The 238,577-nt window shown below is 30.7% G+C and overlaps 4 protein-coding genes and 1 long non-coding RNA gene across 5 annotated transcripts; 3 read left to right on the top strand and 2 right to left on the bottom strand.

The window, feature by feature from the left end:
- Positions 1 to 132,723: 132,723 nt before the first annotated feature.
- Positions 132,724 to 135,749, bottom strand: LOC148237848 (uncharacterized). Its single transcript, XR_015812697.1, has 2 exons — positions 135,278 to 135,749; positions 132,724 to 133,037 (listed from the first exon to the last, which is right to left on the bottom strand). It is a non-coding gene; the product is annotated as an uncharacterized LOC148237848 (long non-coding RNA).
- Positions 134,964 to 184,569, top strand: LOC148237847 (G1/S-specific cyclin-D3-like). Its single transcript, XM_088205808.1, has 5 exons — positions 134,964 to 135,523; positions 147,928 to 148,149; positions 168,518 to 168,680; positions 182,773 to 182,918; positions 184,062 to 184,569. Exons 1-5 carry the CDS (start codon positions 135,272 to 135,274, stop codon positions 184,263 to 184,265), a joined length of 987 nt encoding a protein of 328 aa, XP_088061934.1. The 5' UTR covers positions 134,964 to 135,271; the 3' UTR covers positions 184,266 to 184,569.
- A 3,288-nt stretch (positions 184,570 to 187,857) lies between these two features.
- LOC148237846 (uncharacterized) lies at positions 187,858 to 203,576 on the bottom strand. Its single transcript, XM_088205807.1, has 11 exons — positions 203,431 to 203,576; positions 199,783 to 199,936; positions 199,546 to 199,717; positions 199,359 to 199,484; positions 199,107 to 199,291; positions 198,819 to 199,041; positions 196,801 to 198,753; positions 196,620 to 196,727; positions 189,307 to 195,703; positions 188,627 to 188,781; positions 187,858 to 188,563 (listed from the first exon to the last, which is right to left on the bottom strand). Exons 2-11 carry the CDS (start codon positions 199,918 to 199,920, stop codon positions 188,484 to 188,486), a joined length of 9,537 nt encoding a protein of 3,178 aa, XP_088061933.1. The 5' UTR covers positions 199,921 to 199,936; positions 203,431 to 203,576; the 3' UTR covers positions 187,858 to 188,483.
- A 2,371-nt stretch (positions 203,577 to 205,947) lies between these two features.
- On the top strand, positions 205,948 to 207,627 carry mRpL28 (mitochondrial ribosomal protein L28). The gene is made up of 5 exons (XM_088205571.1): positions 205,948 to 206,034; positions 206,314 to 206,578; positions 206,642 to 206,961; positions 207,022 to 207,203; positions 207,498 to 207,627. Exons 1-5 carry the CDS (start codon positions 206,014 to 206,016, stop codon positions 207,544 to 207,546), a joined length of 837 nt encoding a protein of 278 aa, XP_088061697.1. The 5' UTR covers positions 205,948 to 206,013; the 3' UTR covers positions 207,547 to 207,627.
- A 3,694-nt stretch (positions 207,628 to 211,321) lies between these two features.
- LOC148237844 (ketimine reductase mu-crystallin) lies at positions 211,322 to 228,232 on the top strand. The gene is made up of 6 exons (XM_088206137.1): positions 211,322 to 211,772; positions 211,836 to 212,015; positions 212,402 to 212,600; positions 227,219 to 227,410; positions 227,772 to 227,901; positions 227,984 to 228,232. Exons 1-5 carry the CDS (start codon positions 211,395 to 211,397, stop codon positions 227,861 to 227,863), a joined length of 1,041 nt encoding a protein of 346 aa, XP_088062263.1. The 5' UTR covers positions 211,322 to 211,394; the 3' UTR covers positions 227,864 to 227,901; positions 227,984 to 228,232.
- Positions 228,233 to 238,577: the final 10,345 nt, after the last annotated feature.

The following is a 238,577-nucleotide window of genomic DNA, read 5'->3' as shown; positions in this document are numbered from 1 at the left end:
ATTAAATATTTAAATACATATTTTCTTTAGATAAAGAAATATATATATATATTAATTAATTAATGGGCATCATTAGACTGAACGATACAATTAGTATTAAAATCATGAACTATTTTTTTACATATTTTAAAATTTGGTTTTTATCATCATTTTTTCCCATATGACTACTTATATATGTGGGGAAATACATACACATAGATAATAAGTATCTCACGCGATATTTCCCATACTTAATTGGCTCCTATCCTTAACGAATTTTCGGTAGCACAGGACGATATTTTTCAATTTGTATTATTATTTATATTACTGCCTATTACAAAAATCAAAATACAATAATAATAAATAATAATCATATAATATTAAAATATGATAAATTGCTATTTTTGAATTAACATTTAGACAAAACTTATTTATATAAAAAGATGCACTCAATTTCTTAATTTTTTTTAGATCATCAACATATTCATAAACTATTTTAAGTGAAACAGAATCATAAGCATTAAATATATTTTGAAGATTTATTAAAGCAAAAGTGTATTAAAACGATAACCTTGAATGATCGTTTATTTGTAAAATCAAAAAGGCTTAAAAATTATTCTTATGGTTAAAGCTTCCTATTATTTTGTAATTATACACAAACAATTTAGAGCTTTGTAACTAATTTGTTATATATAAAATACTAACTATCTTATATTTATGGCAATGAAAAAGTATCCGGAAATGAGCTGGCTATTATTGGCCAGTAGAATGGCAGTCAGATTATCATAGAATTGAGAGCATCTAAATGCAGGAGTGAGACAATGGCATAAAAACGTTAACTGAAGGATTGACGAAACAGAGACACTCAAAATATACAGTGTCTAATATTTATTTTTTTCCAGTTCCTGGCCAAAGCCATTTACCTGGGTATCTATTAATTGGTTCTCACTTTTATTTATTTATTTTTAAGGCAAAAAAAAAAAAAAAGTAAAAAAAAAATAAATAAAAAAACTTTGTTTCTTATTACGTTAGCTAGCACTTTTTTTTTACAAATATTCATGTTACCTTATTAAGGTTTTTAACTAATGGGTTAGAATGATTTTTATTTCTGTCATGATAATTTACTTTAAGTTTATCGAAATAATCGCGTAAAGTGTCTATTTTTAAATCTTTATGTATAATTGAGTTTCGGACAAACCATTGGGCATTTGTCGCCATTCTTAGCGCAATATTTTGTTGCGTTTGTAGTGATTTCGAATAATTACGACTAAGTATACCTCCCCAGACGGGGGAGGCATATGAAATAACTGGTCGGATGATCGATTTGTACAGGAGCAGTTTGTTTTTTACATTTAGTTTGCTCTTTCTGTTTAATAATGGATATAGACGAGCACGAGTTGTTTTGACTCTTGAAATTATGTTATTTATATGGGATTTCCATGTTAATTTGGAGTCCAGAGTTAATCCTAAGTATTTGGCTGAATTTTGCCATTCGAGGCTTTTATCGTACATTTTTAATTTAGAGAGATTATTATTAGCATAAGCGTGTTTTCTCCTGCGATTAAACATTACAGCGACGCTTTTGTTGGGATTTGCTGTTATTAGCCACTTATCGAACCACTTTTGAATAGTGTTGAGTTTGTTTTGAAGATGAATTATTGCACGATGGGGGTTTTTATAAGAGCATAAAATGGCGGTATCATCCGCGAATAGGGCAGTAATTACTTTTTTATATGGCTTGGAGGGAAAGTCGCTAGTAAAAATTGTAAATAATAATGGACCCAGAATTGATCCCTGCGGAACGCCTGCTAGAATAGGTCTCGGACTCGATAGATGGTTTTCCAATTTAATTTTAAAGGTTCTATTTTTAAGAAAAGATTCAATTATTTTGACCAGTTCAGATGGAAATTTGTATTTTATAAGTTTAAATAGTATACCATCATGGTATACTTTGTCAAACGCTTTGGCTATATCCAAAAATACTGCTCCTGTTGTCATTTTTTTATTAAAGCCCGACTGGATGTGGTTCACAACTCTATGCAGCTGCTGCGTAGCCGAGTGTTCCGTTCTAAAACCGAACTGTTCATTGGGTAATATTTTATTTTCTATTACATGTTTTAATAATCTACGTTGGATAAGCCTTTCAAATATTTTACTCGCGACGGGTAGGAGGCTTATGGGTCGATAGCTCGCGGGAAGAGTTGGGTCGGTACCGGGTTTTCTCAGAACTATCACATAAGCTTGTTTCCAAACTGTTGGAAAATACAGACAGTTAAATGATGCGTTTATGATATTAAGAAAAAAACTGATAGCGCTAGGAGGAAAGATTTTGAAAGCTTTACTAGGGATGGAATCTTTTCCAGGGGCTTTGCGGTTGGCTAGTGATCGAAGAATATTTTCTAGTTCAATTGACGTTACTGGTTCTATTTGGTTGTGTTTTTTTCCTAGAGTAGTTCTAATTTCTTTTTCTATTTTGTTTTTAAAGTCTACATTTATTAAAGATAAGTTAATTGTACATTGATCTTGGAGGCTATCGGCAATAGCTTCTGCTTTATCTTCTAAAGAATAAACTAGCACTTGTGAAGGAGTCATAATTTTTTTTATATCTACTTGATCTCTGCGTAAAATTTTTGACATATTCCAAAGGGAATTGTCTTCAGGGTTTAGGTCGGTAAGTTTATTCTCCCATAGTTCATTATTGTATTTTGAAATTGCAGTTTTTATTTCGGACTGTAAGCGGTTTAATTTTGATTTATCTGACTTATTCTTAGATTGTTGCCATTTCCTACGAATTTGATTTTTAATTTTAATAAGTTCGCGAATATTATTTGGTAAAGAAATATCTTTGTTTGTCTTTCTTTCGAGAGTAACTCTTTCTATCGATTTGTTTATTGAGCAAGTGAGAGTATTAATTTCTTCTTCTATTTCTACCGTGTTGTTAAGCTCTTTTTGTTCAGGAAGGGTTTGCTCTAAGTAATAAGGGAAGAAATCCCACTGTACTTTCTTTATGTTTCTTCTAATGTTAATATCAAAATTTATTGGAAGGCAAAAATGACTGGGTTATGATCAGACGCGAGACTATTGTGGACCTCTATATTGCATGTGGGTAAGTTGTTTGTTATGGCAATATCTAAAATATCTGAAACACCCCGTGTTGAATAGTGGGTTGGATCTGTTGGGATTTCTAAGTTTATGTTATTATTATCTTTGGCAAATTTATTTCTTTGGCAAACTTATTACTCAAAATATATTACACAGGGAAACGGGCAGAGAATGAAGTCAACAAAAAGTTGAAGATAATGATGATGATGATGCTAAGTTTCGCATAAGGCTCTCTGATTAAAAAATCAAAGCGAAAGCGGAAAGCTCCGTGGGTCGCACCATCGAGCGGAAAGCTTTCGCGTGAAAGCTCTCTGTCGCGCCGCACACTCTCACCGCAAAATGCAATAATGGCAAAATTTCGCAGCAGCCATGCGGGTGGCAATACAAAAATTCGAAGGCCCCTCCGCCTTGGCCCCTATTGGGCCCCACTCGACCGCAGCATATGCCGTGAAAGAAATACGCTCATTAATTTTGCGCTTTACAGTCGGCGTGGAAAAATCATTATAATTCACGGTCGCGATTTACGAGACACTAAAACACACCGTGCCTGCCGGACTTTTTAAAAGCTCTCCGTCTCTCATTCCATGTGTGTATGGGTATATTCCGAGCTCAGCTTTGAAGGGACATTCGCCGAACGAAGAACAATCGGTGCGGTCAGACAATAATAATCTGGCCGGTCGTGTGCGTTTGATCTCGAGGGCGTTTCGCGTGCAAAAATTCGCTGTTCCGAAAACGAACACAAAAGGGACACAAATTTGACCTACAAACGATATTACGTGACGTTATTTTTTATTATGGCTCGAATCAGATGACTATTACCTTTCTACGACGCGGTCAATTGGAATTGTAAATAGATTCGAAAGAAAACCTGTTCGCTTAAGAATCTCTCGGTAATATAATGAAAAAGCTTTTACTACAGTATGTAATAACGATTTAAAATATATGTCTAGAAAAAGTAAAATACTCAATTGATGACATATAATCGTAGCAAACAATTTACTTACGATCACTTCTTCGTCAAGAGTTTTAACACTGAACATATAATTGACCTGTGTAGTAGAGTCGAGTGCATTCGAAACTTAATTCGTGTAGCTGATTTATTACAATAGAGCGTGACGGTGTATATATGTACATGCTGATGATCGACGATAAACAGCTCAGATATAATTAAAAAAATTCTGTATCGATAGCTTTGAACATTTTGCTAAATAATACAAAACAGAATATTCGTGTGTCAATGTTGATTTTTAAATATGTGGAAATGTATTGATCGTGAGCGACAAGCTTAACATATAAATAATAGTTGATCAGATACATTAACGAAGATCTAGAAATAAATACATTCATCAAAATTAAAATGAATTTGTAGTCCTAGGGTTACAGTAATTGCTCATGCATACTCTTTTAATACAGTCGATCTTATCATTTAATACAAAGTATGTGTAATATTAATGTTTGTTAAATATGTCAGAAACAATATTGATAAATTTTAATCAGTACATACGTTTACATATATATTTTTTTTTAACTTGTTCAATGAGAAAAATCTAAACATATATTTAAAACCAGCGCGTAGTTTTACAGATTAGTATACAAAAAGTTATTAGGAATAGATCATAGAATAATGTTACATATATTTATAAGACGAGGTGAGAGGTCCAGACATGTTGAACTCTGAATGGAATGTTGGCGAAGATATGTCCCAGGAGTCTTACCAGATCGGCAACTTTCGATATATAGCGTGAAGTAATGCGATCGCAAAAAAACAAAAAAACTTGGTACTGAGTCGAAGGCTTGGCAGCTATGTCACACAAAAAGATACCAAAAGTAGCTGACGTACATACGCACACGGCCGCCATTGCAATAAATTGATTTGCAACAATCAAATCATTATTCTGACGAGTTACGTCGAAAAATGTCCGCCATAAAGGAATTCCTCTCGAGTTTTAACCGAGAGCCGAAACTTGCAAAACTAACCGAATTTACATACTAACCGGTCGATTTAGTTTTTAACGCCGCTCTGAGACATTGCCGATTTCCATAGAAAAAAATGTTGAGCACATAGCATAGGTGGGAATTATTAAAATAATTAGATATCTATATATCATAGGCCTTACGTGCAAATTATCTAATTCTACCCTTGGATGAAAATTAGTAAAAAAAATCCAATTTACTCCCACCATTCTGATACATACAATTACTATAATAAATATCAAGTGATCATAAAAAAAACCAATAATATTGTGGATTGTCTAAAATTAAATCCACCAGTTGCTTATGGACATTTAAGAAAATAAATAGTAATTTAAGCAACTGACAGAATTATACTATTTTTGCACGTGTTTTAAAATTGGCAATTTATTCCAGATGTCTAATCTTTTGGATCTTCTGGACCATAATGCCCGACAAAATTGTTAAGGGCCACATATTTCATTTAATATTTATTTTTGCTAACAGTGCATATTATCAATGTGTTGAAACAGTTTGTAAATGTGATTAAATTTTAATTTAATCATTAGCGCTTAATTATTCTTTCCCAAAGCTTTCCTTGAAAAGGACTAGCGGTATGGCCATTGATTCGACATTATAGATTTCCACAAAGTAATAGTAAATAATAATTTTCAGAGTGGGCGTAGATTAAGTTGGCTACCCTGGAGCTTTGCTCCTAGAATTTCCGTGCTGTGTAAAACCTATAAGAGTAGCTTGAGCGTGCTTTATTGCGCATACACATCAACCCGACTCCAGATATTCATATACCAGCATACAGATACGTGGAGACGCGTTTTAGATTATTAAACTGAATATTTACTACGTAAAGTGTTGAATCACATTTTTACTTGATCTTTGTTATAAACACATTTCGCTTATACAAGCGAAGGGATGCAAAAAAATCCGTTTCCTATCGGCTCTTTTGAATGAAAGTCACCCATGTGAATGAGAGGTAAAGTAAATATTTTTCTCGGGACCAATTTATATAGTAATTCAGATATCCGTCCAATCCTATGCTTTGCCACGCGTTTCGAATTTCACCGTCCGATATCCAGAAGTCGCTCTTTGGTAACATCTGGAACTGACAGAGATAATATATACGGTCTCTAATTGGTTTCTGAATTAGCATTGACTTGTCATCATTTAGTTAATAAAGTGTAGTCACCGGTTTGCGCTAAAATTGACACTAAATTAAACATACACTTCATTTTTGTCTATCATATTTTAAAAATCAAATCAGTTGATAAATTCATTTAAATGGTTTCTTACTATATATTCATAAATTACACCAGTTTGGCTTAATTATTCATCCGTATATGAAACTTTAAGCCGAAAAACTTGCACGCAGTTCGCCAACTTTCTTGCCCATCGGAGTAATGAGCTTCATCAGCATTTTCCCTTCAATTGAAATTAATACTGTAACGAAAGGGTTTGGCATTTTTAAAAGCTTAATAACTAAAATCATCTCAACAAAAAAGACAGCTTAACGACCATTTAATATACATTATTTTTAGCTCACGTACTAGCACAAATATGACACGTTTTCGAATAATAAAACCGCCGCTATAATAAAAATCTTCGTGCCGAAAATTATATGCCTGCTGCTCATCGAAAATAAAAGATTAAAAAATACATACGTATGTATGTATATTAACACAAAAATTGCCCGACATGAAAGGCGAATCGCCCGGGAGATGTTTCGACATTTATAATAGTTCTTATAGCGCGCGGAATAATTTACAGCTGCTTTTAAGGTTTATTGGGTATTAAAATGCGTTTCTAAAATTATTTTTTATTGTAATTTGAGTACACCTAAAGAATTTTTATGAATTAATACAGATTTGGAACCACTGAGTATTAAATATCTGAGACAAAACGTTTAAATGTGAGAAATAAAAATAAGGCCATGGAAGCATTTTAATTGAAGATAATCGACTAAAAAAAAGTGTTTATTTTAATTTATGTATTGAAATTTTTATGAATTCATGTTGTTATTTGATCTAGTTTTTTATTAATTTTATTGAATAATATATGCTCTTTTGCATTACTTACATTAAATAAATATATAGTTTGTAAGAATATCAAACGAAACTGATTGACTTAGCCATTTTAACTCGATGATATTTTAACAAATGTGTAATTAGATAAAAATTCGCTTATACTATCCTCATATCTAGGGATTCCAATTCCGGGCCAAAATTTTGATCCCGGGATTTCGGTATTGCAATTAGTCGATCCCGGGATCCCGGGAACAGTCCCGGGATAATTTTCATGTTATTTTATCGATAAAAATAATTTAAAATGAATAATACAATATATTATTACATCTGTTTTTTATAACGTACAATGTATGAAGTACGTATAATTTTAGTCTTGGGCTTAAAATAGAAAATAATATAATAAAAATAAAAAAGGGAAGGTCTTATATATTTATTTGAGAAGATAAAAAATGAACTTTTGACAATGTATGTACATATGTACATTCATAGACAAAATTAATGGAAAACATTATTTTGAATAAAACTCACGAAGTAACATCAAAGCATCAAGCGTTTCATCATTTAGTCTTGATCTGATTTTGGTTCCTAAGCAGCCTGCTGCTGAAAAAGCACGTTCAGACTCACAGCCTCAAAGATTCACAGATGACACGTGCAACTCGCGCAAGTTTGTACACAAAATATAACGATTTTGTCAATAATAATTCGAGTGTACTTGATAAATCAATCAATCCGAAAAATTCGGGATTATGTTTTATAATCCCGGGACTCATCGGGTATTGAAAATCGTTCGGGATCCCGGGATTGGAATCCCTACTCATATCTAATTGAGATATTATTTGTGCTGAATTTTTATATTCCTGCTATTAAAATTTGTCATTTACAGATTTCATAATATTATATATTTTAATATCCCATGTCAATAGTGTTTAATAGTACCCTATATTTTTACTAAAATCTTTAATCAATATCATTATTTTCTTTAATATATGTATTTACTCGATTAAATCTACGTTTAGTTATAACATTTTCTTTTCAGTGTTTTTGTGAGTTTTAATCATTTAAATTTTTTATCTTTTTATTTTTTATTTATTTTTTCATCTCTTGATTTATTTTTTCTCATATTTTTACTTATTTTTTATTTTACACTGACACAGTTGCAGTTACTTAATATATATTAGGCGTAAAGCATCTTAGTTATCAACCTGAGGAATTAATTCTGGAATCTCTATTAGGATATTGATATTATAAATGGTCACACCCCAAACCTAGTTTTATGATATCATTTGGTTTAGTGGTTTCATTTTGTTCCAAATTTTAAATATCCAGGTCAGTCTGCTGTCGAGATGAATTCCAAGATATTTGGCGGAGTTCACTTGTAGTATTCATTTCCCATTTAGGAATACCAGAGGACGAGTATCTTTGTTCTGCGTAAATGTGACATGGACTGCTTTAGTTTCATTAGCTCTGATTCGTCATTTAGAGAGTTAAGCTTGGACGTGATGATCTTGCAGTTTCTTTAATGCTATGTTTGGGCTAGTATTCGACACCAATATTATAGTATCGTCGGCAAATGTAGCAATTTTTGTTGAATTCGTCTGAGAAAAATCGTGTATAACTAATACAGGTACATATTTCAGGTAGAATTATTATCTTATATCTTAATTTTGTATAGTAGTCCAGGATGCCACATTTTGTCAAAAGTCTGTGCTATATATATATTTATGAACACTGCTAAGTATTATTTTAATAAGAAAAATATTTGTAATAAAACATAACAATATTATTCTTACGCATCGTTTTGTAAAATATAACTATATTTAAACAAGTCATAAATATTAGTAACAATATTAATTTATATTGGCAATGAATAATACAGATTGAAAACTTACGGTTAATATATACTACTTAAGATGTAAATATTTATTAGGTTTCAATTTAAATTAAAAAAAATATATATTCCTGTATTATTTTTTTGTTAATAAGTTCTTTTTTTTAATTAGAAATAAGTACTATTTTACAATATAATTATTACTTTTAAGTACAAGTGTCTTGAGTAAAAATATATTATATAAATTAAATAAGAACAATGAATCAAAAACCAGTGCTTGATCATGTGATCTAATATTACTTTTTGTAGTTTGATTGTTTATAAGACGCCACTGATTGTTGCATCGATTGCTTTCTATCATAATAGACGATCAAACAAAAAAATATTTTATAATACTATATAATAACTTAATAATAAAAATTATATCAATATTTATTGAGCAATATTGTACAATAGTTATTTGCATTTTAAACAAAGGTAGTGAAATGGACATATTAAATTCTGATTCTTGTGTTAATAATGCTGACTAGTTAAGTAATTTTATAATTATATTTTATTGTTACTTCTATTTATTTAATATATATGTTATATATATTATACATCTGCTAATTTAGATGGAATGAATACATTAGCGCCTTAATATATGTATGTAGTCATTCCATCCAAATTACGGGATCTCGCCTAGAGCGTTTCACACGAGCGCAAATTATGACCCACCCCTCAAAGTTTGCGCAACTCGAAGGGATGTTTATACGGTCCATACCCCAAAAAAAAGCCAATCCTGAAAGAAGAAAAAAAACGATCCTTTGTCGTTTTTCTACTTTCCCTGGGGAATTTTGGTTCTGCGAGAGTCGGGCACGGTCCGCTCGTGACATCAATACGTTTTCGAGCCGGCGATAACAGGTGAATCTTTTTCAAAGGTGACACGATGAAAAAAAATCCTATTCATGTCTCGCCAAGCGAGACATTCCAACCTGTGTGAATGCGTTTCTCAAATATTTGATATCTGGTTTACCGTTATGCTGGATTTTGTCAACGAGCGACTAATTGTGCGAAGGCGAGGCGGACGAGTGTCTCCTGATGCCTTTTGCATGTCTCGCGGTAACCAGTCATCTGGTAACCAGTTTTTCGTGGTAACCAGTCATCATACTACATACTACATGACGCATCCGAGAGCCTCGTGGACGATCAGCTGAGTGGCATGTTGCGAGCTTTGCGAACGTCCGACAACTAAAGCGAATCTCCAAACTGGTCGACATACCTGTGCTCGCTCTTCTATAAACACCATTCTTTGTATGCCAACCGACACCCTATCCAAATGGATAGCACAAAGTATTATTAATTATTTTTAATAAAAATAATCACACTGTCAACATAAACCCTTTAAATTGTAACTACATACATTTTCATTTCATATTAAACAGCAAATATAAACGGAGTATATAACACACAAGTAACATTATTTCCTTATTTAAATAAAATACAAAAGCACTTTTTCTTTATATTTCTCTAACATCCAACTTTTCTAATCCTTAGAATATACTTTCAAAATTAGCAAATCTATATGTATGTAATACTATCATCATCTTATTGTATTAACTTCATTGCACAAAACTTAATTTTCTTGTGAATAGATAATGGATTAATAAATTAAGAGCTTTTTATACTTATTATACATAAGTGTATAGGTTCATAAATAAAACATTATTTAATTCAAAACACATTAACCTAATCTTATTTATTTATGAAAATGATAAGAGCAGACACTATATAATTAATTATTTATATATATATACATTTGGCCAACTTTAAAACAATTCACTTGCTATATATATTAGAGCGCTATACGCGAATTTATTAAATAATCTTTCTAAAAAAAAAATAGTTTTCAAAGAAATTAAATATATAAACATATATCTGAAATAATATATTTTATAACTACGTTCGATCTAATGAACGAACGATTTAATATTATGTGAATAGTGATTCAAAATAAATTAAAATAGGTTATGTAGTATGTCAGTAAACATAGTAATTATTGTTATCAAAAATTTCTATTGTGCAACGCTGTTATTCCAGATCGAAACGACTTTTGTCACGATCTAACCTTAACGACCCCCATTTTCCCTATCACAGAGAACAAACTGTCGTTTCGAAAAAGGCAATAAATGTACACTTTTCTAGAACAGGAAGTGTTCATATATTATTTTTACGACTTTATTTACATGTGAATTTGCGCAACATTGTAAAATAAAAATTATTTATTTTGCTTGATTATTCACTAGCTTTCGTACGCATTTTATTATCTCATCGTATCATTTAAAACTTAACCATAGACGATGCTTTTTGTATGCTTCGTTTGTAACATTGCAATATAAAATTTATTATGAGTAAAGCATTCATCTCTACAGTTCTCGAAACTCGAGAATTAAAGCTCTCTGAAGCAAGGAATTAGGAATCAACGGAATTCAGGGAATAAACACAGTGTCGCCTAAAAATTTTATCTATAATGCTAGTGATGATCGTTGCTCTAATCACATTCTATGACACAGTTTCTCGACATAACAAATCTACAACATTGAGGGTTGGTGTACATTATGATAATCTACTTAAATTAGCAGAATTTAAGAAATCTACTAGATTGCTTTTTCTTTTTGTTGTAAATACTGGGATTGTCATTGTTATATTATGTTCTTGTGGTGCTCTCTGGTAACGACTTGTGACGCTGCAGTCTTCCAGATGTGATTATTTTAATTATGTGTTAATTATTTTATATTATTTTATATAAAAAATCGCAGATGAGGATGTTAACGAACCAGTTGCATCGCTTCTTAAAAACACCTACAAAATGTATTCACGCCTTAATATAAAACACGGTCTAGTTGGCTCTTAATCCTTTAAATTCTGAATTCATTTTCATAAAAAGTGACGTAATTAGTCAATTATACAGTAAAAAAACAAATTAAAATATTTAATTACGATTTTTTAATATGTTTATTTTATTCTATATTTGCATCTATATTCACCTTAAGGATTTAATTTTCAATTTTATTTTTTACTGTATAAATGACTAATTAAAGTCAAGTAAATTAATTCATTTTCATATAAATTAAGCAATTATACAATAAAAAATAAATTTAAAGATTTAATTACATTTTTTTATATGTATATTTATTCTATGCTGAATGTAGATATATTTACCTTCAGGATAAAATTTTCACTTTTATTTTTTGCTTTCAAAGAAATTTGGTACTTTTATTTTAAATTGGGATAAATCCGAATTTCGCATTTAAGAGCCGTAAACGGTGATTCGAATTTATTAAAGGGTTAAACACGCATGGTTAGATATATTGTATGGCGCTCGTATTTTCATACAAAGGGTAGTTTTTATTGGCGATGATAATGGGCGATTAACGTCTCGGTAACTAGAGTTCGAAGAACCATTGTAATATACACAAGGTCAAACGTATTTTCTCCGGCGCGCGTTTTCTCATATAAGGGGTAGTTTTTTCGACAGTGATAATTGCTGGTGTACGTTTCAGACGGATGCTACTTATATCTCTTCTGGTTAGTGATATGTGCTCTAAGCTTCCGTAACAGGTTGATAATGAGATTTTATTTTCGTTGTTCAAGTGGTTGTTATGGTGACTAATGATGCAGTTCTTTGTAAACTTCTGCGAAATCAATAATACGTTCTGTATTCTATCACAACTTAAGATAACTCAAATACATCTACTATTAAAGCTAAGCTACGATTTTATTAAAATGCCAATCTATTTTCAATAATTCCGTTTTAATTGTGTTATTTATCATATACCTACAAAATTTTCTTTCAAAAAGTAAAGTACAATATACAGTAGAAGCTCAATTTACGACCATGATTCGTTCCGGAAACGTGCTCGTGTTTCAAAACACTCGTATATAAAAACAAAATTTCGCATAAAAAATATACATATATTTTTTATAATTTAAATGTATTTTAAAATAATTGTATTTATTAATTATTTATTTCCGAATTACTGATTCGGAATAGCTCAATAATATTTTTTTTGTGGAACCTTAAATAGGAATCTATCCAATGACTTGCCTTCTTTTGAGCGAAAATGTAGCATTGCATTGTAATTAAATAACTTTAGGCTTACTCCGGCGGTGATATCCATAATCTTATTTAAAGGGAGGCTTCTTTCTCCTCTTCTATGCTGTTGCTCGCAATGCAGATCTATCATTTATTCAGTGGTTAGGTTCAAGCCATGTTCCTCTAACAATTCTTTAATATCGTATTACTTTCAGTCCAATGTTTGTCCACAGGGACACAATTTTATCAACAATTGACGGTTTCCGTTCATGAGAAAACTCTATAACGCAACCAGGTAACAGTTTTCTCCAAGCAGAATTTTGGGTTTTCTTGGTAACCCTACTCCATGTTTTATCGATGATTTTGAGGTAGCTGAAAATGTGGAAATAATTTTTTCAAAAGTCTCTGAGAGTAAGATTTGTTCCTTCTGTCACTTCAAAGCATCGCTGAAATAGTGATTTGGTGTAAAGCTTTTTAAAGTTCGAAATAATCTGCTGATTCATGAGCTAGAGTAATGAAGTGGTGCTAAAAGGAAGATACTCGAATTCCTCCAATAAGTTGTCTTTAATGTCTGAATGACAAGCAGGAGCAATATTCATACCAACAAGACTTTGAGAGGCAAATTTTTTTTCCAAAAGGTATGTTTTCAAGCACGAAAAATCATCGACAGTCCAGAAGAATCATCGGCTCAGTTAGGAAACAAATGACGCAATATGTACTATTTGTATTGCAAGACATAGTTCGTTTAGCAAGTCAAAATCAGTTAAAACATTTTGTTCATATCGCGAAACACTCGTAAAGCAGATTACTCGCAATTCGAGGTTTCACTATAGAATCATTATATTGTACATTGTACACTCTAGATTTTTTTTAAATATAATTTTATTATAATTTTAGTTAAAGTTGCTGCAGGCATGTATCATATTTTGTATAATTAAAATAATCAAGTTTTTTAGACTGTTTTTTTTTTTTTTTTTTGATAAGTTAATACACCTACCAAGGGATAAGAAATTGAAAGTGTACCAATTTAAAATATTTGCGTTCTATATATTTTCCTGCACTATCCATTCGAATGAGAGTAGCCGAATCCTTCCGTAGCTCACACACACACATGTACCTGTCCGTTGTTTTGGCGCAAAATGTCAGCCGCGCCGCATTCTACCAGTCGCCGCTCCTCCCCGCGCCTCCCTCGCCCGGCGGGCGTGGGAACCACCCCCCACCCGTCGCACAGCACCGCTCCCACTCTGAGCCCTTGTCAAAAAAAGGTGTCTGCCCACAAAGAGGACCTCCGGCCGACAACGGTCACGCTCCCTCCACGAGCGATAAACAACTTTTACTTCTGTGGAAAGCTTCACGGACGAACGAGGAGGAGCTTTTTGATTTGCCGCCGAGGAGCCGCTTCTAACGAGCGCGGTTTCGAAACGTTTCGCCATTTTAGCCGTTTACGACCGAAAACGGGTTTCGAACGTGGAAATCCGTATAAAACGCCGACCGGCGGGAAATTGGCCCGATAAATTTGATGAGTGATCCGTAAAAGTTAAGGAGAAATGCCATTTTTAAATACATTTTTTAATAAACCCCACTCCATTGGCAGTTTTTGATACGTCTACGAAAGTAAATCTGTAACATTCACCACTTTTCTCACAAACGACAACCAATTGTTATAAAAATCCTACTCAATATTTTGTAATAGCAACAGCCTCAGCACTCATGTGCTGAAACAGATGCGACTTATTTCCGCGTTCATGCTTCCTGATTCATTTTTTGCGTTTGTATGTTCTATAGCTGTAGCCAACTGATAGTCCACACCAGTGGCGTAGCTAGGGTATGTGCCGCCCAGGTCGATCCTTAAAATTGCTGCCCCCCCCCCTCATACAATTTTTGCAGGGTCATAAAATCAGCATTTCTTAAAATAATAATTTGGTTATTATTAAGCTCTTGTTATTCGTGGATTTATATATGTTTTAGTGCATTCAGGGTTAAGAACCACACTAGAGTATCCCATCGCAAATATGCCGCCCCCAAGCAAATGCCGCCCGCCCCCTCCGCCCCACATAGTTCAAGAAATATATGGCGTTATCAAGTAAATATTTTTAATTACTTTTTTAAGAAAAAAATAATTTAAGCTTTGCTACTCAAACCACATACCTGAAATAAAATAAAATACTAAAATGGCCGTAGATGTGTGATCGTATAACATGTTGCCCTGTATGGAAAAAGTAATGGAACAGCAGTTGTTGAGCAAATTTGCTATTTCACAAATTATTTTATCTGAACAACACTCGAGCTTATTTTATGTGAACAACATTTTACGGGGACTGAATTGCAAGTAGTAATAAGAATCAAGATCATTTGAGGAGTATTACTGGGTTTTATGAGAGCTTTTGCAACAATAGAAAGAAGAAAATATTTTTAAACAGAGTTGAAGTGGTTTAGTAATTATTTAAGAAAAATATAAAAATAGAATAATACAAATGAGGAAGTAAGATCTCACGGTGTACCGCAAGGGTGAAATATAGGACCATTATTGTTCATAATACATACAAATAATATAATAAGGAATGCAAAAAATGTAAATGCGATATTGTATATGTAGGTTGTTGTCTTTTTTTGTGTTAAAACTATAAACAAACACTAATATCTAAAAATAAGCACCAACTCGTCCAACGTTTGCCTAATCATGCATATTTTTTTTTATTTCTAAAGCATATAATACAGAGATAAAATCAATATAATTTGTTAAAAATACTATTGCTACTATATACATATGTATATATTTATGATTATATTTCTAATAAATAATGCATAAAAAAAAAATATTTTTCAGATTTTTAGGAGTATTTTAGTTTAATGATTTTTTTTACATATTTTTAGTTTTATATTAATCGTTAAAATTTTATTTTACTATATTCATTTAAGTACATTCTGATATGATAAGTATAATTTATTTAATTTTATGTTTGCCATATTAGAGGCTTACAGCATTAATACCATTACGAATAATATATAGTTGTAAAGAAGAAATTATATTGACACTTATATTGGAAATTAAAAAGGAAACTTTCGAACCCGTTTAAGGTCGGAATCTAATAAAATGGGTTATATCACAACTTTAGATTCGGTAATTATAAGCATATCCTAGCTTATTGTATAATAACTGTATTTATATAATATATATATATATATATATAATGTACACAGGTATACACCTACAACATGCATATTATAATATGTAAGTCACAACATAAAATTAGTCACGCCAGACTACAATTTGCAAACTGTCTACTGTAACAAACAACAAAAAAGGTAACACTTGAAGCGTCATGGACATGTCAAAGCATTCAATGGAACGTCCACTCTTTATACACGTTATGGCATATTAAATAAAACTCGCAAAAGTTAATTTAACATGGCGCTATAGTTATGTGTATTGTTTTTCTTTCAAATCGATTACAAATATGTATTAAATTGAATAAGCAAAGGGTAAAAGGTATGCCGACATTTTAAATTACACGTTTAAAAGGTGTGACCCTTAATTTTATATGAAACAAGATAGTTATCACGTTGTTACCTTTTACTGCCAAAGGCGCCGGATTTTTTTACCATTTTTACTATTACACGCGTATAGGTGTAAGGCTGCGGTTTTCAAACGCTGAGACGCACCCTTTCTTTGTTTAACATTTTAGTAAAGCGCGTATCAAATGATTGCTTTGGATTTTTTTTATTATACACAAGGTACTTACATTTGTTTGTGAGGTACTTGTAAATTATTTTAGATTTATAAATACTGTCGTACAATTTCTAAATAAAGATACCATGACTCTTTGAATTGATCGAGTTTAACCCTTGGAAAATTACTGCTTTTTTCTCGACTTATAAGTTGTCGTCTGTGTTAATTCGACAAAAGCTCAGCTGATCTCTCGTATTTTCCAAGTAAAGTTTGAAGTGCAATTTAAGTGACACTTAATAAGTGAGCTTATACTACATATATGGCTTAAATGTGGTCATTGAAAAGGGGAGAAATCAATGAGACAAATATCTCTTGAATTATTGACCAATCTGTAATTAATTAAATACGAAAATTTACAATATATTCCGTTTAAACATTTATTTATTTTGGCATCAATGTGTTCTATTGTCTTTGGTTCCTTTTATGAAGATTGCTAAAACGTTTCTTTTTAACAGATAATTTTTTTTTATGAATCATAAGTATTCGCAATCGTTTTAAGGGTATGGGGGTTTCAACCACATGTATAATTTGTTATAATTTAGATGTCATTCCATCGACCGTTTCGAATAAACAAAAATACTTTGGCCACACAAAGTGTTTTCACAATAATGGAAAAGAGATTTCGCAAGAGAGAGCAAACAATTGCGTTACTAAAATATAAAATAAATATTTTACATTAATGCTTATTTTTAAAACTATCTAAATATAGCGTCGAACAGAAATTCATTCAAATTTGTATATATTCTCCTAGGTCTCTATAAAAAAACACTGTTTCACACAGCGCGCTATATCAAAGGAATCTATCAATTTAATCAAATTCTGATTGGCTGTCAGATACAATGGATATTTGAAGAACACCTCAAAGAAAATGACGTTGAAATTCCTCACGGACCTTCTCGGTGATTTGCAAGTCAGCCACCTCCGGTTCTAAATTGACGCCTTTGTTAAATATTCCATTTTCGGCGATTTCCAAGCGTCGGGGGCGAGTTTTTGTACGAAAGGGTGCTTCTCTCCCTAATATATTTTTTTATTATTTTACTTCTTCATATCGCTATAATTTTAATTGCGCTTTTATTGATATCATTCCACGAAGTAGCGGGTCGACAAAGAAGAGCGTGCGAGTTTCTTGTTTTAACCTGGGGTGAATACAAATCAGGGCTGCCCTGCCGGTTTGATATCGCTGAAATATTTAAAGGTCGACACACGATTCATCACACTATCTATCTCCAAGGGGTTTTGCTTAAAAAACTGGCCAGAAAAAAATAACGTGGCGTATACACATCAAACACGAATCGGGCTTAATAAACCCGCGAGGGCCACTTAACATAAATTATAATGTGTTGTGTGGAAAAATAAGATAAAGTAAACTATAATTTAATAGTATGTCATTCGATCGAAAATACTTAATTAAAAATAAAAACTACTACAATAAACTTAAAAATATAAAAGTTCATGTACATATATATACTTGTTCGGAAAAGTTACGTAAACATTAAAATTATATATTTTTAAATGCTCAATTGTAATATATAAAATATTTTAAAGTCTTTATGATTTTACTTTAAATACCTTTAATTGATGCACCTCTTACGTATATAATATATAATCAAGTTCTAAAAAATCTAAATTTACGTAATATATAATATATTATTTAAAAAACGTAAAATAATATATATTTTCTTTTTATGGTTAAAATCTCTAACTCTAATTTATTCGACAAAAAAACTTAGCAAGTTATATTTTATTTTTGTTTATGTTACAGTGAATGTGTATTATGTACATTTGCTGTTCAAATCAAAACCTAACCTAATCGAATTAATCAAACCCTACTTCAACTAATGAAAGTTCTAAAACTAACTATAGCTTTTGCACTTTCATTAGGTTAATTCATTCAAGTTGGGTTTTAGTTTGGTTTAATTTATTTTAAATATTGTAGTTTTGTCGAACGATTTGACGACACAATTCTGTGAATCTCTAAGCATATTATATTGATTATCAGTTTGTGAACAAATACAGATTTATTTATTCTTAGCAGTGAAATTTTAATTGGCTGAATGAAAATATATTTAATAAAATATTTTAAATTTTTTTTAAATAATTTTTAATGTATATAAACATTTTATTAAAAAATCTTATAAAAAAAGTATTTAAATAAAATAGAATACAATAAAATCATTTCAAATTAAATTTTTACGAGTTTTTGATCTCAAAATCTTAAATATATTTATGTACACATATTTACAGTTATTTGATACATTTTAACTGGCTGAGTGAAAATACATTTAAATTAATATTTCCATATTTTTATAAATGATTTTTTAAACTATATTTATATTTTAATAAAAAAAATCTTCTAAAAACGTTTTTAAATAAAATAGAATACAATAAAATCAGTTCTGATTAATATTTATGTAAATATACAAAAAATGTCTTTGTAATATAAATTTTTATTTTAATATGTAATCATCAGGCTATTTTTAAACGCGCCAGTTACAATCATACATTTATTTAAAAAATCATCTATTACAACACAAAATAGTATTTATATATAAACTTAAAATGAATTAACGATAAGTACCAATAAAGGGCAATCAGTTTAATTAGCTTTTTAAAAGAAAGCAATTTAACTGATAAATATTAAATTAATATCCGACCAAAAGTCAGCAAATAAACTACTGAAATATCAAATATATATTTTAATTAAAACTTGTACTTTACTTAGATTGGCTTATTAAAAATTGTAATAAAATTCACGATAAAATCACAGTTTATAAATAAACGTGGAAAATACTAACAATAACCCGAAGCCATTTCCACAATAATTTATTTTAATGTCCCATAATAGTCAAAGAGCGGTTTCGCCTTTACAAATATTAGTATATTATATCATATTTATTTTTTCCATCTAAAACCGTACGTGCCGGTCGTTATAGATTCTGGAAGCGTCCGTATAAATTTATATAAAATTACTACGAATCTATTTTTTTCCTTTCAGAATTCCACAGTTTTCTCTCGGTAGGTATCCAACGAAGGTCTTTCAATTCTACCATCATCCCCTTTGGTCCTTCAGACCGATATATTGTGAACGATGGCGCCAATCGGAAAACTTCAAGGCAAAACCGGTACTACAAACACATAGATAGATAGACGTCCACAAAAAAAACTCCGCCATCCATCTTCGGCCATGGGAATTTCGGCACCATCTTGATTTTGCAGCCGCAACCCCCCGCGCATCATCCCTGGTCTTGTCCACTTTTCCTGGAAGGAGAATAATGGAATGAATATGTTTCGGCCCATTATAAAACCACCCGTATTTAGTGGTGAAAAAAATCGACCGCTTTGAACAGGGGCTGTATGCGGGCGAAGATTTTCATTATGCGCAAAACAATTGGGCATTGCCTTAATTTAATTCATTATGTTGATTCAAGGTGGGCTTTGGCCACCTAAGATGATTAAAAAATAATAATAAAATTAATTATTAATTAATTGTCAAATATGATCCAAAAAAATAGCAAAAAAATATTTTAATAATTTGTGCAGTTATTATTAAGTGTGCATAAAAAGTTCAACCCTGTGCTTGTATTATATTTTCAAGAATGGAATAGGAAGAGGATAGGAATAGGAAAGAAAAAAAGCAACAGGGCGCAAGATTTTAGTCAATAGTCGATAAATACCTGAACATTCCACAGGAGGGTGTCAAATTACTTACGACCGACAATCGGACAGGTTGCACGCTCCTGAACTGCAACGGTTAAATTATTATTTTTAATAATAATATTGAAATATAGTCAACTGATAATCCAAAAAAATATTTACAAAATAAAGCGAAACTTCTACGTCGTAATCTAATTTCTTTTCGTAATCAGGAGTCTGCAAAATTTCTTGTGATAATTGCGATAAAATTTACATTGATCAGACAAATCTTAGAATTTCACAAAGAAAATGCGATAAAATGCTTTGATGAAAAATCAACTTTTTCAAACCACTTTTTTGATAAAAATCACTACACTAAAATTAAAAACCCGATTGTAAAAAATATAGAGATGCTATTGAAATCGAAATTAAAATAAAATTACACTATATAAAAGAGACGACGCAAAAATAATTTAAAATATCTGATTACCTGTTTTAAATCAAGCTAAATTAAAGTTAAACAAAATTCATACAAATATAAATTCATTTAAATAATAAATGAATGCACTTGTTGCTTCCTTGGCAACAAACAAACGAAAAAAATGTAAACACATGACGACGTAGCTGAAAAAATTCTTCCGAGAAACATTTTTCTTTCGCGGCGTCAGGGATAGCTACTTTTGAGCCACGCTGAAACGTTGATTTTCGGTCGTTGAACGGAGCAGAGGTTACAGCACACTCCTATTTTATTTTGGCTTGGCACAAAAATTAATTAAATCATTGACTTGGTAATGTCTCATTTCAGGTTTCATAGCAGATAAGAATCGTAGTTGACCGCCATTTGCCAAGCTGTCGTCTTTGGCCGTCATCCCATCGAAGGCTCCGCTTCATTCAAGGTATTTTACGGAGATTGCCTCCGACGGTGCTCATCTCCGAAACGGGCTGCTTGTTTTGAAGCAAAAAACTATTTTTTTGATATTTTATTTGGATGCAGTTTAGGCTTTTAAACGTTTCATCTATAGCGATCTTTTCGTTAAAATTTAAACCTACTGAGTTACGAGTGCTTAACTAAAAGAGCTGGGCACATATTATTGCGCTTCAAAAGAAAGATTCTGCGACGCATATCTGCGCGGTGAAAGAATCCGGATCTTGGAGAATTCAGTACAATGACTTAACACTTATTTTGAACGCAAATGTCATCAGAAATGTAAAATTATTTTACTGGAGTAGACTACGTGTAATGTATAGATTATAGCAGACTAGTAAAGCAGAAAAATCTGCATAAAAATATCAGGAGATAAATTGAGGTGATTGAACGGGGGTGGACTGAAACGCAAAAACAATACGAGAGTTGCCATTTCTTGATTTAAAATGCCTGTAAAGGAATAAATCGATAGAAAGTAAGACGTAATAGTGTCGACCGTCGCAGTACTCCACAGCCTCAGGGCTGGTATGATTTGAATTTATTTCGGTTTTAACACAAGGGCGTTTTTTCTGCGGTCAGTGGTGGCGGAAACCATTTGTCAATCTCGTATGGCCCGTGATTACAATCATTAACTTATGTAATTATAAGGCAGGCCCGCCAACATGGAATTCCAATCAAAAACCCGCGGCAACCACTATATCTATCAATTTTCCGATCCTTTTTTCCGATTTGCTAAATTATACGCACCCTTAATAGCAAGCAAAATTGAGACCATTAAAATATTATTCAATCGGGGAAAATCGATGTTCCAACGATCGTTTGTTAAATCAAATACGATTTACATAGTTATTCTGAATATTTTAATTAAAACATTGCTAACGGTATCGAATGGGGTTAAAAACGACCCCCTGCTACTGATACGTTTAACGAATGCATATAAATGTGTGAAAAAAACACATTATACAAATTACCATCTTGTTTCTAGCTGTGCCACCTTTTACAAAACACAATACCTATATTTATAAGACGTCGGTGGGTGGTCGGTTCATTAGGTGGATGTTTGCGTATTTATTAAGTAATGCGATTTTGGATTTCCTGTGCGTGAGACAGAATTTCAGAACTTTTAGTTTGCACATGGTGAAAAGTCTCACGTGGGAACATTCTCAGAGATGAGTGATTCCAGGAATCTAATGCGTAATCGGCGCCGGCTTTGATTCATTCACAAGAATGCTTAAAAATACAGATTGGTCTCTTATGACAAAACACTAATCCTGCATTATGGAGAGTGATGTACGGTTTCCATTTTTGAAAGGAAACATGCTTATAAATTGCATCTATATATTATAGTTTATGTAAATATGACAAAAAATATTTTAGAATTAGAAATTTCATACAAATGTATTTATAATATTTTCGTGGATTTTTTTTCTTGGGTAAATAATTAAATTAAATATATTTTGGTTTTGTAAATTTATTGAATTATTTTTTGCTAAATTGTTTGAAGGAGTTAAAAATGATTCTGGGATTTAGGTTCCTGAGAAAATGATTCCGAGCCTCATGACAAAAATGAAACGTTATATATTTTTTATCTTCGAAATATAATTTATTGAATAAATATTAATAAGTACGAGCTTTCTATGCTACAAATAAATATAATTTTTTTTTCATAATTTTTAATTATGCAATAAAAATTATGAAAAAATGTATTCATAATATTTATCTGATAATTAATTGTGTCTTCTTTTTTGCTCAGTGTTGCCATGTAGGGAATTTCTAGTCCAGATCAAAATCGCGATAAAAATGCTCGATTATCAATCGTTTATATTAAGACTCTTTACATCAATATTATGAGTGGAAATTAAATAAATCACATTTAAACCGAATTTTGACCAATAGGAGACCGCAAAAAACAATTATCCCTTCTCAGAAGTCAAAAATCCACGTCAAAAGAAATAAAATCGCGCCGTCGCCGTCGCAATAAAGGTTCTAAAACTAATTATATTTTAAAACTTTCATTAGGTTAGGTTTGGGTTTGAACAGCAAATTGAATTTCATAGACATTTTAGAGCAGCATATTAGCGCTTATTAGTTAAATTAAATTTTCGCTATTAAAAATATATATTTTCTAGTGAAAATGTATTTGTACTTTACTAGTGAAAATATAACTTTTTCACTGTAACACTGTACTTCGAATGTAAATAAAAAATGATAAGTATGTAAATATATAATATATACTACTACATATATAAGTTAAATTCATCTTATTTTACTAGCACCTGTCAGATCATGTATATTTTCACTGATAAAATATATATCTACTGGTGAAAATGTATTTCGATATAATTTTACTGAAATGACATATTTTAAAAAGTATTTTTGGGATGGACTCGAGATGTTTTTTTCTAGATTTATTTTAGGAATAACCACAATATTATTTATTGATTTTGCTGCATTAAATCTAGTTGTCAAATTATTGATAATACAATTTACAATAACATTAAATTTATATAATTCAGCTGGTGCTGTTGTTGATTTTTCGTTATTTCTTTGCCTCTTCTTTAGTTTCAATCAAACAATCTGTTCCTTTAAATATTTTTTTATCGTGAAAGTACCACGTAGAAAGTGGGTGCTTTTGAAGCTTATATTCCGATCCTTTTATTTATTGTATTATATGTATGAAGAGAGCTGAAGGAACTTATACCTGAAATAGATCAGTACATATGTACATCTCAAACAACTGTAGCTTAGTTCAGATTTATTATTTGAGGTCGAATTTTACTTTTTTTTATAAATATATCCTTGTTATGATTTTTTTACATAGTCGAGCCCCTTAAAGAGAACGGGCCCTGGGAATTTGTCCCCTCTACCCCCTCCCCCCCTCTCGGCAGGCCTGATTACACTCTAATTTTGGATAAAAGCTCTCTGAAAGCTCGTTTGTATCAATGGTTTTGAATTAAATTTCTTATAATATAAATATTCGGGCTTTTTCTATAACAATTATTATTTTATAATAATTAAAATTTTTATCACGTATTTGAATTAAACAAATAAATTGAAATATTCCAGTTATTTATAAAAAAATAAGTTTTTTTCCACGTAATATTATGATATAATATATTTACATATATCAAAAAACCTATGTATATTATATTTAAAAAATATTATAGCAATAGAAAAAACTAAAATTTTTGTTTGATCACCTCAGATTTAATTTTCCTACTTTTCTCAATCTCACTAATTTTTATCAATGTAATTAAATAAAATCTTTTTATGCAACAAATAAAATTCTAAGATACTACTACAATTGCATTCCAAAAATTCAACCAATCGCCGCTAGATGGCATAACATAGTTCAACTGACCGAATAAACATAAGTTCTAATAAAATCAGTGTTCTGGAAACGCATCCATAAATAATTAAATATATTATATTATTTTTTTATATGCTATGTCTAATTATAATTCAACAGTCATTTAGTGGGTTTTGTCGCTATTAACTATTACGTGCCATATCCCACGTTCGCACATGTGTATAGAGTATATAATTTAATTGAAATCTATGTATGTCATAGAACTAACAGAAAATTATACACTTAGTTACACGGTTGTATTTGTGTTTATTTATTAACGAATGATATTCTTTAAGTACAGATAATATTTGAAAGGCATTTTATTGTTTGATACATTTGAAACACTGAGTTTTACACATTTTTTTCGTTAGATTCTTTGCTAAGAATTAATTGATTACAATGTGATTTAAATCTTGCGTCTCTTTGACAGCACCCAACGCGCGTAGTTTCCGAAAACAGCAATTTCTGTGTCCATTTCATAGTGACAACAGATAGTTTTCCATTATTTCCATCATCACGAATGTAACTTCTTCCTATTTTAATACGTTTTGATTGATTGTAACGTCTTTGCTATAAAATTTCACACATGAGTCATATCGCAATGATTAAACACATACGTTGCTGCGAATGTAAACTTTGTCACGTTACACAGACATAAACTAAGAAAAAAGTCGCTTTAATTTTAACTAATTTAATGTTTACTTTCCGATTATTCTTCGTATGTTGTATATTTTAAATCATTTATTCTCAAGGATGTGTCCTTTCCTTTTCAACTCGATTCATTCATATAAGTTTTCTATCCACAATTGCCATTATACCTAGAAAACTATAGATATTGTCCGAAGGGTCCATTTCGCTACTGTCATCCAACTTTACTAATTGTCCCCATCGAATCAGCTCATGAATCAAACGGAAAACGAGCGTAACAATCCTTTGACTCCTCGCGCCGCGGGGCAACCGTGAAAATATTTATTTAGAAGTATCATAAAAAATACGTATGTTGAATATAACATATAGATATGAAGATTAGGGTTGGTGTGTGTGTGTGACCCGACAATGGCACCATTCGGCGCTAAACTCTCATACCGAACACGTACCCTTATGTAAATTAATAAATCCCGCTGAGCAGATAATAATTTCGGAGTGACAAGTTAAAAAAGCGGTTCGATTGTGTTGTGTAAAATGTAACTAATTTTGTTGTAGATATCGCATTCCTAGCTATGTATCGATCTGTGGTAAAATAGAGGAGAAATGCAAGCTGTAGCGCCATGTGATATCTACTCAAATCAGATCTACTAAGAAAATATAATGTTGATGATATCATTTCAATTATGATATTCAATACACGCTCTAAATCGCGATTAGTCACAGCGCTTGTGAAAAATCTCAAATACCTCAACAACAACTATATAAACCCGTCAAAAGTCCGAAAGACAATAAGCGCGTGACGTAACACAAAGGATGGAGCAGTCGTTCAAAAATTCATATCGCATCCAACAGAGTAAAACTTGCATTCCGACACGATCCGCTTATTTAGCATGCATATTTTGGACATTTTGCGGTTCGCTAATGTTTTCTTTTATTATATTTGTGTATTAATTCCCGGCGAGGATAGAGCGTGTCCTGGACCGCAACTTGTTTGGGAAAATCGGTCTCAAGAGGCGATCTTGTGGTTTTTCTCGTGTGGGTTGTGCGGTCTATAACGCCAAACTGATTTTCTTTAATAAAAAAAGGATGCAATAATACACAGCACGAATTCATTGCGGTCTCTGAAATTATTAAGTCATTATCATGATGAAATGACCCGAAGAATAGTTGAAAATGACAGTTATCAAACAGATAGATATATAATATGAAGAGCTACTATATAAAGAGCATTTCGTTTCTGAACCAATGTCAAATTAATGAGTGTTAAAATGCAATTTGCAAATCGTGAACCCACGAATATATGTGTACAAATAAATCATACTAACTGATATTTCTAAACCTTTTTAAATCTGCAGTCCACTGAAAATATGATAAGCATTTCGCGGATCACTAACGCAGTAACAAATAATATTAATTATATAGTACGATCTGCATTAATTGATTTATTTTATAAAGAGATTATTAATCCATTTATAATACACATACGAGGATCCTCATTATCGTGAAAATAGTGGTTAAAGTTTTGTATTTACGTGACTAATCCAAAATGCATACTTTTCAAATACCGTATCCGTACAATCTTATTTTAAATGTAAGGAGCCGTAGAGATAGTTCAGTTCCAGGATCTTTACCTCAATCAAACTTTAGGAACTTTTTTATCATATTGACTAGCATTGTACCTTTTTCTTTTTTTGAACTTTGCCGCATATTCCGAAGTATCGACAAATATAGTCTGCTTTTTAATGATAAATTTATTAATTATCAAAACAATAAATCGCCCAAAGCTTCAAAAGCTTTATAGGTTCTTGATATACGCAATAAATTCATCACGGTCGCTAAAGATTAAGCTTATTAAAGCGTGTCAATTGATATTTACGAGCGTTAAAAATTTGTGTACATATTAAAATGTTCGAGAAAATATTTCACCCGCGTTAATTAGACCGCGATATGCGCCTTCGACCTTTTTTTGTTCGCATAATTAAATACCTTAGCCCTGAAGCTCAACAACGCCCTTTTGTAGGGAAGGAATGCGGCTTTTCAATGTTAATTTTTGAACACCTAATAAATTTACATTTCAACGCTCTACTCGTTACATGTCTAATAAAATAAACATAACTTGCCTACCGTTAGTTATCAATTAATTTGTAATTATATTACTATTACATTCTTAAAGATGATGATTCAAATTCATAGACTACTTTACAATATTAATAATATATCATCTCTTTATGTACTTAACTTCTTAAGAGAAAAATTAACTTTTGTAATTATATAATTGAGTTCGAAATTGATGTTATATAAATTAATCAAGAGCGGGGAGTGGTAAATTTTAGGCTCTGATTTAACTAATTGAGTTTGGTTTACGTTTTAACGAGACTCATTATGCGCAACAAAATTGCATACCATAAATAAATGTATACTTTTACGAAGCCACGTTTTATTCCAAAATTTCTCAATATATTTTTTTAATTATTGTTATAATTATATTTACATATATTGCATTTCTAATATAAAACTCCGTGAACGTCAAGGGCTTATCAAATTTAAGAAAAATATTTTTTAGTCTAGTTATTTATAGCACTAATGGTTCACGAGATATTAGCATATAAAATATTGTACGTTACTTTTTATCAGTGTTTACCGTACGACAATCGTTATTTTTCCCCCCAATAAAATAACAAATATACCTACAGAATAATATTATATAAAGCTGTTTTCTAAAAAGGTCTCAAATTTTGCCAAAATTTATCGTTTGACTAAATACACATTGATAATAACTATATTTTTATAAAATGTTTGAACAAAGCATAGATTAAAACGTATTAAAACTAAATATAGGATCCTAAAATACAATTATTATTTTTTAATAAAATGTTTCGTATTAGCTACAATATAAAATTGTATTTATTCACGTCATATGATACGATTATATTTTATTAAACATAAAATTTTAATAACTATTAAAAAGTTTTAGCTCTGTTTCGATATAAATCCTTATTACAAAACTGACTCAAAATTCAAATCTTGGCTCACAATTAAACCAACATCAACGGAAAGCAAGCGAGCATACTTGGATACTTGGGCAGGATTTTTCACTACTGTCTCTTGAATCTAAATATTTTTGCTCACAATTAAGCCAACGAAAAGTGAAATAAATATTACATAAAAGACTATGCATTTAAATTATTTTTTAATACATTAATATGTATGCTTTTTTAAACATATGTATCATACATACAAATATTTATCAAAAATATTTTTTTAACTATGATTTTAACGATAAGGAAACAAAAATCTTGACGCCCGGATATTCTGGTGAATCGCTAAAAATATAGCCGAAACTTCAAAATTACTAATTGTAACCCTTAAAAAATACTATATTTAACTATACGTCATTCCTAACTATTACATTAATTAAATTGACTATAATAAAAAATAGTATGTTAACGAGTTTTTATATTATTATTTATTAATAATATTAATAGTCCAAAAAACACAATAATTTTTTGTTGCGATTCTTATATCGAAAATTTAACTTTTTCTATTTAAATTGTAATGTAAAGTTGCTCTAAAAATCAACTTATTTCGTAGCATAATATAATATAAAATAACAAATAATGAAAATGAGCCTTAAGTAATTTATTAACATAAAAAAATATCAATATAATTAATCACAACATCACAACATACAAAGTGTTAAAAAATGATTATTTCCCAAAAACGATTAATCCACCTTATACAAAAAAAAGTTTTCTATTATCTAAATCATAATCAAGATTGAAAATCCTTTTGGAAAATTAATATTTGATATAATTAAATGTTTTTCACTACAATAAACTTAAATTGGCTATAACAAAAAAGCTCTACGTGCTAATACGTAAAATATCAATTATATAATAATATTATATATTGTAATGATTTTCCACGTTATTTAATTATAATAGTTAAAAAAAGTTTCAGAAGCGCCGTTATGCACGCCGACCGTGTAAAAAACGCTAAAGTTTATCATAAAACATCCTTTTTTTATGCGCATTCTCCTCTTTGCTCTCGTTCAAAAAGCTTGAGCTTTTCGTCCCTCTCGGACATTTTCAAGTTCCCATCGGACTCTCTCGACGCTTTTAATAAGTAGTTAAATGTTGTTATGAATGAAACGACTTCCAAGAACACCGTCTTTTCGGCGGCCAGTGTTTTGGTTATACATAGTTCCTGATGATCCAACCCTAAAGAGCAGCCGTTAATTTATTCCCATGCGATGACAATGTAACAAGATGACCATAATAAAAACGTTCAATAAATATCACCCATGATAACATTAAATGTTACCTTTACTCCTTAAATAATCAACTATTTTTAAATGTAAATGCATATGTGAAAATTAATTAAAAACAATTTTGCACGCATATGTTAATTTGAAAATATAAAAAAAGTAATAGTAAATTTGACACCGTAACTTAACAATTTTGAAATCAATCATCCTATGGGCAATATCATGTTATACGCTTGAACTACCGTACTATAATTAATATGAATTGTGCTATAATTATCTTAGTTAAGAGAATCATAGTTAAAATATTTTTGTTTTTTATCCATAACGTAATTCAAGGTAAGGTGCGTATTTGCGTAACACATGTATCGCTTTAAATAATAAGTAAATAAAAAAACCTTATAATTGCTTCATTATTATAGAGTTAAAAAATCATATTAAAAAATGTAGTTATTTATTACATCACTTCGATACTATCTAGTTGTAATCAAATGTAAATGTGTTTTTTTGTGCAGGTTAAAGTGTTAAGATTATAGATTATGTGCGTGTGGATTTATTAATATAATTAGAGAAAAAAAGTAAAGTGTATCTATCATTGCGGTGGTGGTAACATAAACGAATCTAAACATTATAAATAGATAGTGATTCAAAACAGGAATAAAACCTTTGTATGTTGTCATAAATGTTTGAAATGTTATTTGCGAAAAAGATTAAGATAAAAAAAAAGGAAAAAATGTTTCAATATGAAAGCAAATATGTATTTATGACTTTTTTGTGCTTAGGGGATAATTATGTAAGTAATTTTGTTACTATGGATTTTTAATTTACTCTTTAAAAGAATATAAAATTACATTTTCACTAATGTATTAAATATTATATTATAAAAAATTATCCATAATAGTTCAGGATTTATATTTTTATTAAAATAATTTAATATTATTTTAATACTAATTGTATACGAAAGTGACTTTAATTGGATAAAAGAACTGATAAGGGTTAATGTGGCAACGTCAGTGATATGTTCTTTGTGTAGTGGAAAAATTATTTAAAAAAAGTCTTGATCGAGAAATTTTGTGGGTTTGAAGCAATGGCTTTAAGATAGTCAGCTATATAGTCTGATATTTGTTTATATGTACAGCCCAAAAGCAATGATTGTCACATTTAATCATCACCTCAAATATAGATATAATATTGTATATTATACTTACAGCCATACGAAGCATTTTTCCTGAAAAACAATAAGCTTTATCCTACGAAGAACACATACACAACACACATGCATAAAATTTCCGTTGAGTCGTAATATAATGCGAATTCAACTGCGTGGGTGTTGTTTCACAGCATCCCTGGTTCGATTCCCACACCGGTACTTTCATCAGCTCACCTCGAACTTCTACATAGTTACACGTACAATGTACGATTTTATATCTCCATGAATCATTTATGAACACAAAAATTTAAAGGAAAAATACGGAAACGTCTCTTTGTGTCGGTACTATCGTTCATTCACGAAATCAGAGCATTTTTTCGAAAGAAAACAGTTTATGGTAGCAATTGTACTTTTTTGTAGGTATTATAAGCTCACCTAACAATGTTTAATCTCTGAGTACACACAAAAAGGATAACGTGGAAGTACCCTCGAACAGATCGAGATGAATGCACTTTCGGTGCAATAATGCATGCGAGCTTTTCGGTGTGGGTGGGCACTGTTCATACAGACTTTCCCATAAAAACACTATGTGTGCATATATGCTATGGTGATTTTTATCAATAGACGTTTTCATAGTAAAGGTTGCTGTTTAATTTATGTAAAAGTATTATAGCAATAATAATTAGTATTACTATTTTAATTTGAGTATGATATAAATAATTAATAAAATTGAATAACCTGTATTAGAAAAATTATCATAAATTAAAATGATTAAAATTAAGTTTAAAAGAGATGTATTGAATCTTATCTATCAAAATAAGCTTATGTTGTTTTATTTAATTTATTTAATATTAGTCGAAAAAATCTGATCAAATAAAAATAAAATATTAGATAAATAATTCGATGCATTTATTTTATTCTTATGAAAAACTATGGAAATAATCTCTAAGAATATGTTTATTTAATCACTGCTTTATTACCCTAAAGTTTTCTAAAAAAATAATCGACTTAATAAAAAGTGATTCATACTTTTTGTACTATGATAATCAAAGTTTTTTTTTACCTAATCAATTGTTCAAAGAAGCTTGTATTTTTAAACATTTAAGTCACATAAATATTATATGAGAATTATGTCACATATTCCATACTGTTCATAGACACACTATGACAAACTGTATTTTTATGGTGCACTCTGTATATTATCGACGCCAAGTTCATTCCCATGGCCGAGTGTTCGCCAGAAACCCCATAATGACCCGAATCTGCTCTTTTTTCCCCTGTGCCAAATCACCCACCGGCCAAGAGTGGCTCGTGAAACCTTACTCGGGAACGTGTCGTGCTTTTTTTGAGATGAAATCTCTTCCATGCGGGATCATTTGCCCCCGAAACCAAATCAATGCGATATTTCAATAACAGTAGAGTCTACAATAGCCCTTCGTTTATTAGTGGAAAACCTACTTGCGGTAACGCGATACCCGTGAATGTCCGATGGTGTATTGTTTTTGCCGAATGGAATTTTCGGTCAAACATTGGTCTTCCCTGTGCTCGGAAAGCTCCAACGACGATGGGATCGTAAAATGTCTGAATCAATCATAAAATCGTAAACAAGGCAGACGAAAATATCCGGAGGCTTCCAATTATGCACGAGAGGTTTACAAAAAGATTTTTGCGACAAGGCAAAATAAAATATTTTTTTACTATATCTGTAATACTGCTGTTTTCGCCAAGATGCAAAGTTTTTTGGGTCTTAATCGAAGCAACTTGTAGGGTTTATTTAAAATGTCCGTGTCAATTCTTAATTACATCAAATATTCATTGTTCAATGCGTTATCATTGCTTTGAGGCAAAATAAATCAGCTGAAATACTAATGTAGCAATATAGTATAGCGAATTTCAAGCAAGAAGAAATTTCGTTTTTGTGTAGTAACGATATTAGTAGTCGAGTATTGGATGCCAAAAAGAGTGCAGGTATTGTGTTGAAAAATATGTAAAAATATTTATTACAAGATAATCACTAATTAAATAATTTATATGTATCTTTATTGCATATGTCGAAACATAATTTTCTTCCCCGTTCCATTTATATTTCAAATTATACACATAACGGTTAGAAACTAACATTTTTACATTTGCTTATATTTTTGGAACTGTAAATATGTTATTTCATTATTTTCCAATGATAGAAAAGGATAGGAAAAGAGTCGCAGAAATTTGTAATATATAATTTTAATCGTTTTTACAGTTTTTAAAACATTTTTAGAATTCATTTTTTCAAAAAAAGGTTCAGAAGGTAAGGGCCTACCTTTGCACACACAGAGAGATATCATACATATATTTTTCTATAAATAGTAGTGGGCCATTGTTGTCTTAAACCTGTCTGGGCAGAGGCGCCCGATCTCGCTCTGGGCAGCGGTCCTTCGAGGAATTCTCACCCATTTCACAAGGACCATTCAATTAGGAATAAAAGTTTAGTGACATCCTAAACATTGGCCGCAGTCTACACAATTGATTACCTGTAAATCCCGATGCCAGAGAGATGCCGCCCAAGCTAACAATTAATAACTGCGGAACGCACCAAGAATTTGAGGGAGAAAATGGGAAAAAATCGTTTTCACGCACAATGCGCCCGATCTGTGCGATTAGATTTTATGCTTGTGTAAAATATCTCTTTTATACATCTGAATTGCTATTCTGGTATATATCGAACAATAATTTCTGATTGTAATGTATATTATAATTTGGGTGCACCGAAGAGGACTTCACTGTCAATTTTTCGCCTAGAAAATATTCACTACATGTATTGCAAAAATATAATTTTCCATGTATGCAGTTAACATGTTAATAATATTAAATAATGGATGCCATACAATGGCAAAGTTTTTACTTCTTCATATTATGTATTAAAATTAAAATAGCGTTGATTTTGCTTTCGGTTAAAAGTAGTAATGTATTGTAGCTTTTGTAAAATAATATGAAGTATTAAAAAATTAACTGTGGTTTTGCTTAAATAACGATTCATATTAGCGACTGTATTGCCAATATTATAATATATTCTGATAAGCTCAAATAAAATATAATATTTATGTACCAAGACCTTAATATAATATAAATTTACATTTGGGAATATTTATATTTAAAATATTAGTATTGCCCTTCAAAAATATTAAGACTTAAAAATATTTATGATAATATTGTAAATTAAATTTATAACTACTTTATAATAGAGGTTTTCTTATTATTATTTTTTTTAAATAATACTTGTCTATTATAAATCTAAATCTAGATAAAGAATGATTTAATATAACATTTAATTTATTTAATACATGCGATCAAGAATTTTCCTTTGACAAAGAATATATCTAAAGCTTTTTTTAATTTTTTAATAATTAGCACACTCCAGAAAAAGATTTTTATGTTTTTAATGTATCTTAAAATAATTATAATCATATTATTTGTATAATAAACATTACTTCCTATATTGCTTCACTCTCTAAACATTGATTACACATACTTTTTTTTTTAATTTTTCCTAATATTCTATATAAATATCGAGATGACTAACTTATGTAAAAATATTAAAAGCTAGTGTTATAATATATTTTTTTTATTTATAAAAATATTTTAAGCTTTTTCTAATCCCATGGATTAATATGGACGTAATTAACCCTATTAAAACTAGATGTACACTATAAAAAACTATAATAATGAGTTAAATGATACATAATCATGTAAACAAAAAAAAATGCTTCGAGCTATCGTGTGTAAAATACAGAAAAAAATAATGAGATCATTTAATATTAACAAAAAAAATAATAGAACACATACTAACATAATTGAATTTCAATGTTTGGTTAATAAAAAATAAAAGTAATATTTACATAAGAAAAGAAGTAAATTAAAGAAAATATCTATCGCGAAAAAGAAAAATTAGTGAATATTTTATTAAAATGTGCTTTTTTTATATTTCTTTATATTTCTTTCCAAATAAATCAATCAATTCAGAAAAACATAGCATATTATGTGTATGCTTCATACATATCATTTTTCGTATAAAGTTTTAATTAAAACTTATTTAATATAAATTAAAGTGTAACTATACTATTTTTAAAAAATAGTATAGTTACACTTTACTAATTTTTTATCACTATTTTAAGTTAACTCAGTATATATGTATGTATAATTACTAATTATTTAATAATTCTTGGATATCGATATTTTAATCTTCTATAATTAATTAAATATATATTAAGTATTGTATTTTAGAATAATTAATTATAAAAAATTTAAACGAAAAGAGTAAATAGTACAATAATATATTTCTCTAATACAAAGATACTATAAATATATTTATTTATATTTTATAATTATTTTTTTTTTAAAGCAAAAATTATAAATACTACAACCTACTCTTTATAATATTTTACACACATATTTTATTTATGTTTATGAAATATTTATCTACCACTCGGTTTTACATTCGTGTGAACATATTTATCAAATGCAATATTTTATCAATTATATAACAAGACTTCAAAATCGCAATAATATATTTGCAAATATTTATACTTCCCAGAACATGTGCGTAATAAATTTTACGATACCATATAAAAGTACTAATGTCGATGATAATGCACATATCTTAATGTTGTCCCATCTAAATAAATTTCTCACACTTTGTTACTTTTTTATACACACGTAAGGGTTCTTCTGCTTCACCTTAGATAATGGATTGCTTCTTTTTATCATTTAACAATAAAAAACGATACCTGGAATTTATTAGCGGCAGGTTGTTTACTGTTATTAAATTGTTGCATACTTTCTTAAGACTAATTGTTTTCGACAATAGGTGTACACAAATAAGATAGTTGAAATAACCCTGGAATTAGTGAAGTTCTTGGTAAGAAACGTGCTAGAATGTCTGAAATTTTCAATCGATAGGAAACCGAGAAAAAAATGTTTGGAAGCACCATTTAAACCATCAGTGTAGTTGTTTATGAAAGGAAGCTGAGCGAGAAGCTATCATTAAATCATAATTTCTAAAGAATTCAAAGTATTTCGTTATCATGGGATCTGGTTACGCGTTTCCGCGGCAATCTTCCATTAATGGCGTTGGGGTTTATCTTATATATAAAATTATGAATGAGAAAGCTTTTTTATATGCGTGTGTGTTTGTATCGAGGGATGGATCGCTGCTGATGAACAACCCTTTGTAACGAGATGAAAGTATGCATATCCGTTATAAAACATAAATGGGTCGGTAGCGGGCCCTTTGGATAAAACAACAGGTAGGCCAACCCTTTTTCGATTCGAATGACGTCCAATCTCATCGGAATTGATGTATTATATCCGAATGTTTTTTTAAATAATTTATAGTCTCGCCAAGTAAATCGCCGGGGAGGCGAGATAAACACAAAGGAGGTACGAAAATTGTTTTTGTGTGGGTTAAATATATGAATAATAAGAAATATGCACAGTATGGATGGGTGTATTTCTTTTTGAGGCTTTCACAATACATTGTTGAACGTAACAGTAACGAGAATAGAAGAAAAGAGATTTGCCAATGTCTGGTTTGACATGAAAAATGAATCGAGGAAAAAGGAAGTGGCCAAAGAGCGGTGACAAATCCTCTGAAGGAATGAAAGTCATCAAGTTGATTGATTAATTATATAATAAAATATATGTGTAAGTCTATATATTATTATATATAATTAAACGTTAAATATTTACTTAATTTGAATTTTAATCAAATTTCATTATTAATAAAATTAGTATTTAATATTAAATTAAATTTAAATATGTTATCGCTTCAAATAAGGTAACATAAACACAGTTACGTGTTATTTAAGTAGTGCAAACATAGTATATAATTCCAGTGTGATATTCAGATACAATTTAATGTATACATGTATCTATTCGTTTTTTCTGTTCGCTTACAAACAACCTATCCGGTTAAATAGTTTGGTGGTGTAACAAAAAACGTATATATATAATTTTATACATATGTAATGTGGAACAGAAATGCGTGAGAATACATGATAGTGACTAACGATGCGTAAATAATGAATTAAGGATATGAACATTCGTCAAATATTTACATTAGGATGAAAAAACGAAAACAAACAAATTGTTAAATATTTATATTTTCATGCTTGTCTTTATTATTTATTTATTCCGTGTGCTCTTAAATCCGTTCTTTGTGATTTTTGTGCCAAAATTTACCACCCTTTGGTGGTAAATTTTGGCACTGCTTCCTTTTGATCTTTGATTGCAAATTAAAACTTTTTCAATACAGACTTGTAATAATAATAAAATTTATAAGGTTTTGAGTTAAAAAATAAATTTAATAGTTACTTATCTATTGTATTTTTGTGACATTAAAACATAATAGCTCAAAAATATTTAAAATACTAATGATATATCTATTGTTTTCTAATTTCTGTATGTTGCAATAATTGAGTGAAATTTTATTGTATTTACCAAAATTTGTATTTCAACTAGTAGAATTCCTGTTTCAATCCTACTCACAATCTAAATTCAAATCTCACTCCTACTTCTAAGTGATCATAATGTAAACATATATATGTTAATTTCAATGACTTTATGTGTCAACTGGGTAACTGCACTTTTGAATGAAAATTACTTGGATACTTTACTCAAAACCATTCTCATGCAAATAACAGGAGATAAAAAAAATAACAAGAAAAAATCTTGAAAGTATTAGTATTACTCAATTTGAATGAATTAAAACACATAGTCCTTTAAAACTGTCAATTATTATTTTAGATAATTGATACATAATCATATATGTAGATTTATATACATACGTCGTAATATTTATTAATTATTTTCATTGTTTTCCTAGTAATAGGTAGTAAGACGCCTATATTCCTATAGAAAACAAAAATAAACTACTTCTACTTAGTCTATTTCTTGAAACACGCATCTTGAGTGCATCAGATAAGGGATTTGTAGTCATATCCACAATCTGTTTGATCTATCCATTATAAGTTTCTTCTTAATTTGAGCCTTGTTGTTAAGGAATGGAACACTCCTTTCCAATTTAGCTCAAAAATGTTTGCAGTTTTGCAGATTCAGCCATGTTCAGAATTAACACTTAACATAAAATGTTATATATTAAATAACATACCCAAATGTACAGTGGCATCTTTGTAACCAAAAATTATGACATATGCCTCCTCCAAGGCCCAATAAAATGCTTCACACATAATAAAGATAATTTGTGACAGGAATCCTAATGAGTCGGGTTCATTGTTGTGCTAGACGCATTTTTTTCATCAGCCATTCATTCCTTTCCATGGTGGTGGTAGCGCAGACGAATTCGTCTCTATTTGCTCTACTGTCTCCACATTCTTCCATAAATACCTGTAGAGTGCGTGTAAATAGTCGCTACGTATACACACATACACTACCTCAACCCTTGTTACCGCGAGCCGGCGCCCTTTCCCCAAAAGAACAAACATTCAGGGGGCGTTTGTTGCCGCCGCAAAGGGTTAGCATTATTCACAGGTAGGGCGTTAAAGTTTTTTTTATCCATATATCTACTTTATTTATTTCGGCGGTGTTCTTAGAATCACCTGATGTCCATTTCATTCACAGCGCCATTATCTGAGTGAATAGGTTCCTGGACCAGTTGTAAAACGCCAAAGTTTTACGATTCACGATAATAATATCAAACAAACGTTTTTTCTTTGTGGTTTGAAATAGTTTGTGAATATTTGGCAATAAACTGGATCCAATAAAAATAAAACAGTCGAGGTTTTATTTTTTTATTAGCACTCAATGAATGATTTATTTTATATACATATATGAGATTTTTTTGTATTGTTGGCATAAACCTTTGCTACCTACCATAAAACTGTGTTTCTTTTTTTATTAATATAGTAGATTTATATTTAATCCTAGTATATATACATAAACAATATACAATATAATTATAAAAAAATATAAAAAAATTGGTGAAACATATCTACATATATTCGAAAGAATATGGACTATTTTGATATGATTTTGTGAGATTCTCTAGTGTACAGGATGCTGGAAATTATCACACATATTCCTTCTGCACTTGCCTAATTTCAGTTTTATTTTGAAGCACACTCATGCGTTGCACAATCTTGGTTTCATTGAAGGTAATAGATATTTTTTGCATCTTAACACAAGAAGCCGCCATTGTGTACACATATCCCATGTACGGAATAAAAATAAAAAGTACATAATATTAAAAGGCTTTTATAGATATGCATTCCTCGAGCACGTGAAGTGAGACCACACGGCCTGCTCTCATTATGCACTTGTAGAGACTCCAAATATGCGTTCATTCATCCAGGCAGCAACCCTCTTGGCCAGAATGCGGGCAAACACATGTTTTGACCCGTGGAATCCGAGTTTGCTAGCTCTACGCACCGAAAAGAATTCTTGGACTCCTTGTTTGTTGGAGGAGGAGGTGGAGGCTTCTTCTTAGAATTTCCCTTTTAGTGCTCGTTAATAAAATCCGCATACAGTGCGCGCTTGGCACGCGCGCTGAAACTGAATTACTATAGCTTAAGCACTATAGTTTGTGATGTTCTAGTGTTGTGTGGAACTCTGTATATTTATATTTATAAGTATGGTGACATTCGTTCTGACTTTCAGTACATTCCGAATTTAGGTTAAGATGAGAATATGCTGAAAGATACATTCAAAATAGAAATAATACCCACTGAGTGACCTGAATTGAGAGAAAAGTTTTTTGTTGCGTATTTTCTAATAATAAATCTTATTGTGTGAAATATTGTACCTGTTGAAAATTAAGTAATATAAATTAAATATAATTTAGTAACAATACATAATAATTAATGAAATGCTTGAAAATATTGTTTTTTAATTGTTTAAGATCCGCCGAATTGATAATAATATGGCACATGCTAATAATATTATTATATTTTGTAAAATTAGATTTTTAATTATTTTATTACATATACATATATAGCTTGGTATCCATAATATATTGTCATAAATGCGGAAAAAAAGCTATAGTAGAATTATGTAATTTACTTGAATATCCCTTTATAAACTTCTCTTAACCCTTTGGTTGGCAAGTTTTTTAATACTGCTATTTAAATATCAATATAAAGTAATAAAAATACATGTTTAGAAAAAATATCATAGTCAATGTATGCAGTGTCTAACTTAGCCCAGCACAGTATACATTAGTGTCGTTAGATACTAAAATTAAAACTACATAGTTTTTCTTATATTTCGATTTTTAGATTTAAGTTATTATTAATATAATACGACTTAAAATGTATTTTAAAATTTGTATCGTTTTTATTTTTTTATGTAATGTAATTGTAACTAATTTGATTCAAATCTTTCGGGTTGCACATCAGCTACTTTAGCGTATGATCTTCAACTGATTTACTACTAATGCAGTAAATATATATAAATAGCACTTATCTGTTTATACACTGACTAGTTGCTTCATGCATTGTCTAGTTAAAATAATCGATTGTAATAATGTAAGCTTTAACTAAACCTGCTATTGACTAGCTAGTGTATGCATTGACGATGGTAGCACTTTAATTGTAACATTTAAAAAAAATGTATCATAAATTTGACCAGCTATTCTAAGCTATCACTGAAAAAATAATTTGAGTTTGACGAGCTCAAAGAGCTATATATGAATAAATAATATCTAATCTAGCACTTGAAACAAATATATAATATATATATTCCATTAGATAATTGAGATTTTTTTGTTACATAAATACTATGCTGCATTGTCAACTTCTACATTTTACATATTATACCTAACCAACTGGAGAGTGAGCTTTTTACATTCGTTTTATATATTATAAATTGAAATATCACTTCAGGTATTTTCAACAAATTTAATAGCTTTATAAATGTCATATTTTTTCAGAATTGCGTTTAATATTTTCTGTTCTCTCCATCAATATCACTATCTGTCTGCCTAAATGTGGTCCGTAGGCAATTATTTTTTATTTTATGTATTACACTTTGATCCATAGGTTAAATAATTAAGATTATATTTGAAGAAGGAACATTATTTTCATATTTTCGTTAGTCATATGGAGGATGCATTATCTACTAGCAAAATATAATAAAGAGCACTAAAATTTACATTTAAGTGGATAATTTATATAACTTCTTATGTGAGTCATATATTCTCTTTAATTAGATTTACGTATAACAAGCTCTACTGTCAATATATAAATAAATAAATGTAGTATTTTTTAATTAAACTTTTAACAGCCAGTCGTGACTGTTGTAACCCGAGTATGTATTTTGTTATATCTATGTTAGTACACATCTAAAGTTTAGAATATATAGTTTAGATTCTAAACTATATATTCTGAAATTTAAAAAATTGGGCCATAAATTTACAGTAGCAAAATTTTTAGTAAATGTATAATTTATATAACTTTGCATTTGTAGCTGTCGAGATTATAAGAATAATCTTGGATGTAGAAGACAAGCAAAGATACACGATAATATCTGGCTGCAAGAATGAAAGAATCTTACTTAAACTAACTATCAGCTGGCCGAGAAACTAAACCAGTTCGATTCAATAGTACATAGACACATTTAAAAGATTTAGAGACAAGATGTATGAATTCCACAAGAATTAAGTATTGAAAACAAGTCGACGCATATCTGTATATATCCCTAGAGTGGCCTTTTCTCAATAATAATTCTAGTACTAGAGATGAGAAATGAATGTTGTACTACAACAATCGTCGTATAAGACAGTGGTTGTTATAAGGCTAAGTAGCAAAACCTACCTTAAAACCAGGAAATTTTGTGTGTATGGTGGAATTGCAAAGGGATTGTGGATTATGAAACTCTTAAAACTGACCAAAAAATAAGAGTGAGCTTATATTGTTATCAGCTGGATCAAAAATGGCATACGTTTGTCAAAAGAAGTCGAATTGTTCTACAAAACAAAAATGCTCATCTCCTTTTGGCGAAATTGACTTTGGATAAAATCATATGTTTTATCTCATTCACTTTATTCTTCAGCCCTTGCTCTTTCCAACATTCATGCAAAACTTCCTAGACGGAAAAAATCAAAATGCAGATGATGCGAAAAATCGAAATATTTTGCATCAAAATCTAATGGAATTAATTTTATGCAAATGGAATTAAAAAATTAACCGAGATGTGTGAGAAGGTTATCTTTAGAAATAAATCATATTCTGCATCAATAACAATAAAATAAACATTGAAAAGTAATTTTATTGATTCACTAAAAACGACACTTATTTTGAGATAACATAATATTTTGTATATCTGTCTTTAGAAGATTATTAATTTAATTGACGTTTATGCTAATTATATCAGATGTTTATGTTAGTAATTCAGCGCATATTTAAATACAAGAAATGTGATTATTTATTAATAAACTATATCGCACCGGAAATTATGATAATATAGAAACGTTGGCGTATCACTGCGGGAGATCATGCGTTGGTAATATTATTTTTAATGAAACCAAAAAATACACATTATTTTTTTAGTATTGAAATCAATTATATTTAATATAATTTAATATATACAGTAGTTTTTACTAAGTAGAAGTTATATAAAATATTAAAATATAATATTATATATCATTCCGTTAATTAGTTTGTTATATAATATAATTATTATATTATGTTATATGTATATAAGTATATAACGTAATCAACATGTTCTGTTTATTGGGTCACTGATTGTTTTTTATTCAACATCCGATTTGAATAAATTTCATCCGTCTGCTGAACACTTTAGTAGCAAACAGATGTTCAAGTACGTTGAATGTTGACTTTGCCCAAGTCGTCTGGGCGGATAAAAACCCTAAAAACAAATAACCTCCAGCCCAGGGAGGAAACTGAGCTTTTTTATACACATATACATATGTATATTATTACGTTCTCAAACAACTTCATTAACACTTTGCACTACAAAAGCGCGCTATTTTCCTGTGTGATATTCCTAGAGGAATGCGATTTCCGTTAAATTCGTCAATGGAATTTTTTTATTGTGTCGAGTGCGCCGAACAGGTACAATGAGAATAAATTTCATCAATGGCGGATTTCATGGGAGTACAATGGCAATAAAAGAATTCCACAATTCTAATGTTGCTTGAATGTTCACTTGCTGACGCGGATTACACTATCTTTACTTTCATTGAGGCGCTATCTCATGCTCTACCTTTCCTTATTTTCCCATAGGATATCTAGCCAGAAGTAAACAACCATTAGAAACAATATTTTTACAGAAAACATATTTTTTGTATAAATGAGTAATTAAATAATGCAGATTTTTAATAAATTAAACGTTTAATTTATTACTGTCCGTGTAAGATTAGCTATTGGTTATCTGATTAGTATCATAAAAACATTAAGTTAAACTCAACAACAGCAATAGATTTGGGCCAAAGACAAAATGGAACATTCTTCGCCCACAAATTTCCGCTAACAAATCTTCCTGGCCAAAATTCTTCACTGCACGATATTGAAAAAAAAAACATTTTTTACAAATCTTACAAAAATAGCGTTTATTTTGAACGTTTTATAAATAATTAGCGACTCTATAACAGTAATGAATATTTTATGACAATCTAGCGAAAATTTTGATTAGTTGTTTAGCTTGCACTGATTTAAAAATAACATTAATGTTTGCTGAAAATCACTTTAATCGAAAACAGTTTCTAGTAGTTCTTTGCCAAGCGGCAGGGATACAGCTATAAGAAATAAGAGGACAACTCACTTCTGCTTTGTTAAGCCCTTAGCTTGTCGAGCCGCTGTTGTCTCATAGCAGGCAGTGGCCAAGCTCTCATCCTTGACCGTTCGTCCCCACTGAATATTCCATTTCATTCATGGCATCCTCCGAATAGAGGCCCAACGGCGCCCTCCAACGAGAATGAGTTGTTTCCACGAAGTTAAGCTCCACTTAGAGGGCCAACCAGAACGCACCTAATCAGCAACAGCCCCTAGATGGCGCGTCGCTCAGGATCTGCACCCCCGAAACCGCTTCAAAACTGTATCCTCAGTGATGCTTTTTTTGTTTTCTGTATATACATATATACATGTATGTATAAATTAAATTGACCCACGATACCGAAAAAGAGTATCCCAACATTTTGTAAGAGCATCTCTTTATCTGTTTCTCAATTACATAAATTTTAGTGTAACTTATCTACCACATACTATAAAAAAATGTGTATTTTATATTAAAAATATATCAAACTACCACTGAAAGAGTTAAGACTTACTTACTAATCTTGTAGATTACATACTTTTGTCAATATTTATATGATTGATTAAATTATAATTGTTTTAAAAGAGTATCTTAAATTGTAATTAATATTATAAACTACTGCAATCGGCTATATACAACCTAAATATATATAGAATTAAAACATAAACATTTTTATAGTTTTAAATCAGGGTCAATATTTTATCCTGAATACCTAAATGAATCAATAATCAATATAATTAAAATCACATAACATATTTACTGTTTTGATTTATTAAATTTTATTTAAGTTATAATTAAACAATGTATTAAACTCTCACACACTATATATAATAATATGACCAACCATTTTTAACTTATCTTTATGTAAAACATCGTTTTTAATTAATACTCATTTAATATTGTGTGTTTTTTTTAATATCATTTGCGATTAGAATATTCTCGAATTTTTGATAGTATACTTACACCAACTGTTACAATGACGTCGATAACCATTTCGTCAGCTGGCTAAATATTAAATATTTTTACAGATAATGAAAAAAGGTTTGCCAACTGATGTTTCTGGTCAAAAAACCGACATGCAACTTTGGGTCAACAATGACCCACCCCTTCGCAATGTGCGCGCTTGTAATTCGACATCAAACACAATCGCCATTGAAGCGTCGATTCGGTGTACATATTTGGTTAAAAAAGATCATTGGGTCATTAAATTCCCAGGAGTTGGCCCAGAAATTCCCCATTCATGCCCATTTTTGGCGTGAACGCACCTTTGTGAGGCACGGGTCGCCGACATTATTATTGTATGTACGTGTATTTTTGCTACCCCCCGATATAACAATCGATACAAATATTTTTATTGGATTTTTTTTCACAATGTAAGCGAAAAGTTCGCAGAAGCTAGAAGAAAAAAATGTATGAAATAGGTTTTTTTATGAATTTTATACGAATCAAAGCTACAATTTTTTTTTACAATTGAGCATAAAATAAATTGACTTTTATGAATGTGTAAAGTATAAATAAATATTTCTTTTATTAAAATATAATACATATATTATGTTAATACTACATATGTTATTTTCCTATAAAATATTATTTATAGTCTATAGTAACGTTATATTAATTTCACAGTTTCACTTTCACATGAATATCACCAGAATTTATTCACATTTTACTTAACATATTATACAAATTTAACAAATTTAATTTATTATTTATTATTAAAAACTCTAAATCTTAAGGATCAATCAATTTTTAACCCTTAAAATTATTTCTTATATCATTTTTAAATCCATGGAAAGCTTTGGTCTATTGTTCTGGTATAAATTATGTATTATAAATAAACTATATTTAAAATGGTAATTAAATATACATACCAGGCTGAGTTTAATGAAAATCTTAAATATGTTTCTCGTAATTTATTGTACAAAAAATATACATGAAGTTTAATACACATTTTCCAGTATCTCTTAAAAACAAATATTTGCTCTTTTCGAGAATTCTTTCAGACAAATGCCAATTAGAAAGATCTCATATTTCGAGAAATTTGTTTTTGTAAAAATTAAATTTGTTAATTTACTTTTTAATGTTTTTCACCGCTGCATAAAAAAGGGTGAGTCCGTGCCACATGTTTTAAAATATGCACGTTTTATTAGTAGCTTTTTTAGAGATCAAAAGTATTTGAATAGTAAAAAATGTCTACAATTTTCTGAGCTATTTTAATCAGCTTTATTTCTGTTTTAATAATATAAGAACTACAATAATCAATAATGTAGTCTGATCCGTAATTATTGTGGCTATAATGAGGCTATTGTGAGGCAATTTTTTTACTGTTAAAGTTAACTTTTAATTCATATTACATAAATTTTGTTTCAGATTACATTTAAATTTAGCATTCGCTAATAAGTGAATAGTTTCAAATCATATTCTAACTTATTGCTTGTATATTAAATTATTTTTAAAATATTATCGCTACTATAAACGTACCTTTATTATCTTACACGGTTTGTAAAATGCATGATGATACTTTTACATCTATTGTATATATAAAAACATATAATAGCGCATATCCTTTTTACAGTTCGCTAACTCGCAAATTTTCAACAAAAATATTCGTATGTAAAAAAATTATCACTTAACTGATTTGAGCGTAACGCACTGCTTGTAAGCCAAAACAATGTTTTTGAAAGGCTTCTGCATATTTTATACGTATAGAAAAAAAACTGACAACAGTTTTTTTATTAAATAAGTATAATCGCTAAAATAATCCAATTACATTACATTTATTACACGGCTCGTGAGTCGAATTAAAGAGGGGCGATAAGAGCGCTTTATCACCTTCGCACGGTCCGTTTGATTTTTCTTGATCTGATAATTGGCCTTGAAAACGTCCGGTTTTTGCCAAAAACATACCAAAACTCAGCAATGGGCATGGGATAATGAACTCCAAAATTCGCACTGACAATTGGCATTTGTCAAAAACTTTATATTCTCAATTTTTTACTCTGTAAATCGTATCGCTTTGTATGAACGGTGTATACACGTAAACAAAGGAAATATATTTAATTATAATTAATAAAAGTAAAAATAGAGTTTGAAGGATGATTTTCGAGCCTCCGCTACTAAATTCTTTTGTTGTCGACCAATGAAAAATCAGCATTCAAATAGAAAACAAGATGGCCGACAGTAACATGACAACAGCTTTAAATAATTGTTATTTATTAGTATAATTTTGCTACGCCACAATAATCGTAATGTGCGTTGTTCGATTTGACTGAATATAAATCTTCGGATAGCAAATTAACTAGGTATGTTATAACTACGAAAATGAAATATATACATAATGTGTGTAAGGATTATAAGAATACATTGATTAAACTAGATAAACAATCATCAAACAATCTTCGTAATGAAATCTTCAAATTTTGAATTCCCGTCGACGAGCACCGAGGCCAAAAAGTGAGTTTTTTCTTTTAAAATACATAAAAATGATCATTGCTTCTGATTTAATGCACATATTCGTTAGATTTGTCGAATTTTAAATATACCAGTTACGTTTTTACGTTTGAACGTGTAATATATCCTTAGTATGTATGAGGATTGAAAGTTAATATCGATCAAATCGGTGTTGTGGAAGTGGGAAAGCAATATAAGTTTTAAATAATAAGTTTAAATAGTTTAAATACCCCTGTTAGTTTATATCTTTAGCGTTCTAATTTTTATTTTTTATATATATTATATATGTATTGTACATACATAAAGTCTTAAATTAACAACTAGTTTACGGGGAAAATATTTTAGTGCTTCAGAAAAACAATGCTGTTACATTTACAACAAAAGTAACTTAATTTAACTGAGAACCAAGGGGTTGAAAGTTAATCGTCATTGTAACACAATACCGACATTTCAATTTACACACCCTCACCGCTGATATTGTTTTCAGAGAAAGCTTGACCCTCAATAATTGGTCTTGAATTGCTGTCATGTCACGACACGTGACCGATCTGATAAATCACCATTTGCTCTGTGACTTACTACGGTTTCTGTGAGGGTAGTAAATGCGGGCTACATTTTTAATTATTTTATTTACATCCCTAAACCACGAACACTGAACCACCAGTTAATAATTGCAAATAATAATTTTGCTATGAAGTTTTCTGTTCTTCCTATGTACGTCAATTAAAAAATATTTTTGCTGCCCGGTGTAATATGATATATAGTTAATTGTTCACGGCGAATTTATATCGCGATCATCTACCTCGTTTCAGACCACAAACCTCACAGCGAAGAACGTCATTATTTTATAATAAAAAAATTAAAGCATATAATCTAGAGTTTATATCTTGCCGCACTATCAAACATGATATTTTTATAGTCAATATAATATAACAATAAAAGTATTTCGCATCGATACAAATTTATTAAATCAACAAGTATCTATGGTATGTGGCCATGGAGGTGTTAGTTTATTTTTATTATTTTTACCCTTTTTATCCCTTATGGGTTTGCCGCCCCGCGTACCTATCAGCCCATATCAATATTGACAAAATTATATAGAATGGAATTCAAAAAGAGCAGGAGATCCTTGTTTTTCATCAACAAATACACCCTGGGATGCTGGCCCAAGAATGTCGATCATTGTTTTATCAGGTGAAACGAATTTTCAACCAAAATACCATCGACATGTCCGAAAATGCTGTCGGCAAAGTTGTATATATGTATATAATTCATCCCCTCAATTCTAAGCAGAAAAAATATGTCAAATTTATTGTCTTTACTGTATTTATCTATTGTTTTTCCGAGAATTGAGGAAGACGGCCTCTTTTGAAAAGCTTCCGGATCACTTAAGGCGATGAGCTAACCATCCTGTAAAGCCCGACTTATAATAATTATTTTAATAATTTAATATTCAACTATACTTATATACAATAAGGAATGTTTACTTTTAAAAAATAATTCAATTCGAATGTGACTCAACAGTACCAAGTTTATTCACAATATATTCAAATTCAGTGTTTAATATTATAATTTATAAGGTGTGAGTCAAGCTTTACACTTTTTGGCAACATGTGTCAGCTCATTACAAGCTGACTGTTTAAAAGTCCTTTGACATTATTAAATATGTGCTCGGAAGAAAAAAACTAAAGTCAAAAATAATAATACGTTCGAAATATTTGGGTAGTAATGGTATTTTTTTATTTAATAATAAATTAAATATAAAAAATCTATATACTTAAAAGTAATGCTGTATATATTATTAATTATTGTCATTTTTCTCAATAGTATTGTCTTTATAACTTCAGAATTATTATTCTAGTATCGAAACCCTATGTACCATATGTTGAATTAGTAATTGAAGAATATGGTAACTAATTTTTCTTACACTTTTAAACTGTTCTTCCATATATACATATGTTTTAGCTTTTTAAGTTATCACGTATAATTTTTGGTGTTCTTTCCCGTATATATTAAGTATGTATATATTTACATTAGAATCTATTTTACTAAAATGTGATAAAAGTCATTTAAATTGAAGTATATGTTAAAACCTAACCTAACATTGAACAAAATACATTAGAGCATGATACTCTCCAACTTTTATAACATTTTATAAAATTACAAATGTCCATATATAATAACTTAAAACTACGTTTATGCCAGTTAATATTTTTTTGCCCTAGGGTGTTCATATTTTTAATAAACGGTTGCTGAAAAGAGAATGATGCACTTGTGCTCTTAAAAAATAGTTTTTCAATACCATAAACCAATGGTTATGGTATTGAAAAACTTTTTTACTAAATCAAGACATTGATTGTATTTTATAACCATTTTTTTTTATAAGATAAAAGCAAACTTGGAGATATTAAGTATAAATTTTTTGCCTCTAAAGCAAGATGTGTTTTGGCTTTGGCAATTTAACTTTGGCCTTGTCGTAGTCACCGATTATATAGATTAGTGGGTTAATATATGGTCTCTTCTTAGTGCTTTTAAAAGTTAATCTATACCGAGCAAGATTGTGCTATTACAGATCTAATTAGCTATTTATATAATAATAATAAAACATTTTATTGTTAATGCGCTTCTCTTTTTAAATGACAGGTTTAGGACTGAAATGACAGCAATCTCTTTAGTATTTTTTTTATAAACTTTTATTAAAAATAAAGGAAAATATATACATTAAGTTGAGTACAAGTTTATGGCAATTAGGTCAATGTTCTTTGATTGTTGGTTTATTCTATAAAGTTTTTCAATGTTAGTTTAAAAAGTGTGTTATATAATATTTTTTATTAACTAGAAGTTTAGAATTTTTTACTAGTATTACTCCATACTATAAAAGTGTATGGTATTACCGGTCTAATTAACTGATAATAAATTTAAAAAAAAATTTTTTATTGCGCTTCTTGTGTTAAATATCGTTTTTAGGACCGCAATGGCAGCAAGCACGATATATTTATTAAATTTAATGTAAACCAAGATATTCTACGCTTGCCCTTCATTTAATGCGTCGTTCGCTTTTAAAAGACGAAAGCAAGAATAATCTGCGAGTTGTTTAAGCTAATGCCTCTTTTCTCCCGGTTTATTTAAATTTTTCATTTAATAAAATAATTATTCAGGTTTTGTCAAAATTTATATAATTTAACTGCCATGGTTTAAGACCGTGAGGACTAGTTATAACAGCTATGTCAACAGGGTACACTATATTTTTTTAATATTATTGTCTATGTATATATTTTGAGCACAAACGACACGAAAAATCTACTCTGCTGGAATCTAGCTAGAATTTTTTAAGTTAATTTTTTAGCAAAATAATATAACTTTGGGTATGAGCGCATTTTGTGCATAAAATAATCAGGACGTTTATATACTTTATGGGTTAAGCCGTTATGCCACACCGTGTCGAATGCTTTTTCAATATTTTTATCATTAATAATCATGTACTTTTTCACATTAAAATTGTCGTAAAACTGCTTATTAAAACTGTTAAGTTAGTGAGTCAGTAAATGCAATTCGCAAAAACAAAATTGTTTGTTTTTAATTTTACCAAAGAAATATTTATTTAATCGCAAAAAAAATACAATAATTGACAGTAATTGATTGAAATGCTATCTTCATTCCTAAGTTTTTTAATTGAATGGATTTTGGATGCTTTTTATGATGATGAAATATTGATGTTTTTTATACTGCATTATAAAAATTTGCATAAAAAACAGAAATTGTTGTGATAATGGGGATAAAGATTCATACTACATGAGTATGAGTGACGGATTTAACAGACAGAGTGTAACAGTATGATTAATTTGAATATTATATAATTTAGTTTACCCTTCTTATTAAATATTAATTAATTAATTAATTAATTGCATAAAGAATGCTGTGGAAGTAGAGCACGGAAAATCTGAGCTAGCAATTTTTTTATTACAGTACAGATTATCATTTTTTTAATTTATTGGAAGAACTGTGATCCTTGTTTGCTTTTGAGAATCTCTCAATTATTTTCGAATATCGGTAAGATTTTTTTCTGTTTTTTTTTTCTTCTGTATCGTTATACTTGAATTCCGCCTGGTAGACGTAATCCATTAAATTTTATGTTTGTTTAAAAGAAATTAAATTTATTTCAAGCATAGATAATCCGCATAGAGAATACTTTGCAAAATTCGTGTCAATTAAAATCAGTTAAAATTAATACTTTTTAATAAAAAAATCGTATTTATTTTAAAATAGTTTTGCCAGTCGATGTCGAACGCATTATTCCGAGCATTTGGCGAAAGGAAGATAAGTAAATAACGTAGCGCCGTCCTGACCTTACGACCTTTTTTATGCACCGACCACCGGCGAATGCACTTCCTCTGCAGCAAAGGCCAAGACGGAACCAAAAAAAATACGTTCATTCATTAAACATTTGACCTGACCTACGAAGGGGCCAAAAACGTTATTCATTCATAGTAGTATCCTTCGACTACTACACAGGCGCAAAACAAAGCGCCTCATTTACGCCAATTGTCCAGGACGTCAGAAATTGACAACCATAAAAAACTACCATCAAAATAATTAAATAACTATTATTATATATACCATTAATAATTAATATTTAAAAGTTTCAACAAGAAATACTGTAATAGAATATAAAAAATAATAGTACTAATTATTTTATCTTTCACATCAAATAAATCAAATCAATTCACTAAACTGTATAAAACATGCAGTGTAATCTCTAGAAGAATTTCCACCCCATATTTAATTGCTATATTACGTCATTCCACAAAAGGCGCAATTCAACAAGAATATATGCAAATTCAATATATGTAATAAATATTTAATTAATTTTAATATTAAATAATTTAAGAAGCACTGATTAATCTTTATAAGAATTATTATTCTTCCATTTAATCATATTCGCCGTCATTACCCATTTAATTAATTTTCATGAGAATTACACCGAAACGAAAATTTTCAAGGATGTATATTTATGAAGACATCTCATGTATATTTATGTAGATATCTCATATCTCGAAACGCTTAAAATTATTTTAATTACTCGTGCCTTTTCGCTACTCTAAATTACATTGAACCACATCAAATCGGTCAAAAATTAAAGCTCCACACACCACGAGCAATAAACAACTCTAAAAAGTTCAATGCAATATTTCACCCGTGACTTAATTAAGACGTGTCTGAAAACGTGTTTATTGCTTTTTTATGCTATTTAGGACTCTTAATTGGGTATCCCTGCGGTGTACCCGTTTACAAGTAACAAATTGGATATTACATTACCGCAGTTCCCACACAAAAATCATTCAACCCCTATCATATGAGACATATTTTCCTTTTTCAAGTAAACATCATAGTTATTGGTGTACGTCGTGGGATAATCGCTTTTTCGACACGGGCGTTGATGTATTAATGGTTTTTAAAAAAGCCACGCTCTTAATTAGATATGATGGGACTCTCCCATAATTATCCCTATCGGTTTTCAGACGATGAAAAAGCTCAAATACGCACACACTCATCCTTAATAATATATTACGCACACACATTTAAAGGTTCACAAAAGGCCAGAGCATGTCTAAAACAACAATATACTCGTATTTCTGCATTCCACTAAATCAGTGGTGCGCAAACTTTTTTTTATTATTTAAACGCGACCCTTCAATACGTAACATAGATTTACATTCATGAATCTGTATAGTTATCTGCCTTTATTACAGCCAGAGACTTATAGAGATCAATTTCTGTGTAACTATAAGTCTATTATTACTAAACACCGGATTTAATAACATTATATTTACCCTATGAACTGCCTAATTTTTTTTAATTGCATTATAAAATAATTTTGCCATCTTGATGACAAAAATCTTGATTTAAGAATTATATTTTTTTAATTATTAAACAGTGATTTTTCTTTACTGTTTCTTTTAGCTATTATTGAATTTTGTTCATAATGCTTTTTCTTCGATGAAATTAAAAAAAAATATTGATTGTTAAATTTCACGATATATAAAATATATTAAATATAATTAATTTAGAACTGAGCTTATGAAATATTAAAATTAAAATAAAGCTAAAGATTAAAATATAAATAAAATGAGGTACATATACTACGTGAATAGTATGTTTTTTATTGCTATAGTTGATTTTATTATTTTTCAGCTATATAATAATTAGATTTATATACAATGGCATACAAAAATCGCATTACTTTAGAACCTTGTATATAACTAAAGATATGTTATATATTATTTTCAATAAATTTATATTTTTTTAACCCTTTAACTCGACTTAGGGTAGTTATTTTTTAAACGGAACCCGATTTATTGCACCCATTTCGGCTTAGTCTTTGAACTTTAAAATTTGTTTTGTCAATAACCAAATACACATTAATTTATATTTTTACTAAATATTACCTACTACACATTAATTTATATTTTTACTAAAATTTGGCATTATAATTTAAAAAAATATTTTCACGACGAAATTGACGATCAATTGGCTACAAAATAAGCATACCCTTAAACAAGCGATAAAAAGTTCTAATAAATCCAATTAAGGATTATGGATATATCTTAAATTATTATGGTTTCATGATGAATTCATTTTTTGTACGCTACTGTATAAAAATTACGCTTTATGATTTTTTGATAACAATCATTATTTTCTGTAACGTACGTAAAATAAGATAATCTCGAAATGAATGTCGTTTTTTAATGAAAAAGATCACTTATATTTATATTTTTATTTTAATGATTTAAAATATATTCTTATCTAAATATAATATTTATGCTTCTTCCACCTCTCAATCATTTATTTAATTCCATTAGCATAAAATGTTGGAGCCTTTGTTACAATTTCGATAGCTACTCTGATTTTGATTTTTCCGTCTATAAAGTGTTGCATCAATCGAATTAAATGTTAGTCTGAAGAAGCAAAGTCTGGATAATTAGGTAGGTGAAATATTTTAACCTTCCAGCCAAGTTTAGTCAAGTCTCATTATTATTTTGTTTTCATATAACACCCATTTATCATCTCTAGTTATCAAATAACCGAGAAATAGCGAACAGTAGTTGGGGCATTTTTTAAAGACATTTATATAACATTTTGTATAAATTGTTCATCAGGTAAGAATTCTGGCATCGTTAATTTTGCGGTCCATTTTTTTTTAATATCGGTATGTATAGGTAGTTTAATATCGGTAGTTTATTTAAAAAAAACATTCATTACGGGATATTAAAAAAAAACATATAATTATTATAAATAATATGTTAACTATTTAATAATATATATAGTATATTAGTATTAAATTTACATTTATATATTTAACTGATCCTTTCACAGTATTCTATTTGCAGATTTATTTTTGTTTTAAAATTCTTAATTCCTCCCATAAAATTGTACTATTTATATCATAGGTACATCGATCGTTCCTTTCATACATATTTGTTCAATGATATATAATAGAATTGCGTTATATAATTCAATAAAAAAGTTATCAAAACCAAATACTCAAAAATATTATATTTACTCTAACATAGCAAATGAGATTGTGAGTGTCTGTAAAAAATATATAACCTTCGCCTGTTAATTTTCGTCACATTTAAACGTTTTATAGAATGGCCCAAAAACAATATTTCTTTAATGCTGCTCAACCTCAGAATACTGTTACATAGCATAAATAGCGTTTTTTCATTGTTTTACTTTTCACTTCATACGAGTAATCTAATTTTTAAAAAATATTCAACTTTAATTTTATCGACATATTAATATTATTACAATAAAATAAATTCTTTTTAAACACATGTTATCGAAAAACTACCCCTTGCGACAATTTCGCCCACAGATTGCGCTCCCCTGTACTAAATTAAGCTCGCCGAGAAGCGGATGCTGTGCGACGGTCGAGAATCAAAGCTTGCCTTTTCGCACATTCCAATCGCCTAAAACTACGAGCTACGCGCTTGGAGTGTATTCGATTTGCGAAAGGACCTCGGAGCTTTGGACTTTTTGTAAAAAAACTTCGGCCACACAGACCTTATTTCTGAGAAATACGGGCGCTGCGAAATAGAATTCATTCAAAGGCGCTTTCCCTTGGCTCTGAAAACAAAAATATTATCGTTGACAGGGTTGAAATGATTTTTTTTGTACCTAGAACCCAACAGGTATAATGTTACATAAACTATATAAATTCTTTATAAAATATTCTTCTTGATTTATTTAATTTTTATCGATATCTATGATCTATTTTAGTGAGACGTTGGGGCGAAACTTTGCCAACTCATCATAGCATAAATTGCTTTATCTTACCCCAAATATTATTTTCTTAAATTCATTGTGTTCCGTGCATCCGTGGGCCACACATGTTTATTTATTTGCTTACGGAATACCTTAAAACGCACCCTCAGCTCCTCTTTGACGTTTTTTGACTTCCATGTCAAAACATGAAGCATATAATGTTACTAAAGGGATATAAAACTTCAGTTAGCTTTTTATAAAATCTCTGTTTTTGGACAGTGCTTTATAGTAAAGCATATAATAGTAAATTAAAGCAAAAGGAATAAATTTGATACTATAAACATAGATCTTTAAACTGATGTTGGTAGTAAAAATTGTCTTGTCGATAACTCCATTGAAGAACACAAACGTTTTTATCAATGCTAACATAATCTGGTATAGATTTTTTCTAAATAGGTGCAATGATATGCAGATTTAAAAGAAAAAAATCAGTTCCGTTGTAGCAAATTATTTTTTTAACACTTTTACCTTAAAATGGGTTTAAGGAAGTCGCTTCAAATAAATGTAACTTATCTAACTTATCTCAAAAGGGGAATTTTAAATTTAGTAACGGATTAGAAAATAATGTAAAATTTGAAGATATATAAATTAATAGGTGACCGGTTTATTTTAGACACGAAATTTAAACAGCAAAAATTAGGAACATAAATGATTGTTTGATTGTCAAATATATATTACTTTTGATTCTAACTGCTTTATATTTTTCAATATTTTTCAAGTAAATATTTGTGTAATGTAAATTACTAATAATATTGTAAAATATTTTTAATTTATTATTATTAAATTGCCATATTTAATACATACAGACGTTATTTTTTACATTGATTAGCATATTCTTAAATATACAATATGTTTATGTAATAATCACCGAACCTGTCTTCATTAGGCTAGTTAGCTTAAAAATCTTTACCAGAATATAACTAACAACGATAATAGCTATCTTTCAGTCACTTAATATTTTGTACTAATATTCAATTCATTTGAAATTCGACATAATAGGGTAACTGTGTAATAGTTTTGGTAAACTGGCACACTCGTACATTATGTATTATTATAACATACAAACCATGAACAGGTAGACGATATCACCTTGACTAATTGTAGTTTTTATGGCGCCCTAGACTGGCGCCCAGGTGAAAACGTCTTCCTGGACCAACCCACACCTATGGTACCTGTTCTAGTACAAAAAGCATCATTGTCAATTTCAGGATTCGTTCTAATGATATCGCACCTCATTCAAGTCGAACTAAAACCTTCTAAAGAGACCCCAAATCCTATGAAAACATTATTCGCACGCATACAAAGATATATTTCATGTTATACATAATACAACATACTAAAGCGTTGTATATCACCGGATGTAAATTAAGCGATAAATGGTGAAAATCATTGTTTTCGTTATACCAGCTGATTTGCTAAGAGAGGTTATCTTATCGGAAGCGGTTATTAGCAACGATATATTTGTCCACGTACGGGCAATATATATAAACACTGTTTGTAATTTCCACAAGTTCTACTGTGTTATCACAATTTTACTGTTAACTCTTTGTCGAGCTCTCTATGCGTTATGTAGACGTATGTTTTTTATATTAGCTAAAGATAAAACTGGTAATCTATATTCTTATTTGCTACCTTTTATGCGATATATTTCATTGTTATCCAATATTTATTTATATAAATATAATACATAAATGTACAAGGCATAACTTCTTTACACAGAAAAAAATGTTTATACTATATACAATAATATCATTAATGGTTATTATATGGCACAGAAAAACGGGTATAATCCAGAATCTTCAGATTGTTTTTATTCCTACCAACAAATTGAAAAAGTGCTTTCCCAAATACACTCATCAACGTGATTCAAAGAAATCATACCCTAGCAAAATCATACCCTAAAAATAAAAATGGATAATATTTATATTTAATCGTATATTTTAGAAAAAAATTTGGATCAGAGAAGAGTCGGATGCATTATTTTTCAATCAGACCAGAGAAGTATGCTCAAAGGGACTGCTCACAAGGTGATTACTCAAAGCACAGTGTTCTTATGGTCCTTAATTGATGCGTATATCGCAAAACATCTTTGAGGCTTAATAGTTTATTGCATATGGTTTCTATGTAATCTGCTTCAAATAGCACACCCAAATCAGTTACAACTTATGTGAAATGAAGCACATTTTTATCCATTTCATAACATATCCAAATTGAAATGTAGATTTTTAACAGAAAATTGCAGTATTCTACAATCTTAAATAAAATATATTTTAAGAAATATTTGAGGAGGCGATGAAAGAGATTCAGTAATTCAATTGCTTAGGAAATAATGTTTTGTGATAGTCATATTGGACCCTAAAGTATATAGTAAGTTTAGGAACGAGTTTTTTAATTCCAACGTTAAAAAGTCTCGCAAAATAAAGCAAGAAGAGGTAACGCTCTCATAATCAATGAAAGTATTGACCATGATGAAGAACAGCAAATACAAATAGATGAAATTCAATTGACAATGGTAGGAATAAAATCAATTTGACAAAATATATTTAGTAAAGGAATAACTAAGAAAAAAATTAGACCAACTCTTACCAACAAAACGACAGATTGGGAAAGCTTCAGAGCAGAACTGAAAAACAACATTAAGCTGAATGTACAATTAAAAACAAAATAATAACTCGAGGAAGAAGCTATATACTACTTTAAGAACATAGAAAAAGCAGCTTGGAACAATACTAAGGAACTCACATATAAGGCAGTAAGCAATAATGAAAAAAGAAGAGCAAGGAGAATATGACATCAAACCAAAAACCCTAATGAAAAAATTATTCTAAATGTTAAAGCGAAACAATTAAAACGAAAAATTCAGAAACTAAAGAAGGATTCAATTAATAATTACATGAATAATTTAAGAGCAGATAAAGATTCAAAATATTGTTTTTGGAAAGCAACAAAGAGGTTAAAAAAGACCGATATGCCGCCAATCAAAACGATAAATGGAGGCTGGGCGAGAGATAACAAACAAAAAGCCAACGCTTTTGCTAATCATCTTGATAAAGTCTTTAAGCCCAATGAATCTGAAATACAAGACAATGACACAGAAAGTGAAATAAAAAAAAAACATTAAAACGAAGAAATAAAATATGTATTCGACTTAATAACTGGCGAAATTATGAAGTACAAAAAAAATGCAATAGTTTAACTAACATTTTTAATTAAAGCAGTGTTTAGATTAAAACATGTGCCCAGTGTCTGGAAGATAGTGGAAGAAATAATGATTCCCAAGCCAGAAAAACCATTAAACGAAATAAAATGGTACAGATCTAAGTGTATATTTGCTACCGATAATATCTAAAGTATTCGAAAAACTCCTGTTGAAAAGAATGATAAAGTTGGGTTCCGAAATTCATATTTTACAATTGATCAGGTGCACTGCATCACTGATTTATACAAAAAGTGCTAGAAAAAAAAGATATTTGTTCAGTTATTTTAGATAAACTATGACACAGAGGCCTTATTCAAAAATTAAACATTATACTATCGAAGCAATATGTAGAATTGCTTGAATCGTATATTTCCAATAGATTATTCAGAATTAAACAAAATAACGGATATTCTGAATTAAAATTAATAAGAGCTGTAGTCTCACAAGGAAGTGTTCTAGGACCGATACTATATTTGATATACACGTATGATTTACCACAAATAGAGAATGTCACAATTGCAAGATTCGCGGATGATACAGCAATCCTGGCAGTGGGAAAAAATAGCGAATATTACCGAAAAACATCAACAAAACGCTGATAATTGAATGAATTAAAATCGGTTCATATTAACTTAACCAATAAAAATATAATTGATCAATTGCAAATTTTCATAAACGGCAATACTATCCCATTTGTAAATAAAGCTAAATACCTTGGCATGACCCTGGACATCCAACTGCGGTGAAAGAAACATATAAGATATTGAAATAAAATATTGAAAGCTTTTAAGTGAACCAGGGTGACTTTCATACATCCCCACAAATCAGGAAACGATGAAGTTTTAAGCGAAAAATTGAAAATAAACTGAAAGAGATTAAGAAGATTAATTTGACAGCCTTTCAATATAAAGTCAGGAATAAAATCTGATCAAAAATATAAAACACTGAAATAAAAATCATTATTTTTTTAATGCATCTATTTCAGTTATCATAAATATATATGATATATTAAATCTTTCATTAAATACTGTTAAACTATTCCTAAAGAATTCTTTATAATAAATATTACAACCGTTATTTACAGAAATCACACAATCTTTATTTTTACGTGATTTATAAAGGCGCTAAGTAAATGGCAATAAGAACGACCGGATCGAATGCGACGAAATTGCCAAAAACCATATTCTTTCATGCAACGTGTATTTTTTTTAACAATCGCACAATGAATTGGAAGAAATAGCACCGAGGCGAAATGTTTCATAATGTGGCAAGGAAGGCGCTTCGCTTTGTTCGAATTCATCTTGTCATGTGCACTTTCGAAAGCTTCCAAGAACGAAGGAAATCTTGGCGATTCATCAACCCGCCAATAGACCGGAAAGGACCCTTGGTGGTTTCCATCAATGACTTCAACGGTCAAAATTAACTTGCAAACGTCACATAATTGTCCAAAGATGGTAAAAATTAAGTGGATGCCTCATTCATCACGAGCAGCAGGTTTCCTTCCTATTTACAGACTATAAAGCAATATTTGTAAATCAAAAAAGGTATACTATGCTACATACTACGCGCTAAAATAATCATGTATTTAAAGATTGGACCGTTCTGTGCAATATGCTATTTTACATAATCATATTATTATATATACACAGAAGATAAAAAGCAACCTCTAAAATCATATAGCAATAACCACAATAACCACACAAATACTTCAAAAACAATATAAACACTTAAATAATATATTTACTTATAAAAAATATACATAATTTTATTGATTAGCTACAACCTAAAAATAAAATGGAATTTAAAATTGACATAATAATGTCATTAAAGTTTAATTAAAAATATGAATATAATTATATATGAAAATGTATGTATTGTATATACATATACATATGTATTACTATATGTTTACACGTATAAAATAAATTTTAGCATCTGAAAAGACTTCCAACACATAAATAGTATAGTTGGTTATGTATTTAAATTTTATTACCAGGTTATATTAGGTTTTATAACCAGATTCCCTAAAAGTTTCTATAATTCCATATATGTATGTATGTTAAGTTTATCCATATACATAAGAACATAAAATGAACCATTGATAAATACATAAAATACTTTTTCAGTATAAAAATATCACAGTTACTTACAGTCACAGTCTAATAATTTATTTTAATATACACAATTGGGATAGATTTTTTAAACTCTGGTTTCATGCGAATACTTTCAAGCATAATCTATGTTTATAATTTATTCTTTCCTTTTAAACTTACTTCCCCACATAAATTATTCGCGTTGTATGCACTTTGCAAAATCGCAACAATAAAAAAACTGGTAACGGTACATTGTGTAGATATGCATTTAAAGGCACAAGGGAACAGTCAAAGATTTATACATGTATATATTATACTTAATATATGTAATATATATAAATATAAGGATATATATTATGGACACAAATATGCACTATTTAATTTCCCTAATTATTTACACGTCAATCAATTAATTTGTACTTACAGTCACCTCTTTTCCATTTATCTATTTTAATTCTTGACCAACCGCTCTTTATTATAGTGAATATGCACTGCGCCTAATATTATCACTTTTTCTTCGACCCTCAAAGGAATCATCCCCTTCTTAATTCCCCAAAGACGTGTAGTGCGACACAAAAGCTTTTACCGTTTTTGGCACATGCTATAACGCACAATAGTATTTTTTGCAAAATTAACCGTCCTCTTATAAATTAAGAAATACAGTATTTCACGTTTGAGAATTATATATGTCATGACGTAACTTTGATAATAATTGAAATTGTATGCGGTAGATTAGATTACGAAGTTGGTTGCACAATGTGAAATATTTCTTTGACAAACATGTGTATATCTATTAGATTGGAATTCATTCAATATGATTCCAAGGTATATGATTAAGTTCGATTTAAGTAACCTTGCATGTAACATGTGATGTTCAAATATTAAATCATATCATGTTTAGGTGTAATCAGTAAATCGAATTGAACAAATATACTTATATATTATTACTAAAAACTATTAGATAACGTGTTTTCAAGTATCAATTTTAACTTTCAGTAGATTCTTTTCTACTATGCTTTATTTTTAATTTACAATTATTATTAAATTTTGTAGATAAGAGATTCAAATTATTTTGATACAAACATTTTTACCTATTGTATTGTTCTTTTAAGCAATCAATAGCGTTAAGTTCTTATAAAAATAAATTTACTTCAATTTTCATCAATGATATCGAATTATCATCTTTCTGTCCATATTTTGTCCATCTATATTTTTACTAAAATGGATAGTCAATATTTTTAATCTTTTTCAAGGCATATTTATTAAAAAAATCAGTGTATGATATACAATAGTATACATAAAACACTCAAATTGACTTTCAGAATAACTAGTGTGAATGTGTTATTCGATATTTCATTCGCGAACGTTGAAAACTGCATCGATTGTGTCAAACCAGTTCTCAGACAATGAGTTCAATCAAAAGCAAACAGGAAACAATAATTTGGGGGAAGAAAGGTAAATCCTCTTAGGGGTCTGAACTTCCCCTCCGCACCTTGGTGTCTTACTGACATTGTAAGGATAAAAATAAAAAAAGAGTACATAGTCACTTCGTAGTCGAAATATGTAGCATCTGTCTGGTTTTGGATAACCGTTGAAGACTGAACCAATGGTACATTGGGCGATTTGGTGGCAACAATGAGCAGTTTAACCGTTATGAAGAAACGCAAGTTTGACATTTGCCCTCGAAAGAATGAGCTTAAAAGAATAAAAAGGACTGAAAAGAAACATAAATTTTCAACTCAATGTCGCAACATTGTGTTCGAAGCCGATTGCTACTCTAGAGAACTGCCATAATGAGCAAAAACATACTTCAAAACCAGATTCACAACAGCGACATGTTTTCATCATGTAAAAATTGATCTCAATCCATAAAAAAAATACATTTATGGAATGTCTCGAGGATTGTTTGATTCATGAATATTTACAAAATGTACTTGAAACGGACTCTTAATTACTATTTCAAAGATTGAGACTAGAATCTTTAAATACGTCGTAATTATATAGAAATTTATGTTTTAAACACATTATTTTCAGTATTTTAATGTATACTACATAATAGAAATATATACATTTCTATTAGAAGCATTTTAATAATGGTGCTACTTATAAGAGTGGATATATATTAATAAAACACTTAAGTTAAATTATAAAAAAATAAATTGTTAAGTTATGTTTTATTTAATTTTGCGGTAATTTATTATTTATCTAGTATAATAGGATAGTAATGTTAAAATAAAATAAAATATAATAAGGGTGAATGACGTAATGTAATAATTAAATATAATTTGAATTAAAATTATATGTAAAAAACACAAAATAAATATAACAATTACCATTCACTAATACGTATTATGTGATTGTGTATAGAGTATATTGAACTTTAATAAGTTCAATGGCACGTTAGATAACCCATTCACACGCATGCATACAAAAAAATCACCTGAAAAATATTCTATATAACAAATAGGCTATACAAAACTCGTTAAATGTAAAATTTTGGATCGTTGAAAAAAAGGAAATGTTATATGCAAAATAAAACGAAAACAAAGAACCCTTTATCTATTTTCGCAAGGGTCGCTTCGCGAAATTCTTTTATGCAAATCAAGAAATTATATTATTCGAGACCAGGTGCGTCTCTTTTCTTGTATGTATTTACCTGGACGACCTTTTTAGCAGTTAACAGGTAACTGGGTTGAAAAGGTTAAGAAGGGTGTGACCGTTGAAAGTTTCAGCAGTTCATTCGGCGGTTAAGATAACAGTTATAAAATGGCATAAATAAAAATACGGTTAAGTGCAAGCGAGAAATTGCGAAATTTTTCGCGTCTATGTGTTACTTGATTGTCATTATTGTTATATTTACTGCTATCAAGTTTATATAGCCCTTATAAAGTTTGTAATAAATATATTTATGTTTCGAGCATCTATGCATTTATGTTGAATTTTATAAATTTACTTACAAAATGTTTGACAACAACTGAAAAACGAAGAATGCCGACAATAGTATTCGCTCAAGTCATAAATACACGTCAATTTAATACGCGTTGCATTCGCAGTCATATAATCGTTCGTTTTAAAGTTGTTGTATACGTTAAGTGGACGTAAAACATTTTATCAAATAAAATAAATAATAAATAACATATTTTTAATAGACACTGATATTTTAATATAATACATAAATTTAAAAAAACTATAAATTTATTTAGGTAAAAATATTAAAAATAATGTATGACCAAAAGTATGTATGTACAAATTATAAAACATTTCCCAATAATAAAAATATTATGAATATAGCAATATATACAGTGTTTCTCCGAAAATAAGACCAGATATTTTTGGTCCAAAATATGCACTAGGGCTCATTTTCAGAGGATGTTTTATTTTATATGTACTTTTAACAAAATTTATTTATATATAACAATCCAAATTTATTACAATACAACAAATTACTTTTATTATTATTCAGGGACATTGTCACAATGCATTAAATGATTTTTTTGCAACTCTATTTCCTGTAGAATCGTTAGTCCGAAACACTCATGTTTATCAATAAAGCTCTCTTTCAAAGGGTACTTCTTGTCTAAGTAGCCTGCTGATTTAATCCCATGAATTCTTCACCCACTTCACGACTTCACAAAACTTCCACGCTGATTTTTTTCCATTCTATTTTCAATTTATTAATTGATTTCAATGCGTAAATGATCTTTGAATGACTTATTTATTGCAATGTTGAGAGTCTGGAGATAGGAAATCATTCATGCGGGAATTATTATTTGATCAATTCTTCTCTCTGCAAGGAAGTTCATTATATCTTTAGCGCGATGAGTATTGGCTGTATCCCAGAATAACAAACCTCTTTGGCGACCTTGCAAAAAAGTAGCATCATTAAAACAATCCACTTATAACTACTTGTGTGTACTAAGATTTTTCGGTTTCAAGGAAAATATCTTATCATTATATCAAGATTTTTACTAACAATGTGGTCAATCGTTGTTTTACATCCTTGATCCATCAACACTGCTGTTTCATCTATAGCAATCGTGTTGGGGTGCTGGTTCAATTCCACCAATAAAGTACTTTAATGCAAGTGCAAGCTTAATAACTTCATTATCTTACAGTTTGAAAAGCCATTCAGTCAGTATTGTCACGTTTTGAATTCTTCTAGAGATATATTTAACTGTAATTCCACTATAAGGGAAAATTCTTGAATATCAACCCTGCGCATAACCAAAGTTCTTGCTCTCCGCTGTCCGCAATCCATTCCTAGATGACATCTTTCAGCTCGGGAAATTATAGTTGCCGACCTGGTTCACTCTTGCGTTTCTTAACATTTCCCTGGTCCACTTGATTTTTTTTCCATGTGCGGATTATTTGAAGATTCAATATCTTCTCTTGGCAGAAAGTCGTAATATTCTTGTACCAGGAGTCTTCCGCTCTTTCTTTTTGCACTTATTTTATCTGGGATCATTACATACATTATACATTATAGTCACTACATGCATTCGGGAGAGAAAATTTATTTTTCATATTTTTTTAATTAGGTTTTGGAGTACGGCTTAAAAATTACACTAAGGCCGATTTTTAGAGTAAGTCACATTTTCAGAGAAAGGATTATTTTATAGTGCAATATTATTACAAGGTTTACGTTAAAATATAAACTTATCATCAGTAAAACAAATAAATATTGTTTGGTTTGAGAAGCAGTGAATTGTCAGATATGTATTTTTATATTACAAGAATATTTATAGCATCCCTAAAATGATTATGGCTGAAAATAAAATGGCAGGACCACTGTTATGCGGCAAGATCATAATTAAAGGATCGACCTTGCTTCTTTCGACCCCGTCCAATCCTTCAAGAGAAGATCGCTTCAATCATTCTACGGCAATTTTTGAAGCGGGTCTTTCATTCATTATTTCCAAGCGATGAACATAAATAACGACAATTGAAGGAGCAATGTTGATCGTATGAGTTTCTAAAATAAATTAATCATTAATAGTATCCAGACAATTGGAATAAATTCTCAATCCCTGAAAAGCTATCTGCAAAGAGAATAATATTTTCGATAGAGAGGCTACTTCTAGCTGTTTATTGAATTGAAATTTTATAGTAATTCTAGTGTGAAAATATATCTGCAGGATGCTAATTCATGATTTTATAACACGGTTAAGTGATTATCAGTGTAATTCTGTGTGAATCAACTAAAGTTTTAACATATTCGGTTCTAACTTATTAGTAGAATATTCAGTTATGATTCAAAGATCGTAAAAAATTATAGTTTTATTTAGTCCTAGTTGTAAAAATTCGCCATTTTTGTGCATCCGATTTTATCAAAACTCTAAAGCCAGATTTTCTTCCTAGCATATGAGCTGCATATGAAATATATGTCTAGTGTTTATATTTTTAAGAATATGTTCGTCAGTTGGAGCATGCTAACAGCAATGCTTTACAGAAAATAAATTATGATATAATTCCCTGTCATATATCACAAATAATGATTGCATTAAATCTAAGTGAAATTCTTAAGACATCGACTGTCATATCATATCCCTAATTCTGGAACTGACACGATAGGAAACAACAAAGATCCAAAACAAAAGTGGAATCGAGCGTTTTTTTATTCCATATTTCCAACGTGTCTTCAGAATTCCATGAGTATATTTTTACAGTTTAGTGAGCCTCATGCTATTATTAAAGAAACATGTTAACATTAATTAAGGTTTTTTACTCTATATTTGCTAAGAAAAGCGCTTTATTTTTGTTTTGGAGACATTTTGTGGAGTCTTTTATAAAAACTGGTATATTCATTTTTAATTGAAAGGCAATTCATGTCTCCATTAGTATCTATCTATACCTTTATTACGGAGTAACTTACAAATTAAAAGCGCCTGGTTTAAAAACATCTGAATAAAAAATCCACGGCACATACTTATAGCGCCAGTGAGAAAATGGGTGTCATTTCAATGATGCTGTGTACAATCAGCAGCTGTATACTGCTTGAGCTTTCCGTTGATGATTCACATTTAAAATGAGTAGTAAAAAAATCTTGCAGATGTTAATTAACACAATTTTCGGTCACCATTGAAGTCGTCGCTTTGGACAAATTCCTCGAGAAACATTGAGGCAGGGGGTCCTAAATTTGTTTGGTGGCAATTATTGAAAGTCAGAAACTTTAGAAAACGCAACGCAAGTCATTCCCCTTTTGATATATTACGATTGTGTGTTGATCGGAGCCGAGATAACTAAATTGTTATTTCCATGGCAGCGATAATGGCTCGCTCGCGGGTCACTTATTCTTCACTTTCGTAAAACGCCCGAGCCGACATTGTTCAACATGTAATTTTTACCATTAAAAATAACATTGGGCTATGTAAGACTCGATGGGCAAATTTATTGATTGTTATATCCACAATCTTACGACCTTCGCCAACATTACGTGACGCGTTCCAAACGAAACCGCAGATTTTTGCAATCGTCTTTTTTCCCAGGATGGTCTAGAAAGCTTTCGCCGCATTCTTGAAATTTATCCTTAACCACCTGTTGGATTGTAAAAAATGCGAGGTAAACAAAACACGCTGAGGTGTTAATGAATGAATTGTTTTTTAATTCAACAATATATTATTTTTCTTATTCAAAGCATAATTAAAATATATGTTACCTACCAAGGCCTTTTAGATTAGATTTTAGAATCATCTTCTGAAAATACTTTCAAGGCCTATTCGCTTGATTTACCTTCTCTTAGATCATTTGCCTAGCAAGAACTATCACCAGATTGTGTTTTAGAATACCTTCCTCTTAAATAGATTGCCTAGCCAAGATTTTCCATGTATTATAGTATATCCCCTAAAATATAGAGCTTAGAAAATCAATTAAATTTAAATTAATTAAAATAGCTTTGATACAAATTCTGATGTTATATATTTATAATTATATTAAATTTTAAGTAATATTATGAAATATATACATAATATGAAAACTAGTACTTACAATATATATGTAAATTATATAATATATTGTTTGTATGACATAACGTATATGTATGTAATAGCTACTTAATATTTTAACATTAATTAATATACATGATATTTAAAAGTATTAAAAGACAACTAGTTAAATTAAAATATTTTTAATGATCTTTGTGTATATTTAGATATTTAATAACTTGTGAACTGACATTTTTAATTATGTAATTTGTATCAATTACAGAATAATAAAAATTCTCACGAGTAAGTAACTTGCATAATCACAAATGCCCCATTTCATTGAGTACTTGTGGCCAGTAATTACTAGTAAATACACGTTAAACCATAAATCACCGCAAAACCGCAATTTTTTTCTTAGTATATACAGATGAAAATAGCAAATTTAAAAAAAATATTGATTAGTCATATATAAAATTATGTGCCACGAACGACATGGCCAGATCAACATCTTATTCCGTCACCATAAGTAAACGATAACAATGGACCGTAACAATAAATCTTTAAGAGTTAAAAAGCAATTCAATGCTTTTCTCGCAGCTAAGAATTATGTAAACAGAGCATATAATAAAAGCGCCGTGAAACATTAAGCTCATATCGAATTCAGCTTTGTACTTGTTAACATTTACAGCAATTGAGATTGCATTCTTTCGTCGAATAACCAGACTGTTTGCATATGTACATATATACTTATGTGGTCTAATAAGTTTCGAGATCTTACATCGTGATATACTTTACCCTCTGAAAAAGTTAAATAGTAAAAGCTCATATATCACATTCAAAATAGTGTGAGAGGGCAATTATGATAATCTCTTGATCTTCACCTTCTTCGCTTATTCATCTAACTTAACCTAATCTTCTTTTCCTTTCCTTTCGGAAGAGTTCCCCAATGTTTACCACGGAACAATGGATAAGTCAATAACTGGTGCCGTTAACAATTATTTATTGCGATTGTCTAATCACTAGAACCCTATAAATCAATTACAGCGCCTGACGTTTCTATTACAATTTAGCATTCCCTGATACCAACATCAAATGCTATTCGAAATCCATAAACAAAATTTATAGTCAGTTGCGTTTAACAGATCACGCGAAAGCATTTGAAAAAAATCGACCGACCCCTGTGGGTCTTTTTTAGGCCATGTCGATAAATTAATTCAGTGGAATAATTTTAACTAACGCTGAGAGAAGTTCGGATTTATCGCTTCGGAGGTGTGCTTCTCGGAAGTTACTATCTGGCCGAATTATCGGGGAACTTTATTAAAAGCTCTACATGTAAAAAAGCTCCCTAGTTAACATAAAATGCAGACCGATACATTAAATCTAGTTTATGGCATGCTCTAAATTAAAATTGTTTTAATAACAAACTGAATATTTAATTCATTGATCACAATTCTCAGTTCTTATAACATTTTTTATATTATACCTAATTTTAACTAAGATACTTTTATTTATTTCGTACTTTACTTCGCCCGTTTTTTCCATCATATCCTTTATTACTAGGAGTTCTAAACAAGTATGGTTGATACTTTTTATCACTCGTGTAAAATAAGTGGAATTCCTGCAGAGAAAATGTACCTTTTTGATATCAAAAGTTTAAATGAGGCATTTTTTTTAATTTCTATCCATTCGAAGAGATTGTTGATAGTGTTTTATTTCTATCTAGTCGAAGAAGTGTCAATATTTATAACACAAAAAAATAGAATCGTTCAATAGAAACCGCTGTAAACCTGAATATTATTGCCAGAAATTTCAGATAATAAAATACTGGACAAATCGATATTTGGCGCTGTATATGTTCTAAAGATTTCCGAATACCAATGAAAAATTTCGTGTCGTCATTGAATCCATAAATTTATTTTATAGACTTGTGCATTGATTATCACAAGTATTCCTAGTTTTTGAAACCTTAAACTGTAGGTATATTACTTACTTAATGAAAAAATGTTTCTGACAAACAAAAAGACAAACTTTAAGAAATTTATTATAACTCATTAGCACCCAAGTGATTAAGACTTAACTGATAAAATTTTGGCATATTTAATTAGTATTATTTGCATTGACATTCCACAAGAGATTATTTCGCTGAAATCCTTCTTTATCCGCCAGATACTCGATTCTGTTTTTTTGTAAATCATCCTCGATATTTCGAGCGAGCTTATCGAAAAGTTAAAAATAATACACCTACTTTCTATTTTATTACACGTGAATTAGCTGTCACATTCATGGCGGTCTTTAAAACAACGAATTCCTCAGTCTGGGAATTGAATGAGGCCTTCTGGAAGCGTTGCGGTCGGTAATTTCTTTCACGTCGTATTCGGAGCACATATGTATAGGGGTCATATTGAATGAAAGTGAACGAATGCGCAGATTCTCAAATGTCTCATTTAGAACATTATATCAAACCGAGAAGCTTTGCGGTAAAAAAAAAACATTTTATTTCGATTTTATTCAAAATCAATAGAGAAAGTTATATATATATATATATATATATATATATATATATATATATATATATATATATATATATATATATATATATATATATATATATAAATATATATATATATATATATATATATATATATATATATATATATATATATATATATATATATATATATATATATATATATATATATATATATATATATATATATATATATATAAAGCATGTTCATATATATAGAGATAGAGATCTCAGTTGTAAGTTGTCGAGTGAATCCAATAATGGCGAAGTCGATTTGACTCGAATCAATGTACAAGCGATCCTAATCGAATCGATTATTTTCCTATTATGCTCACTGTCTTTATTTTATTTTAACTTAATAAGAAAATTTACCGTAATAGATCTTTATAAAACCAAAATTGAAAACCATGGAGATAACAATGTTTTACAAATGACCAAACGTTGGCTTTATTTCGATATTTTTATTTGCAGGGCAGAGGAATTTTCATTCATTTCAATTAATTTTTAACCTCAACTAAAATTATTAGTGATTTTAAGTATTTTTGTATATAAATATGGTTTACATATATAAATTTAAGAAACCATATAAATTGGACAGGATTCTTAATGTCACATATAAGTAATATATATATAAATATCGTTCTAAAAGTGTGTGGATTATTTGCCTATATAAGGTGCAAAAAACTATTTCTCAATGCTAATAAAGACATACATTTTAAACCCTTAACCACTTCCGGATCACAGTATGACTTAAAAACCTTTTGCACTGACCCACCCTTTCCTATAAAAATATGCAGCCGTTGTAAAACATTTAAAAATATATTCGTACAAATTATTTTTTTAACAAAAAAAGGCTATGATCATTTTTTCGAGAAATTTGCTGATTTTTAAGATGAAAGTTCCAGCATGAGTGGAAAGAGTTGCTTTATAACATTTTTAAATAGTACGATAACCTCATGAAGGAATAATAATTAAAAATATATCTTTAGGTTGCCATAAAGCCCCAAATTATAATTTAAGACTAAATATATCAACTATAAAATAAAAGTATTTTTTTAATACATTTTAAAACATATTTTTTATAATGTTAAATATAAAAATATGATACAAATTTTATATTTTATTTTTGCTACACATATATCGCACTAAGAATAAAAAGTGTTTGATTTAATATTAAATTGAGATTAGCGAGGTTAAAATTTATAATTTTATTCGCTATTTATATTACAGAATATAATAGTTAACTTTCATATCATAGACAATTTGCATCAAAGTTAAATTTAAGTTTTCTTGTCTACCAAAGTATTTTCTTAGTTAATGCGTCAAACTACCTTAAAATCAAATATCACTCTTAAGTTCTTAAAAATGTTTTAACTAATCAACATACGCTTATATTTCTAGTTAATAATTAAGTTATAAATATGTTGTTATAAAACTATTTAATTTTGTAAAAAACAACCATAATTAAATTACTTTTTTAATGGTAAAAATTGACATTTTTGGTTACGTACTATTTTATCTTGTAGTATTATTTTTGGAAAATCAAGAAATAATAATGGACTTTTACTAAATCTCACATAATACAGTACAAATTAGCCTTTATTTTAATGATACAGATTAAAATGATGTTTGAAAATATTTTTGAGAATATTGTAAAAATAAATAAATTATAAGTGCAGCAATTGATTTCTATCATTGAAAGAAAAAGTTACTTATACTATATGTTAATGAATAGGTCTTAAATATGCATTATACTGATTCTTTCATTATATTTATATTTTTTCTATTTTATTGATTTAAAATAGCATTTAAAAAAAACCTCTTACTAATTTTATTTCAACATATAAGCACCATAGTTTTTTAACCATAGAATATTATTGAACACGGATATTAACATAAGCATTAAAGCGATTTTAACAATCAGAGTAATTATAAAATATAATATAATATTATACTAGGATTTTTATTACAAACAGATAATCAATGTTTCTCAAAGTATTGCCCATTAAGCTACAATATAAATATTTACATTATTATATAAATTTAATTAAATAATTTATCGTATCATGTATATAATTAATGTTATTAATTATAGCATTTTATCATCTTGCAATAAACTTTTGAATACCACTCCAATAAAAAATTGCAGATTTGGAAATAAGCCATCCATTGAAATTTTCATCTCATTTAAATAATTTTCTAATGATTTAAGGAGGTAAAAATTAGAATGAGCAAGGTAGGGAAAATGAGATGAATGTTTTAAAACAGTGGTACACTTCGTACACGCAAATCATAACAATGAAAGTGTATTACTACTCTTTAGCTTTTAATTATTTTGACCAGACCCGATGTATAATATTTAGATCAGAATTTAGAGAAGCATCGTTGACTGCTTCAAACATAAACAGCGTCTATCTTGTTCACATTACAAACGTTTTTAGTAGCCTGTGTTGTGTTATATCTTGAATCAAACTCAAAAAGTAAACAATGTCATATATGCCGTCATATTTCGTCTATTATAAAAATATCCCAAGGGTCTTCACATGGCAAGTTTCACATGGCAAACTAGTGGAATCTAAAGACATGAGTTTAAACATATGTTATTAGTAAATTTAAATAGAAAGAATAATATCTATGCTAGTACATTAATTATGCCAAGATACCTGAAAAATAAAAGCTATGTTTTTTCCCTAAATTATAATTATATTTGGGGTACTGCAGGGCTGCTTAATTTTTTTTAATATGTGATTGTCTACATATGTATGTATGTACACTGACGACATATCCATGTTACTGAGTGCTACCTTAATATAAGTGCTATCTTGAAGTCTTAAACATTAAATATGGAAATGCAACTTAAATAACTAGGACCATTATATTTACGAAACGTGGATAATGTTTACCATCGCCACTCTAAACTAGAGTTAAGTATTAAATATCCGATCAAATTAAATCAACACATTTCGAAACTTCTCTTTAGAGTTTTATATAACCAATATTTATAAGAAACTTCAAATTTACTACAAAAAATATATTTTATTTTACAAACAATTAATCAGAGCTATTTTAATATATGCTTATCAGTAACATTAGACTTTCTAAGATATACCATATAAATAATTTACAATTCACATTTTTATGGTGTTCCTAAAAAACTTTATAATAAGCAACATATACCAACGATTAAATAAAACTATAAAATTTAAATCATTAATGTTTCCTCTTTTTTCACTTTATATAGCATTAAAATATTAAAATTGTAAACATGCACATGCCTATAAATCATTACTATGTATTTTTGAAATGTATCTATATTTGTGAATATATTCATGATATTGAGTAGACGTCGTATATACAGATTTTGAAAAGGCAATCGACAAGGTTTGTCACGAGTTATTATTAAAAATAATTTTCGAATCTCGGTTGCTCAAATAATTCAACTCTGTTATTTTCGAGTTATTTAAGCAATTGTAGAAAGTTTGTAACCCATCGAAAGAATACGTTCTCAAATGTCTAAGACCCCTGCTCTTCTCAATATTTAATAATTTCATAAATACGATAGATATAAATCAAGTTTTCTTCTATTTGCATATTTTTTTTAAATGATTTTATATGGAGATGGGCTTTTGTTAAACGTCTGCTTTTCAGTGTCGGAAAGTGCCATATTATGTCATTTTCTCGAACTCATTTACCATCAAATTATTCATATGATCTGACTGATTTAAAAACGTTCTGACGAAAAAAATCCCTAAAGATCTCGGAATCACTTTTGAGTGTAAGTGGATGTTGTCTCTACATTTAAACGACATCTACGATAAATCTCCCAAGATGTTTCGTTTTCTTATGAGGAACGTATTACACTTTGATGATTTGTCCGTTAAACGTGTCCTCTATAACACTACTTTAGTTCGCAGCATTCTTGAACCATAAACTATAATATGGAATTACCGAACAACCAAATATTATATTAATCAAAAATTTCAGAAAAGATTTTTTGGATACGATTGATATTATCCGTTCTTGTATCCCAGCACCTTTCTTTTGGAGCATTGTGATAGGATTCATTGAGTTCTCGCAGAAACTTGTATATCACTAAGCATTTCTACAAACTGCTGCGTCTTCTTCTGATGGCCGTAAGAGCTAGGACGTACGCACTAGCCAACTCGCTTATGGCTGTTATCATCCGGCTCCTTATTACGCTGGCATTATAAATTGATCTATTTAATGTCAGCTACAAAGAGCTGGTCCAGTTTGTATCATTCAATTTTAATATTTTAATATTTTTATATATTTTTTTGTGTAATAATAATATTTTTTACTACTATGACGCATTGGGATAACCTTTTAAGTCACTATAGTTTTTTAAACTAAATAATATTGAGAGGTATCGTGCATTATCGTCTAATACTTGCTGAACTCGTACTATATTTGCGAAATCAAATCCACATCTAAATTTTAAATGTCTTTATTTCTTACTGTACATTATTTTTTATGTTTATTGCTTTTTACCATCGTGACGCATTGGGGGTAACTTGTTAGGTTATGATGGTCTTAATTTAATTTAAATATATAAATATTTAAAAACGTTGAAAAATTTGCTAGGCTATTTGAATATAGGGAAATATTTTAGCAAAGTTGTACGTTAATTTGTGACTTATTGTCGAATTTAATATAGTAAACTTTTTCAAAAAAAAAGTTCAAACACCGTGTTAAAAGTTATGACAGTAAGTACTGTAAAAAAATTTACCTGAAAGGTAAAGCATTGAAGATGATCGCAGTGGAAGGCCTTCAAACAAAAAAATATTTGATTCCCAATATATTGTAGCTATAGCAAATCTGCGAATCAAGATTCGGTAAATAGTAAAAGCTTAGGGCATATCCTAAGAACGAGTTCAATTTTGATTTATGGCGATTGATTAAAAGCGTGTTTGCTACAAACGTCATCCGATTTGCTGCTCCGTTATGAAGCTTATTCTGATATTAGTTCTCTACTATCAGCCTGAATTAAAGATAAAGGCTAGTCGCTAGTGGAAATGCTAAAGAGCATTACATTTGTATGTAGATTTTGGATTATTAAGTATGACATGTCAGCTTCATGAAACCTGGCAAATCGATTACAGCTTGCTTGCGATGAAGCAGCTGAGATTGGTTAATAGATGCAGGCTTGCAAGACATCACTGTTCTTGGAAACTCTTATTACCCACCTTATTCACTAGACTTTGCACTAACTAACTTCAATGAAATTGGAACTGTTTTTCTGCCGGAAAAAACAAGCTTTTTTGATAATAAATTGAACTTTTGATTTGAAATAGGACCTTTCATATTTAATAAGTTAATATTTAAAAGGGTATAAAATATTAATAAACAATTTATGTGTTAGGCCGCGAAGTGACAATCTACACATATTCTATAAAAAAATCAACCTTACATTTACAAAATTCATAAATTACAGAATTTAACATTTTTTTTTAAAATGGCAATTAGATCAATCACTATTGTATAAGTGTATCCTCTTCTAATGAGCTCTATTATTCCATATTGAGCTTGACTTTATACACTGAGCTTCATTTTCATACTGTATATTTTGTCAGTTCTTCTCGTATGCTTGAAAAAACGGAACAGACATATCTACGTTTAATATGAAAACTTTCATAGTTAATGTATGAAATAATGTTTTTCGCGACGGAAACGCTACGTGCTTGAAACGTTGATTGCCTGATAATGAAAATGAAGCCTAAACAGATCCGGGAAAACACCGGAAAATCCTTCTCCCGTGAGTTTTCCCGCCAAAAAGGATGTTTGGGAAGGTGCGGCCGGGCACCGTTCATTGGTGGCGGTCCGCGAGAGCTCTACCTGTGAGAGCAATATGAAAAAACAAAGGCAAAGAGAAAACCTTGGAACAAAAAAGATGCTGGAATGTTCGGCGCGGGGATGAGGGGTCCGGTAACGTGAGGAAGTGTATAACCAAACTCTGCGAACCTACCTCAGCTCAACGGACCTACCTGTATATAGCCGCGCCTCAGGGTTATTGCTCAATCTGAAGAAAAAAGAGCGAGCACACAGCCATACACATGTATTATTATAGTCTACCATCATACGTATGTATTATATTCGTATGGTTAGCACAGGTGAACTTGGTCACGATCACATCCGCGCGATTCATAAGCGATACTTGACTTGTCAGGCGTATGATAAATCTGAATATGGAATTTGTCCAATTTGTCCAATGGATAAGGGTTTCTTTTTCTGTATAACCACAGTTTTCTTTACAAAAACGAAAATGGATTATCTGAATCGTCTTTATATGAACATGAGAACTCAACAAATACATGTGATAATATACTGTAAAGTTCGTTTCGGATTAAAAGAAAATGAATCTTGATAATCTAGTAATCGTCTGCACTTAGTGTGAGTTATAATAAAGTTTTTCTTCACCTGACATAGTTTTTCATAACCATAATGATTACTTTAATTGATGTATTCTGGAATTGACATTTTCCTATCTTAAAATACCTAGTACCTAGTTGAGTCTCTTATTTGTTTATTTATTTGTAAAGTAAAGGGCAAGACATTACAACTGAAATCAAATCGATGTCCGATTAGACTACTTTCTAGCTTATTAGCAGATATTTCTTTCAGTAATCAAATTGCTCCTCAATCTATTGGGCAAATTTAGATGTGTGTTAGTGTTCAGCAAGTATAAGGCCTCTTATTTACGCTAAGGATGGCTGGCGAAATAAACACAAAAGCAGGTATTGCACACACAAAATTTTGTCTTCTAAGAATAAAATAAAAAGCAATAATATTTAGTTTTTGTTAGTGTTTGAAAATGGTGAATCTATTCTTAGCTCGCGGGTCAGAGTAAAATAGGCAGTGAGCCGGATTATGCTCATGAGCCGTAATTTGCTATACTCTTTTATAGAGAATATCATTAATGTACAAATATTAATTCACTTATAGAATTTTTCTGTTTGAGAACAACTACCGTAGTAAAATCTCGCAGAGTCTAGCTCTCTAGAGTTAAATCATCTTATAAACATGAATAATCGGTATACCCTCTAATGGATTTTTATAAAAAAATAATAGTCAGTACATTATAAATAGTCGAGTATATTTTAAATATTAGAATTTATTAATTACTGTTTTTGTCATTTAAAGACTCTAACCTCTTACAGAATAAGCTTGGTCATTTCTTGGTTACGAATGGTACGCTATATTAATGTCAACGTCAAAATATTGATGGCACCTAAAAAATATTATGAGCATCTACACAGAATTTGCAAAGTATGCCTTTCTTTTGCTTTGTCTTGCTTAGCTTTCGAATTCAACACTTTAGCGTAATACAATTTTACAGAATTGTAGTTTAACAAAACTTTATTAAAAAACATATTTTTTAATTATTTATCTTTGTCATGCTAATCATAAAAGTAAAATTTATTTTTTCAAGACGAAAAAGCTACACATTTTTATAAATATACCTTATTGCTATATCAAAATTTAATGAGATGAATATCTCAGAAGTTTGGTTAGTTACCGCATTAATTCATAAACGAGTCGACTTCACCTGTGCTAATAACTGTCATATTTTGCATAAATACATTTTTAATATTTGAACTGGGAATTAATACTTTTAATTTCGATGACTGAATAACATAAATTATATAAAATATATACTGTATTAATTCATAAATTATTATTAATGTGATCTTAATAATCCGATCTAAATAAATACAACATACATTCACATCATATTTAATCAAAACTAATAAAATCATTTATAAAATTATCTAATTAGTAATAAATAATGTATATATATATAATATAATTAACATTACTAATCCAACTAACGGTTATTTTTAATTTTACCTAATACTAACAAAGCATTACATCGTTATACAAATTATGGCAACGTTACATGTACATATATAATACTGTTAAAGCTGAATTTAATGCTTATGATTGTAATTATGAACGGTGTATTTAAATTATTACACAACACACTTAAAATAGAAAGTTTCAAAGAAAGCTGAAAATAATAAAATATTTATTGAGCAATACATCCAAAACACATTCAAATGGCTTAATGAATATGGTACATATAAGGCCAGGCCAGAAACTGAAAGAAAACTAATGGCAACCGTTAATTTAAAGGTCCTTAGATTCTGCTATAAAACGTATCTAAAGCTGGATAGTCAAGAAATTAACTTAGCGGTTACAAAGCTCTATATAAACTGTAGCTTTCAGACAAACATAAAAATAAATGTTGCACGTCATTTGGTCATTTTAATCGAACCGTAATAAATTAAAACTAAGCTGACTTTCATATAGTGAATTGATAGTAAACTTGAAGTATTAGGGTTTAATGGGATATTATTTTCATCGTTTTTATGGATTTAAAATATCACAATTAGGTCTGGAAGTATTTTTTTTATTTATTTAAAATTTGACCATTAAAATTTTACAGGTTTTCCCAATGCGTCATAATATAATCTATGCACCTCACATTTACACACATACGTATACAACCCATATGCTTATAAACGCTTACAAACACATTACATCTAGTCATATTGCCTAATTATGTCTTTACAATAATACTTGAAAGCATTATAAAGGTAGTCGATCGAAAACCGGATACCTTTCTGATTTTTTCCAGATTTCCTTGCCCGTTGAAATTCTCTTGAAGTGTTTTAACCAGAAACTTTCATTGTGGACTTGGAAGTGACGTCCAAACTGGGATAAAGATTTAATATGCACATTTCTAAAGATTGCGATACAGCGTCAATTAATTAATAATAATAACTTGCAATGTAATTAAAGTTAGGGAAATACTAAAATATTTTTTAAATTAATAATAATCAAATAAGCCTAAACTAATTTAATGATGTTTAATGTATTAATGTTAATTTATTATTATTTATTGCTATTTAAAGTTTTTTATACTTCTTTCGTACTTGTTTCATTTTTACAAAATTTTAATTGAAACGTTTTATGCTATTTAACATTTTACTATTACAATATGTATGTATGTATTTTGTTCATCTTGTGCACCCCTTTATTTATTTTTCACACCCCTTTATTTATTTTTCAACATATTCAGCATTGACCTCAATGGCTGAAAACGGGTTTATTCCAACGTTGCAGACATCTCGCGACTGCTCCTTTTAAAACATCCAATGCACCAGATCTTTCAAAAAGAGTTTTATAAAAAAGATATTTGGAAACATCATTTTAAATACACAACAAAGCGAATTTTTATTTCTTTATAAATGAGTTTTTAAGTGACAATGATTGGCTTTCAATTCATGCCTGTTCATAATATCATTGTCGTAAATAGAAACTAGCTGGCAAGAAAATTTAGCATGGCACATAAGATTTTTAAATAAACTAGGAATTACCATGGCCATTTTAAACCCGCACTAAGAACAATATTACTATAACGGCAATATTGCCAACTCAAAAATAATATAAAAAATATAACTGTAGTACAGAATTCAATCATATTCTCAAGAATAGTTTTGTGTTAATATAACAAAGTCTGTGCTACGAATATATCCATATAAACAGAGGTTAATTTCTTAAATCCAATTATAATTTGGTTACATATTAGACAGCTTTCAAATCTAATCATATGATTTTATGATATACGCAGTGCTTATTTATATATTATATAACACACCAGAATGACATTCTGGCATCTTTTTACGACGTATCGAATATGTTAAAATGAATTCATTGATAAATATAACGGCGTTACTATGATGTTAGGGTGTAAAAGTTGAGTTAAAAAAATTTCTGTCGGAATGTTTTAATTCTATTATAATTTTCCATTGTGCTAATCACAGACTACAATTATCAGTAAGTGATGTAGGCAAAGAAACTTCAGGAATAAATAGATTCAAACTTCGTCAAAGTAGAGAGTTGCATTTATGTGCAGAATTATTTGGGGCTGAGATAAATATGATAAATGTACTTCTGTTGGCTTGAGATCACATCTACAGAATTTTTATTGGACCTTGGATTGATGTCCAATAATTATAAGAATCATGTTTCGAAATACAGGACTGCAACATGAACATGTACAAATCAAATGAGAAAATTAAAATATTGGTACATGTTTGTGAAAAATTATGATAGTACTTTGCTCCTTATTATAAATTCACTGTTGCTCCTGTACGTGATTTTTGCTTTCGTGGAGTTTAGCTTCACGAAAAATATTCAAGAAAGGATCCTTAAACTAAGTACATTTCATACAAAATGTATAGAGTCAATCGATAATGCTTGATAGCAAAGACGATGAGTTAGCGTATTGGTTTCACGTATTTGATCAAAAACATTGGCCTTTAGATGTTAATTTTCAACTGACATTTGGAGAAGTGGAAATTAGAAACTTGTAAAATAAACTGCGACTAAATTAAATATAGAAACGATTCGTGGATTTCGTAAATATATTCTCAAAAAGACACTGTTGCATTTGATACGAACTCTCCCATTTCTTCAAGTGGATATGAACGCATTTCATAAATTGATCTAATTGCTAGAGAGCAAAAGATTTATTGAAGACAATTTCAATACTTTTGCTTACCAAACTTATCGGACCTTTTCGATCCTTCAAAGTACGTTGATCTGTGTTTACTCAGATGACGACATTTATCGTACGAAAAATGGACAAAATTTGGAATTTACCTTAAATACAATAAACTAAATTTATGTCAACATAAATTTATATATTCAATTCTCAAGATCTGCATATATAATTTTTTTAATAATAGATTAACAAATGTGAGTTCCGGCAACTTTTTTCTTACAAAAATATCACATATCCCGTATCTATATTATACATGTATAATATAGACACGTACGTAACACAACATAAACATTTCTTTCAATCTATTGTTATATTAAAACAAAAATACTAAAATGCTTAATAACCATGCTGTGCATAATAAGAGTTAAATAACAACACGAGCCCACACTGGCGTCGTGCAATACTGACGAGTGGAGGCCCGGTAGGGTTGTGTGAGTGTCGTTAGATTAGTTATCGTCCGTAACATGAGACTTGCAAATTTCGATAGCTTAATTTTGCCAAACATTTTTTCGGTCCGCTAATCTCGACGTGGTCCGAAGAATAAATCATAATGACAAACTGGTGAAATCGCCCCAACTCATGTTTCGGCAGACCTACCCGAATGCATTTCTGACGAGTCAATCAAACGCAATGAAAATATTGAATAACATAACGTGTTCTTTATTTTTTGCTTTTTGCTATTTTTGCTCAGGCAGTTTGCGAAACCTTCAAATTGCCCATAATACGGTAAGGCAGTCGGATTAGAACGGTGCGGATTGGAGTGATGGGATAATGTGGCGAACTAAACCGGGCTATCAGCAAAAAATCTACCCTCATTACATTCAATTATGCTGTATTAGTACAGGGTAGTTTGTAAATGTTTAAATTAAATTTTATATTGTGTGGTAACTATTTAAAAAAAATATATATTATAATAATTTTATAAGTGATATTTGGTACTTTATAACAAATATCTGTATTTTTTTATTATAAATCTTCCTTTGCAACGTGACAGAGTAAACACAATCAACAACTATCAAATGAGTTTTGAGACACCAGACTGAAATCAAAGTATATATAACGGCATATACGTCACTATACGTGACATAGCTCGTATTTACTTTAATTAATCATCACAATTCACATCATCCGTGAGATTAGAAAAATGTATTAAACATATGTTTCAACCCCTATAGACGCCTTTTTTCCAATTCTCTATTGCATCATTGCATCACGTTTGATAGAGATAATTTTTTTTTAATTTTACGCTTAACCGTCTTTTAACGCTATACAGGCCGATGGCACAGCATGTGTGCCATATATCCGCCAATAGTTACTGCGGTGAAAATCCCTGTACCACGTTTTCACCAAGCATTATTAGTCTATGTCACAATCTATTGTGCTGATTAAATAAACGTAATAAATTTAGGCTTTTAAATAAAAGTGTAGTTTTAGAATAAAATGCTAATTATACAAAGCTCTTTTTAAATCCTTTCATTGATGTATCAAATATTTATTTCAACCCCTATAAACGCTATCTATCCAATCTTCTATTGCACCTTTGCATCACATTTGATAGAGCTGAAAAAATAACGCGTCTTAAAATTAATATATAGTTTTTATAACTATATATAAATAATTGTCCTGAAATAAACATTAACTTATTTTTCTGTTACAGCAATGTGTTACAAGATTAATTAATAAGGTTATGCTAGATTTAATAAATTAATAGCTTAATAAATATCAACGTAAACAAAGTAACAGAAACTAGCTTTTTATATTATTAAATTTCAATACAAAAACTCCCTTTATTTTCAGTTAAAAAATCTTATAAATTAACGTTACGCGAGAGATCAGACAAATAATATGTATTTTTTATAAAAGAGCAACAATGAATTTCGCAGAGATTTTAAAAAAATAAAATCGATGATATCTTAAAGCGAAAGCTTATAAAATCAAATATTATTTTTATATCAAAAATCATAGTTCAAGTTTCTTTAAATAAAATTACTATGCAATTTATTATGTTTATTAAAAAAAAAAAACTTTTACTCTATTTGTTTTAATATAATTAGTTCAAATATGGCAAAAAGTCATAAACATCATCACAGATAGCATATGGTCGACTTAAAAATTCATATAATCATTATTACCTCACGTACATATGACTTTCAAAGTATACGATACATGTAACCTTCCCCATGTCCTTTTTTATCCATCATCTGCATCGTGAACCATCTCATCACCATAACGCTCGAGGAGTGTTCTAAATTTTGCATGAATTGTAAATATAAAATTACACACATAAACCTTATAATAATATACATACATCTCTCATATGTTTCAATTGTTTGACAAATGTTTGATATGGTGAGAATCCCAATATAAGATTATTAGAATAACTCTGTAAAAGATTAGAAAACTCTGAATCAATATTATTATTTTATATACCGACTTAATTCACGTTATGTTACTACTAATGCAAGCCAATGTTTTACATAAAGACTTTTTATAGTTTCCACTTGCCACATACTCCTTCACTTGCTAGTGAGGTCGCAAATCTTCTAAAAAAAAACACCCTGAAACTTATTAAAAATTCAGCGCATAGCTGATTTCAATGCAATGAACTACTATGTGGCATGTATTCTTAAGCTGGCTATATGTAATAAAATTTTGGATCGTTTTAAACGCAATTATCAAACAAATATGTATACATATAATATATATTTAAATAGCAAAATACCTTTTAATTCATGGTATAAAATATAATAGTATGTAACTAATTTCAAAGCAAAATAATTACTATAAAGCTCTTATATTTCAATAGTATCGAAAGTTGTAGGATAGCACCGTGAAATAATTTATTGACGCAATGGACAGCTTCAAATAAATATTACAAGTGTTTTCTTTAATATGAATATTTAAATGTTGATGAGATTAAAGCAGGTGAAAACTAAATATGTTGTGGTATACTGAAACAAATCCGTTTGTAATCTAGAAATGTTGTTACATAACCTATTGCGCCCCATTGAGGCTCCGAGGCCTTGAATGAATTAATTAATGTAAACGAATAAAACCAAAGATGAGGCAGCCCAAAGGAGGTGGAGTAGCAGGTTGTCGAACTTGTATTTTGACGCTTGATTTGAACTTGGGCAGCATATGGTTGAAATCCAAAGCTCAGCGGTGTTCCTCAGTGTCATCAAAGAACGTTACCTGGAGCACGCGAGATCCCACCAAAGAAGGGGCTTTGATTATTGGCCAAATTATGGCCGAATCGAGATCAAAACAGACAAGAATCATGGCTGAGGTCACGGATGACCTTCGCCGTCGCGAATGTCGAATGTGAATCATGGCTAATGCCAACTATTATCTGTTTGACAGTTCGTAGCTGTCGACAACCGGTTTGAGATAATTGTAACGTTTTTGACAATGACTTTGTTTTTTATCTTTGCGCCGTGACAATAACCTTATGTATTCAACCGGCCGAATTGATGGGAACCATGCGATTATGCACATGAGCTTGGGATCCTATCAACAATCAAATAGATCCATAAATAGCTGGGAGATACGAGTTCAACGTATCATACGTATGGATGTACTTAAGAATTCATCAAGCAGGACTTCGCAACTTAATATTTAAGTGACCATAGTCGCCACACTCTAGGATGTTGCACGATTTTTTTACACAATATTTAGTAGATTTTGGATTTTTCTTGATGATTTAATGTAGAATACATATTGTCATTGTAATCGTACGAAGAAAGTCGTAAGAAATGTATCGTGTAGCGACTGTTTGGGGTTATAGTATCATAATTGCTATTGTAAATATGTTATTAAAAAATGTTTTAATAAATCATAGTTACATTATATTATAGATTCCTGAATCCCGATTCAATTTTATGAATCTTTCCTTACAGAGTAAGTGCTCGATTTGTGTGTTTTGTTGGTTTCAAATATTTTCGCCTAAAATCGCGTTAATCAAAATTTATTTTTAATAATTTTCAATATAATTAGTTTAGTTTCAAAGGTTAGATAAAAATAAATAGCCCTACAAACGTACATATATCTAGTAACCAAACTACCTAGTAAGAGATCTAGTAACCTAATAGCACAGCCTTTCCGAGACGTTAATCATCCATCAGTACTGCTGAAAAAAACTACTCTTCGCTTGGAAAGGATGCACGCTAGACAATTCGTTCTACCCTGCGAATAATACTATTGTTCTTCTACCCTTTGGTTACCAATAACCGAAATGGTCATTTCTTTAGATGTGTCCTAAATTGGCTCGCAAATATCATTATATGTGATTCGCCAGAAGTGTCTTAAATCAGTATATGTCACATGGTCACAGAAAAAAGACATCAAAGAGACGCATCAGGTGCCACAGTGTCACATCAGCAGAACTGAGCCAGGATTATTGCATTGAAACAGATCAGTGGATTGTATTATCATGAGAATATATAACGACAGATCCCAGCTGTTCCATAAAATCACAGCAGACAATAACACAACTCGACTCTCCAACTTCCAAAACCTGCCATTTTAACTCCAACTGCTGACAGCGGCATTACTTTTCACTATATATGTTAATAAAAAAACTTACGTATATACTTAAACCGGTGTTTATTTAGTTGAAAAGTCACACCCCTAAGGCCTCAAAATCCAAAAAAAAATATTTTTAAATAGTTAAAAAATTGATGACGATGAATACTTATATAATAAAGTATGCGATATCTTAGTGTTGTAAAATCGGTTAATTTAGTTTATATTTTTAAATACTGCATATGTAATCTATTTAATAGTAGCGAGAGTCAAAAAAATAATTTCTAAGACTGTTGACAAGTGCATATCATTACGGCTCCAAAGTGACGACCTAGAGAATGACCGTAGATGTCTACGCAATACAAAGTCGGGTCCGTGATAATGTCTTAATTTATTTCTACATAGTTTTATATAAAAATGTTTCTGGCGTAGCAGCGATACTGCAGTTTTAATTATGCCACATTAAAAAATTAACGGTCCGTGAATGCAAACATGTTTGAACGACAAAGACCATATGTATTTTGATGTGAGAGAATATTCATAAAGAACAAGAAATTAGCATCGCATATATTCTAAATCAATATTAAAAATTTACTATAAAAAATTCTAAACATACATTAAATGCTTATGGACGTTCAAAAATAATAAAAACTGTAATCATTTTAACTCAAACCTTTACATTGATATGTCAGATAAATTATTACAATATTTTTACTGCTGTAGCTAAAATTTACTAAAACATATTTTACCTATCATTTCAGTTTTGTCGATGATTTTAATTTTTCAGGAAATGAGAAATCCCACTTTCACTTCTCGATTTTCTCGACAAAAAAATATATGTAATACATAGTAAGTGTATGTGAATATAATATAATAATATAGTATATTATTGTATATAGTTTATATTATTAATGAACTGAGAACTAGATCGTTGAAGAGAACAAACTTCAATAGGATGATGATTTGTTATAATGGACTTCGATTGAATATATAGCGTTGAGTAACTAAGAAATTTTGGGCTTCCGTATTTATGTCTGAATCCTAGACAACTGTTACTTTAATTTTTTTATATTTCGAACAAAATAAAGATAAACTCTTTGGATTATTGAAAAAACGATATTTAAGTTTGCCAACAAGCAAATTTTATGCTGTAGCTCTTTGGAAAGCCCCCACACATTTTTTCAATCTGCCGATTTTAACGCGGAGCGATTTCTTCTTATCTGATTAATAGTATAGTTCTTACATCACCAAAACAAAGATAAGGCCGATTACAGAAGTTGAGAAAATCGTTTGTTTTTTCAATTATTTGCCATTCAAATACGTACTTCTAACCAAGATGCAATTATCTGGCACGGAACTACGCTTTCTTGTGCGGCGATTGTAACACATTTAAAAAGTTGTACAAATTTAGTTTTTAATAAAAAAGACTATGAAATTTCTCGAGAAATGAGAATTCATGATTTGGCATCTTTCTCGAGAAATATTTTTTAAGAAGAAACACTATTTTTATCATCCCCCTTTTAAAACACGGTTATACCTTAAGACAAACCAAGCTTTCATTTTAATTGTTCTGTAATACGTTTTTAAACTTTAATTAAAAATTTATGATTAGAGAGATATTTGTAAAAATAATAATACATCATTTTATTTTACAAAATATTCCTTACTATGTTATTTCTTGATGAATGAGAATTTTACGAATTTCTCAGTAAAACATAATTGATATTTCCCAGTAAATAATATAAAATATAAAATTATATTTATTTCCATTATTACATATTCTACAAGTGCTTTGACGGAGAGGATGGACCTTAGATTTAGCTTATACGACCTCGGCTGTTTTCGCTACAGCCCAGGTAGGATGTCGTGCCTAGCCTCAGTCCATGCAGTGTATTGAAGTTAAAGTCCGACTATTAAGTTTCACCAAACCGATTTTGTTTATTGTTTTTCATCTTCTTGCATCAAGGGAGTGTATCGTAAAACTACTTTCAAATAACTCCTGTTCTTATTACAATAGTATTATGAGTTTAATAACATAAATCTTTTTATAGTATTTTATAAATAATTTTACAGCAAACGTGTAAAATTGTTAGACACCGCTGCGTTTACGTGATTAAAAAGAGTAACAAATTGGATATGATCAGACCACAAGGGTCTAATTTTCATTGCATTTTGGCAGCGCCCCGGGCGCCGCGGCCTTCGCGAGGGTCTGTAAGGGGACACCAATCGCGGCCCGCGGACAAAACCGTATAATATTACAGACAATATTGGGTTGAATTGCAAATCACCTGAGATTGCCAACCGTCGGCTAAGGAACAGATCTAATCACGCGTTCTCGAATTACCACCTCTTTTTGCCATCTTTAACACATTAAAAGATTACACTATTTTTGTTCAATCTATCTAGAAAGATATGTTTAAGTTAAGGTTAAATATAATTTATCCTATTTTTGCTCTTATTTCGTATCTTTTTTCAATGTGTGAAATATAAATGGTTTGAAACAATTTTTTTCAGTACTTTTATTTTTTTTCAACTACCCAATGTTAATGGATTATTTATAAAAAAATATATATATGTAATAGCAATTTAGCAACAAAAATCATTAACATTTGGCATCTGCTATAGAGAAAAAAATATTCTCACTACGCGGAGTATTTATTTTTCAATGCATATATCTCATATTCAACAGATATTTTTTGCGATCATCTATGTTTTAATAGCTCGAAATATTTCAACGAAAGGCAAAAATAGTAACCATATTGACTAAAAAATAAAAAATAAATATTACAAATTACGTATATTTGATTATATTATATAATACTTTATTTTTAAAAATTCAACAAATTAATCTGATATTTTCATTTAAAAATAAGTACAGCACTTAAACCATAAACGCTGGATTCAATATGTGTGATTTTTTTTAATGTAGCCAAATTATGTAATGCAAATTAAGATATCGATTTGACGGTCGTGCGAAAATGCGAACAGGACCTGACTACAGAGCATCAATCTATCAAAATGATATTGAGAAGATTAAAAAATCAGTAACGTATTATATTCATATATAAGAAATATTATACTCATATATGTACGTACATAATCGACTATTCACGATTCGAACGGTTACCACCCAGAGTTGCAGAACTGCTCCGAGTCGTGGTAACTTTTTTACATACCTAGTAAATACATACGTACGTGTTTCAGCCATGTCGTTGACTTTGAAAGTATTTTATTCCTCTTATCAACATCTTGAATTCGTGGCCGTTTAAATAACGCTTCGATTTAACCGTTGCACGGTCAAGTATTGTTTCAAAATGAAATTCACTACAATTGAACATGTTAAACGTAATTTTTATCATAAAAGCAATTAGCAATGAGTATGTACGTTTAATTAAATAAATAAAGAGTACGTACATATGTATATGTAAATCATTTATATTTTTAATTTAATTTAAATATGTTATAATCGCACTACATAAATAATATCATTAAGTTTAATGTTAATAATCACTTTCGTTACAAATAACATAATAATTATATTTGGAATGTTTTATAAAATAATTATTTATAACTATATATAAATATTTGTTTTATAAATAAAATAAATCATCTTTATTACGGTTCATTCATTGCATCTTGCATCATATTGATAACACTGGTTATAGTTTTTTCGTACATTATGAATTTTTCATAAATAAGGCAGAAACTATTATTTTTTTCAATAATTTATCAATCTAAATTGTATGAAAAAAAATGTAATTGTTATGAAATGGTATATTATTTAATTTTAACGGTCAGAACCACGGCTTTTTATTTAATCGAAACTCTTTCCAAAATATCTTAAAAAACATTTTATAATAGAAACTTAATTTAATTTGAGAAAATACTATTTATATATAATAAATAAAATATAAAATGAGTTTTATGATATGCCAAAGATTAAATAAATTTATATAAAAGTAATATATACAATTATAATAACACATGACTCAACGTAATATATAATATAAGCAAGATGATTCATATAAGCAGATAATATAATAACTAGTACAGTACCTCTTAATAAATTAAGAAAAATATAATCTAATTGATTATTTATTAAACAGATGTTGAGAAAATGGCAAGCGCGCTAGCTTTGTCGCAATATGTTTTGACTGAGTCTGGATATCCACTATTAAAACGTCATATTTTCGCTAGTGTTTCTAGTGTAAACATAATCCTTCATTTATATTGTAATGCTACTTACAATTCTTGCAATTCAACAGCCCAATTACTAAGTAAAAACGTGAAATTAATACCCACTTGCTTAACAGAATTGGAAAGAAACATCAAAAATGTATAATATTAGCAATATTTCTTTGCTGCAAAATATTACTAAATAATACATTAAATTGGTGTTAATTTTTTTAAATATAATTGAATTAATTTTACATATGAAAGGAGTTTATAGTCACCACGAAACAAGTTTATGAATGATGTGTTCGTTTCAAGGATGAAAAAATGATAACATATGTTCGAGAAGACTCAATTCATAAATTGTTCATTCTTTAGATGCGGTGCCATTATATATAATGAGGGTAATTCAGATGATTGTACGCATGTTAAAATTAATTAGTAATATTAAGAGCGAAAGCTATATTACTGTGTTATTTAAGGTGGTCATTCTGACAACGTGACAACCTTAACACTTAATGATCACTGCGGTTTACAACTCAATATTTACGTTTATGATTCTATATGAACATTCTTAAATTGTTTATGATAATTATTATACGAATGATTATTTTATGAAATATATAAAATTATTTTATATTGAGGTCGAACTACCCACTTGCGATTTTCCACATGTTCTGTGTCTTTTTTAATATATACACAAAGTGTCACAGATTGGCTACATCACATTAAACAGTACTCTATGTATAGATAGTAGTCGTATAGTTGCGATGAAACATCTTTTTATATCTTTTCCCACATTCCTGTATATCTCCCGCGACGTTCGCGAACATATGATGCTGATGTCACAAGTGTATAAAAAATTAAGATTCGTTCTATTGAACTTTTATTGAAAAAAGTGTGAAAAAAAATCATCTTGCAAAATCTAGATTTATCTACTCGAATATGAAATCATCTGCTATGCGTTTTGTAATTTTGTGTTTAATTAACACTTTTTTAGCTTTCGATTAAGCGAGTGCATCTGTTGAGCCTTTCAATTGGTTTCCGCCGCTGAAGACTTTTTCTGCTTTATTCTTCTTCTCTGTTCTGTGCCGTTGGTTTTGACATCCGCTGCAAAAAGGTTAGCAAAAGAGTAACTCTACCATTTGTTGCACATATTTATGTGTCATTCACGTTATAAAACATATAGTAATTGATACACATGTGTATTAAATACACGAAAGGACTATATCATAAAAGGATATATATGTATATCCCTTTATTATATTTTTATGGTAATATTTAATTCTTAAATATTACCATAAAAAGCCTCGTATGTGAATATGTACTTACATTGAATGAGCATCATCACTCAACTATCAGCACTGACCGATTAAAGGATTCTTGTACTAATATAAAATACATACACACATCGATCCAGACAAAGGAAAATACATTCCTCGCAAACCGTTTGGTCATCCACCAGTCTGCGTATATGCACCAAATTTGGTATCGAAACCGCATTCCGCGCTCGATCACAGTTCTATTTAAAAATGTAACGAGTATATGTCCTAGCGATAAAATAAAAAAAATCGAAAAATCCTGAATTTATAACATCGACCGGGTGATTGAAAAACCAGAAGTTGGAAAGAAGGTCTTTGTGTTTATGATTATGTGTATGAAATTGATGTGTGAATAAGAAGCTAGTCGACATAAATACAATTAATGTGTTTATGTCGGCCTTTTTGGCTTGAAGCAAATCCTGGTCGATGCAGATGGATGAGCTTTTAGTTGAAACTGAAAGATTATTTGCAAACCATTTTTCATTATGCGCTTGAAATGGGGCGTAATTGAAGCCTTAATTGACTGCGAAAAGATGATTGACAAGAATGAAGAAATCTCTACATTGTTGTGTTTATAGAGATAAAATCGATAAGATATTTATTTATGAATAGTATGTATATTAAAAATTATAAATATACATCGTCATATATATTTTGGAATAAGCTACGAGATGATGATTTATAATAATTTTTAAGTCTACAATTTATTAAAAAAGAATACGCTGTAGAAATTATCAAAAAACACGCTGTTTTTGGCCAATCGCATCTTCAACCCTCTTCAAAAATAAAATATTCCACTTTCGCCATAACGGTGACAACATATCCTGCTGCGGGAATTCAAGTAGACGTCATATATATGGATTTTGAGTAGGCCTTCGACAAGGTTTGTCGTGTGTTATTATTTAAAAAAAATCCGGCTCTCAGCTGCTTGGTTGATTTAAGTCGGTTATTCTCAAGTTATTTGAGCGATCGTAGATAGATTATAACCTATGGTGGCTGATTGTCAAAATAATATTTTCTTCCTCTGCTTTTCACATTATTTATTAATGATATAAATACCGCAGAAATTTTATTCTGTATTCAGACGATTGAAAATTGTTTAGATGCATTCGATTTGTTTCGGACTCTACAAAGTGATTTAGATTTATGAGCTTTCATCAACCGTCTGCCTTCTAATGTCAGAAAGTGCTATAGTGTGTCACTTTTTCTATCCTAATCGTCATCAGTTTATTCCTACGATCTCGGCTAGGAGAAATTCCACTATAGATTTTGGACTCACTTTTGAGAGCAAGCCGAGGTTCTCTTTACACGTAAACGATATCTGCGATAAATCTTCTAATATGCTGGGCTTTGTTATGAAGAAAATTACTTCGTCCATTTCAATGGCTCAAGACTTGATCAATGTTTCACTGATATTTGAAGCTCTGTTCATTGCGATATCTTTCACTTAATAAATAGCTTTAAGGAGTAAGTTTTATTAGTTCTAAGTGCAACTTTTTAAGCGTACCTAAATTCTCAATGTGTAATTTTACAAAAAAATATTTTAGTTTAGTATATTTAATTTTATTGTTACAGAAAACTTTTGCACATAAAAAACTCTTTTTCGATTCCATATTTTCCAACAGAATTTCAAATAATTTTAATCTTATATTTTATATTTTGCTAGATCGTGTGATTACGATTTATTTTAGTCACATCATCTTTAGAATATATCCATACCTCCACTGATTAAGAACCCTTAACTTAATATTATTTTTATAAAACATTTCGCGATTTTATGATATATTTGAAGACTTTACGCATAATGAATAGTGTTAAGCTTTTATCAAGTCGCTTTCGGCTCTTCAAGACAACGTTGCACAAGAAATTACAGGTTCACTTTCAAGACCATAAAGGTACATCGCATAATTGATTGGGCAGTTTCTCTCTCTTTTGAGACAAAAAAAATCATTTATTCGTTTTGGTCACGACCGAAGATTTAATTATACACGCAAACGAACGCGTTTCACCGAACCCGTCAAAATATTAGCAATAATAATTTATAGTGCATTCTTGCTAAGGTTATTTCGCGATGTACATTCCTCGGAATTGTTAAGTGTGATTAAGAATTATTGTAATATGTGGTGCTGCTATTTGCGAGTTATTCAAAATGCAAATGAAAAGCAATCGTTTGATTGATTTACCTTCGACGTTCGTTTGATGCAAATTGCATTGATTGTATGGTGCCGACGATGTGAGAAATAGCGACTTTTGTGAGCTACCATTGACTAGTTGAGATTAAAACATATATTTTATTATAAATCAGGCTTTTATATAATAAATATCATATAGCATATAAACACATCCAAACTTTTTAGGAATGCAGTGTATTCGATAAAAATAACATTCACACAGTTTATTTATTATTACTTCAGAACATAAAAACATGTTCTGTTTTCTTAATATGTGAAAGAATTAGGTAAAACATTAATATGTATATATTAATTATTTTTTACTATATAAATATTAATAAAATATCATAAAAATATAGTCTTTTTAATTTAAAAAACTGTTTAAATATACTATCCATTAGTTCCGAATGTTTAAAAATATTTTTATAAAAGAAATAACACATTTAAGATGAAAAAGATTTTTTTTTTAATTTCAAAAATTCTTTCCATCATTTTTTGTATTTTTTTAATAAGATATACAGATAAATTTTCAAATGCTTAAATACCTGAAAACTACGTGTATATTAGTATATTTATTATTATGCTAGTAGCCATTTAATATCTAGCTGTTTGTTTACATTTACTCGGTAGTCGTTTTCACTAGTGTTGAAATATTAATCATCCATAAATTTACGTTAAACAAACATTTATCATTGAAGAATAACATGAAATTGCTCATTGCCCAAAAGCTTCTTAGATATCGTAATATAATTTATTTTACCTATATGGCGATACATATATGCAAATAGTCACAATGTATTCACATTGGCAAATATAGATATAATTATTATTATTATTACATATGTATTCCACACAATGAAGCTCCATATTTGCCTTATACTAATACCATTTGCAATATTCGATATTATTACTGTGCATTGAACTCATATGCCCAAAAAAGTCGGCCAAGTCATGGTCTTGCAAACACATGTAATTGTTATGGGGGTTTCAGTGTTGTGCACGATATGTGCTCAACGTGTCAGTCATCAACGGATCGAAAATGTATTTGAATGATAAACAAAAAATAACCACGAGAGTTCAACGAACTTTTTCAGCTGTAAAAAATATTAATGACTGAAATACGCCTAGAGGTCTTCGGCGGTTCTTTTAAAGTTGCCAGTTAGTTGTTAAAAGCTCACCCGACACGAAGTTCTGCACCGCGTCGTGGCCTGTATTCATAATAATAATAACCCATTCGGCTACCTATCAATTACTCGGTTATGTGTAATACTGTCGGCGGTCAAATGTTAACATTTATATCGGGCTTCAGAAGACCTCCCGAAGGTTGGTTTTTTGACCCTCGTTGCGAAAATAACGTTGCGGAAGGTTTAATTGGGTATTAAGAATGTGAAAAAATACAGCACGAAGAAAAGCTTAAGTACACACATCAATATTATGTTCTTACACAATAACGCCTTTTATTCATCCCTCCTTTGAATCTTCCCGATAGTTCAAATACACGTTTTAAGATGAAACTATGATATTAGGTTGCTTCATATAGTGGCCAATTTATACTTTTGAGTATAGATTGATATCCAGCACGATAGATCAATTGTTTATAGGTATATAGTAAATGACTAATACCCGAAAGACCTGAGTTCGAATCCCACATGAACCTTTGTGTTTTTCAAATACTTAGTGATTATTATATAATTATAATTTCGATCGATCATCACAAATTAGGTTTTTCTACTCTTGCGAAAGAATATCGATTTGATTAAAAAATAAAATAACCTTCATTATTTGTTTTATCTGATTTATGTTTTATTAATTCTAATAAAAAATGTTCTATTGTATTCTGTTTACGTTTTTCACTGATCTTTATTTGAAAAAAATACTTTTTGTTAATTGAAAAGAATATAAGTATGGAAAAGATCATATTTAAACAATAAGAGTGCGCGTTCATTTATGTCACTTGACAATATTAAACAATTCATTTATCACTTAATCGACGGGTCTTTATTTGCCGCGCGATTTTTGCGCAACACAGAGTTACATCAATACAATTATTTTGACAATGACTTAATTCTTGTTTTTATTTTTAAAATTAATTTAAATAAAAAAATCAGGTCATCTGCGACTTAAAATCAAATGTAGCGAGAATAATGCCAGTTTAAGATATGTTTCATTGTTTTGCTTCGCGCTTGAATGAAATTTCCGGTCACATTTGACGATCTCTTGTATAAGTTATACAAAGCAATAGTTATATTTCCATACTAGCAAAAATACATCGTCAAGCGAGTAACTGTCATACTCCGTTCATAATCGGTTGTAGTGGCCAAATGTCAGTTTGTCAGCTTTTTGTATGCTATATATAATATATAATATTTGCATTTTCGTAATATCGGTCCACTCATAATATTTGCTATACAAAATTTTATAATAAATATTTAATATCAAAATAATTTTTAAATGTATTTGAAAAATAAATTCCATTGCAATTAAAGTGCCAGGGCGAAGCAAAAAACACTCTTCAAAATGCAATCGAGAGTACGTTAATGATCGACTTTAATTTCTTTATTGTTTTATATAGCTCTGGTGCGTATCATTGCACAAAATGAAGATAAGGTTCTTTCAAATCAGTCAATCAAAGTGGTACTAATATTTAAAGTACTTTCAAAATTTTCTTCTGATAATATTTTTTAGCTTATAAGTAACTTAATATCTTCGAACCGCAGAAAATCTGGAATTATTATTTATGGCCTGCATTCTAATTTTAACCTTAACCACTATGTTAGATGTTTATTAAAGAATTTATGATATGCAACATGTAAATAGTATTGAGTTAAAACAAAGTTTTAGAATAGGGAATTGATATAGCTTTATTTACGTAACATCGCAATGTATTTTGTGCCAGTTTTTATATCACACAGCAATTAATAACTACTAATATTAGTTACTCGTATATGGAAGTGCCTTTTTGAATTAAAATATAATATTATAACTCATTGACACATACGCAGTCATAATCTCACGCCACTCGCATGTAAGGAGGCAACAATTAAAATTTATATATTTAAGATATGTGAGATTGATTATAATAATTTATACGTGGGAATTGATAGTGCAGTATTTATTATTTTTTATAATAACACAGTATTCTGATGCTTAATGATAAATTGAGATTTTCTAATATACGTTGATGAAAAAGTTGGACAATCCGTTCATAAAATAATCACGAATATACACATTTAACTTTATCTGTAATAATATGTATATAAATTTAAATAGAACTAATTAATATGGTTTTCCAGTAATTTTGTACTTTAAAAACGTAACAGTTACAGGATTCAAGGTAACGGCTTGAAACGAACTTCAGATGTTACTCGTTGCATTTAAAGAACGCCACAAGATCTGAAGATGGAATACTAATTCAGCCGTAGAATAATTTTCATTTGAATAACACAGTTCGCATTCAAACGAATGTACTGAAGAAGATGAAGAAGTAAAAAATACAGTGTCAACAACCTGTCTATTGTGTTTTGTGACCAATTATCGTGAATCACGCATCAAACACGTATACATGTCTTTCGGGTATGTTCTTCTCTTTCTACAAGGCGTGCAGTTGAAGAAAAATTCTCAAGTAAATCTGGGAATGAATTTGCCCTCGAAATCCCAACGATTTGTGCGTACGATCTTTAACAATAGATTTGTACAAAAAATAACGAAAATAGCGTCAAGGTCGTCGATTGTGCGTATCGGATCATTTCCCACAATCGAATTTTTACCTCGAGAAAAATGACCCGTGACGAAGTAGAATGTTTATAAGGTCAATACGGATACCCATAATGGTTTCACTTGAATAATTGTCCAACTCAATTCGTGAGTTCGATAATTGGGCATTTCGAAGACTTAATTTCATATTAACGATTCGGCTTTGTACGTGAATAATGCCGAACGTGATTAACTCAAATTGCTAAAGTGCAAAAATCCATATTGATGTACTACATGATATATCGAAAAGTAGTTCGTTCAATTGAAAATTCACACGGACTCGTATATAAATAATCATTAATTTTGCAACTGAGTTCTAATTATCTGTCGAAACATATTCTTTGTAGAGTCGAAACAAATGAGAGAGAAGCAGCGAAGCGATACCTTCGAGATATGTTATTGTATAAGAATGATCTGAATATGTACCTCAGATATTAAGTTTAGATATCGGAGTTTTCAATACCGGTATTGTCGAGAGAAAAAGCAGTCAATACCGGTATTACGAATTTAATTAATTAGTAATAAAAAATAAAAAAAATAATCCGAGTACCGCTCGCATGTTTCACCATGTTTATTGACGAAAATCAGAGCATTCGAATACCCCGGCAATTATTGTTTCGATATATTCAATATTTTAATTATATCATTATCCCTTTTAATGTTAACATCAAAAGGGATGATACAGATTGAAAAAAAATGATTGAAAGAAGGAAAAAAAAATATTCATACACTATTTTTTATATAATTATTATATATTGTTTTACAATAAAAATCTCCTAATAAAATAATAATATTAATATGGCAATTATATTTTTTATTTAAAAATAAAAAGCTAATATTTTTTTCTCTTTGATACCACCGGTATTTTATTTTTCCGATTTTTGCCCCAATACCGGTATTATTGATTACCCCATTGAGTGAATAAATATTCGTGAAAATATACGTGAAGTAAATATTTTTATTTTTTATAGCAAAAACCCTCTCTTCACACATTGCCGGTAACATAAAAAATAAAAATCATCGCTTTTATCTCTCCAAGCAGTTTCCCACACAAATTTGCACGATCAACTCGCAATCACTCATTTAACACCTCATATTTGCTTACCATTAATTTATTTTTGAGTGATTAATAAATTATCTTTAGCCATTTGGCAGCAAAAATAATAGTTCAAGATTATGTGTTCAGAGCAATTCATTAAATAATATCGGGCATCGAAGTCTGTGGACAACCTAATAAAATATTCGCAACGTTCAAGAGCGTTTCGGAAATCAGCGCCCTAGGCGACGATCCGTTTAAAACTTCCAATTTTCTTGTATCCATATGTTTGATCATTCGCAATGAATGATAAGCATTACCTTGAATATTAGTGTGCTTAATAATAAGAACGTAAAAAAAGCAAATCGACCGATTTTTTTATGTTCGGCCCGATTGCCAAAATTAATTTTAATAACATTCCATTCGTGGTATACGGCGGCTCTTCGCTTTTTATGTACGTTTTTGGCTACTAATATAAATCAAAACCATTATGAGGATATTTATATAAGATCATCAAAGAAGAATGTTCATTTAAATATGGTATTTCAGGGGTCGTTGAATAGTGACGAGTAAAAAAATTGGAGTGATCGAATGTAGTAATTGTTGTTTATCGTCAACTTTACCAGTCATTGCTGTTTAGTGAGCAATTTGTATTTTAAGTAGACAAATTGCCGTTTCGTTAGGAGGCGTTAACTTGATGAAAAAACGACTGTGTTAAAGATGAATTATTAAATTTTGTTCGAAGTAATAGGTATGTAAGATATTTTATTAAGATTGTTACGCACTACGTGCTACTGGCACAATTTTAGGACTGTAATATATGCAAATGTGAAGAAGCAATTTTTATTTATAAAACGGCTTAAAGAAATAGCCCAGTAATTCCTGAATGAATAGTTTTATACAAATATTTTAACAGTTCAACATGTTGCTTAAGGTTTTTCTTTAAAAGCTTATTTTAAAATAAATGTGTTTTCTTATTAACTTATATTTAATATTAAAAAAATACATGCAGTAATATATCATATATTAGTTGTAGAATAAATAATTAAAAAAAATAGAACAAGAATAACTTTGGTAGAAGATTAAATATATATTTTACTTACATATATCTGGAAATAGCAACGAATATTGCGAAAATAATATTCTCTGTTTTATCGACATACGATCACTATGCTTGTACAGACCATTTATTCCTAAATTTATAAAATAATAATTACTAAATTTATATAAGGTTATGTTAAAAGAAGTAAAGCTTTGAGAGTATTATTTTACAAACACTAACTCGTAAATCCCCCTTTGAATAAGAGAGACACAGCTTTTTGCAGCAAATTTTAAATTTGAGTTATTGCTCGAAGCATGTTGATTGAAAAAATAACAGAACAACTATTAATTATTATGTGATTGAACAAACTTGAACCGCCCCATAAACTGGCTCTAAAAAAGTTAAACAAATCATTGTATTTTTTTATTAAAAAATCATATCATCTCGCTGAATGGTTAAATACATAAGAGTTTAAAGAAAGAAAAGGACCACACAAACGCCCTCGTTACGTCCAGGAAAAAAAGGGTTTCACATAAATAACAGGTAATTACTCTCTGATGCATTGAAAGAATATTGCTTTGTTGCAAAACGGGCATGGAAACAATTTATCACCGGACGATAAAAAGCACCGTACAGTTACAATATTCCCGTTGCATTATTCGACCTTGGATGAATGTCCATCAAACAAATGGCACTTTCGTTGGTCGATAAAACGAGTGCAACAATTGACTGGTTGGTTGTGATTCGTCAGTGAGCTTTGCAACTTTTGGTATTTAAGAATAGTCTAAAATGAGGAGAGGGCAGAGATTGCCTGAGACGGTGGACTATACAGAGAGGGACTTCTGAAGCGGATCTCGGCCACACCGTCACTGCCCCAACTACAAGATCTCCGAGGACCATCAACTAAACATCATCCCTCCGCCAGCTTATCTATCACTGCTCGGAGAAAAACGATACTCGCCTACCATAGTTTGTCGCAATATATGTAATATTATATAATAAACTATTACCGGTTTCCATCAGCGTCCTTCTGGCTGCGAAATCACTGAGTTCTGCTAAGCATAAATGTATAATATATAAATGTATATAATGTGATACAAATTATTATTTAGTTATAACCTTATATTCTGGTAATAACATTAGTTACATAATATACTAGTAATAACTGGTTCACGTGCGGCAGGTCAAAGCGACTTTTCACGGCCGTGTGGAAAAATCATGCAGAAATGGGGCTTTGAATGGGTTAAGCGTTCTGCCTATTTGAATATTTAATTGTTCAAGGACAGTAAACACACGTAGGTCAAAAACCGCGAATTTTTCGCGATACCTTACGCGATAGTGGTAGTGGTGTTATTATTGGCGTATATGGGCGAGCTAATTTATGAACAGTGCATGCCGAGCATGTCGGGTCAAACGAAACCTTCCGATGTTAGATAGTGACGACACGGTAACTTTAACCGAAAAAATATTTTTTATTCGGGTGCAGTAAACTTGTAACGATCGCGAATCGCAATATAGTATTAAATTTAATTAAAAAATTGAAATTTACGACGCGAAAATATCATACATCACGCGGAATAGGATGTACTTATGTATACGTTGCAATTATTTTTGGTACATTAACTAAATTGCAATCTTGGCGATGGATGTGTAATTATATTATATTTTATTTATTGCAGTCTTTTATATAATTTTATCATATAAATGAGTTAATATTAAAAACATATTAGATATAGTTTATTGGTGGCATAGTGACTTAAGCTTAGAAGACCTTCGCTGTCATTTAAATAATCAATTTACCTGGAAAAAATTGTGACGACTAGACATATAATCATTCGTTCTCAATTATTTTTCAAGAAGCAAAACATAGACGAATCTTTTTTTCATGTATATAATTTTTTTACGAATAATATCTTTCTTTCATATTACATATTTTTATTGTTTCTGTAAGTTAACTTTCAGAACCAATATTACAAATGTTACGTTTACTTCGTTTAATTTAAAATTAAAAAACACTTGCTCGTAAAATATTTATCATTTTTATTTTAATAAATACATAATACATAAACAAACATAAAATAATATTCTGAGAATGACTGAGAATGAAACTAACTCTAGAATTATCTAGTTTTCATAAAACCAGAATAATAATAATAACAATAAAACAATCGGTGGCATCATGAAAAATTTAAAATAAATGGCTAATCACGAGAACTCTAATTGGCCATTATGACAAAAAAAGCTCCGATTAGTTATATTTTTAAAGCCGGGACTTAACATAAATGTTCTTGAGATACGACTAAATTGAAAGTAATAAAAATTTCACGTTACATTTATACAATGTTTTTGCAATGATTCAGGCTTATGGATTAAAATTCCTAAAAATCGGAATCCTGATTTTTTTAGAACTTGAATCTAATAATTTACTACTCTATCGTCCACTGTTGTACATATAAAATAAATATGTTAAACATCTACAGATATTTACACACAGTTTCAGAGAACATCATCCGGGGGTGCAGACACTCGCTCATTAGAAGCGAGGCCCTCCTCTAAGAAGGGCCTTCCTCTATGGACGCAGGAGAGTGGTGTAGGGTCCTGATTGGGGTTCCTCTCCGGGGAATGCTTTAAATGAGAGGGTCTTTAGTGGGGAAGCCGGCCAAGGACGAAAGCTCACCGAGGTGCTGGCCTGGCGATATATATTTAATCAAAAGCCTGAAAAGAAAATGGTTAAAGAAACCCCATAATTAGGACAAGTAAATAAAATGCACTCTCCTTTTTGCTCTGGTCGTTAACCCAAAATCAATTGTTCAGCGTAGCTCGCAATCTTTAGCGCTTGGCTAAGAAAGGTATAGTTATTGAAAGCACTCATAAAAGTGTGATAAACCAACGCCTTTCAATTTTTCAAGAAAATCTTATCACGCTTTCATATTTATCTTTAAAAGTCGTTTTAAAGTGGTTCTAAAAAACGTTAAAACATCATATGTATGTACCTATTTCAGTGAAAATATGATATTTAATACACACAAAAACTTTTCTTAGTACTACGATTCACTGAAAATCATATTTCTTTGCATACAAATTAATCATTCAATTAAAAAGTAATTTTAGCTAGCTTTAGTTTTTATAACTTTTTTGAACCAAATCCTTTATTTGTTATCACGCTGTATTAATAACTATTTTTGTTATCAAGATATTACGTGATTGATATGAAACATTTAAGCTCTATATCAAACAGGAACTGCTAATCACTAATGATTCGTGGTAAATTAAATTTTGTAGTAGAGTAAGAACGAATTATTTATCATTCAATAAAAACAATATTATAATGTTCTTAATATTAGCAGTTAACAGAACACGCTGTTGCCTCATACCGTCAATTTTTGCAAAAATAGTCGAATTCCTGATTATTCTTACTCTAATGCCAACGTTCGTGTCGCTAAGGCTGTAGCGAATCTGGCGTGAAATTTGGAAATAGCTGGCATTCTTCAGACGTCCACTGAGAGATTGGTTAGTTTAACGTCAATTTAAATAATCGCTATAATTACGCTGTAACACAAGTTAATACATACATACTCAGACGTTTGTAATGTTATGCAATTACGGCGAGGAAAAATGGCTCACCTTAGCATTTAGTTTTTGTACAAATCATTGGATTCGCTTTGATATGCACAAATATGCGGACATTTGCGTACATGCAAGTGTCTGTTATTAATAACCGAAAAGCTCTTTTTATATTGCCTTATTTTTATTATTTGATGGCAGTATTTACGTGTGTTATGGCATGTGTACACTATCGACAAAAATGAAGGATTAAATTGAGTGGGAAAAATCGTGCGTGGCAACTGATTTTCGCTCAAAGCTTAGTTGGAAAACTAAGATACATTCATCACAGAATTCACTTGTGATACCTTTGGAACGTCCCCTAGTTCATTTTTTATCATTATAGCAAAATATCAATATTATATGTATATTTCATATTATTACAATAGATAAAATAAAAAAATATATACTCGCATCATCTGTTCTTGTATGTCATATCCATTTTTATTAACCTTTTAGCACATACACTATTTCATCATACTAGTAAGGTAGTTGTGCGCCTGTACTAATATGCAAGTATAGAGTTACGACCGATAACTTATTCTTATATTGGCGTACCTTTGTTTTTCTATTTTTATAGCCATACATTCCGAGTAAAACACTATTTTAAAGTACACACTTTCCGAGAAAAACAATCTGCAATACGAACCTTACTCATAGTCATCAAAAGTTTTCATAAATAAAACTTAAACACAAAAACAACATTTCCTATTCTTTTACCATCTTTCTTATACTTTCGTAGTATTTTATTTACATAATATCAGTTATTCCCATAACTATTTATCAACATCCATACATACGGCGTGAAAAATTATTGAGACAAATTGAGTCAATATGTCATTCACAACAACGTAATTAACATTTAATCTTAAATCTCCCTTGATTATAAAAAACAAATGTAATGAGTTCAAAATCAATATGTAAAATTACACGTCAATTTAATTTACATTATTGTAATTATTTGTACATTTCCAACGATCTAAATCAGATCAAAATTTATTTATTGTATATAATAAATATTATACACAACACGGCTAGGATTAGTTTTTATTAATATCGTAACTATTATTTTTAATACAAATAAAATTCGATTCTACTGCAAGATTTGAACCCATAGCTCTGGATTATCAGTCCAGCACATGAAGTATTACGTTATTATGATTCTTTTGAACCATTCTCGATTAATTTATGAGCGCTAAAAGCGAAAATTATTATAAAAAATCTGAAAAATATGTCTAATTTTTTTTATTTATAATTTTTTTGCTAACGTAAATTAATCTTAATATTAGTATATTTGTTGATAAAAAAATGGACTTTGTTTTATGATTCTTTATTTCTTGGAATTATTTGTGTTATGCATTGTTCATAATGTAATACTTGTTAAGGTGTCGAATATTCACAAGTTAAATGTTCATTATACAATAATAAGCTATAATGTAGAAGTGTAAGACTTATGCCAAATACCTGAAATTCTTCTTCATAAATCAACATTTTGAATACGCATGCATTAATATACAATGCTAATAAAATATTATAAATATTATTAATTTGAAGAGACCTTTTTGTGGAAAAATCTCGTACAGTATTATTTAATCAGGCAAACAATAAATAGTACAGAACAATCGGATTATATCGATTTACTAGAACAGATTTATCTCGATCTACTGAATTTGATTTGATGTGTTGAAATATTTTCACTTAAATAATACAAATTAAACCTCTCTTGTCTTAATACATAGACTTTTTAATTATTTTACTTAATCACTTATAATATCGAGTGACTTTTGTAAACCTAATGCTCATTTTGGATAAATTCAATAGCACATAAATCTGAAAAACATGGCTATCTTTGAGCAAATTACCTATTGATTGTACAATCTGACCAGAAATGGTTTCATTGGGCAACTAACTTATTGATCAGGGTCAGATTAGATTTACGATTCGACCACACATGAGAGTGTAATTCTTTGTTGCCAAGCTCGTCTCGGAGGAATTCGCAGTGATTGATAGTGGCCACGTCTTAGGACTAGTTTTGTGCTATAAACATGTTTACGTATATGTATATTTTTTATATGTAACGAGCGAGGGTTAATGAATTATATCATAATGAAGATAAAATTGTGAGATGTCTTTAAACTCTGACGCATTCGGTCCATAAAACTGATATGATCTCGGAAATCGAACGACGTATTGGGATGTATTTTTACAGAGTAACGAACATCCAGCCGGGATATTATAAAATCGTAAAAAGATTATTGCTTTAAATACTTCAGTTTATGAATGCCAAGGGTTAATTAAGTAAAAGGGATTCAAGAAGAATGCTTGGCAATTATTATTATTTTATATAGCTTTTTGTTAATATTTTAATTTTGTATTCTGAAGAAATTTTCGATCGATCTGTTAAGTAAAATAAAAATGATAATTAAGTTTTTAAAAGCTAAATTATAAATACAATTAAAATTATTATAAATTTAGTATTTTTAAAGCACCTAGATGTAGGTGTTGGTGGTTACATCTTAAAACATAAGACTAAAAATGGTAATAATAATCAAAGATTTTTCAAGTTGATTTTAACTGGTTTTTATTTTTTTATTATTAAACGTTTATTTAAATAATATAGTATACCTTTACATACAATACAAATTACAGGTTTATAACCATTTTCATGTTTATAATTTTTTTATTAGCTACAAGATACGAGATCAAAATTGTCAACGTGGTTCATTTACAAAATTAAAATCGCAAGAATACATAGAATTTCTCAAATTATCGACGTACTATGAGTTAATTAGCCATATCCTCGCCAAATACGTCGTTGACATTTCGAGCTGTCTGCGTAGCATTAGTTCCACAACAACTCAAATACAAAAATTACACGATTTTTTACATATTATAAGTTGGAAAGTAAAAAATAATTTGAAAAGTAATCAAAATGTATGACCTAATAGCTGCAACAGAAATTATTTATTAACATGAGCATGTGATAATAGTAAATTGTAAATTGAACACCCTTATTTGGCTAATTTAGTATTCGCGTTTATTGCGTGGCGTTGGAGGTATGAGAGAGAGAGAGAGAGTCTGATGTTTCAAATCGCGAGTGTCATAGATTGACGTCCATGTAATGACGTCATACGTTCGGTTGAGCAGTTTGATGGATTCGACCGAGCAACGCTTACAGGAAATACTTGGAATGCGGCACAAGTTTGTCAAAACAAAAATCACTCTTCATAACCAAGTTATATTAGGTGTTATGTATGAAAGTTCAACGCTCTCGGTTAAAAGGTAAATACAATAATTACGGCGAACAACAAAAAATATGAATAAATCCAACGTTTTTGACAGCGCGTAAAAATAATTAAAATTCAGCGTTGAGCAAATTGGCCGTAGATTGTATTTATCGACTAGCAATAAATAAAGCACTTAATTGCGATTTAATAAAAGCTCGCGAATCGGCGCGTTTGATGACGATGACACGGACATCGTGTCGGTCGTTCCGAGGGCAAAATGCCTTTGGGCCCAAAAGAGGTCCGAAATCGAGAGTGAGGAAATGCTAGGCCTGTTTTGAAGGTCAGTCGGCCACAAGGACCGGACCGCGTCAGCCGGTGACCTTCGAGATGGTCATAGACACGCAACCACTTGCGTAAGCAATTAGCGTGAGAGTGTATGGCCGACTTAAGACGCGCTGCGACCAAACAGGGCTGGCGCTAGTTTTTGCCGAAGACTTGATATTTTTTTCATAAACATGCGGTATATAAGGTCATGTTGGCGAGTTTTATGATAATGGAATATGTAGTAAAGTGTAGATACAATGTTTTTATTTTAAAGACTCATTTTAGGTTTTTTATATATTGATTTTAATGCGAAACGATTTGTTTCAATGTCTTAAAGCTTTATCGACATAGTTATTTACATATATCACCTTTGTAAAAAATCGAAATTTATTATCTGTTATTATTGCATCTATGATTAGTAATTTCGAATTCTTAATTGATATAATAAAGGAAGTTCGTCTTAAAATGCAAGATTTAGTGTAGCTGAAAAAAATTCAAATTTGTAAGTTTCGAAATATAAGTTGACACTTCTACTTGATGGAAATACTGTTACCAAGAGTCTCCAAGATATCAATACATATTATATAATAATCCAATCGAAAAGCATAGATGACTCAATATTTGTCAAACGCTAATTTCAATAAATGTTTTGCCATGAAAGAAAAATATTGCAAACAAAACAAAGATCCTACGTGTGACTATAATGATAACATAAAGCAATGTTCTTGTCTCCAAATACAACCTCTCTTATATTACCAACGAGTCAATGTCTAATACATATGTTTAATAAAAGTAAGATACTTTTATACTCGATGAATTTTATGAATTAAAAAAACTATATTTATATATATAGGACACAATATTTTTGATAAAAATATGCTGACATATTATTTATTATTCATTGTAACCTCGAATTGCGAGTAGCTTGATTTTTTTTGTGTTTCGCAATACGAGCATTTTTTAATCAATTTTAACTTGATAAACAAGCGATGTCTTGCAATACGGACAGTGTGTATTGCGTCACAAAATAGTTTGCCAGTGAGCTATCAGTGAGTGATTTTATAATAAATTTTAATAATAAAAAAACATACTTTTATTTTGTATTATTATTTTTTTGATTTTTGATCTAATCAACTTATGTGTCCATTATTTTTATGAAGAAATTTTCTTTGATAAAGGAACAAGTTTCTGAAACAAAAAATACTCGTTAACCGAATTTCACTATATTTCTTTAATAATAATAAAGCTCATTTAGTACAATTTCATTATTAATCTTCTTTAACAATCTCTCTCCCTGTATATTGTTTCGAACCCACTTTATAAGTATAGCCATGTAGCATCTATTGTCTTTTTATGTCGTTCAACTCTTCCGATTCGATAGAATGTATGACGATCTCAGCCTCGTGAACTTGATTGTACGGGGTGAGCATTTATGTTTGACAATAAATTATTTTAACTTTATAGCCAAGTATATCATTTTTACGGCTACGTGTAACTCGTAACTAAATGTACCATTACTCTAAAATTACACTCGATACAACTTTATGTTTTAAAAATAAAATTATAAATGATTTATTAAATGGCAAATTTTGTACATCAGTCGAATAAAACACCAAATCAACTATAACAAACAAGTATATATGTTATACATAAATTAATAACAGATTTAAACTTAAAACATAATTTTACACATAAACAGGTTATTGTATCTTTGTGGCAAAAAAATGTAATCAAGTTTATGCACAAGGAAATAATACATAAATTATGATAATATGACTTTAACAAAAAACTAAACTTGTTATCATTAAATAAGCTTTATGCACTACTACTATAAAAGTGTCTATGGCAGTGGTTTTCGAACTTTAGGTTTCAACGCCCCATATTTTTAGATAAATATCTTAGCGCCAACCCTAATTTAAAAAAAAAATTAGCACATTATTAAATAATAAAAATAGCTTTCCAGCAATTTTTTTTTTAAAATCAGTGCAAAATGGTGCTAAAATAAAAGTATAATGAAGTTGGTATTCCTGGTTCTTATTTATACGTACCAGCAAGTTGTAATGTACCGTTTTAATTCACGTGGTTTCAAACTATTTCCAACCAAAACTTTCGTACAAACCAAACGCATTGGTTTTTTTTTAAGCCATTTATCATAATACCTATTAACACTACTAATAAATAGTATAAATCGTATTTTCTTGCTTTAGTGTTTCTATTTCCTTGTTCTTTTCCCACTGTCTTGTATCAGCATCTTCATTATTATAGTGGATTTAATCTTCAAAGCAGTCAAAAAATGATCCATTCCTTTAAGCAAATTAGAAATTTTAAAGGATTAAAAGTAATTTTGTACGTTATATTGTGGAAAGCAGAAAATAAGGGAAGAGTTATTGACAGCTAATCGTGTATTTTTATTAAATTATTTTATCTTTGTGGCACTAAGCTTGTAAATGTAATATTTCAAATGAACTACCACCAGTGCACACAAATATTTGTGGCATCTCAATCATGCATTACTATGGAGTCTAGACCCCCAATATTTTTTTGCTTTAATGTTACAGATATGAGAGATCACCGCAGCATCCCATCCCAATATGTATTGTATCAGATCGTGTTTATTATTGACCAGCTGTCAAACCTGTTCGCGGTTTCCGGTTGACTTAGTGCGTGCCGATTTCTGCGAACGCATTGTGTGTATGCGCGCTCAGAAGTGGACATTTCCCACAGACTTTACCATCTCTCCTTCTTGAGTGACAACCAGATTGTGGACCTCCTTGGTTCCGATGTCCAATTTCGATTTGATGCGGGCTCGTAAAACACTGGCACTCTGCTCAACATCCGCAGCTCTCTCTCCCTCTTAATTGCTTTCAATATTCGATCTGACTCTCGAGGAATTCCTCCTTCGAATCACTCGCACGTACAGAGAATTCGCATTGAGAATAATAAGCGAGATTTAATTGTACATATATGGTTTCGACATTAAGATTTTAGGGTTTATTCTACAATATAATTTTTTGATGACGGTGATTGTAACGCTTAAGCAAGTATTTTTTCTGGGGAAGCAAATTGTAGTGGTTTGTCATTTTCTACTACGCCGGATTTATTGATACGTGGGAAGAAATTTTTATACAATAGATAAAAAAATATTGATTAAAAATATATACACTGATAAAACTTTGGGATAATCCAAAAAATATTATAAAATCTATTAATGAAATATTTCGAGAAAATATTTAGTTCTCGAGTTACGACGGGGTTCCGTTCCACCACCTTAGTCGTAACTCGAAAAGGTCGTAAGTCGAAAATCATACAAAAAATAATTAAAAACAATGCATACATGCGAAATACAAAAACCACTTTTATTGCTGACTTCAAGTTGTTAACTAAATACTTTTTAGCAAATATCTACATAAATAATTTATTTATAAAAATTGATCTAGAGCAGGGCTTCCCAAACTTTTTCAGCGACGGAACACTTGGCAAATCCGAAAATTTTGGCTTATTTTTTAGGCTGGGTAATTCATAATAAAATAAAACATGTTATTAAAAAAATGTTATTAAATTTATTTAATAAACATAAAAATACAAATAAATAAAACTCCTAATGACTGATGATTTTGGGTTTTTAAATAACATTTTTTTTATATCAGGCACAATTTTGGTTAGTTGTATTTTCATATCTGCCGTGGCGTGGAGTCTATTTCTGTATTTTGTTTTTGTTGCAATATACTTAAAAAATCCCACTTCGCATAAATACGTCGTGAAAAACGGAAGTAAACAAACCAGAACTTGTTTTTACACCTTGGGGAACTCTTCAGTCAGACTCGCCCATAAATTATTTAATGGCTGATATTTTTGTTTCAAATCAGAGTCATTAACTAAATTCTCATAATCCCTTAAGCCCAATGGTTTTACTGTTCCGGAAAATGGATTTCGAACCCAGGAATCGCCCTTACTAGTTTTCGGAAAATATTCCGAAAGAATTATTTTCAAGTAATATAGGTGTTCTAAAAATACTTGTGAAACTTTTTTATCTACTTGAAAATTCAATTCATTTAAACATTCATATCCAATACAGGAAAACAATCAGAATTATTAGATTCAACCGATAAAATCTGAAATTGTAATTTTTTATCAAAAGATTCAATTTTATCTCTCATATTAAAAATTGTAATACTTTTTTCTTCTAATTATAAGCTAACATCATTTCACTTTCTAAAAATATCCTCCAGATATGCAGATGTATCAACCAGGAAGGATTTGTTAAAAAATTTATAAAATGATGTTGCAAATTATTTTGTGCTTTCAAGAAGACTAATATTTAATTCATTTCGAAGTTCATAAAGTCTTAATAGAACTTTTCCTCTGGATAGCCATCTCACTTCAGTATGTAATAAAAGTGCTTCATGCTCACTACCCATTTCATCGCACAAAATTTTAAATAATCTGGATTGAAGTGGTCTAGATTTTACATAGTTTATCATTTTCACGGCTACTTCATAATATTTTTTAAATTTGTGGAAAATTTTTTAGTCAACAGTGCATGCCTATGCAAAATACAGTGACTGCTAGTAGCATATGTAGTCACATAAATAAAATTCGTATAACAAGCACTAATATCGTGTGATTAATTAACAAAAAAAATATTGTTTAAATACGATCAAATTTTAAAGTTAAAAAAAACAACACCGACTTATGAAACTTTTCCCTCCAGATTTTATACACATCAATGTTGAATATTTAACACATATTTTCAAGCTTTTTTATCAGATTTAAGAACAATTTTTATGTATTAGCAAGACTAACAATTTTTTTAATTTACTCTAAATTTTTGTGAAATATCTATTTAGGCTCCACGGAACACCTATTTTGGATCCGCGGAACATAGTTTGGGAAACCATGATCTAGAGTATTTTTATCATCTGTGTTACTGATATCCATTGTTAATTCTAGAGATTTTTCAGCGAGTGCAGAGATAGTGCTTGTTTTTCTTAAAAGAACGTCCAGATTTGTTTGTACAGTTTGTTGTTTCTTTTCTCTATAAATTTCATAATAACACGCAAGTGCTTGCTGAATAAGGCCGTGTATTCTCGAAGATCTATCGATGTCTTTGTCCATATTTTCAAATTTTTGAATAGCATCATTGATATGGTTAAAAGCTGCAGCCATGTCTTTTAACACAAATTTTTTTGATGGTTCTTCGAGTTCATCTAATTCTTTTAGCTCCATTACATTTTTTTCTGCAACTCGTTGTTCCTCAATCTCAATCAAATTTTGGTTTGTGAGCTCCTCAACGTCATTTTCCAAAAGATGAATTACATCTTCATTATCAACTTCCAGATTAAGTTGATGAGCACATTTTACAATAATATTTGCTATCTCATCTACTTCCCCTTCTTTATTAAAATACATATTGTCATTATATCTTTTTAAGAGTTTGTTCCATATGCCGTTCATACAATTCGTCGTTACTTTGGACCATCCTTTTGAGATATTGTTTATTGCATGAAAGATGTTGTAATTTTTCCAAAATTCTCTCAATGTCTGATGTTTGTCTGTTCCTGCAATTGCTTGGGCAAAAGTGATTCTTAAATATTGGGCTTTGAAGTTAGCAATACCCCCTTGATCCATCGGCTGTAGAATGCTGGTGGTGTTTGGAGGTAAATAAACCACTTTTATATTTGGATGTGATTCCCTTAAGTGTGGAGGATGGCCTGGAGCATTGTCAAGAATCAATAAAATTTTAAAGGCCATGTCGTTTTCATGACAGTTCTTCTTTCCTTGTGGAATGAAACAGTTATCAAACCAGTCTTGAAATTATGTATATGACATGAAAAAAAAAATTTTTTTTTACAACTTTTTTTTTCGTCGTAACTCCGAATGGTCGTAAGTTGAGGTGGTCGTAACTCGAGAACTGCCTGTTTTTTCCAAGATTCCTCTTAAAATAATATAATTTTGATTTTTAAATAATTTTATGTATGAATTAAATATTATATTAACCTATTTAACGAATTAAGTATTTTATTAACCTATTAAATTCTCGAGTGAATAAAAAAGAAAGATAAGCTTCTGAGGAAAAATTATAAATATAAAAAAAAAACAAATATATTTAAACGAAATTATTTTTTTCCTGTTGAGATATTTCCCATTAAACTGTAATAATATTACTTAAAGACCATGCAGAACCTTATTAGCCATAATTATAATTTTATTTTATTCAAAGAGGTTTTTTATTTGTATTGAAACCCCCACAGGTTGCAATAAAAATAAAAAACCTCTTTGGAATATGGAAAAACGATATTTAAGTTCGCCGACAGGCAAATATTAAGGCGTAATTCTGTGGAAAGCCACCATACATTTTTGCAATCTGTTGATTCCCACTTAGAGCAATAGTTCTTAGATTTTCAACGCAAAGATAGGTCGATTAGAGTAGTTGAGAAAATCGTAAACACTAGTTTGTTATCAGAGCCGACTGGGGGTTTTGCCTTCGAAAAATATTATATGGGGGTCCCAAATACCGAAATTGATGATTATTATATAATTATAATTCCGATCGATCATCAAATTATGAACATTAAAAAATAATTTTAACCTTACTTTACGTGAATATTGTGTCACATAGTTCCGCCAATTAATATACCCATGTATTAAGCTTTTGCACTTACTACCTTTGAATCACATTCTAAGAACAAGCGGTAGCGTTCCAAATCGCATGGACCATTTACTGTTTTAAGTATTTTCACATCCTGTAACGGACTTTGAAGCCGACAGTTTTCTTCGAAGCCAGAACAATGTATAATACATTTGCGCTGTATATAGGTACTACCTTGGTTCAATCACCACGTTCATAAATTTCAATGTTCGGTCGCTTTCAGACGAATTCAACTTTAATTATTTGTGAGCATTTTTGTGTATATATTTTATCCAGCTTCATATTATACCATTAACTTGTAACTAGGCAAGTAATTATTATAAATTAATCAAGCAATTCTTTCAGGCCTTAGAATTTCAATCAACTATTTGCTCTTTTTACACGTTATAAAAAAGTTATGATAATACTGAAAAAAATGTTGAATAACCAGTCAATGACATTACAAGATTGAACGGTATACACATGAATATTCACGCTGAACTTGCTTCATCTTAGTGTGAGTGTAATGTCAAATTCTTGTACGAATTTTAGTAAATTATCCTTATATTACTACGGAAAACAGCTGATTGACTAAATAAATATATAACATATACATAAATAATAATTTACCATTTTTTTAATATTTGTATCTGTACAATACATCATAAATATGTAATATTATTTACTACATTGTGGTTCAATCATTCAATCAATTTTAAGTCCATTTATCTCAAAAAATATGAATGAAACTATTTTTATATACCAATATATAAAAAAAAAACTATAAAAAAAATCATAAATAAAACACTTAATATCAACGATGTGGCATTAAAAGATTTCGCGAATTTAAAACAGGTAGATGTAGCTTGGAAGGCCATCCGTTGTCACTGATAAACTATTTTAAAAGTATCCTTTATAAAACGGTTACCAAAAAAATTAACATTGGAGATTAAAAAACTCGTTAAAAGGATATTAAAAGTTAATTCCAAAATAAAGTGCTTTTTAAATATTTTGTAACTTAATAAATGAAATATTGTAACTTAATGAATAAATCTTGTATTAGTAATAATTTATTCATTAAAATTTAATTACGAACATCTTGAACTAACAGGTTACCCCAATGGGTCACGATGCTCAAAAACAATTAATATAAAATTAAAATATACAAAATGGACCAGCTCCTCGTAGCTGAAATTAAACAGATCAATGCGCGGTACCAGAATATTGATGAGCCGGAAGGCGACACCTGTATTCTGAATATCCTTGCTCTTACGGTCATCAAAAGAGGACGCGTTCGTGATTCACGAAGATGTTCCGGAAACCACAACTGGAATTCCCCGAGAATAGTTAATAGAATAATTATTATCGAGAGCACCCTTTGGTAGTTTGAAGAAATGCTTAGCGAAATACAATTTTCTGGGAAAATTTAGCGAATCGTATCTCATCGTTTCTAAAAGAAAGGCACTGTGATACAAGAACGGATAATAATCAAATATCCTTTTATATAGGTATCTCAAGCACCTTTTCTGAACTTTTTCAATTAGAGAGAGTGTTTGGTTATTCTGGTATTTCAAATAGATCCTGATTTGAGAATACTGTCATAGAGGATGCGAATAACTGACTACTTGCTCTCAAAAGTAATTCCGAGATTTTTAGTGGAAGTTTCTTTAGCTAAAATGTTCCAACCGAGATTGTAGGAATAAACTGATGTCAAACGGGATTCAGAAATATGCCACTTTCTGATAGTAAATGGCAGAAGGTTGACGGTAGCTTACTTCCATGAAAAGAATCTAAATTACTCTGTAGAGAGAAGGAGTCAACAACGGATCGATGGCATTTAATGAATCATCTGCATACAGAAGAAAACTTGAATTTGTAACCTATATTATTTTATGATAAGTTAAGACATTGAGAAAACTTTAATGAAATGCTAATGCGACTTTGAAGAATGTTAAAGAACATTTCAATTAATATGAATATGAATTGGGTAATATATTCATTATATTATATAATTTTATGTAATTTAAAAATGTCATGTAATTATATTGATAATTATTTGTATATGTAGGAGACTGTCAACATCAACACGACACAAAAACTTAAAATATTTTTTCTGCATGTTTTTTCTGCATCATGCATGTTTTTAAAAGGTTATGTCTATGAATATTGCAATTTTTATTGCGCATGTAACGCCAGGTACAGTTAGTAAATGCTTAATTATCTTTAGTTTCAGTTGATTGTACCATTTGAAGTAAATCGTCTTAGAAAAACAGGACAGATAGGTTTTTTACACGTATAAAATTTATAGTCGCCATGAATAAAATAGCAAATCCGCCTGAAAAAAACAAGATACATAGTTGTTCATTGACCCGGCTAGTTAGACAACGAGGCAGGTGCTTATACCGATTACACCACGAACACCAACCACATTAACCGTGACAGTTTTCCCATTCAAAAGATCAAGGCTTGCACTATGATAGTTTAGACTCAGAAGAAACGCAGACATTTTACTCAATTTTCATAAATAAAAAAAACTTCGACCTAATAAAGTCATAAAATTATAATAAATTAATTTAAAAATGATTTATTACCTAGATTTTCGTATAAGATACAAAGTACCATTTATTTTACGTCGTAGATCGTAGATGATGTGTCCCTTGCACCCACCAATTATCTATTAAAATACCATATCATTTGCCATATTGAGTTTCGAAATTGCGACATTGGAATCTAAATTACAGCGTCCGGGCCATAATGTGTTTTTGTGTTGTGAAAAAAAATTCCCCAAAGTCGATTTCCAATTTTCACGAGGTGAATAATCGATTTCTTCCGAAGAAAACATAATATCTATCGATGCAGCTTGAAACCGTAATAAGTTAATTAATTAGCTTTTACATCCGGATTAAAGAGTGCGCCAAACTTTTACCTCGTTTGTCATAAATTGAGTAATTAAATTAGCTTTACCCTATCTTAACTGAATAGTAATCGATTAAAAATATATTCTATGTTTAATTTCATTATATATGGTATTTTTATTGTCAAAACACTTGATTGATAGTATTAACTTCTGAATAAAACGTTCAAAATTGATTAGTACCATAGCAGTTAATTAAAACGTTATAGTGTTTCGGTGTTCTAGTCTTTAATCCGTGAAGCGAGCCGAATCAAAGTCTTGGGTTTAACTTTGACGATAAGATCTTTAATTAAAATTCACAATTGAATTGTCAATATATAGATCGTTGTAAAAATATTTTGCTAAGCCTAAAATTAAACACGTGTTTATTTATAGAGGTATTTTTTTATTGTGCGAAGGATGTCGAGTTTTCAAATATTCATTATTTTTAACTATTCGAATATCGAATAGTATATGATAAAATATTCGAATATATTCGTAAAGTTTATTAAGTATCTAAAAATATAATTTAAGTTATGTATAATTTATTTAATTCTCTAATTTAGCAATAGCGAAGCATTGCGGGGTCTGCTAGTTATATATAAGATGCACGATTATGTACGAACATAAATTAACATATTTATTTTAACGTAACATTTAGCTAGATGTTGACATTTACATGGTAGTTGCCGTAGTAGTAAAATACCAACACATAAAAATTACGTTGTACAAGTTTGAGTGCTTGTTTTTAAATGTTTTCCTCTCTATTGCACATATTATACTGATTCATGGAAATTAAAATTCTACAGTCAATATTGTTTTGGATTATTTTTACAGCTTTACAGTGTGAATTTAGTTAATGCTTATAATTTATTAAAATAAATCGTATTTTTTTAGAAAAAAATATATAAAAATTGTGTAGATGAACATTTAAAAATGGGCTCCACACTTTACCGCGTTCTTTGCTCTTACGTCACGTATTCCTGCCATCACTCAAAGGAACGAGATTTCAGGACATATAAAAAAGAAGATCACTGCAACGAAGCGTCTAAAATTAAAAAAAATTACATACATATATATTTTATTAGGTTTTATGCAATCGCGTAATATTTATTTAATAGTCCGTTTTTTTAGCAAGTACATTTTTTTCTATGTGAGTACATAATTTAACTCAATAGTGAAAAACATTATTATTAATTGAACAAAGTGCGTAACATCAACCATAAATATTATTATTTTGAACGCTCATTCATTTCTGACACATACAGCAATAAATCAATATTTTTTATCTAGTCTATTAGCGTATCACATTGGCTCGTTTCCCACAGACTTATACCTACCAATATGTACTTATTCACATGTATTTTTCCTTTAAAACTTAGATACGCGTTATCAGATTGTTATCAGCGCGAGACTAGTCCATTGACAATGTTCAGAACAGATGATCAGACCGCTAGTAAATCTGACAGGCCAATTAACACCGAGCATTTCATTCTTCATCTACTAGTCGTGTCGCCAAGCAGCTGAGCCAAGCACGGGGTCAACGTTTTATGACACAGTACCGTGAGGCCCAAAATTTTTGCAACTTATATTTTTTTCGCAGTCGCGGCATGCGTAGTCCGTTTCAGATAGTGCGGCAAATTCTAGAGTTGTGCATTGACAATGAAAATCACAAATCACACATAAATATAAAAATCCATATAATTATGCTTCATCGTGGCTAAATAATCCTTTAAAAATTGCTATCCCTAACGTTTTTGCTTCAAAGTTAGCATTTGCGACACCACATTGACAACAATTTGAACATGTCATTAGTGAGCGCTTATTTATATATTTATGTATTCATTCATTATGGCTAAAACTCTGGCAACACTGACATGACGGCGGTAAAGAACGGCACATTCTTTTGGTGGACCTCGACGAGAAAACAACGGGCGGTGGTGCCTCGTCCACCGTTCACTCGCATATATTAGTATGTATAAACTATTGTATGCTTCCTAAAAATACTACTGCAACGGCTTAATCTGTGTGTAATTGCCACCCGTCACCATCCGTCAGCCAAACACTTCAAAATATTCTATATTTTTAACTATGCAAATATAAAAAAACAAACGATAAAATAATCGAATTTATTCATAAAGATATTGCAGCGGTACGTTAAGGGGAAAGTTTTTTCAGAGCTAGTGCTAGTAGAGTTAATAACAGAAATAAAAAAATTGAAATAGTCCATTATAAATTATCACGAACAAATACTTTACGAATAGTTTCACAAATGTTCCAATAACGAATAGTACTACAAAAACACGCTAAAATACATACAACGCCTTCAATATTACTACACACTTAATGAAAGCCCTCGTATGTGTAACTGTTTGAGATTTATGCAATATGATGACACACAACACTTAATATCAGCTTTCTATCAGATCTCCTAACAGTATGTTATGCATCTTATTTATTTATCTATGCTGCAACATAGATAAATAAGTCTTATAGTGGTGATGATTACAAAACTGCAACTGAAATAATATGTAATTTCTTCTGTTCAATAGTAAGTTCTTAAGAAGTTCTTAAATTTCATTACAAATATCTAACGATATATTTATAAAATGCAAGCGTTAAATGTTATTAATATATTTTTGGTAAAATAAGATTTATTGTAAATCAATTCATGTCCGACCTAAATTGAAATGTGGGACACTGTTGAATGTGTGTGTTTTTATTTGAAATTAAAATAACGAATTTGTGCACAGTATATTCAATGGGTTAATATTAAATCTACTGAAGACACAGTATTCGAGAAGCGCGGTAAACAAGGGCGCATACCCTATGACGACGCGACATCTGGGGCTGCAATCAGTGAAGTGCGCTCTGCCGTCGTTTATCCTCTGAAGGATGTGTGGTAATGGCTGTAGTATTATTCGTGGATGCAGTTCCAAAAGCTACAGTCTCTGTAGGCGCCGATGAAAGCTTCTGCGGGAGTCTTTTACGGGAACCTGAACAACAAAGAGCGAAGTCATATAGCTTCCTCAAATTCGTTATTTGGCATCTGTTGAATGAAAATAATTTTATACAATAGAACCAAAATTTTATTGAATTTGATACCTTATAGATTTTTTTATTGCACTGTCACCCTTTCTCTTGTTGAAGAGTTCTTTTATCTGTTACATGGTTGCCACAACATATTATTTTTTTAATACAACGGAACTAAAACTTAAAAATAACAGCACAAAGCCATACTATTTGTGACACAATTCGCATTAAAATTATAGACTTCAATGGATTTTTAATGTAAATATGTGTCTTTTATAAAGATATACACTAGTCGAATTGAAAGGTATTTAAGTGTTTGAACTTTCAAACACTTAATAAATGTAAGTTAGTTGGTCCTCAATATTTTTAAAGATTGGCCAAACCCATAACCCACGGTTTAATTTGGATAAATTAAACCTCAATGCAAGATTATACTCTTCAAGGTTTGCGAAATTTTATGATGACTAAAACTTTCAACGCCTCGTATTATCTATATTATTCGCATTTCAATATTATCTTATATAATATTGATAAGCATAACCGTCAAATCGTCGATTGCCTAGCCCTCTGTTTATTTTTCGTGAATTTTCTTTGTCCCTATCTCAAGTGAGTTTACTTTTAAGTTCTCTTTGCTTTTAATCTAACATGTAGTTGACGCATGACACGTTTTTATATTTTTCACGTGCATAGATGCTAAAATTGGGTTAAATAAATGTCCGCCTAAAGACTGTAAAAATTCGTTCGAAGAAATAAAAGGCGTGTACTTTTAGTATCATGGTATAGTATTTTTTGCAAGCTTTAAGTGATAATGAATCACACAAAATCTTTTCACCGTATAATACTTCTGATTTTGTATCATTGATTAGTGGTATTATCAATACCAGTATCACATTTTTTAAATTTATTGTTTCAGTACTATTTATAACGGTAAGAGAATGGGCTTTGTTTAATAAATCGTCATTTCTTCATATATAAAATATAATTGTATCGCTTGCTTGATTGTACTTATAAGTAAATAGTTTAATTGTTACCAAAACCACTAAAAACAATTTATTAACTCTTTCTGTGAAGTACGGATAAATGACCTAAAGTTGCTTTATATTTTTCATATTTCAAACAAGATAAAAACAAAAAAAATACTCTTTGCTTTATGGAAAAAACAAGATTTAAGTTAGCCGACAGATGAATTTTATAGCGTTACTCTGGAAAGCCCACATACATTTTTGCAATCTGCCAATTCCTATTAGAGTATTTAAGAAAATCGTAAGCAATCTTTTGCTAATTAAATACTTCCGACCTCTATTAAAAGCTTCAAAAAAGCATGCATATTTTTTTTAATCTGGCACAGACCTAACCTTTCTTATGCAGCGGTTGTAAAATGTTAAAAAATATTCGTACAAATTAAATTTTTAGCAATAAAGGTTCTATGAAAATTCTCGTTATGGCATGTATCTCGAAAAAATCTTAAGAAACACTACTTTTTGCATTTTAATATACATATGTCAAACCAAAATATAGATAAATCACAAATTTATAATTATTATCATTATTTTCTACTGATGTATAAATAAATACCTGTATAAAATACACTCGGGAATTAAAAGCTTTAACAACTCAAAGAATGCATCGATTAAAATTTTAATTTATTCACACAAAATAGTGAAATGTTATTTTATGGATCAAAATAAATTGACAGACGATTTAATTAAGTATTTTTGTGAACAACGCACTTTTATAATATTAAGTGTTTTATTATAACACATTATACACAGAGTGTACCAATTTCGATATTAATGTGTAATTCATACAGTGCCATCCGATCTGGACTGGACTATACAATAATTGAAGTTAAAACGAGAGGTAAATATATGTCTGTAGTCATTTGGACCATTTTCTATAAGACCAGTCTTCTGCTTTATAGCAACTCACCTTGACTACTACTACTATTACTACTACTACTACTACTACTAGGGCACCAGTCTAGTGTGACGCGCTTTCCAGATCGTCGTGTCTATGATAGGATACAAAGGATCGCCCACCCTTTTTGTAATGTAGTACATGTACGTAAACTTGTCTGGGATGCTGTCGCGGGAATTTCCTTAAGAAACTAGTATACGATAACAAAATGTTTTGTAGTGTACATCCGCTCGTCTTGAATCAACACAGTGTTAGAAAAATATTTTTATTTACATTGTTCCACGTATACACATATACGTATGTATACCAAAACAACATTCATTCATTTCACATCCAATTTTCAATGAATCATAGATAACCCATAACTCAAAAGGTCAGACATCAGCCGACAATGGGATAATATGAGTACAGCGAACACTATACCATTAAACTGTTTATTAAATTATAAAATACTACATTACTTAATATTGAAAAAGTTAATTTTTTAACCCATAGCAAATGTAGTTTATAATATATCATGTAAGCCATAATAAAATTCGCAAATAATACTTCAAAGAAAAGCAATCAAATACCTGTTAAAGCATGAAATTAGTTTATTTAAAAATACATACGTATGTTACGTTTCCCTATTACTATTTTAACTCACAAACATATAAAGTCTTTAAATTCATAAATAATTATAATACAAAAAAAATCTGGTAAAATAAAGCGTATATCACAAGACTCATTATTCAATACAAAAAATATTATGTTCATTGTCAATAAATCGTTTAATCAATAAACGTTTTACATAAAGTTTACACAGCATCAGCGCTGTTTTTGGTCTCATAATGAAGAATTGCCATAATGCTATCAACTCAGCTGAATTATATAAACATAATTTTGTTATAAATAAGATTATTCATTATTCAATCACATACATGTGTATTAATAAAACACTTTATGTTTATGTCACAATGAATACATATAAGAAACACCCAGATTCGTGTGTAGCTCATAAAGTTAATCGCTAATTTGTAGTTTAAACTTACCAACTATAATTGGCTTTTAAGCAATTAGTTCATAAATATATAGAATTAGAGAGATGCTTTTTAAATTTAATAGTGAATATGATATAATGAATAAATTTATTTAATTTAGTGGATAATAAATAAAGAAAACTAAAAAATAAATTATTGAACTCATATAGCACCTTATTATTAATATAACCTACTAAAAATCTAAATAATGCACGATAAATGGACCACTAATGCCATTTTTGTAAGCAAAACACAATTGTGATTGATGTTAGATAACACTATGATACATTATATTTATAAATTAATAAACCATTTTCATTTTAAATATATGTGATGAAGTTTTTTTGGAGATATCGTCGATTTTATCTTTGCTTAAGCAAAATATTCTATAATGTTTTTTAATTGCATTCGTATTACCTACATAATATTAAACATAACTTTGTGAACTTTGATCATGGATTATTATAGTAATCAACACATAAAAGTAAGTTTGTGAACAAATCAATAAATTGATATGTAAAATTATATGCTAAATCTATTCTTGATTTTTTTACTATAATGATGCACAAAGCTAAACATAAATAATTTACAACTATAGAGCTGATGTTTTTATAGAATATGCAACTTTTTTGTTAAAGTCATAATCATCATTTTAATGGCCAAGTATGACTGTAACTATTTACTTTATTTAGCTAGGATAAAACTTGCTTACAATTATTTACCACAATGTTGCATTTATTTTATTTATATTTAAAATTAGCGTTGAAGGTCAAAACTGACATTATTTTTTTGCTGATATGTATATTTTTTGTTATATTTGTTTTTATCATTTATGTGTGCAGTATTATCATTTAATAAAATCAACAAAAAGTGCTCAACAAAAAATATATAAAAGTATGTATTATAAATCGACAGTGCCAGCAATTTGATATTGTTATGTTACGTGCTATTGATGAAACCCGTTGTAAAGATTTCGAACCCCTGTGATTTTTCTCAGCTTCCAGGTTCAAAGTTAATATCGGAAAGTTTAGGGTTTATGATCTTCTAATTAATCTATCAGATTTTAACTTTACTGATTATCTTAGGGGCAAAGTAAAAAATTGTATCGATATTATTAGTGTCCAAACGGACCGTTTAATATGAAATGCTGTATAATAATACCATTAGAACAAATGATATTTCACTATTTATATTGTTATGCTAATTAGACTATCCAAAACAGCAGCCTCCGAATAAATTCATATATTTTTTTTTTTTATTACAAATAAATAAATAATAAGTATACAAAAAAACATTAAAAAAAATATAGTGCAAACCTAAGACAGATAAGCACCATCATTCATAAATTTTACAACTTCTCATAGCTTGTTGAGAAGCTGGATCAGTTGCGCAAGAGGAGCGTTCTAAAGCGCTGACGTCCTGACCGCAACAGGTAAGAATAAGGGTTGCGATCGCGACTCTCTAAGGCACTCTAAAGCTCACAGTTAAAAATCACCGAGCATTTGCGGATTGTCGACACCGCTCCTTAAGAACTTTAAAAAGTACTTTATTGAGTAGACGCTACGATGAGAATGCAATGAATTATATCCAAACGCTCCTTGCAAAAAGGCACTAGTATTCAAATACGAACAGTAGATTTGAAATAAACGTTCTAAAAAGTAGATATGAATTATATATTAATGTAAGTTTACAGTCGAGTATAATATATGATTATGACTTTATTAATTTACATAACTATAAAATAAAAACTGATACGTTATATATGTGATTATCAATGCATAAAGTTTTATATTTTAGTTAAACATAAAAAATATTTTGACGAATGGTATATATTATTCAATAAAGCGCCATTCTTCAAGATTAAATTAACTTATATCCATAATTTATATGTAAAACAGCTCTAATGAGCTCTCTGGTAGGTATTAGCGATGAAAAGTGTTTTTGTGAGAAAAGTTCTCCAGAGCACAATAACAATTAAATTATATGTTTATGTTCAAGTGTTAAGACAATGTGAAATATTTATAATTATTTACGATCGAGCTTTTAGCACAAAAAATATTCATAAATAATTTCATCGATGTACACAATCGATATAGCAACTGCCAACGGCACATTTGCCTAATATTATCATAAAATTTAATTCTAAGCCTAATAAAAATCTAGATTTTTATCATGATCATTATTTTTTTCAATATATCATAAATATATTAAAATATTTTAACAATGTAATCAAAATCGGTAAATTATTGTCATCATTGAATTTTTTATAATATGACCGGTTATTAACTGTAAAATATATGCCATATTTGATAAAAATTCGCATGGTGCTTCACATGTGTCGCAGCCAAACCGCAAGGTCATCGCGAACTATATATTTCGTTATGGGGCCCCAATTTTGGCGGCTATATATAGTTCTTAGCAAGAAGATAAAATTAAAGAAAGATCCATTATGGCGGCGGATGATGTAACGATCTTTTAAAGGCACTCGTCTCTGCCGCACTGTCCAAATTTACATAAGCAATTGCCTTCAAAATATCCAAATCACAGGCGTAGCTTTGATGGTGCTCGTTGAAAAAAAAATAGATTTAGTAATACATATCGTAAATAAGGGATCATATAGCTTTTTGAAAGCTTCGTACTTCCATAATAAATCCAAATTACAAATTATTTGGACTAGTGAACCAAATTATATTTCTGAAGTCTCTGTTCTAATTTTGTTGTTAAAATTTGTCGAAAAATATTATATTTGTTTATTTTACAGTTGAAGAGTTGTAAAAAGTATTTTTATTAAAATTTTCGGTGACTCTTCTTACTTTCAAAGTGTAGGTTATATAAGGTTTCTGTGAGGGTGTATGTATTATAATAAAAACTCATGGTATATCTTCTTATCTACTATTTTTTTTATTCAACTTTAATAAAACAACTTATTGAGTTTTTTATTAGAAATAGTTTGCTTATGTTTTTGCCATAAATGTGTATCGACATTTTGTGTGTGTTTTTTTAATGCTGAATATGACTTTAGATGTAAAAAAATGTTCAATGAATCCTCACGGATCTGTGGAATAATTTGATAAAATATTGTTTTATTTAAGGGTGCAAGAGACGGTCGCATCACTCGCTCAGCAACGATCTTTTGTGTAGCAACAAACGCTTCATATATATTTTTAGACGGATAGACGAAAGGATTGCCTTCTCCTTCATTTCAACACATCTTAATTAGCATAATGTTATAAAAAGGGATAATATGTTGTTCCTTAATATTCATCAACAAGCCTGACAGTTGAAAGCCGGATGTAGGCCCAGCAGTAAAAGTGACATAATTAATTGTAAATTATAATACACATAATAATCTATAATATATAGATGTCACCAATTCATCAGTCACTAGTTGGTACTGATTTACCCCGAACACGCTTACGCTTGTCTCCTTGTTTCTTTGCATTTTTATTTAACATAATGAGTTTCCTTTATTCTGGATACATTACCATACAGAATTTCGAACCATACATTCCAACAGGATACTGGTAATATCGATCATACCCCGTTCCGCATTTATTTCATAGCGATAACAATTATATTCTATGGCGTGCAATACAGTTTATCAATAAACCAGGAATCTGATTCATCGATAGTTTAATTAGAATACATCAAACCCTCATAGAAACTTTTCGCGATGGACTTTGAACCTGAAAGTTGAGAATAATTGGCAATATTCACTTGAGACATCAGACCCTCTTTAAAACCTTTATAACCACAGGATTCATCAAGGCCAGGAAAAGCAACAATATCAAGCTGCTGCTATTGTTGAGTTTCTTAGAGTTCCAACATTTTATAACACTACCATTGAACAGAAAACATGATTTATGTTTGCTCAATTTTAAGTATGATTTCAATGAGTAATTAAAAAAAAAATAAAGATCCACTAATAAATCCAAAAATGTTTTTTATTATTTTTTATTATGTAAATTACATAGTAATATTAGCAAAAAATATATGCTACACATTTCACATGTGTATAGTTTGAGAGGTCGTTATGCTCTTTATGCGTAATTTTATTGCTATAATTCAATAACAAACCGACAAGATCATTTAAAAATGGGCGTATCAAGCAAGTATAAAACGCACTTTAAATTTACTATATAAAAAAGATGATTATGCAAATTGAATTTGTAGTTAAACGACCGATATATTGATAGATACACGAATGTAGTATATACACTAAAATTATTTTTAATGGACAGTACAAAATTCATGTTATTGTGTTATTTAATATTTGTTTTTATTAAATTAAATAAATATTTAAATTTTAAAATAAAATATATTGTAATATGTATATGTATGTACTACACCCTTTTTTATTATAATATTAATAAAAGAGTTTATTTTTAAAAATATAAAATATATATATATAATTTATAATATTACATCAAAGTACTATATGATTAGATAAGAATTTTCATTCATTCATTTCACCATAATAATTATTTATTATCTACTATCTAAAAACCGGGTTTTTCCGGAATTGTAATAATAATATTTATGCAATATTATGTTGTAAATTAAAAATAATTAAATAAAAAATATTTTTTACACAAATAAATAATTAAAACTACTTTACCCGGTGGATATAACTTAGAAAATAGATCGCGCTGATAATCGCATGCCGGATAATTGAATCAAGGTCACACGTAAAAATAACATTTTATGTCAAATTATTATATTTTTTATTTATTTTTGCTGCAAAAATACATTTTTTGCAAATTATTATGATTGCAAAAAAATCAATGTCGGCTATTGCCATATAAGGAAATGTTCGTCCGTCGGCCGACATGTGTTCCAAATTCGTTTTGTTGCTGCTTTATCATAGTAATTTTGTGATTTTTTATCATTTTATATATTATTAGAGAATTGGCGCCACACGATGGTGCCATATTTGGGAACGTGTGTCGGTCGCCGAACGGTTGAGAACCGCTGCAAGCCAACACTCCGCTATTTCGCGCACAATCGCGGGCCTCTAGAAAGGTAAAAATGATTAAGTTTTCAAATTGCCGATAATTATAAATACTTTCTGGATTAAATTTTTTTTAATATCATAAAACAGTGTTCTTAGAACTGAAAATAATATTATTTATTTATTTTGTATTGGCAACTAATAAAATTTATCGCTCCGTTTGCGAATGAAAAAAAAACTATACTAAAATGCCAAGGCTTTTTGCTTTGAATTCTAGCACATCTGGATAAGAGAACAAAAGGTTTTTTTCAAAATAATCCAGATTAATTTCTGCGAATCTCAAATTCATCCACAATGGAAATCAATATTTTATATCCGAGAGCGTTCAAGATTCCATTCGACATTCAGCTTCTTTGTTAGATTAATAAAATCTGAATCTATAATGTAAGTCTGTTGCTAACGAAAATAATATTTAGCATTTAAAACTTATGTTATAATACAAAAAATATGAATTAAAATTATATTATTTTTTAGGTTGTCAAGTTTAATAAAAGATATAAAACAATATATTTGTTAAAATACAGGGTATATTCAGATTGTAAATATATAAACGTCATACAATATTATTGAAGCACTTTATTTAGGGATTGACTTATAATATAATAAAATACCCCTTTATTTATTTTCCAACATAATCATTACTGACCTGATATTGGGTAAGCTTAGTAACGTCATAGAAGTCTCGCGCCTGCTCTCTTTACAACTCATAATACTCGCAGAGCCTTGTATTTTAGTAATTATTTCATAAATAGCAATTATGGACACCGTATAATATTGTTCATTAAGTTAATCGATCGTTTAATACCTAGATCGGCATATTTTTTTAATCAGTTATGACAACTCTTTCATCATAATGCTTCCTGGCATTGCCATTAACATAAACAAGTTACCAACAAATTTCAGCAGTTTATTCTTTCACACAAAAGAAAAGGATGACTTGCCAAGAAAAAATAATTGACTCTTATAAAACACTACGATTAAAGACTTTAAAACTGTTCGTCACACAGATCTTTACGAGAACGAAAGTGCTGCCAACGCTAAAAAAGAGCTTGAAATCTTAAGCTCACGAATATCTCCCATATATTTATCATTTTTTTTTAATCTTCCGTTGTAACCTGATGCGTTACAATGAAGTAAATCGCAATCAGACATAATAAATACCCTGAATACCTAAATAATATAAAAACCACCAGACTTTTTAGTCTGGAAATCGGTGCTTGAACCAGCGGCTTCAAGTTTATCAGTCAAGACCATACGGACTTTACTATTCCGATCTTATTATATACTATATGGACGTACATACACGCCGTTGTTTGCGATGTATCTAGCGGTGTAATATCATTAGAGATTTAGATCTATACTCGAACCGGAAAGACGCAAAATGCGCAGTTAACATTTGTACCTACATATCTAAATATGTAGTACTACGGGGGGTGGGTCTCGCTCATCCGGCCGTCAAAAGCTGGGTGCCCGCCCATTGGGTTGGACTCGCAGGGCCCTAATACTGGTATCAGCAGTGGTGCACGCAATGGATGTTAAAGTAGTTATAATCTGTACCTACATATATAAGATGAATGAGAATAATCAGAAAGCAGTCGGACTATATAGTCCTTCAGTAACTTATGATCAACACGCGAATTGTGGCTATCTCGTATTTAAGTTAACGAGAGTTTTAACAGAAATTGGAAAACTACAAACACTCCTCAAAACCTTATACGACCCGGAAGTTTGGAGAATCGGAGAAATCGGAGAAGCTTTAATAAATAATAAATATTGTAGTGTAAGAGAAAAATAAATGATAATGTAGATTGGAGCTTATTGACTAATATTTTTTAACTCATAAATACAGTATTGACATATAGTACTAATGATGCATAGTAAAAATGGTAGAATGTTTATTCATAGTATGATAAATATTATGTTTTCTTACATTAAATTATGTTTAATAAAACATTATTTATATTATGATTTTTTTGGCATAATCCATTAAAATTCCTTCGTATTATTTTATTTGTAATGCTATTTCACTAAAAACGTCAATCTTGATAAAAAACACAATATTATCAAAAATTCTAAAAATAGGAATAATAGACCTGTTCTTAACGATAAGAACTTGAAACCTTTCTCCATTATCGTATTATCGCAACGGGGAGAGCTTCTAGGAAAGGACCTTTTCTGACAATTTCTAACAATTTGCTAAAAACTTTTTGCTTCGCGGATTAGACAGAGCGGATTGCACATCGACATCAGCATCCCCGGCGGGCCTCAATACATAGCTGTCACCGAGGCAGACATTTCAGTTCGTTCCGCGCATTTGCTCTCCAACTTCTTCTACTTCATCTTACGTAACCGGCGAGACCGGTAGGAAGTGTACACGTTGTGAAACACCTCTCTTCTTCGGTCAAGGTGTAGGTAGCGACTTGCTGAAACAGACGTGGCTTGCGAAAAAAGAAACGGCTAAATTTCACGGTCAACCACCTCTGGCACTGGCTGCTTTTGGCACCTTCGACCATATACTACGAATCAGATTCTAATTTTTACTTTTGCCTACCTGTAGCTACATCGCCTCATATCTGTATAGAAAAGAGTAAAAATAAGAATGTTCAATGCGAAAAAGATGAAGGAGCGCTGTCGATGATATCATCGTAGATGATTTGAATGGTGGGCATGTATATCACATCTTTTTGGCAGAACTTCTTTATATAAACGAGGATGACATAAGACGGAAAATTGTTTTAGATTGAATGGCTCTTCAAAATAGAGCTATAATTAAAAGATTCAAGTACTATTTATATGGTTGTCGTATTTTTCTTTTACTCCAAATATTGACATAAATACTATGAATACACGTGCATGCCAATAGTTCATTATTGATTTTATGAATGATTTTTTCAAAGAGTCTAACTAAAACGATAGAATATTCTCTCACTAAGAGATATTTTAATTAAAACATCTTCTAATCAGAATACTATAATAATACAGTTAATAGAAAGTTGCCTTTAAAGGAAACAGTTGCAAAGCTTAAAAAAATAAATCGCTCTGATGAGCAAGTGTATATTTGTCTACTCTTTCTGAATAACCTTTTACGAAAAACGTAAATATAACAAGAATGACTCTTTAGAACTAATCACAGGATTATTTGTGTTAAATTATAATCCCAATAACTTTAATTGAAATAAATAGTGATAAAAATTAATGATTCTCTTAAATGTTTTCGACAATCGTTTATCTCATTTTCATTATAAATTCACTTCCTCAATACTAAGAAATTCCTAAAATAGTTCCTTTGCAATACACTTTGAAAAATGAAGACGCGCATTCTAAGGTCAGGGTTCCTCCATTGATCTTTTGTCTAGTTTTGAATATCAACGAAAAATCGCGAGCTCGGATCGTTAAACTCCTTTAACGAGCGCTGTGTTTGTTCTGCCGCCCGCGGTTCAGGGCTTGCCAACCTTTTAGCACTCGAGCGCGCAAATATTGGACTTCTTATTTTTAATGACCCATAAGTTGAGTGTATTTATATTTACAAGTAGCGTATTAAATAGTATTACGAGTGTAGGCCACGTGAGAAAGAGTATTTTTCCCATAGCTCTTCAAAAATAAACTCGACGATACCGGAGGATATTTTTAACATAAAATAAATATTTAAGCTCAGCCAGTGGGTTAAACGCGGTAACAAGAAATAAATAAAACAACAAAAGTATCATTTTTTTATCTATATTTATACTATTTGCATTATTATATGTTGATGTTAAAACTAAGCAAATATATAAAACGTATTTGCAAATATAAAGTATTGTTTATATAATGTAAAGTACAGATTTTTAATATTAAATGGTCATCTCCTTTACGTAAACATGATTAACAAAATTACTAATGGGTAGATAAAAGTGGTTATGAGTAGTTAGTGAATCATTTATCAGATTGCAACAACAATTCGAAATCCTATACGTTACTTTCGTCCAACTAATTTATTACATCTGTACCTGATATTCAAATTCTTATAGAGAAATCATTACAATTCTATAATTAAACAATCTTACGAATTTCTATATTTTTATTTTATAATTTTACGGGGGTGAGACTATTAAATAAACCTGAAAAACAAAAAAAAACAATACTCAAAGATGCATTTTAAAATAAAAAAATTAACTGCTTTAAATTGGCATTTAGTTACCATCCGTTAATGTTATTGAATTATGAGATAATAAATTGTTCGGTTATTTTCGATAATCATTTAATATAGTATAAGATTAAGGAATACTTCCCCTACATCGGAGATCGAAACGCCGAAAAATTCGCTATAAGCATGCCCTTCCATCTCCTGCATAGCTGCGTTGTTTTTGCTTAAATTTTGCATATATACAAGATTGAGTCGAAAACGATACAGCCAGAAAATTTGCAGATAAAAACCTAAATAAAGACAGATAGTCTGTATTTGTGTGAATACTCTGAAACACTTTCAGATAATCAGCATATAATACATATTCTACGGAGCTGACAGCAACCACTTAAGTAACTCAAAAAACAGCTAAAAAACTGAAGTTGCTCAACTTCCGAACTAGAATTTGAAGGCAAATTTTGTCAAATGCTTTTTAAGAGTTAGTATAGACTGATCGATATGGATTTTAAAATCGAGAGTTTATCATCGACTTCTAAAACTACAAGAGGTTAGTGACCGTGGAACGACGCTAACGAAAACAGTGTTGTTGGTCCGCTAGCGCCTATCGACATATAATAAAAAAATGTGTGATTAATGAACAACGAAAGTAAGAAGTTATAAATTGTACTTGACTGGTGTATGTAAGTCAGGAAGTATTATTCTTTCTGCGGCCAGTTTCGGGATTTTTGTATAAAGGCGAATGTCAACTATTTGTTGCTATTGTATATTATATAAATTTTAATTTCTTTACATTTGTAACATATTAAAGTAGCTGTAAAAATAGGAAGTGGTAGTGGGAGTGCAAAAGTAATAAAATTAAGTAGCGCTCCGGTACTTTATTTTTTTCATATTTTTCATATACGTTTTATTTATATTGCTGTTAATAGTTAAATTGAGTAACTTAAGTTTTTTGTATCGCATTTGAATATTTTTTTTCATAGGAATTGTTAACAGTGTCAAAAATTACATGATTATTTGTTGACGTAAATGTATTCAAAACGCAAAACGGTTCTTGCATTGTATGGATTTATGGAAAATCCCATAGAAATGTATAGTTATTTAATAAATAGCGTAGTTCGTTGATTAGTGCATATTAGCAGGAAGTATTTGGTTCACCTTAATATAATATTTAATTTGTTAAAATATTTAGTTGCATTTTTTGTGACTTCGTTATAAATATTTTTTTTTTAAAGTCTATCTTATTAAAATACTCAGACTTGTAACTTGTAGAATATAACTTTTTCAATTATAATTTAAGAGTGACAAAACAGAAAAGTACATAATCGATTGCGTGCATAGAGTCCATAAATCATTCAATGGCACCATTTTACTCGACCTTATAAACAATCAACAATTTTTTTGAAGTGCTTTGTCCAAAAAAACCCAATAAATATGCATGCATACGCAGTTATAATCGAACGGTTGCAATCAGCTGTGTTCCAAAAGTCAGCTGTGTTCTGTTTTTTGCACTGAGAGACGACCGTTGAGATTTTTCCCTAAAAATTCCGACCGTTACCGAGCTCTGCCAAAATTTTTCTCCGTAGCAGGTAGATATGAAATACAGGTATACATATAACGGACGATTGTTCTGCTATGAAAAATGAAGCAAAACTTGTAAAGAGCCATCTAACGACAAAAACGACCCTCACTTAATCATATCTCTTTATGGAATTTTAATTAAATCATTCTTTAGGATAATAATTCATTTCACGTGCGAACTTTACACCTGTGTGGGATGAAATACGATATATTTGTCAGTTGTGTAGTTGCATTCCTCGGCGTTATCAGCTCAAGCTATATTATTCGCAGAAGATGATGATGACCGATGAAGTGATGACATGTCCGTCTTATTAATGGAAAAATGATGACTTTGTGTCAATATCGTCGAATATAATTTAATGCATGGCCTGAGAATTTATTTTCTGACGAGATAGCAAGATATCAATGAGAAAAATATGTTTTTATTTTGTCCATAGATAACAAATAAGGTGGTGTGAATGGTGATAGTAAAAATGTGATATTATATAATAATCTAAATCACATATTACGTGGTCAAAATGGCGATAGTAAAAATATATCGAAGAAGACATATAAAAATATATGTCTTCTTCGTATATGCATGTACTACATGCTTACATTAGAGTGGTCCTTATTTAAAAAAAAATATAAAATACTTCACATCAATAGATCTTAAAAATTAGCAATTTGTTTTTTGAAAATTTCAGAAAAAATCTTAAATTCACTTTTACTTTGACAAAATATTTAAAAATATTTTTTTCTGCTCTTTTATTACGAATTTATGATAATATACTTTAAAAAATATACTTACTATATAAATATATTAAAAGGTTTTTTATAATTGTTTTTATCAATTTTAATGTTTCATAATCGGTTATTAATTATATAAAATCTATGGAAAATGATATTGAGGCCCCCCTCCTATATTTAAAAACAGCGCATTAACAAGGACAATTTTTTAAATTAAAACAAGCTAATTATATCTGGCCGTCGCGGGTGCCTGGCGGACAAATCCGATCGTGTGCGGCGAGAAAAGACACAGATTTGTCTGTCCGTCGTCTATCCGCTGTCCGAGTTCAGACAGTTTCCGTGTGTGACGAAGCTTGGACAGATCTGTCCTGGTGTCCGTCGAACATTTTTTATATCTACAAAATAATTTGAAATTGTCGAAGAAATCAATTTTTTCTTAAACATTTAAAACGCTTCATCGCAAGTCGAGCTGGTCCTTTTTATGATTAATGGTATAAATTAATCCTAATTGTAAATAGTAGTAATTCAATTGATAAACTCAACAAAATATATTCATAAATTTCCAAACATGGAACTACACACAAAGTCACGTTACACGTAGCACACATACATATAACTGGACATATGCCTTATTTTTTTATGCTATGCGCACAAACATATCATTGTTTACATACATAGATGTGGAGTTTTTTCTGTTGATGCTAATAAAGCTGGTTTATGATTTGCAATGCCTCTAGATGTTGTACGTGATACAGATGGTGTTAACTGTAATTGAGATTACATTGAAATTTGTATACCGCTCTTATATTTATGCAAAGATTGTAAACTTTTCCAACATAATATTTGGGTAGTGTCGTAACCACAGCTCCCGACATTCCTAATTAGAGAAGAATGACGAGTTTTTGGAAAGCATTGCAGTTGGTCGATACACATATTACAAACGGCTGTTTTAAAGATCAACATATTTAATACTTTATGAGTTATGCCACATATTTAGTGACCTAATCCATTTTCTATCGATTGATTTTGAGGAAAAAACCCTTTTTAAGTAAGTCGAACTGGCCCTTTTTTATGATTGATAGTATAAATTACTCCCTCTAATTGTAAACAGTAGAGTAATTTAATTCATAAATCTATCAAAATATATATTTATATATTTTTTTATTAAAAAGTATTATGAAAAACAAAAATGATCTGTCACAAAAAAATTAGAATACTCAAAAACACTTTCTCCTATCATTATAATGATCATAAAATATTACAAGAATTATATTACTATACCAATTATAAATTATTATGGCGATAAATACAACGATTATTAAATTGTACGAGGATTATATCACTATATCGAATATAAAATATCATGAATATTAAATAACAGCTAATAAATTAAAAAACACAGGTCTACATGCGCGTGGCGGTGAACAGGTTAAACACTAATGCTATAAAATTATCTTTCTAATAATACCATGGCCATTACAACGAATTTTATGTGTTTTATTTAATGTTCAAGTTCTGAACATCTAAAAAAACAACCTTATTTAATTTTATTTATTTTTCAAGTACTAGACCTCTAAAAAACACCCTTTTTAATGCTTATATCGTTTCTATTATCACTCAAACAGAAGATAAAAGAAGCGATAGTGAAATTACAAGTGAAAAAGCTACTAACAATTACATTCGTAACAAAATGGCACTGACTTTTTTCAAAACTTTACTGGAATATAACGATATAATAACGCTTAAAAAAATTTGTACTAACATACGAAAATCATTGAGAGGTTCTCAAAAGCAAACAAGAATCCCAGATTTTTTTAATAAATAAAAATAATGATTATCTGCTTAGTAAATATATTATATTTTTTAAAACAAAATAAAAATTGATAGTTTTTCAAATATGCGTGCGCTTCCTCTCCAGCATTAGCCCGGATAATCGAGAGTAAACCGTATGAACATAAAATGCATAAGCACATCTTATTTCAGAAGCATAAATTAAATTTTAGGAATTAATTTGTATTTTATTTTGTGAAAGGGTTTATTATTTTTTTCTGATTTATATTATGTTGTTATTACTATTGGTTATATTATTTTTTTTTAATTTTACCTAATTTTTAAAGTATCTTTAATTTTGTAATAAACATTTATATATAATGTTTTTTAAGTATAATATCTGTATTTATTTGGAGGAAAGTTGGCAAAAAGACTCCTATTTGGTGGGATTGTTATCGACCATTACCGACATCCGTGGTGGTCAGTGGTGGGGGAACCAGCAGTAAACGGCGTGGGGGAAACAGCATTGGATTGTGAGACAGTCTATCTACATAACCGCTTGGAAGTGAGGCCGGCTGTACCCGTAGTCAGTGGATGAGACGGCCGGCCGGCAAATTCATAAACATATATTTATAATAATAATAAATATATATATATACATATAAGTATATATATATACATACAAATATAATATAAAATTAGTCATATTTTATATTATATAATAAATAATTAAACCGATTGACTGTTTTGTGCGTCGTTTGTTGATCGTTGTTGACATTATTTACAAGATCAGTAAAATCTGTGATATTCAAAATTTGATCTTTATTTTTTATTTAATAAAATAAAAAGTAATTTCAAAATGGACCTGCTTTGCGACGAATCAGTGTGCAGCAGCGGCGGCGCATCCTCAGCGGAGGAACCGAGGATGTTACCGTTGGAGAGGCATGTGCGGAAAGCCATCGTCGATCCGGCCCTGTCCAACGACCGCGTGTTGGAGAACACTCTGAAAGCTGAGGAGAGACACGGCCCGCCGGCTACATCTTATTTCGGTACTGTCCAGAAAGAAATAACCACAGAAATGCGCAAAATCGTAGCCAAGTGGATGTTAGAGGTAGGCACAATGCTTTATTTTTTCGCCAACGAAAATCGAACACGTGGCAGTCGACTTTTGCAATTATGTAATTTTTTACCGATCGGCATTAAACGACGAGCGCCACGTACAGCGCATGGCGGACTCACCACGTGCAAGTTTTTCTCTGGTTTTAACGTTTAGTATCATCAGTTCTACCTACAACCGGACGAGCGGTGAAATAAGAGACGTTTCGAGTATCGTATGCGCCGCGTGTCGGCGCTGGTTAACTCACTCAAGAATTCTGACGGCATGCCTTTAAAATTCGCAAATAAAGATAAAGGCGTGGCCAGTTTTTTCTGGTTGCGAAAATTTAAAATTGATACACCGTTGCTGTAAAAATCCGATTGCTAGCGAAAATCAAAAATTCAATTGTTTCCATTCATTAATCAAATTATTTAAATTATATATTTAAAACATATAAATTTAAAATTTCGTATTTGGGAACTACCGAAACGACCAAGTACCGCGATTCAATATTCAACAGCTGACTTTGACATCCACAGCTGTTACGACGCCCGATCGGTGCTCGTCAGATGGGCGCAGGCAGCGCCGCCGTACGGACGTTATGTTACGGCCGCTCCCGTCTAGATATACCATATGTTACATGAACGTGCGAACGACACGTGAAAAAACGTATTTTTATTCGTCTTTATCTCCCGTCAATATGTAGTCGACTTTTATCTATATAATATGTCACTTTTTCACAGCTATATTTGACTATTGATAAAGAATCACATGGATTACACTCGCGCCGCTATTTATGGACAGTACAAGTTTATTCAAAATGTTTTTTATACACTTAAGTTTAAAAGATATGTATATAGCAAAAGTGTATTCAAGTACAGAATAAATCTCGATTATCAGTGGTAATGCTGGGGAAGAAGGGCACGGATAATCCGAACTATCATTTTGTATTTGGTCTTAAAATATATATAATATATTTATAATACAAATTAACACATTTTATTTATTAAAAAAATCTGTGATTCTCGTTTAATTTTGAATATGTGTCTTAAAAATTTTTGTTCATTAGTACGAATTTTACGAAGAGCTAGTAAATCGTTATATTAAAATCCCCATTGGATGATGTAGTCCAGTAATTTCTGACTAATGAAATTGTTAGTACATATTTAATTTATTTATAATATTTCTATCACTCCTTTCCTCTTCTTTTTGATCGACAATAGAAACAATATCCGTATCATTTAAACATTGAAAATCCAGAGCATTTGAATCTGGATCAAACCCATTCCTCGATGTTTTCCCGTTCGATATTATGAAAGCATTTAAAATGTATCTGCATATTTCATATACGTTTCTTTCTCCAGTCTCTTCAGAGCCCAATACATAAATTTCGACGTTACTAAGAGTTTTTACTTTTATTTATTCTAAAAATTGATCAAGCCATCATCTTCTTCAGTAAAAGTTTTAAAAAATCAGCACGGTAAATCTGTATTAAATTTATAACATTAGGCTGTGACATTTTTGCCACATAAGACCGATGTTAATTTTCAATATGCTGCTGAGCATTATCTATTAACAATTCTACTTTCTGTGGCAATCCTATACTTTTAAAAAAATCTCTCACAACGGAAACCAATTTGGTTTTAAAAAATCAATCTATAAATTATGCTACGTTTTTATATTTCAGTCTAAAATATTTTGCTTTCCTTATCACCAAAAATTTAATTTTATGTGTATGCATTTTCGCAACACATGACTAGATGATCGAGAGTACTATTCAAAAAAATTCAGATGTATATTATAAACGAAAGCATAGGAGTACACAGATCGACAGATCTTAAACTATTATTATATGTTAACATTTTAATTGATTTTTCAGTAATAAAAATCATTGTTAACAAAAAAAAACATTCTAGCGGGTAGCTTTTAGTATCGCACACTAGGCAAAATCTAATAACTAACACCTAATACGATAATTTTAAGTTTTTTATACTGAATTAAATTCTAAAAATCCACTCAGTAAATATTATAAAAAGTGTTTTAATTAAAAGAATAAAAATGCAAATTGCACCAATGTGATTTAAACTTTTATCTGAAGCTGTATGAAATTACTTAAATTTAATATTACAGACTAAGATGATTTAAATATACATATATAAAAATTGAAGCGTTGATACCATCACACACTAAGGAGATGTATTAATCTATTAACACAACATATGATGCGCGCAAATTATCATTGCTCTCATTATAACAATTGGTTAATCTCTTTATATTTTACTATGTAGATACTTACTGCTGCTTCAGATATGCTAAATTTTATTTTTTATCAAGACACATTCGAAGAAATGCCTTGTTAGTTATTTATATAATTTAACGTTATTCACAATATTATCCTCTCTCAGTTTTTATTATCAATGTTTATGAATTAACACTGGTTCAAAGCATCGAAGAGTTTATCTAATCGTCAATGAAAGAAAAAAACAACGTTCGCTTATGAAAATTATTGTCGCATTCGCAGGTGTAAATCCATTTATTTAGGCTCAACTAAATGGCGGATACACGTCTTAATCTCTTCCACTAATACGACCATTCCTGAGTGAACCACCCACGCCATCCTCGAATTCTGAGTATTGGTCACCTCATTGCGTATTCCCGTCGCGACTTCCTATCGTCTTTTTGTAGTGTAGAACTTGTTGTAGAGACAAACGCCGTTTACCCGATACGAAAAAAACCTGCTCAATTATATCGTTCGATAGCGACAGTTGTATAATACGACTGAATTTTATGATTTGAGACACTAACAAATTATTGTAGAGCTGTTTTAAGATATGATATGAAGAAGAGTGAGAATGTGTAGAGATAAAATCAGCGTGTGCGCGCTACGTGCTTTTTAAAATAATGAAATATTTGTGTCTTCTTAGAAGGCGATTTTTTTCAAGATTATGATCTGATGACGGAGGATGTCGTAATTTACTTTTCCGAATACTTTTATTTTATGTAAATTATGTTATTAAAAACTGCTATTGAAAGATTTACTTTTCCGAATAGTTTTATTTTATGTAAATTATGTTATTAAAATCATGCGTTTTAATTGTCGGCACAGCTTTATAAAATTCATTTAAATATAAAACATTCGCGGGCTGTATACTATATATGTATAGATGTATTATATATATGTATGTGTACACAAAAAGTATGTTATGAAATTAAATAATGTTTTATCTGCGCCGCGCGGACGCACTATACGCGCGCTCGGTACTATTTGATTTGACAGTTATCAGCTGAGCCACATACGTACACTTGCTCATGTCCACGATGAGCAGTCATCCGCGGTTATTTCACCGCGATGGACGTTTTACATGTGGATGTGTGTATTTTTATCTTGCGAGCTCTATCTACGTGAGAACTTACAGCAAATTTTTTTTTACAGTAACAAAAACCGATAAGATTACTATTAACCCTTCCCGGTAACGTTTTACAGCCCATTAAAAATTAATATTCGCACAGCCATTCGCCGACGGACAAAGGTCAAAGAGCTCAGCGGCTCTCAAACTTCACAATAAACAAAAAGTCCAACCAGTTGTCGAACATATGCGATGATGTCACTGTGCCGCATATTTAAACAAGTGGCTGATTTTTTTGTGCGATCGAAATGAAACGAATTAGATTCGCCCAGGGTTACCAAAGTGAAAAAAAATCTAGACAAAAGTATTGATTTCATTTTATTGATTACCAAATTGTATCGACTAAAAAATCATCTTACATATTTGTATGAAAAGTCCAGATTGAATCCGGTAAAAATATGATAGTTGGCAACCCTAGATACGCCCCATGTCGCACAGTTCTAGTTTAATATTCGATAGGCGCCACACATTTTATTAATTCATTCAAGATGTGGCATATGAATTTACAATATACGCTCGGGTACTTGGGTAATAATATATTGCTGGATTATACTGGAATAATACGTTATAGGCAATTGACGAGGTGTGTTTGTTAGGTAATTGTATAGATAAAAGGCCATGCAATTATGTATGATTGTTAGAACGCTTTCGTAGATAATGAGCCTTTCCCTTTGACATTTGTTTTGCATATCATGTACTTTCAATGGCAGGATGTCGCCGTCGTGCGGGTAAAAATGCAATACAGTCACAATCAACGTGAGCTGTATAGAACTAAAAATAAATATATACAAAGTTCTAGTACGATATTTTATTAGCTTGAATCGCCTGTTCCTATCACCACAAAGTGCGCCCTCGCGAGTATTAGAAAATATTTGAAAAAATATGTTTTTTACAAATTATTAAAAAAACGAATTAGTAAAATATTGTATTTCAATAGAACGTCGATATTTATACTTGAACAAAAATAAAATTTATTTCAGCTGGAACAGCTGGAAAATGTTTGAATATATTCTTTATAGCGTTATCTATGAAATAATATGTATCGTTTCATTGATATTTTTTAACCGGAAATAGATAAAATTCTATGTATTTGTGTTAATAAAATAAAACATTATTCTCATTCGGAATAAACAGCAATTTTTATTAATATTTACATTGAATTGTGTATTACAAGAGTAAAATTTGGAAAACTTTTAGAAAATTTATCAGTGATACTGCTACATTCAATAAATAGTGTTTAATATTAATCAATACCTTTCCTCCATTTCTAGCTCGACTATATCGTGGACCGTACTAAAAAGTTTATTATCTCTTGCATCATATAACGAACTATAGAGGTATAGAAGTAAATAAATAGCCGACTAGCAAGTAGGTTCCATCAAGAAAATATATGTTTCATATATTTCTTAAAAAATGTGTGTGTTGTGATTGTTTTGAAAAAAATATTACTGAAATTATTTTGAAAGAACAAGCTTACAAGTTAAATACGTTTTCAGTTGTATTTAGACCATTCAGTTATTTTTTATCAAATATTTCTCGAGAAGATGAACGACTGTCTAGCGTGTGATTTTTTTCGCCACAAGATTGCGATGGCGCCTCCGCTCCCAAAACACGCTAAGGTTCACATGTGGTCATATTTTTTGAGCGTCTGCCATTCCGAACACGGCGAAGGTCAAGGGCTGGTCGCAAATCATGAAAGGAAACGGAAACTGGATGAATGAAAGGCTGTTTCTTTCAAAACAGCTGAACGAGCAACAGGTACAACACACATGCAAAGTACGATGATTTCATATGCGCACGCACGATCATCTCACGACGAAAATCTCCAGAATGCTACGGATCATTTGTGTGCGCTTTATTTTTTTTAATTTAGCAAATCGTTCACGGCGCTGAAATAATAGAGGTTTTGGGATTTTTTAAGTATGCGAGCACGCACGCGTACCTGTTCAGTCGTGACTACCGCACCCTGTACCTGTACGTACTTACACATGAAAAGACCATAAAACCGCAGAGGCGAAATGGTATCCTTTGTGAATTTTTTTGGCCCGACGAGATAATCTAGATGACGAATAAGCGTAATGATCTTGTATATGAGTCGTTCGGTGGCAAAATTTTCTTTAGAATTATTGTTCTAACCCTAGTCGATGTATTAAATTCTCTGCCTTATTTTTTTTTAGTTAAGACTTTCATCTTCACTATGCGAGATGTTTTGAAAACTAAATATAGATTTACGTAACAGAATAATATTGATAATACCAGTATTTTAAACAGGTTATGGACAAAACTTCCTTAAGGTTTGTCAAGCATATGTAGATACACCTTCAAACTGATATTTCAATACACTCAATCCAAATCGCTTAAAAGCTACCACTATGAAAGTATAATATACATTAAAATTGTTTGAAAATTCACTAACTTTTAGCCACAAGAGTCATTGTATTTTTTGTATCGATCGTCTATCAATTAAGCTTTCTCAAAATTCTTGATCGATTAAACAGAAACGCTCATACACGCATATGTGTAATTTTACGCTATTATGATGAACTTATTGAATTTAAAAAAATACACAAGGATCTGATGAGTGCTTTTATCAAAATTGACCTTTTGGCGTGTCGTCTTCATTAGCGACCATTTTTTCTGAATAAAAAACAGCCTCAAACGAAGCGCATCGTCTCGTTCCCCGTTTTAATCCATAAATCAAACAGTCTTAATGTTTTTTGCTTCAATTTTTGGCAAATTTGGACCCCAGCTAAGAGATTATTCGGTCTAGCGGACAGGAACGGTGTTAGCTATACAATACATACTATATATAGAAAATAGATTGGTCGAAGACCTCATTGTCTCAGACGTTTGCTATTAATGAGCGATAATTCGAAGCCATCTCGCCGAGGAAGTCGTCTAAAGTGAAATTATTACAAGGCGCTAAATCATGATGGTGTTGACTTTTAAACGATGATGTAACTGCCTCTTTTATTGGCGAAATTTCATATGCGAGCGTGTGTGAATTTATTCTGTAATTGTATCAGTCAAATCTTAAAAGATATTTCTTCAATATCCGTGTTTTGGTTTGTTGCATGTTTATGCACCGCAGTGTCATTTCATGGGTTATGTTAGTTACGTCCTTTCCAACGTCGAAATAAGCGTACTTCTCGGAACATCTTGTTAAAGGGTCATTTCACTTTATGTGAACGCAATTTAGTTTAATCTCGTTAGTGAATAAATAATGCGGTGGTTGCTGTTTTGGAGAGCTGGACAGGATGTGCCGCGGACGGACGTTCGGCGGTTGGGCCTCAATTACCAATACCGGGAGACCATTCATCTCGGTGGATTTCAAGTGTATCACCGTGTAATGACATCATCGGGACGTCTGATGACCACTGAATGTTGTTCTGCTCCCAAAAAGAGGCTCGCAAGACCCACAGAGCGGCATTCTTGGGATTTGATAGATAATCCAAAGTTCGAAATTCTTGACCCATGGGTATCTATCTTCCATAGAGCAAGCACCTTGGTGAAATATTGCCATAAATGCGTTTATTGATGACCTCTTCTGGGAAGGTATTAAATGTACTTGATCATCAAGTACAAGACACATTTAAAATGAGCAGCTTTATTTTTTTTCAGAACAGTATGAATTTATGCCGATTTTGACTAGAACTTTAGCTGGTATAAAATTGATACAATTGCTTACTTTGATTTAAGATAAACCTCGACTCATATTTATATATGTTACAGTGAAGTTACATTTTCATTAGTATCTTATATATAATGGTTCTAAGCTGCTTTCGGACGCGCATAACTTAAAATGAAACATTCTCCGTTCAATTCTCTACTATGTAAATCATATCGCTTTGTATGAACGGTGTATAATACACGTAAACCAAGAAAATATATTTAATTATAATAATAAAATTAAATTTTCGAGCCGCCGGTAATGCATTCTGTTGTTTCGACCAATAAAAAACGAGCATTTAAATATAAAACAAAATGGCCGACATCAACATGACAACGGTTTTAAATACTTATTATTTATAAATAAAATATTGCTATGCGACAATAATTTTCATTTATTCATCACGTGCGTTGTTCGATTTGACTGAAGATAAATTGGAATGCAAATTAACCAGGTGTGTTATCACCATGAAAATTAAATATATACATAATGTGTTGAGGATAAGAAGAATACATCGACTAAACTAGATAAACAATCTTCGTAATGAAATGTTAAAATTTTGAATTCCCTTCAACGGGCTCCGAGGCCGAAAAGTGAGTTTTTCCTTTTATAATACATAACCATTTTCATTGCTTGCGATTTAATACACATATAAGTTAGATTTGACTGAACTAGGTACGTTTTAGACATGAACATGTAATATATACTTAGTACGTATGAATATTAAGGTTAATGTCGATCAAACCGTGTAAATAAAACGTATTTTTTTATCTATTGATATTTGGGGATACTTAGGGGATCGCGTGATTGTGATGCAGTCGCTTATTTAGCTGAAAAAGCTTGGTTGCAGCAAAAAAATTCACCTAGATCGTTCCGTTCCGAGTGACGCCTCGTAATATACGTATGTATAGTTTCTTGGATGTTATCTAATAGACGACATTTTACAATGATTATAAATATACGATTGCATACCAAGAATAATCGATAACCAAAATATATAAGAGTGGCTTATTTTTAATTCCGATGTGGCAAAATTTGTATGTATACGTCATGGTTTTTAATCAATTTTTGTTCTGTGAAATCAAATAGCCAAATTCAAAATATTCAGTTATGTAGTATGTTCTTTATAAAAAGATAATACTTGCTGACAGTAACTTCAACATGAGAACTCTCATGAGATTTTAGGAGATGGTTAAGACCGTCTTTGTATGTGGAGCCTATAATAGTACGGTATTTTTCTTTTCCACGTGCCACACCTCCAGTCGCTACCAGGCTGGATATCTTCACGATTGTTCTGTAAATCTTCCAGCACACCGTAGATTTGAGCTTCTCTGGTGCTTGCATCTTTCTTTCTTTAGATCTTTGATCGTTTCCAGCTACTACAAAATAAGCTTTTACAGCAGCATACATATGTACGAGGAAGTGGAGAATTGTTTTCCGTTCTTGTATACTTTGCGAACTCAAATCTATAGGTGTCATAGAACTATGGGGAAGTTCGTAAATGGCCACCGTCACGCAGTCAATCATTAAGTAATACCGAATAACTCGTTGCCAAAAAAAGAGAAGAACTGCCTCGCCCATCCACTGTCCCACATCTGAAGGTCTGCGGCGGGTCAGGCGTGTCTTTTGTTCGGTTTACCTGTGCGGTTTTGGACCCATGGGGCGGCGGATCCTCGCAGAGATACCAGATAAGTCGCCCAATCGCTAACGAGCTCGCCGCGAAACGGACCGATCGCTCCTCGGGCGTAATGCTGCCACACCGTCCATTTTGAAATGTAAATCACCATATAGCACTAGCAGAGTATATCAATCGCAACATTATTTTTATCTGCTATATTCTAAAGTCATCTAAGGCGACGATAAACCACTACATATATAAATATGTTATGCTTTTCCTCTGTATAATCAACGCATTAGCACCGGAGACGGCTTTATCGCTTATCGGCCAATGTGTGCCGATATTTGTACAGATGGTGCCGTATTGCGGTCGTGCAGCGTTTTTTCTGCGGATTTATTAACGTGTACGTACACACTCGAAGAATTGGTTCACATAAAAGCCTCCTGAGGAGGCATTCTAGAGAGCATCATATATTCACAAAGTACGTCGCAAAAAGGTGAGACAAGAGGAAGAAACTCATTAAGATAAATTTTGAGATAAAGACGTAAAGAGCCGCCATATCAACAATGTATTAGTAAATAGTCGTTATACGTCGGAGTCGAATTCTTCAGAAAATCATAGCAATGAATACATAACATTTATATTTTTCTATACATTATGATATATAGTATATATTTCAATGATTTTACGCTGAGTTTTGCTCTTAAATTTTATACTATTTTTAGTTAATTTATACACATTTCTTAGTAATTTATATGTTTTACGTATTTTTTCTATAATTATTTCAGTTAATATTATTTTTTATTTCATTGATAGTAAATTATAGAAAAAGATCAAGCGATTCTGTTGCTATAATTTATTTTAGTATTATATATTTTTAATATATTATTCAGCTTGTTGTTATTTTTTTTTCATATCAATTCAGAGACTCAATATTGTTTATAAAATGAATATAAAATATTTTTGATTTTATTTCGTAGTCTTTAATTTATTATATTGTTTTCTATAAAAATCATTTATATTAAAGCATTTTATTATTATTATTTATATATGTAAATATATAACTATCTGGAGTACCACAAAGCAGTAAAAAATCGACAACCGTACATGTACGGCGATACCGTTCAAATTATTTATTTTTATTTATTTTATTTTATTAATTTATTTAGCTTAATAGCTAATCTTTACATCTAACAAATTTAGTAAACATATATAAAAATATATAAAAAATACATAACAGAAAGAAAAAATATACAATAATAAAGACTTAATATTATAATATTTTATTTCTATATGTACGAAGGTGTTTTTTTATTCCATTTATAAAACCCGTTATATTTTTGCTGTTTCGGATTTCTCTTGGAAGACTATTATATAAATTAAAACCTCCGTACATAATTCCCCTAGCCGTACTCGTTTTCTTATACTTAATTATTTTTAAATTTTCTCTATTTCTAGTATTATATTTATGTACATCTTTATTTCTTATTAAATACTTATTAAAATAGTGTGGTAACATATTATTTTCTAACTTATATATAAATACTAAAACATTCATACTCAATATTTCTTGAACATTCAACCATTCTAATCTATCAATCATACTTTTACAATTAGTTAATCTATTTTTATTTAAGATTACTCTCATTGCCCTATTTTGTAATTTTTGCAACATTTGTTTATCTAATTTATTCAACATATTTAAAAGTGTTGCACAATAATTAAAATGGGGCAATATTATACTATTGTAAATTAATTTTTTTGTATTTATACTTAATATATTTCTTAATCTAGATAATAAACCTATTTTTCTACTAATTTTTTTTAATATGTAATTACAATGTTCTTTAAAGTTTAATTTTGTATCAACAATTACTCCTAAATATTTTATATTATCCACTATTTCTATATTAGAGTTATTTATTACTATTTTGGTACTATCATCTAACACATTTTTATAATTAATAAACATACATTTAGTTTTATTCTCATTTAATTTAAGTACATTATTCTTTAACCATATCTCTAACACACCTAATTCATCATTCAAATTACTCACAACTTCTTCAATGTTATCACCCATGCAATAGATCAATGTGTCATCCGCAAATAGATGAACTTTACATTTTCTTACGTTATTAACTATATCATTTATATATAAAACAAACAACAATGGTCCCAATTTAGACCCTTGTGGTACTCCATAATACACTAACCTCTCTTCAGAACATACATTATTTATCTTAACTTTTTGTTTTCTTTTATATAAGTAATTATTAAACCATCTCAAAACTATATCACTTATACCTATACTCTCCAATTTCTTCAACATTATTTCTCTGTCTATTGTTTCGAAGGCTCTCTTGAAATCCAAGAAAACTGCTCCAATGATTTTGTTTGTATCCTTAGCCAACAGCCAATCATTTATCACTACTTGTAATGCAGTTTCAGTGGAATGCTTTTCTCTGAATCCCGATTGTTGTTCACATATTATGTTTTGAGAAGTAATAAATTCCTTTAATTGTTTGATTACTACTTCTTCTATTATTTTTTCTATACACGGTAGCATGTTGATTGGTCTCATTTCTTCAACTTTTTTACTATTTTTTATTTTAGGTATAGGTACAATAGTAGCAATCTTTAAATTTTCAGGCATTTCTCCTAATGAGAGTGCTTTATTTATTAAATAGTTTAATTTAGTTCCTATTATTTCCCATGTTTCTTTAATTATATTTATATCTAGTTCATCAGTACTAGTTCCTTTTTTAAATTTACATATTATGTTATGAATTTCATCTAATGATACTGATTTAAATTTACTAAATTTTACAATTAATGTTTTATTATTATATTGTACTAAATTACTAATCCTTGGTATTGAATTTACAATTTCTTCTATGCTCTCAATGTAATATGTATTCATCTTTTCTGCCATTATATAAGGTAAACAGATTTTGAAAATAGCAAATGACACTAAAAATAAAAAGAATAAAAAGCTCGAGGAGAACAAATAAGGACATATTGCTATGGGACCTGAAAAAAATATGTTTTTAATAAGAAATTGCTACATGAGCTTAAAAAAAGTCACTGAAAATTTTTGTTTAATGAGTACAAAGGAAGACATAATTTTTGTGAAGAACGATCCTCCTTAAATGAAGACGTCTGGTGACCTTCTACAAGCATACTCAAAAAGTGTCTTAGAGCATGATACATATATAAATCTTTGTTAAAAAAAAATTGTTAAAAAGTGAAATTTCCTCATTATTGTTTTTAAAAAAAGTTTAACCCTAGCGTGTATGATATTATATTTTATAATGTACACGAGCGTGGCCTTCGCTATATGAGAGATTGCGAGTGTTTAAGGCCTCTTAATACGTCACTCTTAAGTGGTTGACAATTGCAAATTCGCTAATCATTAAGGTTATGTCAAACGTCATGCTCGCCGTGTAGGCCACAGACAAGAAAGAATCCGGCGGACGCGCCGGGCATAGACAATGTACAACTTCGGAGACAAATTGTGCGCACTGTTTACAAATGATGATTCAATACCATCATTCATTTTACAACATAGCATATTCGCTTGAACGTTTTATTATAGCTACACACACACTCGCATCCCATTCATATATCGCCTGTGCGTTTTGGCCTTCGAAGCCTTTATGGGCCATTATGCTTTTCTCTCCCCCTCTATATTTTATTAATTTTATTTTTTGTCTTGTTTCAGGTCTGTTTAGAACAACAATGTCAAGAGGAGGTGTTTTGCTTAGCTGTAAAATATTTAGACGGATTTTTAAGTGTGTGCCCGATAAGAAAAACTCAACTGCAGTTGTTGGGTTCGGCTTGTCTACTATTGGCTTCCAAGCTCAGGGAGCCCAACGCAAAAAACCTCCCAGTCGACATGCTAGTTTTCTACACAGACAACAGCATCACACCTGAAGAACTATGTGTAAGTGATTTTTATTATATATTTATTGTTCTTACCCTATCCCTTCTTTATCGTGGTTCAGACAGTTTTTCTGGTAGACAATTCGCGACTTTGACCTGTCGATGTATGCTGCGTTGAATTGCAAAGGTCGCATGACGCCCATCATTGCCCATCGAAAGCAATTAATTAGTGAGTGCAGTCAATTGATAGATAGATTCCGATCAAAAACATGAACCGAGGCAAAGACCGTGAACTTCGCAATGACGCCATTCATTGATCGTGAGACATAGTCGACCCCATCATTCCGAAGATGCCCCGCAGTTATTAGCGCTGACATGCTCTAGCCAACTTTGACGAATTTTGGCAGAATTACGACAAAGATGAAACGCCAGACGTAGAAGATGCTAAAAAAAGTGGCTCGAATGTGTACGTACACATATATATTATATGTATATACAGCATATCAATAGACGTCTTCTATTAATGTTTGAGAGTAATGCCGGCACTGCTTCTTACAAAATGTCGACGAACTTTGATGCGATGAATAAATATAATGCTCGCTCGTATCATTGTGTTATTACAATGTATAGCAATATTAAGTAGTAATCGTTTTGACGCCATTTTGTTCAACTCTCGCAAATTATTGGTGGCTCACTGGCAAAATGAGTATTAATACCTTGTTTGCTAATTTTATAGAAAAGCTGAAAAAACATACATTTATTAACAAACATGATCAATTTCTAAAAAAAAATACTATCATATTTTTTCAAAGCAAAAGTAAAGATACGGACCAAGTTACATCTGTCAATGCAGCCAGTCTTCGTTGTGCAGAGTGATACTAGACCTAACCTCCTACTTGTACTGTCGCGAGCATTCAATTTTTTGCTTTACTAATATTTATAATTATAATCAAGAATAATTATAGTTAATAATATATATAACAATTTGATGCTCAGTAGCGCAGTTATTCGGCGTAGTGTGAACGCTCGATATGAGTGAATCTCCCTTAGTATTTGCGCAGAAATGATCGTCGTATTAAGTTCGTCCTTCATATTCTCAGCGCCTTATATTCATAAATTATTGTGTGACAAAAAATCATTGGTACGATTGTGGTTCGTTGTAAATCGATTTATTTATATAATAATATATTACTTGTTTGCGCAATTTCTTTCCCACGTGACGCATACCCAATAATGTCATAGTGTCAGCTGTTTTTAAACATTATTTTGTTTGCCTGTTTCTATTTTATACTTCGCTTCGAGAACAATCGTTTTGCACGCGCAGCATAAAACTTCACACGGGGGGCCACGCCGCCTGCAAGACCAGCTTCGTCTGGCCGCCTATCTCGGTTCCAGCTGTTCATATATAAACAAAGATCAGCTGATGCCGAGAATATTTTTAGCATAACCACACATACGCACGCAGTGCTTGCTCGAGCTGCTGCGTTCGGTCCATAATATCAATTTTCTCATAACTTTTTAACTGTTTAAAATATACGAAAGCGTAATTCGGGCCATGCGTGGGTGCGCACGCGCAGACATTGGTATCATCTAAATATGGAACCAAGTAAATGCTAAAAATATTATATATTATAGTACAGAGCTGTCCCATTATCTTAGGTCAGTGATGAGCGCTATCTTTAAACCAAGGGCCATAAGTCACACAATGTTTTTAATTCATATCTATACTGATTTATATTCTACTAATTCACACACCAGAAATTTAGTTCAGCCTTCAACTAAAAAATTACAAAATATTAACTAATTCAAATAAAAATGCTAGTTGCCATTTACAAAAAATAATTTTTTTTTTCTATCGCATTACAGTTATTGGATATTTGCGACAATATTTTTGTTTTATTGTGTTACTATCATATATCACATTATTAAGAAATGTCATTGTAGCCTTCGTTTATTCATAGATCAGCTAGTTCAAGCTCTTAGATCTTTCAATCCAAATAATAAATACTTGCAAATTGCATTTTTCAAGTAAATATATACATCTGAGCTATCGTTTTTGGCATACAGCCACGCATAAAGATGTGTCAAAGAATTTAAATAACCAACGCGATTTTTCTAACATTTTTTTAACATTCAACGCTCGTTTCCTCGTCTCGAGTCAGCTGTATGCGGATGAGGGCATTGACCGATTTTCGACACGCTAAATGTCAATTGCTTATATTTATTATTAATATTTAAAAATCTATTTTGTGCATATCATAAAGATATCAGTGACATCAAGTTTCGATACTTACAATTTTTACACAGTTATAGTGATTTAACTTACGCCTTAAATAAACTAACCATGAATTTTGCAAAGTAGCCAATAAAACGTGCACATTTCAATCCCTTGATTTATGCCTTCTGTTCATGCAAGTTGGATTTGAACTTCACTTAAAGTCACGCACTTGCATAAGAAAGTCGTACCGTGGTTTATGTTTCTGAGAATTTTGTCTCGGCGGTTATATAATGATGAACGTTAAATAATATAAAATTGCAAATCCACAATGAACATTTCTAGAACTTAACCTCAAAATGTGCATTATTTCTAAAGTACTTTTTTCAATTATTTAGTAGTACATTTTTTAATCTAAATTAGTTTCTTAAATTAATACGCATTTCACTCCTCCCCCCACTAGTCAAAAGTGAATTGCGCCCTTTGGTTTTCTCAAACAGCTGGTGTTCCGCACGTCGCTCATGCCCTCGTAGTTGCCGGCGGCTCGCTTATTGCGGCGGCCACGTGCGTAAACGACTAACAATATTATTATTTTAATAACATATTTAAAGTGAATCCAGCTGATTTAGCCAGCACTGTAAATGACGTCACTCAAGACCATTCTTCAAAACGTGGGTTTGTTTCCTCAATGCGATAACAAAAGATACGTTTTTTATGACTTGTTGCTGGTGTGCGTCAATCTGTGCGAATTCGCAGATAAATCGCGCGTAAGATTATTAATAAAATTTGCCGGCTCTCACCGGATCGCGTTATAGCAACCATGCATCCATATGATGCGTTAATGACTTGATTGGCTTTCGGGCGCCGGCGCACAGTGGATCGTACACACACACGCAGGCCCCAAATTGATTCCGCCCGCCCCGGGCCTCTGCAATGTATTTTTGCTCTCCACCCGTCAGGGCCCCAAAAATTCAAACATTTTTTTTTCACCTCGTGCGCTTCGTGCTGCTATAGCTGAAAATACGACGATCAGACCTTGATACACTTCTCTCGTTCTTGCTAGCCCGCGATAAGTCCGTCCTTGATTCGATTCACGAAATCGAACCGAAACCCCTTTATGGGCCTTCGGATAGTGCCTCAAGTTTCAGCGGTAACATCACAAGAAACATATTTCGCTGATCATGTTTGTCCTTGCCGGCCGATTTTGCTCTTATCAATATGACACAACTGATATCCATCATCATAACACCAAATAATCTCTTCTGAGGCGCGGAATGCAATCAACGGTATCGTTCGAATGTTATGCATTTTTATTATTAATTCTGCGGTTCAAAGTTCTGCAGACGGTGTCGATTATAAATTCAAATTTCATTTGCTAGTTCAATGCGATTTTTTTTCGTTTTAAATTATAGATTTGATGTGGCAACCGTTTTTACTTCATATATGCACTGACACGTTTATAAGTATACATACAAAATCTATGCCCAGATTTAAAATAAATAAAAAAACTGGCAACCCTAATAGTTTCTTGTCAAACTTGATAACACTTAACACCGCCACGGATGCTAATTTACTCATATTATAAAATATTCTTTCAATAATCATTATAAGGTATTTAACCAAATTATAGTATATTTAGAAAACTGCTGATTTAATAAGAAAATTAACGTACGGCTAGGTAATGGCAGAAAATATAGGGTGATTGTCTAGGTAACATAATTAATGTTCAAACTTCAAACCAACCATTTTTTTTTTATTCGAATGTATAATAAATTTATAAAAAAATATTGCTCATGTCACTAGCAGTATCTTTCCGAGCGTTCACACTACACCAGACGCTTGAAAAATATTTATTTATAAATACTTCTTAATAATATTTATAGATAACTTCTCGGGTCTATATTATGAAGCGCATTACAATAATATCGGTATTACTAATAGAGAAAACAGTGAATACCGGTATTATTATTATTTTAATTAATTGATCGAAAACATAATGCGAGTACCACTTGCATGATTCTATGTTTATTAATCCCCTACAATAAGCATAATTTTATCATATGCTTTTGCTTTCAATCAATATGGGAATCATCGTTTTCGTAGTTCTAAGCCATTTATATATAGTTTTCAACAAATATGATGTATGGATAAGATATTTTTTTAATTACCGGTATTACATTTTGTAATACCAGTAGTACCGAAGGGCAATTTTTGAGCTAATACCGGTATTAAAATCATTAATTTGAACGTAGCGGCAAAATTAGTTGTAATCTAAAAATATTTTTAAAAATCCATTCTTGGCTTTTAAAATAAAAAAAAAATAGTTATTGGATTATATGATGCATGTATATTTATAGAAATATTATCGATTTATTTATACATGCATATGTCACTAGACATCATGAACATTATGTAGATAAGGAAATCAAATGAAGGATTCTCATTCAAGTCTCACCCACGAACCGTTATCGTTATTTGCGATTATTATTATTATCATTATTATATATCTGCCAAGTAAAAAATATTTGTAGATAGTTTTACATAGCTTTTTCATACACTACATATACTAAACTCGTACCTAATTAATTACTATCTTCGGACCCCTCGACCCTAAACAAAGATTGCCTTTATTCGGTCCGGTGAAAGTCGATAAGAGGCACAAGGACATCACTTTCTCGCCGCGATAAAATTTCAATTTCAACCTTTGATTCCTACGATGAAGAACTGCTAGGATTAATCCGGGACAGGATACGAGTTAACTCGACGCCGAGACACCGACAGTCGTCTCGACTTCCTTCATCATCGTCCACAATTAAAGCGCGAGCAAATTCCTTTCGCCTTTCGTGATTCGCGTGCGAATCCCCTCGCCAAATTCTGCTGGGTCCTTTTAACGAGTCCCTAATTATTTCGGATGCTGGTCATGCGGGATGGGAGACTCATCGCGGAATTATTTCCCTAGCCATTTTTATCGTTAACCCTCGTTATGGAACCGCGACCCGAAAGAATAACAAACAATTATTTAATTGGTACAACGGAAGATCATCAACGCGATCTATATTTAGAGGCGCACTAACAATTTGCACGTTCTGGCTTTCGTAACACGTGCATTGAACCCTGCTAGATTGATTGATCGACATGAAGAACCTGGCCTCGCATACCTACATACATCAACTCTGTTTAGTTCACGGTCTTGTTTAATTGCTATTAATTTGTAATCTTTGAATGGGATCGTCTCTTGATTGTGATTTTGGTGGTTCCCACGCGCGACCCGAAGGTGAAGTAGGTGTTGATGCGATAATACCGATTCGTCATCGTGTTCTTCTATAGATCTGACTATAACTGGTCCCAAAACATATAATGAATTATTCAAATCACAGAAAACACGTGAAATTATCACAATCTTCGCATTAAGCTAATGTGCAACTGTTTCTGTTAGACGTCATAGAGCAATGAGTAAATATTGTAAATTAGGGAAAACTGAATCATATTTAAATGTGACAAGTTATGTTCAATGATGGAAAAAAGAGTAGTTACTTATTATTATATAACTGTCTATTTCATGGATCGAATGATTGGTCGTATTGCGTTGGTAACACCTGATTTGAAACCATACATGTAACTCATATGACTAAATTGTGACTTTTTGCATACAGTAATTAAATTTCCACATGTCGTATATATTTTTTAAAAATAGCAGATTCCATCCACTTAAATTCGTGTTTAAGACCAGATATTGAACAAGCTGGAGTAGCTTTTTGCGGCAGATTAAACATACAAAACAAGTTTATTGCTTTTCATCCGAATAAATAAGTTACGTTACCATTTACACTGATGATTGTATAGGATTTAGAGAACTATAGATTGTATCTAGCTGCTATTCTTTTCACGGAGCGATTGTTTCTTGATTTCAACGTTATGTACGTCTCGCGTCTGCTCTTTTACGGCACCCAACGCGCGCAGAGATACTATTAACTTAATATTTATATTAAAATATAACTATAGAAATAGCAACGGATTTCCTTCCATTATAAAATATCTATCCTGCTCTGAATTCACACACACTGCAAGCACTCGTACTTCTAATGAGTAGTTTTATTTGTTCCTTGAACCAAAGGATTTTCTGAGCTATTCTCGAATGTGTCACCAGTCTCGAAAGAGTCGAGAAGGCGTCTCGTAATTTTTGCGCGAGACAAAGCCACTCGACGTCGTGTATTATGACCGCGTGGCAAATATGCAAGCGAGCATTCCTGAGGCTCTGAGGCTGTTCAAACAACTGACTATTGAACAATTTATGTAACATTGTGTGCGACGGCTGAGAATGCTACAAGTCATCCTCCTCAGACATAAACCACCACCACCACATACGAGCTTAATCGCCACTCTGCTGCTAAATCGGATAATCGGTCAGCAGCTAATGCAACCGTTGCTCTACCCCGGCGAATTGCGTCTGGTGTGCTCCGGCTAGCTCTGGCCTTCGTCCGAAAAGAGAGAGAGAGAGATGGAACAAAGGCTCGCGAGAAGTTAGTTACCCAGATCGAGCCTCCCCGAACGAAAAAAGCCGACCGATAATAAGATTCGCCAGCGCGCGTCGTACGTGACCGGTGAAAATGACATTGGACAATATTTCATATTTCGCCACTCCTGTAAAATTTGTACGGCGGATGTGACGTCATGAAGTAGCCGGTCGTCCTGCGAAAGCTCTGACCGTTGGGCGCATCCTGGTAAATGAGCATCGTGCCGCGTGTGTCGTATGTACTTTCTGCACATCAATCAGTATACGGATGTATAAATGATTAATTCTCTGCATATTTTTGTCAAAACAATTTATTTATAAAACTAAACATTGATGAAATGAACCCTAATTTGAACAAAAATTTTATGTTTGTGGCGCACCTAAGTAATTCGTGTGTCTTCAAAGGCAACAAATTGAGGCCGCTTATCGATTGTAGTAGTGTCATCTAGGTTCTACGATACTTCGATGTGCAATTAACGGGAAAGAAGAAGCGCATTTTGAATGCGTTTTTTTCTAAAGTGCCGTTATGCGCCTAAATAAAAAAAGAAACGCTATACAAATCAATAGAATTTCTAATACATACACGTCCATTGTTGTCGCTTGATAACTTTCGTTGACACAATGCCTCGAAACACCTTTCAAAATATACCACGCATTGCCCAAGAGTTTTCACGGGCGTCTCGATGTCGTTTCTCGAGCTTTTCCGATTCGGACAGACGAAATACCGCTGGCAACTAAAGACTAAGGAGTCCGCAGACAATTAGCAAGTCTCGAGGGTAACGACAGGCGACGAGGTGGCTGCCCTCGACCCGAAAAACCGGCCCAAGAATTCCTGGGAGTCCTAGTTTTTACTGACAGACGCGCAGCGCCGAAACGGAATAAGCAATTGGAGCAGATCTCGGTTTCAAGCGTTCGATACAATTACCAGATTACTGTGAGAAAAAGTCACTTCTGGCATGCGGTATAGGTACTCTCCTCATTCGGATCCTTCAGGATCTTGAAGACGAATATCTACAGCATTTGAAAATACAGAAATGTCACAATAAAGTTTATAATAAACCAGACAATCATTTAGTAACAATGCGCTATTATTTTTTTTGCTATTATTTATGCATAGCTTTGGGTGTAAATCCATTGAAATACTAGGAGAACAATAGCACGCAACTGAGCGAAGTACCAGAAATTTATCTTCAAAGTGGATAAGGCTCGGCCAACGGTATGTCACCCCGTTTGCAGCCAACGTGACATCGTAAACAATGGCCGCGTTAAAGCGTTCTGGCAATAAAAATGGCCGGTCACACGTATTGAATAACCTCGCGCCGGAGCTTTTCGGCTGTCGGATGCCTTCGGGGGTCAATCGAGATTTTGCAGTCTTGAGGAGTCTCAAAGGAATGCCGCGGCTGGTTCGGTTCGTCTCGGAGCGTACCGGAGCGCAAGGAGAGAGGGAGCAAGCCGGTGGAATGGCTCTCGTTTGACACCCGCCCGATCGATCTGATGAATGGTGATCGAACCGACGGCGATCAAGTTTTTTCTCACCGCTGCGTAATTAATAATAATAATAATAATGATGATGAGCGGCAGCGATTGCGCGGCGTCGACTGTACACGCATTTAATTAACGCTGGGCAATAGGGTTTGTATGTTTATTTGACGCTGCTTAACTCAAGCTTGAGGAATGGTCGTGTCTGAGGTCTGTTAAGTAATCGATGTAACAGTTGCAGAGGAGAAGAACAGGCTACTTTTAAATGAGCTGCTCTGTGTAAAATTATGAATAAAAGAAAGAAAAAATTATATTTATTTTCAACATGGTTACCATTGATCTTAATGCATAAGTATGCTTCAAACCATATCGAAGGATACTTGATTGATCAACAGCATGGTTTTAGCAAAAAATCAGCTCTGTTCTTCCAATTTTGTGACAAAAAATCAAGTAGATGTCATTTACATTGATTTTTAAAAGGCTTTTGATAAAGTTTGTAGTGCTTTAATTTAAAAAAAATGTTTTTTTTTAATCATAATTTTTTAAATCATAGGCAAATATATATTGCCACATCAGAAATTCCTCAAGGTTCTAATCAAGGCCCATTAATGATTTTTTCTGTTTATTAAGTATTAATATATTATTATAAATTGTTTCAATTTGATCTATGTGCATGGTCATCCGCTTAAAGATTGCCATTTAGAATAAAAAAATGGCATTGCACAGAAAAAACACCACTTAACCCTTTAGCGCGCAAATTAATTATTTTGGAATTAAGGGTTAAAAAATTACTTTTTAGAACTTTTATTATATATAAAAAGTAATTTTAATAAAAAAAATTTAAAAAAAGAATTTTTTTTTTGGAAATTTCGAAAATTTTGTCGGTTGATATATCGACCTTTGACCACTTAGGGTGATATTTTAAAAATATGTTTATTATATAATGAACGATCAAATATTGGCACACAAATATAATTTATTGTTTGAAATATATTACATATACACATATAAAGAAATATTGTTAAAAAATAATTCTTTTAGAGTTTTGTTATGTTTTATTTTGATTTTTGATTTTATCGTGTTTTGGCCTATAGCAACAACTTAATTTCATATGGTCAATATATCAACAAAATAGCTTCCTCGATGACATATTGTGATGCTAAGGAAGATTTTATTATGAATAGGTATTGAATTATAGACCGTTATGTCGTCGGTCGATATATCGACCGTTTTCGCCCTTGGCGCGCTAAAGGGTTAAAGTTGATTATAAAATAGATAATAATGTGCTACATCGCACAGAAATAGTATGCGATTTGGGTGTTTTATTTCAAGAGTACTATAAATTTCATTAGCACATTTTTTGAAGCTTGAAGCTTGACCCTCAAACATGCTCATTTAGTCTGATTGCCATAGCATGTAAAAGGTGTCTCAAATACCTGTACATGAGGGAATATAAATATTATCCATTTTTATTTCCCAAAAATTTATATAAAGAACAAGTGTACTTAAAAAAGCACTTATTCAAGCTGCTTGTAGATATTTTTTTAATATTCCGTTGTAACTTGACAGGCGTAAGCCCAATGTGTTACAGCGGGGTAAATCTGTACTTACTGGGCTGGTCAATCAATCAGGCAATGAATACCTATTAATAATTTGCAGACAAAGTCTGGGAATCGGTGACATCTATATTAAGCTTACTCTCTTTTTGACACCTAACGCGCGCAGTTTCCGATCGCTTATATTTAAATAACCGTTTTAATATATAAAAACCTGTATACCTATCAAAAAAAGGCAAGGATTTATTATTTAAATTAAATGACGTATTATGCATAAATATAGAAAACTTCGCATTAAATACACGTATTTTCAGTATTATTACAGCTAAATTACATACGTCTTATACTTACGTATTCTATGCCTAGAGTAGTATCAAATTTTGCATTGTCTGGCTGTTTTTTTGCAATTGTCTGTCTCGACAAGTATTGTACGAAATAATTGATACCGACTCATTCTATTCAAACAAAACGGATACAGATAACGCTGTGTGCGATATTAAAAAGCGATAAGCGACAAATGTCTTGTGTCGGTAGGTACATATTTGAGTGGGTATTTTTAATTGAAGAGAGTCAGCTGAAAAACAGCTGATTATGATAGGTGGTCGACTGTGCATACAAAAACGTTGTTTACTTAGTTGTCGCACCGTTAGCACATAATTGTAGCACATAATTTAACACGACGAGAATTATACACGTATCGATAATAAATAATCGATGGATTGAAAGAGTTATATTATTGAATAATGACATTTTTATCAATTCGCAGATGATTTTTGAAGTACTTATGTGTTTGCATAACCTGAATCTTATCATATCTCACACTATAAAAATGTGTGTTAGCATAATAGAAATATCGAATTCTTTAGTGTCACATTGCGCTAACATTTTTTTATTATCTTATCAGCATGAAGTAACGGTGAACCAACTATGATATGTCTTGCTTTTGATATATAAACAAGATATGATGATGATATTTTTAAAGAGATTTTCGATATTTATTAATAATAATCTTCTAAAAACTGACCTAACATAACTTGTTTAGATTGAGTTAGGTTTAATCGATGGTACATTTTAGTTTGCAAATATATTTCTCTACAAATAACAATCACAAGTTGGATAAACTTAAAATATAATTTACTTCAATTCACCATTGAAAATATGCCTTTAGTTTACGATCTCACCATTAATTAAAGTTAGGAGAAGTGAGCTCTATTTTTTGGGCTGATCATGTTTTTGTCGCGATATTTCAAAAACCACATAACATATTTTGCCCTAAGGTTTATATATATAATACATATATAATCTAAATCAGAAGAGCTTTTTATTATAATTCTACCGCTGCTTCTCAGATTTTTATTGAAATTGAAACCTCTCAAGATTGCGCAAGTGGCGCCTCTTTGTTCTCGCCAGCCGCTCTCAAATTGTGGTTTTCGGTATCAGAACCATCAAAGTAAAACAATGCGTTTCAAGTTTATCGTAAAACAAAATTAAAAATGACCCACATGCTCCCTATTATTGCCGATCCGATACGTTCGAGTATTATATTTTATTCGCGTATATTTATATACAATACTTTTACGGTTTTCCAGTTAACGTTTTCGATACGTACAATGTAATTTCGCGACAATCATACATAAATATTGAGGTCGCGCTTTACAACGATAACGATGCCTAAAATCATTTTTAATAGTTTATATAACATAATATAATTGATAAAAATAATATGTATTTTATTAATATAATACAAGGACAGCTGTCGCATTGATATCTTTTTCTCTCTCTCAATTCAATATTGATTCATGAACATGTGATTTTTTTGATGTACACTAGGCTTTTTGGTATATAAACTGTACACACAGACATAATTGTAAAATATTTGAGATTCGAAAAAGGCACACGAACTCGTTCAAACCTTATCGGCGACAAATCGACACGTTCCTCGTGAGGTCGGCGGTCGTACGAAAATGTGGTCTTTGTGTTTAAATAATATAAATAAAAAATAATGTTAATATAACAATAAATTGTCAACGTGTGTGTGTATAATATTACCAGCGATAAACTTGTGGTGTAGCATGCGATTATTGTACACTTTTAATCTTTTTCCACGACCGACATCCAAATTAACGCCGGAATTACTTATTATCTCGGAATAACTTCCCTTCAGTAGGAATTTCCCGATTATAGATGTATATATATATATATATATATATTATTAGAACAGGCAAAAGTTCATCAATCCCTCCCTAAAAAGTAAATTATTTTATATTCTTAATTTAAACAGTAATATTTCTCAGACAGGCGAACAAATTATTGAATAAAATAAAATTTCAGCAAATTTGTTAATTTTAAAGGCTTTTATCAGAATTTTTAAAAACAGTTATTAATTATATTTATTTAATCTAATTAATTGCAATAATTGTTTCAATATTAAATTTACAGAAAAATTAATAATTGCAAGCTTAGTTTTTCAACTAAAATAAAAGTAACCCGTAATATGATATTTTTACAGTTTATTTTCTCATTCATCATTTTTTTTTGTTTATTTCTATATTTACAATCTTCAGTAGAGTAATTATTAGAGCTTCAACGATGAGCAAAGTATCATATATAAATATTTTTTTACATATGGTCATATCTGAAGCGTTTTTTTCGCAATTTTATCACAAGTTGGCATTCCAAAAATGGCATCGAAACTCGAGTTTACATTGTTCGTATTGTTGCCCATTTTTATTTCGCGCATTTGGGTCTTAATCAGTTCCTCCACGTCGACTCTGTTTATAAAATCGCAATACGAAACGCGAATAAATTCCGCGGATCCCTTTCAGCGGACCTGTGGTATCTCTGCGGCGATTGCTCTCGCCCCTGGGCCGTCGGGAAACTCAAAAAAAGGAGAAGGTTATATTATGCGCACGTCGGAGGAGCTGCCCATGCTCGGCAGGGGCCACCCATTGCCAAAAACCAGATTCGGCTAACCATCGGCATACCTCAAAAAGTGCCCTTATTTCTTTTTGCTTTATCGGCATTCTCGAATTTTATTAGGATTATTATATCACTTGGCGAGCTGCGGTCGACACGGCACCAAGCAAGGACGACTGGTCGTCTTTTACATAAATAATCACCCAATAAATAATGGACGAAACGCGTGAGAAACTCAACCAATCAATATACAGTCAATGACTTATCATTAATTTCCGAATCTTAACATCGCCAAATGCGAACGTTCGTGGCTTTAGCCACCGCCACCAGATTTTTGTCCAATTACGATCGGAAGAAGGAAGTGGTCTCGATGCGACATGAATATAATATTTTGTAATGTTACACACAGGAAGTCTTTTCTTGCGGATGCATTATAATCGCAGCGTTAAATACATTATTAATTGAAGGCATTATATATTTTGAACGCAATCAACACCATTCGTCTCTTCTCCTGCTGTCTTCAAGAAATCAGGATACAATATTGAAAGACTCGTATCTTATATAATAAATAATCTTCCGAACGATCGGGTTGAAGGCCGTGCAAATATGAAATAAATTTTAGACATTATGAAATCTCGAAACGTTAGCACAGATTCGTATGCAAGTCGTTGTGAAAATTCGCCTCTTATGCTAATTTAATTATAATCACTTCCTGTCATTGTGCGCATCTGATTCTTAAAGGAGTTTTAATTTTTGAATTATGTGTTTGTTTTGCCGACACGTGGAACATCTCAAATCATCTCAGTAGGAATGTACATACGTTTTGCAAAACGTTCCCAGCTCTCGACAGGTTTTGCCGAATACGCCGACTGGTTCGACCGACCTTCAACTTCCTCTACGTGATTTCTAATAGTATTGTGAGTGTATGTTTTTATTTATTAATCGGAGTGAGCTATTAATGTGTAACCATCGAGCTTGTAGGTAAAAATCAATCATAGTGTTGGTATTGTTGCATTGATCAAATTGAGATTTTTGTATATTCATAATTAATAATATTAAAAATAACCGTTTTATTTTTACTCATTCATTATAATTATAATTTAATTTACTACAGTAAATAAATTTAAAAAAAATGATAAATTCATAAATAATAATTAAGTATTATTATTTAATAATAAATAACAATACATTAAGTGAAATCAATTTGAAATGCTTATTTGAAAAACAATGTCGATAAAAAATAATGAGCGATATTATTTTAAATAAAATTAAAATTTGTAAAACAAATGATAATGTGCGCGAGAATACGCGTACCAGAGTGCGGCGTGATGAATGAAATCGCAGCGTAGAGGAGAAAAAAAAACAAGTATGCCCGTCTCTTTCGCACGCATTGTAGTAGAGAACGACATTAATGAGTCGGTGGGGGTGGGGGTGCGGTGCCGGGGGAGACGTCCATTCATGAAGACGATTATCTGACGGCAATGTCTAGATGGAATATATCATCGCTTTGATATCCCATAATGCACCTTGTATCACCATGCAATAAGTGTCATATTGCCTTGAGACAGTCGCCGAAGCCCTTATTACATGGCACGTTACATATTATTTAATATTTTTTAAATATAATTATTTCACACAATGCCCATCTCGTGATCTGCCGCCGGCGACATTTTAATGTAAAAGTATATAATGTAATATTTCAACACCCACGTTCAATATTAAAAACACAATTGCTTTTGTAATCCACAGCGATGATGACTATGGACGAGCATTATCTTTTTTATTCATTATTTCATTACGTAAAATTTATCATCGTGGCAACATCCGTATTTTTGTAAAGTTTGCAACCATGACCACGGAATATGTTACAGATATCACTTTTACGTAACTATTTAATAATAAAAAGTATTTGTTCGTCCGGTTTTTTGTAATGCGTGCTCTAATTTATTTATCTCCGTGCGTAATCTTCAATTATATAAGCAATGGTAATTATTTTTTGCGAACGCAATTATTATGATATTGTGAAAAGCGTCAATCAATGACCTATCTACATACTTTGTGAGACCTTCACCTCGTAAAAAGTTAAACTTTTGCAAAACGATCGAAACAGAATGAATGTTTTATGTTTAGAGCAACATTAATCAGTTAAGTTATTGTATTAAATACATATAAACATATCTGGTGAATTAAGAGGCAACTTTTACGTGTAAAAAATTGAGAAAATAAGAATATTGTATTAATATTGAGATTAGCTTTAATTGACCATAAAATATCACGATACGTTCCTATTTTGGGTTACTAAATCATAAAATCCGTCGTTAAAAAAATATCATTCATCTAGATCATTTTATTCACTAGCACTTTTTAACGACAAAATGTTTTATTGGCCACTTTTGGAATCGCATTTAATCTTGATTTTTCACTAATATTATTGCTCAAAAAATAATAATATTTTTTTGCTATTTATACAGTACTACAATTAAAAATGCTATTTATATTAAATAGTTGCTACTTATAAAAATAAGAATTGCTGTTTATAACAATATTATTCGCAATTTAAAAAATCCAAATAACTAAGTAAGTACCCTAATAGTGAACATGTTCGCACAATATTCCCTTTTCAACAAAAACAATTTTGCCCACTTCTCCGTCGCCCTCCGTGGCTCCTCCATCGCCCACCAAATTCCTCTGGAGCCAGCATTGCCTACCGAGATCCGTCCATCGCCTACCGGTGGGTGATATTGCCCACTTTGGGAACCTATAATCTAGATATACCTTTGATTTTTTATAGCTTAAAACATTATTTAAAAAAAAACTTTGTAAAAAATTATGATTATTTAATGATTATTTTTGCAAAAAAAAACATATTTTTGCTAGTTTCTTTAAAAAATGGTAAAATTCAACGGATTTTTATACCATTTTTAACAAAATAGTGTGGGAAAAGTATTATTCATAAATTTCAACAGTAGTAATTAACATTAATTTCCCAACGGCGGTGAGTCTGTGAGACTCAAGAGAACTTTATCTTCTTTATGTACCTGAAAATAACATAACACAAAATCGAGATATCCATTGTTTTATATTATAGTTTAACAAAAAGTTTCTAAAGATAAAAAAAATCAGTATTTCTTATCTAAGGCTACATAGTAACCGTCGATAAACCATTGAACTGGCATCAAATTAAAGCTTATCGTATTTTTTCCGCGTGCTGCGTTGTTGCTGCGTCTGCGGACTCTCGCTCTCTTTCTCTCCGTTCAGATTCACACCGCAAATTTTATTGCTAATAAAGAATTTGTACGTTGTTAACAATTATTATCGTCAATTGCACAATAATATTGCGACGTTGCATATATTCGCGTCGGAGCTGCGGTTGATATTGATTTATGAACTGCGCAGTTGCCGCTTTAGCTTCGAATATATTAGTAGATAAAATTAATTATTCGATTAATAATATCATTTTAAAAATCAGGTCGTTTAATACGGGCTTTGCGTCCGAATCAGCTGTTAAGAGGTAATACAAATTATGTATACACTCCATTCATTTTGTTTTTAGTCATTTTGGTCAGAATCTGCGGTGACCATGATTTGTTTTATATTATTATTATTATTATTAAATAAATGGTGCTTTCAGCGCGGTACTCGATGATCACGTTTAGATTTTATCAATGGATTTCTTGACACTGTGTGTGTTTATATATTTTTTTGCTGTTAGATACGATTGGCGCTTGAGATTATAGGACTGCAAAGTGTTTTCATACTGCGATGATAAAAAGCCGCAGGCTATTAAAACGCGTTTTTTTCGCCTATCGAATTCTTGAGAGACTAGCAATATCCTGTTTATTGTTAGCGTATTAACACCGTATTGACTTGGAGGTGGGAAGAAGCAAGCAAGGATGAAAAGCTTGTAATGGATATATCGTCGGCATTGTTTGATATTTTGTGTACATATTATTGTTGTCATGCAATTTTACAACGGTTAACAAAAGTATTTTTGAAGAGCAAAACTGCCATTATGTGCTTTATGAAGTCATCACGTCTCGAATATTAAGATCTTGAAATAAAACAAACTTATAATCCATGTCGCATATATGTCGGCTGGCCTGTGTGAGCTTTTCTTGGAACGCATTCCTTAGCGCTGGTTCTTGAATTTCGCGATTGTGTGCATATATGCACATAGCCATGAACACCAACGGTCCATCCAAAGCTGAAAAACTCCCGGCGCTCTCGGATAAACAGGAAGGCTTTTAACTTTGGGTTTATGATTGTCGGTATTTATTATTGTGTCGGCAGATAAGGTTTGTCGGATTGTTGAGACGGCGTCAGTGCATGATTGCCCTTCAACAGCCACAGGGCGCTAAAGAAACAACTGACACTCTTCTTCTTGTGCGCAAACATTTTTTTCATTATTTCACTGTCGTTTTCATCATAATGTATATATAAATATATGCCGCACGCATGTTGAATGAATTATTTTTTACGGATCCAAAGCGAAATGAAGTATTACACCAGTTTTTTTGACCGACCTTCACCACTCGAAAGACACACCCAGTGTGTGCGTCTTGTAATCGTGAGAAAAGCCGCGGAAGTATGCCGCGGCCATTATCTGATCGTGTTTTTATAATCTCGAAATATATATGCGTAATAATAATTTATTGTGTTCAGCTTTTCGTCATGAACACCCTGTTGTGAGTATCCTGTGCGAGAGAAAAAAATGTAGGTTTTCTCGGAATCGAGGTTGGGCTTTCAAGGGTCGGGTCGTTTCTACTCAAACAGCTTCCAAATATATCATCCATTGTCTGGAATTTTCTCATCCCTGTTGTGTTTATTTCCAACTGTAAATGACTGTAAACATCTTAGGAATTTATATGACGTCCTTTGTTATTTCTAAAATTGATTTAGTCAACATTGTGTGGATGAAAGTTTAAAACATTTTTACATAAAAAAGTACGTTTATTTTAAAACTTCTCTTACCAACAACTCTTATAGTTAAGAAGTATACATGTTGAAATCATTTCATAATATTACATATATCAGATAATTCAATCTGTGGCCAAATTGCTGTACAGTGTAATTAATGTAATTGCACTGACAACCGCAAAGGATCGATGTTAGATCATTAGAGCGAACCGATCTAGCGCAAAAAATACACGAGAATGCATATTGTCCGAAAAAATATCGGACTCATAAATATCTGAAAAACATATTTATCATAAATATCTTGTTTACCTGTTAGCTGTAGCTTATGTATAAAAAAAATCGGCCACAAAACGAATTGAGGGTGCAATAATCTACCTGTGTGTAGTTTGACTTTTGGCGCGGCCAAAGGGGAGTGAACAAAAGTCCCTCGAAATTCCTAAAAGTCGGCTTTTTTCTTGATTTATTATCTTTATAGACGTATTATCTAATGTGGCAGACACCTGCTTTTGATGAAAGGCGTTCGGGAGCGGGGCGTAGATTATTGAAGCGTGATTTTCCACATTTTTCTCTTGAGTCAGATTTTCTTTCTGGCGGCTCGCAGGAATGCGTTCAGAGTTTGCACTTTGTTTTCTGGCTGACAAACCCGTCTCCGGAGCTTATGGTCGGGCCGCAAAAAGCTGCGGTATGAATACGGTCTGTTTGGACCCGATCGTCCTCGCAGAATCGTGATCGGCCAGCCCAGCCGCGTTCCTCCACAAGCAAATTCCGCAACACTGCCAATGTCCTTCTTAGCCCGGAGACTACAATCGCAACCGAAAACGAGACGCTAAAAAAGAGAATACAGATTAAAAAGAGCGAAGAAATTCGATCGGCGCAGGTTTGAAACTTGACCGAGCGTCGATGTCTCTTCGATACAAATCTATTAAAATAGTACAATTGCGGTAAAAAATGGCCATTTTGCACAGAATATTCAATATTTTAACAGCTGTTGATTTTACTGTCGTCAAAGGGTTACATTGACAAGTGATTGACGCACACAAACTTTCACTAGAATTATATTTAATTTATTAAACAATTTGAAAATTCATTACATTAAAAAAACATGTCGATTTTGTATGACGGTGATATTAAACATTTTTCTTTACATACATATTTCAATATTGATATAATATTATATAACCATTTTACTAAACCTACATTTTAAAAATATTATCACTGAAACATTATAATTAATGTTTCAGTGATAATCTTTTTAAAATGTATTGTTTATTATATTTCTTTGCCTTGCATTTTTGGATTTAAAAACAATGTCTTATAAAATTTTGATTTTAAAAATATAGGTCAGGGCTACTTTTAAACTCACCATTCGCATAAATTGGGGCCTATAAAGTCAAATACGAGCATATAATCCAGTCCGTTACATTTGTATAAATGTATACATTAACCTTTCGTTCGTTCGATGAATTTCCGAGAAGCGGCTCTTTGGTTTTTATTTATGTTTTTTTTTATACATTCAGCAAAGTGTTAAATCACTAACGAATGAAGTCACACTGCGAAAATATTGATACTTTACGCGATAATCAAAACATTGACGCGGTGTGACTTTGATCGGACTATTCATACAAAAGTAAACCGAGTCAAGTTGAGATGAAAATAAACAGTGTCCGAGTCTAATCCTAAAAATCCGTTGAGCGATTCGTCGCGAAGTTGAAAATTTCGCGAAAAAAACGTTCGCGCATGTTTCCGTCCACAATAGCTCGATCGACGTTTTCATTCACGTGTGGCAAAAGATAAATATTGGCGAAACTGGCTTTCCTTGGTCGGTTTGTGGGAACCGAATCGCTCTGGCCTTTTGCCGGCCTTGTCGAAATCTTCTCTGACTCTCCGAGAGGATCTCGTTCATCTACCTACCTCTTTATCCTCCTCCTCCAGGCGGCTCCCTTTATCTTTCAATTGGCACGCTAACCCCTTGGCCGCGGCATGCAAATCGGCAATCAATTAAAATTTAAACGTAACGCCGAAATCGACGCTGCGAGGACTACGTGATCTATTGCCAGCGAGAAATTGACTTTAAATGAATTTATTACCTTAAACATTACCATTTAAAATTATGACGACCGGTGATGGTTTTTTTATTGCGATGGCGCGCTTCATAGTATCCTAGTAATACGATCGTAATAGGCATATAATAGGATCACACAGTGATTATGTAATAGTATGAGGGAACTGGTTTTGTAAGCTGAAATATTAAGACAGTGTCAGTTTGATCGGACATTTAACTATACCGATATTTTTTGATTTAAAAGTTATGATAAAAACAAAACTAAAACTTTAATAATTGGACCATTAACTTCTTAATCTGTTTGAGTGTTATTTTTTAAATTTAATTTCAACTGTAGATGAACCACGAAATGTGCTTGAGATGCTCATTAGCTGCATATAGAGTACAGAAACAATATCATTAAACTTTGTAGTCATATTTTTATCACATCCTTTTATTGAATAATTCTCAAAACACAATTAATCCTGCTTATTTAAAAGTATCCCGATTATCAAATAACAAATATTTGAAGATCTTATCTTTGTCTGATTAAATGGGTTTTTTCATCAGTATAATAAACAATTACTCTACATATTTCATAACAATCATAACACACAAGAGGCGCGGTTTAACTATATCGATTTTGATCGATATTCGCGCTAAAACACAATGGGATACACCCAGCGAAGTTTTCATAACATAATTGATTTATTATCTCGCGTGGGAGTTTCGAGTTCGCGTGATCCAGTTCGTGGTGGTCCTTCGGAGATTTATTTATTTTTGATTTTTCAGAAATGGGAACTTCTCGTCTTGCTGAAACTCAAATGGGACATGGCCGCGGTGACGCCTCAAGACTTCCTGGCTCTGCTCGTAGCCAGGCTACCTATAAAGCCATTCGTCGAGCCGGAGATGGTCATCAAGCACGCGCAAACCTTCGTCGCCCTGGCGATTAGAGGTGAGCTTCACTACGCATTCTTGTTTATTCTTACATTCTGCAATTTTTTTGTGTAACGACGATGACAATTTAGCCTGTCTTCAAATGATGTCACTGTTCAAAACGTGAATACCAAATGTTATCCGCTTGCAACGACCGCTCCCAAGGCTGAATACAGACATGGACGAGAGTTCAAATGCTTAGAAAAAATTCGAGAGCGATCTACAGTTTGCTTATCTTCCTCTTGTTTGTATAGATATAAACATTTTTTTAGGATTTCCTCGAGAAATATTTAACAATGGCGGCACTCGCGAATTTTTCGAGCTTGACCAACGGCTATTGTTTGTGTATGTATGTATTATATATGTACTCGCCGATAACGTCTTCCCAAGAAATATGACTTTGATCAACAGATTTTGTATCAATATTTAACATCTTCCGAGTATCTGCGTATATGATATGAACACTTATTTAAGATGTTTGCACACGTTTTTATAGATCTTACTCAATCTGTATTATTCAAATGATCATTAAAATAATTCTATGATTCGAGAGCGATCTTCACCGATACACATAAGAGATTCATTTATAAAAAAATGGCAGCCATCGCGTTAAAGCTTTATGAATTGGGCACGATTGGTTAATAATGGCCTTGGAAAATCACTCGTTTCTCATCATCAAAGAACGAGTTCTCGGCTGGCCGCCGTGTATTCACTGTCGAAAAAAATATATATTAACAACCGATGGTTTAGCCCTGGAACGAGAGAGAGATAAACAACAAGACACACGCGTAATGATCATAAATAATGTTAATGATCATTTTTCATTACTAGGATCATAAAAGCTACCTTTCAAATTGACAGGTCCACAGATTCTGTCCAATCAGAACTAGAGACGTAAATGTATGGAATTTTGAACACCAGGAAAAATAAAGCACAAAACTAATTACAGCAGTAGATTCTATACATCATTACACAACAAAAACGCTCATTTTATAATAATTAATACTGAGCAATTAAAAAAACTTTGTTTATAATATAAAGGACAAAACATCAAATCAAAACCTAGACAAACAAGACATAGAAGAACAAGAACTAGACATGAACGATACAGTGGAATGGATGTCTCTAAAATAATCTAGATTTGAAGCTTTATTTATTAAAAATATTTACTACAACGTATTTGTCGATAAATGATTAAATTTTATTTTCATATTTTTTCCCAAGCCCAACTCTAATCAGAAGTGATTGGAATATGATCCCTCTTTGTCCCCTCCCGCTACGAATAATGAAGCAAGGGCCAAATCGCGCACAATGGATGGCCCAAATTTATGGCAATATTATGGGTTCGCGAAAAAAATCCGCAACGGTGACCGCGGACCCTTTGTCCGCCGCTGGCTGAGGAATGCGGCGAAGTGCATCGATGTCACCGAATTTATTGAATTACCATACTGTTTTAAGACGGTCGAAGAAGGTAAAAAGACGACGAAGAAGACGAAAGAAGAAAATCGAACGCTTTGCATTGAATGCGGGCGACCGTAGATAACGTTCCGGGCTTTTATTGTTATGAAAAGGAGCGATCCTTTGACATCGATTAAGAAACGTCGGAGGTTCGCACGAATGGTCCCTCTCTCTCTCAGAGGTCTCAGGCCGAGGTAATTTGTTTTCTCAACCCAGGCATTGTATATAATCAACGGCGGCTTTTCGCAAGGAGGTCTAATTCGAATGCCCCGAAACGCCAGACCCCAGCCTGCTTAACCATTTTCTCGTCAAATCTTGAACGAAACGTTCATTCATAACAGCGGGAATTTGCACGGGCCGTCATCATCATCACGCAACATGAGATGTTATAAAAAAATATTGAAGGTGTATATTATTATATGTGCAATCAAATCAAACGGAACATTTATGCATGTACATATATGTACATACATACATACATACATAAAATATAATATGCAGTAAAATGTTCAGTGCCTTAATTTTTTTTATATTCCTCTTAAAAAGCCGCGCAGGAAATAATTTTGGAATTGGGATTTCAATGAAATTTTATGGTATTGTTAATTAATTTAAATATAGATCAGATTCTGACCATTTTATTAACAAATTAAATAAATCACAGAATGAGAAAATCTATTTTGAATAAATTGTATAAAATTACGGTAAAGAAAATATATTTTATGTTCTTGTTGCTCTTCTCAATGTTTAATATAATCAAAATTTGATGAAGACTTCTTTTTACTCGTTATATTTAAAGTTTCGGCACGTTTTCAGCCATTTCATGCCAATTACGTTCAGAGCCGGTTCCGAGAGAGACGAACGCCCCGGGCACACTGACACTTTATGTGTGGCGTCCTTTTAAATTTCATACCAAGTGGCGCGCTTAAAAGTAGCTCCCAATATACTTTGCATATAAATAATATGGAAGTGGAAGTCGATAAAAAAATCTCGTTTGTGTGGCACTCATCGGTCATCTATCTCTCACGATCAGGTTTCGCCGGTTATTTGACAATCTAAAAATAAATAGTTCCATTATTCAATCCGAAAATTTGACTAATAGTTACAGAGAAAATAAATATTAAATAGCACAGGCGCCAGTCCTGGAATTGGTTTTGTGGAACGTCTCGTTAGGTGGCATAGAAAAAAATCTGAAATAATGCCATTTAGGTCCAAAGGTTGTTTTTCTTTTGTGTTTTCTCGGTGTTGCTGTCATAAATACTCTACCTGATTTTCGGGTTTTGTTTGTTACTTCAACGACAATACTGGTCGCCATTGTCGTGGATCACGAAGTGTTTTTTGATACGTATATGTGAAAAATGTCTAATGCTTTTGCCACATAGGGTAATATTTTTTCTCTTTATCTTCAATCGTGAGCGGATTTAGTACATTTTTATCGATGACCGATCGCACAATTAAGTTAGGCTTCGGTCGCTTTTGATCGTGTTTCACAGTGTAGGGTTGTCAATATACACCGCGGTAAAAAATGTGTTTATATAATTATACATAACAACTAATAAATCAGCCGCAAACGGAAATAAATAATATTTTATTAATATCAGACCAAAACCACATATTAAAACGAAACAAGTCGTGGTTACGGAATCTTGATGTCGCATATTTAATAATAATAACCAGGAATTTACATAATTGTGTATAAATTTAAAAGCTAATATTTTTGTTCAATACTATAATATATACAGTATACTCTTGATTATCCGGGCTAATTCTGGAAAAAAGGGCACGGATAATCCGAACTATCGATTTTTATTTGCTTTTATGATATGTATAATATATTTATAATGTAGATTATCATTATTTTATTTACCAAGAGTTTCCCTATCAACATTATCAAAGCATTTTAAATTATCCATTAATCTGCATATTCCAGATTTATCCATGCTCTAGTCTTAGGAATCATATATACATATGTATATATGATTCCGAAATTACTTTGGACCAAAATTGTGCTGTGCTATTACATATACTTTGGACCAAAATTGTGCTGTGCTATTATTCCATGAATAGCAGCATCTTATCAGTTTGGTAAAACCATTTCATTGATGATATAATATTAAAAGTATAGATAGTAAAATTATTGTAATTGATATACATATAGTTTACCTTTTATTATTATAAATATGTATAAATAAATGTGGTCTGTTCCCACTCTAGATCAACCCAAATAAAGTTGTATGTGAAAATCAAGGATATTTAATTGATATTTATTTTATAATTAATAAAATACATCAAATATTCGAGTAATAATAATATATCCAAAGATATCTTTAAATTTGTGTTTTTATTTTAAATTCGAAACTAAAAATGGATGACTCTTTATAATTATAATTTCGATCGATCATTCACCTAAATTTTCCTAATACCAAAATCGAGCCAGGTCTTAAAGAATATTTTGTATGTATTCAATAAAAAAAAATCTTAAGAAAACATGAGAAATAACTTCTCCCCTTTTAGAGTGGCGCGCGTTAGGTTGGCAGCCCTGCGCGTAATTGAGCGAATCTAGCGCCGTTTCGCACGCACGCGGTCTCGACCGCCTGCGCCGTCGAGAGCACGCCCCAGGAATGCTGTAATTCGGCCGGGGCGCCTTCTTGTGCCGAAACCAGTTTCGCGCCCGAAATTGCTTCAAATTGCACGGAATGCACTATCGCCCGCCAAAGGGGGAGCCACATTATGCGGCCCGCAATTAAACGAGACACTCCCGAGAGTGAGCCGGCCAGCCAGCCAGCATCAGCTGCAAGAGCCATTGCGGCGACAGACGCATCAGCTGCGAGAGCGACAGCTGATTCACAGCAGGCAGACTGGCCAGTCAGAAGCGGCGTTCCGTTACGGCCGGACGCGTTCAAAAAAAGCAATATGCCGGACGAAAGACGAAATGCGCATGCGCGCGGAGCGAAGAGCAACTCCAACTCTGGCTAGTCCGCATTCCATCGTCTGGACGACGAGACTCTTCACTCTCGCTTTCAATAAAGACGGGTTTCTACCGATTGTCTTTCCGTACATCAACGACAGTTACACGCATGCGCGCGGCTGGTTTTCAGCTGTTGCTCGTTTCGGCAACAAAATGTTGCAACCACTAATTGCTTTTCAGATTTTTTTTATAGGTCCTCCATTTTCAGAACTGAATTTTCTCAAATTAACTGTATATAATATTTTTAAATATATTTTTCTTGTGATGTGCTACGGGTTGATCTAAAAATATGTTTTTAGACCAAAACTCCTCCTATAATTATAGGAAGAGCTTTGGTCTGAAAAATTATATATAATAAGCAATAATATGAATATGTACTTTGATGTACCGTTTAAAGTTTATAGCATCATTGCAATAGGCACGAGAACTGCTTGAAAATAATATTTACAAAAGTTAGTAGCTAATGCACCCTGAACTATACTACAGTGTCTCTCGATTATTCGGTTTGCGGATTATCCGTGCTTGAAATAAATTCAATTTAAAAAAATTAAACAGTGTGGTGTGCCATGCTAGGAAAAGCAAAAAATCATTTTAGGGGATGAAAATAAACATTTTTCCACTTAATTATTATAACTAAAAAGGAGCGTGGATAGATAGAGATATTTTCAAAGATTGGTTTAATTAAAAACCAAATGGGTTTCTTAAGTGAGAGATTTAAAAAAATACAGGGTTGCCACAAAAGCAGTATTGTTGATAGAACTAAATGAAAGCATATTTAAAAACGAACGATTGTCACAACACGGCGGATTACAAATTTTTTACCGTCTAATATTACAAGTCTAATTCAACATATGGATCAAGGTTTTATATCATAAATGAAACGGCTTTACCGTGCTATATTTTTCACAATTCTTGTTGATGGATTGATAAATTTCTGAAGAAAAAAGGACGACATTGGATCAGTGGCGTAGCTATGGTGGGTCGAAGGGGGCGGGCCGCCCCGGGCGGCACTTGCTTGGGGGCGGCATATTCGTGATGGGTTCGTTTAGTGTGGTTCTTAATCCTGAATGCACTAAAACATATATAAATCCACGAATAACAAGAGCTTAATAATAACCAATTTATTATTTTAAGAAATGCTGATTTTATGACCCTGCAAAAATTGTAGGGGGGGGGGGGCGGCGGCAATTTTAAGGACCGCCCTGGGCGGCACATACAAAAATAAAAGTTAAAAACATTTGTTCGATCGTGGAAAGAGATTCATCCTGACGTATCGTATTCTAAAGAAACTGATATCCGAAATATGCAGATTAACACTTTACCGACCGCTCACGCCATATGGAGTGCGAGCCTGCCGAACGTTAAATACCGCGCACGCCATATGGAGTGAGCGGTAGCTATGATTTCGTTATCAAATTAAAAATATATGCTTAGAGATTTTTTAAGATTTTTTTTTGAAAAAAATTAAATATTAGTATGAAGTTTCATTTGATATTGAAAAAAAATATTTAATTACTGTGCCTGGCCTTATTATTAGACACGTTTGTCTATATATTATAATTTGTTTATATATTATAATTTTTAATGCAGAAATTCGTTTTTTTGCTATTTTATTATTTTTTATAGCATTAGTTATTGAAAAAGAACTAATTTAGTTGTGAGAAGTCATAAATTCTATTTTTTTAATTCAAAACAAAAATAAAAATATTTTTCACTATGCAATTCGGGACTATATTTAAAATATTTTGTATGTCCTTCTTTAGATTAAATAAGTGCCTGAATTTACTTTATAAACGTTGTTTAATTTTTGAAGGTTCAAAGTATGATTCTATTCCCGAATCACCTTCTCGATTAGCTCTCTTTTAGTGGTTATTTCGATTTTATCAATCTCTTCTTCAAATGCTCCCAAATATTCTCGACGGTATTTTTGTTTTGCAAGTATGCAAAATATCTTCCCAGTGTTATCAGTAAAAATTAACAACAAAATCATATATAATAAAGATATAGTTCAAATATAATTGAGCTGCCTTTGTATTTCTTTACTTGTGTCTTATAATATAATCAGGTACTGTTTATCTATACAAATTCGAAAATCCATTTAAAAACTATATATTTATATCAAATATATTTTGTAAATTCTTTCTACTTTGCATTTTTTTAAGTACACTAACATTTTTTGTGAGTTAATCTATTAGATAGTACCGGTTTCCCGAATTTCTAAATTGACAGATTAGCGAGATTATATCGTATTTTTTCTGTCCTGTAATTTGGAAATTTCGACCGTTTATTTTATTGAGTGAATTTTATCTATCACGAGATAGCACCGATTTACTGGAAGTGATTCTCAGAAGTGACTCTTTTTTTGAAATTGGGAATTTCTTTTGTGATAAGAAATAATATGATGCACTTAAAAAAATATGAATAATAATTCAGTTTAGCTAACGCTGTCGTGTAAATCGCATCTTGTTTTCGTGTGCTCGAGTGAATATTCTAAAAATAATAAAAAAATAAAATAAATAAAAGGAACTTTGTGCTGCAGTGATTCTTTAAAAATATTACGCTTACGCCTCTTTATAAAATATAGTGTCTATAAAAATATAAATTCAGTGTATTTTATATAACAACGTGTTAAAAATATAGTTTTTATTTAAATATAATTATAACCCAAATAAATAAATGGCAGAAGATAGTTTTGTAGAGGAAAATTACGCGGACAATGATTCAAATATTCCCAGTGATAACGAAAACTTTAGTGATAGTGATACAAGTTCGATTGTTCATGAAAGAAATCGTCCTCGAGTAATGATGCCTATTAGCGATGGAGAAGATACTGAGGATGATGATATTCCATTAGATTGGTGTGAAACTGATACACCTAGGCATAACCAGCCATTTGAAGGATTGTCGGGAGCAACTTTTGATGTTGATATCACGCGCCCTGAAGAAATCGCCGAAAAATTTATCGGTGATGACCTGTTCCGCATTATTGCAGAAGAAACAAATAGATACCGTGCTCAAACTTGGAATAAGTACAAACAAGAAGTTAAAAATATTATACAAGAAAAAAATAAGAATATGTGGGGCTTACCGGATATTCTAAAAAAGGCTAAACTACGAATATTTGAAAGTAAATATAAGCGAAACGGGGAAATTTTATTACAATTGTGGAAAACAGTAAAGAGTAGAGATATTCGAATGATATCAACAATCCATAATACAAATATTGTAAACACTGAAAAAACTGACAGAAGAACTGGGCTGCGTATAAAAAAAACAATTTGTATAATTGATTACAATAAATACATGAAGGGAGTAGATCGGGCTGATCAATACCTTTCGTACTATCCAATATATCGTAAAACTAAAAAATGGACGAAAAAAGTAGCCATGTATTTATTTAACTGTGCATTATTCAATACATTTACAGTGTATAGAAGTGTAAATTCAAACAGCAATATAAAGTTTTATGATTATTTAATGAAAATAGCAAAATATTGGATAGAGGAAAAAACACCAGAAACAGAAACACCAACAATTTCAGAAATGTCTGAAAATTCACAACCGACATCCACATTCGCCACTGCTCCCTCATTTCAAAGGCTTTCAGGCAGTTTAAAACAACACCAATTAGTCAGGATATCATCTACTAATGAGCGTAAAAGAAGAAGATGCATAGTTTGTATCGCACATAAAATAAGAAAAGATTCTCTTTACATGTGCAAAGAATGTAAAGTAGCTTTACATGTTGGTGAATGTTTCTCCTCGTATCATTTGAAGAAACATTACTAGGTAAATAATAAAAATAACGTTTGTGAATTTTGAATTTTATTTTTTTGATAATTCGTATTGGTATTATTTTAGAATTAAATATTGTGAAAAGTGAATTACAAGGGAAAGACATTGAATAATAATAAAGTGTGTACCTGAAATATTCCGTATTAGTGTGGAGAAATTTATAATGGTGAGTGCACTTTAAACTTGCATTATATAAATAGTTATTGTGAAAAGTGATTTACACGTGAAAGATAATGTACAATATCTGTGTATGTGCCTGGAAGATTTCGCATTACGATGGAGCGAATTACAATGGTAAGTGAATATTTTATTGCAATTGAATTATATATCAGTAAACTCATATTAGTAAAAATGTCATTTCTCATTTTTGTAGATAATCATTTGCACAAAATATCACAATACGAAAAAAAAGTGTGCTTGAAAAAAGTTTTTTTAAATTTGAAAAAGTTTGAGAACTGCTGGATGACTCAATTTAAATTATTTTTATTTAAATTTTTAGGTTATTCATTTTTATAATTTTAAAATCAAGATAATCATTTTAAAAATCTAATAATAAGGAAATGTAATAATTAATTTTTATTTCCGGCGATCCACATGTTGAGAACCACCTAATAATGACTTAAATTAATGCATTGATACATTTTTAACATGTTTAGAAAAATTCAACTAAATATTCGGACCGTATCAAAAAATACATAAATTTAAATAAAAAAGGTAAAATTCGCGAAGATTTGTGAAAAGGTGCCGGTATTTAGCGTAAGTCTGGTAGTGAAACTGCCGGTCGGTAAAGTGTTAATAGAAAATTTTAAATGCTTTGAAAATGTCGATCGGAAAACATCAAGGAGTGGTTTGATCGAAATTCAAATGATTCAATGCTTGAACATTGACAGATATATTTTCTATTGAACAGATATATTTTCTATTCCATTATTTTCATTCGTTACAAGATGTCACTAATTTATCTTGAAACTTTACTGGACTACATCAACAAAAAGAGATTCTTCTCCAGAATTGCCCTGATAATCGAGAGTACACTGTATAAATTGAAGCAAAGTACTCTCTAATAATACATGATATGTCTATCTCTACAGATTGTTTTAAACTTAAAGCTTTCTGGAACAAAACGCACGGGCAAATTTCGGGATAAAAAACGTATTAAAGGACAATGCGTGATGTTTGATTTTCTACGATAATTTTTAAATCATACGTTGCGAATTTTAAACAATCCATCCTTTTTCGTTGCTCTTTTTTACAATTTGTCGGTCACTCAACCATTGTTTTCAATGCTAATTAAAATAGTTCGACGAACTCCGTTTTTAAATACATATTTTTGGGTAAGTCATTATAATTAGCGCGTCTGCGTTCGAAGTTGAGCATACTAGGGAAACTGTGCAATGCAGTAGCTCATATACGATTCGCAAAACAATCACCTAAACATGCTAATCGCGACCGCTTTCTGCAGGCGCCTCGAACATGTCTGTAAAATGTCATTTGTTATCGCCGCCGATGCAAATGACAGGGGTTCGTCAGGTCATATCAAACGACTCTATTGTTTTCCGCAGAAACCGTTCATGGGAAATGCGATTCGTTTATCGGCTCGTAAACACCGAACGGCGAATGTGCGCCTTGGTTGAAACGAAACACACGTATGAGCAAAATAAAGTTCAAATGGAAAGCCATTTATTAAATAGTGTAATGTAGAAATAATATAAATTATACAGTGAGTGAAGATGAAGATGATTTTCAAGATGAAGATGCGATGGATAATTTGACGCATTCGTCACTACAGCAATAATGCGCATTCGCCGTCGAATAAGTTCATCTTGCACCGGATGTGAAATCAGATCAAGACACAAACACGTCTGTGCAATATGGGTCATTACGATATGCGATGTTAGCAAACAACGTTAAGAAAATCGATGAAAATTTTGCGCGCAAAAAATGAGTTCGTCGACACCGACTATGATTGTATCGGATTTTCAATAGTATAGTCCTTAAAAGATATCAACATGCCTCGGTATAAGTGCAATTTTTTTGGCAATAGGGCGTTGTCGTTTAAGACCACATGTCATGAAGCAAACGTGCAAAACCCCCACATGATTCGCACACATGTCACTATAATATCATCATCGTCTGCAAAGTTTATAATGATAATAAAAAATACACACGAAAGAGCAATTCCACGGCCATCTAGCTCCTCCAGGTGTCTGCTTTCCCTTCTCCAATATTCGAATTCCAATTATTTATTTATTTCTCTTGCGACACATTCAGAACTCGATCGATCGTCTTTGTGTCTTATGAAATATTTATTATATAAACGTTTATTTTTATTGCCAAGAACGTCCTTGGCAATCTTTTGACAATTCGTCAAGAATTACAACAATCGTATAAGTTTATATATTGTTTAAAAAAACCTACTTAATTGGCTTATAAAATGACCGGGGGCGTATATTTTACAGCTGGGCGGTTAAAATTATACTACTTTTTTTAAAGTGGATACATGTGTGTGCTTGGCTTAATTAATTAATAGCTTTAATCTTAATAAGTCTTTTTTGGCAAATGGCAATTGAGTGGTGCTTCAAAAATATGGAATACAAATATTTGTTACGAATAACAACTTTGTATACATATGAGCTTTACTAAATCAAAATAGAATACAACCGAGATAATAAATATTAGTGTTAACCAACTCCCATAAATTAATGACCTGATTGATTATTTTTATTTCTCTGCTTTTTATATACTTTCTAGCTGACACACATATTAAATTATTTACAAATAAATGCTAATGTATGTGTCGATAATTAATATAAACATCTAGATTCGCATGTAAATGAATACATATTTTAAATCTATACTACTTTTATGTTCTTCTCAGTATAATATATAATTACGTGTTAGTAATTAAGAAGTATATTAGAAGAGATCGCATTATAATAGGGCTCAACATACAGTTTTTGAAAATAGTAAATAGTTGACGTATTTTCAAGTTTTTGTGTTATGGTCTTTGTTGATCTTTGTTTAAAGACAAAAACGCTCTTTTAACAGATCTAGGGATAATGGGTAAAAGTTGTTCTTCAGAACAATATCTTCAAAGCTGCATATTGTATGAATTTCATATGAAAAGAAAAGCAATGGCTGCTACAAAAAATATTTGTACAATTCATGTTGTCATTTCGGATGTTCGAGGTGGTTTAAAAATCTGGTGTTTTTGATTTATGGACGAAATAGCCACACGAGCTGAAATTAAAGCATATCCAACGGTAATCAGTGTATTACCCAAATATGTTTAAAAAAATGAGAAGAGCTGGGTAGAGGTGTTTGGGCCCGATCATTACAGAACAATTATAGCCATTTCCCTAAGATCAGATTCTAGGAACCAAAAAATCACGACTATCTCACGCAGAAAGGCCAACCCCAAAATTAGGACTGCACACTAAAAATGCTTTCTTTGTGTATGGTGGAATTTGAAATTAATTATTTATCTTAATGTTAAAACAAGGTGAAACAGTGACGGCAAAAGTTTATATTTGCCATTGACAACATGATAACACACTGCTAAATTGACTAAGCGGACTTGTTTCGTTCAATGAAACATTTTTTAAGATGGAAAAATCAATAAAATAGAATCACTATTTTTGATTATTTTAATTCTAAACCCGAAAATTATTACAAAAAGGGCAGTTGAAATTCATTATTAGTGTGAAAAAATGTTATATAAAATGATGGAAATTAGTTTTATCGATAAAAACGACTACCCCTATTATTATAACCATGATAGCCATAAAAGTGTATATGTATATGATTTATTTTGTAATATTTTTGCTACTTATACAACACGGCGCCTTAATGCTTTGAATATGTTGACCCAGTCGCGCGAGTAAAAATGTAAATCTTATTTATTATCATAGTTGATCCAGAATAGAATAGAAAGGAATAAATACAAATATTCAGAGTGGAGAAAGTGATTGATTAGGTTGTCGCTATTTGAATGGGGCATCTAGCTATGTGCGACACTAATGTGATTCCAGAAAACCGTAGCATATGGACGCTCCTTTACATAATTTACGTACATATATATTTAGTCAAGAAACCGAGGCAAATTACCACAAAATGGGTAAAAAATATTTTTTTGGAGGTAATGCAAGCGAAAAATTTAAATATTAGTACTCTAAAAGCGGTCTAAAAAATGTATTTTGAGGTTATAGCTAAAAATAGTTCACCGACCCCTGATCTCGACCGTAGTTTCTTATTATTTTGGCTTAAAACTTTTTAAGCGCACCCCTTTGGAAACATATTAAGCAAAGCTCATTATATAATGTAATCATTAATGTTTTCTGTGTGTAGAGGTCTACCAGTACTTTAGATTTAATGATTATATTTAGTTTTTAACTGCATATAATCATTAATTGTATTTAAAAATCGCGATTCTCCGCATTCCAAAAAGAGTCTAGAATCAAGTAATGCGTTCTATATCGATTCAATCCGAAAAATAATGCTAAATTCACAACAACAGTGCAGATAAAGCGATATGTGTCAGAGCCGAGCGTGCGAGTTTTCATGCCCTTTTTCTGTATATTACCCTTCGTTATGATAATAAGGTCCGCGGCCAGTATAAATAACCGAAACGCATTAAACCCGGGCATCGGCGGTCCCGCCAAAGAGGTCCGCCGGCGGCCTTTCGCAAAAATTGTTCGCACACACAGCAAGAGAGTGAGAGAGAAAAAGAGTGGGGCTTTAGAGCCGGAGGTCCGTTGCGGATCCCATTGTCTCGGCCCTCCGCCCCCGCTTACCGAGACGTTTCTCACGGGCCAAGTTTGAGAGAGGACACTGAGGGCCGGTGCCCTGCGACCTGCCTTTTGTGCGCGAGATGTGATAACGTTCAAAAAAACCAACGGCGGTTTGGGGTGGTCGGGGTCGGTGATTCGATATTCCTTCGTATATGAACACTACAAGTTCACTGGCTTTTACGAGCCTCTTATGTCGACTGGAGTGAAGTAATAAATACATTTATTCAAAACTAATTTTATTTAGAATGGGGTAACAATCATTTCTAGAAGATGATAATGAGCAAAAATCAGTTGTTGCAAGTTCGTCGATCCCGATTGACCAATCGACCACGAAGTTATTTACAGTCGCCCGCGCTATATTATGAAATACGTTGTATTTCATATTTAAACGTTCAGTGTTAAAAATAATGACAGAACTATTTAAATCTACAATAATTTTTAAAAAAAATCTTCACGTTTTCACAGCTTCCGTACAGCCCATAATAGCATCAAACAGAGAAAACCAGTTACTGAATCTATTCTTTACTTACGAGTCATTAGTAGTTCTCATGAAAAGCAATTAAAATTATTATATAAAAAGTATATTTATACATATATGTGATTATTCTAAATGCATTATCTATGGGTCAAAAATATACTATGATATTTATATCATATTGTGATAAAATTCAATGGTTGACCAAGGTCCGGAAAACGTGGGCGGACTCTACGATATCTCTATCTACGCCGCCCAGCATTGCTTCGCCAAGAGCCTTTATCGTCGATCTAAACGTTTTTCAAGACCTCCTGCTGCGGATTGCAACTTGAGAAAAAAACTAGCATCGTCTTTTTGGCGCTGAATTGTGTACATATTTATTATTCTACATTGTAGTGTCCACATACTTTGCCCTTGCGCGCAACTGCCCCCCCAAGTTAGGACAAGTCACTTTTTCCAAAGTTTTTCGAACGATTCCTTTTCAGAACAACCATCGGTCGGGAAGGTTTTTCTTGTTCTCGTGAATACCGAGAACCTTGCGATGGAGGACGACTGCATCGGTCATCGTTCTCAACAATAGACTAGTTTTGTTTTACACAAAATTATAATTGTTTTTTTTTCCTTTCAGAATATCACTTCACGGCGTATACGGCGAGTACTATGGCGTCGGCGTGTATAGCAGTTGCTTTGAACGGATTAGATTGGTGTTCACAGTCTGGTATCACCGTGCAAGAACTACTAGCAATGTTACATCAAATAACACATGTTGAACAAGTAAGTATTTTTTTTAAATCACTAATTTATGTATACTTCAACACCGCAATGAATAAATTTAGCGAGGCTCTTCATTTCAACGTCTGCCTTTATTTTCGGCAACCAACATGCACAGAATTTACTGTAAACGCTTCATAAAAATCGTTCTGGACATTTCTTAACATTAATTAACATTAAGTTCATTAATTTTAATGCATTCATCAATCACAACAGGCCTTCCATATGAACATTACTTATTCTTGCTCTATATTCACGGGAAAATTTTTCCTCTTCTTAACATCATTGCCGTTAAACACAAGTTGGTGATCGAGTTTCTCCTTTCGTACAAAAGAAAATAATCAAACGCCTATTTAAATTACACACTGTAAAATGTAAACATAACGTTGCTGCGACTAAGGTCTGGTAAATTAGCAATCTGATTAAAAAGTATCTTTACTATTCGAATATCTCTCATATTAATTCTATATTGACTCTTAAAAATAATGTTTTTTATATAAACATATGTATAAGTCATACGAGACGTTGTTTACTGATGTACTTAGTGCTGCAATATCCCCATAAATTTCAATTAAAACTCTTACGTTAAAAGTGTTTTATTAACATTTGTGTGTATTAATATTTAGGGCAGTCTTCCTCTTTACATGGGCATTAACAGAAAGTTCATAGATCATTTATCGCCTAACAAAATGTTTTTTGTATTAAATTCTTAGAATAAATTCATTAGTGACAACGGATGGTCTTCCACTCCCTTCCTCATCAGCAATACTGCTAAGTATATACTACAAGAAGAATGCAGTATTGTAAATGGAGTAAAAAACGCTCAATTTTTAACTTTCCAAATATACCAAATAAATTTAAAAGACTAGTAATATGTGTTTATTTAGGAATAAATGTATTGAAATTATTTGCCAATAAACACCATTAGTTACAGTAAACCAATGAAATTATTATTTCACATATCAAATAATATCTGAGAATGCTTTTTCACTGGTAGATATATTTCTACTGCAGAAATATAGTTTAACTGATGCCAATCTACCATTCAACAATACTTTGATCTGGATTTAGTTCATTATAATGTTTTGATAAATTTGTGTAATTTATTCTGGAACGATTACTGATCTATTGTTTTTCTTCATTCAGGACTTCTTACAAAACTGTCTAGAGCAAATTGAACAAATGCTCAACAACATCATCGAAGAGTCCAAGTGTGACCCAAACGGACTAGCGGGGGCGGCGGCGGAGACGGATCCGATGGAGAGAAATTGGTCGCAGCCCCAGACAGTGCAGGAGAAGGGCATGGACAACGCGAGGACACCGACTGACATTAGAGACGTGCACTTTTGATGTATACGAGCGATCGGAGGGTCACTTACAGTATTATTTAAAAAATATATAATATATTCCTCCTCCGTGTATCGTCTCATAGGATTGTATATAGGAAATTTTAAATTCCATATGTGTAAAGAACAATGTGCGAGGTTTGAAAGTAGTGCGTCCGAGAAGTCGTTGTCAGTTTTAATGACAATCTTTTCGTCCTTTCGTTGTTCACGTTTTGGGAAGAAGAGCCAAGATGCGCAGACAGCGTATGTGCCATTGAGTCAAGTCCATGAACCATGGTGTGATACGCCAAATTTGTGATTTATAAAAATGAAATATTTATAAGAAAAAACTTATTGTGAACCGCAATGACCTGGAACAAAACCTCGTTATGCGTAAACGCCTGAAAGAAAAGCACGAAAGTAGTTATAACTATTATACAAATAAACACTGTAAACAAGAAATTAAATTGTTATAACTATTATATAGTTTTTAATATATCACATGTCCTCGATTTAATAAAAAAAAAGAACTAAAAAAAACATTGAATACATTTGACACCCAAAAATGTGTTTGTAAAATATAAAAAAAAAATATTTCCCATGGAAAGTGTTTGAGAATAATGACAATAATTATTGATTGAAAACATATCAATTTTAATGTTTTGTAACGCATTTTATTTTTTCTTTGATAAGATTGAAAGTCAGTATGCTATTATTTTACCTCCCGCTTGTGTATTTATAGTTAATACAAACATGTATAGAAGTCTTTTTGTGATTGTAACAGCAATGAAAAATATAATAGTATTATATTATAGATATATAATGTTAGATATGTAACAAATTCAAGTCATTAAGAAATATATATTATTTTAATATCTCTAATTATTCAAGTCCTTTTGTAACGAACTAGAGCTATGTATATATTTCACTTTTTCTGTGAAGCTAATAAAATCTTGATCATACCGATGACTTGGGTTTGATATCTAACGACACATGCTAATATGTTAATTGTCAAGTTCTTTTAATGTAAAATAATCACAGGATATTTTAAATAGATTTTAATTCAAGTCAGTCAACATGTTCACGCCAAATGGTGTTTAAATGTCCTATTAGAACAATATTTTTAATTTTTGGATTATCTGATCCTAAAATTATTATTTTTTCACTAACCAAATTTGTAAAATCAATACAGAACGATCTTAATTCGAAGTGCTAGTATAATATCTGGTAGCTAAACATTTCGAATTTGATCTGTTTGTATTATTTATAATATAAATTTAGCTTGTGTCTGAGTCAATTATGTTTAAATTTAACGCGGGAGGTTATTTAGTTTAAGATTTATATTTTTATGTATAATATGTGCAAGATTGTGCAGGGCATATGTACTCAAGGCATTTTATTGATCGCATTTAAGCAATTTTTTGATGAAATCTTACGGGTCTTATGACGAAAATGATCTGACTCTGAAAATTCACGAGCCAAGAGCATTTATTGATTCCATTACGTGGAAGAAGAGAACATTTAATTTTTGTTTTTAGTTCAAGTGTCCACAAATATATACCTGCTATTTTGTCAGAAATCTTACTTGATCCTTATGGTAGTCCGTTAATAGAATATTTAAGTTTTTTATGTATACATATATATATCTATAATTTTTTGATTATAAAATGGTCAAATCTAATTGGGGAAAGGCAATATAGTACGCTTTAAAAAATGTATAATTTTGTACCTAATATGTAAGCGATTTATGATTAATGGCCATTATTTTTCTTGTATTTTTGTGTATTTTTTATTGTGCCCAATTGTAATGCTTATTTATTGTATAATTCCATTTTTTTACCAATTTGTAATATTTTCATTTTTTGGTTATTATATTTAGACTATTGAATATTATAGAGATAATCCATAAAAGGGTATTAATGATCATCTATTTTTGTACATAAAAAAGTGTGTACATATTTTTTTAATTGCATAAAAATGTATTAATGTTTATAAGATAGATGATATCATAATATGATCAGAAAATATATCCTAAATTATAATAATTTATATTTATAGGTGTTAGTTACACTTATAAAAATATTATGTAAATATGTACCAAAACAATTTGTTACTTAAACAAAACAAAAAAAATAATCATCAAAAATTTAAGATAAATAGTCATCAGTATGATTAATCCAAAGTACACATTTTTAATGTAAATCAATAATTCATTTATGTAAAAACAATTCTGGTCTTTTATTAATATTTTTATGTGGTGCTTAAACAACATGGTATGTCCATATACGAGTAAAAATCATATTCTTCTGTACATCAAAATCTATATGGACAAACCTTTAATGCACAATGTGTTCCTTTATCGTCAGTAACTAGTTCACTAGAATTACATGTACATATAAAAATATATAAATGAAAATTATATATAGCAGTATAAAGTAAAGAAAATCAATACAATTTAAGCCATGTAAACAATGATAAAATAATATTTAGTCATATTGTCGGAGTCAATTTTTACACTATTTCATAGTCTGAATTTGTAGTGTTAGTTTTGAAGGGAAAAAAACGTATTCATAGTGTGGGTTCCTAAAATGATAATCATTGTAAAAATCGGCTTTGTTGCCATATACGGAGCAGACTATGCAACTTTATACTCAATTCAAGTGCGATGTTCCGATTGGCAACTTGACTTGGTTTTATACCATATGTATTATTTGTAACTTCATTTAGTCAACCGCTGGTATATTCAAAGCCGTACTTTTCATTAGACCGTAGCTCAGTACAACTTTTGTTTTATATACGCATATGTATATATATTATATATTACATATTTGTTAAGTTCATGATACTAATATATGTATGAATGTTTGCGTACATATATTGTTAAGACCGAAATATGCAAATATATTAAGTAATAAAGAATAAAGACTGTTACGAATATATGTTTTAAATTAATTTAGTGACGATATTGAGTTTTATAAGGTGTTATCAAATAAGTTATAGTCTTCCATTATGAGTATCAACTATGCAAAGTATATATATACATTTATTCTGTCCAATGAAACTCCTTGCGCACAAGGATATATAAATAACACAGCAAAAGTATTGACATGTCAATTAAAGATTATGTGATCAATTAACGTTACATTTATTTAAAAAAAATATATATATATACATATATATTCAAATAAAGTATGTATGTAATATTAAGGCACAGTTTAATTTGGTCTGAAATTTTAAGTGTGATTTATTAGATCTTTTTTATGTGATTACGATGATCTAGACTACGATGCATATATTATATTCACTAGATTACGACGTAAATATTTCTTACTAAATTACGATGCATATATTATTCACATACATAATAAGTGCACTCGTTATATTGTTCTTTATATCCACTGAGAGCTCGTTCTGTGAACCATTCGTATTTATTTTTAAATGATGAAAATATACATGTTGCTAAAACTTAAATTTTGTGTTTATTATTTTCAATATCAATATGAAAGTTTAAATAAAATTAAAAATAAAATTGTATGCAGTATGAAAGTTTAAATAATTGTTTTACAAAAACCCTTTATACTACGAATCATAAAATAATAAAAAATATATCAAAGACATTTTGATATTGATTTATTCGTTTATTAATCTTTTAAACCATTTTTCATATAAATATAGTACACGTTAGAAAATACTTAAAATAATATATTATACACTTTTTAATTTTCTTTTAAATCAATAATTTCTGGTAACGCTTACAAAAAAATTATTATAATAATTAAAAACTTTGCTTCTATTGAATAAAAATGCAAAATATTTACATACACTTGATTAATAATGGTGAAGATACTGCAGCAATCGTGCCAAATTCTGAAGACTCAGCTTTGTTGATGTTGCGATTCACCACTTCGAAACGAAAGTAAGCAGAAGATTAAAACGAAAATGGAAAACACTAAATTCTGCAAACACCTCAAAGTAAAAAAATCAACATTTGGTCGAATTTTTTATTTAATAAACCCAACTCAATAAACTTTTAATAAATTAATTAATAGTAAATCATCGACTTCCAACATTTTTTTTATTTATATTCTTTTTATGAAAATCGTTGAAATTAAATCATGAAAAATCTTCTTTTTAACAATAACATAAGTGAAATCAATAACATATGGAAAGTAACAGAAAAAGCAAGGAATGTTAAGATTTGATATCTATTACATAATATAAGAAATATTGTTTGTATATAAAATTACATGTGTAGTACTTTAGGCGTCGTTTTACCCCAAAGCCAGTTTAATAATACCGTCGAAGCACTTTGAGTATCTCGACCTAGAAAAAAATGATGAATAAATAAACGTATGACAAAAAAGGCAAAAATAATGAATAACATACTCAAAGTATAATGAGCTTCTCTCAATTGGGCTACAGCTTCAGGGGGAAGATGTTGAATATCACGCTGTAATAACTCCATTTGTTTCTGTCTAGTTTCACGTTCATCTTTTACACGAACATCTCTCAAATGATTCACATTATGCAATTGAGATATTCTGTAAAAATAGAAAACAAATATTAATTAATATGGCCTACTTCACACGATAGGCCAGTGGTACAAGTCAGTGACTAATACTTAAAAAAAAAAATCCCATATGTACTCTAGTTTCTTACAATTTATATTGCATCTGAGAGATCAGAATTAATGATAATGATAAAATTATAATTCCGATCGATAATCACAAATTATGTTTTTATAGATTTTCTTAATCTCACAGATGAATAATTAAAAATAAAATCGATCTAGATAGTGGCAATTATTGATTGTAAACTGTAATAATAGTTCATAATTATTAAAAATAGATGTCACTGATTTACAGACTTTAATTTCAGTTTGATGTCTCATTACTTAGTAAATGTTAATTGTGTTTATCCCATTGTAAAGCATTGGGCTAACGCCTTTCATGTTGCAATAAACGATTTACAATAAATAATCATAATACAAATAAAATTATAACTAATTAATATAATATTAAAAATATAAAACAAATACTCCTTAAATATAAATTAATGAAACTTACTTATTTTCTAAAATTACGTCGTTCTTCTTCTCAGCTATTTCATTTTCATTCAATTCTGCAGTAGACGTACTGGGTGATTGTATAATATCTTGTCCCAGCTGCTCATTCTGAATATTAATACTCTCTAAATTTCCGCATTTCATTCTCAACTCTTCGTTCAATCTCAACGTATTTGAAAGTTTCAGTTGCAGAGTGTCTCTCTCCTCCAGCAAATGCGTAAGCTCCACAGTCAGCTCTTCACATCTCACATCCCTCTGATGCAACATGTACATGGCTAAATCTAAATCGGCACGAGGTGGAGATCTTTCGGCGCTATCAGGCTTTTCAACAACCAATCCGATTGGCTGAGAATCGTCTCCTGGCTTGGTGTCTTCGGAGAAAGAGACGTGTCTCTCAGATCTCATGTACGCACGGTGCATCTTCTCGTACGCTTTGATCTGCTCGGCCAGATTCTCCTTCAGCATCACAATCTCAATCTCTTGAGCTTCTAGCGCCGAACGCATCTCGCTCATCTGTGCCGCTTCTTCGTCTACAAGCGTCCGCATCTCTTCAACCTTCGAATTGAGACTCCTACACTCTTCAATCTTGATCTCAAGCTGATTTTCAAGAAAACTTACTTTAGCAGATGACTCTGATATTGTCGCTTCGAAGGCCGTACGCTCAGCGTTAAACCTTAATCGCATATTTGCTAATTCTGCATCTTTTTCGTGAGACAAATCGGAGAACTTCTCTTCCATTTCAGACATCTTCTTCACCAACTGGTCGTATTCACCCAATCTTTGTTTTAAGTATTGTACTTCCTCAATTCTACCAAGCAATTCAACATTTGTGGAATTGATCCTTTCATTCATAACATTGAACTCTTCGAATTTTATTTGAATTTCTGCATCTTTCGCTTGCAATACAGAGTTGTATTCATTAAATTTATTACTGTACATTGCCTCTAAATCATAATATTTCTGCAACTCTTCATCCTTTGCTTGTATAATTTTTTTGATAAAATCGCTCTCTTGCTTTATTTTATTATAATTTTCAGTCAATTCCAGTATTGCATCTTCCTTATGAGTGACAATATTCTTTAAATTTTGACACTCGTTTACAATTTGTTGAAGTCGTTCAGATTCAACAGCCATTGTTTTTTCATAAAATTGTTTACACTCATCTCTCTCCTTTATTGCTTCTTTAAGTTTTGATTCATTCAATGCCATTATTTCTTTATTAACTAAATCATCAGACTTTTCATTTAATTGATTTGTTAATGCAAGTATTTGTTGTTTATAAGCATTCTCCAATTCGGCTAACTGTTTTTTGTGCAACGTCTGGCACTCATCTTTTTCTTTTATTACTTTATTTTTTTCATAAACGACTCCTTTAAGTTTCATCATTGCCTCTTTTAATCTTAATTCCATACCTTTGTTATCCATAACATGTGATTTTTCTTTCAATTGTTGCGTTAACTCGAGCATCTGTTGCTCATAAGCATTCTCTAAGTCCACTAATTGTTTTTCATACAATTGCTTGCACTCATCCCTCTGTCTTATAGCTTCATTTTTATCATCAGTAGCTTCATTAAATTTCCTCGTTTCTTCCTCCAATCTCAACCCTATATTATTGTTATCCAAAGTATGCGATTTTTCTTGTAATTGATTCATTAACTCGAGTACTTGTCGCATATAATCACTCTCCAAATTACCAAACTTCTGTTTGCTTTCGTTCATCTCTATCTGCAAACTTTCACACCTATCAGAGGATTCAACTAATTTAACTTTATAAAGCAACAACTCGCTTATCTTTTCATTCAGTTCTTTTTTAGCATCATCTTTCTCTTTCTTTAGTTGGTACATATCTTCTTGCAGTCGTCTGATAAATGCATCTGCATTCATAACTGCTCTGTCTGCTTTACTCATTCTATGTCGAAAACTATCTCTCAATTGTGTGAATTCGTCGTGATCGTGAATCAAATCGTCGATCATTCCTTGCACTTGGTCATGTTTTGCTTTCCAGTTGTCTCTTTCTGCTATTATATCGGATTGTTTTAATGAAAAGTTTCTAAATTCCTGCAATACTGTGTCATATTTCTCCTTTAAATCGTCATTTTCGCACCTGATAATGTCTAATTCAAGTACATTTTTATTTGCTATTTTAAGTTCAGAATTAGTTGACTGTAATTCGTTCAAATTATCCGCAACGGTCTTATTAAGAACTTCATTTTCGTCTTTAATCATCAACAATTCAGAAAGGAGATCTTTTTGTTTTTCAGTCAATTCTTTCACCGTACTAGATTGTTGATCAATTATAGTTTGAAGTTCTTCATTATCATCTTGAAGACTATTTATTTTCTTATTCAACTCTTCGATATTTTTTAAATTTGAAACTCCGTCGACATCACTCACATTTTTATCTGATTTTGACTCCCAATTTTCATCTACACCAAAATCACTATCCCACTGTAACTTTTCCATCTTCTTTTCTAGATTTAAAATCTTTGACATGCTCATTTGAAGTTCAATATCTTGCTTTTCTTTCATATTTATCAACCTTTCGTTAGCAGAAGTTATTACATCGACACGTTTTAACAGTCCGTCCTTTTCTAGTTTTTCTTTATTAAATGCTGCATTAATTTCTTTGATTTTCTCTTCAAGCACTTTTACCTGCGAAGACAACTCTTCTTGTATAGCACTATCTAAAATATCCACATCCGCGGATTGCTGTTTTGGTTGCTCGGCTTTCAACCTGTCATTGAGCATCTTGAATTCTTTCAATTTAATCAGTGCTTTCTTTGTCTTGATTTGACTTTGTTGAAGCTCTTCAGCTATTTTTTCTTTCTCATCAGTCAACCTTTTAATGTCTGATTGTAATTCAGATATTTTTAAAGCAACTTCTTCAGCATTGTCATCAAAGCATAGAAAAGAAACCTTAGGTTTAATTTCTTCTTCTACTATAGGAACAGTCGACGACGTTAATGGCAAATCAGATTCTTTGACCGGCATAGGAGGATCATGTTGAAAAGCTCGAATCATCTTCAAATTTTGATCATCAAAACTATCGTTTATTAATGAGTCACTTGATATTATTTGATCCTCGATAGATTTTATAAAGTCTACATTTTCAGGATCTCTTGTCGGTTGACTGGTAAAGTATTGGGAGCACTTTTGAACTACAACATTGTCTTTAACTGCAGTGTTTTCAATTTGTAGTTTTAATGATTGGGCATCGTTTTTGAGTTTGTTAATAAGCGTATCTTTTTCTGATAGCATTTTGAAAACTTTAAACCGCTCTTCTTGTATACAATGATCATAATTTCTAATCACATCTTCCAATTCTTCGATTCTTCTTGCTTGCTCTTGAGCACCGTTTGGCGCTTTGCCTCTAACGCTTTGTTGAGAATTGTTGTCGAACCTTGACATCTGTAGCTGTAACACGTGAGCTTGATACCGTTCAATTTCTACATCTTTTTCTTTTAAAGTAGCACACAAAGAGTCTATTTGGCCTTGTAAATTTGAATCGGCACTGTAAAAATTAGCAGCTTCCTGTTTTTCTGCATGCAAACCTTCACATTCAACTTTAAGCAATTTAAACTCTTCTTCAATATCATGAACTTGATTGCACTTAAGATTAAGTTCGTCTTGAATCTTTCTATGTTGATCGTTGAATTCCTTAATTTGGACTTCAAAGTTTTCACTCTGATTTTGAAGCATTACTTCTAATTCTTCACATTCCTTCAATTTCTGCTTCAATTTCTCATCTAACTCTTGCACCATCATCTTCAACTTACCAGACTCCTCAAACAAAGCGACTTTTTCAGTTTCAAGATCTTGCATTTTGAGTAAGCTAACATTCAAACTATCATTTTTATATTTGTTCGCTTGCAAATCATCGTTTAACTTTGATATTGTATCATTCAAATAGTTAACCATATGTGTTGATTGAGCATGCTCAATAGAGATTGAATCTAAAATGTTCTTCTGTCCAATCAAGGTAGATTGCATTTGTATTGACTTTTCTTTTTCTCTTACTTTTTCATTTACAGTCCTATAATAAGCATCTTCCATATTTTTAACTTGCATTTGCAAATCTGCTACTTGAGATTCGAGTGCTTCAGCATTCGAAACACGTTCTTCTAAGTGAGCATTTTTTTCTTTGTATTTCTCTAATTCATCTTCTAAGCTCTCCACAAAAGCATCATGCTCATTTATTTTGACTGTCTGCATAGATTTAAACTCATTATAACTACTTTGGATATTTTCGAGTTTTTCAATTAAAGATTTTATTTCACTTTCTTTAGAATTAAGTTGCTCTTCTAAAACATCTGTCTTTGATATACCCTGCTTGATATTTTCATTTTCTTGTGTTTTATTCTCTATTGTTGTTATATAAGAAGCATTTTCATCGCGTAATTTATCAATTTGTGAGTAACATTCTTTCAAATTTTCATCTGAAGTATTGACTTGCATTTGTAAAGCAGCATTTTCACTTTTACACAAATCTAGATCACTTGAAATGGCGCTTTTTTCTGATTTGATTTGCAAGACTTCGTCGCGGATTAAAGCTATTTCAAATTGAAAAGCAGTATTTGATTTTTGACAACATTCTAGTTCGCTTGCTATGTTGTCCCGTTCAAAGTGGAGTTCTGAAAGTTCATTATGTAACTTTGGTGATTCAGTTTCAAAAGATGTCAATTTATCACTAATTTCATTTAGCCTTAAAACAGCATTATCATATTTTGATTGCAAACCAGTAAGTTCTTTCTTCAATGATTCTATAAGAGCTTCAGAATCTTGTATTTTTTGTAAATCTGTGCCTCTTTCACTTGAAATATTTTTCAATTTGTCTTCTAAAGTTTCAATTTCAGCGATTCTTGAGCAATATGATTGTTTTTCCAATTCCAGATTTGCAATTTTTTCTTCCAACTTATTTTCGTTTACTTTCAAGCGTTTGCACAACTCTTTCAACTTCTTCATGGTAAGGTCATTCTTTTGGGAAACTTCCAATGTATCCTTCAGCTTTACGTCTAGTTCGTTGATCTGTTTATTTTTCAAAGAACTCTGAGCTTCTAATTCTGCAATTATTTTGCGATTGATTTCCTTTTCATTTTCAATGTCTTCAATTTCTTTTTTATTATTAATCAAGATTAAATGTATAATTTTAATCTTTTCTTGTAGTTCAAAAATAAGATAATTGATTTTATCTGAATAAGTTTGATACTGATTTACATCCAATTTTAATTCTGTTATTTCAGTCTCGTTTCCTTCGATAACATGTTGCAGTGTAGATATATGGCATTTTAATCCAGCTAAGACAACGTCGCAATTGTTTGTAAAAATACTATTCGTTTCTGCAATTTCTCGTTTAAGGCCTTCAACATAATTATTTATATTAATTAATTCTTCTTGAATAATTTTTTTATCATTTTCTAAGCCTTGAATTGTAAATTGTAAGCTACTTGTAACATCAAGGTGTTCCTTTTTCATTTTATCTAACTCATCTGTTAGATCAACTTGCTGTGTAGCATCTATCATATCAGTCAACTTTGAATTAAGCTCAGCAATTTCAGCTTCTTTGTGTTTTAAAGCACTTTTTAATCTGAGTATTTCTTTAGTGAATTTTTTATCACCTTTCGAATCACTTTTGGTAGACTTCACTTCTTCTACAGTTTCTTGTGGCGTTATAGACTCTTTTACAACTGTTTCTTCAATAGGTTTATTTTTTATAAGCTGTTCAAGTTTTCCATTCAATAATTCATTTTCATTTATCAACTGCTCTAGTTTTTCACTGGTGATCTTCAATTTTTCTTCATTATTCTTAGCTTCCAAGGAAATTACATCTTTTTCGCTAACAAGCGTGATGAATTGATCTTCAATGATTTTCTTTTCATGCATTAATTCGTCTAGTTTTAATGATAGAGTACTGTTGATAATCTGCAGATTTTCAATTTTTTCCATTGTGTCCTGGTGTTCGGTAGCCTCATCTTTCATGTCATCTTCGTGTATATTCGACATGCCATACTGTCCTTTTTGATATTGTTCAATTTCCATTTTTTCTTGAGTCGTCAAAGACTCGACCATTTCAATGGATTCTGCAGAGCTAACCTTTTCAGCACTCAACTTTTCCAACCTGTCAATCAATTCCATATTTTCATTCATATAAAATTCTAACTTAGAATTTAGTTCTGACTTTTCTTTGTTAAACAGTTCGATGGAAAGAGACAGCTCTTGTTTTTCGGAATACAGCAACTCAATATTTTCGAGAGATTTTTTCTTCTCAGCTTTGATCAAATCTAACTGCTCTTCCATTTGCGCGTGCTTTATTTCGCAGGAAACATGTTCGTTTTCCAATATAGATAAATCAGCAACTCTATCTTCGAGTGATACCAACTGTTGTCTCAGAAGATGCAATTCTGAAAAATATAAATATATAAATTATCAGTTATATCATAATACTATATCGTATAGTAGAGTGGGGTAAAAGTGCACGGTACTGTTTCAGTAAATGATTCTCAAGATGTTTGTGTGACATGTGTAATGATAATTATATTATATATTTCATATTGTTCAGCATTTTTCAATGACTTATGGGGCAAAAGTTCATATGTGAAATTGCCTCACTGCAAATCCAGCATGTCAAGTCTGAGTTGAGTGTATAGTCATCTATCCGCACTCCTTTATCGAAATTATTCAGATTCTGATTTAAATTATGGACCTCACACATCATCTCTTGCAGTGGCAAAAACAGCCTCCCCCGCAAATATCAGGTTACTACCAAAAAAAAAGGAAGACAAAGCCTAAGGTCTAAAATAATTACAAGTTCACGTTTTAAGATTCAACTATGATGCAAAGCTGATGAAGTAAAAAATAAGATGTACAGAAAGCATTCGTTTCAGAAACTAAAAGGCTTGTTAAATATAAACGTTTTGAAGATCAAGACATTCAATCTAATCCAAGGGCTAGAGTTGAAAGTATACAATTCTACCAATTCTTATAAGGTATTCACAGACCCACCATTAGAAGATTGGATCATGTGTAAGAAATGAAAATGAGTAAAAAGTAATGAAAATAGAGCAATTTACAGTAGTAGTAAATATACTTATTAATGCACGTTTTAATTTTTTTTTATTAATAATCAAATTCACACAAACTTTTACATCACTGGTAGGGCAAAAATTTATTTTTGATATTGGATGAAAAAAATATCATATAAAATGATTTTGAGAAATCAATTTTAATATTCTAAATTTTTAACAAGGGTGATATATGGGAGCAAAAATAAGGTGTGTACTTTTTCCCTACACTACTTACCACAAGCATTGGACTCACCTTGTACTAACTCAAACTTTTGCTGCTCCAAATCGGCAATTGCTTTGAGTCTTTCTTCGGCTATTCTCTCCACGTCTATTAGTTTGGCATTCAATTGTGAATCAGATACTAAAATCATATTAATCACAATGTTATCAAGTATACACAAGTAAATAATATGTTAAATTAATATAAAATATACCTCTATCGCTATCGTAATCAACAAGGTGAAGTTGCAAATTTCCTTTGTCATCTTCCAGCTCGGTTATTCTTTGGGTGAGTACATTAACTTCACTCTGTAACCGGACCACTTCAGAGTTACTATCTGAAACTTTACTATAATCGTCTATCGACTTTTGCATCTGCTTCACCTTAGTCTTATGTGTCGCCTTCAATTTAATCATACTCTTATTACCATCACTTATTTCTTTGGTGAGTTCTTCAATTTTTTTGAGCGCATCATCTAGCTGGACCCTCAAAGAAATAATATCTAATTCTGTACCTTCTGTTGTAGATATTTTTATCTCAACTCCGGAATCAATAAATGGCGTAATTATTTCTTTTTTACTATCCTCATTTATGTTTCTCATATCCTTTACTTCTTTTTGTATAACTTCTTGAGGAATCAGGTTTTTAATTTCAAGATCTTTCTTTTCTAAGCAACATTCCTTTTCGATTATTTCATTATTTAAAATATACAACACATGCGTTATATTTCTGATAGAACTAAGGAAATTATTATGCTCATTTTGCTTTTCTTGCTCTACTGGTTTTTGTTGTTGATTTTTATTTTTCTGAGCGCCTTTACCTCTCTGGACAGATTTTTGAGATTTCGGTTCAACTTTCGGAGAGCCGCTTTTCTCGGGCGATTTGGGTTTGTCTTTCGACGCTTTAGCCAATTTTTCTTGCAGGTCTATATTTGATTTCTTCAACGAAGAATTGAGTTCTTCCAAAAGTTTGATTTTATTCTTCAACTCATCTATGTCTATAGACTCCTCGATATTTTCTGATGACTCTCTTTCAACCATCTTATCATCAATTTGAAGTTTGTTTAATTCCGTTTCCTTTTGCATGATAGACATTTCTAAATTAATGATTCGGGCATTTAAAGAATTAGCTACGTTATCAAGAACTTTAAATATTTCATTTGAGTCTTGCAACTCTGACACATTCTTATTTTCCTTGATTTTAGACAATTCTAATTCTTTCCTTTCGTTAATTTTCTGTTCATTATGTTCTTGTAATTGTGCATTGGTGTCTTTTAACACAGCATTCAATTTTTCTAGATCTTCAATCTTTTTGGTCAAATTTTCCATTTCAGCAACTTCAATGACACCTTTTTCTTCACGCTCGCTTATTCTACTCTCCAATTGTGTATTTGTTTCAATTAACACGGCATTTATTTTTTCTAGATCTTCAATCTTGATGGTGAAGCTTTCCATTTTAGCTACTTCAACACTACCTTTTTCTTCGCGTTCGTGGATTTCACTCTTCAGTTGTGTATTTGTGTCTTTCAATAAAGCATTTACTTTTTCCAGATCTTCAATATTTTTGGTCATACTTTCCATTACAGCTACTTCAACACTACCTTTTTCTTCATGTTCATTTATTTTAAACTCCAGTTGTGTATTTGTCTCTCTTAGCACTTCATTTAATTTTTCCAGATCCTCAATCTTTTTGGGTTCTTCTTCATGTTCCCTTATTTTACTCTCCAATTGTTTATTTGTTTCTTTCAGTAAGGCATTTACTTTTTCCAGATCTTCAATCTTTTTAGTGAAATTTTCCATTTCAGCTACTTCAACGCTACCTTTTTCATCACGGTCATTCATTTTGATTTCCATTTGCCTTTGATTTGATATGAGTTCTTCGATCTTACTGACAGATTCTAATAATTCTGAGTTGAGTCTATTAATTTCTATTTCTTTCGCAGACAACCTCTCTTCCATGTTATTGTTTTCAACGCTCAACTTAAATCTTTCACCTTCTAATATATAATTTGCTTCCTCCAAGTAAGTGATTTTATTTTTTGAAACTTCCAATTCGTCAATTAAAGATTGCTTTTCCAACTTCATATTTATTTCCATGTTCGCGAAATTTTCTTGCATCTGCTGCATCTGTAGCTTAGTATCATCGAGCAAATCCAAAGTATCTTTACCTAAAATAAATATATTTTATATATTGTATGAAAATTAAAGCAATTTTTTTGAAAAATATAAAAACCTTTCTTGCTAAGATCAGCTGACATCAATGTAATAGCTTCAGTCTTTGATTTAATAACAGAATCTTTCTCCTTACATGTCTCTTGCAAATCTAAAATATTATTCTCCAACTGAAGGGTCCTATTTCGCAGTTCTGAGACTGTTTTATTAGAATCTAAGCCTTCCTCAACAGGATTAACTTTCGCGTGAATGTTAATGTTATATTTTGGTTTTGTTTGTCCGAGCTATTAAATAAATAAATAAGTATTTCGTATTTATTAATAAAAAATAATAATATTCAATTGTTTACTTGAATTATTTCAGCAGATTGGTGTTGATTTTCCTCCAACTGTTTTTGCATTTTAATTAATGCTATTTCTAGCTCTTTTTCGTTTTTTGCCCGTTCGGCGATAGCTGCCTTATGCTGTATTATTTGTTGATGTAAAATTTTTGTAGCCTCACGGTTAGGTATTTTCGGTTTGCTAACTTTAGCATCTATTAACGAAAACACTATTGTATGCTTTGTAAACTTATATATCGAATACATTGGAGAATAAAATACCTGGGGATAAATTCAAGCTAACATCCGAAATGCTCGAAGATGAAACATTAATATCACTTTGCGTTAAATCTAAAGGTTTTTCTTCTGGTTTACTCGAAACCATGCTTGTTTCAGCATCAGAAAGATCTATAAACATAAAATTTATTTTATAAAAATCACAAATTTTAATAATAAAGACATAAGTAACCTTTTGAAGAAGAAGCCACTGAACTAGACGATCTGATTTTGTTATGGGTTCTATCTCTTATTCTCGCCAATTGAGATGTGTATTTTTCTAATTTTAGTTTATTCTCGGCGAGTTTCTTGCTGCGGGTTTGTTCTTCGTCTAAAACCATTTGCCTAAGTTTTGTGAGCGTCATCTGTAAAATTATTCATAGTATCATGAGATTCGAAGGATGTGCAAACAAATATACAATAATCATACTTGTTGTTGACTGAATCGCTCCGTTAGGTCGTCGGTGACACTTAGGGAATCATCATGGGGTTGTAATGAGGCCGAGGTTGAATCATCTTTCGATATGTTCATATTAACTAGCTCCTCTTCATCACTTTTCGTATCCATTTTCGTTTCGTTATTCCTAAGAAAATAAAATAAGATCAATCTATATTACAGTTTAGAAAATACAGTGGTAAAATAAAATTCAAGGATATATTCAAAGGCGACCCTAGAAAAACGGTTTCTTATATTAAAAAAAAGTTTTAGGAACATGGGTGTCGGTGGATCACTTTTAAATTTAAGCACAAAGCACTTCATTGAAAAGGATAAATTAACATTATAATATAAGTATAAAAAACACTAATAAAAACACCACTGGGGATACAGTTTCGGAGCACATTATACTGAGGCAGAGACTTGTCGGCGGGGTGCGTTATGATGTCTCCTCAGGAGAAAGTGGCGCAGACCCCTGGCTGACCCTATAAGGAGGGCGTCGCTCTGTGGAGGCAACTCATAAGGCTGCTGTCTTGGTGGAAGGCGTCGTTAGGGGCTATTTTCGGAGTCTTCAATAGGACCGCTCAAGGACGAAAGCTTGGCGAATGGCGGCTGCTATGAGACTTGTAATGGGGGTCCAGCAAGTCATGGGTTTGAGAAAATTCAAGCGTCAGACCAAGAAGATAGGAAGTGCGCTGTGCTCTCCTCTGCTTGTCGACCTAAAGTCAACTATTTGGTGTAGCTCAAAAATGTTGGTATCCCCTAGCGTCTGTCAAAAGGAAGAGGTTCTCGAAGCACTCAGAAACGTGTAATAAGCCAACGATTTATATTTTTTAGAAAGGGTTCGTTTGGGATTTGTTGGGTACGAGTTCAGGGCTGAAATTTCATGTTTTTTTGAGTCGAAAGAAAAGTGGATGTGATTTTCTATGGCAGCTTTCTGGCATATATACGATTAGGAAAATGGGAGGAGATTAACAACCCTACTCTTTCTCGACTCCTCAACAAATCATGAGTGATTTAGGGCGGAGCTGGAATTTCTGTTTTAATTTTCTAAATATCTTATATCAATATTCTAAATGTTTAACAGGTGCGTCTTGGGTTACATAAATCCGGCAATAATGAAATTAAATGTTTCATTACCTGTTATTTGTTCGGAGAACAGTTTGGTTGGGTCCTTTTTCGGTGTTTGGGTAACGGTCGGTTATTTTAAAAATAGCATACATTCTTTGACGCAGTTTTTTTTGCATGTAGATGGAACAAAAATCCATTGATTTTGTAGCATGCACAACATCAGTCAAGTGACACTGCATGCGTGTGTCTGAAGTATAGCGAACATATGCCCATGGACCTAGCAGCTGCCGAGAAGCACACTGCATTCTTATGACTCCCTCCAACGTATGGGTGGGTTTATGCGCATAACTGTGTAGCACAGTATAAAACCGGACTATACGCATTCGACTCCACTACACATCCACGCTCGGACTATTTCGCTCATGGACTTTTTCGACCTCGCCTCATTTTTGAACATCACCTCCAGGACACGCACTCGAGAGCAAGTACCGATGCAACCAAAGATCTACTATTAAAGCAACTATGTAAGACCTGTACACTTTAGTATTTATGAATCTTTTAACAGATCTTGTAGAAGTAAATTGTAACGTGACAATTATGGGTGGTGGAAGGTTCTCGGGCCCATGCCCTCCTTCTGCGGTCGCATCAGACTCGGGAGTTTCGGCCTATGAGCGACCGGATATTACCTAGCCTGCATACTGCGCATTCAGGCGCTAGGCCAGGACTCCTTCTTAGGTCATCACGAGAAACGACCTGGACGGGTAGACCGTCGTGATTTAGCTGCTGATGGTCTCCGGCATCACTATCATTTTTGAAGATGGAAAATTTGGGGACGGAAATTATGGGTGGTAGTTACAAATTCATAAGTTTTTAAATTATTAGACACAATGGCTACTTTTTTGGCTATAGCTTAGCGAATGTTGGGTTTTAGGCGTTCAAACGTTTCGGGTATGTTAGCATAGGCTCGATTCTCGGCATAGCCCCTCAAAAAAAATTTAATGGCATTAAATCACATGATCTTGGCGGCCAGTTGACGTCACCAAAACGTGAAACAATGTGACCTGGGCACTTTTCACGCAAAACATCCAACGTTGCACCCGATATGTGGCAAGTTGCGCCGTCTTTTTGGGACCATAAGTCTTCCACATCAATATCTTCGATTTCGTGCCAAAAATAATCGGTTATCTTGAAATTATAGCGCTCACCATTGACTGTTATAGTCCGACCATCACCATTTTAAAAAAAGTTAAGACCAAATGACACCGTCTGACCACAATGCGCATGTCATTTTTGGACATGTAATACTCTCTCATGAATCACATGAGAATTTTCCTCGCCCCATATGTGACTATTTTGCTTATTAACATATCCTGAAAGGTGGAAATGTGCCTCATCAGAAAAAAAGATTTTTTTTAAAAATCAGCTCAACTTTCTGCTGCTCGAACACCCAATCTGCATAAACTCTTCACTGTCCATGGTCTCCGAGCTTCAGTTCTTGTGTTATCTGAATTTTATACGAGTGTACATGCAAGTCCAGATGCAAAATGCGTCAAAGGGAGTCATAAGAAAAGCCTAAAACCTGTGAGGGCAGACGAATCAACCATCCTGGGTCTTCGGTCACGCTTTCACTTACAGCACAATGTATTCAGCCGAACGGGCGCCACGATGATGACCTTCTATCACCAACACTTCCAGTCTCTTTAAGTTTTTTCACTACGTTGCGAATTGCGTATGCGCTCAATAAGACGATGAAATTGGTCATAATCTTCCAGTAAATTTCGATACAGTTCCTACAGAATTGTTATTTCTGTAGAACAATTTTAACGCGTTGACTGGTGGTTAAGCAGTAATTTCATAATTGAACGCGCGTGATTATTAATAGTTGTCTGATTAACATAGGCAACTCGAATTGGATCAACCGTACAACACTAAATAATAATATTATTGCTATTAATAAGGTGGAAAACAGCAATCATTTCTGTGGCGGCCGAAAGTGTCAGTGTCAGTTACCATAGTAAATCACTAAGAGACACATTTGTAGATTAGTAAATTTGTACTTGTACTAAAAAATATCAAAATACTTTAGCCCCAATTGATTTTCTGATTTAAATGGATGATAATAAATGGGTTTTTTATACACCCGTTCTAAGATAAAGTAAATGGTCACGTTAAGTATTCTAGCAGGGAAATTCAATCTCTCTTCAGATGATAATCAACAATATTTTTATCATGACAATTATTAATCAATGCAACTTGTTTATTTATAATTTAGTAGTCACGTCACATTCACGTTGAATGTCACGTTGAATGTGACCACCTAATTTTCAAAATAATAATACGATGAAATTAAGCATCTTCAGCAAATTTAAAAGTTTCAAGTTCATTATTATGAAAATTAATTTGAATTTGCCGCATGAGAATATTCGTTCTAATTGAGACGACGAAAGCATCGTTTAATCGGCCCGAGCACAACTTTCAACAATTGTTTCGCTTCGTCTATAATTGGGACAAATATAAATCCTTGAACTGTTTGTATACAAAAATAAACAGAGGGCGTTGCACTGCACTCACTTTTTTCAAGTCGTTAAAAATGTCGATTGGCGTCGATGGAGTGCGCGGAGGTCGGCGCCCGCTGGACAAGACGGTGTCTCATGGATGACCAGCTTGACAGCTGCTACACGTCAACGTCAGCTCGACACCGACACCGCCATTGCTATGTGTTGCCACGTCGAAAAATACTCACAAAAAATATTATTTATTGTAAATGTTAAATTAAGGGCAAAATATACGACGTAACTGTTTTGGATATTTTTTTTAATATAAAGTATATCAAAATGTTCGACATTACCCCGTCGTAGGTATTAATAAATACATAATCCTAAAGCAAACCACATTATTCAATAAAATAACAAAATTGCTCGTATCAGGTTGACCTATTAGTCCTTACGTTTTTTTCTTAAATTTTTAAAAATGTGTAACTTTTTGTAAGTTAGCATTCATTTTAGTATTCTTTCGGTGTCTGTTAGCAGTAGTATCAATAATATTATTTAATAACGGAATATTTATTGTTTTGATACCTTAAACCGCAAAGCAACAATGGCAGTAGAGATAAAATAATCACAGTTAAGCTATATAATGTTTTATGTATTTTAAAATTTTAGTCAGCATTATTAGTTGATTACATAAAACTTATTTGTGTTGAAAATTAATCATATACCGCTTTCAAAATAAACGCACTGAGAAACAGCAGTAGATAGTAGCAAATATATAAGGCAAAATAGTCATCGCTCAATAGTTGTATCTCAGGTTCAGACGCTTTACTTAGCCGAGTTTTTACTTCGCAAACTAATACTGGGACTGACATCCTATCTGAGCGTAAAAATATTAATGGTCTCCAGAATTATTAATTAATTTTAGAAGACGAATTAGATACATATTGAATGGGGAATGGAATAGCTGTTAGTTAGTTAGCAGCTCCGCGTACCAAAGAAGGACTCTCATTGAAATCTATATTATTTAAATACACGTGCATTGCATAACAGCATATGCACGGGAAAAAGAGTATTGTCCAAGTTTAGCTACTTCTGCTGGTATGTATTCTTTCGTAATTTGTGGCTTTAACTTTTTTCGGGTGGATTGTGATGGGTAGCAATTACACACAAATTGGGCTATTGCAGTAGAGCCACCAAGAAAAAAAAATCGGGTACTGGTGGTAATTGTTGCTGCGATCCCCTCTCGAATTAAAATAAATCAAATTAGAGATAGATATTTTGGCTACGGGGTGGATGACAGGTGGCAATAAGACACAGTTTGAGCCGCTGCAGTAATGTTTTATTGAATTTCGAAGTTGTTTACATATTTACAAAGCGGACGCGAGACGACGCGTCCGAATGCCCGAAAGATTGCCAGTGGCGAGAATAACCATCACGCTAGTTACCCAAATACCGCCAAGTTTTGGTCATAAAATCTAAATTTAAATTTAAATAAGCCCCAACAATATTTTAAAAATTAATAAATAATATTTTTTTATTACACGTGTTTATAATTATTATTATTATCATAAAAAATCTGCTAAAATATGGGCTACTTCGCATTAAGATAAATCAAATTAAATATGGTTATTTTAAAAATAAAGATTGCTTTTTGCGACTGCACGTGTTTTTTATTATTAATATTTCTTCATATATATTTTAGTGCAATAGTCGTATTATTAACATTATTGGTCTGGCCCTTAAAACATACGCATCAAGATCGCAAGTTACAATTAGTTCGATTTATTTTATACCTTGAATATTACAACCGGGTCCCGATTATTTGGAAATTCTATACCCTCCCTCTCGCCAGACCTGCGCTCCAGTATTATTTATTTGAATGAATAATATATAGTTTACATGTTAAATTTTATATGTATACAGTATGATCCAATTTGAGTTTCTTGTGTTAGCTGCACAGTAAATCAGACAGCTGTCAATAATCATGCGTGTTTAAAGTGTCAAATAATAGTTTTCAACAACACATTTACGAAATTGATTTTGATAAACGCGTTAAAATTGTTTAATTGTTATACAAAAATAAAATATCTGTACGAACTGTGTATCGAAATTTATGGGAAGATTATGGTAAATTGGCAAATTGCTTCTGATATGAGTCTGCGAATTGTTTCTATTTATATCATCAATAAGGAAAAATTAGTGTTATAGTGATAAAAAGTACATATACGTACATACATTTTTAAGAGTATATGAAAAATATCAATAAATATAGCAAAATTGCTGACAACAATAAATTGAAAGCATAATGTATATTATTGTTGCTAAACATGTTTTTTAATTATTTAATATTCCACCGCTGGTTGAAAACATCAAAAACTACACGTATATGATATGTATGAAAGTTAGTTTTAGTATGTCAATTTAATTAATTATCAGTTGTATAATTTAATTGGTAAAAAAATGTTTGCCTTAAATAAAAATGATCATTAGCTTTGCTAGTTTTTATTCCAAAATGTGACCTTCTTTTTTCCAAAGATCTTTAATTCAAATATGAATAAAATGATATTAACTTATTAATATTGCGAATATATTTTGTACAGTAGCAACACTTGTTCTGCCATTGCCTGCGGTTGAGACGTTTCGTTAGATTTTTTAAGGTCTGATGGCCGCTTTCGGACCGCAGGTAACAAATAAATCATACTTACATACTTAAATTAGAATATTTATAAAAATATTTACACAGCTTTTGAGTTTTCCATATGCGTTTCAAAACATATTTTAGGTTATAATTTGGTTATGTGTCAAAAGTGTATATTTTCAGTTTAACATCAGCATATCTATACAAATTTAAATTAAAGCTGACGTTTAATTTATAGCTCACACAGTAACATATCCGAGTATTTGATATTAATTATAAGTGGAAACTTGAATTACACTAAATATGTTATTATTTAATTAACAGAATGTGAATCGCTCCTTGGGATTCGTCCACAGGAAGACTCGATGGGAAAAAGGTCTCGGTTGCTTACTACCAGAAGCATATAAAAAATTCTGGAATGAGTGGAAGGTAATGAAGCCGGTTGCCGTAAATTACACCCCAGAAGAAGGCAGATGGAAGCGAAACGAAGTGACTGGAGAAATTAATCCTGTTCAAAATGTTCCAATCCCGGTGCAATATCCTCCTCAGTTTGACGAAGGGTTATGGGGTGGAGATGGCATAGTGAAAGGTAAAATCTAAGTGACCTTATTGATTTTAAACTATTCCTTTAATGTATTGCTTATATTTTTAGGATTTAAGAAAAAGGCATACTTCAGCCGAAGAGTTACGCATTTTTGGATCCCACCTCTCAAACGATCTGTTGTATATTCGGAAGTTTTGAACGTTTACTTGTCAGTGATCGTAACTAACCGCACTATAAACCTAATTCATGAAAATTACGGTTTCGACCATTATATTCTTAAGACGCCGGCCTGCGATCTTAAATCTGTGCTAGCGCTCACAATAAAACGCCGAATATTGCAAGGACTTTTAAATAAATGTCCAGCGTATAATGACGATCCGGTAAAACAAAACGAAGTTTACGAGCAGTACAAAAAATATCTTTCTTCTGTGAGTTGATGATTTTTTATGCAATATTTTACGTGTGTTAACTGTCAATATTTTTTACAGTATTCATCGGAAGATATTGAATGGTATGGATATACTTGGCAAGAAGCTATTCTTAAGATAGCGATAATAAAAGAGAAGCAAAATCAACCAAAACCTTTGAAGCAGGAATATCGTAGTCAATTAATTGAACAATTAAAAGCTGCTGGTATTTCCGAACTTCAAGATAAACCGGAGGGACAGTTGTATGTATTATTTGAATTTAATTATATATAATTTTATTTATTTTTATATTTACTATTTTTTTCATTATAGAGAATTTTGCGTAACTAAATTAAAATTATTAATCATACTTGAATAATAATATTCAATTTCAAGCTTAGTCTTGTTGTTTGTTGATATTTAACTATATCATCAGTTTTAGAGATATTTTTACAATTGAAACAGTGTCTATATTTAATTAAATCAGTTTAATATAAATTTATTTTTATCATAATTTTTTTCCGATATTGAATCCTAATTTATAAATATTTTTTCAGGGGATGGATTTCGAAGATTAATCCATTTGCCAAGAAACAAGAGACTTAATCCTCCGAAAAATGTTATAAAATATGTATAGTTGTTTTAATTTGTGGAAAATTTGTTTAATAAAACATAAGATAAATAGTTTTACTTATATTTTATTTTAAATTTGCTCAAAAATCCTTTTCTTTCATATACTACATACATATATTTATATGAGCTGAGGCAATTTAATTCCTGTATTGGCTGAATGAAATGAAGAATTGTTTATTTAAACACGAAAAACCATCTCTAGAGTTGTATTTCTTTATTTTATTTAGGTGATCAAACAGAATTATAATTGTATCGTGATTAACATGAATTTTTATGTTTTGATTGTTCATAAATCATACATTGGATGCGGAGGTGATAAATTATTAGATTTTTTTCTACAAGAGTTTGCTACACGTTTTTTCGGAAAGTGAATAATTTCGGTTTCGGTCACAATTTTGCCTGATTTTTATTTAATTGTTAGAGTAGTCACTTTAACTTGTCATTCCTATGGGTATTTCGCTTATTAAGAGTACCACAGGGGCTTAATCCAGGTCCCCTGCTGTTCCTCCTGTTCAAAATTATGTACATATAACTTGGATATGTGAGAACCACTCGATCAGATAAAAAGCACTTATCCCGAAAACGCGTTAAAAACACAATAAACCAAAATGCTAATAATCTTTACGACTCGCCGGCAAGTGCAATTGCTATGCCGACAAGTGCATTTGTACAATCAAACATTCCGAGGGATGTAACAAATAAATATTGCATTGACAAGGTGGATAGCCTTTGGAATGTATTTCCAGAAACAACAAGTGCAGTACAGGCAGTTCTCGAGTTACGACCACCTCGACTTACGACCATTCGGAGTTACGACGAAAAAAAAAGTTGTAAAAAAAAATATTTTTTTATGTCATACATAATTTCAAGACTGGTTTGATAACTGTTTCATTCCAGAAGTAAAGAAGAACTGTGATGAAAACGACATAGCCTTTAAAATTTTATTGATTCTTGACAATGCTCCAGGCCATCCTCCACACTTAAGGGAATCACATCCAAATATAAAAGTGGTTTATTTACCTCCAAACACCACCAGCATTCTACAGCCGATCGATTAAGGGGGTATTGCTAACTTCAAAGCCCATTATTTAAGAATCACTTTTGCCCAAGCAATTGCAGGAAGAGACAAACATCAGACATTGAGAGAATTTTGGAAAAATTACATCTTTCATACAATAAACAATATCTCAAAAGGATGGTCCAAAGTAACGACGAATTGTATGAACGGCATATGGAACAAACTCTTAAAAAAATATAATGACAATATGTATTTTAATAAAGAAGGGGAAATAGATGAGATAGCAAATATTATTGTAAAATGTGCTCAACAACTTAATCTGGAAGTTGATAATGAAGATGTAATTCATCTTTTGGAAAATGATGTTGAGGAACTCACAAACCAAGATTTGATTGAGATTGAGGAACAACGAGTTGCAGAAAAAAATGTAATGGAGCTAAAAGAATTAGATGAACTCGAAGAACCACCAAAAAAAATTGTGTTTAAAAGACATGGATGCAGCTTTTAGCCAAATCAATGATGCTATTAAAAAATTTAAAAATATGGACAAAGACATCGATAGATCTTCGAGGGTACACGGCCTTATTCAGCAAGCACTTGCGTGTTATTATGAAATTTATAGAGAAAAGAAACAACAAACTGTACAAACAAACCTGGACGTTTTTTTAAGAAAAACAAGCACTATCACTGCACTCGCTGAAAAATCTCAAGAATTAACAATGGATATCAGTAGCACAGATGATAAAAATACTCTAGATCAATTCTTATAAATAAATTATTTATGTAGATATTTGCTAAAAAGTATTTAGTTAACAACTTGAAGTCAGCAATAAAAGTGGTTTTTGTATTTCGCATGTATGCATTGTTTTTAATTATTTTTTGTATGATTTTCGACATACGACCTTTTCGAGTTACAACCAAGGTGGGGGAACGGAACCCCGTCGTAACTCGAGAACTGACTGTATTGTCAAATCATCTGTTCAAATTCTAACAGCCATGCAAAGATTCTTTTAATAAAGAAAGGAAATAGCAAATCTGATTCTGCGTGCACATGTACACATTGCATACGGAACATATTTCCATAAGAACATTACCAGATGCTTGCAAAAAAGGACGTTTTCTGTAAGCAGTTGACATTTCTTTTATGATAGTTTGAGAACTTTTAACATGTTTCTTTTGAATTTTATGACTCAATTCAATAGGAATCTCGGTTTTGAAGTTATGCATTTACTTGCTGATTACATGATTTTTATAAGGTAGGGACGCCATTTAACACGTTGACTGCCAACTACGAGATATCTCGTAGGTTGTTTACTTGCCCAGGATACCTACTAGGAGTTATCTCGTCCCTTCATTACTTGTTATATTTGTACAGCTACAAGGAAACTCGTAGCATAACTGTGTAAATATGAATAGATGGCCTCAGGAAAGAAAATAAAAATCAGGTTTGGTTTAAATGAACAGAAAATATAATTATACAAAGTTTATACAAGGAAATTATATTATTAAAGTTTTTAATAATATAACGTAATTAAAATAAAAAGAAAATCACATTGCCTTTCTCAATGTGGAAGCAAATCGTGAAGCTGTTTCTTAGCTTAATTGCCACTAACTTCAGTAGAAAGGTCTTTTTCAAGACTTAAAAGAATTAAATCTGAATTAAAGAGCACAATGTCCTTTGATAGGTTGTCTGCACTGAGCATTTTATGCAATGAACGTGACATTTGATGAAGTCTTGGATGATTTCACTATAAAAATCTGAAGCAAAATATTTTGGTCTACTTTACTTATATTTATTGATTGAAGCTCTTTTTTATTTCTTAACATGTATTTTTATTACAACATAAGATTAGATCTAAAAGTTAGACACTATTATTGCCAGGTAGTCATGATCATCTTAATACACACCAGATAATTCAATTTGTAGGATCTGTTCTTTTTAAATTAACATTAAACATAAAATATTATTTTCTCTAAAATTCTTACTTATTTTAATAAAAATATAAAAGTTGGTTATTGTATAAGTTGCTCATAATATTAAATAAAAGTTATAATATATTTATGTAATCTTTTAATCACGACATACTGTATTTAGCAATAATATCTTATGTTATTATTAAAATTTCTATTACTAATACTATGAGTTGTTTAAATTAATACTCATGAAAATGGGGAGCTTGGAGGGGACTCACAAGTAAAATAGCCTAGAGCCCCTCTTCATCTAAATCCAGCTCTGTATATTTGTTATTAACAGCGTCTCATAATGATTCGAAAAATACTTTACAAACTTACCGAGACACAATCCATACTCGGAGAACAAATATTACATCCATATTTCGAACCACCTTAAAACATGTAAAATAATTTAGCTTATGGCCAACAGATGACTGAAATAAAAATACTTTTTAAGGAATTAAATATATAAGAGGTACAAATCTATTCTGGCTTAAGGAATAAAATATAAATTTTCAATTCGAATCTTGGTATTCCATGGGGAGTTAGCCTAGAGGCCTTATTATTTTGCTTCACACACTGTTTACATTTTAAATTAAAAACATATTTTTATCTTGTGGTATTTTATGTACATATGTATATGGTTGTTGAACTTTATTACATTTTTTTGTTTGAATAATATTTTTGTTTATTTTACGTTATCTCTCATTTTTTTCTAGATAGTTAAATATCGTGGTTGTGGTTTTGTTATTAACTATTAAATAGCAATTAAAAGAAGCGGCATGTGATAGTTCGCTTTAGTTAGGTACATGAGATTGAAAGCGTTGGTCATATAATCTTATCATCTAAAATGTGCGATTTTGTGGTGTTGAATGAAACACAAGTAGAAGAGCTATTAGATTGGAATAAAGTGATAGCAGCTGTTCGGCAATCTTTAGTAGCAGTATCAGTGAAAAGCGTCGAAGTTGATAAGAGGCCAGAAAAGTACAAGGATTTGAAGATGAGGAATCCGAAGAGAACCTTCATGGGTCTTCCTTCAAATAAAGGCATAATGCTTACCATGCCTGGCTATATCGAAGGTTTTTTAGTGGAAGGTGTTAAGGAGTCTTCGTTGACTTGCAAGATATTGAATATATTGCATAACGAAAATCGCGAAAAATCTTCACAGATTCCTTCTATTACCGGCTACTTGTATTTGTTTGACGAGGAAAGCGGTAAAATGCAGGCTGTATGTGTCTCGGATATAGCACGTGTGGCGGGTGGGTTGTAAAAGTTTTATATTTTATTCTAGACGATGGGTGCCGAGCGCGTGACAGAGTGGAGAACGGCGGCAGTGTCTTGTGTAGCCACTGAGTTGCTTTGGAAGAAGAGTGTCGGTCAAGGGGGGAAGTATGTTTTGGCCATTATGGGTGCTGGAGCACAGGGACGTATTCATGCCATTGCGTTACAACAACAATTTCATTTTGATGAGGTATGATAAATAAAATCAATAGTTAATAAATAAAAATAATACATAGAAAAGCATCGACTGAACGAGTAGAACGGTCAATTTGTTTTAAGCTCTTATTTAATAAGCAAAGGTGTGACCAAGATGAAGATATGTATCAACTATACACACACGCAAAGCTTATAATATTATATGTATACGATATACAGTATATATAAAAATGATCTCATAAACCCTTTTTAGATTTTCTTTTGCTTGTGATATTTCTGTTTATGCGGTTATGATATGTTCACGTAAGATTTTTACGATCGAATAATATACGGTTATTGCGCGACAGCGCTACGTAAACATTTCGCACTTTTTTTTAAAGAAAATATGTATATTATTTTCTCTTTTTCGCTTTATGATAGATTCGCATTTGGAATAGGACCGAGTCCAGAGCCCAGCGGTTGGTCGACGAATTGAAGAAAATGAACATTGCGAGGGTTATTAAATTTTGTAAAACTGGCGGTGAGTGCGCTCAAGAAGCTGACGTTATAGTTACAGCTACGACTTCAGAAGCAGTAATCTTACAAGACGACTGGGTGAAAGCTGGAACTCACATAAATGGTACCTAAATATATTCCTATCGCGTGAATCGTTTTTAAGTTACTAATCAACCAACGATTAACTTTTATTAGATTATTTAGATGGCATTGCTATTCAATTATATTCTTGGTACATATCTAGACAAAAATTAGTTGTAGTTAAAAGTAACAATTATTTGAGAACCTCTGTTAAGGGATTCGGACGTGCGTGTGCGTTTCGCTTATTTATTCATACGTTTATCCCGCGTCTCAACGTAATTCTCGTCAGAAAGTTTCGTTTTCAGGTTTTTCAGGTTTATCAGATACTCTGGCGGTTAACGGACCCTTGTTAACGACCACAGACGAATACTTTTACCACCCCCTCAAACTTGTTTGCGAGAATGTTCCTACTCTTGTTAAGCTTGTGAACATATTTCGACGGGGCGTGCCATATTTTTTCTTCGTCTTTCAGCAATAAAACATAGTTTTACGACTGTGGCTTGGCATTTCCTTAACTCTGACCGGTAGCTAAGATTTCGTGGTCTCTAAGTAAGTAAGAACGCACACTAGTCATGTTTAATTTTAATTGTTTATTTTATAACTAAGATTTGTCCCCATCATCGTCGCTGCTATAACATTTTATTCAGGAGAATGTCATGATATCATTTTTTGCCAATAAATATTTTTATTAGGTATAAATTATCAAGTTCTATTTAAAATTTATTGATATTTCACTCAGAGAAAGCAGTCAGAATATCTTTCTATTATATATTTGTCCTGACTTTCTGGTCAAGGGTTTATTTTTGTTTAGGCAAAGTTTTTATTATTTAATACATTGTGTAGCAATAGAGACATGTTTTCAAACAATAGTCTCTAAAGCGGGCTTGCACTGGATTTCGGACGTTGAGCTGGACCGAGGGATATGAAGAGAGAAGCGGCGGTTTTTGCGATCTTCGTTGGTCTGTAGTTAAGATGACCTTGATTTCAGAGTAAATCCGAATGCACAGATTATATTTTCTTAAGGTGACGGATATTATAATATTTTCTGGTTTAAAGCGTAATTAAATAGATTAAAAAATTCTCAAAGTGGTGTCCCGTAAAAATTTTTTTTTTAAAATGCTTATAAACAGGTTAAATTATCATTTTTTATTATGATTAGAAGAGCCAACATATTATTTTATATAAAAAATAATTATTTAATAGGTATTTGGCAGTCTCATATGGATTGCCTAAATCGATACAATATACAAGATGTTAAATTTCCCAATAAAAGGAAATATAGTTTGGAAATTTGATTAGCTGTTAATCTCTATTGCTTTAACATTTGTATAAACATGCGTTTTAAAATAATTATTAACTATTTCTGAAGGTTCAAATGCAGTCATAATATAAATATTTTTTGAGTATTAAAAAAAGTACAATAATCCATCAATTAAAAAATTTAAGTTCCATCATATCATAAAAGTTGTAGTTAACACTATTTAAATATTAGTTGGTTTGTGTAGAACTAAGATATTCTTTAAATATTTTTTCACACTTTTTACAAAAATAGTAATTTGACTGATTATTATATTAAAATCAATAATAATGGGATAATAAATTCTGAACAAATTTTGTGGACGTCATGTTAGTAACGTTTGTGCAAATATTTTGCCGCTCTCAAATGATATTGTTAGTTTTTTTATTTGCATGGTAGCTACACTTGTGCGAAATAGCTGAAAATATACAATAGTTAAACGACAAGTTTTTATTTCGTGGAAAAGCAGGGAATAGCATTTCGTGTCAGAATAAGGGAGCATGGCATTGTATTACTTTTACGAATATGATATATTTGTAAATCTATATTATATTAAGTATATAATAAAAATGTTCCGCACATTTTTTTTTGGATTTAACTAAATAGATTAAGGATATTCGGTAAAATAAGTGATAATATTTAAGAAATTCATGTAACATGCAATTTTGAATAAATTGTTTACTTTGTAAAAAATATGCTGTCATAAATTTTTAAGCTCAATTTTATTTTAATTCAATTTTTTCAATTTTTTTTTATACTTTAGTTATTTAGTATATGTCGTCGAGATAAATTTTTAAGCTCAATTTTATTTTAATATCCGTACGTTCAGACACTAATTTAATAAAATACGTACTAAGCAGGGCGCGGGCAGTGAGATACTTTCCCTCTCGATCACTCGCGTGTGAGTAAGAGATAAGAGCATGCGGTCCGCATGCCCTTTTCTCTCACTCACCCTCGTCACATAACACGCGAGCGAGCGAAAGGGAAAGTATCTTACTGCCCGCGCCTGCTACTAAGATATCAACGGTTAAAGCACGACCGACTTAACTTACAGATATTACATCTAGTTTGTATTATTTTTTTTAAGATTAAGTATTAAATTAACCCTTAGAGAATGATAAAGAAATGCTTATTAAAAATTAAATGTTGCTAAGGTATGTTATAGCACTAAACATTATCTATTCTTAGAAGAAGTAAAATGTGAAGGTTCTAATCATGGAATACTGCATAAATTGATTTTGGGATAGAAACGAAATGTATGAACGTTAATATTTATATTTCAATAAAATTCTTAAATTTCTCATTCCAGTGAAAATTGCTGTTAGTCGCAGAGATGCGATAAAGTCGGCTTAAGTAATTTTTACCTTGTTTTATGAAACAGTTAAATAATTAAAATTATCTATTAAAAAATCACAGTTAAAAATAAAAATTAAATAACATAGAAATAAGTGTCACATACAATTTTAAAAGAAACTAGACCTAACATTTAAAACCCTGACAGTTATTTATTTAGTTTCAAAAAATAAATATATTTATATTGGGCAAAGAACAGTTTTTGGCCTTTCCCTTTAATTATTGTTCCAATCGATAATTACATATATGGTTTTCCTAGATTTTCCTAATCTCATGAATCGATATCGCAATGAATAATAATTAAATAGAATTAGGTGATGCCTAGGGACAATTACTAATTGTAAGCTGTGATCATATTTTAAATTTAATAAAAAATATGTCACTAACTTTGTAGTTGTTGATTGTGTTTATCCCGTTGTACCGCATTAAGCTAATGCCTGTTATGTTAAAATGGATAATGTTTAATAAATAAATTATTGAAGAAATTTCTTCATTGTTTATTTATCTAATTAAAATATTACTGATGAAAATTAATATCAGAATTTTAAGGTTAACTACGTTATCTGAGCTAGAAAATTTCTAGTCATTTAAATTTAATATAAAAATCGTTTATTTATATGCTATAAATATACAAATTAACACAAACCAGTTTACACTGAAATTATATAAAAGCTGGGGTTCATAAATATAAACATTGTAAATGTATGTATTTACCAACGTAATTCTCTATTTTCACGTCGAATGCAATTTACTTAACAATATATCGGAAGGCAATTAACTATATAATAACATAATATAATTGCATTATTTTATAAATTTTTCTCATTATATTTTTGTTTAATAATTGATTAGGTATTTCTTAAAGTATGTTTTGAAACTAAAAATTAGTATTTCTATATTAGTCGATTCCATAAACTTCTACAATTTAATATCTGTACATTGGCAATGAAAAACTAAAATTGATTTATTATTATATTTTTTTTAATATAAAATATATTCATTTTCCTGTTTCTGGCGTCTCTTTTAGTCGTAAGATATCATTCTGTATTAAAAAAATCTCTTACAAGAAGCTATTGTGTTATTAAGTATTTCGCTTCTTTGTTAACTTTCCGTTACATTTCCCCATTTATACATTAAAAAAATATTAGAAGTCAAAGAAATAATGTTATTTAAAAAAATATTATAATAAAGCATTTGTATATAAATATAAAAAAATGCTTATGTAATAAAATTATATAAAGCCAAATAAATTAATTTCAATTAATTTTAACAATCTGTCACGTTGTTTTCTTAAAAACATCAATTAAAGTTAGTGAATATTTTTAACGACGATGATAAATTTAACCTCAATTTTTCTTATACATACTTATAATATTAGAGATTTTCTTTATACTAATGGTTGGTTATTTATTTGAAGTCTCGATAAAAGCATAATAATACATCATAATCATAATCAATATCAGTAAAAATATTTTGATTTGATGAAAATATATTACATTTTTGATTATGTAACATTCTTAAAGCATTCCATACATTTTTGTTCAAAGTGAACGTAATGGTCTCTAGCGAACCGTTCTAAAGTTTTATGCCTTTTAGTATGTTGACATTATTTGAAAGAAGTATCGAGATTATATTAAAGAAAAGTATCGCTAATACAATATATATTATATTTACACCTGGGATTTTAAGCGATTCAGATTAGTGTTTTTTTATTTTTATCGATTTTTCGAAAAGAAAGGAAAATAAAAGGCAAAGCTTGTACGATTTTTCACAACATGTAATAAAATTTGTGTGTAGAAAAGCTCATTTATTCTGCTAAGCAACGGTCGTAAAAGCTTAATGTTTTTTTATCTCAATGGTTGTTAATGCTTTTTTTATAACATCTTAATTAAATCTATTTTGATTTTATAAAATTTATACAGATACTATTTTTATTAAATATTATGAAACTAGATACTAAATGGTAGAGGCGAAACTCAATTAACCTTTTAATATTGCAGTAAAATACTTCTTGCTTGTTTCCTATTTCTACTCTCAGCGTTAGACAATGTTTTTGTTTATCTTTTTAATCAGATTTTTCCCGTTTCTTTGTTTGCTCAGGACAAACGTTAAGATTATTCCACTAAGACGATTGGGGTCCGCAAATAATCCCCTTGAATCTTACGTAAATCCGATTTCTCGCATGCAATTTTAATAATATACAATATGTATAAGAAAAATATTTTAATTATAAAACATATTGTTTTTGAAAGTGCGAATCTGTGGATTTATCTAAATAAAATAATAAAACTATGAATATATATTCATAATTGGTATATATAAAATATAAGTCAATAAACATAATATAGTATAAAATAGAAAAAAGAGTTGCGTTTATATGGGTGGTCCATTTTTTATATAAATATAATAAATTAAAATAAAAAAAATATTAGTTTATTATTATATTGTATTATACTGTAAAATAATAAGATATCGATTTATTGATGAATCTTTAAAGAAATTTGAAATTATCTTACGGTTGTGGCAAAAAAAGTTTGAAATTAAAAAATATTGTACATTTATTATAGGTATTTATTTTGAAATTTAGCTGATATTCAGTAATAAAGCATTTGATTGAATTACTGTTAAATATTTTATGAATGCTAATGGATCAAAATAATTGAAGAGGTTTATAATGTTATATAGAAAATGTATAAATATACTTTGTTAAATGTTTATTTAACGAAGTATATTCATGAAGGCAAATTATATTTAACTAATAATGAAGGCAAATTATATTTAATCAATAATGTTCTATAAGTTGAAAAATATATTAAATTTATTACTTAAAAAATATTTAATATATGCGACTGAAAAATAGCTCTTATTTCTACATATACTATAAGAAAAAGGGAAAACCGCTAATTGGTTTTCCCAAAAATCTCATAGGTGAATGCATTAAAATCAAATCCTTATTATATGAGGAAAGGATTATATAGTAAAATATTTTTCTGAGTAAAGGGAAATAATTTTATTATTTTTTACTTACACAATTTATTCACATTGTTATATTTCATGTTTTAAACACGTAATATTTTTTTATGTTGACGTAAAAACTTTTATATCGACAAAAAATACAGCATCTTAATAAAATATCCAATGAAATGGGGTCATTCTATATGCAAATGTGATTTTTATAGTCAAAAACAAGGAGTGGAAAACTTTTAATGCTTTGTAACATCAGCGAAATTTTTGGCTAGCGCTTCAAAAATTCGGATTCGCATTGAAGGCAATATATTCCACTTTATAATATAACTAGAGGCTTTGTGGGGCAGAATCTATGCATGGAAATTTTTTAGAACGCAGAAAAAATATAAATATTTATGCTGCTTTCAGATTTAAAATATTAGAATAATATCAAAGTTTACGAAAGGTATAAATGTCCATTAAATCTTTAGATTTTTAATCATATAGGGTCAGAATCTGTCAAATAAGACATCTTCCAAGGTCATATGACATACCCAGCACAATATTATTCAATATATGGATAAATAAATATATTATAGAATAGCTTAAATACCATAATATCATATATCAATATAAAATAAAATACAGATATTGCGTCTTTACTACCAATCTGGAACACGGTCACGCGTTTATATGTACATACATACATATGTACATATAGTACATACATATGTATATATACACACGTTCTGTGCAAATAAAAATGTGTGTTTGTGTCTACGCTGTTAAAATACGTAAAACAGGATTACCATGTATTTACGTTTGAACTGAAGCAAATACGTACGTAAGTTCCTTTGCATATAATATATATGTATGTATAATATGATATTCAATACTCGTGATTTATGTTAGAATACAATAAGCACTTTCGAGGGGTCTGAAATATAATATGCTGTAATTTAGTTGAGATCGTTTAATGTGATGATCTTAATAATATAAATGTATCCCCTAGCACTCTCTTCTTATAAAAATTAGCGCAAGACAGTAATAAATTGCGTCATATAATTAATAGAAGATATGAGTTATGTAATAAGATTTCATATCTAAAGCTACCTAAGGTAATTAAGATTAATGGAAATCTCGTTGAATATAATATATATATAAATTAATGTTATTTTCCAAAGAGCACGACTATTACCCTCTTTATTAATCGTGGAATTAAAAAAATATGTTTAAAAGAGCCAATTTTATCATTCTAAATGAAAAAAATACGATAATATTATTAAATTACATAATTTTCCAAATCCAAATGCTGTACAACAAAGTTGTAAGTTATCCATTGAAAATTTATATTTTACTTCAGTGGCTATAGCTTAATATAAACGTATATTCTGCTATGTGTGTATTCTCTTTTAACAGACAAATTTCAATAATAAAAAACGTGATGCTCTTTAACTAAAGTTTGTTGCCAGAATCATACAGTTACGTTGAATCATTTATTTGATTAATATCACCAGGACGGAAGGATGGATACGACGGGATAAGGAAATTAAATAGGTTGATTTATATTCCAAAACTTTCCCGAATAAATCATTAATCGGAATATATTTAACTGTGATATTTTTGATTGATTTATAATTATTAAATAAATTCCGCATTTTCATGCTCATAAACTAAATAAAATGTGTGAGCAAATTATTGTGATAAACAATTTTATCTATTTTTTTATTTATATATTAACGTACATTATAAATTATTTTAAGTATGTACAGTTCATATACAATTTACATGATTAAAATAATTGGCATATAAATAATATTAAGTATGCCATTTTTTACTTGGCAGATGTATATGAAAAGCTTCATATATTAAATATAATATTACAAAAGGCAAATGTCACTTTATAATTTGTTAAAAAGCCATTCTTGCTTATGTCAACAGACTGAAGCATTTCAAAATTAATTTAGGTCTTTGTGAGTTTTCCCAATTTCAATTATTGGGCACTATGGGCAAAAAAATTAATTATACCTATCTTCTTATATGTTGAGCATTTGAAATAGCTTTATGATGATATTGAAATACTTAATTTAAATATCGCGGATTGGGTGTTACATCTATTTGGTGTGAATTAGAGTCTCCAATTACTCAAACCATCAACTACTCGAGTATCGAATATTAAAATTTTAAAATACTCGAGTACTCGAGTACTTTCGAGTATTTACCAAATGGACCAAAATAGCTATTATTCAAATTCGTGCACATATAAATAAATAAATAAAATACTTAGTATGTTAATTTTTACAATTATTTTAACTTCACGAACATACTTTTTAAAAACAATAATGCAAAAAGTGTCTCGAATTTAATATTACTGCTAACCTTTGGTTTTATTATTCCCGTTATGGAAAAAAACCTTTCCGTTGCTGTTGATGTTGGTCTTATTGTCATTAACGCGTTGGATAAGGCTTCTAATTTATATCTGTTCGCTTTTTATAGATTTAAAATTTTTTGAACTCTCTTTTTTATGTTCTCTTCTTTCATTCCCTTCTCTGCTTTTCTCTTATTTCCTTCGACTATTGACAAAATAGTATTTTATAATTCTTCTTGAATAGATTTTTTTTCTTAACAATATACAATATTCTACTCCTTCTGATTATTGCGAAGAATTTAAATCTATATCCTTCGAAGATGTATTTGGGTGAATCCCTTTCACTCTAGAGCGTAACGGTTCGCAAAGAACTAACTTTACTTTAAATGCCTTTAAAACACACAATTGTTTTGATATATATTTTAAGCTGAGGGATCAGTATAAACAATTGACAACACTTTACGCTACAACTGCATAGTCATAAAACCTAAAAATTTTTTTGTTGATATTTCATATTGTTCATTGCCATAAATTAGATAAGTCGGGACTGTCGAACAGAAAACACAAAAGAAATTTCTCCGTCGTACCCACTAACATAGCCGACGACCGGAACTATGCAACTATGGAACTATGAAAAAATTATACCTGATAGTAACCACTCTAACTCGGGACTTCGGGCATAAACGCCAAATAAAAGCAAGACGTTAACCTTTACCGGACCGAGTTAAAGTTATTTTTGTTTCTGAAATATTTCAATTTTTTAATTTCGAGTATTAATCGAGTAATTTTCAAAATACTCGATTATCAAGTACTGGAAAAATAGACAAAAATACTCGAGTATCGAGTACTCGATTACTCGAATTGGAGACTCTAGTGTGAATGCAGCTAACGTCACATTAGAAATTAACCTCATAGAGCTGCAAGCAAGACACAAACAAAATAAAAGGTTAAATAACTCTCATGAAATTTGTACAGGTGGCCCTCGACTTTCGCACATAATTGGTTCCTGAAAATGTGTGCGAATGTTGAATGTTCGAAAGTAGAAGAAAGTAAAAATAATTTGAAATTGTGTGTATTTTAAAATATTTATTTATCAAGTAAATGTAAGATGTTTAAGAGGCGTTTAAGAGACATGTTTAAGTGGGGTTTGCGAGTGTTTCATTTGAAAAGTTATCAAGAGTTAACTGTTTTCCACTATTATTTTTCTTTTCTTCATATAGTATTTTATAACATGTTATTTCTTTATTGATCGCCCTACGCACTTGAGATATGCGTTCTCCACTGGGATCACAATCTTCAATAATATTTGAAAAATTGTCAAGATGCGTTAATGCTTCATTCTTATTTTTCATTGTTAAAGAATTTTCTAAAATAAACCTGTCTCATCTACATTAAATATTTGTCTAGCTCTAGAAGAATATTCTCCATCTTCAATAATTTTGGATAATTAGGAAATAAATTCTTTTGCAGCATCTTTATCCGCATCAGCATTTAATATTATGCATTTAATATTATGAAAAGGATACTTCATTTTAAAATTGTAAAACCAACCGTTACTTGCTTGAAAAACTGTGTTAATTTTTTTTAAATCTATCCTTCCAATCTTTGTGCAAACTAAGAGCTTTTGCTTGAATAATTGAAATACTCAGAGGGACATCTTTTTGATGTTGGTCATCAATCCATGATGACAAAAATTTTTCCATTTCATCCATATTTTTTTTGCTGTGTTTTTTCGGAAACATATCTTTAAAGATTGTGAAAATATATCTTTAATTTCCACAATTTTAAACGTATTCCTTAATTATATTTTTATTTTGCAAAATTGAACATATCGTAGACCTATTTGTATCATACGAACGTCCGATTAAAGCAAAAGATTCACCGCTATCAGAACGTCTAATAATTTCCATCTTTGTCTCGAATCATGTGAAGTTTATTAGTCCTTGATTTTTTTTTGTTCGTATCAACACTGAAGTTTTTCCGTTTCTCACTCATGTTTACATTTTTTTAAAAAAAAAATTAAATTAAAAAAAATTTTTTTTTAAATGTGCGAAAGTCGAATGTTCGAAAGTCGAGGGCCATCTGTGTTTATTTTATATGCGTTTTAAACCCAAAAATCATGTAAAAAGCTCAAAAAATGACTTCGTAAAACATATTTTTCTTTCTGAACTTACTGTTTAAGATGAAAAAACAGAATATAATCTAACTGTACATTTTTTCAGTATTTTACAAGTCTTGAGCTGTGGCCTCTCAAATGCAGGATTTTTCTATGTGCCACCTAACACCCGATTAAGACACGCGTATCTATATATTTCCAACAATATTTTCTTATACTTATTATTAAACGAAAGCAAGACAAATATTAAAATATTTGATTATTTAAGAATGGATAATTTGCCATTTGATTACTCAAATATCCTACAAAACCGTTCTATCACATGTAGCACAAGTAAAAAACATATTGTGTTCGTCAGAGCTTAATGCTCAACGTCGCAGCAAAACACATATATCAAATCTGATGCATCAAAAGCAATATTTTTTATACATACATAGAATATATCATCTTTATATCCAAACATTATGTGAAACTGTCGCTTTAGCTTCTAAGAAAAATGATAGCATTATAATACATATATTACGTGACAAAAAATCTCGAGACTATTGCACTTTAGATATCAAATGTTACGTTAAATAAAAAATAAATAAATGTGATTTGAAAAGAAACACAAAATAAATCAAACCAGTGTAAATTTTATTAACATCTTTAATATGCACTAAATAAAATCAAACTTATTACAGTATCGAGAGTAAATTAGGAAGATCGCTCGCCGAGGTGATAACGCGTATTAATCGGCATTTTGACACATGCCACATTTCTTTGCACAAAAGTGACACATGATAAGGGTTAAAGTTAGACATCACTTATTCAGAGCTTGGTTCCATCTCCTGCCCCGTGGCGGATGAATAATGGCGGCAGTCAGGCTACGCGGGTAATGGTTTCGCCGACAAGAGTAATCCTTGTAAATTTTACAATTTTGCACTGGCATCGGCAGACCGCGAGATACTTTTTGGAATATGGACAAATTAGTATAACGTATCATATAACCCGATAATGATCCAGTAAATTGTGTCATTCGACAAGATAATTATTATGCCATTAAATCTGTGAGATTTAGTATAGTGGGATATAAGTAGGCAGCTTAGATTTTTATTTGCAATGGCAAGGTTTTCATTTTAAACAATTTAACATATTTTTTTTTGCATTCGATACAGGTTTGTATCAGTAAATACTTTCCTGTGACAATTTAAAAAAAATTGAGGACTGGAAAAAATAAATAGCAAAAGCGTGAACTATGCAGAATGAGTTGCTTTGCATGTTTTTCATTATGGTTTTGATAAAACCGAATTCGATAAATATATATTTGTTCCCATTAACAGAATTCTGAAAATAAGTCAATCTGCAAGGATGATAAGTATTTAAAAATATTACAGAGTATCAAACATGATATTTGTTTAAGTAAATAGCGTTTAATCATACAATAAATTTATAGCTTCATATAGATTAAAGCATTATACATTTAGAATTGCTGCAGTTTGCTAGGAAATCATATTAACTTATACCGCTATTCAATAGTGGTTAATGTTAGTAATAATTAAAATTATTATAAAAGATGAAAAATACTATATTTAACTCGCTACGTGTCAAGTATTTACTTATGCGTTTAAATTCAGTATAAGAATAGCAAAGTACATTTTAGATAAAAGCGAAAAGGGTATTTTTAGGTAAGAAAGCATTATATAATTTTATTATACTATTTTCTTTGTAATTTACATCAATCAGGTAGAACACAAAAGTGCGTGAGGTAAATTTTAAGTAAATTTGCAAAGAAGAAAAACTTGGCAAAATATATTTCAACGGTTAGACGTGGTGAGAATGTGAAATTCGCTAAATACATATATAACCTTTTTTGGGGGCTAAGAATATTTGCGGCAAAAGAAAATGAGGGTGAATATACCATAATAAAAAAAATGTAGTGTTGCCATAAAATTAATTACAGCCGCATCGTGTAAGAGTTTTATTTTTATTTTTAGCAAGGGAAAAGGAGTTTGTCGTTAAAGAAAAGAGAGTTTTACAACTTTTTTTTTGACAAAACTTTTTTCTTGCGATATATATTGATATATGTTTATAAATATAATATAACTTATATACAAGTTGTTGCTAAGCTCTTTTTTAAACTATTATTAATAATATTTCAATAAATTTAATTTTATTATACTTGAAATATTGGACGCTTCAATGTAAAGATATATAAAATTCATATACTAGTAAAAATTTAGTAATTATGATTAAATCAAACGTCTTATCTTTAAACTATACACAGGTGATGAATGGATGGATGCAATCTCTATGATGTTTTAGCAAAGGTGTAAAAGGAAGTATTTTTTATACAATATATATAAATCAGATATTATTTTTAAGGTCTCTATTTATATACAATATATTGATGCGTATGTATTAATTTTGTTATATAGTTTCTCTACTGACATAATATTTATTATTAATTTTACTATAGCACATTATTTGATTTTACTAGATGTCTTATACTCTAATATGATTTATATACGTGCTTGAAACAAGACGATGAATAAATCATATACTACTTTGTTAGTATTTTATTATTCTCACATTGTTGTGTTTTTCGTATTCATATAAATATAACAACAAAATAAACATCAACGCAATAAGAGGATATATAATTTTACAACACCATTACAATAAAAATATATACTGCTTACTCATACATATTAATATACATGTAGGATATTTTTAGTAGAAGAAAACTTTTTAATGCATACATTTTGTTTTCAACTTTTAGGTAATTATTCAATTAAACAGCTCGAAGTGGTAGCGTTTTAATATGAATTATTCATATCAGAGTTTTTAAAACTTTTCAAAAATACCTGAAGCCTTTTAAACTAATTTACATATATTTAAGTACTTTTTTCTTTTGTGTTATGTAATGCTTCTAAAAAAATATATATAAATTATTTTTTAATGACTTAAACAACAATGATTATCATTACAATTTAATATTTATAAATATTCGTTATTTTCAATTAATCGAAAATTAAATTACGAATATTCGTAAAGTTATAAATAATCGAAAAGTATTACATATTGAATATTGAACAAAGGTTTATTCAACACATTTAAAAAGACAGCAATAAAAAGTATCAATATTATTTATTTTGAATCGGTATTAAGTTTAAAATGCTGTCACAGCCAAAGGTAAATCTAGACATTTTATTGCAACTATTGACACTATTTTTTTGAATTAAATTTGTAGTTCATGAATTTTGCATAAAAATTGGATAATTTAAATGCATTAAGTCCACATAATGTCTTAGGAGTTAGTCTTAGCTCCTAAATCCATTTTGAATAACTAAAAAATAACTCTTACTCTAATATTCAAATACCGAATTTTTTAGCTACTCATCATTCTAAAATTTGTCAAACTATTTTTAAGGTATTCGTTTATATTCGTATTGAAATTCAATTTTTTTATCTTCTAAAACATAAAAAAAATGACTCTAAAAACACAGTTTTATTTCATGTTTTTAATTATTTGTTAATAACATTGTTTTTCAATGTACCACTATATTATCTACAGCCTAATTGCTTGTTTTCTTTTTGTAAAAAGATATAAAAAGGAATAATTAACAAAGAAAATATTAAAGTAATAAACCGTTTGTAATTGCCGAAATTCCAGAAATGACGTTTTTGAGCATACCGAATTTTAAACTTCATACCGATTCATTTTTTAAAGTATTTTAAGTTACAACAATTTAACTAACTAAGAATTTTATATATAGAAAACGTTTAAATTAGCTGTATAGTACGATTTTGATATATTTTATTAATTTTTACTTTATTCAGTTACTGTGATTCTTTCGTTGTAGTATCATAGGCATTAGCCCAATGCGTTAAAACGGGGTAAGCACAAGTAATGCGACAACAGACTGAAAAAGTCAGTAAATCACTCAAATATATTGTATTAATAATAAACATAGCTTAAAACTTCTTTTAGCCTTGCATCAAGTTTTCTCTATAGTTTTTATTTTTAATTCGCCGTGAGATCAATCGATTCATTGAGAACGAACAATGACATGACAGACATTTAAGAGCACATTATAATTATGTTTTATTGCGCACATAAATAGACTGTGGTACTATATATGTATGTATATGCAAATAGTAGAAATTCAATTATAACATATAATTTCATGTGTTCTCCAATAAATTATTTATTAAAAACGGTGATTAATTTTAATCTATTTCATAGTAAAGAACAGACTCGCATAAGCAGGCAAAACATAGTAACGCCTTCACTTGAAATCCGGGGCTAGCCCGGAATATTTCATTAATCCGGGATTTCAGCACTTTTGAATCATGAATGTTTTGTATATCCGGCACGTTCCGTCACTTTAATATAAGGTTTTTCCTATTTAGATTGTGTAAAATTATTATTATTAAAAAATGTAATGTAATTGGAGAATGTCTTTTTTCATGTTTTAATTTAATATAAAGTATTAAAAATAATATAATAATACTTCAGTTAGAGATAAAAGTATTTTTTCTGACAAACTGCCCAATTTTTTTTATCAATATATCTCATCTGATGTTATTTTTTTTCAGCCGTCGGCGTCGGTGAAAATACAGAGCTTTCTTTGGAAATTTATAAAAGGTCCGACGTATACGTAGAAAGTAGAGACTTGGCAAAATCTGAAATCCCTCACATAGCCTTAACTGGCGAACTCGGCGAACTTGAGTTAGATGTGATAAAGAGACCCGAAAACACCGAGAGAATTACGATTTTCCAGTCACGCGGTGAGCAAAAAGTCCCCACATATATGTCATGTATTCTAATGATAAACGATTTATTAATGTTCAACGTTAAACTACGTGGAATAATCAGATTTTTTGTTATTACTTTGGTGCTTTGATGTCACACCACATGGCTTAATTCGCAGCGCACACTGAAAACTTAATTACTATTTAGAACTTAGTGTTATATATTACGGTTCTAATTACTCGTGAAAGTTTCTGTTTTCTTAGTTTAAACTATGTATGTACATACAGCGTTTATGAGATAAACTCGAGAACTTGACGATGTCGTTATACATGGAAAAGTATGCGAACGAGAGTGCGTAGGTATAGACAAAGTTATTGATAAAGTTTCTTGTTATAGGTATAGGGATTCACGACTCGGTAGTAGCCAGATTGGTCTATAACGTATGGAAGAGAAAAATAGCAAATTCACCTTCTACAATCAAGATATAAAGATATAAGAATATATTTTCCCTGAAGAAAAGTGAACCGTATGTTGTATAAAAATGAATAATGTTGGATATTTAAAATATACATTAAAAAATAATTTTATTTTATTTATATATATTGTAGGGATTGATTTTTGTAACACATACTACTTATTATTTGTATAATTTCGGACATAAGTTATACTTATACTCGATTCCAAAAGCACTGTTTCTTTTGTCAAGAAAGAGATACAAATATTTAGGTTACACCCAAGAATACAAATATTTGGGTTACATTCAAGACACGTATGTAATATTATATATACATATATATACAATTGATTTGATTATCATCATTTCCATTATGTTTTAAACAATTATATAAAAAATAAAATATAATCTAGATTTTTATAACATATGATACAAAGTATCAGTTGTAAGATCTATTTATTTGTTATTTTTTATTAAGTAGTAAGCTTTAGGGTAAAAGTATGCGTTTAGTAAAAATAGGTTTATCTTTATACATAATTGTAAAAGTATATACATGTAATACAGGCGTGTAAAATATTATCAGACCCATATATAATATCAAATATATAAAAATGTTTTCTAAAAAACTATTAGTATTTTAAGAATTGCACATCCCGTCAAATTAGCACACATATTTTTTAATGGTTAAAAAAATCTTTAGTGCCAGTTTTATATCAAATACAATAAGGGAAATAAAAATACACATGGAAACGATGTATTGATCGAAATTCGCAGAAGACTTACGGACGTGGTGGTATCGGTAAAACAATGACGATATAAACATATAGCACTAGCTTTATTACCCTGCAACGTCCGGGATAGATCCAAACTCATTATTTATTTATTATAATTAATTTTATTCACACTGTCATTATAAATTTATTTTATTGATGTATGCAGTAACACGTAATCAGTCGTCAGCACGTCGCTGTTCAGTTACTTTTATTGTAATGTGGTTTATTGCAGTAGCATGTAATCGTCTCATTAAAAATAGCATAGCCTAGACTCAGAATGACATGTGCAAATGTCACGTAACTACTGTTCACCGTTTGGGAGTTATTGTGACGAATAGACGAAAACATGTATTTTCTGTTTTATATTGTAGTGTAAAAGAAGATTAATAACACATGTCGACGATTACGTTTTCTTTTTCACTCTCTCTTTATTCAATTGTATATAAGATTTAGATGTTTAATCTATACGATATATCTAAAAAATTTCGAATTTAAAGTAAAACCTAGATACTTTGCTGTATTTTATCAATCTAAAGTTTTTCATCCATATAAATTTAACTAATTCTTCGACAGCAAAAGCTTTTTTCTTTCTATAAAAAAACACTGCAATGCTTTTAGTGAGATTTGAAGTGGCATGTTGTTTGTCAAACCGTTTTTTAATCATTTAAAATTTATGTTGTAGTTTATCTACTTCACGACTGGGAGCATTTATAGGAGCATATTATCGTTGGGTTGTCATAAAATATAATGTTTTTATCGTTTCTATGCAAAAATATTGTAAATATCAAAGGTATTTAAATTGAACATCGGGAACCAATCTGTAGACCAATCTGTCTGCGATTTGAAATATCATATTTCCAACCAGCTGCACTGTTAACTTATAGGGCATTCAAACGATCATTCCAAACATTGTGAAAAGGAAATACCAACTCGCATCGACAAACAGCCTAAAAATAAGAAAGAACTCAATGCTAAAAATTTGTAGGATTTCATATCCCGAGGCGTTAATTACTCGCAAGAAATTTAAAAACATCATTTTTTGTACGAAAAAACGCGATAGACAATGCGTCTATGCTGCGTAAAAACCACTATTGTCACATACCTCTTTTATTAACGACTTCAAAAATGCCCACATTGTAATTTCCTTTTGAGGCGTAGAAATGGGAGCAAAAAGCGATGTTATTAGCTCACCAATATCCTCATATATCTCAAGAATATAAAATATGCTACACTTTGTCACATCATCAGACGGGCAGATGAGCTCAGACAGTAGACGGCATTCGAGACGAGCAGCATTGCTTTCAAGTCAGAGATGACAGACGGGCGGAGATAGATAAAGACGACATTTGAGGTAAACTGAGGAAGATCTGTATTGACACGAGATACATAAGCGGATCGTCCAGAGAGTATAGATACAAGATAGCATTCACAAGACTCTGAAATAAATCTGCACTCATGATACTACACTATTTGTGTAATGTGCTCAATTGTACCTAAGTGAATAAACTGGTACAAATTTTCTGGCTACAAAGTCACATGAATTATTTTTAATTTATTACTAAAAATTCTACAATTATAAACGAATGATTCAACCGAAGCTACTGGACAATAAAAAAAATTTAATTTATATAATGCTTGTATGACAAATACGATGTTCAAGAATACTGCTGGTGAACATTCTTCTGCCAAATCATTTGAGAATATTATTTACATCTCAACGTTGGTAGCAGAATGAAAGCATCTAAAGTCAAATTATTCATCTGACAGGAGTAGTTTATTTTGTAATATATTTTCATATATTTAGCTATCAGCATAACTAGAAAAAAGCGTAGGGTCTGTACTCGGTTTACGAAGAATAGTACAACTTGTTTGACAACTTCACGTGTCTGGAATATATAGACAGGAGAGAGACAAGTTTATAATGCTTAAAAAGTAATAATTGACAATCAGTGGAAGATTATAAAAAGCGGTGTTAGCGATAAAGCAATTTCCGGAGGCTTTGCGATTGGGAAATCGCTTAATAATATTTTACAGTTCGTTGTTAAAAAGGAAATTTTTTCCACTGATTTTAAAAAAGCTCTATATTAATAATTAAGTCTCTAAGATTATGTAATTTCTCTAATTTATATGTAAAAGTCTGGTAATAAGGCTGACTATTATTGGTACCATACAACATTTTTCTTAAAAAAAGTATGTAAATCTTGTGGTAAAATGGCAATTTATATAAATTTAAAAAAGTACATAATCTTAGAGACCTAATAATTAATATAGTTATTTTTAAAATCTAGTAAAAAAACATTTAGAAGGCAGTATTTAGGTACATACTCAACGATTACTTATGTAGTTGTTCGTCATGTCAATAATGGTTATTTTCTAAGAATATCGGCCACTAAAATAAATATCATATGTACATTTACAATTATGTAAGGTACTGCATTTCAAGCGTTTCATTTAAAGCACTGAGGCGAAAGCTGTAAGAAAGTTTGCATATCTTAAATAAATCAAGACATTCACGTTTAAATTTCAATTCACCCTGCAAGTCACATTTGTATATACCTTTCTATATTAACACACATTTGTAGTTTACTTTAAAACAAAGGATTCCATAAATTAAACACGTTCTATGACATGAAATAGCCCCAAAATCAGAATAGAGGTCGAACAATGCATGTTTCATTATAATGGAACCTATTTATAGTGGCTGTGTGTGACATCATGCTCTCTGTCTGAAACATCATGTTTTGTATTAATTAATTTTATTTTCTCGGCTGAAATTTTTTTTATTTATAAAGAGTTTTATTTATATGATAATTAATGCTTTTCCTAATATGCCTTTGAAAAACACGTAAAAAATATTCTCGTTTATCTCTCATGTTTTCGTCGTTAGCACAGATTTTCCTCGGGGATATATTTGTGACCTGTCACTGCTTTGACAAATGTTTTCTTTTTCACCAAGGGTAAAATTTCTTTGGCGCGATCGGAATGGATTATCGTTAATAAGAAAATTTATATTTCTTTGGTGAGTGGAATTAACAGTATATGTCACAAATCTAAGACATGTTCATGTAACATTTTAACAATATATACTATGTGTATTTCAAGTAAATACATTAGGTTATTTTGTGTATTAAGTTCGATTTTAATTAGTAAAAATATGGAGTGATTAATATTGTTTAAAATAGCATTTTTATTATTAGTCTGTATTTAATTGTTTACGATTTTCATATGTGTTAAAAATTAACATTTTTATAAAACAGTTTAGATGAATATGTAGTATTAACTAAATTATTAAAACTTAATTAAAGTATGTTTTTATTAGTAATTTCGAGTTTTATGATCCAAGCAGTGTGACTTTATCAGCCAGTAAGACGTTTCATGGATTGGTCTGATATATATGCCTATATTTATATTGCTGGTTTCGAGTTTGGAAGCCAATGAGGTATGACTTTGAAATCAAATAGTCACTAGGAAAGCTGGTAACAGTTTATTTTTATAAATATATAAATTACTATAGATATAGATAAATGTAGAATCTGCTATCAGACGGTGAAATTGAAATGGTAGGTTTTGAAAGCCAGATTTTAGGTGGCGTGTCGAGTAGTATTATTGTCGACTGTGATTTCGTGGAGTAGTTTGGATTTGTCGTGATGATGTTTCTCATGTTAATGCAGTGTTCTGGCTCGTCTGCTGCTGTGATACTGTGGCTTCCTTGTTGTTTATTTTCTGCGTCTTTTATCACGTTTATAGTGCGTATTAAGTGTCATATATTTGATAATGATGGCTCGAGACTAATCTGACGAATCACAGATGAGCATGTAGCATCGCTTCTTGGAAACACCCACGACATTTGTTCACACCTTTAATTAAAAGGTAGAATATTAATCGTATTATACGCAGATTAAATGTATTATTAATCTAGCATTCTGAGTTGTAAAAATACTGTTTGTCACCCTATTTTTAGGACATGTTTGTTCAAAATGGTCGTTTAAATGCCCTATAAATGTTACAGATTGTTGAAACTTTCACACTAATCTTTGATAATAATAAATGGAGCTTATCTTAGGGTTAATATTAAGTTCTTCGAAATTTATAGAACCAATGGCCTTTTTAATTATGCATCAAATTCAAAAATAAAATAATTCTTTCACTGAATTCTTATTTTACTTATAAAAACTACAAAGACAAATTAAATAAATTATTTTTGGCTGAATAAAAATCGTTCGTTTTATGTGAATCAATTGATTTTTGCCTTGGTAGCTAAGATTCATAAAAAAATATTATTAAATGTGTGGTATATGGTAAAAAAACTGTTGAAGATAAATTACTCCTATTCTAGTTTATTGTATATATTGTAAATACTATTTATTATAATTTGTATACTTCCAGTCCATAAATTGCAATTCATGTTCACGATCCATCAATTTAATCTATCGATAGCAAGATAAGTGAATGTTTTGGATGTAACAAAAGTTTTCAATTCTTCGAAGGCTTTTCATATTTCCTGGGGCAAAATCGATGTATTGTGTCTTTGTTCTGTCAAAAAGACGCTTTGAGATGAATGGAAAAAAAACATTGTTCAAAAGTTTTTTTTAATTCATTTTAATATAGCCAGAATCTATTTACTTAAATTTTTATTTATATATGTTAAAAATATGTATACTATAATATAATTCCTGTCTTGATCTTGTTTTTCATTTGTAACTATATTTATGCAATTGTATATGCAATTTATTAAACAATTTTACAAATATTTTTGTAGTACTTTTGTATCCAATTTATATATAATATTTTTATCTCGAACTAAATAATATTAATTTCGGATAGTTTTTTGCATTTTTTAACATTAATTAAAATACGTCAATATTTAATCTCTTTGTTATAACTGTATAAGTAACTATATAACACCACGCTTATAAATATCGTTACTACTTATACTAGAGGGTGATGGTGCTGTTAATATTAATATTATGTATAAGCTTGTTTTCACTAATTTGATATTCTATATATTTGTAATTGATACTGATTCATATTATAAAATACATAGTATATCTAAAATATATAGCAAATGATTCATTATGAGTACAACGGATTTTACGATAAGCTCTAAAGGTGACTTGACCTCAAAATATACGATAAATTGCGGTCGGGCAATATGGCTCAAAATATCGTTCATTCTTTTTGCAAAGTGTCTCAATTTTTTGTTGTGGGGAAAATAGAAAAAACCCAGATTGGCACTTCAAAACGACGCAGCAACGTTGATAAAAAATTATATCTTGGAAATTTATTATTGCGAACACTTGCCAAATATGATATTGGCAAGATTTTCTGACATTTTTTTATTGTTTATTGTCCGAGCTATAGTTTAAGGAAAAATATAATATTATTAACTTTATAATATATAACCGACATAAAATAAATAAAATTGTGGTGTTATTTTATATTAAAAAAACCGCAATTAATGCTGAATACGTGATTTAAAAAATATTTCTACGTCACAATATCCTATACGTGTAATTTTGCGGATGCAGGTAATATTTGCGGATCTTTAAAACACTGTTATTAAAAACTCACAAAGCTTGTTAAAATTTAAGTTTAAACTGCCAGTCTTCCCTTGGCTCTTGATACCTGAGTTGTTGGTAAATTTACTTATGTCGAGACATTGCTCTTATGCCAAGGAAAATTAAAAAAAATGCAGGTGAATCGAAATATTAAACGAATTCCAGGACTATCTAATATTAAATATTATATTTTCTTACTTTTGAGTAAGATGCTAAAATCTAATAGTACAACATTGATAATTAAATATTTTTTTATATTATTATTTAATATATTGTCTTATGTATTATTTTTAAATGCTTGTAATTTTTATTTATATTTAGTTTAGGATATGTAATTGTATTAGAGGACAACAAAGTATAAGGAGGCTTACGTAATCTACTGAACTATAAATTAATGGCCGACTCGTAATCAAACGTTAGTCTTTGATTGCTTTTTTATTGATCTGGCTTTAATTTTACTTTCTTTGTAAAATATCTGTATTTGATGTAACGTACAAAATTAAAATGATTTAAAAAAATAAAATGTGATACTAAATATATGTTAATTTGCTACACATTTAAAAAAAACCTTCGATAAGTGCAATATTGATTATTTATAATTGTTCATAATCATACAACTTATTTTATGGTACATTACTGCCATGAAGCTAGTGAATATTTGAGTTAAATGGTAGTAGTATTTTCTAAAAATATATAAAGCAATATTAACTCAATTAATATGAAGAATTTATTTATATGCTTTACTTAAGTAGATTGATATCAAATGTGAAATGTGTCTCTGAACAATACGTAGCAATAACTAAGACTTTAAATATTCCACGTATTCCTATGGCAATATTCGTAAAAATATAAGATATTATTACTAACGATTAGTATAAATTAATGGAATGTTTACTTTTTATGATATATTTAGGATGCTATTTTTAGCTTGTTTTATTTAGAGCGGATCGTTAAGGGGTGGAATATATTTAAATAAATCGAGCTCAGAGGCGTTGGAGAATTATTTTATTCCACACCCGTAAATCCATCTACGCCCTTCTGTGCTACATTTTTTCACTTAAATTATTCATGATTTACAAGATGTGTTCAAGACAGCTACGGCGAGACTCAATAAAAAGGAGACATGAAAGGGTTTCGAAGGGAGTATCTTGTGACGTCACACCAATAAGGACCTTCCCTTAGATTTTCCTTTCTTGCTCGAAACGGAAGATTGGCTGCCATATGTGGGTCAAGTACACATACGAGAAGGAAGGAAAAAATAAAAAATACAAGTCGCGAAGTGCTCCTCAAAACCAATAAAATGAGCAGGAGGGATCCAAAAATGGCATTTCGGTTGGTGTGTGCCGTGAAAATGCTTGGATTTATGAATTAGATTACATCGCTTTGCTTGATTTGTGAGATTCTCTCGAGAAGAAAATTTTACGTAGTGAGCCAGCTGAATGCAAAGGAAACGTTATGTTTAATATATTACTAGTGAACTTTAAGAAATATTTCAAAAGTTGTATATAATGCAAGTAAAATCATACATAATTTAACTAATGCGTATATGTGTACCATAGTGACTTATTCAATACATTTATAGATATAAATATTTGAATATTTCATAACACCTAAAAAATGGTAATAATGTCACATAAATTATATCGAACGTATATCCGTGTCGTGTGCTGATAGTAGAGACGTAAACCCAAATTTGTCATCTCATTTGTCATCATGGATAGTTCTCGAACTGACTGCGTTAACGCAAATATAGTATGATAGCTATCGCCAAAAACAGCTTTGTCCAGCTTCAACATCCAGCTTCTCAATGACCTTGCTTGAAGCAAAGTCATTGAGAAGCTGGATGGCTCGTGTAAGAGAAACGTGTTGATGTTCTTGCTATGACAATTAATAATATAGAACGCAATCGCGACTCTCTAGGATACTCTATAAAATGCAGATAAAATCGGTGAGCATTAATGGATTGTCGACACCACCCATTATTGACTTAAAATGCAATGATTTGTATCACAAAGCTCCTATAAAAATGGCGTTATGATATAAATACAAATACAATCCATAATATATTTTGTAAGAATATATAATAAATTACCCCTGCATTATATTTTACATCAAGGTGTTGATTTTGCTGAGATTCCTAGCAATGCAGACATATTCGGAGCATATATTCTGCTACTTAGAGTCATCGAGCGTCATTTTTCTTGTAGAAATATAAATTAAATCTGCATCTTCTCTAACAACCAGGCGTATTTCACTTTGCTAGAATTTCTGCTAATGAAGCCATATTCAATGGAGTATGAGCGTATCAACAGTTTTTTTAATAGCACCATTTGTTGTTGATCAGATTTTTTTTATATTCCTATTGTTAAAATAAAATACGGTACTTAAAGTTAATATCGTTTTCTAATAAAGATCAAAATAAATTAAGACATATTTTAATATATTAAAAAAATATTAATAAAAAAAGATATTTCATTATTTAATATAAAATTAAATACATGCATGTATAGTAATACACATACATTCATATTTATATACAGATTTAAAGAACATTTTCAGGAGCAGCAATTCTAAATTTGCATAATAATATAACATCCATATCTTGACCGATATTAATAATGGAAGCAAGCTCCTCTAAGGGGATTGGAAAACATTTTAAGCTATACAAGGGACTAATATAATAGTTTTGTATTGCAATCCTAATTTTCACCCCTTATTTAAATATGTAATCTTCTTTATTCGCATAAAAAAAACTGGATTTGTGCATAAACTAGAAATAATTTAACAATTGACTAGACATAAATTAGAATCAATTTAAGAAAAAGAGATATTTGAAAAAAACTTTATATGTAATATTTGTCAAATAAGGATGAACATATTTTTCTTTATAGATTATTGCGCAAACGAAAATTCCAGCATCTGGAATATAGGTGGTTGTTTGATAGGCAAAAATATTTTACTTTTAATTTCAATTGCTTTAAATTTGTTCTATTTTTAAGTAAAAAATTGGGTAAATATGTATAGAAAATATAAGCGTATCATACCAATGTAAATTACTAATATAATTGTCAAATATTTTTACATGATTTTCCACGCCTAAAATTGTAAAATCATGTATCGACTACAGCAGTCAAATTATCCTATTTCTATACAAGTTATACCTTGTAATTTTATTCAATATTAAAGTATTGCTCGGTTCTAAGTGTATCGGTTAAAAATAATTCATATCTTTAAGTTCTGACGATTTTCTTCTGAACCAACGACATATAAAAAAATAATAAACTCAGAAATAAGTCTGATAGTGATTTTACGCCACAAACAATTAAATGTTCAGATAAAACAGAATACGTAAAAAACCAAGCCATATTAATAAATAAATATTTCAGAAAGATCAGCTACTCTAATATAATTGTTCTGTAACATCTAAAGCATATTATTTTTAATTTGCCAAAAAAATCTAATATATTATTTTAAAGCAACAGTCGAGCATGTGAAATTCATACTTTGTACTTAAATTAAAAACAGCAAAAAAATAAAAATTGTTATTCAATTTTATTTTTGCAGATAAAGATAAAATATATACATTTATTGAAAAAAATTAAAATTATTTTTATGTGTAGCCTTCCGGGAAAACCACACTTCGTGTATTAAAACCACTGACTTAACGTTTAATTTGAGAAATATGCGGTTAATTAGGTAATTTATTAAAATTAATACATTGTTGGTGGTTATGAATCTATAAATATTAAAGATTGTAAATTTATTTGATGAATATTATTCAAGGTTTTAACGAAGGGAAATTGGAGTAATGTGATAATTGGCAGACCTTGACCTACTGCGTGGATACATCTTAAAATTGTTCAAGCACTCAAGAAAATGAGCGATGCTAATTGAGAGATAAAATTATATTAATAATAATATAAAGTAAAATTTCACCTTTTAAATTAAATTAAAATTAATAAATACATATTGTACCAATATATTGTAGTTTATACATATATGGTAAAATAATCTATAACATTGTTTGAATATAATTTTTGGTGCATTATTATTATTTTTATATTAGTAGTTTTTTTATTTATAATTGTGTTTAAGCAGTTAGTGCGAAGTAGAAATAAAATTATTTATAGTAATGCAGACTAGCAAAAATGAGTCAATCTGATCAATATTTATTATTAATTTTTATTTATTTACTTATCAGGTTCTAAAGCTAGGGCAATGTTTAGGTTCTAAAGTTAGGGAGAAAAAATCAAAAATAAAGAAACTCCCTAGGTTCTAAAGCTAGGGAGTTTCTTTATTTTTCCTAAATTTTAAGAATATATGAAAGTTATGCATAAAATAAAACTTTTTATATCGTTAGCTTTTTGACCAATTTCTATGTGCAGTTTTTTGCAATAAGAACAATAATAATTCACTG

This window comes from Plectrocnemia conspersa, unplaced genomic scaffold (assembly GCF_051122295.1).
Source record: "Plectrocnemia conspersa isolate PC_06_02 unplaced genomic scaffold, ASM5112229v1 ptg000002l, whole genome shotgun sequence".
NCBI classification, from domain to species: domain Eukaryota; kingdom Metazoa; phylum Arthropoda; class Insecta; order Trichoptera; family Polycentropodidae; genus Plectrocnemia; species Plectrocnemia conspersa.
This window is presented reverse-complemented; position numbering and strand designations above follow the sequence as displayed.

What these genes read in the sequence shown, in the direction of transcription:
- LOC148237847 (XM_088205808.1), top strand. Translation starts at nt 135,272, where the DNA reads ATGGACCTGCTTTGCGACGAATCAGTGTGCAGCAGCGGCGGCGCATCC. An exon ending in TAGCCAAGTGGATGTTAGAG is followed by an intron (nt 135,524 to 147,927) that starts GTAGGCACAATG and finishes GTCTTGTTTCAG; the next exon opens with GTCTGTTTAGAACAACAATG. An exon ending in AAATAACACATGTTGAACAA is followed by an intron (nt 182,919 to 184,061) that starts GTAAGTATTTTT and finishes TTCTTCATTCAG; the next exon opens with GACTTCTTACAAAACTGTCT.
- LOC148237844 (XM_088206137.1), top strand. Translation starts at nt 211,395, where the DNA reads ATGTGCGATTTTGTGGTGTTGAATGAAACACAAGTAGAAGAGCTATTA. An exon ending in AGCTGGAACTCACATAAATG is followed by an intron (nt 212,601 to 227,218) that starts GTACCTAAATAT and finishes ATTTTTTTTCAG; the next exon opens with CCGTCGGCGTCGGTGAAAAT. An exon ending in TACGATTTTCCAGTCACGCG is followed by an intron (nt 227,411 to 227,771) that starts GTGAGCAAAAAG and finishes TTCTTGTTATAG; the next exon opens with GTATAGGGATTCACGACTCG.
- mRpL28 (XM_088205571.1), top strand. Translation starts at nt 206,014, where the DNA reads ATGGCCGCTTTCGGACCGCAG. An exon ending in TGGAGATGGCATAGTGAAAG is followed by an intron (nt 206,579 to 206,641) that starts GTAAAATCTAAG and finishes TTATATTTTTAG; the next exon opens with GATTTAAGAAAAAGGCATAC. An exon ending in GATAAACCGGAGGGACAGTT is followed by an intron (nt 207,204 to 207,497) that starts GTATGTATTATT and finishes ATATTTTTTCAG; the next exon opens with GGGATGGATTTCGAAGATTA.
- LOC148237846 (XM_088205807.1), bottom strand. Translation starts at nt 199,920, where the DNA reads ATGGATACGAAAAGTGATGAAGAGGAGCTAGTTAATATGAACATATCG. An exon ending in AAAGTTTGAGTTAGTACAAG is followed by an intron (nt 195,704 to 196,619) that starts GTGAGTCCAATG and finishes TATATTTTTCAG; the next exon opens with AATTGCATCTTCTGAGACAA. An exon ending in AGAAGCTCATTATACTTTGA is followed by an intron (nt 188,564 to 188,626) that starts GTATGTTATTCA and finishes ATTTTTTTCTAG; the next exon opens with GTCGAGATACTCAAAGTGCT.